Here is a 288358-nt window from a genome sequence, read left to right as displayed (position 1 = left end):
ATGTTAAAAACATTAAGGTAATGTGCGTCAGTGATTTTGTTCCTCTCTTTTTTCAAGTTGTATTTAATGTTGCATTCGCCAAGAGAGTTAGCTGTTTCATCATGCTCTGTTTCTGTGTTCCTTTTTGTGCATTTTCTTACTCTTGCATTTTGCATACTTTGACTTGGGCCACGTGTCTAAGTGGGGCTTTGATTGAGAGCGCAGGTGCTGAACCTGAAGGCAAAGCAAAGTGTCTGTCAGTGTGTTGGCGTCTCTGTAGAGCACACAGGACAATGGTCATGTATTCCAGCTACAATTGTAATTCAGTATTAATGTGTATGAAGGCTGTGCAAAAAGGTCAACATATTTAGAAGGCAAAAGGAAAAGGAAATAAAGTGCTCAAATGTGTATGAGTGCAGTGTATGTTTGAGATGGTAAAATGAGGGAGATGCAAGAAAGTGCATTCAGGTCTCTGTGAAAAGAGGGTGCTGAAAAGGAAAGATAGGAGATTGAAAACGTGTGGATGGATGACGTACAGAAAAAGGGCATGCTTATCTAACATAAAGCATAAGGCCATACTCCTTCCATAGGCCTCAATAATATTTCATTCATAGTCTCACAATTTCAGATTTTAAACATTTCCAATGGTAATTATTTATAAGAAATCATTGTTGTCACTGATTTATCTTAAACAGATAACAACCACTGACAAAGCCAATAGGACTGACTAGTTTTAGGTTTATGTCAGTTGTGTTATATTTTTGGATTTAATACCATCGCAGAGAAAAAAACAAAAAACAGGTCGATGGCACACTAAGGGAATCACAGAAATGTATTTTACATGCCCTTTTAGAGAGCCCCCACATTTTTCATCCCACTTAAAGACCTGTCTGCACATATTTCTGTATGACTGATTGCAGCCAGCAGCTGTGGGTGCTTCTCAATGCCTGGTTAAAAACTTTTTTGGGCCAGATGTATGAAAAAAACCCTTTGCGAATCGCAAATAGCGATTTGTAAGAAATCGCTATTACTGAGTCGCAAACTGCAATGTAACAAATTTGTGATTCGGAAATAGCGATTTCTTAAAAATTGCTAATGCAATTTGCGAGGCCCAAATACCGAATCAAAATTTGTTTGTGATTTGGTATTTGAAAATCGCAAATTGTGAAAACGCACACCTGGCACAGCCTGATGACATCATAAGCAGGAAGTGAGTCAGCCCAGGCTGTTTCCAGGGGCCACACCCAAAGGAGCAGTGAGAGAGACACAGCCCAGCCCCAGGGAGCAAGTCTGTGATCAAGGCAGGACTTCACATCACCATGGCCAATGCTGCTAATGGGAAGGAGAAGGGAAAGAGGAAGAGAAAACTGAAGTTCAGTGAGCAGGAACTGGAGATGCTCACTGAGGAGGTGGTGAGGAGCCATGACCGGCTTTTTGGGAAGAGCTTACTCCAGGTCCCAGAGAGTGAGAAGCACAAACTCTGGGCGGACATACAGACCAAAATCTGCGCAGTGGGGGTTGCGCAGCGCTTAGTGGAGGAGATTAGAAAGAGGTGGTGCAACCTGCTTTCCCGTGCCAAGGAGAGGGTGGCCAGCAGACTTCAGGAGGCAAGGAGCACAGGAGGCGGACCATCCACCCAGACACCCTCCACCCCCATGGAAGACCTGGTGGAGTCGACACTGCTCCCAGAAGCTGTCAGTGGGCTCACTGACATAGACACGTCTGGCACACCAAGCACCAGTAAAGGTAAGTGCAATAAAGAAATGTAACCCCATATGTGCATGTACAAATGCCCCTTAGGAATTAGCAATTAGTGCAAAGCATTGTGATAAGTAGTACATTCCACATCTTAGAAGCTGCACAACAATGCCTTATGGGAGTGGTAGTCCACAACCCAGAGCTGAAAGTAGCACATAGAATGAAATTAAGTAGAGCGACACCCAGAAGAACACAACACCCACTACATAATGATATGATGTAACTGTACATTTATTACCATTGTGCAACATTTGGTGATTCATACATAAATGACATGCTGCACATTGTTGTTGCAGATGGCCCAGGCCCGGCAGCATCAGCATGTGCCATTGTGGGGAATGCTAAAACACAGCCTCCAACAGATTCCAACACCAGCGAGTCAGTGAGTATTGCGCCAATCAGACGCAGGGCAAGGCTTGTACCTCTTCCAGAATTGAGCCAGGACTCGGATGACATGCGGGATGAAAGCCACACTCCATCCCCAGAAGCCAGATCCACCGTAAGGCATCAGTCCCAGCCCCAGCATCACTCAACACCCTGCAGGAGGCCTCAGGATGCAGGCACACAGCACGTGGAAGTAGGTGAGCGCCCATCATTCTTCGGTGGCCTGGAATCATCTATGCTTAAAGTGCAGCACCTGAAAAATAAGAACATGAGGGCAGTGCACAGGCAGATGCAGGCACACAATGCCAACATGGGGGTGCTGCATAAGCAATTGGAGTGCCTTAATACAAACATTTGCAAGCTGCATGAGAGACAGATTACAGCTGCGGAGAACACCAGGGAACTGACCAATGCTGTGAAGGAACTCTGTACAGAGATCAGGCATGAGAGAGTCAGCCACCGCAGGCATGAAAGGCGATTCATTGGGATGTTTAGTGGATTTTGTAGATCTGTCAATTGCCTTGCGACATCTACTGCCCTCGTATCACGGTGTGCTGTGGCCGCACAGGTGGAGGCAGCACACAGCAGTCGGGATGTAGCCCAGGGATGGGTTGTAGCTCAGCTATCAGATCAAGTATCATGGCTGAGTTCAACCTGTACTTATCATATATTTCCTCCTCAGTCTGGTCAAAAAAGGGAATGCACACTCTGAAAATGCGCTCCTGTATCCTCCTCCCGCTCCTCAAACCTGCCAAGGTCCTCATTCTCCTCGCCATGACGTAGAGTGCAGCCATTGTGGAAAAGAGTCTGAGGCATTCTGGGCCTCTTTATGTAGGTTGCACCTGGTTACCACCTGGTTTCACTCTGTGGTAATTTGCATGTGCAAAAGGCCATTCTGCGAAAATTCACAATTTGCGAATTTTTGATGCATCGAATTGCGACATGGTTTTGCGTGTCACATTTTGCGTCTCACAATTTTCGTCGTGAAATACCGAATCTGTATTTGTGAGTCGCTATTCCGACTCGCAATTTGCAAAATGCTAATAGCGATTCTGTATTTCATGTCGCAAATTGCGAGACGCAAAATGCGACACGCAAAACCATGTCGCTTCGCAATAAATCGCAAATTTAGCGATTCTTTGTTTTTGGCCTGAAAATGCCTTTCATGCAACACAGACCACGTTTTTGCATTCGCAAACAGCCAAATTCTGTGATTCGCACCGTTTGCGAAGGCAAAATGGTTTGATACATCTGTTGAAAGCCACAAGACACTGCAGAAGCACACACTGGGTGCCGAGGACGAGGTGGTTACGTCCGGTGGCGCGGCACTCAGGCGCCAAGAACGTAACCACCTTGTCCTGGACCCGGGCCCACAGAGAGAGCTAGCGTTCCCCCCATGGGCGCAGGGATGGAAGGGGAATTGCTTCCCCTTCCACCACTGACCCCCTCCTCCCCCAGTGACGTCTGATGATGCCAGCACTGGATAGCGTGCTGACCTCATCAGAGGTCACCTCCCATTGCGCTGGAAGCATGCTTCCAGTGCGATGCGGAGGAGAAATGCTAAGCATTTCTCTTCCGCTCGGAAGGAGGGGGCAGGCAGAGACATCAAAAGAAAAGAAAGGCTTTTCCTTTCTTTTTTTTGATGTCATGCTGAGCATTTCTGCAGCCTGATTGTAATGTGATCGGGCTGCAGAAATGCCCACTAGGAACCAGTGATTATTTTTTGTTTGTGTATAAGGGGAGCGGCCCATTGGGCAAGGGCCACTCCCCAGAGGGGCAAATTATTTTTAGGGCTTTTCAGACCCCCAGGGGGCAGATCGGCCTATATTGTTTAGGCCTATCTTCCCCCGGGGGGACAGAATCCACTAGACACCAGGGATTGTTTTTTTGTTTTTGCGTTGTATCATAAGGGGAGCGACCACTTAGGCAAGGGTCGCTCCCCAGGAGGCAATAATTTTATTAGGCCTATCTGCCCCCAGGGGAGGTCAGAAGCCACTAGACATCAGTTTTTTTTTTTAGGTCAGTTTCACGCAAGGGGAGGGACCACTTAGGCAAGGGTTGCTCCCCTAGGGGGAACAAATTTATTTTAGGCCTTTTCCGCCACCCTTGGGGGCAGATCAGCCTATTTTAATTAGGTCGATCTGCCCCAATGGGTTAGAAACCACTAGGCACCAGGGATTTTTTTTTTTAATAGATGGGGAGCGACCCCCTTAGACAAGGGTCGTTCCCCTGGGTGGCAAATTTATTCTAGGCCATTTCTGCCCACCTTGGGGGCAGATCGGCCTATTTTTCTTAGGCCAATCTGCCCTCAAGGGGGGCAGAAACCACTAGACACCAGGGATTTGTTTGTGCCAATTTCACGCAAGGGGAGCAACCCCTTAGGCAAAGGTCGCTCCCCTGGGGGCAGATTTATTTCAGACCATTTATGCTTCCCTTGGGGGCAGATCGGCCTATTTTTGTAAGGCTCATCTGCCCCCAGGGAGGCAGAAACCCCACCAGACACCAGGGAAGATTTTTTGTTCACTAAAGAGGGTGGGGGTATGGCCGTACCCCCACCCCAAATAAATGGGGACAACGTTGTTATGCCCACCGGTGGGCAGTGCCAATTTGCTAGTTCCCCTTACAGTATGGGTGCGGTACAGTTAGCAAACTGAAAAGCATGAGGTACAGAAGCAATGTGAAGTGCAACATTATGATAACTCTGCCCCAGAGTGAGAGAGATGAGAACGTGCTTCTGAGACATAGTGAGAGAGAGAGAGAGATAGAGAGAGAGAGTGAAAGAGAGAGGGAGAGAGAGATGGAGTGGGAGAGATGAGGAGGGACAGAAGGTGGGGGGAGAATGCCTACTAGATGCCAGGGAATAAAAAAAATTAAAAAAAACAGTGGGGTGGTGGCTACCAACCAGTATGGGCATGGTTATGCTCCCACCCAAACTGGAGGGGGTAACAGTCTTTTAACTCTCCCCTGCACACTAAAACATGTTATCCCACGGCAAGCAAGAGGACATTTGATTATTTTGGGTTTTGGTTTTGCATTTGGGGCATGAGAGCTTGGCTAACTCTCAAAATTATTCCACTTAGACTGGAAAGGGCTGCACCCTTTTTGGACTTTGTGACGCTGCCATGTAGTAAAGTCCACAAGAACTGGACACAACTGAAAACTAACCAACTGGGTGAGTCCAGGATGGTGTGCTTCACGTGCACCCCGTACCATTTTCTTACCCACAATGCCCTGCAAACCTCCAATTTTGCTGGAAATCACACATTTTCCCCACATTTTTCTAATGGAACCTTCCGGAATCTGCAGGAATCCACAAAATTCCTACCACCCAGCATTGTTACATCTATACAGATAAAAATTCTGCCCCACTTGTCAGCCAATTTTTTTTTTTTCTCAAACTGCCCTTTTGGGTCTGCTTTGGTTCCCCCTCAATTTCGACATATTTTTGGTTTTTCCTGCTACAGGCACTTGGCCCACCTACACAAGTGAGGTATTGTTTTTACCGGGAGACTGAGGGGAACTTTGGGTGGTAGGAAATTTGTCCTGGTGCGGTGATCCCACAGAGGAATGTGGAGAAAATGTGATTTGTTTGCTAAATTTGAGCTTTGCTCAGGATTCTGGATACGAAACCACTGGGGGATCCACGCAAGTCACAACTCCCTAGACTCCCTCCGGTGTCTAGTTTTCAGAAATGTTTGGGTTTGGTAGGTTTCCCTATATGGCTGCTGAGACCAGGACCAAAAACGCAGGTGCCCCCCGCAAAAACAGGTAGTTTTGTCTTTGATAATTTTGATGTGTCCAGATAGTGTCTTGGGGCATTTCCTGTAGGGGGCACTAGGCCTACCCACACAAGTGAGGTACCATTTTTATCTGGAGACTTGGGGGGATTCTGGGTGGATGGAAATGTGTTGCTCCTCTCAGATTCCAGAACTTTGTGTCACTGAAATGTGAGGAAAAAACATTTTTTTGGCCAATTTATGAGGTTTGTAAAGGATTCTGGGTAACAGAACCTCGTGAGAGCCCCACAAGTCACCCCATCTTGGATTCCACTAAGTGTCTAGTTTTCAAAAATGCACAGCTTTGGTAGGTTGCCCAAGGTGCCGGCTGAGCTAGAGGCCAAATTCCACAGCTAGGCACTTTCCAAAAAAATGTTAGTTTTCAATGTAAAAATGTGATGTGCCCATGTTGCGTTTCCTGTCGCGGGCATTAGGCCTACCCACGCAAGTGAGGTACCATTTTTATCAGGAAACTTCAGGGAACACAGAACAGCGAATCAAGTGTTATTGCCCCTTGTCTTTCTCTACATTTCTTCCTTCCAAATGTAAGACTGTGTCTTAAAAAGACGTCTATTTGAGAAATGCCCTGTAATTCACATGCTAGTATGGGCACCCCGGAATTCAGAGATGCGCAAATAACCACTCCTTCTCAACACCTTATCTTGTGTCCATTGTGGAATCACAAAGGTTTCTTTGATACCTATTTTTCACTCTTTATATTTCAACAAATGAATTGCTGTGTACCCGGTATACAATGAAAACCAATTGCAAAGTGCAGCTCATTTATTGGCTCTGGTTAGCTAGGGTTCTTGATGAACCTACAAGCCCTATATATCCTCTCAACCAGAAGAGTCCAGCAGATGTAATGGTATATCGCATTCAAAAATCTGACATCGCAGGAAAAAGTTACAGAGTAAAACATGGAGACAAATGGCTGTTTTTTTTGCCTCAATTTCTATTTTTTATTTTTTATTTTAGGTGTTATTTTCTGTAGGAAAACCTTGTAGGATCTACACAAATGACCCCTTGCTGAATTCAGACTTTCATCTAATTTTCAGAAATGTTTAGCTTTCCGGGATCCAGCATTGGTTTCACACCCATTTCTGCCACTAACTGGAAGGAGGCTGAAAGCACAAAAAATAGTGAAAATGGGGTACGTCCCAGTAAAATGCCAAAATGGTGTTGAAAAATGTAATTTTCTGATTCAAGTCTGCCTGTTCTGCCTGTTCCTGAAAGCTGGGAAGATGGTGATTTTAGCACAGCCAACGCTTTGTTGATGCCATTTTCAGGAGAAAAAAAAATACAAGCCTTCTTCTACAGCCCTTTTGTCCCATTTAAACAAAACCAAAACATTTTCACTATATTTTGGCTAATTTCTTGGGAACCCATAAACTCTGGGTACTCTAGAATCCCTAGGATGTTGGAAAAAAGGACGCAAATTTGGCATGGGTAGCTTATGTGGACAGAAAGTTATGAGGGCCTAAGAGCAAACCTGTCCAAATAGCCAAAAAAAAGGCCTGGCACTTGAGGGGGGAAAGGCCTGGCAGCCAAGGGGTTAAAGGGCCTGAAGTTGTCAGGCTGTACAATTTGCACATTAAAATAACTGTTAAACTTATTATTGCAGTGAGGTATGGGACAGTGTTAATGTGTTCAATATTTCAAAACTATACATTCGCACTGCTTTATAAACCTTGCTTTCTCACTCTTTCAAATGAACCATTTGTCCATTTATTTTCAATTTTTTCTTAGGAGGAGGACCCACCCTGGACCCCACGTGTGTCCATTAGGCTTGCTCCCTTCTCTTGCTACATAAAAATTATACCCACATTTTATGCCCTACAACTTTCAAATGTCACCAGCCACCACTTTGTTACAGACTCCTAAGAAAATCTTCCCAGTTCAATAGGAAGCCACAGTTCAACATCGAGGCATAGCTTTTTCAGATGTAATTTTCTGTTTCTGCCGCCTGTAAAAAGAGGGCATTATTTCTACTCTTTGCATCACAGAGCAGTTCATTATTGTGTTTTCTCACTCCTGACCATTTCCTAAGTTTTCTTAGGATTCCTTGTTAGTCCAGTTTCCTGTTCCTACTGTCTGTGTCCCCACAGGTGCTGACTTTGCAGTTCTGCTGCTCTTCAGCCTTGCCTAATAGCAACTTTGTATTCCTTCTGGCACCTCATCCTTCTTCTTCAGATCATTGCTTTACAACCACCTTTGGTCTGCCCAAGAGCCTCAATGATCATCTTCAGAGGTTTTTGCCTTCTGGGTTTTTTCCTCCCGGGGCTCCTTCCAGAACCTACTGCTAAGATGCTATCCAGTATCGGTGGCAACATGACTACTGGAAGTGGTCGCCCATACCTCTGGCACCTTAAGTCTGTGAAGATCCAGGCAGATACGGGCATCCAGACCTAGAAACATTTTCATGGCTGTAAGGCTGAGAGAGAAGAAGAGTTGCTACGTTATGTGTATTTGTAAAGCACGCTATCACCCATGAGGGCATCCTGGCACTAAGCAGGTGTATGTACCTAGCCGTGCCTGTGGCTAATTGGCTAATTGAAAAGCCAGGTCTTCAGCTTCCTGCAGAATTCAAGAAGAGAGGTGCAGGTCCAATTTGCTACTGACTAAGTTACGAGTGGCTGTTTTTGTAGTGTTACTTAGGAGACATTTGAAAATCTTCTACCACATCTTCAGGATGTGGAAGCAGGATGCAGTGATGGTGTTGACTGGTGTCGTCATTTCCAGTTTGCTGTCAATGATTATTTTGAGGTTTCTGGCATGGGTTCTGAGTGTGGGTTTGAGTTCGACCGGCCACCAGCTGGAGTACCATGGTGAGGTGTTCTTGCTGAAGATCACTACTTCTGCCTTGTCAGTGTTGAACCTGACACAGTTGGATTTCATCCAGTTAGCAACTTCAGTCATGCAGGTGGAGAGTGCAGTGGCAGAGGCAGGTTTTTGTACCAAAAGTGCTGTAATACTCCTCAAGAGGAAAATGGACACTTATAGCTGTTGAACTTTCAATAAATTAGGGTAAAGAGCATAAGAAGCATTTGTGAAAAGTGGTGACTAGCGAGTGCAAATTGTACAGAGCAGTGAAGTTAGTGAGCAAGTTTTGACCCCATCATGCAGGCTTGGGAGGAATATTTCACTATGACTCCTCAAAAAACTCAGGAAATATTTAAACTATTGAGCCAAGTAGTGCATTTTGAGGCATACCTTTTTTCATTTTTTGTATTTGCAACTTTTGCAAAGAGAAAAAGACAGCATAACGGGCAAACATCTATAAAAAGTTGTTCGCGATGAAAAGAACACCGCAAAAGCTGTTTTCCAGATTTTCTTCCAACACTGCCCTGCAAAAACGTTTTGTGATATGCACAAACTTTGTAGTTTGGTGAATTGCAAACTTGTTAATTTCATTCTGGAGGTGTAGCTTCAACACTGATCAGCCATACTGTAAATTCACCATCAGAAATGAATAGTCTTGCTAGAATGATGAGAAAACAGTGGGCCCAATTCACAATGGTAAACTTAGACTTTTGGTCTAAGTTTAGCCAAAAGTCTGAGTTTATGACTTTTCGGTATTCACAAAGGTAAGTTACAAGTATTATCTTTACGTCTGCACTCAGGGCAGAAACACTGCACTCGGGTGGAATCTCTGCCTGAGTGTTGAGATTTCACTTCGTACCCGGAATGTACTCTCCGCACCCAGAGTGGAATCTCCAGACTTGGGGCGTATCTCTGCCCTGAGTGGGGAGATTCTGCCCTGAGTGCTGATGTAAAGATACTGCTTGTAACTTATCTTTGTGAATATTGAAAAGTTGTAAAGTTAAACTTTTGGTCTAAACTTCGACCAAAAGTCTACGTTTACCTTTGTCAATCAGGCCAAGTGTCTTTTTGGCTGAAGCCCTACTTTCCAATGGCACTTGCTTTTTGTGGATCCGTGTTCATCCCTCTGTTGACCCCACAAATGCCAGAATCCCAAATTTGATGTTGCCTGAAGGCCCACTGGTTAGCAGGCGCAGCCCATACTTTAAGGTGGAGGGGCCACGCCCCCCACCTTTTGCCCCTCATGAAGAGTGCCGGTCAGGCTGAGCAAAGGTCAGCCTGACAGATACTCTTCATGTTCAGGTCAGGCAGCCCGGAGCAGACATGCGCGATTTGCGCAGACTCCTGACTGCCTGAGCTGAACTTTGCTGGGCTGAAGAGGTCACAGCTCCTGTGGGCGTGACCTACTCGGCTCAGCAAAGGTGCCTCGAGGCCCTCCCCCGGGTGACAAGGGAAGTGTCATCCATTGACTTTGACCTGGGCACTTCAGGTTTAAGCCCTGAAGCGCCCAGGGCAAGTATCAATCTGTAACACCTTGTCACAGAGTGGGGTAGGGTCAGCAGTCTCACTGACCCCATCCCACTCTGTGACAAAGTTGGGACTGCTGCCTTCCCTCACAGGCTGGCCCAAGGTCAGCCAGTGAGGGAAGGCTTTAGTCCCAACCCTCCTGGGACCTCTGAGGCTGAAGTTAAGTGTGTGTGTGTGATCTTTTTAAATGAATGTTTGGTGCATGCGTGCATGTTTGAATGTTGATGAGTGTTGTTAATGGATGTGCGTGCGTGCATGTGTGAAAGAATGAGTGTGAGTGTGCTTCCTGCCCGCCCTCCTCCTTCCTAAACTGCCAGCCACCACTGCTGGTAAGCTAGAGCAAGTGCAAGCAATGCACCATTACAACTAGAAACATATGTACACTCAGTACTAGTTTGTGGATACTCGGTGTTGATGTGCTAGTGCTTTTAGTGGTATGAGTGCTCTAAACATGGATGTGGGTGCTCAGGTGCCCATATCACTATTAGTATGAGTGCTCTAAGCTTTCATGTGAGTGCTGGTTTGTTGCTAGTATGGGTACTTTAAACTTTGATATTAGTGCTTATTGCTGGAGTGCGCTAACCATGAATATTACTACGTGGTGCAAGTTTGGTACTGCTCCTAGCAATACATGGGTTTTAAATGTGAATGAAAGTGCTTAATGAGCACACTAAACTTGTAAGCGAGTGCTTAGTGCCAATTTGCTAGTTCCCCTTGCAGTATGGGTGCGGTACAGTTAGCAAACTGAAAGCATGAGGTACAGAAGCAATGTGAGGTGCAACATTATGATAACTCTGCCCCAGAGTGAGAGAGAGATGAGAACGTGCTTCTGAGACATAGTGAGAGAGAGAGAGAGAGAGAGAGAGAGAGATAGAGAGAGAGAGTGAGAGAGAGAGGGAGAGAGAGATGGAGTGGGAGAGATGAGGAGGGACAGAAGGTGCAGGGAACAAGAAAAGAAAAATAAGTGTGTATATATGAGGGATTGAGAATGGGAGAAAGAGTGAAGCAGAAAACGGGAAGAGGGAGCAGAGAGCAAAATAATAGAATGAATGAGGGAAACCAAACACTGCTGTGTGCAGTCTTTGGCTGTGCAGACCAACAGTTGGCTGCAGGGCCTACGGTCAGGATGACCAACGTTGCAAGCAGTCCACTGATACAGGCCAACCTCACCCGTGTATTTCCCTCACATGAGTGAGAAAGTGCGCAGCAAGGATCAGCCAGCAGTGGAATGTTCTCCTTTTGGGTTGGCTGCAGGGTCTGTCTTCTGGCCTGGTCCTCAGCCGATGGCCGAGTCCTGCAGCACACGAGGTGGTACAGGCATACACTCCGAATATATTGAACAGTCATACACACATATGGGACAGTCCTGTCTTTTTATGTGCAGAGATTTCACAGTCATAAAGTTACTATTAGTAAAATACATTTGTGAATAGCAAACAATCGTAAACATACACAAAAGTGTGAGTTTACCTATGTGAATTGGGCTCATACATAGCCATATTTACATATACAAGCTCTACATTCATGAACTTGTAATGCCAAAAACACAAACACACTTTATCCAAATCACATGATTGTTTCTAATCTCTTTTTTATTTAATATTTTACTTTATTTATTTTTCTTTAAATGATTCTTAAAAGGTTAACATTAATATTAATGCACTGTTATACATCTAATTGTTCTTATAAATGTACGTTAATATTAATGTGATTCATTTTAATTATATTACTTTTATTGCATCGTATTTCAAATGTACCTAACCTTTGTCCCCTAAATTTCCTATGTATATAGTTAAAGGTGCACATGTGCGCTTCCAGCAATATAATGTCTCTTGATGTACTATCTGCGATGAAAAGGTGGCACGCCCTGCTCTCTGGTAAATGAGGGCCATTTGCTGACTAAACAGTTAACAGTGCTCTTACTTAATTGCTAGAGCACTTAACTGCTCACAAGAGTCAATTTCATTTTTAATTTATCTGATGAAAGATATGAGGCTATTATCAACTTAAGTGCATCAAGAAATACAGCTGGCCAAAAGATGTGCACTCCTTCAGGGTGCCAACAGCTCTGCGGCAGATATTACTGATATGTAATGAAGCATGCATTCACATTCAGCCTTTGTACAGTGCTGCAGATAAAATCTCAATGGCTCCTTCTTTCCATTGACATAACAACCTCATTGAGAAGAATGTAGGATGAAAGTTTAAAATGGTTTGCCAAAAAAAAAAGGTTGTTTTAAACTTTTAGTGAGAACTTGTAGTTTGAAAATTATAACTATCTATGTAGCTCTCATTTAGTATTAAAACAATGAGATAGAAGATGCATAGAAAAATCATTTTTTAAATAGTCTAGACCTGATCAATTGATCAAATTCTGGGGCATATTTATGAGCCACCAGCGCCACCTTGCGTCACATTAGAGTCATTATGTTGGCAAACACGCTGCGCCACTTTGTAAATCCTTGCGCCACATTATGCCTGCGCCAGGCATAATGTATGCAAGGGGGTCGCTCTGGCGGTAGGAAGCCCAGAAAAATGGCGCCTTGGAAACTATGAGATTCCACTGCAACATTTTTAGTTTAATTTTTAACGGCCTACCTTATTTTCAATGGGCCTCCTTTCACTTTGGAGGATTAGCGTCAACATTTCTGGTGCCAATCCTGAAATGCGCCAAACTAGCATCAACATTTTTGACGCTAGTTGCCTAATGTGTGCTATGGTGCACCATATCATAAATACGGCGCACACATGGTGCCATTTAGGGGGGCGCAAGAAAAGTGGCGAATCATGATATGATGCAGCACTTTTCCTAAATATGACCCTTAATATTCCAGATCCAGTTCTAGCCAATATCTAAAAAGAGCTAAAATAATGGTAAATTGCAGTTATGGTCAAAGTTTGAATATCAAACATTTGTTTCAAAATAAGGCCTTCATTTATGGCTCGACGGGTGGGGTGCCAAGGCGCTGGGGAGACTTAGGCCTTGCTTCTACCAGCCATGATTCAACTGAAGCTCTATTTTGTTTAAGATGCTTCCACCACCACTGTGGGGCAGTTTTGATGAAAATACCTAATACTTACCCACTTACTGTATGATCACTAGATCAGCCTGATGAGCTGGTGAGATCCAATGTTATGGTTTGTTTATCAAAACAAAATTATAAATGTCACTGGCGCACAGTGTGAGCGTGTCAGCGGCATCATTCATTTCCCCTGCCCAGAGTTGAAATGGTGTATTTAATGGTGCAAGGCTGGAAAAAATAGCACCAGAAAAGCTGCTTTAATTGACATGGACCTTCTGACTTCTGATGGTAGAATACCTTTAATTTTTTCTCTCTTATCGCCTTTCAAACGAATGTTTAAAAACGATGTGCTTTTGGTACAGAAACAGTCATCAAGGGGGACAAAAAGGAGTTATCAATTTGAACTGTCCTCAAAATTTCCAGTCAACATTTTATTTTTAAGGCACTGCAGAAGAACATAATTTTTTTATGTGCAAAGAGAAAAGTTTAATCTAGAGAAACATGGGTGTTCTTGTCCCTCAGTTCTTGTCCCTCGGTCCGTGAGGCTTCATTGTGTTCTTTTATTCATTGCTTCATTGTGTTCTTTTATTGTGTTCTTTTATGGAACTAATCTCTAAACATAAGACCTACGCTGGAAAGTACACAGCAGAAAACCAAGAAACCTAATTAGAAACACAAGGCCTCATTTCAAGGTCCTCAGAAGCCAATCCCTGATGTTGAAATATCACACCTGGAATTCCCAATTCTATAGAGACTGGTAAATAGTGTGTGCGATATTACTGCCACATTAAAAGTATAGAGCACATGTCAAGGAATAACTTTGAAGAACCATCTTTTCGGATTCAATGCCTTTTTCCTTGTGCAATTATGTATTTTTGTTGGCTATCCACAATTTCCTTAAAATAAAATCTGAAATATATTGTTGTCTGTGGGCTACGTGTTTTCTGTCTTTGACAAAATCTTAAATGTAAATGTTTCCTGAATTTTAACAGATTTGGGTCAAATGCAAAGAGGAAGGAAACCACCAATTTTCTGACAGTGGAACCCCAGCTTGCTCTTCTATTGGAAACCTTTTCTCAGCGTCCCATCCACCACATGGTTGCCAGCATTCCAGTGGCAGAATTCTGAACAATAGCTTCTACCACAGTTTTTTCTTGTCCAGGGCCATCATGTAAGGAATGATAGTTTTGCCAGGGAACAAAATCAGGGGCGGCTTCTCCGCAGTGGTGTTGTCCCCTAGCTTGCTATCATTTTATTTTTCATCATTTTTCATCTGCTGGCTCAGCCAGCAGCATCTATGGGGAGGGGTGGAGCCGGGTCACAGGAGGTGGGGCTAAGTGCGCATGTGTGTATTGCCGACCGTCTGAGGCCGTCTGAGGCCGTCTGAGGTCATTGTACTTTTTTAATGCATACAAATCAAACACTCACAATCAACTCTAGTGGCAAACAATCTACTGAAGACCTTGCTTTGTCAGAGTTAGTTGTAGATCAATGCAGTGATAATGACACCGCTGTGTTGCTGCTGGAGAACATATCAACATCACTTCAAAATCAAGAAGTCAGACCCATAGAAAAATGACGTACAGGTAAAATGTCTTCTAATTCAGGCTCTAGGAAAGTCAGATGTTACTTTAGATGTTGCAAGAGGCCCAATAACATCTGCTAGCCTTCAACAACAGATTGAGTACAGTGTTAGGAACACAAGGACACTGTCATTGAATATGGCCCGTCATGCCTTTTGTTAACTTTGGAAGTCATTTAGAAAAGAATGAAAATATTACATGTCATCACAGAGCGGGCCACAATACATGAAGTCTTCATGATGGATTAGGAGGATATATTAATAGATGTCAAAGAAGCCTTACTAGAAAATAATGCACCTAATGGTATTGAGAAGTCCTTTGAGGGAATGAATGGTGGTGTTGGCAGTGCTGTGGATTATGTGGCTGACAGTCTTATCACTGTAATAGTATATCTTCCAACATGAAAACTTCTCTTGGGACTCTCAATGAAAGTATAATTAGTCTTGCAAGTGGCATAAACTTGAATCGCTATGTTGAGGTTGCAGTGGCATTGTAGAGGATTAACAAAGTGTTTCAAGTGGTGTTCGACCTCAATATTGTTTCAAAAATATTGCTGGCCTTTAATATTGTTACACAAACATTGGGATGTTCACAATAACGTGCGGCATAACGTAGCATAGAAAGAATATTGTTTTCCTAACTTTAGTTATTTCAAAATATTTAGTATTGTTTTCTTTAATATCTTTCTACAAGTTATAGTAAAGGGTTTTCTAAAATGTTTTCTAAAAATGTTTTATTGGTTTGAATGTTATAATATTTTATTTCTATTATCTGTGTTCATTTTATTATATTTTGTGGTGTTTGTTAATATATATAAAGAATTATATTTTATTTAGTTTTCTTTTTTTATTTGTTGGTGGGTCGTTGGATTTGTAGGTGAACAGGTAGGAATTATATTACAACATATATGTTTTATTATTTCATACAGTATTATTTTTTAAATTATAATTGGTTAATTAGATGTAAACTAATCAATTAATTTCAATATGTATATTTATTAGTATGTATCAATGTTATATAATGTCATTACATTTTGCATTTTAGTGTAATGTGTATGTGCATTTTATAGAACATAAATTAATATTTTTTATATATTTTTTCTGCTATGCTGTTAAGGTGGGAAGTGTAATGTAAATATATATATATATATATATATATATATATATATATAAATATATTTTTTTAACTTTCTCCACACTCCTTGAAAACCACCCTGTCACAAATCCATTCACCAGGTGGGAAAAAGCAAGCAACGGCACAATTCAGTAAGAATCCAGAAGATGTCCTTTTATTTTTCCAAATTCATAGAAAGGGAGCAAGGGCTTGGGAGACAAACAGCCTACACGTTTCGGCAAAAGTCTTTAACTGGGTTATCACTCATGCCGTAAGGTAACTATAACTCACGTCCCCGCAATGCACAGTTTTTTCGTCAATAATTTTACTGCAAATATTACACTGAAATTATCAATGATGGTATCAAAGATGTCACCAGTGCTGTAATTTGTGGGGCAATTACCAGTGCATGGCTAGGGCACGAGTTATAGTTACCTTAAGGCAGGAGTTGTAGTTACTAGAGATAACGCTAACTATAACAAGTACATTTCTATTGTTTTGTACATTTAAAATGTGTGTCTAACTATAGCGACCCTTTAACCTTTGTTTTTTTCAGTGAATTTCTTTTTTTTTTTTTTACATATAGGCCCTCATTATACCATTGGCGGTAAAAACCACCTACTGCTGCGGCGACGGCTGCCAAAAGACCATCGCTGTGGCTCCCAGCCGTCCGCCATATTATGACCACAGCTGGATTTCCACCAGAAGGATGGCGGAAATCCAGCTGTGGCCAGCGGATGGCGGTAAGGTGGAGCTGCTGCCAGCAGCAGCGCTACACCAGTAGACCGCTGCCGGACATATTATGAGAATTAATATGGCCTGGCGGTGTTCTGCTTGCGGATGCTGCTGCTGGCAGCAGCGCCTCATCCCGTCTCCTGCCGGAGGACCCCCTGGATCCAGGTAAGTAGGTTCTCTGACAGGGGAGAGGGGCAGGGGGTGTTGTGTGAGTTTGTGGGGGTATGTGTGTATGACTGTGCATGCATGTATGCGGGTGTGTGTTGCGTGTTGTATGTGTATGCATGTTTGGGGTGTGAGTGCGTGTATGCTGAGTTGTGTGAATGCGTGTCTGCGTGTATGTATGTAAGTGTGTGTGGATGTGTGTGTGCATGGATGAATGCATGCGTGGACGAATGTGGGAATGGGTGTGTGCATGCATGTGTGTGAAGGGAGGCGTGTATGAAGGGGGGTCTGGAGAAGATGGGGGTGGTGGGGGAACCTGTGGAGGGGAGGGGGTGGGGAAGACCCCTATCGGTGACAGGGAAGGGATTCCCTGTCACTGATAGTGCCTAACGCCATGGTTTTCGTGGCGGTAAGGAAGCCACAAAAACCATGGTGGTAGGCGGGGTCATAATCCCGCAGGCGGGCAAGTGACGGCTGCCGGGCTGGAGATTGATGTCTCCAGCCCAGCAGCCATTACCGGCGTGGTGGTCAGTGTGGTACATTGGCGGTTTGGCACCAATGTCATAATATGGAGGAAAGTACTGCCAGCCTGTTGGCAGTACTTTCCACCATATTACCGCCGACCACCGGGATCATAATGATCCCCATAGTAATTTTCATTACTATACATTAATCTAACCACCACCATGCACAGCCTGGGTCCCCAGCCCCTGCGGCCAACTCCCCCCAACCACCCAACCCTGAGAGAGAGAGTGAGAGAGAAGGTGAGAGATTGAGAGAGAGAGTGATTTAGGATTCGATGAATGATATACTTAGAATGAGACATCTCCCGATAAATTGTAAAAAAATGTTGTTGTCAATAAAAGAGTGCGATCACCTTTCAGTATGTAACTAAGGCAGGAAATTACCACAGACTCACCTAGACTAGAAACCTTAGTGTTTTCTTCTGTTTCCCTACATGCATATTTGTGTGCAGATAAACAGATGAAAACTTCATGTTCTACAAGTGAGAGCTGTTTGACAGCTCTCACTTGCAAAACGTGAAGTATTTGCTCTGACAAGGGTTGGGGGCCATCAAAGCTCCCGCCAAGTCAGAGCAAACAGCTATTTCCCAGGAGTGGGCACCTCAGATCATAGCAGGAACCGGCCCTGGGGGGAGGCGGTCCCCAGGGCTATCTACGGCTCCTCGAGAAGGGGCCGTGCGTTCCCAATTCAATGATTCAATTAGGCCAGGGGAGGAAGCAGTCCCCAGGGCTGGGGGGGCCCAGATTACCTCTCCATTGAATTCATTAGTAGAACCAGGGAGGTGGCAGTTCCCGGGTCTGCGGGGGGCCAGGTGGCCCCCAGCATTCAACTTCTTTAAAGCCTTGGTGAGTGACGGTCCCTAGGGCTGCGTGGCCTCTCTGCATTGTATTTGTTGTTAACCCCAGGGAGGTGGTGGTCCCTGGAGCTACAGATGCACCAGAGCATCCCCTGCATTGCATTTTTTATTAGCCCGAGAAGGTGGTGGTGCCTGGGGCTGTGGATGGGCCGGGTAGCTCACTGCATTTAATTTGTTATTAGCCTTGGGTGGTGGCAGTCCCTGGGGCTGCCGGGATCCATGCGCCCCCCCTGCATTGTATGTCATTGAAGCTTTTGCGAGGTGGTGGTCCCCGGAGCTGTGGGGGTGCATGTGTGGTCCCCCACACTGTATTTCATTGATGCTCCCTTGGAGGTGGCCCGCCGCACTCATAATTTCAATGCCCCGGAGAGGTGGTGATCCCTGGGACATCATAATGCCCTATGAGGGGGGGCCCGTGAGCTCCTCTCCTTTATTTAAAAATGCCCCTGGGACCTGGCCCACCTGGGGGATTCTTAAAAAACAGCGCAGAAGGCCACGCTTGTTTTTGTAAAAAAAAATTGCAGCAAATTTGCGAATCCAATGAGAATTTGCTGCAATTTTTTTTTTTTATGCTTTTTTGCTCAGTACCAGAGTTAAGGGGTAAGTGTATCCCTGCCCTGGCCTATTTTCCTTTTTTTAAGTCTTTTTTTGTGGGACTTGGCTGAGGCCGAGTCCCAAGATGGCTGCCAACACTTCCTGGTTTAAATGTTGGCAGCCAATCAGAGCTCTGCATTTCCCTGCACTAGCTTGTTATTATTCGCAAACCCTTCAAGCCTCTAGATATTTATATTTAGTTTTCTTTTAATATTTCAAAAAGTACTGGATGGATTTACACCAAATAACAAAAAGCACTCTTTCTGAACCAAGAGCTACCATTCTGCCAAATTTAGTGTAATTCCGTACAGCAGTTCGGGCTGTAGTCATGTCTAAATGTACCAGGTACAACTAGATTCACTAGAGCACTTTGTTTGGAAAATTTCATAAAGATTCATGAAACGGTGCCAATGGATTTAGGCACGTCAAAAAATGCTTTTTCAATAGAATCTTGGTGCTAACTATTACTATCCTACTGGTGACCGCCAGGGATGCCCACAGGGCTTAAAAACATTTTTTTTTAAATCACAGTGAAAATCACTACTATTCATGGATTTTGCTGTGATTTTTTTTTTTTTAAAGCAAGTACAGTCTCCAGTGCTTGCTTTTATTTTTGCCCCAGGGTGAACCAGGTCCCAGGAGCATTTTATTTGAAGGAGAGGGGCGCAAGCGATCCCCCTTCTAGGGCTTACTAAAGCACTAGGGACCACCACCTCCCTGGGATAAAACACTTTAATATTAAAAGGAGGGTCCTGTGGACCCTCCTGAGCCCCACAGACCACCACTTCTATGGGGAAAAATACTGCTAGATAAGTAGGAGAGGTCCTGTGGAACCCCCTGGGTTCTGGGGACCGACACCTCCCCCGAGCTACTAAATGAAATATGAAGGGGGTCTGTCGTGGACCCCCAGTGCCGGGAACCACCTCCTCCCTGGGGCAAATTTGAAATGATGGAAAGTGGCCGTACAGGTCCCCCAGTGGAGCCATAGATGGCCCTGGGACTGCCACCCTCCAGGGCCGGCTCCTGCTACCTCCTAAGGTGCCCACCCTCTGGAGGTAGCTGTTTGCTCTTGCTTGTTGGGAGCTGACAGCTGCGCATGGCCAAAGACCGTGAACAGGATGGTTGGATTAACGTACAGTAATTAAAATTACTTTACATTAAGAAAAAACATAGAAATTCACTGAAAAAAATAATTGATAATATCAAAGTAACATTTGTTGTACATCTATTGAGGAGAAACTGTGCATAGCAGAGGTGTGAGTTATAGTTACCCTAGGGAGCAGGTTGTAGTTACTTGAAAACACTCTAACTGTAACTCTTGAATTTTTATGGTTTTGTGTGAGTAAATTCAGAACCTAACTATAATGTCCCTCCAACCTTTGTTTTTTCAGTGAGCATATATATATATATATATATGTATATATATATATATATATATATTTATTTATACACACAAACACATGTGTACTTGTGATTTATCTTTATATACACACACACTTACATGTGTACTTGTGATTTTTGTAACACTTTTTATTGATTTTCAGCAGAATCAAAGCAATATAACACATGTAGTCCATTACACTGTAAACTTCTCCCATCCTTTTACTCATCACCTTCCCCCAGAGTACTTGATGAGCTTGCTGTCCATTTGCCATCAGGTATACCAAGAGCTGTATTGTCTCTAAATTGCACATTCAAGAAGCCTGGATCACTATTCTAAGGCTTCGTATTACCAGTTCAGTCTCAAAGCCTTTAATGTGTGGGGCATTGCAGATTCTGGGAGCTCTCCTGAAAATAGCTATCACTAGTTTGCAGATGGCTTCAAACTTTTTCTTCTTGCGCCTCAAATCATTTGTTACTATTCCTATCATTATTGTCCATTGTCTTCGAGACCATCATGCACTATTGTGAGTTTAAGGGCCTGATTTAGAACTCAGCAGACGGGTTACTGTGTCACAATGGTGAATGGCGAAATCTAAATCCCATGATATTCTGTGGGATTTACACTTTAGTGGACGGGCTACCCGTCACTATTGTGACAGAGTAACCCGTCCGTCGAGTTCTAAATCAGGCCCTTAGTCTTTTTCCCAGTGTGCAACTAGCTCTTGTTTAGGAGTGATCCTTATCCAGTCTCCCCTGCCAAAATGTTCCCAATTCTGAGGCAGTATGCCTAAGATCACAGTTATAAGTTCTTTTGGTATTGGGAGATCTAGTCCAATGGCTGTCCATACAGAGTGAAAAGGAGCAGGAAAAAGGGGACAACCCTGCCTCGAGCCCCTAGAAAGTGGGAAGCTGTTGGATTTAATACTGTTGATCAGGATCCGAGATGTAGGGCTTTCATGCACTGCCCAGATATATGGTTGCACATGCAGACCAATAGCCACTTTTGACCATATTTGTTGCAGGAGGGACCACTTTATGTGATCAAATGACTTCTCTCTGCATCCATTGCAAGGAACACCATTGAGACAGATCGCCTGTTAGCATATTCTATTAGGTGGAGTAACATTGCATATTATCGAAAGTCTAGTAATTTCTGATGAAGCCAGATTGGCCTGGATCTATCAAGAAGGGCATAAACATTCGCAAACTGTTCGCTAGAACTTTCATGTATACCTTTAAAATACAGTTAAGGAAGGAGATCGACATCTAGGCCATGTATTGCTCTTTTGCTATACCTAATTTGTGAATTGAGGCTATTACTTTTTCCATCAATAAAGATGCAAATCTTTTGTAGGACACATTAGTTAGCCCGTCAGGGCTTGGTGCTTTATACAGCAGCAAGTACTTTATAACCCTAGAGACCTCCCCACAAGGTGTCTTTTTCTAATTCCATTAGTGTAGTTTATGGTAGTCGTGACAAATGTATTGGACACATGAAGTCTGCTATTCCTTGGGGGTTTGGGTGTCTGCTCTGATAAAGTTGGCTATAAAAATCCTCATAAACTCCTCTTTTTTCCTCGCCTTTCCCAGTCAGAAGACGTCCTCGCATCCTTACATTAGGTGTGCATGTGTCATACTTTGCTCTGTCGCACCGCTCAGAGTTTGGCTATCTTGGCTCCCAGATTCAGCTTGTTGCCTGCTTGTGTCATTTGTCTAAGGGTGAATGTTTGTTTTTGTTCCTGCAATGCTGTTCTATTTCTTACCAGTCAGTTTCTAGTTTTTTTCATTTTATAAAGGGCCACGTTTGCTTTTCATGAGCCCAAATGGCAATAGCCCATAACTACTATTTAAAGGTCGTCACAGACTGTGGCTATGGGGATGTCGTCTGTTTGGTAAGCCTCAAAATATTTCTGTATTTGAGCCTTAGTTCAAGTTTGTGCAATCCATCATTGAGGATAGCATTGTCAAACCTGAGGGTTTTCTTGTGCACGACTTTCACAACAGTTCAAGGTTTTAGCATGAGGCCAAAGCAATATCACATGCCACTCTTTAACAGGGGTACTGCAGTAGTCACAACATAAGGCTTTGATTACACTTGTGCCATCAGGTCGGATTTGACTGGACACCAAGGCCCATATTTGTACTTTTTTAGTGCAGCATTTGTGCCACTTTTTGATGCAAAAGTGGTGCAAATTTACAAAATACAGGGGCATATGTATACTCTGTTTGCGCCGAATTTGCATCAAAAGTTTTGATGCAAATTCAGCGCAAACCTAACACCATATTTATATTTTGACGCCCAACCCCGCGAATGTCAAAATTCAGCAAATGACTTTAAGGCATGTGCGCCTTATTAATACTACGGCGTCATTTTGATGCACAGGATGGGGCGGGCCTTAAAAAATGGCGCCCAGCCTGATTTGCACCGTTATTTAACGCCTGGGTGAGGGCAGGCATTAAGGGACATTTGGGCTCATTTCCATGGTCTCTGAGCCTGGAAGCAGTCCACAGGTGTCCTTCCCTGCCCCCAGGGATACCCTCGCCCACCCCTGGAGGACACCCATGGATGGTGGGACCCATCCCAGGTAAGTACAGGTAAGCTGAGGTAAGTATTTTTTTATTTCTTTTGTAAGTGCAATATTGGGGCCTAACTTGGGCCCCCCTACATGCCACTGTGCCTAATGGCCATGCAGAGAGGACAGAAGTCCCCTGGGTATGGCCATTGGGCAGGGGGGCATGACTCCAGTCTTCCCTAAGACAGGAGTCATTTCAATGGGGGTTGTGCATCACAAAATGGCGCAAGTCCGGTTAGAGCCATGATTTTTACTCTAACCTGACTTGCACCATTTTATGACGCACAACCCTCATTCTTCCCTACACCTGCGTTGCCTGGTTAACGTTATTTTTTTTTACTCTAACCAGGCCGCAGCGCCAGCTAACGTCAATCAATAAATAAGGCGCCCGCCTGGCGCGTTAGAATGGCGTTCGCTGGCGGTACATTTTTTCAAGCAAACCAGCGCTGGCACTGGTTTGCGAAATAAAATATAAATATGGGCCACAATTGTATTTTGTACGTTTGCTCCGCTTATGCGTAAAAAAATGACACAAATGCCGCTCCAAAAAGTATAAATATGGGCCCAAGTAAGGTGTCCAGGTAACTTCCCTACCACAAGAGATTACCAGAAGATCTCCTCTAAACAGATGGCATCCTTCTTATCCTTCTTTTGAATCATGTATAAATGTTTTTCTCTTACGTCTGTCAAGGATATGTACTGATTAGTTACAATTATTATTTGCTCTCAGAATGTTTTAACTTTGTGCATAAAGGTATGGAGTTTTCTGTTTTTGTTTTGTTTTCCCCTTTCTGGCGCATGGCTAATGCTGAATTAACAGTACATGTTGTATGACTCACAGCCTTGAAAGAATGCTATCAGAAATTAACCACACTGTGGAATTGGGAACAAATATAGGTGGCATTTAATTTCAGTTCCTCATCCCCTCTAATAATCTTTCTGGTTGGCGTTGACAGAGGATGCTCCGCATGGTTTGTGTATCCCTGACCAGCTTCCGCCTACACGGAGCTCACTGTCCTCACCGACAGAGTTTTAGGAACGGGGGGGAGGGGGACATGAGGAGAGCCATATGAGCAACTGTCAATATAAAAGTGTACTTAGGCAGACTTTTAGCTACTGTGACTAGAAGGTGTGCAGAGTTAAAACTCTGCTGCTTAAGTTGTGTAAAGTTAACACACGTGCAGATAACAAAGTCTGAGAACATCTGTGGTTGGGATTTTCCCAAAAATGTTTTGTCTTCTGGTAAAAGTAGGATTTTTTTCAGTAAAATGTGTATGTTTTCCAGCAATGGTTTTTAAACATGCCAGTTTTCATTAATTCTTCATGTCTGCAGCAATTGTTGAAAATTTGGGAAATTTCTGAAAGAGAAGTCTTCAAATTTCGAACGCGCTTAATTTAGCTGCTATTTGGAATATGCATGCAAGATAGATAAGCCAATTAATCGCTTTTAATGTAGATAACCATATATATACACGTCTCTGTCTTTTGGTAGCATTTAGTAACCGATTCTATATAACGTCATCAATCTATCATCATACCATATATAGGACGTTTGGAAACTTCTGAACGTCATACAAAAAGCTCCCTCTTCACCCCTCTCTCTGCTATCAATATTACATCTGTCTAGTACTGCATCATCTCTTTATCTGTAAAGAGATTTCCATAGTTTGACTTATTCCAGTACAGGCTTCTAATATGGGAGAGTTGCTCTTTTTTCTATAAATAAGCCTTATAATAAACCTTAAACTATTGCTGCTTTGTGGCTTCTCAGCAAGGCAGCTGCAGCATATCAAGGCCTTCCGGAAGCAGTGACCAGGCACAGGTCAGCTGGCACCACAAATGCGTACACGTCCCCAGGAGCGTGCAGGAGGTCATGGGATGCTTATGGTTGACGCTTCAGTTTTGAAAGGACTTCGGAGCACCTCTTCTGATGGACATGCTCTATCCTAAATGTGCACTACCACCTGGTAGTGGAAATGGTGAAAGGTATCAGAACTGAAATGACCGCTGCATGACATACAGTAATGACCCCTACCCTATGCGCCCAACTGAGAGTAGTTGGTATCCCATTTTTTGGATCTTGGTCCAAGGTCCACACTAATATGGCATGAGCACAAAGTCCCAGGCATGCCTCTTGACAAGAATCCGATAGCGGACCCATACTGGACCTGGAGAGTTGTACCAAGCATTCTCTCCATGGTGGCAGTAGATTACTGTCCCTGTCACGGGACCATGCGTGTAGCTCAGTGGTAGAAGTGCAATGTTTTTGCATTCCAAGTGTCACCATACCTTTTACTTATATCATGGGAGCATGGGAGTGGAGGCCTATTGGCTCCCTTGTATAAAGTTATCTGTTACATTTGATCCCAAATCCTTGCGCTAAAATCCCAACTGCATGGGTGTATGTAGGTTGTGGTTTCATGTGCTGAACCAGGTAATGGTTGGAGAGTGACTCATGAAGGAGTGCTCTACTCCACTTAGGCAATACCTGTCAGAGGGATACAGAGAAACCTGCAGTGTTCGCTTACAAGCGATGAGCTAACAGGGTCCACAAGGGGCTGGAGCAGCATGGCTCTAAGCAAAAAGGGAAGGAAACCTTCCACAGTCTGGCTCCAAACAAAAGGGTAACAGCCAGGACAATTTCAAAAGTCACAAATGGGGACAGAAACTGAAAGGAAATTGAGTTTAAAGTCAGACACATTTGAAGGAAAAGGGAAGACAGGAATCATCACTCAGGCACAAAGTGGTTACTTGCTTTAAGTATAACAATAAGGGACATAACAAAATAAACAATCAGGTGAAATGTTTTTGTACCGGCTAAACCCATAATAGCTATTCTCTTGACTATGGGGGAAGGAGCCTGAGAGAGTTCCATTGCACTTAACCTTAATGCTATGGGCATTTCGTCAAGGGATCCATATTATAAGCTAAGGGCAAACTAGTTACTTGCACTAATTTTGATCCAAATCAATAAGTTAAACATGTTTTACGGTGTGTTGCCTAGCCTCATCAAGCCCACATCCTGTGCCAGTCAAACTGCCAGTCTGGCATGAGATTAGCTGAATTGGATCACCTCATCCTCTCTGAATTTAACAAGGAAGGTATGTGCCAACTCAGGTTTAATATTGCTGCTCTCGTCTGACTGGTTTCATGTTTCAAATGTCATTTCTTGGAAGAATTTTTTTCTTCTTCAGTATCAACTCCTGGTGAAATTACTCATCTTTTTCAAGATGACACTAAGGTCCATATTTATACTCTGTTTGTGCCGGATTTAATTCATTTATTTTGGCGCAAATTCAGCGAAAACCTAACTCCATCTTTATACTTTGGCGCTAGACCTGTCTAGCGCCAAAGTGATGGAGTTTGAGGCATTTTTTATACGTGAAAACCTACCTTGCGCTAATGACATGCAAGGTAGGCGTTCCCGTGCAAAAAATGACTCTAAGGCATGAGCGCCTTATTTATCCTCTGGTATCAAAATGACGCACAGGAGGAGGCGGGCCTTAAAACAAGGCACCCAGCCGGATTTGCGCCGTTTTTTAACACCTGGGTCAGGGCAGGCGTTAAGGGACCTGTGGCCTCATTTTCATGGTGGGAGACCATGGAAGCAGTTCACAGGTGCTCTTTCCTGCACCCAGGGACACCCCCTGCCACCCTCACCCACCCCTGGACCTCATTACAAGTTTGGCAGTCTGACGGCAAGATGGCCATGCTGGCGGCCACCAAAAGACAGCCACGTTGGCAATCATCCGTCTGCCGTTTTAAGAGGCTCACAGCTCAGACCACCAAAAAAAAGCCTATTTCCCTAAACCGCCAGGACACTGGCAGATGGAAAAAAGGTGGTCTGACCACCAGCACCACCAGTCCGACAAAAATCAGCCACCCTAATGAAGATCCACAAATCACGAGAGCGGTTATTCCATTGCGGAAAATCATTGGTGGTGTGGACCGCAGCTGTATGAACTCACATCATTCAGAACACTACAGCACATTGGATAGTTCGGATACCCCACACCTGGCACACATCCACACACCCGACACACCCGACACACCTACACACTGCACTATAAAACACAACCCACAATCCTTTGCAACCAGAACACCACATACAGCCAGACACAGCAAGTAAATTTGTATCTAGCTAAACAAACATTAGGCACCCCACTCATTATACTCATCACACATCCCATACTTGCACAACATACATAACACACAAGTTTCCACCCCACACAATACACAACTGTCACCTACTCACATCACAGCACCCACACCTCATCACAAACATTTGTCATTCTTTTTTCGCTACCTCACCGTCTTTTCCACCACTATCCTGTCCCCACAAAACCATGCATGTTTCACTGATGATGAGTTGAGGGTCATGGTGGAAGAAAATGTCAGAGTAGAACCATATCTATTTGGAGCACAGGTCCAGCAAACATCAATAGCCAGGAAAATGGTGTTGTGGGAAAGGATAGTCGACAGGGTGAATGCAGTAGGCAGTTACCCATGCACAAGGGATGACAACAGGAGGAGGTGGAACGACCTCCGGGGGGGGGTACATGCTGTGGCATCCAGGCACCAGCTGGCAGTCATCAAGACTGGCAAAGGACCCCCACCTCTTCCCCCATAGTTCACATCATGGGAGGAGAAACTCTAGGACATCCTGCATCCTCAGGGCCTGACAGGAATACCTGGGGGAGTGGAGTCGGGTAAGTCACAAGAACATTCATGTCACCAGTCTTGTCTTGCATGCTCACTCATCACCTTTCCCCACACCAGTGAACAAACCATCCACCACCCCTCTGTCCAAAGCTCCAAATACCCCTCAATGCCATGCCACATGTCAGGTAAACTCACCTTGGGCCACAGTGTTTGGCAAGGGCATGTGAAGTCCTGGGAACTGACAGCACTACAACTCCCAGAAGGCACTGTTCCACCATGTACAAAACCAGGACAGTGCACCAAATATGAAATGTCTTGCATGTGAAACTAACAATCAAAGTAATCCATCCTGAATGGTCCATCATTTAACAGTTGATGGCAATGACATATATGCAGTGGCCCACTACCAGTACCATTACAAGCAAAACACAGTTACAGCTGTGTACCATATCAAACTGGACTCTGAGAAAACCTCCCTAATAATGTCATATACTCACCTGGGGGAACAACTGAATGGCAAACTGGACACCCTTGCAGTACATTCAGACAGAGACACAGGTCAAAATGTAACACCTATATTGTGTGCCAATACCACCATTGTGCATTGTTCAGCTTCTAGTTGAGTCAATGAAGCCATACACTTTACTAAGAGAGGAATGTACATTGTCATGTCTTCAATCAGATAAGATATGAGGCCACTAGCAGCCATCTCAACACCAGCATACTCCAATAGCTTGGAGCATGCTGTATGCATTTCCAAATCTCTGTGTCCCACACTGCACTAACCCAGATTAAGTAGCAGCTGTCATTGTCATTTCAGGGGATCATGTAAAGGCAGTGTTTGCATCTCACATACCATGGTAAGTTGGCTAAAATATATATCACTTGTTGCATCACTTCACAACAAATGTGTGTTCCCCTTCTCCTACAGGTAACCTTGCCATCGCCAACATAGAGAGGATACCAAAGACTGACACTTCCTCCCTGGATGAAGGCTCCAGTGAGGAAAACACCACTGGATGTCTGGACACTGAGGACGAAGCTGGCCCATCAGGGACACCTGGTCAGTCAACAACTCTCATTCTCACCCTGCCCTCAACAGCTCCTCCCAGCCCTGTTCCAACCACATCACATGCAACATTTCACCCCCAAACCTGTCTACTAAGGACCGTCACATCCATTGTGTGCTTCCCAGTACTGGTACCTGAGTCTCCTAATGTCACCCCTGACAATGATGATCCTGCCACCAGTGGGAGTGGGCACACTGTCACAGGGGTACCGGTACGTGGGGGTAGGGTGCATGGGAGGGATGGTGTGGGCCAGAGGATGGGGGCTCCTAGGGACACAACTGACCAGAAGACCATCTCCCAAGTCTTGGGAGCCTACCAAAATTCCCAAGGCATAATGAGCCAGGTACTGACCATGATGGGGCAGACCATACTGCTGCAGAGGGACAACCACCATGAAGCCATGCAGCAGTGGAAGGCCCAAAATGCCACCCTGGCTTCCATTGCTGGGTTTCTAAGGGACATGGAAACTACCCTGAGTAGGTTTTGCACCCAACATCAGGCCTATTCCACTAGCAATGAACCATCAGGCCACTCTACATATGTAGCTGCTAGTGGAATCGAGGCCTTGCCAGGGGAAGGGAATGCCTCAGACACCCCACACTCTGGAGCAGAAGAACCCCCCCCCCCCACAAACGCGGACATCCTCCCAGACATCCAGGAGGAGCAGATCCCAAGGAGAACCCTCTGCCAGGTAGCAAACCGTTCCTGATTGGTACCCCTTGTGTGCCACAAATACGTCCTGTTGACTGTTCTGATGCCTAACTCCATTTTATTTTCCTATGGTGCAAGGACACTGGACTTATGTCTCCAAATGGTGTAGCTCCTATCCAGATGGTTTCATCCACCATGACAGAATCATTCACTGTTGACTATACTTCATTTCCATTTCAAATCATTCATTTTGTTGTGCACTCCCCAATAAATACCACTTAACTCCTGATCCTGTGTAAGTGTGATGTATCTACCATATACAGCTGTCATTCATGATACATTTATTGATACAACTATTGTATCAAAATGTTCCTCTCCAAGATTATATCTTTGTTATGGTCATCACACATGTAGTGGACAACCAGAATCCATATCGCAATGGGATTGTAACATATATATGACACAAGACACCTGTTTGGTACATCTTCACATATTTATTTGGAGAATGGCAATCAGCACATTGTGAAGGCATGATGTGGACTTCAGTGTTTCAGCTTAGGTGTCATTCACTACCAACCCCTAGAATACAGAAGTTAGGGTCATGTCAGTCTATCAACATCCCAGGAGGCAGACTGATTGGTTCAATGTATCATCAGCGAAAGCCTTATGACATACCCATACCTCATCCTTCAAAAAATACATACCCCATGAAACAGACAGAGGTCAGTATTAATGTTCCCTGTCGTGGAACCTTCCACTTCTCATGGTCAGGTATCTGTAGGCTTACTTCTCACCTATGTCAGTCTTCAGACACATGCACATTGGTCTGCAATGAGGAAACTATGCACAAGTTAGGTCACATATAACACAAATCATCATGATGGTAGAGGGTCTGGATGCCACATTATGACATGTGTGAGACACAGATGGACACACAAATGCCACCATTTGAGCCACCTCCAATGTCAAAAAGGTGTTTTTTGATGGAAAATTACACTTCCAAACCACTGTCCTGACAGTCTGGGCATAGAACTCACACACCACAAATCTAATGTTGAACAGTACCTGGTTTAATCCATGTCCACTTCCCATGTCAGTCTGCAAATCCCATCTGCCCGTGACGTCGTGTGAGATTGCCAATTGAGGATGAGCCAAACAGCCAATCTGCAAATCTGTAATTGACAAAGATAAGGTATAGGCCAGAGTCGAACACATACATCACATTGTCAATTCATAACTATAAATGTGACTTTGATTGTGCATTTGCTAAACAATAGACTATGGCCCATATTTCTACTTTTTGATGCATAGTGCCAGCTTGCGGCATTCCAGAGTGGCAGCCAGGTGGCAAATTTATGGAATACCGCAAGCCGGCGCAAAGTGTGGGCTAGCGTCTGGGAAAATGACATTAGCCGGGTGGGGGTGGCGGTATGGGGAAAGGGGGTTTTGCTCCCAAAAATGGCATTAGGCTGGTTAGAGACAAAAAATGTCTTGAACCAGCCTAGCATCAATTCCTGACACAAAACCATCCATACCACATGACATCTGTCTTTATAAAAGACAGGAGTCATGCCCACCACCCCAATGGCCAGCGCAGGGGACAAGGGTCACCTGAGCATGGCCACTGCACCCAGTGCCATTCAGGGAGGCCCATTTCAGGACCCCTAATGGCACTTTAAAATAATTTTAAAAATACTTACCTCTACGTATCCTATGGGGTCAACCCATCTTGTGGTGTCCCTCTGGTGTGGGTGAGGGTGTTCCTGGGGCTTGGGGTGGGCACCTGTGGGCTCTTTCCATGGTGTTTGACCATGGAAATGGGTTCACAGGTCCCATAACGCCTGCTCTGACCCAGGTGTTAAATAATTGCGCTAAGCTGGCTTAGTGCCATTATTTAGGCCCACCCTGTGTACTTTCGGGAGGATAAATGAGGCGAAAGGGCTTTGAGTCATTTTTTGGACGGGAGCATCTCATTGACGCAAGGTGGTTTCACGTATCCAAGAAATTACTTTAACTCCAATATTTAGTCACTAGACTGGTCTAGCGTAAAAAAATAAATATGGAGTTAAGTTTGCACTGAATTAGTGTAAAACAATTCAGCGCAAAGAAAGTATAAATATGCCCCTATGTGTATAACAGTTCTCTACACGACTCCTAGTAGATCCTGCATGCATAGCTGAGCCATGGGCTTTGGAGCCACTTAAGGCTATACAGATGGTGGTAAATAGAACATTACACGGCATGCATAACCTCAGTAATACCCCCTGGAATCACTATTGTAGCATCACATAACATACCTTGAGTTAGTTGAAGTACTGATGGATGAGATCTGCCCTGATGTCTCCAGCTTCTTCCTCATCATGCTCATCCTTACTTGGCAAATCTACATTTTCACCCACAGGATCTGCTGGCTGCCCCTCATCTGGTATGAATGGTATCTGACGTCTCAGGGCAAGGTTGTGGAGCATGCAGCAGGCAACAATTATTTGACATACCTTGTAGGGTGAGTAGTGGAGAGCCCCAGATTTGTCTATGCTGCAAAATCTTGCCTTCAGGAGCCCAAACGTCCGCTCCATGACATGCCTTGTCCTTCCATGGGCCTCACTGAAGCGGACTTCCCCTGGCATGGCTGGGTACCTCACTGGTGTCAATAACCAAGGACGGTTTGGCTAGCCAGAGTCCCCTGTAAGGTATAGTAACACAATCCAAACATTAATCTTGGACATCCACACGTATGGTAGCTGGAATATAGGTACAGACACACATGACATAAATGACTCACCAACCAGCCAGGCCCTCTCTGTGTATAGTCATGTCATCAGCAGTGGAATTTTGCTGTTCCGCATGATGAAGGAATCATGGACTGATCCTGGATACCTTGCACAAACTTGTGAAATGTGTAGGTCAACCAAACAGACCACTTGGACGTTTATGGAGTGGTAGTTTTTCCTGTTTCCGTATAACTGTTCATTAGCTCTTGGGGGAACCAAGGCTACATGGGTCCATCTATGGCTCCAACCACATGTGGAATGTGCCCCAAAGCATAGAAACCTGCCTTTATATGGGCCAAATCCTCACGTTGTGGAAATCGGATGTAGATGTCTAGGTGTTTTAACAATACAGACAGTACAGCCTTCAAAACTAGATTGAACATGGGATGAGACATCCCTGCAGTTAGTGCAACTGTATTCTGAAAGGACCCAGTGGCCCAGAAGTACAGCACTGACATGACTTGAATGATGGGAGATATGGTACTGGGATTGCAAATGGCAGGAATCAGATCTGGTTCCAACTGACGACATAGATCCATAATTGTAAGCCTATCCAGGCGATATATATTTGGATTACATGCTGTGCCTCTATGGTCTGCTAGTGGATGGTACACAGGAGGTTGTCTTGCTCTACTCAGGCCAGGGTAACGATGTGGGACCACAGCAGAATGTATGTAAATGACTCAATCTATACATCATAAGTATGATCACAACAATGTCACACATAAATCTAAATCATGTCACTTGAAACAGTGAATATGTGGTATTCAGCACACAGTGAGGCAACATATGAGAGTGTACCCGATTCAAATCCCCTAAACCCTTGCATGTTCTCTAAATGCAGATACATGTCACTGACAGTGAAAGTTACATCAACCTAGATGACATGTAACACATATTTGTTGCACCTATACCATTTTCATATTATCATTTTTATGGTGACAACACTGTTTCATGTACATAACCCAAAATACCTCACTTCACTTTCTCTACAAATGACATGCACATTGATACTTGTAAACAGTAAGCCAGCACATAACACATTGTCATAGATACAGGTTTTCACTAAATGATGCAACTTTCATAACTTTATCATACATAAATGAGCCCTAAAATGGCAGCTGCCTGACCTATTGTACAGGACAGGAGGAAATGACCTGACTCCGCAGGCGTATGTTGTCATGGCGGTAGGCGATCACAACCGCAGTGAACATTGACATTGGAACACATTTCTGCCTTTGGCACACCTGAGCCAATAGTGATGCCTGCTGGTGGTGATGTGACAATTAGTTGTAGAGATGTACCATTGTAAGGACATACTTGTAGTCTGGTCATATGTTTCAAACCCAATACCTGGTACTGCCTATGCTTGTTGTATGCCGGACTCCACTTCACACATGGCCTGACTGCAGTGGGTGACTTGAAAAAGAGTTTGAAGTGTGAGGAAGAGTATGCTTGGCTACTTGCACTAACTTGATTGTGCACTATACTTGTTTTGGGATGGAGCATGTGTACATGACCTTCTCCTATTGTCTGTGTCATCCATGCAGGTCAATGCCCATCAGAAAAAGGGGATCTGGCGTGCCATCACCAAGGAAGTGCGGACGTGGGGGTCCACAGCTGGAGGAGCACCCACTGCAGAAAGCAGTGGGAGGACCTGAGACGCGGGGCCCGTAAGACCGCTGATGCCCAGCTAGGGATGTCCTCCCAAGGATGAAAGGGTGCCAATCAGACCTTCACCCCCTGATAGCCCGCATATTGGCGGTGGCTTATCCTGAGTTGGATGGGCATTTGAGGGCAGCACAGCATGCACAAGGGGGTGAGTACTGACTACACTCATTTACATTCCTCAGCAAGGTAAGTGTATAATGTGAAAGAGTATAAGCTGTGACAATGTGGTAAGTGCAAAAGGTTAAATGTCTCCTAGGAACAACTAAATATAGAGTCTCAACATTGGTACATAGGTATGCACATTGTATTGTGTATAGGGATATATTACTCACCTATGTCATCCCTTCTGTACAGTAGCATATGATGCACTGTGTCATAGGTGTACCACTATACTGCTCTTAATACCCTGCTGGTTGCTCCTTGCCACCTAAAGATCCATAATCCCAATATCCTGATGGTAAGTGGTCCTAGTCTTTGCCCTCTGTCCATTCAAATGCCCCTTGAAGCATCCTTATGTGCAGCATAGAGTCTGACAAGTTGAGAACATGCCTACTAATCTTGAGCTTTCCAACAACTGTGAACTTAGTGTGAGGCTGTGATCTCAATCTGACATTTCACAGGTGCACTTGGTACACTTACTCAGACCTGTTAGGCAGTGTATCCATTGTTAAGTGAGGAGTAGACATTGGCACTTGCGATGTTTCATCAGAATGAACATCCTGCTTGTACTAAACCATGGTAGTATAACTAGACTCCTAGTGCAACCCATATCATTGATGTGACAGCTCAGAATAATAGTACCATGTACATGTTCCCTGGATGGTAAGTTGCTACACAGCAATTTCCTATTACAGTGTGTTGTGGGCAAGCTAAATAGGCCACAACATCTTAGTAATAGGTAGAATCTACACTGGTGTTTGCCAACATCATGTGTGGATTGTTAGGATCAGCCATATGTCAACATTGTGATGCAACTTGAACAAACTTACATTTGTTAATGTGGATGTGTTTTGAAGGCTTTTGGCATTAGATCCTATTGTTTGTACTGACCTAATTGTTTTTCAGGTGTGGTAGTTCACCTTCACATGTTGTTGAAATGGTATGTGTAGTCAGTCATTTGGCTTGCCTCAAGGTGTATGTCTCTATCATGATAAGCTCAGAAGTGTGTTGTGGCATTGTGATGTAAGATTGCTCATGTCTGAAGTGTGAAAAGTGATGTTGCCACTTGTATGATGGGCTATTTTTGTTGTCACGCATCACAATTAGTTGTACTCTATTTGGCCTTCATGCACATGACAGGTGTACATTCTATTTAAGGTGTTGGAATGGTACCTGATGTTGTCTGTGGGTAAATCCTGTGGGCTAAGTTGGACCCTATAAGTGTACATGACTTAGTTTACAGGTGGAGAATGACTGAGATGAGTACCTTTACAAAGTATGTATCATCCTTTCCTACATGACTATTGGGACATGTGTTAGTGACATGTGTTTCGACTTTATCATATTCCAAATTGTGGAAAGGCAAATATAGTTGTTGCATGTTTGCACATTTCAGTTGTGAAGGTTGTGGACTCTGTGACATAAAATGGTATTGTCTTGTACACAACATGCTGTCTTTTGTTTGGCATATGATGAGGGTAGTTTCCTGGTACATTACATCAGCTGAAAATCCAGGTATGTGTGGATTGTGTTTACGTGATATGTTGAAATGAATGCTACCACAACTTCCCATAGCTTAGTTGTTGGTTGACTATGTTGCTGTGGATAGGGACTCAGATTCATGTTGGCAAGTCAGGTTGTCATTGAATGGTTATTGTAGGAGAGTAGCCTCTTTCTAGCTTGATTACCCCAACTTTTGGCCTGTTTGTCAGTGTGTTTGACTGTGTGTACTGGGATCCTGCTAGTAGTTATGTTCTCTCCCTTAAATTATGGTTGTTGCATACTGGTAAACCAGTATTTCACCCACATTTGGCATACTGGTGTCCCCTTATAAGGCCCTAGTACATGGTACTTAGGTACCCAGGGCATTGAGGTTCCAGGGGATCCCCATGGGATGCAGCATATCTTTTGCCACCCACAGGGATCCCATGCAAAGGTTTCTATAGGACTGCCATTGTAAGCTGTGTAAAAAGGTGCACCCTTTCACAGCTATTTGCACTGCACCAGGTCACTTATAAGGCACCCCTATAGCAGGCCCTCCGCCCTGAGGGCAGGGTGCAGAGTACCTGTGGGTGAGGGCACTAACAGAGGTGCCCCCATGACCTCCAGGACCATTTTCCCAGACTTTGGCGGTCATTCTGATAGGTACTTACCTGTGTAGCTGACCAATCCCCCTTTCAGGGCTATTTAGGGTCTCTCTCTTGGGTGGTTCTTCAGGTTAGGATTGCAAGACTCTGCATCCTTTACTTCACCTTCTTACTGAAGAAACTGCATCTGAACCCTACTGGGACTCTACAAATTGCAACAAAGAAGCAAAGACAACTTCTGCAACATGGTATCTTCAGCTCCTGCCAGCAACTGCAACTGTTTCTCAGTTGTGCATCCTCAGAGGACAGCCTGTCTTCAGCCTGCACCAGAAGAACGAAGAAATCTCCCTCTGCATCAATGACCTGCGGGGTGGGCCCCCTCTTTTGACAAGTTGGGTGGATCCTGCATCACAGGTGGTGGACTGAAGTAGTCCTGATGGTCCTGACGTCCAAATGTCCAACTTTGGTTGCGGTAATAGCTTGCCTCCCCACGCAAGACAGTACTACCGGGCACTGCGTGTTTTGCAGTTGCCAAGGATTGTTGGAATCCTTCCACATAGTTCTTCGTGCACCACGCAGCACCGCCCCCCAGCACTCTATCCTGTGATGCCAGCTTCCTGAGTGGTTCTCTGGCGGCATGGGATCCTTTGTTCTAGTGCTGCGTGGACCTCCTTTTGCACCTTCTTTGTTCCCGTGCTGTGGGACTCCTGTGCATGCCGCCTGGTCTTCAGTGGACTCTCTGAGTCGCTGAGAATCCCCTCTGACTTCCCCTTCTAGGTAGAGTCCACCAGGTCCCTCCTGGTCCCAGGCAGCCCCATTTTCTGCTAACCACGAGCTTTGCTTGTTCCAAGGCTTATTAGTTCCAACCAGGAACCTGCATCCGTCTTCTTGGGTGCAGTACTGACTGTTGTTCTTCACTGATGGTTCTTCATTTGCACCTTCATCCGGGTTAGCAGGGGCTCCTGTCCTCCCTGGACTCTTCTGTGCTTCTTGGACTTGGTCCCCCTCTTCCACAGGTCTTCTGGTCCAGGAATCCACTGTTGGTGTCTTGCAGTCTATTCTGGTTCTTGCATTATCTTCTTTCTCGTGTTCTTGTGTGTTCTAGGAAAGTTACTGTGATTTACTCCTGCTTTCCTGGGCTCTGGGATGGGTTCTTTTACTTATGTTTGAGGTTTTCTAATACTCCGCGCGCCCCTCTACACACTACACTTGCCTACGTGGGACACGGACATTCACATTCCACTTTCTTAGTATATGGTTTGTGTTACCCCAGGCCCAGTTCTAACTATTGTGATTTTCACTATTTGCACTGTTTTCTAACTGGTTTTACATCTATTTCTGCATACTAGTGTATTTAATTTGTGTATTGCTTACCTCCTAAGGGAGTATAGTCTCTATGGTATTTTTGGCATTTGTGTCACCAAAATAAAGTACCTTTATTTTTGTAACACTAAGGACCTCATTAGAACCCTGGCGGTTGGTGATGAAGTGGCGGTAATACCGCCAACAGGCCGGTGGTGAACAAAATTGAATTATGTCCTCGGCAGAAACCGCCCACACAGACAGCCACTTTAACACACCGTCCGCCACAGCGGTAGCAACAAGCACTGCGGCGATAACCGCCAACAGCCAGGCGGAAGACGATGTACCGTCCACACTATTACAACAGGCCTATCTGCCACCTTTTCCGGGGCAGTACCAACGACATCAAAAGCACAGTGGAAACAGAACACAGAAGGCAAAGGACTCACCTCTGGAGACTCAAGGAACAACCACAACGCCATGGAGCCCGAGTTGCACATCTTCCCCATGCTGGTATACCTCTTCATGCATTACGAACAGCAACGCCAGCAAAGACGACCACGATAAGTACTGCCCCCTAGCACACAAAGCAGGGGGAAATAGAGTGACACACACACACGCAACACACAACACGCAACACCCCCAACACCATACACACAAACAGATGCAATAACATCACATATCTACCCCGTATCCCTCAGGAATAATGCAAGGACAAAATAAATCGATCAAAGTGAGTGTAAGAAGAGAAAATAGCAGAAATTTGTGCTTCAAAATCAAAACAGTATTTATTTACATATATACAAATGGAGGGACACTGCCCAGTCCTGAAATGTCTGTGGGCCACAGGGCCACATCACATAGGCCAAGGCCCCACCTTACTCTTGCGACAACACGGAGAGAATACTGCAGGGGCATCAGGTAGAAAATACACAGGCACCTCAGGGGGACGGGGAACGGGGGCACCTCAGCCGGAAGATGGGACAACACCACTGCTCCTGGAGGGTGCTACATGCCCTGTGCTCTTTCCTGGGGAGTGCAAGGCCACAGTCTCTCAAGTGGATGGCTTCTCCACTGGTTCTGGAGCGGGCCTTGTGCCCAGTGTGCTTCATCCTGGCAAGGAGGGGGTGAGTGGATGGTGTATGGGTGATGGTGTTCAGTGGCTCTGGTTCTGTGGGTGCTCTTGGTGTCTCTCTCTCTCTCTCTCTGTTGTCAATTTCTTTGAGTCGTAAAGGGTTGTGGGTAGTGTGTGTGTGTGTTTTATAGTGGTGTGGGTCTGTGAGTGTGGTGTGTGTATGTGTGTTAGGTGTGTGTAGTTTGAATTGTCCAACGTGGTTTTGTTTTGTTTGTGTGTGTCAATTTTGAGCGCGGCGGTATGTACCGCCAATGGTTTACTGTGGTTGAATGTCCACTGCGTGATTCATGGGTCATAATGCTGCGGGCGTAGTTCTGTTGGCGTAACAGTGTGGATTTGGTACCACCAGTTTATCACTGACCTTTTGGCTGGCGGACTTGTGTCTGTGGCTGTATAGAGACGGATTGCTATGTGTGGGTCATTATATGCATGGCGGTAAACCGCGGCGGTATGTTGGCGGCAGTCGGCATGGCGGTAATCGGGGCCTACCGCTATTGTCATAATGAGGGCCTAAATATTTTCTTTCATGTGTGTGAGTACTGTGGGACTACAGTGGTATTGCATAAGCTTTGCATTTCTCCTAGATAAGCCTTGGCTGCTCAGCTAAAGCTACTCCTAGAGAGCCTGGCTTCTAGACACTGCCTACATTTCACTAATAAGGGATAACTGGACCTGGTATAAGGTGTAAGTACCTTAGGTACCCACTACAAACCAGGCCAGCCTCCTACAGTTTATTTTTTTTAATATATATTTTTATTATGCTTTTACATATACAAATAAAGCAGTACAGTAAGAATGTATATTTGCAAATTAATACAGTTCAAGCATCATATTACAATTTATCTATAGACTTTTTCTCTTTCTGAAGTGCTTCAGCACTGAGTTTCGTTGTTATGGTTACAGGTCCCCAGCAGTCTTGAACCACTCCTCAATTTATGATCACACTTTGCTTTTCAGTCAGTAGTCTCGTCCTCCGTTTCCCCCGTTTCCTTCCCTATAAGGTACTGTTCGTATATTTCCCAAAATTTCGCTGGCTTGTTTGTGGGAGGGAGTAATTTGTTATAAGTGTCTGTTTGTGTGGTGCAATAAGTTATATCTCTGTGGCATTCATCTATCTTAGGAATCGGTCCCCAGTCCCACCTCATTGCAACTCTACGCTTAGCTAGTAACAGACCCATTGCCACCAATTTTCAAACAGTTTTTGGCAAATGTGCATCCCAGCCCACGAGTGCTAAAAGTGGCTCAGCATCTATTTGTATACTAGTTATGGCTGTCAGCTCATCAAATATTGCTTCCCAGAGTGTTTGCACACTTCCACACTCCCATGCCTTATGCAAAAAATCGGCTTGTTCTACCTCACATCTGGGGCAGTCTGAGTTTTCACGCAAACCATATCTGTGGAGACGGGTTGGGGTGTAGTATATTCTATTAAGGAATTTAAAGTGAATGAAACGATGCCTGCCATTTAGTGAGATAGAGCGTGTCCTATAGTAGCAGTAATGCCATTGTCTGTCAGGATTTTGTACATCTAAATCTCTTTGCCATTCCATGCGGGCTCTTGAAAGTTCCTGGGCTCTAGCCTCCTGAATCGATGCATATAAACGGGACACCAATCGTTTCGTACAGACTCCCTGTAGAACCATAGTAAGCAATGTGATCTCGGGGGGTTCTTGCAGATCGTTACCCAGTATTTGTGTTAATGCATGTTTTACCCTATGAAATTGAAACTGGTGTAGTGGTGTAGTCACGTTGGTTCCTTCCCTTACTCTGTCCCAGCCCTTCAATTTGCTGTTTTCAAAGAGGTCGCCTATTGTGTTGATTCCTAGTTCACTTAGGGTATTTATCAGTCTGCCGTCTTGCCACAGTGGGAACCAGGCACAGCAATGTATTGGGATTTGTGGTGAGTATAGCGTGGCTATCTTCAGTTTGTCCTTGATCTCGTGCCATGCCCCCGCCACCGAGTTCAGAGATGCCAGCTTTTTATATTGCCTACTAGGGGACTGGTGCAGTCTACTCTGCAATGGAGCAGGTGATGCTAGTTCTCTCTCTATCCTAAGAAATGGGGTATCTTCTGAGCCATGGAGCCAAGTCTGTGCCACCGCAGCCCGAGCCACCACGCTATAGGTCTCCAAATCAGGCGCGCCTAGGCCACCAAGCTCATATGGCAAAGTCAGCACACTCCACTTCACTCGGGGCTGTTTACCTGCCCAGGCTAATTTTATAAGGAGTGATCTCAACTTTGCAAAATATTTCTTAGGTAGTACCATTGGGATATTCTGAAATAGGAAAAGGAAGCGTGGTAACACCACCATCTTCATCAATGCTATTCTACTAATAGGGACAGAGGGAGTCGTATCCATCTCTCAACATCTGTAGCTAATTTGGTTATCGCTGTGTCATAATTATCCACCACAATGATGTTAGGATCAGTATGCACTTTAATGCCCAGATATCTAACTGACCCCGTCTCCCATCTAAGTGGGAAGCCTACCTCTGTCTGTTTTGTGGAGGGAGTTAGTGGGAACAATAAGGACTTACCCCAATTAACTTTAAGGCCGGAGAAGGTTCCGTATCGTACTATTTCCTGTAGCATCGGTGCTGCATTATGTTTTGGATTTTTGATATACAGTAAAGTATCGTCAGCATATGCTGAGATTACCACTTTGTAGTGCTTGAATTCAAGGCCCCGATGCCCATGATATTCCCTCAGAGCACACGCCAGTGGTTCTGCCACCAGTGCAAACAGTAAAGGGGGAAAGTGGGAAGCCCTGTCTGGTGCCTCTGGTGATGGTTAATGTCTCTGTCACTGTATTGTTGATCCGTACTCTGGCCAGGGGGTCCCTATATAGTATAGCTATTAATCGCAGGAAGGTGTCCCCAAATCCAAATTGTCATAGTGTTGCCCAGGGAAAATCCCACTCCACTGAATCAAATGCTTTTTCCACGTCTAAGAATACTACTACAGATTGTATGTCGGGTTTATATTTTGTATTGTGCCAAATAACGTGCGTAGGTTCATGGTTAAATTGCAGGCCTGGGACAAATCCTGCCTCTTCAGGTTTCACCAGTGGAGGTAGCACTCTAGTCAGTCGTTTCGCTAAGATTTTAGCGTATATTTTTACATCCATGTTTAGTAAAGATAGCGGTCTATAGGAGGAGCATTGTTCTTTTGGCTTCCCTGGTTTTAGCAGTGTGACTATCATGGCTTCCCTCATTGATGGGCATGCAACCTTCCACAATCATCTCCTCGAACACCTCTTTCATATGTGGAAGTATTAGTGTTTTATATGCTTTGTAAAAGTGTACAGTTAAGCCATCAGGTCCCGGGGCTTTACCCTCAGCCATGCCATCCAATGCACTTGCTATCTCAGCCAGAGTAAGCGGTGCCTCCAGGGACTCTCTGTCACTCTCAGAGAGCTTCGGCTCACTATGTGGGCTAGATATTCTTGTATGGAGTTAGGTTCTGAGTCACCCTTTGCGGTGTAGAGTGTTTGATAATATTCGCGAAATCTCACAGCCATATCTTCAGGATTATTTAGTATTCTGCCCATGTTGCTGCCGCTATATTGATTAAATTGGCGCTGCAACTGGGGCAGATCAACTTTGCTGGGACCCTACCAGGTCTGTCCCCCTCACCATATGCCCGGCTACAGCATATTTCCCCATGTGGTGGATTTCGGATAGTGCTGTCTCCTGAAACTCCTGCACCTTAACACAGATATGACCCAGTGTACTTGTTTCTGCAGTTACACAATGTTCCTGCTCCAACTGGGATAGTTCCCCTTCTAGTGTTTGCAGTCGCCCGCGTATTGATCGGAGTACTCCCACGTGTTTGGACATGGTGATTCCTCTTATTTATACTTTAAATGTCTACCAGATTGTACCCACCTTGTCTACTGATCCTTTATTTAGTTGGAAGAATTCTTTGATTGCTTTAGATAGCTCCTCCCTAAACGCTGTGTCTGTTAGTGAATATGGTGGGAATCGCCAGGTGAACGGTGGAAGTGGAACATGCCCCACTGTCAGTAATATCGGAACCGGTGAGTGATCGGAATAAGTACGAGGCCAAGGCGATTCCGGTGTCACCCTATGAGATATGCTACTGTAAGCTACCCATAAATCAATGCAGGTGTACAGGTCATGTGCTGACGTGTAATGGGTATAACCTCCCTTTTCCGGATGCCTGTTCCTCCAAACATCTACCAATCCGGAAGCTATCATTATGTCTAGTATCGCGCGTGCTGCAGCAGCTGGACCCCTGGCCCTGCCTTTAGATCTATCCAATGCTGGAGACAATGTACAATTAAAGTCTCCACACCAGAGTTGTGGAACATCCTTCCACCTCTTTGCTCGCTCCACTAGATCTTTATAAAACTGTGGGTCGTCATAGTTCAGACCATATATTCCTATTATCATAAAAGTGAGGGCCCTGCTCTTACATTTTGCTATTACAAATTGTCCCCTGGGATCAACTATTACGCTCTCAAACTCAATGGCCGAAGATCTGGACGCCCACAATAATACTCCCTTTTAGTGGGACGTAAAACCTGCCGCCAAAAACTGGCCTTTCATTCTGCGAGGGTTAAGCATGGGGCTATTTGGGGCCAGGTGTGTCTCCTGCAACACTGCAATATCAACTTTATGTCTGAATAAATATGCCACAACACCTCGGGTTTTGCATGTGTCATTGAGACCTCTCACATTCAAGGTGACCAACCTAAGCTTGTAGTGCTTACTTTGTGTGTCAGTGGTCATACATACCGGGGCCAACTATTTTTCTAGAATGGTTTCCAAACATTGTTTGTATATAATACTTGTCTGCACTTTGTCTGTTCTGTCTTATCCAGTTTTTCCAACGCACTGTAACTGCGACTTCATCCCACCCCTAACCCCCCCACCCACGATAGGCTAAACCCCAACCTGCCCATCTGTTAGTAACTTTTGTAATCCTCCCATGATCTACCCTACTCAATACGAACCCCAACATTTCCGTAAGTGGAACACACACAAAGGCGGATGTTGCTTCGCCTTAACAGTAAGTATGTTAACTTGGCTACCAATGTACCTTTTCTTTTTTGTATTTTAAAAGGACCATCCCTATATCTCTGTGCAAATTCTACTAGTTGTGTACTACTTGTATAGTTTACCTCAGGGTCCATAAGACCCGAACCTCCCCACTGTGGGTGATATTCACATATCTATAATTCTGACCGTGGTTCGAATAACCTTCTATATTCTGGTAATCTGTACAGATTTCTATAAAGAGGGTTGTAATATTAGGCAATAGGGCTTTGACTAGACATTTGTTGGTTCAGTACTTGGTGCGTTTCTTTTATCTGCCAACTTGCAGTTCACAAATTGTTCCAATTTTTTATGGTCAATGAAGAATATTGTGTTGCCCTCTACATCCACTCTCAGCTTAGCTGGGTATAACATTCTATACTCTACCTGTAGGGCTCTTAATTGTTTTTTCCCCGGCAGAAATGATTTCCTTGCTTCCTGTACCTGAAGTGTGAAGTCAGGGTACAACGAGAGCGTCATTCCCTCATACCACAATGTTTTCAACTCACGTGCCCGCTTCAAACCAGCATCTCGGTCCCTGTAGTTCAATAGTCTCGCTATCACCGGGCGAGGAGGGGCCCCCGGTGGCGGCCGGGCCACCAGTAACCTGTGTGCTCGCTCGACGACAAAGAAAGTTGAGAAGGTGTCTTGTCCCAATAACTGTATCAACAGGCTCTCAACAAATTTCTCCATATTTACAATCGAAATAGACTCCGCAAGTCCCACAATGCGAAGATTGTTTCTCCGTGAACGGGACTCCAAGTCGTCCATTTTGTGTTTAAGGATATGTAGTTCCGTATTCGCTTTCAGTTGTCCAGATGCCAAAGAAGTTTGGCCATCCTCCACCGAGGATACGCGCCTTTCCACCTGGTCCACACGTTCCGTTTGCTTATCTAGTCTTTCCAACATTCTATCCACACGATATGATGGAGAGTCTATTTTACCATCTATTTGGGCTAGACTTTGTTGCATTGCTACTAGGATATGTCGTAGTTCAGGCTCATCTTGGGGTGGGATCTCAGGGGGTTCCTCTAGTCTTGTTTCCGCACCCTCCCCAGTTTGACTCATAGCTTTACATCTCTCAAATTGTATTTTAGGTTGGGTTTTGTCGTTTTTCCCATGTTGATAGGAGTAAATATTCTTACCGCGTGGTCAGCACTTCGTAACTGCAATTGTGTGTATTGTGGATTCCAGTAAGAGCAACCCGATGGTCACTTCTCACCCGGGGCCCTTACAAAGAGACAGCGCAGCCCGTCTGCAGTTTGGCTTGTATTTCGTTCCGCTGGGGCGCTTCTCCTCCCTGACCATGCCGCCTTGCTGGCCTCCTGGCGCTCCTCGGTCCAATCCAGCCCAGTATCGGCGAGCGCACCACAATCAGTGCCCACAGCAATCGTCTTACTTTTGTTGTTTGTTCGCCCTGTAGGCCGCATCCGTCGCTGCAAGGAGCCACTTCTGGTCAAACCACGGCTTCTTCAAATTTGCGTAATCTGGTTAATTTATTTAATTCGCGGTGGCGGTCGGTCTCCCGGCCCTCGCTGCGTCTCTTAGGATCGGTGCAAAGCTCCTTCCGCCATGTATACCGCATGTACGGAGCGCATGGCCGCGTGTCTCCCGTGCCACCCGGGGACCTCCGCGGTCACGTCTATCCGTCCGGGGCCACACTCCGGTGTGAGTCCAACACCGTTCCCGGCACGGCTGCGCCACGGGGGCTTTCTTGCCTGTATCTTTGGGCCGGTTCCAGCGCTGCCCCACAACTCCGAGGTCTCGGCCCGCGCGGACTGATCCTCCTCTCTCCTCACTCGCTTTCTTCTCCGTACCCCACCGGTGTCCCCGGATGGCCAACTTATCTCCCCCGGCGATCAGGCAAATGTTGCTTCTCCAGTGGGTTCAAAAACATGGGCGTAGTCCACAGGATTATGTAGGATTGTGCGGTAGCCGGCGGAGCTCCACTAAGGTGCGGCCATCTTTCGGCTCGGCAAGCTCCGCTCCCCCAGCCTCCTACAGTTATTGTGATAGCCCTACTGATATGATGGTATACTAGGTGTGCGATAGGTGGCTTAGCTGGTGTGTGACATTGTTGTAATGTAGGGGTGTAGATGGTATCTAGTTGTGACGTGATGTTGGCACAAACCTAGTTCTATCTGGGGGTGTAGTACAAGTGGTTGTAGTGTGATTGATGTGTACAGTGTGACGTTAGTGTCTAAAAAGAATATGATGACTCTATATCTCTTTCTGTTTTCCAGCATCAGCATCGGCAGGCGAAGGAGATGCAGCACAGCAGAGTGGAGAAGCTGCTGGCCACAGGACCTCAAGTCATGATACCACTGACAATGGGGGACCCAGTGGCCCAGAGGGCGACGGGAGTGCCACGGGGGGAGATAGGATCCACGTCTTCATCTTCAGAATCCTCCTCCAGTGGACGCTCCCTGGTGGTGGCGGACCTATCTGGGAGCACCCCAGCCCCATCTCTGCCTGCCAGCCCCCCTTCTACCACCACCCTCCCTGTAGCTCCCCACCCAGTTGACCGTGCCCACTCACCCAAGAAGGTGGGCATTTCCTTTGCCACAGGCCCCTCTGCCCCAGCCCCTGTTAACTTTGCTGCCCTCAGTGAGGAGGCTATTGACATCCTGAGGTCAGTACCATCATGAATGTCATCCAGGGACTGGCAACTCAAATCTAACAGAGTAATGCGTTCCTGGAGGGCATTCAATGATTACTGGTAGGCCTACAGAGATCCTTTCAGGCTCAGGCCTCCACACTGATGGCAGCTAGTCACCCTTTGTCTACCATCCCCCCTCCACCTTCTGCTTCCCAATCCCAAACCCCTCTTCCCAGACCCAGCCAAAGCACACAGACAGATTGGCATGCATCCACTTCAACATCCAAGGGTAGCTCAGACAGACATAAGCATCACAAGACACCCCACTGGCATGCACACAAGCAACATTCAGATGCACACACAGAAACAGTCATAACCTGCCCTGACACCCCCACCACCCCTAGCATCACAGACAGCACACCTGACACACCTTCAGACACCACACCAACATTCACAGATCCATCCACTACACCTATCCTACCTACAGACAGCACCACAGCAAACCCTCAGACATCCACCTCAGACAACATACCCGCAGACACCAGAACCACTGACATTCCTACATGCAGCACACCCACCATACCTGCAGTCACCACCCCAACAGACAGTCACGCACCCACCACGGCATCCCCTAGCACTTGCACCCCCCTCTTCCCAAGACACATAAACTACCTCACTCACCCACCCAACAGACACCCAGCACACACAAGCATACCTCGCACAAACATGCCCCCAAGACATCCACAACAACACCTCTTACAACCACTCCTTCTCCCTCCACACCCAAGCCCTTTTGCTGCGACTGTCCCGTGTGCCTTCCTTTTGGAATTTGCCCTTTTCCCTGCTCCCCTGTGAGACCCCTAAACATTCTGTTTCACACCTCAAGTCCGTCCCTTCCACCTCCAAGTCCTCCCCTTCCCTCTGCAAGTATCCATCCCCCTCACCCTGCCTCCCAAAAAATGCCAACTCTCCCCTAAGCTTAAGCCTAAACTCCCCTCCCAAGCAACATCCCAAAGGCCCCCCTCCCAAACCTAAGACCAACCCTCCCAAATAACCCCTGAGGTGCCTGCCTGCCCCCTTGATACCCTTACCTGTGGAGGTTACATGGCAGTCAAGAGTCAAGTTTCGGGCATACATATGTGCACTGTGTGCATACAGACATTTGTATCTGGACTGGCCTACAGTCTTTGAGTTTCATAATTCTGATTTTATTTAATATATTTAAAACTAACCTGTTGTAAGTTTAGTGGTTACATCATTGTCATGCATTTATTTTCCTAGTATGGAGTTATTCCTGGCTGACTTTTGTTGTATGTCTGTATTTTTTTGTGTGTGTGGTGCTTGTGCCACCTGTATTGTTTGGCCATTATGTGAGGTTGTGTGCAGTGCTTTTGTCCTACAGTGATAGGTTGTTTGTTGTGTGATGGGCATGTGCCTGTTCGACACATTTGTTGTCATGCTATTGAGTGGTGTTAATGTTGACATGTGTTTGTTGCTCTGTTGTGTAGCTTTGCATGCTTTGACTGTGTGTGTGTATGCATGTTTTGTGCTTGGTATGATAGATAAGATGTTCTGTGTGCGTGATGTGTATGTCGATTGGTAAGTTGTATGGTTGTTTGATTTTGTTTGTTCCCTGTTGGTTGCATGTTGTGTTGTATGTGTGATATGTCCATGGATAGTGTCTATTTTGAGTGCTTGCCAATGTATTGACAATGGTGCTGTTGTGGTGTTGTTGTGACGTGTTGGGGTGTTGTGTGTTAATGTGTGTGACCCGGCCTGTGTGTGTGTTTTTTACATGTATGTGTGCGTTTTGGACATAGTGTGTGTATTGTGTATGTGCGGGTGTGTGTGTGGCTGTATGTGTGTGTGCATGTCAGTGTGTAGTAGTGTGTGGTTGTTACATTTGCACCCCCTTCCCAATGGTATATTTTGTGAGTGTACATACACTGACAATATACAACAGTAACAGGTAAGTGTGTGTACTTACGGTTGCTGTTATCACTGGCGAAGATTCCGTAGTCTTTATTAGTGCAGTAGCAGTGGGATGACGTGTAGTTCTGGTTCAATAGCGGCTCCGGACGAGTATGGCTTCCAGAAGGTGAGTGTCTCCTTTTTTGTAGTTCGTTTCCGCCTGGGTTTCCGTGGTGGTGTGACTGCGGCGGAAACCTTGGAGGTGTGCTGCCTCTTAATCTGTCCGGCAGAAGCAGGGTATCTGCTGGCCTGCAGGTGCCTTCCGTCATCCAATGCGGTCTGACCGCAGTAGCTGTGCCGGTGATGCTTTGGCTGTATTCTGTTGGGAATACTTCCACTGTCATAATTTGGCAGTCTTCTCCTGTTGGCTGTATGTCCGCCATCACCAACATGTCGGTCCTGAGACTGCCAAACTCATAAGGAGGCCCTAAATTTGCATGCATACTATCAGCTTGTCTCATAAATGCTAGAACATTACCAGGTCATTACCTAAAAACATTGTATATTTTTAACCTACTATACAGTAGTCTAACATCTGGGAAAATTGGATCAATGATGCACCGCTTCCAGATATTGCTTTGGCTACACATTTAGGCTTCTTAATTACTAGTCTTGATAGACAAGTTCATAGAGGGGTGACCTTGCTGTTATATGCCATTCTTTTCTTGAACACTACCGCTAATTTAAATAATTCAGCAGATGTAGAAGGGCATGAATTCACCGATAACATTTCAGCAAACTGCTCCCTTCCAAGAGCTCTTATCCATAGACCTCTGGGTTTTTGCTTGGACCTTACTAACTCTTTTTTTTATCTTATTGTCCAACTCTGTGTTCAGTATTCTAATTTCACAGTATTTTGAGATTTTAATGTACACTGCAAAGAAAACAACAATATGCATTCACGTGCATTCATGGATGCTTTTTCTGTTCTAAATTTTCTGTACTGAGTCACCTCCCCATCTTATACAGCAAGATGTAAATCAATCCTATCTTCTCTAATTTCCCTTTTTTATTGGTTGGGTCTCCATTGCTTTCTACTGGTCAGGTCATTGTATTACAATTTCATAGCATTCTGATAATCAGGTTGATGTGCTGCTGCTTAGTGGGGGTGGCCCATCATTGTCATGGCAGTGAGAGCAGTGCTGCCTGCCCTCTGCAGTAAAGTGAAGTGCAGCTATCAAACTGACTGTATTCTTGATACAACCAGCCCAATATGTGTACCTCAGTACCCCACAGCCTGTGGTATTACAAGACTAGTGAAACAGCAAGATAACTCCCTGGTCTCAAATGAGTCATAAGTGCACCTGCCCAGCGGGTCTTGTCACTGCTTTAGTGTTATTTAAATAAATAGATAGCATGGGAACAGTGCCTAGATTGGCTGCATGGACTCTGTACGAGGAAGCAACCCCTGCTTGTTTTTATACTGAGCGTGTACAACAAGCAGCATGGAGGTAGGAAGGCCACTTCAGCCCAGGCAATCATTGAGGAGTCAAAAGATTCACCCTAATGTATTAGTTCTTTTGTGATCAACTGCAATATATTGTTCGGAAACCGGATTAACTGCATTTGACCCAGAGTGCCCCACAAAAAGCCTCTCGAGATATCCACTTTTTACATATCTCGCTGCGTGCTAAGAGAATCAGATAGAAGAGGAACAGTTGTTCCTCAGATCTGCTTACTGTCCCTTTAAATATTGGGTCGGTGCCAAAAATCAGGATATCAGCTGGTTTGACCTGCTGTTTGAGGACTTGGAACAAAAATGCAGTTACAAATTGCCAAAATATGGGAGATTTGGACAGGTGCTAAAGAGATGCTTGTCATCTACCCCCTCTAGGGCACACCTAGGGCATGCTCAAGTTTGTTTTGTGACTTTTGCCAATTTGTTGGGTGACCAGTACAGCTTCTGTAGTGTACAAGAGTGAATATGCTTCAGGGAGGTGGGTTTAACTACTTCATATAACAGTTTAAGAGATTTTAACCAGACATCTTCCAGAAGTGAAAAAGGGGTAATGTCTCCCATGTCAATCATAAGTGCCTGATTGTAACATTCTCTGCCTCGATTATGTCCCAAAATCACAGGGCTACTTCTTTCTTATAAATCAGATTGAAAACAACCTTATCCTCAATTACCTCATATTCCTTCTCTTTGCATACCTAAGATGACCACCCTGAGGTAATTTCTAGGTACTTGAATTTAGAAAGCGCACAACTTTTTCTATCTGAAGCCTCCTACCAGGACAGCAATTTGGGTCCTTTTCTATGATCTCCCCAAGTACAAAATCCAGCCTCTCTAAGAGGAATGGAGAGAGTATCTTTCATAGATTCAGGTGTTCCGGCGGAGTCCCAAATAGGGTAGACTTAGAGTAATATGGAACACCAGAATATTTCCTGAAAAAACATCATAGTTGAAGAGCAGATACAAGAATCTTTAATCTAACCTTTTTTTTAAACCTTAGGGGCATATTTATGAGTCCCTAGCGATACCAGCGCTGTGCACTGCACCATACAAGGCAACTCTAGGACACTTTTTGTGGTTTAATGCTGCCTTGTAAATAAGGGCCCCTCTGACGTATTTTTCTGTGGCAGAGGAGCGTGCATTGGGTGTTGCTGTTGGCCTTCCACTGCAACACCCATTGCTTTTGATGCTGCCCCAGACTAACAAGGAATCGTAACTCTGAGGCAGCGCTAAAGCCTAACGCAACCCCAGGGGTGGCAATAGCATGGTGCAATGAGGAGAAATACTTTTAGTTCCACCGCCAAAAATTATTGTTTATGTGCAGGAAGGTCTCCCTTCTTGCACTTAAACAATCATTCAATAATGACAATTTGCTACTTCTATGTGTGCTGCATTCTGCAGCATATATCGAAGTGCCAAATCGCCATTGTAGATTGTTTATGTGCAGGAAGGGGCACCTTCCTGCACATAAACAATCATTCCTTTCTATTCAGATACCCTTGCACTTTGGTACAAGGGTGTCTGCGTTGGCACTGGCAGCTAAAATTATCGTCAGCGCTAGGGGAAACATTAGGGTGTGCCTTATTTTTCAGAACTGACACAGCATGGCGCTATCAATTTGGCACACTGCAGGGTTCCACCAGTTCCTTGTAAATCTGGCCCTTAATGTCCCTAATTTCTGAAGGAATTTTCTTTGTCCATACTCTACTAGCATTGCTGAAAAGAGTGATCCGATAGTGGATTGCTGAGGAGATGAACTGTAGGTGTGGACATTCTTAAACTGGAAGGCAATTCCAGTTGTTGAATGTACCTGAGGACTCGGAAGGCACCAACTTAAAGGGGTTCATCATCCAAATCCTAGTGGAAGACTTCAAGGAGGAGATCAGTCATTTCATACTGGAAGACAACATCCAAAGAATCCATAGGGGCCTGTTTAGACAAAATCCTTCCCACAACACACCTAGGAAATGACTTGTTAATTGTCTTAAACATTGAAGGAAAGAATACTAAGTGCAGCTTTGAAAAAGAAGGTAATACAACATGGCGCTTTCACCTATCAGATCAGGTCAGATGTGGGGCAGGCTACCACTCAGCAACAGTGGGTGTTGGGCAGTAAAATTACTGAATTAAAAGCTTTGGGTGTTCCTGTCAAATGTAAGTTTCCGGCCATGCTGAATGCAATGTGGCAGAACAAGATGCATATTGTAGGAAAGGTAATAAGAGGTAATAAGCAAGAGTAAGCTGAATTCGTAAATATATTTAGTCCTTGCTTGTTGTGTACTATATACGAGCTAGTGTTCTCCCATCCCAGATGTGCCTAATTTGGTCGTTTAGTGTCAGGTTTGCTCCATTTGCTTCTTCTCTTTCTTTTCATTCTTGTGTTTCCTTTTATTTTTTCTTTCATCACAACTTGATTTATATGTTTATTTTTCGCCCTCCATCTCTAATGCCTCAAAGGTGAGAAGATATGGCCGAAGGTAAAGAACTGGGTTTTTCATGGATTGACTACCTGAGTGGGGAGTAAGGGGAGGGGCTAAAAAAAGAAAACAATTATCCTCATATCATCCTTGAAGTCATTTACAATGTGCCCCACCCGTGGCGGACTCAAAAATCATGGATAAGACAATAAAAAGTATAACATTGAACATTAAAGTAATGCTTGAAAAGAGGAAACAGATCATTTGAATTCAATACATTAAGCATATGGAGGCTCAGATAATCATTTTACAAGAAACACATATAGAGAGAGGTGAGTGTCAAACCTGCTTTTCCAAGCTCTATTTGGTCCAAGAGGTTTTTACCACTGAACAACTGAGAGCGACAAAAGGGGTAGCAATCATAATAATTTAAAAAAATCCAGATTTCAGACTTTTAGGTTATTAGAAAGATGCTTGAGGGAGATGACGATGATGCCCTACTGGATCTAGGACAAGCCGAAATCCATTAGCCTGCAGCAATCTCAGACCATGGGGGAACCCTATTGCTAGAAATTGAGTTTCTGGTTTGCTATTGTATGCACCTAAGCCAGGCAGAACCCACCACTCTAGTCAGGGTGAGGGAGTTAGACCCTCAAGATAACACAGAGGAAATACAACAACAAGTTATATCAAAATAAACCGTAATGCATAAAACATAATTAGACCACAAACAACATGTAGCAGTAATGCCCTGCTACACAAGCAGTTGTCAGAACAACACATAGATTACTAGTACTATGCGAAAATAAGCAGTGGTCCTGGTAAACATATAGGTTACTGGTATTCTGCAACACAAGCAGTAGTCAGGTTGTCATTACCACTAAAAAACATGTCATAATTAATACACGATCATGAATACCAAGATATCACTAAAATAAAACATTCCCCACTGGCAAGTCAGAAATCCACCCTACAGTGTCTTCATACTGCAGACCCTAAGAACGTAGATATGTCCCCCCCAAAACTGGCACGTACAGCATGTTACATAAATCAGGACACAAGTAACACTGAAGAAAAACAACAGTGAGGGCAAACCGAGACCCACTCCAATCCAGGAGCTCCCACACTCCTAGCTTAGAGGTAATACAGTAATCTGGGTCACATGTGTTCCATCCTAGGAGCTCCTGTGCTCTGAGTGTAGACCATGCAGTGATGCAAAATTAGTGTTGGCAGGGCTGGGGCTCTCCGCCGCGTGTCACCACCCCAGACCGTGGCTTATGCTGCCAAAAAAGAGAGTCCTGCCTGAGGGGGACACACACTTACTGCTCCTGCAGGAGACCAGACTTGGTCCCCGTGCTGCTCCATTTTTGAGGACGGGACGGACCCTTTTTCTCCACAGTGAGGAGGGGAAAATGACAGCCTGGAGCTGCCAGCATCTGTGTGTTGTGACTGCTTCCTCTCTCTGAGTGGTGCTTCCTGGAGGCCATACGCCAGGAGCCCTCCAGGGCCTCCTCCTTCCTCCTCAGAGTCCGGCCCCCTCGGACAGTCTCAGGCAAGATGGCCGCTAGCTCGCAGCTCTGTAGGCTTGGCTCGGGTTTGCTGCTGTATCGCACCCTAGTAGGTGCTGGTTGGTGCTCCTGGACACCATGTAGTGCGTGCCCTGTCTGCGAACTAGTGGATGTTGGAGGTGGCACTCCTTTTCTCCTCACGGGGGGGGGGCACTGCAGCACACACCAGGTGCTTTGGAAAATCAATATGTAGCGCTCCCCAGGTGCTTTGTGAAACCAATATGCAATGCTCCCAGGCTCCAATCACAGGATAAACAGGGGCACCCTCCTATCGCTCCTGATCTGGCCAGCAGAGTGCTCCCCAAGCACCCTTCACACACTGGGGTCAATAGAGCGCTCTTCAAGCATTCAACATTAGACAAGGGGCAGGCCACTGGTGTCCATCAAAGGAGGATGAACCCATAATTACCAGGAATGCAGAGGAGACCTGCGGGCACAACATCGAGCCCCTGGAGACAACTGCAGGGCCCAAGCAAGCATGCCAGCACAAGGGCTCACAGGCAGTGGCAGTCCCTCTCAGTGACTCACAGGTCAGCACAACAGCAGAGCAGTCCCAAGGTGGTTCCTGGCGAGTCCTTCCAGCAACATCCAGTGCCCAGTTCAGAAGTCCATTAGTGTCTCAAGGTGTGGGGGGAAACCCCCTGTACTTATAATCATTTTGCGTAGCTTCCACAAAAGGGGGAGAAGGGGATCCAACCAGTACTAACCAGTTCCAGAAGTGTCCCCTTTCTCCTCCAGCACTGGCTCCGGAGATCACTGGGGGGGTAAACAAGCCCTTTGTGTGAGGCCGGGGCACAGCCTTTACAAATGCAGGAGTGCCCAGACTCTCCATCTCCCAGCCCAGGAAGACCAATCAAAATGCATATGCACTCTTGTGACACTTCCAACCTCCCTGTGTACAGGCTGTCTGAAAGGTATGCACAAAGCCTAGCTGTCACTCTGCCCCAGAAGTGGATTGGAGCACAGAGAAATGCGCACTTTCTAGAAGTGGCATTTCTATTATGGTAATCAAACATTCACCTACAGCAGTAAGCAGCACTTGTCACTACCATTACAACCATACCAAACATGCATACGCCACCCCTCATAGATCAGACAATACCACTTAGAGATATGTTAGGGCATTTCCAATGCACTCCTATGAGAGAGGCAGCAATCACAGTAGTGAGGAACTAGATAGGCTGTTTGTCACCACCAGGACAGGCCACACAACCAGGCACATGTCTTGCCTTTTACCCACAAAGCTCCCTGCCCATAGGGCTAGCTAAGGCCTACCTTCGGGGTGACTTATGTGTAGTAAAAGGGGAGTTCCAGGCCTGGCAAGTAAATTTAGATGCCAGGTCCCCGTGGCAGTAAACTGTGCATGCAGGCCCTGTGATAGCAGGCCTGAGACAGGCTTGAAAGGCTACTTCTGTGGGTGGCGTAAGCTGTGCTGCAGGCCCACTAGTAGCTTTTAATTTACAGGCCCTGTGTATAGGGATACCACTGTACAAGGAACTTACAGGTAAATTAAATGTGCCAATTAGGAGTAAACCAATCATACCAAATTTAGAAGGGAGAGCACATGCACTTTAGCACTGATCAGCAGTGATAAAGTTATGTGAGTCCTAGAGCCAACAAAAAGAGGTCAGAAAAAATAGGGGGAGGAAGGCAAAACGTTTGGGGATGTCCCTGTAGAAAGGGCCAGGTCCAACACCTATCCATCTTCTTTCCGCTGCATAGAGTACCTCCCAGGTGGACTCTTGATATACATTTGCTAAAGGATCAGGCTGAACTTTGTAATGTATCTACTTAGTCCCACCTCTATCTCACAGAAAAACTTGGCTCTGCTGGTTTGGATGTAGCCTGGGATGCCTACGAGGCTTAAATGCAGGGGGTTCTATTCAATGTGGCGTCACTAAAGCACCACTAGGAATGTATAAAGGAGGAGGACAAAATACATGCCTTGGCTTCAGAAACCAGAACACTCCTAGAAAACACCTACTCATACTGTTGATTCACTAATCATTGAGTTGAACACACCAAAAATAAATATAAGACATACCTCCATAAGAAATCCCTACATCAATGGAATGTTAATGTTAGACCTGGCATCCTTAGGGTGGTCTTACCCCAGACTTTTTGCCTTTCACCTCCCTGTTATTAGCTGTATCTGTAGTGAATCCTAGTTTGTTTTAATGGTTAACAGTTAGTTTAGCCTTCGGCTTGCAGACTCGTGCCCCCGTCATTTAGTGACTTTTAACCTACTTAGCTTGCTTTGTCTTAGCCCATTTAATTATTTAATTCTTCTAAGATGGCTGCCTTGTTTGTAGTTAGGCCACTTGTTATGCTTTGCATTATCAGTGCCACCACGTTAAGGCGTCAAGATCAAGTGACAAAGACAAACAAACAGTAGGTGTTCACACTTAGGGTCTTTCCCTCTCTATACTTTCGAGGGAATTGTTTATATTAATTGCCGCCCCAAGCATGTCTGTTATCTATTGTTTGGGAACACACCTACATCAGGGGTCCAAGTAGATCTGTATAAATACATCACACTTTAGACAGATAATCAGAGGGATTCCGACCAGAGGGCATCGCCACCATCGCTATTGATGCTGCACGACGTCTTGACGCTGACCCAGTCTTCGTGTCCCTGGGGAGTCTGAGATAGAAACCTCATTCCAAGGTAACGAGGTTTGGGGGCTCCTCTCATGGACATGGCATTGACAGACTAGGTTTAACAAACCCAGCTCTCCTTTAGGTAGGAGGTTAGGCCTATCATATTCGGATATTAGTACATATTATACACCTTATGTCTTTACATGCTATTGCAAGATGGTGGGAGTCTTGGTAATAATGACTCTTGTCTTTACAATTATGTTTCTTGCACTGTTCATTATTCTAATCGTTGCAGCCCACGCAACTTATCACAGATTGCAGTTGTGTTAAATAAAAACTATTGAAACTATTGAAACTTTACTGCATCTTCGTTATTGCCTGTGTTTGGATGAGACATGCTATATCTGTGAGAAAGGGGTAACACTCCCTCAGATGTCATACTTTGGAGTCCATGCGTAAAGGCTGCCACAAATCACCTTTTACTGTTTGGGTTTTTGGTGAGGTGCTGCTAGTGAGCCGGAAGGGTTGGGACGACAGCTGCGACTTGTTGTAGTATAGGCATAGTCGCCTGCAAACATAAGTACTGTCATTCTTAAAACCAGCAGTCTTGCCTAGCGCAAGAGTCCGACTACGACATATCCTTTTGTTGGCCTTAGTACACTGAACACTTTACCACTGCTAATCAGTGCTAAAATGCATGTGCATCTCCCCTACACATGGTAACAGTAGTGTATCCACAACTGACATATTTAATTGTAAAGTGTTATACCACAAGCTCAGGGTCTGTCAATTAAATGCTCCTAGCGGGCCTGCAGCACTGATTGTGCCACCCTCGTAGGTAGCTCTGTAAACATGGCTTAGGCATGCCACTGCACAACCTTTGTGTGCAGTTTCACTGCCACTTTAACTTGGCATTGAAAACCTCTTGCCAAGCACTAAACTCCCCCTTTTTTAACATATACATCACCCCTAAGGTAGGCCCTAGGCAGCCCCCAGGGAAAGGTGCCATGTAAGTAAAGAGCAGGGCATGTTTTTTTTTTAATGTCCTTGTAATGAAAAGCTCCCAAATTCCTTTTTCATAAGCCCACAAACTTTGCTCTGCTGAGTCCATCCATATCTTTGTGGTCAGTGTTGGAATGCTAGAAGGGAAAGGTCTCACCACCAAAATGAGGGCCTGAAGAATGATGGACAATCAGTTTTGAAAGTCCAGCAAAGCCAAGCTGCCATTCTTTAGCTTATTCCTGAGGTTTTTCCAAGAGAGTCTGGGCATTTTATATCACCAAATGAAGGAGCTCACTTCCCCTGGAGCCTATTGATCTATTTTTAGGATGCAGTTAAAACAGAAAGTCAGGTTAGGAAGAATTTTCATTTTTATGAGATTTACTCTACCATAGATGTTTAAGGGGAATGTCTTCCATTTCCTGAGTAATAGCTTGACTTCTTTAGCCACTTTGGCTAGGTTAATCGAAGCGACTTGGTTATTATGATCCAAAAGTATCTTATTTGATTCTTCAAATTAGGTATGCAGTTCTCTATCGACCAAGATATCACCTCCATTTTAACCTGATTTATTTGATATCCTGATAGCTGACTAAACTCCTGGGCTAATGCATGCTGCCTGGGGATTGATATATGCAGTCTGCAGTATAAACAAGTATTTCATCTGCCTAAAGGTCCCGTTTTAATGAAAGGGAGTGTATCAGGAAGGGAAGAACACTAGAGTCTAAACGGATTGCTTGGGCGAATGGTTCAATAAATATAGCAAACCACATTGGAAACAGTGGGCACCCTCGATGGGTCCCCCTGCCAATAGTAATTGCTCGAGCCAGCTCTCCATTGACCAGAACTCTGGCACTAGGTGAATGATGCAGCTATCAGATTGAGTTGATGATGACTTAAGGGAATTTTACCCATAAGCACATCCCAAAGTATGACCAGGTGACATGATCAAAAGCTTTGGCCGCACCTAAGGTGGCAATAGTTCATGGAGAATGGAATGTTGTGCCCATATCTATCGCTCCAATTAACAGGTGGGTTAATCATTCAGTTACATACCCAGGATAAACCTCTTTAGATCTGTGTGCATTAAATGATGATTCTGCTTGGCTATCTGCTCTGCCACTATTTTTGTGAGGATGTTATAATCTTTGTTTAACAAAGATATGTGCCTGTATGAATACTCGTTTTTAATATCATCACCACTGTTGGCTCAGCCCACAAAGATGGAGTCTTCTAGCCAATAAAGAGAATTAGGCTGGACAAGGAACACAACACTGGCGCCAGGTCGCCGGCCAATGTTTTATAAGTATATTATGCCACAATATTTTGTATCCTGTTGTATTAAAAACTATTCATAGCAATGCTTAAGGATATGCGCAATGAGGTTGGGCCAAAAATGATGCATATCAGCAATGGCACCTTATTTTAAAGCAACCTGCGTCAGGTGTAGGTATTTTTCACTTACATTTCATCAGCGCTCGCGTCCGTAAATGATGGCGGTGTGTTCATTAGCTGGTACTGTTTCGTTATCAGCAAACAAAAGGGGCCTCTCGAACGAACTAATTAGTCGGATATAAATTAACGACTCTGCCTTGGAGACGGGGCCAGGGGCTGGGCACGTGCGTCTGCAGACCTGCGGCCCCTATTGATTCAACAACGGAAGCTACTTCACTGGAAAATTCATTCGGCAAGAACCAAACAGCGAGTTATTCCTGTTTGTTGCTTCGATCGCCTATTAGTACGTGTAAAAACACACATCTGTGTTGTCTGACCTAATTTACTGTACTTACAACTGAGCGCTACAGTAAACTCTGCGTTTGGCTTCTAAATGATAGTTTTATAACCACAACATGGGGATATTTTGTGGTACAGCGCCAGGGACCTGTGAGTGCTATCAAATAGTGTATTTATTATAAACTAACACTTATCAGAGATACCTAAAGCTGATTTACGTTTGGGGACCACATGTTCCATTTTCCCATAGACACTGAATGGGTAAAACCCTTTGACATATTTGGCCCTTGATTTTGTTTCTCGTACCAAATTAAGACGTGCGGCATTTTTTGTAAACTTTAGCGTTGGGCCAAAAATGTGGCAAAAATATTCTGCACCATTTTTCTTCTTGCATTAAAGGGATAGGAGCTTCAGAGATAGTATCAGCCATAGTACATAAAGATTTGCCCAAGTGAAAAAAAGACACAATGACTTTCACTATTTGGCTTCTTTTCTAATAGGGAACACGCCAAATACATTTTGCTCCACAACTTAAAGGGAATCATTTTAGGATCAAATAATTTTCCTTCTTGGTTTATAGTAATTTAGCAGCAGAAATAGAGCAAAATAAATATACACCTATTTTTCTCCATGGAAAATTATTTAAAATGGCCGTATTATCAGATTATTTAGGACACTAGAGCTGGAAATAAAATGTTAGTTTACATTTTTTTCTTCAAATCTCCACATTTAATTAAACATGTTGTCTAAAGTGCTTTAAAATGCAACTTTTTCCCTTATACATCCTCCACAAACTCTCTTTGGGCCAGTTGAGCTCATTCACTCTGTGAAAAACACAAATGCCTTTTACATCTTACCTCTTTTAAAGTCACCAACTGCTGCTGGTTTAATATCAGGACCAAATGATGTTGCTTGAACTATATCAGCTGTGTTGACCGTGTAGAGGGTCAGGGCAAGATTGGGATCATTCCCGAAGTGCAGAGACCAGGACAATGGGGTCAGTGGATCAGGGCAGATGCTGAAAAGGCATTGGCCCTGGCATCCTCCTCCCTGCTCCAGATGGAGAGGATAGTGAGATACTCAAAGTAGACCATATGTTGTTGTTTGGGTAACTGACAAAGCTGCAGGGGCTTATGGCTGCTGGGGGACTTATCTGGAAGGATTTTCGAAATGTGCATGTTGTGTGTCCCAAGCTTTGATGATTTTAGAAGGAAGCCTAAGAACAAGTAAGAAAAGTTCAGATGTATTAAGGGCAGGGGTGGCTCGCGGGGCATGGAAGGGGCGGAGAGGCACGTGCGGTTGGGGGGGATTTAAACATTAAAATATATTACATTTTAAAAAATCACCTTGCTCTTCGCCACACCCGTTCTGCTCCTCTCCTTCGTCCTGCTGCAGGCACAGGAAGACTGGGAGCCTGTGCAGGCTCTCTCCAGCCCAGCAACACGAGCCCACTGCGCATGAATTTTTGGCCGGCCCGAGACGCCAGCCAAACATACATGAGCAGTGAGGGTGAGTGCTGTGCACTCCCCCTCACACTGCTCTCACCCCTGTGACCCCACCCATTTAAAAGAAAAGGATTTAAACAAAGTTTATTATCCTTTTCTTTTAAAGGCTGCTGCTGGCGGGGGTGACGCTCCTCTTCCCAAATGGAGGTGCCGCCCCTAATTAAGGGCCTGATTTAAAGTTTGATGGATGAGAGAACCTGTCACAAATATGACGGATATCCCTTCCATCATATTACAAGTGCCACAGGATATATTACACTTGTAATACAGTGGACAGGATATCTATCTCACTTATGAAGGGTTATCCAATCTGCCAAACTGTAAATCAGGCCCTGTGTTGACTGCAAAGATGGTCCACGGTGTAGTGAGTTGGTGAATCTTGTGCCAAGTGCTAGGAAGGTGTTATTTGTTTTTCACTAGTGCACTGACACTCTTATTGACACTGGCACATGGAGTCCCCTTAACAGGACACTTGGTCATTAGAAAGACTCTGGATAAGTTGAATCCTCCGCTACCAATCAAGAATGAGGAAAGACACAGAGAGATTCTATAGAAGGTGTCATACATGTCAGTTAAGTGGTAAGTTTGGGGGTAAAACAAAGGCACAATCAGTGCCTCTATCAGTGGTTGGTGTTCCATTTGACCAAGTGGAAATAGACATTGTCAGTCTTTTTGACCCACGATGTGATTCAGACAATAAGTATATTTTACTTTTGGTAGACCATGTCACCAGATATTATGAGGCTGTACCTTTGCATAGGACTGCAAAATTGGTAGCTGTGGCTCTTATAGTAATCTTTTCTCGGGTTGGATTTGCTAAAACAGTGGTTTCCAACTGGGCAACTAGTTTCATCTCCTCTTTTATGAGTGAAATGTGGGAGCAAGTGCATGTAACCTACCAAATTTCCCTGAAATATCCATCCACAAACCAATGGGTTAGTGGAGATGTTGAACACAACCCTTAAGAGCATGATGGGGACTCTCCTGCCATGTATCTTATTTGCCTACTGAGAGATTCCACAGAGGAAAGTGAGACTCAGTCCACTTGTGTTTCTGTATGTACACCCAGTAGAGGGAACACTCTCTTTGAACACAGAAGGGTTGGAAGGAACTCCAGATTCACCTAAGAAAGATGTGATGGACTATGTGATTGTCCTCTGGAAGCTGGTGGTGTAAGACACAAGTCAGGTGAAGCAGAACCTCCAGGCCAGTGAAGAGTTGATGAAGAAATATCATGGCAAAACTTTCAGGCTAGTGAAGAATTGATGAAGAAATGGCGTAGCTTAAAAGTGATGCTATAGGAGACAACAAAAGGTATTTGTGTTAAAGTCAATTTTTTCCAGAGCTTCAAAGGATAGATGATGTGCACCATACAAGGTAGTGCAGAAAGTGTCTGATGTAAGTTACTTGCTGGACACAAATAGCACAAGCAAAACCAAGTAGGGATTTCCGTGTGAACTGGCTATAGCCTTACTGCAGAAATAATTACATAGTGAATAAAGTGGCGATGGCAGAGGAAGTTGAGGAAGACAGGGAACCTCTTCTTATCTTGCTGGATGGTGACATGTGCAATTGATCCATAGAAAGGGTACTGCTTGCCCCAGATTTGATGCCTGAGCAGCAGAGAGGATATAGAGAAGCTTTCGGAACAGTTTCCCACCCATTCTCACTGATTCCAGGGTTGAAATTGGTATTTTTTCATGAGATTTACACTGGTAATGGTCTTTCTGTCAAGTCAAAACTTATCACATGGGTTACCAAGTCTAGGAATGCATCAAGACAGAGGTGGGCAGAGGTTTAAGTTGAGTTCATTGATGTTATCAGAGCCCTTGGGCCAGTCCAGTTATGTGAGTGCCCAAGCAAAGTGCCATAGATGTATGCTTTTGTGTGGAAAACAAAGGTACCAATTAAGCCACCAAGACAGCTGCACATATCATCAGAGGTGGCAAGTTCATGAACCTGATGAGTGCTGCAGGGTTCTTAAGCACCTTTGATCTGTTTAGTGTACATGGGCAAATTGCTTTCATCCATAGTACCAGGTACGCACGTGATTTTCTATACTAGTGTAAGGTAGTGCCCTTTGGGTTGAAAAATGCTCCTGTCACCTTCCCGCATTCAAAGAACTATGCTCTCTCAGGGCTAGAGGAGTTCTGAGTGCCCACACCGATGATATTGTGGTGTTTAGTAATTTATGGGAGGACCTCCTAAGGCATGGAGAACAGATTTTAGTTTGCATACAGGGGGAAACAAATGATTGCTGTTAGAAATGGGGTCTCTAGGTGGCAGAGGCATGCACCTTTGTCCAAGTAGGAACCACAATCCTAGTCAGGGTACGTCACACAGAATCCAAATTATCCTGTGGCCACACTCTGGTAGCTTGGCACTGAGCAGTCAGGCTTAACTTAGAAGGTAATGTGTAAAGTATTTGTGCAATAAAGCATACAGTAACACAGTGAAAACACCACAAAAATACACCACAAAGCTTTAGAAATATAGATAATATTTATCTGAATAAAATAAGGTCAAAACGATAAAGATTCAATGAGCACAAGATGTAATATCACTTTTGAAAGATTTAAAAGAGTCTTAATCCTTAGAAATCAACAGTTGTCTCTTTGTTACACACAGTTCCTAGCATGGGTCAAAAATGACAACTCGCAGAGGCCACAGAGGAGATGCATGGAGAAATAAGGTGTGTGTCAGATTTTCCGGCAGGGCACAGAAGATGCATAGTTTCTTTCCATGCTGCAAGGGATTTGCCTGTTTTTTTGGTGCGCAGTCTTGGCTCACTGTGATGCAGGGTATTTGGACGCACAGGGACGATGCCGGCAAAAAATCCTTGATGCGCTGGAAGAAGGCAAGGGGGCTACGTTGATCCAGTAGGTGATGCGTCCAATTTTCCGTTGCAAGGCAGGCTCTGCGTCAAATTTCCACTCGGAAAGTCCGGTCACATCGGTCCTGCTGGCTGTCCAGTGATTTATCGGTCGCAATGCAGCCTTCACGTTGATTCCAGAAGGTGGTGCGTCAATTTTTGACGCACAAAGAATTTCCTGAAGAGATGAAGTCTTTTTGGTCCTGAGACTTCAAAAAACAGGAGGCAAGCTCAATCCAAACCCCTGGAGAGCAATTTTGGAGAAGGCACAGTCCTTCTTAGCACAGTCAGAGGCCAGCCGGGCAGCAGGGCAACAGCAGGGAAGCAGTCCTTCTCAGCAAAGCAGTCTAGATCAGTACTTTGGGCAGCCTGGCAGTTCCTCTTGACTGGATGCAGGTGTAGGTCCAGAGGTGTCTGGGTTGGTGGGGTCAGAAACCCAGTTTATATACCCAAAAATGCTTTTGAAATAGGGGAGACTTCGAAGAGTGGTTTTGAAGTGCACAAGTTCGCCTTTCAGTACAGTCCTGCCTGCCAGGATCCCAGTAGGTGGTTTGACAGTCCATTGCGTGGGGGCAGGCCACTAGCCTCTGAAATGTAAGTGTCAGGCCCTCCACCTTTCCAGTCCAGGAAGACCCATTCAATTTGCAGATGAGTGCAGGCGTGACTGAGTGTCCTGTGTATGTGGTTGTCTGGGTGAAATGTACAAGGGAGCTGTCAGCCACCCCAGCCCAGATGCTGATTGGAGACAGGCTATAAGGCACAGATGGTTTTAGAATGCAGAGAAATGCTCACTTTCTAAAAATGGCATTTCTAAAATACTAATATAAAATCCAACCTCACCAATAAGCAGGATTTTCTATTACCATTTTGGCCATACATACTATGACCTGGTTACCACTTTCTGACCAGAATATACCACTTCACAATTAAATTAGGGCAGTCTATGAAATGAGCAGGCCTCACAGTAGGGGAACATGAATTTAGGGGGTTTTCCCTACCAGGACATATAAAACACATATGTACATGTCCTGCCTTTTACCTACATAGCACCCTGCCTTATGGGTTGCCTAGGGCCTACATTAGGGGTGGCTTATATTTAGAAAGAGGGGAATTTAAGGCTTGGCAAGTACTTTTAAATGCCAAGTCGAAGTGGCAGTGAAACTGCACGCACAGGCCTTGCAATGGCAGGCCTGGGACATGGTTAAGGGACTACTGAGGTGGGTGACACAATCAGTGCTGCAGGCCCACTAGTAGCATTTAATTTACAGTCCCTGGGCACAGGTAGTGCACTTTACTAGGGACTTATAAGTAAATTAAATATGTCAATTGAGTATCAACCAATGTTACAATGTTTAAGGGAGAGAGCATATGCACTTTAGCACTGGTTAGCAGTGGTAAAGCGCACAGAGTCCTAAAACGAGCAAAAGTGTCAGAAAAGTGGAGGGAGGCAGGCAATAACTTGGGGTATGACCACCCTAAGGCTGTCAGGTCTAAAAATCGCCAGGGCAACCAAATTTTAGGTGGGGCAGTCCACTGTAGTCTACCCTAGACATCAGGTGGGTAGCAAGAAGATTCTCCTGTTGAATGCTAAGAATCAGTTTGTCCTAGACTAGGATGCACCCACTATATAGACCATAGTGAGCACCTTTTAAAGACTGACTGGTTACTGTAGGACTTTGTAGCTACCTTTGGGATGGTAGCTGCCTCTTTGACAGGTTCAACGTCCAAGAAGCAGAACCAAAAAGTAACTGAGGTGTGTCTGAAAGATTCTGAGGAACTGAGGAAAGCACTAAGCAATATACCTGCACTGAATACCCCTGACAACAGCCAATCCTGCATTTACAAATGGATGCCTCAGACAAAGGAGTTGGAGCAGTATTGGTTCAGCTTGATGACAAAGGGAGAGAGCATCTGGTAGCCTTTGTTAGTCACAGGTTACTACCCCGATAGCTGAATTGGGCAGCCATTGAGGAGTGCTTTGCTATACTGTGATCACAGAAAAGGCTCCACCAGTATCTGTGGGTACAGAGTTTGTTGAACAAACAGATCACAAACCACTCAAGCGGTTGATGGTAATGAACATTGGAAATCCCAATTTACTGAGATGGTCTAGCCCACTTAACAGTCTAGATTTTATAGCATAGCTTAAGGCTGGAATGTACCATGGAAATGCAGATGCACTTTCTTGCTTTGCCAATTAGACACTTGGACGTCTCTAATGGTGAAGTAAAGTTTGGCTAGTCTGAGCTGGGAGGGATGTCTGTTGAGTAAAGAATGTTCCCTGTATGCTGTACGGTTGTGTCCCCTGCTCTCCATGCCCAGCTGTGAGTTTCTGTTATCCTGGTTTTTGGATTTGGATCCAAATCCCACAATAATCAAATGTTCATGCTGTTTGACAAGAGCCTGGTCCTGAATCCGTTCTGGACTCGGAGGGGCTCACCACGTGCACTGTCTATAGCGTCAAAGGACAACTGTCTCTGTCATGGATTCAGGTGTGTAGTGCGGTTGAAGGGGGGGCTGTGTTTCTGGAAATTATTGTGGCCAAACCTTTTACCTGTGTCACAGGAGTGGAAGCCTAGTAGCCCACACATATTAAGTTCTGCAGCTTTAGAAGAACCCGGAACCTGGCACTAACATTCAAAGTGTATTGTTGTATGTATGTTGTGTGTGGTCTGAGTGAACCAGGATGACACATGTTTGCAAGTTTAATTTTGAAACCACTGACCTGTTCATATGCACAAGGTGGGGGTGAGACTGATTTTGCAGACAGTGGAAGGGTATTGCTGATATTCTTGGAACTGCAGTGAGGGCACATAGCCAATGAAGTGAGTGAGGAGGAGACAGGCTTCCCCTTATAAATTTGATTAGGTTGCAGAGAGCTGTTGATTAGTTTTCCTGAATAGTGGATCCTAGGGGTGAAGGGTGGGACTGCAGTTCCTGAGGTTCGAGTGTAAAGGGGTTCTTTAAAAAGTCACCCTTTTGTCTCTCTTGCTAATAACATTCAGGTGTGGTGTGATAGGCAGGTACAGAATGTCCATGCCTGTTTGTAATTCTTTTGTGGGTGATGCAGTCTGGAGACAACCCCTAATGTTAGCAGCATCACTCTAGACAAAGACTGAGCCTGGAAAGCAGCCTTATAAGGACACATGAAAGAAGATCCAGCTGAATCCTGCTGAATCCGGTTCTGAGAATGTAGACAGAATACATGCATCCCCTGTCTGCTTTACTTGTATTATGAGTGGGAGCACTTCACCCACTTTTTGTTCCAGTTCCAAGTTCTCTTTGATCAAAGGAGGGGTGCTCCACTAGTATAACCAGATGACTAATGTACAGCCAGAGCTGGTGTCTGTCTAACAGCCATCTTCCAGAGAGAGAGGGAAATCAACTGGAGTCTGATCTGGAGGAAGAGCTGTTTTCTTGTCCTAGAATACCTAGAGAGTTCTACCTGGAAGAAAGGGGAAGGAGTGAGTCAGTCCTGGAAGAGGAGCATACTACTGGCTTTGGCATGAGCAGTTGGCCCTGGTGCTGTGGGTCCGTCCGACAGAGATTCCTAGAAGAGTGACTGATGCGCTTTGGGGTTTGAAGCAGTTGCCAACAGTGTAGTAGAGGATTTGAAAGACTGCTGAAGTGTGTGTGAGTGGATGACCATAATAATCTTGCTGTCACACCCATGACCCTTACCAAAAGTGACCCCTGGTAGTCTGCAGTGCTGGAGACTAATGCTAAAAGGAATTACTTGCTAATTGTGCCTGAATTTACTTTTTTATTGCAGCCATGGTGTGCTTGCCTTAAATGTATTTGAGCAGTATGCATCACTATAGAACAACACATTTAAGCCTGTGGCACTTGCCCTAAGTGTGCCCGAATGTATCATGACTAGCCCTGTGGGACTTGTCAAAACCTGTGCCTGTATGGACTATACCGCTGAGTGTGAGCTTCTGCCTTGAGGAACTTTCCACTGTGTGCCTGAGTGACTGTGCAGCTGCTAAGGCGTTGATTTGAAGTGCATCTGGTCAGACCAAACTTCGGACCCAACCACTGGTGCTGCACTAAAGAACCTTGAAGTGACTGTTACTGTCCATGGACCTGCTGTCAGAAGCTGACCACATCACCACCTAAGCTGATTTATTGTTGACTCATTCATACCAAGAGGAAGGAGGACTTGCAGCTACCAGCAGGCCCATCCATCGCTGACACATAGTGCCTGGGATAGGGCCACAGATGGAAGACAGATGCACTCTTGAGGGTGCCTCTGGACACTGTTACACATCCCACATCTGCTCGAAAGGAGTGAATCAGCCGCAAAATGCACCTGCTGCCAGCACATCTTTCCTGAACACTGGGTGCCATTACAGAGGAGCATTGTGGGTGGGACAAACATTGACAGCGTGAGCACTGGCTAGGGCGTACCAGACCTAAGGAAGATTGCTGCACCTGCGCTGAAACCTGCACTGGGTACATAGACTAAGGAAGGAGGAAGAAGGCAGAGGGGGTATCCTTCCCAGAACGCTATTGCCTTGCACCAGAAACTAAATGCACCTGACACTATTGTGACATGCAATAATGACTTTTACTACATATTAAAGTACTTCTCTTTCTACCACGATAAACATTGGGCTGGACAATCAGGTTATTACACTGTTTGGTGTCTGTTGAGTTCTGAGCCAGTTTTATCCTCGCACTGTCCGCTTCTGAGAAGCCCTTGAGTACTTGCCATCACTACGACTGAAAGTCAGAAGCTGAAGGGGTTGTATTTGGCCCAGTTTGCAAGGCTGTTGTGGGAGGGACCCAGAGACATCAGAGACAAATGACCCAATGACTGTGGTCCAGTAGCCCCTGTTTGCCCTGTGGTCCCTCCAACTGGTGTCTGACAAACTGCACTCTTATAAGTTTAATTAAACATATTGCATCAGGTAAACAATGTGGTGCACATAGACTAAAAATCATTAATGAAAAATGATGAACTGTGTTCATTTAACTTTATTTAAATATACAATCTGAATAAGTAAATGTTGTGATGCCTATACATAGGCTGTTAAATCCATAAAAAGGAACAGTCCACTGGCATGTGGACTGCTGCAACATACATGCATTTCATGACAAAAGTAGAACTGACATACATGCCTGAATGAAGCAGAAGAAGGAGGGACAACAAAAAGTCTAACAGAAGCAGGAGGAGAGGTGGTGATGTGGTTCATAAGAACTCCTTTGCCTGTTCGATGCTAATCACTTCCTCATGAAGACTAAACAGATAATATGTTGTCACGTACGGCCTGACAATCCAAACACTGAATGGCTCCCGAGCAGGCTTATTGAAATAGTGAATGACAGTTGCAAGAAAGCCAGTGGTTGAAGGGAGTGGACCCATTGCCCCTATCTATGTATGTTGTGCTGTGGCTAAACCAACATACTAATGATAGCGACAAATTCCAAGGGTGGGGCTGACCCAAAACCACTCTGTGTGCCTATGTTATTGTGGTGTAGTATCATTTTTAGGTTGAGCACACAAGCGCTCTGGCCTGTTGTAATCTATCTGTAGGCTCTTAACCACGCCCACCGCACGCTTATCACTATCACTTGTTTGTGGGCTTACCTTTCAAAAATCCTTTCTTCTCAGTGGTAAATGCTTTACGTTTGTCTCACCTTGGGCAGTTTTGTTACCACCTTGACCATCGACCCTGTTACATGGATATTTGCACATTTGCTGATGCGTTTGACTGCGAGCGAACTTCTTTTTCCTTTTGTGTCTCTACCTTCGTGCTCATGCTCATGGCGGCCGTGGCACTTTGAGTTGGCTCGCTTATGTCAACTGTTTTACTTTTCATTTTCAATTTATGTGTCAAGAAAAGTCCAGTTAGGAATTTACAACACTAATAGCTCTAACTTGAGCAAACGCGAGACCCATTGCATCGCAAATGCTTGTTTTGAAGAATACGGGGCTCGGAAGACAGCTAAATCTGACTTTAGGCAAGACCTAAAGTTGAAAATTGTCCTTCTGAAGTCAAGAAAAAAACACATTTCAGGACCAATGAATTTATCTGCATATGCTGATAAAAGCATCTGGAAAAGTTAACATGTTTTTTTTCCAAAAGAAGGTATTGTAAACAACCTTCTCGGAATCAGTGGCGTTAATTAGAACAAATATATCAGTTTTCGAAAACATAGATTCCCGAGGTGATAAAAGACCCAATAATTGAGTTCTATAAAAGGCTGACGTCTATCATTTCCTATTTCAAGAAACCTTTATTTCTTATATCTCATTAAAACGCATTCAAATTCTCACACAATGGCATATCTTCAAAGTGATTCGTGGCTGTCTTATTAAAAGAGTGAATGGCGTGTGATACTGCAATCTTTTTTTTATTTCATACAGGTCAAAGAGCTAATAAACAGTAGATAGGCACTAAGATCTGCCCTAAATATTATACAGAAAAACACCAGCATGCTTTTTACCTACATGCACAACTCTCTTTGAGAAAATAATGAGCTAGATGAGGCAAGCAAGAATGTTTGTCACATGATAATTGAGATTATTTTAGTACTTGTTTCAGTAACACGAAACATGTCTAATTAGATGCTGAAGCGTGGACAAGTTAAACCCTTTAAGGCGGTTATTTTAATTGAAATGTGATAAGGAAAGTAAAACGGTTACTCAAAAAAAAAAAAATTATACATGTAACAAATTGCTAGAGGTCTAGAAGGAAATGCTTGACACCATAATGCGAAATTGAGAGAAAATCCACCAATTTTGCGTAAAGCCAAGTTCGGGAAAGTCGTGAATTTTGACAGGCATAAGAACTCTCACATTTATTTTTTTTCTCTATGGAACACATTTCTAAAAAAAAAAATAGCAGACCCTCTCCAAGGACGGAAAGATGACTTTTCAGAAAATAATCTACATAGATAGACTTTTGCTAAAGAGCAGCTTTATTCACAAGAACGACGGCTTCATTAACTTTAAAAATCGTGCATATTCTAATGTCGCCCGCAAACTAATGTTATATATATCCCGTATTTGGGAGAAATGGGCAGACATACTTCATACTTGCTTTTATGTGTAAAAGGCGCTTTATTGATGACAGGTGCACATCACATACAGTATCCTAGGCCTTTGCCTTAATAAAACTACACCTCACTGTACAACAAATCACCTATGCTACTGATCCCCCACCCTTAATATTCCCGCCCCCTTCACATACTTATCCTGTCAATTCCTAACTCATGCCTGTTCTTGAACTGTTGACCTTTAACTCCCCTCTCACTACCTCTATTAACATCTAACTATCTAAATTACCAACATAACTTTGTAATTTCGTGCTTCATCCAGGTGTAGCTTTCGCTGATACATCCCATTTTTCATAACATCACCTATGGCAACAAACATAGGGGGTCATTACGACCCTGGCGGAAGGCGGAGAACCGGCGGTAAGACCGCCAACAGGCTGGCGGTCTTACATTGTGGAATTATGACCATGGCGGTTACCGCCATGGTCATCCGCCGGTTCTCCGTTCCGCCCGCCAGGGCGGAGACGACCGCTGGGCTGGAGACCTGGGTCTCCAGCCCGGCGGCCGTCACTAGACCGCTGGCGGTATTTGGACCCGGCTTACCGCCGTGGATTTCCAGCGGTTTGAACCACCATGAAATCCATGGCAGTAAGCACTATCAGTGCCAAGGAATTCCTTCTCTGGCACTGATAGGGGTCTCCCCCACTCCCCACCCCCACCCGACTCCCTCCCCTACACCCCCCACCACCCCTGCCACCCCCCAAAGGTGGCAGGGCCCCCCCTTCACCCCGACCCCCAACATCACATCACCCATACCCACACTACACACATGCAGGCACCACCTACACACTTACATGCACACACGCCAACATACATGCCTACATCCACACACAGTCAGACACGCACACCCACATTCAAACATACACGCACACATCCATACAGACATAGCCACAGACATACATGCACTCATTCCCATACACACAACACCCCCGCAAGCATACACGCACTCACACCCCCCTCTACATACACACACGCATGCACACCCCCATGCACCCACACAACACACAACACCACCCCACCCACCTCCCCTCACGGACGATCGACTTACCTGGTCCGACGATCCTCCGGGAGGGGACGGGAGCCATGGGGGCAGCTCCGCCGACACCACACGGTCAACAGAACACTGCCACGGCGAATCACAGGACGTGATTCACTGGGCGGTGTTCTGTTGGCGTGGCGGTGGAGGTGGAGCAACCTCCACTTTCCCGCCTCCTGCCAGTATGGCTATTGGCGGCTCTCCGTCTGAAAAAGGACGGAGAGCTGCCAACGGTCATAATAGGCCGAGCGGCAAACCGCCACCACTGGCGGTCTTCCGTACGGCGGTCCCTCGGTGGTCTTTAAAAAATACCGCCGAGGTCAAAATGACCCCCATAATCTTAACCTATAACCATGGCAACTTATTGGCCAACCGGCCAGCACCTGCTTCAAGCAACACCGCATTTACACAAACCCCAAACCTGTGCTCCTGTAACCAAGAAATGCAGCCTAACATAAAACATCAAAATACCTAACTGAGCTGAGTGCTGCAGGCCACGATGGAGAGAAAGAAACTAGCAGCGTTCCGGTCACCAGATCAACACGCCCAAAATGGTGCCGGAGAGCACAAAATGGCTGCATATAAATGATGGACTATCAGCCCAAAAGAAACACAAATATAGCCAATATGTAGGCATAGAGATACCATTCTCTCAATCCACCCCGGAGGCATAATTCCTTTCAGTTGTTTGCCCCCAAATCCCACTGGGAGAAAGAGGCAGACTGTTAGAAGTGGGGTCTTTGGTTGACAGTCAGGTTACCCCCTGTTCAAGCAAGGACCCTCATTCTAGTCAGGGTAAAAGAGAATCACCCTCAGCTAACCCCTGCTTACCCCCTTGGTAGTTTGGCAGAGCAGTAGGCTTAACTTCAGAGTGCTAGGTGTAAAGTATTTGTACCAACACACACAGTAACTTAATGGAAACACTACAAAATGACACAACACCAGTTTAGAAAAATAGGAAATATTTATCTAAACAAAACAAGACCAAAGCGACAAAAATCCAACATACACAAGTCAAGTTATGAGTTTTTAAAGATTAAACTCAAAAATAGCGCTTAGAAACACAAAATGCTTTGATGAGGTGTTAACATGGCGTTGTGATGGAGTCATTCCCAATACTCCAACACCAGCGGCGCTGGACACGGAGTCGCGTAGACCCCCAAGTACAGCACCTTTGGTGAAGTGTTAAAACAAGCCGATGCGCAAAGTCGGGGATCGCGCCGTCTGTGCGAAACGTGGAATCCGCGCACTTCGGGCAGCGGCGGTCACGACGTGGTGCGGCGACTTCCACGGAGTCGCGGACTTCTGCGGGGCTGCAGCGGCGTCGGGCACGCGAAGGTCGTCGCGTTCCAGAAGATCACGGAGTCGGTTGCAAGCGGTGTCACCGCATTCAGCAGCGGCAGTTTGGTCCGAAGTCGTCCGAAGTCGATTTCCTTGAATTTCAACCAGCTTTCCTTTCAAGGGCCCAGGAACTGGATAGGGAACCACTTGTCAGAGCAGGAGTCTCTCCAGAGACTCCAGGTGCTGCCACAAAGAAGTCTTTGCTGTCCATGAGACTTCAAACAACAGGAGGCAAGCTCTAAATCAAGTCCTTGGAGATTCCTTCACAAAATGGAAGGCACACAAAGTCCAGTATTTGCCCTCTTACTCTGGCAGAAGCAGCAACTGCAGGATAGCTCCACAAAGCACAGTAACAGGCAGGGCAGCACTTCTCCTCAGCTCTTCAGCTCTTCTCCAGGCAGAGGTTCCTCTTGTTTCCATAAGTGTTCTAAAGTCTGTGGTTTTGGGTGCTCTTCTTATACCCAATTTCTCCTTTGAAGTAGGCCTACTTCAAGGTAAAGTCTCTTTTGAATACAAAATCCTTCCTTGCCTAGGCCAGGCCCCAGATACTCACCAGGGGGTCGGAGACTGCATTTTGTGAGGACAGGCACAGCCCTTTCAGGTGTAAGTGATCACTCCTCCCCTCCCTCCTAGCACAGATGGCTCATCAGGAAATGCAGACTATACCCCAGCTCCTTTTGTGTCACTGTCTAGTGTGAGGTGCAACCAGCCCAACTGTTAAACTGACCCAGACAGGGAATCCACAAACAGGCAGAGTCACAGTGTACACTTGCCAAGTCGAATTTACAGTTACAACTGCACACACAGACACTGCAGTAGCAGGTCTGAGACATGCATACAGAGCTACTTATGTGGGTGTCACAACCAGTGCTGCAGGCCCACAAGTAGCATTTGATTTACAGGCCCTGGCACCTCTAGTGCACCTTACTAGGGACTTACTAGTAAATCAAATATGCCAATCATGAATAAACCAATCAACATTACAATTTACACAGAGAGCATATGCACTCTAAGACTGGTTAGAAGTGGTAAAGTGCTCAGAGTTCAAAAGCCAACAGCAACAGGTCAGAAACAATAGGAGGCAGGAGGCAAAAAGATTGGGGATGACCCTGCATAAGCAAAAAAGTCCAACACAGACAGACTAAGTACTCGCTTTTGTGTGAAAAAGGGCGCTTCATTGAAGACAGGTGCACATCACATATAATAACCTAGGCCTTTGCCTTTACAAAACAACACCTTACTATACAACAAATTACTCACATTACTACCCCGCACCCATAATATTCCCACTCCCCTTTACATACTCATCCTGCCAATACCTAATTATTACCTGTTCTTGAACTGTTGACCTTTAACTCCCTTCTCACTTAAACTATCTCTGTTAACATCTCACTATTTACATTACCAACAGCATAACTTTGTAATTTCTTGATTTATCCAGGTGTAACTTTTCTAATACCCCTACCCCCTGTCCACTTTTCCTGATATCACCTAGGGCAAAAAACTGAGGCGGTCATTCTGACCGCGGCGGGCGGCGGTCGCCGCCCACCATGCTGTTACCGCCGAATGACCGCACCGTGGTCAAAAGACTGCGGTGGTCATTCTGGCTTTCCCGCTGGGCCGGCGGGCGACCGCCAAAAGGCCGCCCGCCGGCCCAGCGGGAAACCCCCCTCAACAATGAAGCCGGCTCCGAATGGAGCCGGCGGAGTTGGGATGATGCGACGGGTGCAGTGGCACCCGTCGCGATTTTCAGTGTCTGCTGTGCAGACACTGGAAATCCTAATGGGGCCCTGTTAGGGGGCCCCTGCAGTGCCCATGCCAGTGGCATGGGCACTGCAGGGGCCCCCAGGGGCCCCACGACACCCGTTCCCGCCATCCTGTTCCTGGCGGTAAAAACCGCCAGGAACAGGGTGGCGGGAAGGGGGTCGAATCCCCATGGCGGCGCTGCTTGCAGCGCCGCCGTGGAGGATTCCCTGGGGCAGGGGAAAACCGGCGGGAAACCGCCGGTTTCTCTTTTCTGACCGCGGCTTTACCGCCGCGGTCAGAATAGCCCCTGAAAGCGGTGCTTCCGCGGTTGACCGCCAGGGTCAGAATGACCCCCATAATCTTAACCTATAACAATGGCGACTTGTTGGCAAACTGCCACTCAGAAAAGGGGATAACTCAACTTTCATGAGCCCCTCCCACCCTTATTGACAAGCAGCTGCTAGTAACCTTTTAGAATCTGGGCCAGTACTTCCTGCAATTGTAACAAATATAACTCCATTCCAAAGCTACCCTGTCTCCCCGAAAGAATTCCATGGCATCATAGCGCAAATCTGTATGCTCCACCCTGCCTAATCCTTCTTCCCTGCAGAAAAAAACACATCTCCCTATTAATGTTTTGTCTGGCTTTATCAATCGCTGCTGACATCTGTGCTCCCCCCTCTCTCTTCATGGCACAAATTCTATCTAAAGAACATGGCAATCTTCCCAATGCTACTTGATCTCCCTGAGATCCTTCTTCATCTCCTTCAATAATGCTAACCCCTTGCAGACCACCAAGGCATTTTCTTCCAGATGAATACCCAAAACGTTGGGGCAACTGTGCCCCTTTCTCAAATAATTCAAACAATGCAGCAATTCTTGTCTTTTATCCCACCTTTCCAGTGCTATGTGACCTTAAACAAAGTTCAATGAAGCCCCAGGTTAGCGTTGTGGCCCCTCCTTGCTGCATGCCTTGCTGCCAATTTTATGAACTACTGTCCTCGCTTCGCAAGCTAGAGTCAGAAGGGGGAGCTCATCCAAAAAATCATTCATTTTGTGGCCCAATGGAGAGCTTGGTTTGCTGTACAGCGCTTCATCATATTTCCAAAATTCTCAGTTTATCTCCCCTGTCAGGTGCACCTGTGTTCCCGCCTCAGTTGTCAGATGCATGATAGGAGCACCCCGGGATTCGAGCCGAATTAACCACAATAGTAACTTCCCTGATTTACCTTCCTGCTCATGTGCTTTGTTTATGTAAGTTTTGTGTTCATGGCACTTCAGCTTTTCCATTAGTACATTGTACTGTTCTTTTGTGTCTAGCAATCGCTGGTGTGTAGTGGTATCTGCGCTCAAGGAGCCCTCCAGTGTGTGAAGTGTTGTATGTAATATGCAAAGCTCTGCAGTGAGTTCTCTACTAATGGCCACCAACTGTCCCATACAGTGACCCCTGATTACTACTTCAAAGGCCAACAATTCTAGTAGGAGGAGGACATTGTTCTCTGGTTCTTATCAAAGTACTCAGTAATAGCTGTGTGTAGTGTTTCCCTGTACGTTGGGTCTTCCAGCGTCTCTGGTTGAAGGTGCCATTTTAGAATCGCTGTCTTATCCTGTAAAAGTCGTAGTCCCTGGAGTATAGGACTATGGTCAGATACTGTTCGCCCTAGATACTCCATAAAGGTTACACACTGGCTCAGTTGTTCAGAACAGAGGATGCTATCTAATCGTGTATGCAATGCATATATGTAGGAGTAAAAGGAGTAATCACCTTCTTGTCCATGTTGGACCCTCCAGACATCAACCAACTCCCATCTCGGAAGTCATTCCCCAAAACCTGTTGCCAGCTTATGGATGGGCGCTCCCAGTAGGGGGGGCATTGAACAGTCTGAAAATACATCGGATAAGCAGTTATAATCTTCTTCCATCTACAAAGTATCACTCGCCAAGTGCCCTGGGGGAGTTGACAGGGATTGGAAGAATGAGGGCTGTTCATGATTGGGCATGTATATGCTGCCTAGTGTTTTTTCTTTGCTCAGAATCCTACCTGCTACCAATACACATCGCTCTTCTTTATCTATCATTGAGTGAGAGAGTTCAAAAGGGGTGCCCGCCCATATCCATAACAAAACCGCCCGGATGTAGGTCTAATAAGAGGTGGCAAACAGTTGTCCCCACCATCTACTGCACAATCGTGCTATCTCCCCACCCGCTAGGTGGGTCTCTTGTATCAAGGCTATGTGTACTCCTCTACACTTTAGGTAGCAGTGAATATTATAGCGTCTGGAGGCTGATCTCATTCCCCGTATGTTCCAGGAAATGCATGTCAACTCATTGTTTTTGGTAGTCATGAAAAGTAAAGGTTATCACCAGCTCCTCTGCCCCCCTCATATTGCATCCTGCTCCTACCCCTCCATTGTTTCAAGCACTGTGTCCCAGGGATGACTAAACAAAACCAAACCCAACTCATAACTCCCCTGCCCCTGGACTGCTCTGCAACGGCCGGCCACCCAAACTCACACAGTAAGAAACCAAGTTTATCAATTCAACTCCACCCAACTCCTACAGAGGGTCAAGTGGAGGGTGTTAGAAGAGGTATCACAGGCCGCTCCGGCCATCCCATGACTTTGACTCAAGAACCGACTTTCAATGGTATTTTTGCAGGAGATGGGGGCCTCAACTTGGTCTTTGCTCAGATTTGAACCTTTGTAGTATGTAGGACTCCTGAAGGTGCAGGCAAACCGGGGGCGACCTCTTTAGGAGGGGTTGTGCACCCCATGAGCAGTGTACTGTGTTTAATGCCCTTTCATGCTGTCGTTCTGTGTGTGTGTTTGACAGTCTCAGACCAAGTCTTCTACTGAATGCAGTGTCACTCCAGGTAAGACCTTATGTTAATGTTGAGCCATCTGATTCAGAGTCTGCTGATAGTTTATCCGATAATGATTCCTGCTCAGAATCCGATCCCGTCTTATTCTTGATGGCTACTGCTGCTTGTATAGCTGCTGCTCTGCTTCTGTCTGTCCCCATGTTATCGGTTTCTCTGGGGGTCCCCCTGGTTTCGTGCTGTCTGAGGTTTTTTCTAGCACTCTGATTGTCTCGACCCCTTACCCCAATGGGTTCAGGAGGAGCCGTACCCGCCTTGTGCTATTCCAGCCAGTCCCATGCCATTGTGGAGTCTTAGCAGAAATGTGTCTTAATGTTAGGCATAAATTTCAGCTTGGCTGGGAACAGTAGTGACGATTTGATCCCTCTTCTCAAAGTGCCTTTTTAGCTGTCATAAAGGAGGCCCTTTTAGATGGGACCGCCACTGTGTGGTCGCGGAACAGCATTACCTTACCAGTGCCAATGTTCTATGGGCCGTCTTCTCTTGCTCTCTGCAGTAGAGAGTCTTAGGCCCAGATTTAAACTTTTTGAAGCAAAACTGCGCAAACACAGTTTTGCGTCAAAAAGTATAGTGCAGCTTGGGGCATTCCAGGACGCCAGCCGGGCACCGCATTTATGGAATGGCGCAATCCGGGCAAAGGGTGGGCTAAAGTAATGGAAAATGACGTTAGCCGGGTGGGGGTGGCGGTATAGGAGAAGGGTGTTTTCCACCAAAAAATTACATTAGGCTGGTTAGAGTAAAAAAAATGACTCTAACCAGCCTAGCGTCATTTCTTGACACAAAACCATCCATTCCACATGACTCCTGTCTCATAAAAGACAGGAGTCATGCCCACCACCCCATTGGCCAACACAGCGAACAAGGGTCCCCTGGGCATGGTCATTGCACCCAGTGCCATGTATGGGGGCCCATTTCAGGGCCCCCAATGGCACTTTAAAAAAAATAAGTAAAATACTTACCTCTACTTACCTATACTTACCTGGGATGTGGTCCCTCATCCAGTGGTTCCCTCTGGTGTGGGTGGGGGTGTTCCCTGGGCTTGGGGGGGCACCTGTGGGCTCCTTCCATGGTATTTCACCATGGAAATGGGTCCACAGGTCCCCTAACGCCTGCCCAGACCAAGGCGTTAAATAATGGCGCTAAGCAGGCTAATGGAGCTAGGGCCTTAGAGTCATTTTTTGGACGGCAACGCCTACCTTTCATCTCATTGATGCAAGGTAGGTTCAAGCATCCCAAAAATTACTTGTCTAGCATCAAAATATAAATATGGAGTTCAGTTTGCGCTGAATTAGCGTACAAAAATGAAGCTAATTCAGCACAAACAGAGTATAAATCTGGGCCCTAGTCCCTGAAGTGCAGGAGCCTCATGACTACTGGACAAAGTGGTATGCCCGGTGCCTGCACTCTGACAGGAACTCTGTATGCACGCTCAATGGCAAAAAAGTGCTTCAGGCATCCCAGAGCCACTTTCGTGTTGAACCACCTTTCTAGGTATGCCACCATATCTTCCCCTTCTGTGCCCTCAGGAAGTCCCACTATGCAGGGAGACCTACTATGTGGTCATTTTTCCACTGATTACGTCCTTTGGCATCTTTGGCCCTGCGCTCCAGTGTCCGTATTCTGTCATTCAATGCTCCTACCTGTTGTGTTAGGTCTAGGTGGGCTGGTCGTATTTCCCTGAGTCCCGACTTCACTTCCTTCACTCTGTCTACAAGTTTATGATGTAAGCCTAGGCCCACGGACACTGTCCCAATGTCTTGTTGGAGTGTGGCTTTGCTCAAGTCTTCAATCTCATCAACTTTGAGCAACTCAAATAACACATATTACTTCAAAGGACAATACCCCCTATAGTGAATGATTCCTCACTAAAGTTCCTACCCACAAATCTACATGTGTGAATATCCTACAAGTAAATTTACTATGACGCTTTTGAAAAACGTTACTACTTTTTGGCTACCCACAGTTTCCAAGTGTAAAGTTACTTAAACATTTACATTACATGTCTTCATCCCTGAAGTAGAGACAGGAAAAATGTATTTCAAATATGACAATGGATAGGAGTGACCTTCCGCCTGTATTGGGCATTTTGCACACTTGGTAGAGACCTCCACAATCAGAGCACAGATCTGCCTATGGAAAGCATAAAGAAAAGTTTAAAAAAAATATTAAAATATTTTAAATTTAAACATTAATGTAAATTCATTTTATTTTTCTATTTTAAATGTGGAGTAACATGATATGATTCACAGAATTAAAAACTGCTTTACATTAAAAATGATTTATTTTGAATATAATAAATTAAAATAACACCTTTCCAGAAGTTAAATTTCAAAACTGTCCACCTAAGGTAAAAAATAAATATATTTTTATCAGCGATTTAAAGTTATTAAAATGATGTATTGAATTAATTATTATTAAGTTACTAATTAATTAATATTAATGTTACAATCATTTTGTAATATAGAAAAGGTTAATATTTTACAACTTAGCAATAATTATGTTTTATTGTTAGACAATTTTAGGCCCAAAATGTATTTATATTTCCAAACAATTAAAATAGTTAAATATATTTTAGCATTAGTTCATAGGGAGGTTTGATTGTAAGTCCTTACCTCCTTTATTTTCTAATGGAGGGTGTTGTAGTGTCTGTGGTTGGCTATTTTTGGTGCTGGACTTAACTCCATCTTGGAGCTGGAGTACATTTACAAGTGTTTTGGGTTCTTTTTGGTTGAAGTACCTATATTAGGGCATTTTGTGAATGGCAATGGGCTTACTCTTTTGTGATGTCACTTCCATTGCAGTTGTATGATGGGCAATGAGTCCTCTTGCTTGGTTTCTTCATTTAAAGCCAGTTTTGGTAGGAAACCAGTGATGTCACTTCCTCTGTAAATATCAGAAAAATTAGAATGTTTTAAAATATCCGTTTACATTTTTCAATTTTTGTAAATTTACAAACCCAAATACATATATCACATTTTTATAAATGTATTTACAACTAAAACCTAGAAGACAATCTTTATAAAGTCCCATTAAAAGTTTCATAGTACAAATAACATTAAAATACTACTCACTCAAGCCCTCAGTTAACCACCTAGCCTGTCATTTGAACATAAAAAAAACACAGACCATACTTCTTCAAACTCAACATTTTATAATACTCTGCTTCATCAAATAAATTAAAAAATAAAAGCAATTATTTTAAATCGGTTACATTTTTACAACCATTGTTTAAATAATTTATGAATGAAACACCACTCACAAAACTATGAACCCAAAATTAAAAACAACAAATTCAGTAATTATATTTGAGCCTCTCAAAAACATAGTTATCCCTATTAAGGCCCAGAAACTGTATTATAAAAATAAATCTTAAACAGGCTAAAATATTATGTTTGCCGATATTTTTACAGGCATGATATTAAGACCATGATATTATGAGCAAATATCTTTGGAGTTGCTGTTCTGGTACATAGTTCATCACCAAAACCTAATGAGAACATAAAATGAACAATGTCACAGGGGCGGCTTCTCCATTAGGGCTGAGGAGCGTCACCTTCCCCCCCATCAGCAGTGGCAGCTGCAAACCTTTACAAGGAAATGATAATAAACAGTGTTTATTATCGTTTCCTTCTAAATGGGTGGGGCCATGGGGGTGACGAGGATTGAGCTCAGAGCGCATATGTGTTTGGCCTGCCATCTGTTTCCATGTTATTCAGTAGTAACAGAGACGCCATCATGGAATGATCACAATGGCTAATCATGAATCAATTGGTTCACAAAAACAGAAAAGGTAAATACATGATTCATCAATCCTATAAATGACCTATAAACTGAGCAGTTGAACGTAAACAGTTTAACTCTGTGACCGCTAAGTGCAAGGTGTCCCTGGTAAGTAGCAGACTTCTAAATGTGAGAAAAGAAGAAAACATGGAATGATCTGACTGTAAGTGCAAATTTGCAGCCCAGATCCATGTACAGGGCCGTGGGCCAACAGTCTGTGCTTTAAAGTAGCCCCTGTGCATTATGGGGGCCACGAGTCACAATTAGATGTGTTCAGTTCCTTCGTAAAAAATTAGGCATCAGTGGGATTGAAAACACCTGTGTAAGTATATGAGGAGAGAAAAATACTGATATCACTCACCATCAAGTAACCATATGCTGGAAAGTATGTGTGTGATCGTGACTGTAAAAAGTGAATGGCTTAGCACTGCCTCCACAGGAAAGTGTAAGTAGGAATGAGTGTAGCACTGTAACAACAGACAAGTACCCAAATAGTCTGAATATCCTGCATGGGACTACAAGTCCAAAAGAGTATGTAAAGCAACAAAAAAAGAGTCAACAAAGGCTCCCAGGGAAGACTTGTAGTGTAGTAAGGGCCAGATCATAAGTTAATGATGCCCAAATGGGCAGTGTGTGGGAAAGATACAGGTTAAAGGCCCACTCATATTCTATATCCCAGGTGGGACTAGATATTTATGAAACGTCATTGTCATTGTCAGCCATGTTGCGTATAGTGTTGGTAGCCCTCAGACAACCTTCTAGGAAATCTAAACAAACATACAAGTGTTACAGAACATCATATATGCAGGGTCTACACTTTACAGAATAGGCATTGTGAAGGAAAGTACATGAGGTAACAAACATCATTCAAGGTGGTATCACGTTTTACTAAAACATAGTCTTTGAAGAAATAAGAGCTATAAAATCTTATCTGATGTGTAACAAACACCGCAGGGTAGATCGAAGAAAAGGGTAGGCTAACTCATCAAGCTTGAAAGAAAACCTGGAGTACCAAGGAGACCCTCTTCCTTTCCTCCTGTAACCAAATATAAAATGAAAAGTTAATATGGATAGCATGTCCTATATGGAAAACAGAACAGACAATCATTAGGAAGAAGCAAAATCATGAAATAACAGACAACATCAAAATAGCCTACAGTTAGTCATCATACAGATGAATGCTCAGTTCTTCATCCTGGTTCAAACCCCTAGGGCTTATGGTATCAAGTTCAATAGTGAGTTGAGATTCCCTTTTCCTCATCCTGAGTTTGCAGTCGCCACTTCTGGGGTTGAGAGGAACATGTTCAATGGCATAGAATGTCAGTTTGTTGCGATCACTGAAGTGTTTATCATAAAAGTGTCCATGTGTTCAATGGCCCTAAGAGGTCCTAGACTCTTTTCTTAACATCAAAAAGAGAATTACCAACATAGCGTAAAAGGCATAGACATTCAAGAATATACACTACATGATGTGTACTACAAGTGAGAAATTGACGAATGGGATGGCTATCACCATTGTAGGTAGTAAATTCCTTTTTGCTGTGACTGTTTTTGTAGGCTTTGCATTGTTCGCATGGATAGAAACCTCGTAGGTCATGTTCTTTAATGCCCTTGATGAGAATGATGTCCCTGCAGACACATTTGTCTCTGAAGGATTTGGCTGTGCGGTAAGTGATTCTGGGATTGGGCCAATCCCTGGCCAAAATGGGGACAGAATTCAGAATATCCAAATTTTTGGTCAGGATATGTCTCACTTGTTTAGAAGTATTGTTGTAGGTGAGTATAACCCTAGATGTAAGTCTGCCAGTTCCCCCAGAAAGTGACAATACTCCCCAGGTCTTAATGATGGCATGCCAAAATCAGGGCATTAAGCTGAGGCGCAAAAAATTATCTTGTTGGCCAATTGTCTAATAGCAGCAAAGAAAAAGCATGACCCTCTGCTCGGACTAGCACAACAAGATATTGTGTCATGCTAAATCCAAGGCCTATTGGAATTGGTGTTCAAACACAATTACCACTGCTAAAAGAAATTAAAAATTGCAACAGTATTATAACACGGAATGCAAGGCAGTATCATGCAAACTGAAGGGCCATTTGTGAGCACGAGTAAGATAAGCACATGTGAAGGTGACAGTTGTTTTATTGCAAATTTTATAGTGTCTGCCACTTCCAAATAGTTCTCTCTGGGGCCTCATTCATACCTGATTGTTAGCTTTGTTATCTGGTGTTATGGTAGGTCCTGAAGAGACCTGGGTCCCATCCACCAACCACACCCCTTGCGGATGACATTTATGTTCCACAGAAGTGTGGTTCAAGTGAGCAAGTGCCAGAAAAAGACATTTCCTTAAGCTCCTGAGTTTTCCATAAAAGAAACAGTAAATGTGGCTACAATCAAGGAAATGTCCAGTGCCACATATAAGGCATATTTGCCATATGGTTAGTGGCTCGTCCCCTTTAAAGTCATCCTGGGATTTCTGCTGCAATATATAACCAAATGTCCTTCCTGGCCACAATAAAACACTAACTTTGTAGGGGGTCATATAAAGTTTGTCAGGACAGGATAACTATTAAAAATTAGTGAATCTGTAGTCCACTGAACTTTTCCTTCACCGGACACATTTAGAGGTGGTTGAGCTGCTGATTGTCTACTGGTTAATCCGCCACTGGATCCGTCTGTAAACAATCAATCTCAGAGGTCTGTTTGCCACGGGGCTGCCACTTTCATACACCAAGAGGTTTGTCCTATTTACTGCCGTCATCCTGCAGTATATTTTTTCTGACTGAAGCCACCATATGAAACAAGGTGGTCCCAGACTGGGAAACAAATAATGATCTTATAGTTCAGACCTGCCTAGAATCTGTGATGTCCCAAAACCCCTGTGTTGGGTATCAGTTTATGATACACCCATTGGACGAACCCAGGTAAAACAAGCATTTGCAATGCAATGGATCTCTCATCTGCTCGAGTTATAGGTAATAGCATTGTAAGCTCCCAACCAGTCTTTTCTTTACACAGAAATTGAAAATGAAAAGTAATACAGTTTCACATAAGTGAGCTGATTCAAAGCGTCACGCCATGAGAGTGAAGGAGACACATAAAAGAAAAAAGAAGTTTGCTTGCAGTCAAAAGTATAGTCAAAAGTGCAATTATCCATGTGACAGGGTCGATGTCCAAGGCGGTAAACAAACTGCCCCAAGGAGGGGTAACCGTGAATCATTTACCAATAATAACAAAGGATTTTTGAAATGCAAGCCCATGAACGAGCGATAGTGAAGGGTGTGAAGTGGGAGTGACTGATAGGCCAAATAGATAAAAACACGTCGGAAAAGCAGTGCTCAACCTAAGCAGGGAAAGGGATAATAAAAAACCAGGACTGGATTCACCTTCTATGTGCATTCGACTCAGCTGACATCACCGTCTGACAAGGTCTAACAAACAACCTTGGAGACATTGAGGAAGTGGGGATGAGCTGGAACATTTCGGAGTTTCAAATATATTAAATACAAAATGCCAACACCAATAAGCATATGGATAATGAAGGGCTTAATTGTCGAAAATGGTGGAATGCAATGTAACAAGCTCCCATTAGATTAGGTTACCAGTACCCGGGACTCCTAAAGGCAGGTTGCCAGCTGAGGAGCAAAACAAGAAAGCAAACAGCAGAACCATAGAAAGAAGGAACCGGCAAAAGTGAAACTCAAACTGCGGTGGGACCAAAAAATTAGAAAGTAACAAAGGTGTAGGGGTGGATAATAGGTGCAAACTAAAGCGAAGAGTATAATCCACATCAACTACACAACACATTGCAGGTATCAACTGTGTACTGAAAGGGTCTTAAATGCTGACTATTTCGTCATTACACTGGAAGTGATCAGATATATGTAGAAATTGTGTCATGTAGTCTAAAGTATGAATGATCCAAATTTCCAAAGTCCTGTTCTCCAGACTCCCAAGACTTTTCTGACCCTACAGATGCCTTACGCCCTCATTACGAGTCTGGGAGTCTGAAGACTGCCATACTCACAGCTGCGGTTTTACTGCCAATGGGCTGGTGGTAAAGACTGCCGTATTATGAGTTTGCCGCCTGTACTGCCACTTTTGGGTGGTCCGCTAGATTGGAGGTGAGTACCTCTGGCCCGGTGGCAGCCGTAGGCGGCAGACCGCCAGGATTGTCGTGGAGGTCGCGCTGCCACAAAAATGCTGACGGTCCTGCACCCAGCAACAGGAATATGCATTCCTGTTGCTGGTAGACACAGCCCCACACGTCCACACTCCTGCACATTTCTACACTCTTACAAACATTCTTCCACGCACTCGCTACATACACCCTCATTCACTCGAGCACTCACACTCAAACATGCACACAGAAACACTCACTCAGGCACATCCATGCAAACACTCACACACACATGAACCCCCTATTAGCGTGCACACATACAGTCACTTGCATACATGCACGCATACACCACCCCCTCCCCTCCACATACATGCACGCATACATCATCCCCCTCCCCATCTGCATACTCGCACTCAGACACTCACACATGCAGACCTTCCTCCCCCGCATTCAGTACATTCACACACGCACTCACACACGCTGACATGCACAGACAGACACCTCCCCTATCCCTTGTCGGAAGATCACTTACCTTTTCTGGCGAGAAGGTTGTCCGGGAGGGCGCTTCCACTGCCGCATTGCACCACCTTCAGGATACCGCTGTGCCATATTACAGGTCATAATACAGCGGGCAGAGTCCTTTTGGCATGGCGATGCCGGCGGTGGAACCGCCTCTCAACCACCGTACGCCAGGGCTGACTGCTGTCAGATTTCCACCTGAAATCGGGTGGAAGTCTGACAGCAGTCGTAATAGGGCGGTCTTGAAATGCCTGCAGCTGCCAAAGTCGTATTGAGGGCCTTAATGTGAGTCAGCCTTACGAATCCTGGCAAACCACCACTGTACAAGACCTAGATACAGGTTAGGTTTTGTATACAGAGCCCACTCTCTTGACTAAAGGTCGTATTCAACTGGGTTAGTTGCAATGTGATCTGAGAGAATTGTGCCCTAGTGGGCACTGCAACCAGCCAAAGTCGGTGCACAGCTGGGTTGGGAAAGATGAGATCTGGCCCAGGGCTTTAATGTAGGCAGCATCCCCAGCCGTTGCTATGAATTCCCAAATGCCATGCAGAACTAGTTTATTGGAATGAGACTTTGTGCAATGCTGGAATGGGTGAAATAGGTTCTAGAACAGGGCTTGGCTGTATACTAGACCCTGTGCCACTGTACACTATGCATGGCCATAAGCCATATGCAGAAATACTGAATGTGATGGGGCTGATCACAAAAACCCTAAAAATCCACTGTATTAAAATTAAAACATTGTTAAAATTAAGTTATAGTTAACTTTGCTCCACCTTTTGTTTTTTATAAAAACCTCAGTTATTCCAATAAAAACTACAGACAAATCAATCTTATGCCTACACCACAAAAAATAAAAACCCTGAAAAATCAAACTATGACTCTATTCCAACCATCTGTTGTTCATGGCTCACTCAAGAGGTCACTGGTTGATGACATCTGTAGTATCTTCTCTGATTAGTATCTTTCACCATCTGTTGTTCATGGCTCACTCAAGAGGTCAATGATTGATGACATCTGTAGTATCTTCTCTGATTAGTATCTTCACCGATATTATGGGCCTCATTAAGACCCTGTTGTGGTGGCGGTCGGACCGCAGCGCTAGCGCCACGGTCGGACCACCAGCACTGCCACTCTACTGCCACAGGACAGTGTGGCGGCGCTGGCGGTCCTAATCCCCCAGGGCAGCGCTGCAAGCAACCTGCCCTGGGGAGTACGAGTCCCTTCTTCACCAGCGGTTTCATGGCCATAGCACTGCCTTGAAACAGCTGGCAGAGATGGGGTGCCTTGGCATGGGAAGTGCAGGGGGCCCCCCGGCCAGCCCCATCGCGATGTTCACTGTCTGCTTTGCAGACAGTGAACTTTGTGACAGGTGCTGGTGCACCCTATGCACTACAGCATTGCCGCCAGCTCCATTACGAGCCGGCGTCAATGCTGTAGGCCGTTTCCCTCTGACCCAGCAGGGAACTCGTAATGGGGCCCGCCGGGACTTCGGCGGATGGCCTTTTCCATCCACCAAAGTCATAATTATCACCTGTGTCTTCACTGATAATATCTACAATTAGATCATTGATGAAATCGCTAATAAAAGTACATATGACCACAACATTGAGGAAAATGTTGATAATTGGGCTAGGCACGGGCACATGGTGTGATAAAAGGCTGCACCCTGCAATTTGCCCCAAATACGCACGGGGTAAAAGAATATAGAAACAACCTTTTCTACTCAGCTGGAGCCACTCGGTTCATAACCACACAAGCATTGCCACAGCCAGGAGAGGATTGCGACAGCTGGGTAAGTTGAACTGGGGTGGGTGGGGGATTTTTACGCCAGGTGGAGGTGAAGGGTCAGGGTAGTTTTTAGGACAGGGCGGGATAGGCTTTAGGGTTCAGGGTGGGGGTGGAGGGGTTGAGTAGTTTTTAAGACAGGGCAGGGTAGGTGTTAGGGTTCATGGTGGGAGCGTAGGGTTGGGGTAGTTTTTAGGACAGAACAGGGTACGTTTTAGAGTTTGGGCTGGGTAGTGGGTTGGGGTAGTTTTTTGGGCAGGGCTGGGTATGTTTTAGGGTTCAGAGCGGGGCAGGTGGTCAGAGTAGTTTTTAGGACAGGGCGGGGTGGGTGGTTGAGGGTAGTTTTTAGGACAGTGCGGGCAGGTTTTAGGTTTAAGGGTGGGGGGAGGGTTGAGGTAGTTTTTAGGACAGGGCAGAGTAGGTCTTAGGGTTTAGGGCAGGGAAATCGAGGTAGTTTTTAGGACAGGGCCAGGTAGGTTTTAGAGTTCAGGGCGGGGGCAGGTGATCACAGTAGTTTTTAGGACAGGGCGGGGTACGTTTTAGGGTTCAGGGTGGGGTGGGTGGTTGAGGGTAGTTTTTAGGACAGCGCGGGCAGGTTTTAGGTTTCAGGGTGGGGTGGAGGGTTGAGGTAGTTTTTAGGACAGGGCAGAGTAGGTCTTAGGGTTCAGGGCAGGGAAGTCGAGGTAGTTTTTAGGACAGGGTAGGATAGGATTTAGAGTTCAGGACGGGGGGTGTCGGAGTAGTTTTTAGGACAGGGAGGAGTAGGTTTTAGGGTTCTGGGTTGGGGTGGGGGGTCAGGGTAGTTTTTAGGGCAGAGTGGGGTATGTTTTAGGGTTCAGGGTGGGGTGGGTGGGTGAAGGCAGATTGTTGGACAGTGCGGGGTAAGTTTTAGGATTCAGAGCGGGGGTCAGGGTAGTTTTTAGAAAAGGGCGGGGTAGTTTTTAGGGCTGAGCAGAATAGGTTTTAAGGTTCAGGACAGAGGCAGCAGGGGTCAGGGGGTTGTATCACACAACCATGCATGTCGTTACCACATATACCTTTACTAAGCATGGGGATTACAAGTCCCCCTACCACCAGCCTTTTTCCTGGTGGTTTGAACTGCTAGGAAAAGGCTGGTGGTACGGGGAGTCACGGGGCCCCCAGGGTCCTCTGCACTGCCCATGCCACTGACAATGGCAGTACAGGGGCCAACTGCTATTGCCCCGTGCAGCTTTTCACTGTCTGCTAAGCAGAGGGTGAAAAGCGCGACGGGTGCAACTGCACCCGTCGCACAGCTGCAACACTGCCGGCTCCATTTGGAGCTGGCTCCTGTGTTGCGGCTGTGATCCCTGCTTGGCCGGCGGGCGGAAAAAAGGTTTCCGCCCGCCAGCCCAGCGAGGATCTCAAAATGACTGCGGTGGGAGTGTGGCTGCATTGGTGGCCGCCCGGCGGTCTAAGCCGCCCGCCAAGGTTGTAATGAAGGCCTTTGTGGTTTAATGCATTGTGAATATGAAAAAAAATAATTCACCCTTTGATATATTGCTTACTGCCACAAAAATAAGGACAGAAACAAAGATGAAAAAAATAGAATTTGAAAAAGGAGAAATGGTGGCAATTCAGAAAGTTTTCCTAGGCTCAAAAGTAAAACGTGCCTCTTACATTTTAACCAAGATATCTGGACACATTTAGAGAATCCTTGCTATGAAACAACTTGGTAAAGACACGGAATACGCTTTGAGATTAGGATGCATTGGAGCACTGGCTCTTGTATCACTAGAACAGGAGTAGAACTATTTTAATAACTCACAGATAGCTCATTGATCTCTGCACATGACTGTGAACTAGAAAAACTGATCTTTTATTTTGAAGATACTTGCATTTGGCATATCAGTAGACATGGCATGTGACTGGGGGCAGTTGATATAACAAATCTGGAACTGCTTTGAAGCAACAATATTTGATGAACCATGCACAAAAAACAAACATGAGGGATGGCACAATGCCTTGAACAAATGTGTTGGCAACAGCCTTCCATCAATATTAAAGTTGATGGAACACATGAAAAGCGCACAACGCCTGCATGAGATGAGAATAACAAAGAAAACGGCTGGCTTTGGTATGACAAGCAGGCTATGGCATACTTATGGACATAAATGCACTTTTATAGCCTGTTTTAAACAGTTTTAAACACATTTTTCTATTAGATTACCTATATTTGCAAGTGGAAAAACAAGCATTTAGCACCGAATAGTGATAAAATGTCATTTGCAAAATAGTTTGTAGCACAAACTGTTCTTTGGGATTTGCAACCTTTTTAAATTTAATAAAGTAAACTCTCTCTTTTCATATTTGCTCCAAATAATGACAGCTATTTTTTGAAAAACCAAGATAGCATTAGTTGTTTACCTTGGTCCTGATTTGCTAGGTATTTTCCGGGCCATACTTATGCTAGCAAGATAGTGCTACTGGTTAAAGTGAACTAAGTGGCATAAGCCAGTGAAATGCCAGTCGTACCTATGAACCTGAGTGCAAGTTACAAACTCATAAACTCTGCCTAATACTGCATAGTCACAGGGATGTACTAGGGATCATATTTATACTTGTTTTGCACCGCATTTCCGTCATATTTTGGGACACAAATTCGGTGCAAAACTATCTCTATATTTATACTTTGGTTCTAGACCTGTCTAGTGCCAAATTTATGGAGTTAAAGTAATTTTTTGGATGTGGAAACCTATTTTGCGTCAATGAGATGCAAAGTAGGCGTTCATGTGCAAAAAATGACTCTATGGCCTTAGTGCCATATTTATCCCCCTGTGCTAAAATCACGCACAGGGGGAGGAGGGGCCAAGTCCGTTGCACCATTATTTAATGCCTGGATCAGGGCAGGCACTAGGGGACCTGTGGGCCTATTTCCATGGTGGAACCCCATGGAATAAGCCTACAGGTGCCCTCCCCAGACCCCAGGGACACCCCCACCCACACTAGAGGGACAGTGGAGGATGGGGGGCCCCATCCCAGGTAAGTATAGGTAAGTACAGGTAAGTATTTCTTTTTTTTAAGTGACATTGGGGGCCCTGAAATGGGCCCCCCTACATGGCACTGGGTGCAATGGCCATGACCAGGGGACCCTGGTCCCCTGTGCTGGCCATTGGGGTGGTGGGCATCACTCCTGTTTTTTTCTAAGACAGGAGTCATGTGGTATGGATGGTTTTGCGTCAGAAAATGACGCTAGGCTGGTTATAGTTATTTGTTTTACTCTAACCTGCCTAATTAAATTTTTTGGTGCAAAACCCCCTTCTTGCATACCACCAGCCCCACCCGGCTAACGCCATTTTTTTTACACTAGCCTACCCTTTGCACGGGCTTGCACCCTTCCATAAACATGGTGCCCTGCTGGTGCTAAACTTTTTGGTGCAAAACTGCGTTGGTGCAGTTTTGTACCAAAAAGTATGAATCAGGGCCTAAGTATGCAGACATGAACATCCCAAGCAAACCTACTGATCACCCTTTAAGTGTAAAATAGTTCTACGGCATAACATTAGATCACTTGTCTACAGTGAATGCACCTTAATATGGGCTCTTAGTGCACCACTTTACAGTTACTGTGTTCGAATTATTGTAGTACAAATTTGTCACCTATGGATCTTCATTGTGATACAAAAGGTAGCAGTCAAATCTCAGCTGGACTAGAGGCAATGTGGTAAGTATTTGTACAACACTTCAAACAGTAAAAGAGTGAAAACACTACAAAAAAGATACCACACTTGGTTGTTAAAATAGAACTTAAATTATCAAATAAAACACCACCAAAAGTACAGAAATCCAATAAGTAGAAATAGAATTTTTGAAGAATAAGCTGTAAAATAACGCTTAGGAACAAGAAGTACTAACTGGGGATATCTAGTCTAGCTGCCCTGGAACAAAATCAAAAGTTCAGGCTAAATGTGATGATGCGCAGGCCGGCGCAGGACTTTGTTGGGCCCATTGAACTAAAGCATTTTAGGGCCAGCTGTACGACCAGTTTGTGAGTCGCAAATCGGTCACAATCTGGTTTGCGAATGCAAAACCGTCCGTACGCGATGTACAACAAGCAGACGCAAACTTGAAATTGCGCTGTGACTGGTTTGCGAGTTGCAAAATAATGCTGTCGGAAACTGTGAGTCGCATTTAGAGAGTCGGTGAATGAATCTCGCAAAAATGCATATACAAACGAGTTACAGTTTGTGAGTACTCGCCAAATGGGCCGTTTGCACATCCAATTTAACACCAATCCAAAATAGGTGTTAAATCAAACCAACCAATAAAAAGAAGGCCCAGAATGCATCAGTTACCACTCACAATGGCTCCACTGCACCTGATGATGAGGAGAAGATCGATATTGGCTGACCAGCAGAGGAGGAGGAGACAGGAGAGGATATTTAGGATCTGGCTAACCCTTTTCAGCAAGACGGAGGAGGAGTTATTTGAGCAGTGCAGGCTGAGTAGTGTTAGCGCGTCTGACCTTAATAAGTAAACTTACAAGGGGACGCGAATAGGTCGATGAACCTATTGACTCGCAGTTAAGATGTTCTTGCCCTAGCTCCAGTACATAATCTGTCAGGAATTCCCAAGGTGCCTCCTGCGTTATCTGTCAGCATCCCCAGGGGTTGGGGTTAAATCATATCTCTGTTCTTGGTTAAACCTTCATGTTTCTAAGTAAACATTATGTGCTGTGTTACACAATTGGTTTTATCAATGCTTGTTTTACCAATGCTTGTTTGCTAATGTGAGCAGATGTAGACGTGCTTCTAATTGGGTGTGGTGTAGACATGTGCTTCTAATTGGGTGTGGTGACTCATTCACATGTGGAAACTCAACTGCTTTCCTGATTGACTATAAATAGCAGAGTGAAGCATGCCTCCCTGCTTGGCTGTGTTTTGCTTCCTGATCTCAGCATCTGATTTGGCAGTCCAGCCCCTGCTGTCATCCTCATATTCAGGACTTTTGAGGCAATTCTTTTCTCTGTTCCTCTACCTGCTGACACCAGGCATTCCTCCAGCACTCCGGAAAAGACTGCAGCTAAGTGACTACTATATGCCAAGGAGTTTGTTCTTTGAGCGCTGCGCTTTCCTAGAACAGCTGGTGTATTTCAGACCTCATATTTTGGCAGAGTGCTTATCTTGAAGAGACAAATGCATTTCTGAACATTCTACATTATTATTGTAGTTACTTGTCTAAATGTGCTTCAGGAAATCTGCTTGAGCTCAAGTACTACAAAAAGTGACAGTGCAATTTTACAAGAGCATTTACGTGACTTTTCTTTCTCTAATAGCATAACTCTTGGATTTAAATTGTGTCATTCATGCCTGTGTTTCAGGTTTGAGGAAATTGCTTTTGAAGGGTTTTTCACACACACATTGAAACCAAATCAAACTGTGCCACCCTAACTGATTAAACCCAGAGTGGACATTTGTATTTCTTGGATTGTTTTTCTTCCTTTTAGTTTAACCCTATGCATGCAGGAAAGGTATATGTGATATAATTAATGCCCTTGTTTGTCTTTCTTGTGCATGATAAGTGCAACCACAGTTCTAATTGTAGTGTGCAAAAGTGAGTCTCTGTGAAGCCAGCCCTAGTGTCGCAGTACTTGTTATTATACTTAGTTTGGGTTTTTGGCAATGCAGTGTTAGTAATTGTGCCAACAGTTATTATTATCCAAGAAAAGTGCTGGAGCATCCCGGTGTTCTTCTACCGCTCCCGTGCCCATATCAGAAAGAGAGATTCAGTTTCAAGGAAGTTGAGTGCACTAACTCTACTATCATTCTGTCAACAATGACCTGCCCCCGAAGATACAGGGTGCCTGGCTGGACCGGAAAGACGTGGCAATGTTTTGTCTCTTTCTCTTCCACTCCCCCTTTTCTTTTGGGACACCTGCCGGGGTTTCTGTGTCCACCAGGAACTGCCGAGAGGTGTTCCAGGAGGTCGGATGCATACCATCGCCCCTGCAGACACCCTGCTTTTCAGGTGAGTGGCCCGTCTCGACATAATCAATACACAATAATCAATAATCATTAGTAATCAATAACATCAATAATCAATGGAGTCAGTAATTGTCATGCACCATGACCTTTCAGTCATGAATAACCACACCATTTAGTAAAAGTTAGAATATTTATTTCCCTATATTAACAATGCTAAGGTCATGTAGAATAATCTAAAAATCAAATGAAACACATACAGAAACAACACTGGCTGTCCAAAGCGGCGGAAGAAACGCAATCTAATCAAAGCTTGCACTACTCCACATTCTAAGGTTATGGTGCAAATCAGTAACAAACTCAACTGTGTCAATGTAATTATCTACATGAAGTTTAGCAGAGAAATTCATCAAGCATTCGTCCCTGTTATCATAATTTCATTAATTAGGATACTAATGTCAGAATAGCATCAGCATGTTGGCCTTCATGCAAAAAAATTTAGTAACACAAATTTGGAAAAACATCTAACTGTGGCTCTATCAAAACAGCACAGTTGATACCTAGAAAGATTAAGCAAATGTGCATATCAATCAACAGACTGTTATATTATACCCATCCTCAATGGGGATCAGCAAGCAGAGTCAGTCTTCATCCTCAGGACATCAGTCGATCAGCAAGGCATCAGGATTCAGCATCAAACACAAAGGTGGTCATTACAACCCTGGCGAACGGTGATAAAGCAGCGGTAATACTGCCAACAGGCCGACGGAATTTTTTTTTTATGACCCTGGCGGAAACCGCCAACAAAGACAGCCACTTTAACACTCCGACTGCCACGGTGGTCCAAACAAACAGTGTGGCGATCACCGCCAGCCGACAGGCGGAGGACAATGTACCGCCCACACTATTATGACAGGCCAATCTACCACCTTTTCTGGGGTGGATTCACTGCGGATAAAAACACGGCGGAAACAGGAATTCCGAAGGGAAAACGCTCACCTCTACACACCCCACGAGGAACGAGGACAACATGGACCCGGAACTCCAAATTCTACCTGCAATAGTCTTCCTGCTCCTCTACCAGGAGCATGAACGCCAGCGGCGAAGACCACGGTGAGCACTGCACCTACGACACAGGGGAGGGGGGGAGGTAAAAAACAGGGACACACACACGCAACACTCCCACCCCCACCCACTACAACACACACACTAATGCATATTAATACATCACAGTTACATTCCCCAAACCCCCGGAAGAATGCAAAGACAATAAAAAATGAGTGTAACCATTGTAATATATGAGAATCAAGTAGGCAGAAACATTTATATATACACCATTTACAAAATATATACCAAGCATAGTAGTCCAGGTAGTGCTCCAATTAAGTCCCTGGAACACTGGGACCACACGGTATGGGCGAGGCCTCCACAAGATCCCCAACCATGACGGAGAGAACACTGCAGGGGCATCAGAGAGCAACTAAACAGGCACCTCAGGGGGAGGGAAAGGGGGGCACCTCAGCCGGTTGAGTGCACAACGCCAAATCCACGAGGGGGCCACATGCCCACTGTACCATCCTGGGGAGTGCAAAGCCACAGTCTCTCAAGTCTCACAAGTGGGTGGCTTGCTCACTGTTCCATCCTGGGGAGTGCAAAGCCACAGTCTCTCAAGTCTCTAAAGTGGGTGGGTTGCCCACTGCTGCATCCTGGGAGTGCAAAGCCACAGTCTCTCAAGTCTCTAAAGTGGGTGGGTTGCCCACTGCTACATCCTGGGGAGTGCAAAGCCACAGTCTCTCAAGTTTCTACAGTGGGTGGGTTGCCCACTGTACCATCCTGGGGAGTGCAAAGCCACAGTCTCTCAAGTCTATACAGTGGGTGGCTTGCCCACTGTTCCATCCTGGGGAGTGCAAAGCCACAGTCTCTCAAGTGGATGACAATCTCCACTGGTTCTGGAGGGGGCATGGTGCCCAGAGTGCTTTATCCTGCTAAGGACAGAGGTAGTGGATGGATCTCTCCACTGGTTCTGGAGGGGGCATGGTGCCCAGAGTGCTTCATCCTGCTAAGGACAGAGGTAGTGGATGGATCTCTCCACTGGTTCTGGAGGGGGCATGGTGCCCAGAGTGCTTCATTCTGCTAAGGACAGAGGTAGTGGATGGATCTCTCCACTAGTTCTGAAGGGGGCATGGTGCCCAGAGTGCTTCATTCGACCAGTGACGGACTCAGTAGCGTCAGTGCCCTTGCCGCTCATGGGCCATCGGTGCTTGAGACGGCGGTACCCTGTTCAGTGGTGCTTGAGACGGCGGTGCCCTGTTCAGCGGTGCTTGAGACAGCGATGCCCTGTTCAGTTGTGCTTGAGGCGGCGGTGCCCTGTTCAGCGGTGCTTGAGACGGCGGTGCCCTGTTCAGCGGTGTTTGAGACGGCGGTGCTCTGTTCAGCGGTGCTTGAGGCGACGGTCTCCATTGCAGGGACTCAGCTGCTGGCGGTCCTTCATGGCCCAGCGGGGCTTTTGCTGGCAGTCCTTCATGGCCCAGCGGGGCTTTTGCTGGCGGTGGCCTCCTGGGCAGCTGGGCTTGTGCTGGTGGTGGCCCCCTGGGCAGCTGGGCTGGTGCTGGCGGTGGCCTCCTGGGCAGCTGGGCTGGTGCTGGCGGTGGCCTCCTGGGCAGCGGGGATGATGGCGGTCTTCTCCGCCGTGCTGCTCTTCCCAGACTTGCCGGGTTTCTTGTGGCCCTTCCCCACCTTGGAAGGTGTCACAGCTGACTCCACACTCCCACCGGGACCCCTGGGAGCTGCTTTGGTGGCTGGAGTCTTCCCCCTCTCCCGCCGGGCACTGGGCAACTTCTGATGCTTCACAGGTGGGGGACTGTCTGTGCTGTGGCTCTGTGCCACACTGGCTGCCCTGGTGGCCGGTGCACTCCAGATTCTGGTGACTACAGGCACCACTGGTCCCGGAGATGTTGTGGCTGAGGTGCTAGTTCGGGACCTAGGAGACGGACAGGGTGGGGGAGCTGTGGGAAAGAGGTCAAGGTTGGACAGGAAAAGTTTTTTGGACACACTAGGATGGGTAGCTGGAGGGGGTTTGGGAGTGGAGGAAGAGGTGGTGGTTGTAGGAGGTGTTTGTTTGCTGACTTTGGGTGAAGGTGCATGCGCTGGAGGCTGTCGTGCGGTGGATGGCTGTTGGGTGGGTGTGTGCCTGCGTTTGTGTATCTTGGGAGGGGGCATCACAGAAACACTGGGAGAGGACACAGGGGACGTGTGAATGGTAGTGGGGTGGTGACTGCACGTGAGCGGGGTGTGGTGGTGGGTGTGCTGGAGAGGGACACAGTGGCTGTAGAGGTAGTGCATGCAGGTATGAGTGTAGACGAGACAGGGAGGGAGGAGGGGACGAGGAGGAGGGGGACACAGTGGAGGCAGTGGATGTTGGTGTGTCTGCATGTGTGTGATGCTTGCGTGAGTGCCTGTGGGATGTGTGGTGCTTATGTTTGCCAGAGCTTCCCTTGTGTGTTGACGTGTGTGCATGCTGGTCTGTAGGTGTGCTTGGGATAGGCTGAGGTACAGGGGATTGGGTCTGGGTGGAGGAAGTTGGAGGGGGGAGGCTAGAGACATGGCTGCCATCAGTGCTGAGGCCAGAGTCTGAAAAGCTCGCTGAAGGGCCGTCTGACCAGAATGAATGCCCTCCAGGAATGCATGTGTTTGTTGCAACTGCCTTTCTACACCCTGGATGGCATTCAAAATGGTAGACTGCCCAACAGTGAGGGACCTGAGGAGGTCAATGGCCTCCTCACTGAGGGCAGCAGGGGTGACTGGGACAGGGGCTGAGGTGCCTGGGGCGAAGGTGATGCCCACCCTCCCGGGTGAGCGGGGACGGGACGGGGCGAAGGCTGAGGGGCTGCTGGGAGGGCGGTGCTGGTAGGGGGGGTGGCGGCTGTACCTGTAGATGGGGGTGGCACAGATGTTGCCGCCACCACAAGGGAGCTTCGATCAGAGGACGAGTCCATGTCACTGGTCTCAGCTCCTGTCCCCGCCGTAGAGCTCCCCTCGCCCTTCGTCCCACTGGTGAAGTCCGACTCCATGGCCATGTGAGATGCAGCCCCCTGGTGCGCCGGTGCCACTGCTCCTCCGCCTGATGATGCTAATGCACACAAGAACAGGGAGACAACAAAAAGGGGGTGGATGACAGAAGCAAAACATGTTGAGTGCATGCATTACCGCTACCGTTCGCGGACACAACAGACACAGAAGCCCCGTGCACTACGCCGCGCTCTTGGGCTCCACTGTTCAATTCCTGGGAAATAACCTACAAGGCTATGGATGACATCTGCACACATAGATGACACAGGGGCATGACTAGGTGTAGTTGTCAATCTACAGAGGTGGGGTGGGGTGCCACATGGCCTGCTTTACGGAGGGACCTTGCCTACGGAACTCGCCCTGGCCTAGGGAGACCCACAGCCCACCTCCCCCACCCAGACCCCTCCACTGCACGCAAAGTCAGCAGAAGGAGAGTGTACTCACCCCCTTGTGGCTGCTGTGATGCCCTCAAGCTCCCATCCAACTCCGGGTATGCCACCGCCAGGATCCTGAACATTAGGGGGGTCATGATGCGATGGGCACCCCTCCCACATTGGGAGGCCATCTCCAGCTGAGCCTCCGCAGTCTTCTTGCTCCAGCGGCGAATGTCCTCCCATCTTTTCCGGCAGTGGGTGTTCCGTCTGTGGTAGACCCCCAGGGTATGGACATCCTTGGCGATGGAACGCCAAATATCTTTTTTCTGGTGGGCGCTGACCTACATGATTTGTACAGGGGGAAGAGAAAGTTATTACCAACTGCACCGTCAAAGTGATTGGCCCTCATCCCTACCCTTGCCATGTGGCACATGCACTCCCCGTTGTTTCATGCACGCCACACTCTCCCCCCTTCCTTCTTACATCCAGCCCTATCCACACAGGGATAGCCCATACATCATGCTCCCAGTGTACTTAACTGATTGTCTGGAGGACCTTAGAGTAGCGTGTACTGGGGGAGGACCCCGTCCATGAGTTTCTCCAACTCCTCCGATGTGAAGGCAGGGGCCCTTACCCCAGACACTCGAGCCATTGTCTCTTCCAGACCAAGGTCACAGCAGCACTTGCAGTGTAGGTCCTCTCCTGTCGAAGATCAGGTATCGAGCGATTGAACAGATAGAAAATGGCGGTCACGTCCACGGCGGAGCGTACCGTCACCGCCGGCATACATCGTCATTGGGTCCTGGGACCCATAGGGTCCAATGTTAACCAATGCAGCATTGCGCCGCAGTCTTCGACTGCCTACCGCGACGGTTTACAACGCCAGCGCATTCACCTCACATCCCATTGTCCCACTTTAGAGGTCAGGCAGCTGCCATTTCAAGGGCCCACATGGCTTCATTTTCAACTACGTCACACATACCTAGGCCTAGGCTCAACACACATACAGGCCACTTTTTGAGTATGAATGGTGTTCTGTGTAAGCTGTGGGTACGTACCTCTGAGTTGGTTGACTCTGTTCTCGTTGTTGTCCTTTATAGGCACCGTCCTCTGGGACATGTGAGGAGATGGCGGCATCCTCCGGTGTACCGACCGTTGGTGGACATGTCGACAATGGAGGAAAGACATGTGATTATCACATACAGGCTTGATCGTGCCACAATCCAGGAACTGTGTACCCAGTTGGAGCCAGACATGATGTCAGCTATCCGCCATCCCACAGGAATCCCCCCTCAAGTGCAGGTGCTGTCAGTGCTCCATTTCTTTGCAAGTGGGTCATTTCAAACAACAGTGGCCATAGCATCAGGGATGTCCCAGCCTATGTTTTCCAACGTGTTGTCCAGAGTGTTGTCTGCCCTGCTGAAACACATGCGGAGCTACATTGTTTTCCCTCAGGTGGAGGATTTGCCTACAGTGAAAGGTGATTTATATGCCCTGGGACATATCCCCAACATCATAGGTGCCATTGATGGGACACATGTGGCTTTGGTCCCCCCCCACAGGAGTGAACAGGTGTATAGAAACCGGAAGAGTTATCATTCGATGAATGTACATATGGTATGTTTGTCAGACCAGTACATCTCCCATGTGAATGCCATGTTCCCTGCCTCAGTGCATGACCCCTACATCCTGCGTGATAGCAGCATCCCTTATGTGAAAGGTCAACTCCAGAGGCACCGTGTGTGGCTAATAGGTGAGCACCTGGAAGCTAGTCAGTGGGAATGGTTGTGTGGGTCTGGGGATATCCCTCCAGGTTAGTGTGTGTCTAACAGTTGTCCCTCGCCATTTGCAGGTGACTCTGGTTACCCCAACCTGTCATGGCTACCAACCCCAGTGAGGAATCCCAGGACAAGGGCAGAGGAACGCTACAATGAGGCCCATGGGCGAACTAGGAGGGTGATCGAGCGGACCTTCGGCCTCCTGAAGGCCAGGTTCTGGTGCCTCCATATGACAGGTGGATCCCTATTCTACTCACCAAAAAAGGTGTGCCAGATCATCGTGGCCTGCTGTATGCTTCACAACTTGGCTTTGCGACGACAGGTGCCTTTTCTGCAGGAGGATGGTCCAGATGGAGGTGTTGTGGCAGCTATGGAGCCTGTGGACAGTGAAGACAAGGAAGCAGAGGAAGAAGACATGAACAACAAGGACTCAGTGATCCAGCAATATTTCCAGTGAGACACAGGTAAGAGTACAGACCTGCCTTCTACATGTACTTAAACACTACTGCCTCTCTACTGTCTGTCGTTTTCACCCAGTGTATGGTCACTGAGTTGTCACTTTCCCTTACGATTTCACAGATGTGGGTCCCACTGTGTGACATCTGCTTTGATTCCTCATGGACTAGAGCTGTGTGACATAGGTATGTTGACATTACATTTAAAAGAGCATATTGCCACTGTAATTGATAATACACTATTTCGAAATCGCAGACATACTCCAGATTGTTTTGTGCTTTAAGTGTGTTTATTTAAGTGCTCAATATTGGAGGGGGTAGTAAAATTGTGAGGGGTGATGGTGGAGGAATGTCCATGGCAGAGTCCAGTCTATTAGTCTCACAGGTGAATTGCCCATATGGGCATAGGAAGTGGAGCTGGGGCAGTTTAAGGATGGACAGGGTGACAAAGTGGGACAGGAGGATGGCAATCAGGGTGGTCTCATTTCTTGACGGGGGTCTTGGCATTGTTCTCTGTCTTGTTCCTGGATCTCAGGGACCGTTTGCGAGGTGGTTCTCCATCTGCAGGGGGTGGGGTGCTGGTGTGGTTGTCCTGTGGCTGGGCGTCCTGTCCACTAGCGCCGGCGGAGGTGGTGGGCAGTTCATCGTCCAGGCTAGTGTCAGGGGCCCCTTGTAGTGCCACAGTGTCCCTCCTGGTGTTCACAAGTTCCTTCAGCACCCCTATGATGGTGCCCAGGGTGGAGTTGATGGTTCTGAGTTCCTCCCTGAAGCCCATATACTGTTCCTCCTGCAGGCGCTGGGCCTCCTGAAACTTGGCCAGTACCATTGCCATCGTCTCCTGGGAGTGGTGGTAGGCTCCCATGATGGAGGAGAGGGCCTCGTGGAGAGTGGGTTCCCTTGGCCTGTCTGCCCCCTGTCGCACAGCAGCCCTCCCAGTTCCCCTGTGTTCCTGGGCCTCCGTCCCCTGGACCATGTGCCCACTACCACTGCCCCTAGGTCCCTGTAGTTGTTGGGGTGGTGGGTTAGCCTGGGTTCCCTGTAGTGGTAGACACACAGCTGATTGACGTGTCCTGGGGACGGAGGTATGGGCCCGCTGGGTTGGTGCTGTGCTGGTGTTTCCAGAGGGGGGAAGGTCTGTAGTGGCCTGTGACTGTGTGAGGGGAACCGACTGTCCAGAGGTCCCCGATGGGCCGGGCTGGTCATCTAGATCCAGTTGGACAGAGGTGCTGTTATCACTGTGGGCCTCTTCTGTTGGTGGTATGGACATGTGTGGACCCTCCTGTCCGGTGACGTTGGGTAGGGGTCCTGCAGGGGTATTAAAGGATGGTTATTACATCTGTGTGTGTCATGGTGTGCAATGGGTGGGTGACTGTGTACCTCAGTGCTTGCATTCCTGTGTGGGACCTCGTGTGATGATGGTTTAGGGGGGTGTTTGAGTATGTGCAGTGGGTATGCTTTAGTGATGTGTGTCCATGCTTTGGTGTTGCATGCAGGGCTTGGTGTTGGGATGTGTGGTTTGTGATGTTGGGACATTTGTGAGGAGTTGGAGTGCTGGGGGTGAGGGTGGGGGTATGTGCTGGCATGCAGGTAGGGTGGGGGATGTAATAGTTAAGATTTTACTTACCAGAGTCCATTCCTCCACCTACTCCTGCGAGGCCCTCAGGATGCAGAATCGCCAAGACCTGCTCCTCCCATGTTGTTAGTTGTGGGGGAGGAGGTGGGGGTCCTCTGCCAGTCTGCTGAACCGCCAGGTGGTGTCTTGAGACCACGGAACGCACCTTCCCCGTAGGTCGTACCACCTCTTCCTGATGTCGTCCCGATTTCTTGGGTGCTGTCCCACTGCGTTGACCCTGTCTACTATTCTTCGCCATAGCTCCATCTTCCTTGCAATTGAGGTGTGCTGCACCTGTGATCCGAATAGCTGTGGCTCTACCCGGACGATTTCCTCCACCATGACCCTGAGCTCCTCCTCCGAGAACCTGGGGTGTCTTTGCCGTGCCATGGGGTGGTGTAGGTGATGTGTGGGGTGGAGTGTGGTGTGATAAGTGTGCTGATATGTAGTGGTGTGTTGTGTGAGGTGCGTGGAAGTTCTGTGGGTGATGGTGTTGTGTGCTTGTGGATTCTAGTGTTCTTGCTTGGTGCTGTCTAACTCTGGCTTTCGTTTGTGAATTGTTGTCGTAGGGGTTTGTGGGTGATGTGGGTGTGTGTTTTATATTGTAATGGGTATGTGGGAGTGGTGTGTGTATGTGTATCAGGTGTGTGTATTTTGAATTGTCCAATGTGGCAGTGTTTTGTGAATGTGTGTGTATTTTGAGCGCAGCGGTGTGTACTGCCAATGGAATCCTGCGGTTGAAAGACCGCCTCATGGATTTGTGTGTCGTGATGGTGTGGGCGTATTTCTGTTGGCGTGACGGGGGAGGTTTTGTTTTCGCCAGTTTATCACTGACCGTTGGTGTGGCGGACTTATGTGGGTGGCTAGATTTTGGCGGATTCCGAACTGTGGGTCATAATAGCTGTGGCGGAATTCCGCTGCGGTGTGTTGGCGGTCTTCTGCACGGCGGTAAGCGGGATTTACCGCCAATGTTGTAATGAGGGCCAAGGTTTCTAAGCATTAAAGTTAAGCATGTCTCTTGTCAAGACGCAGTATGGGCAAGAATGAGCCTTTCAGCCAACAAGAAATAGGGCAATGGGCTGTCTTCTCTCAGTGTAATCCTGTTAAGTCAAAATTGCTAAAACTACCCCCCAAATCCCTATTGGTCAGTTAATCGTATGTTCACACTTTGTTCAATAAAACTAAAATCCAAAATCTATGAATTCGAATATTAATCCATTCACATGTCGTTGATTGGTTTGTCTTGCAATCCCATCATCATCTGGCTTGTACGGTAACAATATTGTTGCAGCTTCTACTCTAGTCAGTATCTTCATTGTTCTTGTCCTGGGAAAATCAGTCTCACACACATTACATATAAAATGTTGCATTAGCAGGAACATCATCTTCTAGCAGTCAGTGGTCATGAGAAAGCGTCTGTTATGAGCACATTTAAAGAATACAATAGAAATCACAATTTTACTCTCTAGGACAGCCATTTTATGAAACGCTATGAAATACAGCCTTTACATGAGGCCTGGCAAATAGGCCAAGACACTCGCTAAGTTAAGGCCTGTAATTAATAAAGCTAAAGCTTACTGCATAATCCTTAATATGACATATTAATGAATTAGTCTAATATATATTCAACATTTCATAAGTGTTAAATCATTAATTATACATTTTGTTAACATTGGTGGCCATTCTTCGTAATCACATTTTCAAATGCGTGCATTATTTTTCTACGTCCTTATATTTTCTACATAAACTTATTATTCAGAATACATCAACACTCATGAATATTTTTTATTAAAACACCTGCACTAGGAATCCCTCCGCTGATGACTAACTATGTCATTGCACTAACTATTATCCACTATTTGTTTGCACCAGCTAAAATTCTGCCAATTCAATCTCTTCATACTTTTGTTTCCCCTTTGAATTTTTCCTATACACTTTTTCTCTTTTCTTTTAGTCCCTCCTCTGATTATTCTTTGACTTTTTCAATTTAATCCTTTTACATAATTTGCACAATCCCCATATTCCCAATAGACAAACCACAATAATTAATATTCCCTGTAGTATTTTCAATAGAATCCCATTCACAATGTTGCTGAGCCATTTCCCACTGAAGCAAACCCTTTGCAAACCTTTTCCCAAACACCTGGTTCTTTCAATTCTTTCAAATCAGCACTTGCATTAGTCAGATTAGTAAATAAGTCTCCTATCTTTTTACTGTTATCAGGTATATACGAACAACAATGCCTAGAATTAATCATTCTAAAGACTCCACCATCCTTCGCTAAAAGAATGTCTAAAGCAAGACGATTTTGAAGAGTCATAGCTAATTCAGTGTCTATCAGGAGTATGGCCCCTGAAAAATTTGTCATCATGTTATTCACAATAGTAGACAACTTTAGAATCTTTATCAAATTCAGAATGACTCCCACTGAAGGAATCATTGCTCCAAATATATCTCCCACTATAGCAGAAGAAGACTCCCTCCTCTGTCTCTAATGATGTAATTCAGTCACTTTCAGAAACTTCTTCAAATCATCCATTTGATAAATCTTTGGGAAAACTATCCCCAAATAACATGTCTCATGCCATCCTATTGAAAGATGGTAATAAGCATTAAGATTACAGATGTAATAAATCCGTGGAATAGCAGGGTCCTGTCCATTTAACATAAACGTCTATTTACTCTGAAAACAAAAACACATGCCTACATTCACTCGTTCCCACAACTAAAGTGTCAGTGCGCGATTTAGGCATATATATATATATATATATATATATATATACAACGTTTCCCTACATGTTGTGCATTTAAAGCTAATTTCCCTTGCGTTTTAATTGCACTATAAGCATAATGATTCCTGTAAGTCCTTTTCTCTAAGGTTTTTTTCTAACTTCTCCTTTAATGCCTTTCTCATGTCATCTCTAAAGGTGTAAGCAAGCATGTCAAATTATTTCTATGATCATATGCTGTGCCAAACGTCATTGTAGGTTCAAAGAGACCTCTAACTATTACTATATCATTATCCTTAGCTACTCTACTCCAATACCTAATTATAGCAATAAACGTAAACACAACATCATAATTTGAGTAAAAGTACTGAATGTACTCCTGGTTATAAGATCTTGTTAGTAACAGACTACAACTTACCCCATAAGTTAAAGGCAATCTATGATAGGTGACTCCTTCCTCGACTGATGAAGGAATCTGCGTACACACAAAGCAATTCTTCGCATCCATTGTCTCAACATACTCACTCAACAAGCGATAGGAAACATTAGAAGAAAGTTCTCCTTGCGCATTAGTTTCTTCATGCAAATATTTCTCATCTGACCTAAACTTATCTAGTGCTGTTAGTGCAGTAGTCATCTCAAAAGCAGAAGTATGGTTGGCTTCTCTCTTGTCAAGAACAGACATACCCACAATCAACACCACAAACAATATCTCACACATATTCGCCAAACCAATGCTCATATATTTACAGCACCTAGCATCTCTACCTAGTTGACTAATGTTACTCATGATCTGTAAAAAATCAGAAAGCTGAATTTTTTTAGAAAAACTTGCATCAAAAATCAAAAATAGACAACTCTTCTTTCAGCAGTTCAGTCTCACTTCCAGGATCCCTCATCAGAATCGGTTAGCAGCTTTGTCAAAAATAGGTTTCAAAAGTCAAATCAGGTTATCAATGTTTCTTCCGGATATTTTCAACAGTTTTTTTATCAAACATTTCTCTCGGATTGTTTCAACAGTTCACTTAATCAGCTTCCTTCAGGTGCCAAAATACTGACCCAGAATCTCTCTATCAAAACAAAAAGACATAAACTCTTGCTTCCGTTCATTCGTAGTTGCATACGCCCATTGAGGACCTGCGTATCTTTGACTTGTTATTCTCTTTCTTTTAAATTTTTGATCACCAATCAGCTCTCCTTCGCTTAGATCTTCTCTTCTTCTTGTATCTACTTCTTCCTCGATTGTTGGCACAACGACCACTTCTTTCCCTTTCTCCATGCGTGACTCCGACCCCTTATCTCCTTTCTGTGGACCCTTTGTCAGTGTTCTCTTCAGAGTCGAACTTGAACCTTCTCCTTGTTCTGTGATGTTTCCTTGACAGACCTGCAATCAGTTCAGGAAGAGTCAGATCACATTGACTTTGATCCACCTCAACTCCTTCCCCTTCTGGGTCTAGCAACTGCTTTGTTTGTCTCTCAAGATCGTCTGCTTCTGGGAAAGCCCTCCTCTGACTAGGCTTTTCTGCTGCCTCAATTGAGATAGGCTCTCCGTCACCCTCCTGGAGGTCTCCTCCCTTGTCTCTCACAGGAGTGGCTGAACCGTCCTCAATGGGCTCAGATCTAGTCTCAGTTCCCCTTTGTTCTCCTTCCGGCCCTGAGACTTGTCTCACTGTTGTTGGTACTCTCAACAATGCTTCTTCATGATCCAGTGGACATGCAACTTTCTTCGTATGACTTGTGTGACCAGTTCGGTATTCCAGCACACTTCACAGCTGTGGTAGTTGTCAAAACTACCTGATAAGGTCCCTTCCAACAAGGCTACAAACACATCTTTCTCATGTGTTTTTGGACCGCACACCTGTCTCCAGCTCTCAAGTTGTGTCCTGGGTCATTGATCTGTGGCAGGGTGGTGGCTTCCACCTGCTGAGAAAAAGAGCGAACCACATCAGCAAGACCTTTTCAGTAATCCAACACCATATCATCTGTAATGTTGGCAAGTGCATTTGCAGGCACTGCTGGCAACCTCATTGCTCTGCCAATGAATATTCCATGCTGCGACAATCCTGTCTTCCTGTCAGGTGTGTTTCTCATTGACATTAATACTAAAGGCAATGTGTCAGGCCATTTCAAATTTGTGGATGCACACATCTTTGCAACTCTTGACTTCAATGTACCATTCATCTGTTCCACTAGTCCTGACCTGATGCTTCAGGGCGGTAACTACAATGCAACTTCTGCTTAATGTTTAATGCTGCACACAGTACTTTAATTACTTCATTGTTGACGTGACTTCCCCTATCTGATTCTAAAGGATTGGAAATCCGAAACACGATATCAGTTCCCCAAGCAGTAGTTTTGTTACTCTGAGACTATCATTTCTTCGTGTAGGGTAAGCTTCAATCCAGTGACTAAAGATGCAGACAATCACCAACACATATCTCAAACCTCCACACACAGGCATCTCAATAAAATATATTTACATTCTGCTGAATGGACCGCCTGGTCTTCCAATGTGGCTCAAATTAACCACTGTCCCTTTCCCTGCCTTTAGCTGTTGGCAAATGACACATCAATGGCAAACTGCTTCCGCAACTTGTCTAAACTTTGGTTTGAATCAATCATGTTCAAACAAATGAATCATTGCATCCCTTCCAAAATGTGCTTGACCATGATAGTACCTCGCTACTTGAGACAAACTATTTGGCAAAATCAATAGACCCTCTTCTGAAACCCACAATTCACCTTGTCTTTGCACACATTTCATTTTGCTCCATGAACATTTTTCCTCCCTGTCAACATTATTCTGCAAAGTTTCCAATTCTTCTAAAGTGTCAATTATTTTCAATGCATAGCTTGTACAAGTTTCGTCTTCTTCAGGTAACAGTTCCCACTTGTCTTTGAACGATATACAGCTCAATGCACAAAACCTTGCGACTTGATCCGCATATCCATTTCCAAATGACACAAAGGTGGTCATTCTGACCCTGGCGGTAAAAACCGCCAGGGCCGGGGACCGCGGGAGCACCGCCAACAGGCTGGCGGTGCTCCCATGGGCATTCTGACCGCGGCGGTACAGCCGCGGTCAGAAACGGAAAACCGGTGGTGTACCGCCGGTTTCCCGCTGCCCTGGGGAATCCGACCCCCTTACCGCCATCCTGTTCCTGGCGGTTTCGGCCGCCAGGAACAGGATGGCGGTAAGGGGTGTCGTGGGGCCCCCGTAACAGGGCCCCACCAAGATTTTCAGTGTCTGCCAAGCAGACACTGAAAATCGCGACGGCTGCTACTGCACCCGTCGCACGCCTTCAACTCCGCCGGCTCCATTCGGAGCCGGCTTCCTCGTTGAAGGCGCTTTCCCGCTGGGCTGGCGGGCGGCCTTCTGGCGGTCGCCCGCCAGCCCAGCGGGAAAGCCAGAATACCCAATGTATCAGTAATTGTGCACACAGTATATCCTTCTCTCAATGTCCCTGTATTATCTCTCAGACAAGAACAATCAACAAAGATATTTTGGTCATTTTCTTCCAATCGGGTATCTCTAATGTTAGGTCTCAGTTTTGTGCACAAGTCAGTTACTTCAAGACAATCATGCTCAACATCTTCCTCTTTTTCAATTTTGGCATTTTCACTTGGAAGTAAGGTTGCCGGGTTCAGCACTGTACATCTTTTCAATGATACATTTGGTGACCCTAGAATACTCGTTTCATATCTGGTCAACCTCGCACCAGTCAAATATTGGGTTTTCCTCCTAGTAAGTAGAATCTCAATAGAGTGAGGGACCATTACAGTCAGGGGATGTCCCATCACAAGGCCTTCGCACTGTGTAAGGCTTTGACCAACTGCGCGCAACTGGGTCAGGCTGCTGCAACTGGGTCCAAAGTAGCTGAAAAATATGCTACTGGACGGTTTACACCTCCATGGACCTGTGTCAAGACAGACAAAGAACACGCATCATGCTCATGACAGAACAATGTGAAAGGTTTCGTGTAATCAGGCACACCCAACGATGGAGCCGTGCACAGATTATCTCTCAATTTAGTGAACGCTTGCATTTCATCCTGGTCTAACACTATGGGATGAGTGACTTCCTTATGAGTCAGCTTCTGCATTGGTCTCAAAATGACTGAAAAAATTAGAATCCACTGGCGACAATAACCTACCATTCCCCAAAACATCCTGACATCTCTCTGTGTAGTCGGGGGATTTATCTGCAATATGGTTGTAATCCTTTCCCTAGATATCTTTTTTGAACCCTTCTCAATCTGGTGACCCAAATATTTTACTACTCTCTGACAGTACTCCAACTTAAGCGGAGACACTTTATGACCATTCTTTCCCAAATGGTTCAACAGGGCAATTGTATCATACTTGCAGTCATCCCTTGTTTTGTATGCAATCAGTAAGTCATCAATGTACTGCACCAAGGTAGATTGGAAAGGCAATTCCAATGACTCCAAATTATTTTTCAGGATCTGATTGAATATGGAAGGTGAGTCTGAAAACCATTGAGGTATTCTGCACCAGCAATAAACTAGATCCAAGAATGTGAAACAAAAGAAAAATGTACTATCCTCATGAAGAGGCACGGAAAATAATACTTGTGACAAATCAATGACAGTGAACCAGTCTGCATCACATGAAATATAGAACATTATCACAGATGGATTTGGCACCACGGGCATTTGCCCACAATCTCACTTATTTTTCTCAAATCCTGAACAATTCGAACTTTCCCACAAGGCTTTTTCAAACCCATTATTGGTGAGTTACATGGACTGCTCAATACTTCTTTCAGAACCCCTTGCTTTACAAATTCAGCAATTATCTGGGTTACTTTCATAAGGACATCTTGCGGTATGTGGTATTGTGGAAGTTGAGGAAAAACCGCATTCGGCTTTACAGTTACTTTAACTAGCTCAACACCCTTTATCAAACCTAGGGTCAGATGTACGAAACATTTTGCATTCGCTGTTTGCTCATACCCGTTTTGCAAGTCAGTAACCTGGTTACCGACTCGCAAAATGGGAATGCGAGTCGCAAATAGGAAGAGGTGTTCCCCTTCCTATTTGCGATTCGCATCGCGATGCAGAATTGTTTTGTGACCGCGAACGCAGTCACAAAGCAATTTGCAGTTACCACCAGTGTCACACTGGTGGTAACCCATTCACAAAAGGGAATGGTCATGAAAACATTTCTCCTATGGACCACTGCCTGCTCTGAAAAAATGAAACAAAAATGTTTCATTTTTTCGTTTGTATTGCGTCTCGTTTTCCTTTAAGGAAAACGGGCTGCAATACAATAAAACAAAAACTGCTTAATTTAAAAGCAGTCACAGACATGGTGGTCTGCTGTCTCCAGCAGGCCACCATCCCTGTGAGTGCTGCGACTCGCAAATTGCGACCCACCTCATTAATATTAATGAGGTGGGTCTTTTCGACCCCTTGCGATTCGCAGATGGTGTCAGGGACACCATCCTGCATTCGGGTTTGCGACTTGCAATTTGCGAGTCGCAAACTCGGAATTTTGTACATCTGGCCACTACTTCTTTTCCTATCAGGTCCCACACTTTCTCTTTAACCGTTCCCTGCAAATCAGGATGAAGCTCTTTCACTGTGAACATCAGGAAAAATTCAATCAAAGGGTACTCCTCATTTGTAGTTTCATACTCTATTTCTGCGGCTTGGTCCTGTTAATCATCACTATTCGTCTGGATGTCAATTCCATCATTTGAACAAGTAAACAACCTTGTTTTAAACAGCAAGTCTCTTCCCAATAGGGATAACGGACTTGAATCGCAGACTACAAATGTATGCAATCCCTGGAAATTGCCAATCTCAACTTCAACTGGATCTGTAATCGGGTTTGTTAAATACTGGTTCGCTACTCCCACTACCCGACCTGTTCTACCTGAAAGGGACAAGTTTGGAACTTCTGCACTTCTCACTGTAGAGCGTGTAGCTCCTGTGTCAATCAAGAATGAAACCTTGTGACCCATAACCTTTCCCTTCACAAAGGGACCTCTTAGATCTACCTCTAAGGAGGTTGCAAGCACACATGGCTCCTCATCTGAACTGTCACTCATCCACTCATCATTTATTCCATTCTCACTGTGTAACGGGAATTGGTGCACTGTATTACTACTTTTGTTGAACCTCTGACTTGTGACCTGTTGAGAAAGCATGATCTGTTGCTGCTCCATCGGGGCTTGAGGTATTTTAATTTGCTGTCTAGGTACAATGGGAACCTGCTGTTTCATCGGCTGCAATGGTGACATTTGTGCACGGGTGTTAGAAATGGGGTTTCTGGTTGGCTAGGGTATGTACCTCAGCCAGGCAGAACCTACCCACTCTAGTCAGGGCAAGGAAGTTACACATCCAAGATAACCCCTGCTCACCTCCTTGGTAGCTTGGCACAAGCAGTCAGGCCTACCCCAGAGGCAATGTGTAAAGCGTTTGCACAACACACACAACACACGTGACGCAAAATGTACACCTCAAAGTAAACACAACACTGAGCTATGTAAAAATAATCTGTATTGCACAAAACATAATTGGACCAACATTACACGTCAGTAATACCCTACTACCTTAGCAGTTGTCAGAATGTTACACAAGTTACTAATACTCTGCAAGAATACACAGTTGTCACATTAGAACACGTAAGTACTCAGGATCCTGCAAAATAAGCAGAAGTCAGGAATTACACTAAGAGTTATATGCACTTGTCATGAATATTTCCTAAATACTCATAGAGGGAACATCAGAGAGTATATTACAAATCATATAACCTACACATCAGTTGGACATGCCCATAAAAGAAACATTAGCATATATCTGCAAGGTCATGAAAACATATACCCCTAATGTCCGTAACAAGAACACTGGTAAAACATGTAGGCCAAGAGAGTACCTGTTTCTGATGAAGAGGCACTCCCAGTGCCTAGAAGATGGACAATGGGGCCCCCGGCCCTCCTATATGCAAAACGGGGGCCTCTGAGGTCTCCTGGGAGAGAGGGGTGGCTGGTGCCCTCTCTACAGTGGAAAGAACGGGCCCCTCTGGGGACCCGCGATCCATGTAGGGCCTCGACTGGCCCTCCACAGAGAGGGGGAACCACTCAATTGCCAAAAGAGACAGAACGGGTAGATCACGCCCTTCGCGCAGTGACCGGGGGGAAGGGAATTCCCTTTCCTCCCCGTGTCCTGCTGGGGGATAGGCAGCCGCCCTCGTCCACGGTGAGGCTGCCTAAAAGTTAAGAAAAAGGCGAAGAAACCGGAGCATCCCGCTCCAACGGCAGAGACCGGGGAAGGGGCGCTCCCCGCGCCTTCACCGAGTCCTGCTTGGATGCTTGTTGAAGCTCGGACCCCTCCAGGGGGACCGAGGATGCACTCGCCCGCACCCGATGTGGTGTGCGAGTCTAAGAAGCTGCTCCCGGGCTGCCGGGAGGCTTCTGTAAAGGAACTGGAGGCGGCTGGTGCCCCGGGGGTGCTCCCAGAAGCGGGACGTGCCTCGGGGGCACCGGGAGGAGCACGCTTGCTCCGTTTCACTTGTTTATGTGTCCCGGGGGCACAAGACACAACGCGGACCCTGCGCTAAAGAAAAAGTTAAAAGCCCGGGTCGCGGCGGTGATTTCAGGCAAAAGAGTACTTTTGAAAGCGCGAGGGCTTGTTTACAAGCCCGGGCTGCGGCGGTGATCTTCTGCAGACAAAGAAGGTGCCTCAAGGTGCACCTGGGCACAAAAGAGCGCTTTCACAGTGCTACAGGCAAAGCTGTAGAGATCGTGACAGGGGTCCGCGGCCAAAGCACCGTGCCCCTGGGAAAAACAAAACAAGAAGCAGCAGAGGGCTGGTGGGCCCAGCTACAGGCCAGCACAAGGGGTGCAGATGGTGGCAGTTCCTCCTGGTGACCAGGCAGGTCACAGATCAGCACAGCAGCAGCAGTCTAAGGTGGTTTCCTGGTGAGTCCATTCATCAGCATTCTGTGTCCAGTTTCAAGTTCCAAGAATGTTCAAATTGTGGGGCAAATTCCCCTGTACTTATACTGGGTTTACAGTGTGTCTTACCATGGCAGGGAGAGGAGGTTCCAGCCAGTTACAACTGGTTCTGGGAGTGCCCCCTCTCTCCTTTCAGCACAGGCTCCAAACATCAGTGGGGGGGTTAACGACCCTATTGTGTGAGGCCAGGGCACAGTCTTTACAAATGGAGGTGTGCTCTGCCTCTCCCTTCTCTCAGCCCAGAAAGGCTTTACAATATGTAGATGCACCTCTGTGACACCTCCACCCTCCCTGTGTTCAGGCTGTCTGAGAAGTATGCACAAAGACCCAACTGTCAGTCTGCCCAGACGTGGATTAGAGGCAAGCTGCAAAACACCAAAGTCATAAGCACAGATAAATGCACAATTTCTAGAAGTGGCATTTCTGTGATAGTAATACAAAATACACCTATACCAGTAAGCAGCATTTCTTACCACTGTTACAACCATACCAATTTTGTAAAGGAGAGCACATGCACTTTAGCACTGGTTAGCAGTGAAAAAGTGCTCAGAGTCAAAACGTCAGCCAACAAAGGTCAGAAAAATAAGGAGGCAAAAAGCAAAAAGCCTGGGGAATGACCCTGTAAAAGGGTCAGGTCCAACAACGGGGCTTTTGCACCTCTACATGGGATGAAAATGTTGCACTTGATTCACATAATTCCGAAAATTTGGATTAGGACCTCTCACTCTCGGTCCTTTCACATCCTGGAATGAACTGATGTCATTACTCTGCTGAACGACACCTTCTTGCACCATCATTGGACACTCCTGTTTCCAATGTCCAACGGCTCTGCAAATGTGACATGGCAATAGCTTCTTCATTCCCTGCACATCATTCTGAACTACTAAAGTATTCAAGTCTGGACCACGATTCATATTGCCTCCACGAAATCTACCTCTCATTTGTGGCTGAAACATCATGTTTCCCTGCTGCTGCTGCGGCAATTGCTGTGAAAAATTCCCTTGCACTCCTGTTTGAGCTGCTTTATTCTGCTTCACCATCGCTTTCTCTTTGAACTTTTTCTGCTTCAACTCAATCTCATCACTACAGTATTTTGCATACAGCAACACCTCATCAAACGGCTTTACTTGCCAGCAAATCAAATGAATCATCTTGCTAATTTCAGGTCTCAATCCTTCCACAAATCTGAACACAAAATGAAGCATGTCTTTCGCCTCAATTGACTCTGTGCCACTGCAATGCTTGAATGCCTGCAACAATCTCTCATAATATGCATGCATCAACTCATTTGCTTCCTGGGCTGTCCTGTCAATCCTCTGCCAATCAATATTCTTGGGTAAAATTCTCATTTTCAAAAACTCAATCACCTCATAGTAATATTTCATTACCTCAGGAGATGGTGCACCTGTATCCTTGTTTCTCTACGGTTCACTTGTTGGCCAATCTACACTCCTTTTACACTCGATCCACAGATCAGCTGGAACCACTATCTCTTAGTAGTGTGTTCAAGTCCCCCCATAAACACTTTGGAAGTTTCACAAACCTGTCTGTCTGCTGATACCACTCTACTGGCTTTTCTCTCAATTTTGGATAACCATTTGTGAACAACAGGATGTCACTTCTGCTCCACGGAACATGGGCAAAATTCCCCCCTGGAATCTCTCTCATTGGTAAAATCTTTACTGGATCTTTATCCTGCTGCACATTTTCAGTCAGCTCTAAAGAATCCCTTTTTCTCTTGTCTCTTTTCTTCACCCATCTGCCTTCCCATTTGTCTAATGCTCCCCAGGGCTGAGCACTCTGAAGCAATTCCTTAAGGTGTGCCTTCATTCCGGCAGATCTCATGTGTTCAAAATCTTTAGCATCAAAATCTAATCTGTAACTCCTTTTAAATGCTTAATTTTTTCTATTTCTATGCCGTACTTCTCTGCTGTGTCTGCTAATCTCTGAGCCACATTGCTCACTTCTCTCATAATCTTCAGGCACAAATATCTCAATTCTGCCTCTGTGTAAGATTCTAACCTATTCACCCCCATAGTTCCCTCAATGAGTTCACCCGCTTCCATGCTTAGCCTAGTATAATTCAAATGCTCCTCTCCTTTAGAGGCACTCTGTGGGGTATTCTGCTTGTCTAACTATTCAGTCAACTTCTGAGCTGTCAATCCTTATAACAAGATGTTACTTGCTTGGAACTGCATTCGGAGTCTGCGGTGTCAATAATTTCAAGCTCTGACTAACGTTTGGCCCTGCCACAGTATCTGGAAGTGCTACACATGGACTAAGGTCGAGCAATGATCTTGATCTGTCAAAAGTCTGTCCCACAGAAGAGACTCCTCAAGCATTTTCATTATGCCCTCCCCTCATTAGTTCTGGGACATTGCTCCCTGTTAACCGACAGTCAGCTTCTTCTGTGCAAATAATGGTACAGCTGGACAAACAGTAATAGGTAGCGATATAGCATCTGGGGCTGTTCTGGCATTTATGCTCTGTGGGAGAGTAACTCCCATATTCTCATTCATCATCGGAGTCATATCTGACTGTGTCCCTATCACTGGAGTAAATCTTGGCATTACCTGAGGCTGCACTTGGGGCAATAAAATCGGAGTTGGCTCAGTCTGAACCAATATCAGTCTAGGGAAGACCTGTTCCATTGGCACCACTAAGTTCAAAGTTGTTTCCATAATGGGCACATCAGGATAAATTCTCTGAACCTGTGCATCTGGGTCTGCACTACAGGAGTGGTAGGCACATTAGGACCACTTTGCTCCGCATTCTGTGTCAGGCTAGCATTAAACTGCACCAGACTCACTGTCTCAACGTGTCTTGGGGCTGTCAGATCAACACTGGTACTTGGACCACTCTCATGTACTGTATATGGTGGTGGTCGATCTCGAGATAACTGTAGAATAAACTCATCATAGTCCGAGTACTCCTCTCTGTTTGAAGATTTTCTAGCCTCCTTACTCTCGGACGGACTGTTATTAGTTTTCCTAGCAGCTTTCTTTCCTTCCTTCTCTTTCTCCTGCGTAATTGCCGGAAACAACTTAATCCCTTGCAAAGTCTCCATCCTCCATACTTTCTCAACACAGTCCCATCTAGCCTCCGCTAGAGTCTTCTCTGCCTTTCTCATCCTCCTTTCGAATTTCAGTTGCTGTTGCTGTCTGCCTACTAGCTCCCAAATCGCTAATGCCTCAAACTGTGCTGTCTCGGAAGGGGCTTGATTCATTTACCACCGTCCGTAAATGCTCCAAGACCCTCAAATTGAACGTTCTATTTGTAGGAAACACTAAGGGCCAGATGTAAGTAGAAAGCAAATTGAGAGTTGCAATTTGCGAGTCCTTCCGACTCGCAAATTGCAACTCGCAATTTGCTATGCAGAAAGGTGTCTCAGACACCTTCTGCCACTCGCTATGGGGTCGCAAAGACCCACCTCATTAACATTAATGAGGTGGGTGCAGTTTGCGACCCCATAGCGAGTCTGGGCACTCACTGGATGGTGGCCTGCTGGAGACAGCAGACCACCATGTCCTTGACTGCTTTTAAATAAAGCAGTTTTTTTTTTTCTATCTGCAGCCCGTTTTCCTTAAAGGAAAACGAGCTGCACTTAGAAAAAAATACCGAAACCTTTTGTTTCGGTTTTTTTCAGAGTAGGCAATGGTCCATAGGACCACTGCCTGCTCTGAAAAAATACTTTTGTGATCATTCACAGAGGGGAAGGGGTCCCATGGGGACCCCTTCCCGTTTGCGAATGAGTTACCATCCACTTCAAGTGAATGGTAACTGCGAGTTGATTTGCGACCGCTTTTGCGTCGCAAATCAACTTACATTGCGGTGCGAGTCGCAAATTGGAAGGGAACACCCCTTCCTATTTGCGAGTCGGAAACACATTTTGCGAGTCTGTTCCGACTCGCAAAATGTGTTTCTGCATCGCGCGCAGGCATTAGCGCCTCACAAACGGCGTTTTTCGCCGTTTGCGAGGCGCTAATGCCTTGCTACATCTGGCCCTAAGTTCCCATCTTTCTCTGTCAATTTGCACCATTGCTTTAGCCAAAGACATGGCGCAACACCTTTCTCTTCCATTACAATGTAAGCTGGTGTACCTTCTGGAGGTGTAGCCTCACCTACACTCATTGTAATATACGTATTTCCCCAATCATCACTCTCTCTTTCTACTTCTGTTAACACCTGTCACTCTGTACCGGACGTCTATGGCAAGCTCTTAAGGAGACAAACCATCTGTCTGCTACCATCTCTGCTAGCACGTCTGACCTTCATAAGTAAACTTACGGGGGTACGCGAATAGGTCAATGAACCTTTTACTCGCAATTAAGATGTTCTTACCATAGCTCCAGTACAGAATCAAGAATCAATATACAATAATCAATAATCATTAGTAATCAATAACATCAATAATCAATGGAGTCAGTAATTGTCACACACCATGAACTTTCAGTCATGAACAACCACACCATTTAGTAAAAGTTAGAATATTTATTTCCCTATATTAACAATGCTAAGGTCATGTAGAGTAATCTCAAAATCAAATGAAACACATACAGAAACAACACTGGCTGTCCAAAGCGGCAGAAGAAACTTAATCTAATCAAAGCTTGAACTACAACACATTCTAAGGTTATGGTGCAAATCAGTAACAAAGTCAACTGTGTCAGTGTAATTATATACATGAAGTTTAGCAGAGAAATTCATCAAGCATTAGTCCCTGTTATCATAATTTCATTAATGAGGATCCTTAATTAACGTCAGATTAGCATCAGCATGTTGGACTTCATGCAAAACAATTTAGTAACACAAATTTGGAAAAACATCTAACTATGGCTCTATCAAAACAGCGCAGCTGGTACCTAGACAGAAAAAGCAAATATGCACATCAATCAACAGTCTGTTATATTATACCTATCCTCAATGCGGATCAGCAAACAGAGTCAGTCTTCGTCCTCAGGATTTCAGTCTATCAGCAAGGCGTCAGGATTCAGCATCAAACGCAAAGTCTCTAACCATTACAGTTAAGCACGTCTCTTGTCAAGACGCAGTATGGGCGAGAATGAGCCTTTCATCCAGCAAGAAAATGGGCAATGGGCTGTCTTCTCTCAGTGTAATCCTGTTAAGTCAAAAATTGCTAAAACTCCCCCAAATCCCTATTGGTCAGTTAATCGTATGTTCACCCTTTGTCCAATAAAACTAAAATCCCAAATCTATGAATTCTAATATTACTCCGTTCACATGTCGTTAATTGGTTTGTCTTGCAATGTCCTCATCATCCGGCTTGTAAGGCAACAATATTGTTGCAGCTTCTACTCTAGTCAGTATCTTCATTGTTCTTGTCCTGGCAAAATCAGTCTCACACACATTACATATAAAATGTTGCATTAGCAGGAACATCATCTTCTAGCAGTCAGTTCTCATGAGAAAGCTTCCGTTATGAGCACATTTAAAGAATACAATAGAAATCACAATTTAACTCTCTAGGACAGCCATTTTATTAAACGCTAAGAAAAACAGCCTTTATATGAGGCCTGGCAAATAGGCCAAGACACTCGCTAAGTTAAGGACTAAAATTATTAGAGTTAAACTTACCGCATAACCCTTCATATGAAATATTAATGCATTAGTCTAGCATATATTCATCATTTCATAAGTATTAAATCATTGATTAGTACATTTCATTAACATTGGTGGCCATTCTTTGTAATCACATTTTCAAATGCGGCCATTATTTTTCTACGTTATTATATTTTCTACATAAACTTAATATTCAGACTACAGAAATACTAATTAATATTTTTTATTAAAACACTTGCACTAGTAGTAGTGAAGTGATCCTTGAGCTCATTGCCACACTAAAACCACATCTCGAGAGCCTAACACTGTGCAGCAATACCATCCCCACCCATGTACAGATCATGTGTTTCCTCCAACTATTGGCCATTGGTAGCTACCAGCATGTCACAGCATTGGCTGGAGGGGTATCACAAAGTGCCCAGTCGCGATTCTTCAACAAGCTCCTAGACCTCATGCTCCTGCACAAATGCCACCACATGTACATGCACATGAACAACCAGGAAATGCAGCATACAAAAACACAGTTTTACCAGGTTACAGGATTCCCACAGGTCATTGGCTGCATAGATGGGAGCCATGTGCCCATATGTCCGCCATCCCATATTGAATACATATTTCAGAACCGTAAGAGCACACATTCCATTAACATACAAGTAGTGTTCAATGTTCAGAACATCATCACAGACCTTGTAGCAAAGTACTCAGGGAGTACGCATGATATATATTCAAGCACAGTGCCGTATAGCAGCGTCTAAATAGAGATGACTTTGATGAAGGACTCCCATTAGGTGATTGAATGGATGCATAAAGAAATGTTTCCTTCTACAGACTTTGAGGTACATGTATTAATAACCCACATTTGTGTTTCTACAGGTGACAGTGCATATGACCTGCGTCCATGGATTGTGAAACCCTACTTGACTCCCAAAACTCCCCAGGAAAGGTGCTACAACATGGCACATAGGCGCACAAGGACAACAACTGAATGTATGTTTGGCATCCTGAAGTCACGTTTCAGGTGTCTACACAAGAGTGGGGGCACCCAGATAGATGTGATCAGATCAGATTCTGAGGACGATGACCCACCTCCACCTGCACCGCAGCCAGTTGAAAGGAGCAGAGCAGCAGAGGGGAGAAGGCGCAGGGACCACATAACAACACATTATTTTGCAAGGTAAGATATAAATAAAATTGTATCCGATAACAACTAATAATGACAAAGGAAACTGTTGTTTGTAAATGTCAATGGGCAACATTTACAGTGTTGGCAATAACAGGGCTGGACCAACGGTCCATCATAACTGCTAAGTAAATAGTGTCTGCACATGTCGAATGGTTACGTCACTGCATGGGGAACTTTACAGAATGTGGCAAGACAGGCACAATGTCAGTCTGCAGTCATTTTCTGCATGTTTGTCCAGCATGTGGGCTGCCAGATGTAGGAGGTGCAGATAGGCGGCTGCTGCTCCGTCTTAGTACACATGGCTCAGCAGTAGACACACTGCTCAGGCTAGACACCACACAGTCTGCTGCCTCAACGGTTGCACCACTGGCAAAGCTGGCAGTTTGTATTGCCTTAACTGCAGCAGTAATTTGATGCAGCCCTTTGGCCATTTCGCCACTGAAGTGGCCCATTTCCATCTGCAGTGCGAGGGTACATATGCTATGTAGTGTGGTGGCCTGTGCCAATCTGCTAATTGCCCTAGTGAGGGCATTCATCCTTGTAGCACAGCTGCACTCATGGCGCCTTAACAGGTGTTTATTCTCTGCCATCTCCCTGCAGAGCTGGTCAAGGGAACCCTTGATGCTATCCAATTTGGTGCTGAACTCAGACTGGTTAGCAGACATCTGCTGTGATAGGTTATCACAGCCTATGGTGATTTTATTTCCTATAACGTGCATAGCCTGCTCAACAGTTCTTGGATTGGACTGCTCCCTGATTCCTGCCTGTGCCCGTGCAGCCTGCAGTGCCTATTGACACCTTTAGACCCTTTACATAGGGTGAACTCTTAGTACCCTGGTCAAGGGGAGGCCTTAAGGGGTGGAGTGTTGTGGATCACTTGTATCCCCACTTTCAGCAGGGTGGGAAGGTGTGTCTGCTGCACTTGAATGGCCCAGCGATGTACCAGGTAGACTCATTGGCGACATCACCCTGCCTCTCCTCCAGATGTGCCTGGCAATTATTATCTCTCTCTACACATACCCCTTCCTGCGTTTTACCATGTGTATTTATTTGGGAAATTGGAAAATAATAAATGTGTGACACACTGCCTCATTTATTTGGATGTGGGCACACACAGTTCATGACAGTGAAATAACTTTTTCTGTAAAAGACTACATGTTCCATAATGCACCAGTTGTGCTGATTCTCTCCTTTACATGGACTTGACAGGCAGAGAAATGTGTGCAAGTGTTGAATGCTTATTGTCTGCATGGGTGTTGCTGCCAGGATGGTGTTATGACTGAATTTGCACGTACCTGAGGTTGTTGGGGGTCAGATGTGTCCAGGGAGATAAATCCACAGACTGTCTCCGGCACCAGAGTGGCTTCGACCATTGTCTCAGCAGCTGTTGGGGTGGCAACATTGGAACGTCCTCCTCCTGTCCCCTACATGTCATGTAGCCGGGCTGCGACCCTTTCCTCAGCTCTTGAGCACAGGGCATACCACCTCTTTTTAATTTCTTCAGGAAATCTGTTGGCCACTCCCAGGTCATTAATCTAGATGTGTGTGTCCTTCCAGATTTTCCTCTTGTCTGCTTCAGGCACAGTCTGGGACAAGCTACCAAACAGCTCCTCCTGGTGGTTGCAGCAGGACTCAGTGACAATGTCCAGTTCTCTCTCTGGGAACTTAGGGGGTCATTCTGACCTCGGCGGTAAAAGGCGCTTACCGCCGGTCAGAAGACCGCCAAAACACCGCCGCGGCCGCGGTAAGCCGCCACGGCCATTCTGACCCACAACTGCCAAACCGCCAAAAATCTGACCTCCACTGCAGCCCGCCACATCAGCGGGCAGCGATAAACTGGAGATGACCAAACCTCCACCGCCACGCCAACAGAAATACGCCCATGCCATTACGACCCACGAATCCACGCGGCGGTCTTTCAAACGCGGTATTCCATTGGCGGTACACACCGCCGCCGCGGTCAAAATAAACACCCAGCACCAAAACACAGCCACATTGGACAATTTGAAATACACACACCTGAAACACATACAAACACCACTCCCACACAATCAATACGATATAAAACACACACCCACATCACCCACAAACCCCTACAACCAAAATTTTGATGAAGGAGAGAGAGACACATCAAACAATATACAGCTATACACACTGAGGCACACTATTTTTTTTTTTTTTTAAATATATTTTTATTAGTTAATAGGTCGCTGTTTACTTTTCACAGTTACATTTATGGGAACATATAATCCAAGTTATTCACACCATTTAAAAGGATACTTTACTTTGCATGTGTTCACAGATGACTTATGTTGTGTTTTAACTCACATCTAGGTCTATATCTGATTTCTGTTGCCCGTTAGCTCTAGGGTTCTATATTTGTTTCCTTAAGTATCTATTTCCTTGTCTCTTTGTTACCCATTTGTCTTACATGACCACATAGCAGCTTCAACTTTAACATAACTATGTACATACTTAATGGCTTTTTGTGGGTGGTTTTAGTGTTAGGTAGTGAGGATCGATCCCTTAGGGGGCTGTATCTGGAGGGATAATCATCTGCTGTATGCGTTTTCCTATTACTCCTTGTGGGTGATTGTACTCCACTCCACTCTGCACCTTGTGGTTTATTATGAGCTGTCAGTGTTCTCTGCTAGCTATTTCATTGTTATTCTTTCTCACCCTCACCAGCAGTGTACCTGGGTTTATTCCTCATCTCCTTACAGTATCTGTTTAGGTTTCCGTTTCTGTTTGAGCTGTATTAGGATTTAATGGTTCTTCCCCTGTGCTATCCCAGCTCATCAGTAGTTCTTCCCACCCTGGGGCCACGGGAGTCTGTCGGATACCCTTTGCTTCTTCAGTTTTTAAAACCTGCAATTCCGCCCCGGCCCACCTCTTGACGTCATTTTTCCATTCAACAAGTGAGGGAGGGGTAGTAGCTTTCCAACCCCTCATAATTAATCTTTTGTAGAGGGCCAGGGCGAGATCCAGGAAGCGACTCCCAATCTTCCCTAGTTGGATATCCGTCTTTAGGCCCAACAGACAGACATCGGGGGCGAACGGCAGTTCCGTGTCATAAATCTTGACATGCTCTCCATCACTGCTCTCCAGCCCATTTGTAACACTGTGCATTTCCACATCATGTGGTCAAAGTCTGCCTCGCCCTCACCACATCTGGGGCATATCCTGGGGGTTCCCCCATATATTCGGAACAGTCGGTGAGGGGTAAGATAAGTTCTATGCAGGTAGTTATATTGGATATATTGCAGCCGGGTGTTACGCGATGTCCTCCGACGATAAGCCAGAGCTCTGTTCCAGTCTGCCTCAGATAGCATATGTCCGATTGTTTTCTCCCACTTCTCCCTGAGTGAGTGCAGGGGATCCAATGCAGCCTCTAACTGGGCTCGATATATTTTCGTAATTAAGTGGGATTCTTCTCCCGAAGTCAGCAGGAGGTGCAACACCCCGTGAGTCCCGGGCTCTGCGTTAATCGTATCCCACTGGCCTTTCAGAGTGTGCACCAGCCTCCTGTACATCAAAAATTGACCCTGAGGGACCCCCTTCCCTACCAATTCGCCGAAACTCTGTATTGTACCTTCCCTGAAGAGCTCCCCCACCGTCAATACTCCTGCATCCCTCCATGGGCCCAATCCCCGGCCCCCAGATCCGGTTCCCTTCGGTTCCACGAGCAATACCGGAATCGGTATCGCCGGTGAGTAGGGTGGACCAACTCCAGTCCTATTCGCACATCTTTTCCAGCACATCTTCGCGGTGTTAGTCATTAGGTTGTCTCCGAAGGGGGACAGCTTCTTCTCTATCATGCGTGCTATTATTCGATCTATGTCCATCGAACCGTGGGGGTTAATTAGGTCCAACTGCCCCTTACCCACCATCCAGCCTGCCACCCACTGCAGCTGGGATGCCAAGTAATATGCCTCAAAGTCAGGAGCCCCCAATCCACCCGCTCGCATCGGTCTGCACATAGTAGTCAATGCTGTGCGTCTCCGGCCCTCATCCCATATTAATTCCCGAAGTAGGGTGTTTAATTCACGGAACCATGCAGGGGGGACCCATAACGGTAGATTAGCAAAAAAGTAGAGGAGGCGGGGCAGCATCACCATCTTAGACAACGCCACTCTGGCCATTGTTGTTAGTTTCAGCGACCGCCAAAACCCAACTGAGGTGCGCAGGGACCGGAGCGCCCCACCCAGGTTGCCGTCCCGAAGATCGGCCAGCTCATGAAATATTTGGATCCCTAGATATTTGAAAGTCCGCGGGGCCCAGTTCATATCTTTCGGACATGTTTCAGGGCGCTCTATGTTTGGTAGTATGGGGAAGACAAATGTTTTGCCGCGGTTAAGATGAAGTCCCGACAGTTCCCCATAGCTCTCCAGGATCTTTAAAACCCACGGGATGCCACTGGTTCCGTCTCTCAAATACACCAGAATATCGTCCGCGTATAGGGAAATAATATGCTCGCTAGGACCCCAGTTAATTCCTCTACCGATTCCTTCCTGTCGTATTTGGGCTGCTAGAGGTTCAATTGCCAGGGCAAATAGCAGCGGTGATAGAGGACATCCCTGTCTGGTTCCTCGATACATCGGATATGTGTCGGATATCGTTCTGCCCGTCTTCACCCTAGCCATTGGGGAGGAGTACAGTAGGTCCACCCACTTCACCCAGCTTTCACCTAGTCCCATCTTTAGCATCACAGCCCTAAGGTAGTCCCACCTGATCGAGTCAAAGGCCTTTTCGAAGTCCACTGCTAATAAAACCCCTGTCGGAGGTTTTTCTGTTGCTGGCATGTGTTAAATGGCAAAGACCCTCCTCAGGTTCAACGACATGCTGCGACCAGGGACGAAACCATTCTGATCTGTGTGCACTAGTGTTGTCATTAGGGGGATCTGTCTGTTAGCCATGATCTTACTGAGGATCTTAAAGTCACTATTCAGCATTGACAATGGGCGGAAGTCGGTCACCGGCGCTTCCCTGTTTTTTGTTTTAGGTAGTGGTATCACCAAAGCCTCACGTAATGTGCCCGGTAACTCTCCTCGGTGCAACGCCTCCGCGTATACCTCAGCCAGTTGGGGCACTAACAATGTCCTATATTTTTTGTAAAAGTCCATTGGAAGGCCATCGGTACCGGGAGTCTTTCCAGGAGCCAACTGCAATATAGCCTCACTTATCTCCTCCACCGTTACAGGTCCCCCCAGGCTATCCCTCCCCGCTTGGTCCAAGGCCGGGAGAGCGATTCGCTGTAGGGAGTCTCGGAAGGCCTCCACCCCCAGGTCATGGGGTTTCCTATACAAGTGCATGTAGTATCCCTTAAAAGCTTCGTTGATTGGGCCTGGGCTTCGCCTGCATATTCCCTTTTTGTCTTGTACACTTGTGATGGGCTCTCCCCCTCCGCTTGGGCGTACCAGCCAAGCTAGAAGCCTTCCCGATCTACCCTCCTCTGATTGCACTGATGCCAGGTATTTTTGTGTGTTGTGGCATCTAAGTTGTGACTCGATCTGGGAATGCTCTCTACGGGCCCGCTTATATTCCTCATTCTCTTGGGCTCTAACATCTTGTCTCACTTCCCATTCGTGTATTTTCTTCTCTAAAGAGGTCAATTCCCTTTCAAGTGTGCGTTTCACCCCCACTGATTGACCCAGGCAGAATCCTCTCGTTACCACCTTAAGCGTTTCCCATTCTGTGGCTCTGGATGTGGCGGATCCACTGTTAATTTTGATATGTTCTGTCAAATGGCATCGAAGGGCCTCTCGGTACGGCTGATCCTCCAACGCAGTGGGGGACAGTCTCCACGATGGAATTGGGGGTCTGTCCTCTATAATACTCAGTGTAATCAGCAAGGGGTTATGGTCTGATAGTGTGCGGCCAAGATACTCTGAGTGGGTTACATAACGCGCAAGTCCCGCAGTGCATGTCATTCTGTCAATTCTAGTGTGCAGCCTGTGGAGGCCTGAATAATAAGAATAGTCACTGTCTGTTGGGTGTTGTTCCCGCCAGACATCCACTAGCCCCCAGGAGTCCAGCCATTCGCAGAGCTTTTTGGCTATTCTAGTGGACCCTGCACCCTGCAGTGGCGGGGTCGATCTGTCCTTGTTAATGTCCAATACTGCATTGAAGTCCCCTCCCACTATTAATTCTCCTGTGCTTTGGCGGGTGAGGTGGCTTGATAATTTGGTCAGGAAAGGGACTTGGTCCTGATTGGGAGCATAAATACAACTCATAACAACAGAGATACCGTGTAGTCTCCCTTCTATCACCACAAATCTGCCCTCTTGATCTATGTCAGTTGAGTCTATTATCAGTGGGACCCCAGCTCTGACCCATATCAATGCTCCCCTCGCATATGCTGAATACTCTGTGGCAAACACCTGTCCCCTCCATCTGCGTCTCAGTTTCTCAACCTCTCCAGCTATTAAGTGGGTTTCTTGTAGCATTGCCACCTGCACCCCTCTTCTCTTCAAGTAGGAGAGGATTCTGTGTCTTTTGGTTGGAGTGCTCATCCCCCTAACATTCCATGTTAAAAGATTATAGTTTGCCATGTTAATAATTTAATTTGATAATAGTGTCCCTGGCGCCCCCAGAGTAGAACTCTATTCCTACCCATGTTCAGATCTTTACTGTTATCGTAAATCGCCACCCACTTAGCCAAGTTAACTAATAACTGCAAAACCCAACTCCCCCACCCCAGGGCGCCTACCAACCTGCAAGTGGCCCAGAAAATCACGCAACAGTGCAACTTATTTAAACATATAGCTACAGTTCTCGCCAGGCTAGCTTAGACCAGCGAGTTACTGGTTCGGGGGGCGGTCAGGTCCGGAGGGGCCTCATATTCTTCTGTTGTGTCGCATCGCCAGGTCAACTCTTGCAATGTTTATCCAAGCTCGTCAGCGGACCGCGGCGTCACCCTGGGAGCACGTGTCGAGCAGGTCGAGTCTCCAGCCGAAGACACCATTGTACCGTCTGAATCCTCTCCTGAGCCCTCCGGAGGGGAGGCTCCACCACCAACTCGGGCTGCCGCCTCCAGAGCCGCCCTCTTATCTTTTTCCTTTTGCATTTGTGTTGGCGCCAGCTTCGGTCGGATCCCGGGTTTTCGCGCCCTTGGAGCCCGGCGAGCCCTGCCCGCAGATGTGTTCTCACCATTGGGTCGCCCCACTTGGAGTCCTTGTTTCTCGAGCCATTCCCATGCTTCCTCCGGTGTTTGGAGGAAAGTGGTTTTCCCCTCCAGTATTACTCTCAGTCTGGCCGGATATAGCAATGAATATTGAATCCCTTCGTCTCTGAGGGCCCTTTTGACTGCTAGGAATGAGGTTCGCTTGTTCTGAACATCCAAAGTGTAGTCCGGGTATAGCGTCACCTCCCCATTCGCTATCTTAAACGGGCCCATCTCTCTGGCCTTCTGTATGAGAGTGTCTCTGTCTTTGTAGTGCTGCAATTTGGCAATTACCACACGAGGAGGCCTACCGGGGGCTAGAGGCCTCGACGGCATTCGGTGGGCTCGCTCCAGCGTGTAAAAGGGCGTTAGGCATCCCGGTGCCACCGTTGTACTAAACCAATTCTCCAAGAAGTTCACCATGTTAGTTCCCTCGACTCCCTCTGGAAGGCCCACCACGCGCACGTTGTTCCTTCTGTTTCTGCCCTCCGCGTCCTCAACCCTTCGTTCTAGTTGTGTTAATCTAGTAGCCAGGGAAGTCACCTCAGCCGCTAGATCCTTCTGTTTCGGTTCAACTATTGCCAATGTGGATTCCGTTTCCTTGACTCTATCCACCAGTTTGTGGTGTTCTGCTCTTAGGAGGCCTACTTCCACTGCTACTTGGCTGATTTCGTGTTGTAGTGTTGTCTTTGTGTCTGCAATCGCCCCCAGTATTCTGTCCAGGGTTTCCTGTACGTTAGTTTGTGGGTTGGTCTGCTCTTCCATTTCTTTGCGTGCTGGAGGGGGCGCCATGTCCATGACCTTCTTCTTGTGACGGGCCCTGGGGGGCATCGGCCAAGCCGTATGGGGAAGATCGCACCCCCAAGGTGTAGGCCCGAGTCTCTTCACTGGCCCTCTTTCCACTGTGATCTCGTGCCCCGGCAGGCGCAGACCCGGTCTCGGTCTCCGGATGGGCGTCAGAGAGGGCCTGTTTGTCCACCCCTTCTGTACTTTGTTGGGCTCTGTTTTCGGCTACTCCGGCAATTGCCCCCAGCGGGCTCTAGCCACAGGGCCACTCGCTCTCTCTGCTTAGGGCGGCGTCTATTTTCTTTATTATTTTCTTTTCTTTTTGGATCCTGCCACTCCTCAATTACCCTTTTTTTTTCTTCTTTTTTTTTCTTTTTTTTCCCCCCTGTCTTCTTTTTTTTTTTTTTTTTCGGGAGAGTTCTTTCACGTGTTTTTTTTTTTTTTCCTGTGATTTACTTGCCCCCGGGGTGGTGTCTCATTAGGGGGCCTCCTGCCGCTCAGTGTCGTCTCTGCGCTCCTGCGGGAGCGTCCCCCGAGCTCCGGTCGCCCTCCCGGCAAGATGGCGGCTCCGAGCCCCCTCCTCCGGGGGCTTCCATCTCACGCTGCTTCACCCGGGACCGGGTGCGTCCCAGCTCCGCCTCCACTTCTTCGCAAAGGGGGTTCCCGGCGTCCGGTCCGCCGCGCCATGGCCCCACCAGGCGGGATCGCCTCACCGGCCCAGGCCGGTCGCACTCGCTCGGCCGCAACGCTCGGCCCCACCCGAGGCCCCGGCTCACCGCGGGATGAAAGGCCGTAGGTCCGCTGCGGAGCCAGCGAGCCTTACCCGCTCCTCCGCACATCCCGGATCAAAAAGCGGGGAACCCAGCCGCATCCAGGTTCCGCCCCCAGGTCAGGAGCAGTCTTTTGGCGTTGACCCGCCCGGAGATGGCACGCTTACAGGTATAACCCACCCATCCCAACACCAACCCCTGCATGCCAACACAAACTATGGACACCCATCACCTAAGCATGACAACTGCACATACCCATCCCCCCCCACTAACTACCCTCACAACACCTCCCTCAAGGGAATGCCTGCACTGGGGGACAAGGGCACCCATAAATCGCACGCTATTGCACACACAGAAACAATAACCAAACTCTCTTACCCTATGCAGGGCCCGAACGCCAACACATCAGTCAGGAGGGTCCAGAAATGTCGATCCCACCCCCGGAACAGGCCCCCAGTGATGACAGCAGCTCTGTCGACCCTGAACTTGATGACCAGCCCGGACCATCGGGGACCTCTGGACAGTGGGTTCCCCTCAGGCAGCCACAGGCCACACCAGACCCGACCCCCTCTGGCAACACCAGCACAGCTCCCACACAGCGGGCCCATGCCTCTGTCTCTAGGACAGGTCAATCAGCGGTGTGTCTGCCACTACAGGGCACCCAGGCTAACCCACCACCCCAACAACAGGGACCTGGGGGCAGTGGTAGCGGGCACACCGTCCAGGGGACAGAGGCCGGGGGAAACCGGGCAACTCGGAGGGCTGCTGTGCGACAGGGGGGGAGGAGAGGCCCAGGGAACCCACTCTCCAAGAGGCCCTCACCACCATCATGGGAGCCTACCACCACTCCCAAGAGACGATGGTGACGGTACTGGCCAGGTTCACGGAGATCCAGGCACAGCAGGAGGAACGCTACATGGGGTTCAGGGACGAGCTTAGGAACATCGGGACCACAATGGGGACCATCGTCCTAGCCCTCAACCGGATCGAAGACACGTTGCGGAACCATGTGGCACCACACAGGGCCCCTGTCACTAGCCCGGACCAGGAACAGCCTACCACCTCCGCCGGCGCTAGTGGACAGGAGGCCCCAACACCACGACAGGCCACCAGAACCCCACCTCCTGCTGAAGAACAACCACCCCGCAAGAGGAGCCTGAGATTAAAAAAAACGACAGAGTAGGATGTCAAGACCCCCGCCAGCAGGACATACCCCCTGATGTCATCCCACTGTCCCACAATGCCACCCTGTCCAACCATGAACTGCCGCTGCTCCATCCTTCCACAGGCAAAAGGACAATGCACCTGTGAGACTGAGAACTGGACTCTGCCATGGACATTACTCCACCCCCACCCATCACCCTTATAATCACATGTACCAATATCTAGCACTGTATATAAATCACATATTGCACACAAATCAGTTTTGAGTCATGCTGTATTCTTAACAAATGTATTACACATTACTGTTCAATATCTGTTCTGTCAATTAGTGATGACAACATACCAATGTCAATACGATGTAGTTCATGGGTAAACCAAGCAGAAGTCACGCACTGAGTCATACAGCACTGAGAAGGGAAGGGGAAAAACAAAAATGAGTTACAAAGAACTGGGGGGAAATACAGAAAGTAGAGATGCAGGAGGCTCTAAGCAAATGTGAAATGGCGTGGGTGATTCTTACCTGTGGGCTACTGGAAATACTGTTGTATAACAGTGTCCCTGTTGTCTGTGTTCTCCCCGTCGTCTTCCTCCTCTTCACTCTCCACAGGCTCCACGGCTTCTACAACACCACCATCTGGACCATCCTCCTGCAGGAAAGGCACCTGGCGTCGCAAAGCCAGGTTGTGAAGCATACAGCAGGCCACGATGATATGGCACACCTTCTTTGGTGAGTACATCAGGGATCCACCAGTCATATGCAGGCACCTAAACCTGGCCTTCAGGAGCCCAAAGGTTCGCTCAATCACCCTCCTAGTACGCCCATGGGCCTCATTGTACCGTTCCTCTGCCCGGATCCGGGGATTTCTCACTGGGGTCAGTAGCCACGGCAGGTTGGGGTAACCAGAGTCACCAATTAGCCACACACGCTGTCTCTGTAGCTGTTCCATCACATAGGGTATGCTGCCATTTCGCATTACATACGCGTCATGCACTGACCCAGGGAACTTGGCATTTACATGGGAGATGTACTGGTCAGCCAAACAGACCACCTGCACATTCATCGAATGATAATTTTTCCTGTTTCGGTACACCTGTTCATCGTCATTTGGGGGGACTAAAGCCACATGGGTCCCATCAATTGCACCAATGATGTTGGGGATGTGTCCAAGGGCATAGAAATCAGCTTTCACTGTAGGCAAATCACCCTCCTCTGGGAAAATGATGTAGCTCCGCATGAGTTTCATCAGGGCAGACAACACTCTAGACAAAATTTTGGAAAACATAGGCTGAGACATTCCAGATGATATGGCCACTGTTGTATGGAATGAGCCACTTGCTAAAAAATGGAGGACAGACAGAACCTGCACTAGAGGGGGAATTCCTGTGGGTTGGTGGATGGGGGACATCAGGGCTGGCTCCAGCTGGGCACACAGTTCATGGATAGTGGCTCGGTCAAGTCGGTATCGGAGTATAATATGGCGTTCTTCCATTGTCGACAGGTCCACCAGTGGCCGGTACACGGGAGGATTCCTCCTTCTCCTCGCAAGTCCCAGCGGACGGTGCCTAGGAAGGACAACATGGAGCACAGAGTCAATCAACTCACAGGTACGTACAACACAGCTTGCACAGTATACGAAAAGGTATGGCTTGCTATGTTTGTATGTGTGCCAATGCAAGGCCTAGGCCTGTGTGACGCAGTAGAAATTAAGCCATGTGGGCCCTTGAAATGGCGGCTGCCTGACCTGTGAAGTGGGACACTGGGATGTGAGGTAACTGCGCTGGCGTGGCACACCGTGGCAGTAGGCGGTCGAAGACCGCGGTGCTAAGACGCATTGGTTAACATTGAACCCTATGGGATTCAGGAGCCAATGACGATGTGCGCCAGCGGTCGCGGTACGCACCGCCGCAGTACGCACCGCCGTGGGCGTGACCGCCATTTTCTATCTGCTTAATCACTCGAGACCTGATCATCCACAGGAGAGGACCTATACTGCAAGTGCTGCTGTGAACTCGGTCTGGAAGTGACAATGGCTGCTGCGACTGGGGAAAGGGCCCCTGCCTTCACGTCTGAAGAGTTGGAGAAACTTGTGGATGGGGTCCTCCCCCAGTATGCGTTACTCTACGGTCCTCCAGACCAACAGGTGAGTACACTGAGTGCTCATTGAATGGGCTATGCCTGTGTGGAGTGGGGTGGCTGTCAGTTGGTGGGGTGGGGAGAAAATGAGGAGTGCAACGCACGACAGATGAGAGAATGGGCCACATGGCAAGGTTGGGGAGGGGGGGCATGTACTCCAAACATGCAGAAATGTGACGTTTTCTCTTTCCCACCCTGTACATGTCAAACAGGTGAGCGCCCATCAGAAAATCGATATTTGGCGTGCCATCGCCAAGGAAGTCCGGGCCCTGGGGGTCTACACCAGACGGGGCACCCACTGTCGGAAGAGGTGGGAGGACATCCGCAACGGAACCCGAAAGACCGCCGAGTCACTGCTGGGGATGGCCTCCCGACCTAGGAGGGGTGCCAGTCGTACCCTGACCCCCCTGATGTCCCGGATCCTGGTGGTGGCCTACCCTGATTTGGATGGGCGCTTGAGGAAATCACAGCAGACACAAGGGGGTGAGTATCAGCACATTCTGCTATCTTTACGCGCAGTTGAGGCGTCTGGGTGGGGGAGGAGGGCTGTGGGTGACAGTAGGCCAGGGCGCTTTCTGGAGTGTAGTCCCCTCCCTTAGACATGGCCCTGTGCCCCCGCCCCCCACCTCTGTAGGGTGCCAAGTGCAGCTATCCATGGTCCATCATCACTCATGTGCGCGTCTGTTGTCCCTAGACCTGTTGGCCTAGTCAGAAGTACTGAGTAGTGTACCCCAAGTTCGCGACTTAGTGCATGAGGCACCTGTGTCTGTCCTCTCCGCCAAGGGTATTGACAAGGCATGCACTCAACTTTGTTTTATTTCTCCCCCCACCCTTATTCTTTGTCTTCTTGTGCATTAGCATCATCAGGCGGAGGAGAATTGGCGTCGGAGCACGAGGGAGCTGCAAGTCACAAGGCCCCGGTGGGCACTGAAACAGACACCGAGGGCACCAGTGATCCGGAGGGCGAGGGGAGCACCACAACGGGGGCCGGTGGAGACACCAGCGACACGGACACGTCCTCGTTTGGGAGCTCCCTAGCGGGGGCGGCAACATCTGTGCCCCCCGCAACAACAGGTACAGCCGCCACCCAGCGCACCAGCACCGCCCTCCCAGCAGCCCCTCAGTCTTCGCTCCGTGCCCGCTCGCACAGGAAGGCGCGCGTCTCCTTCGCCCCAGGCACCTCAGCCCCTGCCTCTGTTACCCCTGCTGCCCTCAGTGCGGAGCTCATTGACCTCGTGAGGACGCTCATTGTTGGGCAGACTACCCTTTTGAATGCCATCCAGGGGGTGCAAAGGGAGGTGCATCGGAGCAATGCCTACCTGGAGGGCATTCATTCGGGTAAGGCTGCCCATCAACGATCGTTCACTGCTCTGGCCTCAGCACTGACGGCAGCCATTGTCCCTGTCTCCAGTCTCCCTCTTCTATCTGCCTCCACCCTTTCTCTGACTCCTGTTCCTCAGCCTATCCCATCCACACCATCAGACCAGCCTGCACACACCTCAACACCCAAGGCCAGCTCATCCAAACATAAGCACCACAGAACACACAAGCATTCACCCAAGCAACACCCAGATGCAGACATACCAACAGTCACTACCACCTCTGTGTCCCTGTCCTCCTCGTCTACCTCCTCCCTCCCTGTGACGTCTACACTCACACCTGCATGCACACCAACATCAGCCAGTTCTTCCATCACCAGCATACCCTCCACTACAGTCCTCACACGTGCAGTCACCACCCCCACTGCCATGTACACGTCCCCTGTGTCCTCTCCCACTGTGTCTGTCACCCCCTCTTCCAAGACACATAAACGCAGGCAGACACCCAAACAACAGCCAACCACCTCACGACAGCCTACGTCCCAGTCACCTGCACCCAAGGACAGCACACCTGACTCTCCTACAACCACATCCTCTTCCTCCACTTCTATCACCACTACTCCTACCCTTTACCTTGGCCCAAAGAAATATTACCTCTCCAATCTTAACCTCTTTCCCTTCCCTGACCCACCCCCTCCATCTGGGAAAAGTCCCAAGGGCACCTCAGCCACCACCAGCCCAGCTTCGAAGGTGCAAGTGGTGCATGGGTTATGGAGTCCACCCTTTGGCGGCAGTGACACTTCAGTCAGCAGCAAGGGGACAGCCAGCCCCCCCCCAGGCAAGAGGACCCGGAAAGTGAAGGGCCGCCGTGAGCGGACTGAGACGGCTGCCCCCGAGGAGGTAACTCCGGCCACTTCACCTGCCACAACAGCCAGGGGAGGCAAGGGCCCGAGAGCCCCATCTAAGGAGCGGAAGGGCAGCAGGGCGGAGAGGCCAGCCAGCAGGAGCGCGGAGCAGGAGGGCCCCACAAGCCCCATCCCGGCTGCAAGGGACGACACCAAAGGGCCCAGGACTCCGTCCCCGAAGGGGCCTGACACTGCACGTTCGGAGGGCGAGTGAGCAGGGTGTCCAGGCCAGGTCTGACTCCCTACACTTACTGGAAGTGCACCGCTGAACAGGGCCCCGCCGTGAAGACAAGCACCGCTGAACAGGGCCCCGCCGTGAAGACAGGCACCGCTGAACAGGGCCCCGCCGTGAAGACAAGCACCGCTGAACAGGGCCCAGCCGTGAAGACAAGCACCGCTGAACAGGGCCCCGCCGTGAAGACAAGCACCGCTGAACAGGGCCCCGCCGTGAAGACAAGCACCGCTGAACAGGGCCCCGCCGTGCAGAAGAGCACCGCTGAACAGGGCCCCACCGTGAAGACAAGCACCGCTGAACAGGGCCCCGCCGTGCAGAAGAGCACCACTGAACAGGGCCCCGCCGTCTCAAGCACCGCTCCGCTGGGCCCTTCCTGTCAAGCACCGCTCCGCTGGGCCCTTCCTGTCAAGCACCGCTCCGCTGGGCCCCGCCGTCTCAAGCACCGCTCCGCTGGGCCCTTCCTGTCAAGCACCGCTCCGCTGGGTCCTTCCTGTCAAGCACCGCTCCGCTGGGCCACGCCGTCTCAAGCACCGCTCCGCTGGGCCCTTCATCTCAAGCACCGCTCCGCTGGGCCCCGCCGTCTCAAGCACCGCTCCGCTGGGCCCTTCATCTCAAGCACCGCTCCGCTGGGCCTCGCCGTCTCAAGCACCGCTCCGCTGGGCCCTTCATCTCAAGCACCGCTCCGCTGGGCCCCGCCGTCTCAAGCACCGCTCCGCTGGGCCCTTCATCTCAAGCACCGCTCCGCTGGGCCCCGCCGTCTCAAGCACCGCTCCGCTGGGCCCTTCATCTCAAGCACCGCTCCGCTGGGCCCTTCATCTCAAGCACCGCTCCGCTGGGCCCCGCCGTCTCAAGCACCGCTCCGCTGGGCCCTCCCTGTCAAGCACTGCTCCGCTGGGCCCTTCATCTCATGCACCGCTCCGCTGGGCCCTTCCTGTCAAGCAACGCTCCGCTGGGCCCTTCATCTCAAGCACCGCTCCGCTGGGCCCTTCCTGTCAAGCACCGCTCCGCTGGGCCCTTCATCTCAAGCACCGCTCCGCTGGGCCCCGCCGTCTCAAGCACCGCTCCGCTGGGCCCTTCCTGTCATGCACTGTTCACGGTTCACTGTGCCCACCATGCATCCTCCTTGTCCAGTGGAGACATTTATCCACCTGATGGACTGTGGCTTTGCACTCCCCAGGATGGCACAGTGGGCAATCCACCCACTGTAGAGACTTTGAGAGACTGTGGCTTTGCACTCCCCAGGATGGCACAGTGGGCAAGCCACCCACTGTAGAGACTTTGAGAGACTGTGGCTTTGCACTCCCCAGGATGGCACAGTGGGCAATCCACCCACTGTAGAGACTTGAGAGACTGTGGCTTTGCACTCCCCAGGATGGCACAGTGGGCAATCCACCCACTGTAGAGACTTTGAGAGACTGTGGCTTTGCACTCCCCAGGATGGCACAGTGGGCAATCCACCCACTGTTGAGACTTTGAGAGACTGTGGCTTTGCACTCCCCAGGATGGTACAGTGGGCATGGTGGGCCCTTCGTGGATCTGGCGTCGTGGACTCATGTGGCTGTGGTGCCCCCCCCTTCCCTTCCCCCTGAGGTGCCTGTAGTTTTGTCACCAGATGCCCCTGCAGTGTTCTCTCCAAAGGACTCAGGTCTCCTGTGTGGGCTTTGCCCTTGTTTCGCTACACTTTGGCCCACGGACATATTAAATTCGTAAGATGTGCAGGACTAATTGCTTCAGTTATCCACTGCTGTGTAAATATTTTTTTTAAATGTAAATATTTTTGACGGTTGAACAATACTTTTCAGAAGCTATTTTATACATAAATATTTATTCCCAATTTGATTATGTCATAGCATTTTTTACGAGTGTTTGGGTGGTGTCACTGTGACTTGTTGCTCTGCATTGGTGTGTACATATTGGAGGGGGGGGGTTGCATATGTGTGTGCCCGTAACCTTTCGTCCTCCCCCCTCCCGTGTGCTGTAGGTGCAGTACTCACCGTTGACGTCTGCGCCGGAGTTCGTACTCGTGGTAGATGAGCAGGTAGACGAGAGCAGGTATGATGTTCAATTCGGGTTCCATGCTGTCCTCCTTCCTCGTGGAGTGCGTAGAGGTGAGCGTTTTCCCGTTCGTAGTCTGTTTCCGCCGTGTTTTAATCGGCGGGGCTCCCGCCCCGGAAAAGGTGGCGGATTGGTGGGTCGTGATAGGGTGGGCGGTACATTGTCTGCCGCCTGGCTGTTGGCGGTGACCGCCGCGCTGTTTGTTTGTACCGCCGTGGCGGTCGGAGTGTTAAAGCGGCGGGCTGTGTTGGCGGTTCCCGCCAGGGTCAGAATTCCATTTTTTTTACCGCCGGCCTGTTGGCGGGTTGGCCGCCGCTTTATCACCGACCGCCAGGGTTAGAATCACCCCCTTAATTTTCCTTTTGCGTTCCCCAGCACCCTTGCTCCCCTGTTGGCTGGCCATTGTTATTGCTGTGAGAGGTGAGTGAGCAAAGTGGGCGTGTGCTGCTGTCCTGGACCAAGTGCTGCTCCACCTGTTCTGGGATATCCAGGGACAGCCACTTCCTGTTTAGGGGTCCTTCCAATGCAACAGGAAGTGCTTTTCCTCTATTCATATGCTAGCTCGCAATTTGCAATTTTTACAGGCTGAAGTGATGTGTCAGTGTCAGCACCCGCAGTGGAGGCGATGTATTGATCTGTCTCATGTAGCAGCAAAGATGCATAAATTTACTCCACACAACAGCTGTGATGTGTGAGGTCTGAGATTCTGCAGTTCTGATTCACGCAACAAGGGCAATGCTCCAGTTCTGATCCTTGCAGTGGCAGCGATGCACTGTTTCAGCTGCAGCAAACATCTTAAGCCCAATTCCAAAGATCCAGGACAGGGGTGGCACCACTTGGCAGGGTAGACTCACACATGATAGAGTACAGGTGTAGATGTAGGATGGTTGGACATCTCATATATCCCTGAGACTTCAATCAGGAGACCAGTCAGCTGGCCCTTGGAGTCACTCTGGGTTGAAGAGATGGAGGTGCAGTCCTTCATACTCTTGGGCAAGAGGGAAGCAGTTCAGTAAAGCAGGAGTTCATCAGTGAAGCACCACAGCAGTCCTTCTTCCTAGCAGAGTATCTACAGGTCCAGAAGTGTGCCGAGTGCACTGAGTTGGTATTGTCAGAGGTCCAGCCTTGTTGACCCTTTGAAGTAAGGGAGACTTCAAAGACAAGCCTTTGAAGTGCAGAGATTCACTACCCCACCCCCTACCCTGGCTCCAGACTGACTACAGAGGGTATGCAGTCTTTTGTGTGGACAGGAACACACCCTATTTAGATCTAAGGGAGGCTGTGTCCAGACCCTTCCTCCCATCCTACCCAGTATGGCCCATCAAGGCTCATCAGGTCACACCTAAGCTCCCATTGTGTGTGGTTGTCTAGGGGGAATGGAAAAAGCCTAGCAGACATGTAATCAGAGAAAGGCATCAGGCACCAAATGACTAACGTAAAAAAATTGCAACTTTCTAAAAGTGTAATTTTCAGTATCGCAATTTAAAATGAGACTTCATCTTAAGTTGTGATTTTAAATTGCGATTAAAGAGATTCCCAACTTGAAAAGTCTGTCTCTTCCAGGTTGTGCATTACACTTATAAAATGTAATAAGGTAAGCCCAATGTTATCCAATCAGAGGGAGAGACCTTGCAGTAGTGAAAAATGAATTTAAGAGTTTTTCACTACCAGGACATGTAAAACTAAAAAAATGACATGTCCTATTTTTAAAATATTATGCACCCTGCCCTAGGGAGTGCCTAGGGCCTACCTTAGAGGTGACATATTTATTGAAAAGGAAGGTTTAGGCCTGGGAAAAGGTTGTTTCTGTCAGGTCGACATAGCACCTCAAAACTGCACACACAAGCTCTGCAGTGGCAGGGCTGAGTCATGTGTAAAGGGCTACTTACGTGGGTGGCAAAATCATTGCTGCAGGCCCACTAGTAGCATTTAATTTACTGGCACAGGTAGTATATTTTACCAAGAATTGATAAGTAAATTAAAGAAGCCAGTGATACCATGTTTTTGGGAAAGAGCACAAGCACGTTAGCACTGGTTAGCAGTGGTAAAGCGCACAGACTCCTAAAGCCAGCAGGAGCAAAGTCTGAAGGCAAAACGTCAGGAGGTCTGAAGGCAAAAAGTCAGGGGGAAACCACGCCAAGAATGCCAGGTATAACAATGGTGGAAATAACACATGATGGAATTGAAATTTATGTTGGAAAAGTGAGATTGCAAACTGCATCAAATTTCCTACACCTGAACTGGAGTATTGAAAAGGAGACCTATGCAAATAGGCATAATAGGCACAGATGTAAGTTATGAGTGTTGTAAATTAAGACTATGGGGGTCATTCCGACCCCGGCGGGCGGCGGGTGCCGCCCGCCAGGCGGAAACCGCCCAAACACCGCACCGCGGTCAAATGACTGCGGCGGTGATTACAACTTTCCTGCTGGGCCAGCGGGCGATCTCAAGAAGATCGCCCGCCGGCCCAGCGGGAAAGCCCCAGCAAAGATGAAGCCGGCTCCGAATGGAGCCGGCGGATTTGCTGCGGTGCGACGGGTGCAGTGGCACCCGTCGCGATTTTCAGTGTCTGCAAAGCAGACACTGAAAATCATTATGGGGCCCTGTTAGGGGGCCCCTGCACTGCCCATGCCAGTGGCATGGGCAGTGCAGGGGCCCCCAGGGGCCCCAGGACACCCGTTCCCACCAGCCTCTTCCTGGCGGTGTAAACCGCCAAGAACAGGCTGGGGGGAAGGGGGTCGGAATCCCCATGGCGGCGCTGCATGCAGCGCCGCCATGGAGGATTCCCTTGGGCAGGGGAAAACCGGCGGGAAACCGCCGGTTCCCCTTTTCTGACCGCGGCTTTACCGCCGCGGTCAGAATTGCCCAGGAAGCACCGCCAGCCTGTTGGCGGTGCTTCCGCTGCCCTCTGCCCTGGCGGTTTCAAATCGCCAGGGTCAGAATGAGGGCCTATATTTGTAAATCAGCCCATAATACCTGATTGTTACTTTGGCTGTGTGGTAGATCCTTAAGGGATGATTGTATGTGACGAATACCAATCTTGTCCTCTTCCTTTTAGAGATAACTCACCCTCTAATTAACATAATTTTAATTTAACTTTGCAATGCCTCAGTTTTTTTTCTTCCTTTAAGAAAGTTTCCTTCATAACCACAACTAACCCACTTTCCCTACTTTCAGTGGACAATTTTCTTGGACCCCTTCCTTGATATAAAAAAGCATTCATTATCCTCAACTGTTCTTTCTTTTCCCTACTGCTGTGGAAACAACCCTCTAACTCCACCTGAAAGAAACCCTTCTTCAACATCAGCCCTAACTTCATTTTCTAACTTCACACTGTGGAAACCCCCTCTGGACTAAACTTTAATCTATAAAAGCATTACACTTCTGTCCTTAACACTACCTTCCTTTCCCTATTTACCTCCTTAAAGTTACTTAGGATCCCAATTTTCTGCTAAGACAAGTAGATTTTCTTCTCACGTTTTCTGAAGGAAGAACACACACTGGATTCGCACTCTCCCTGATCCCTTCAAATACCTATTCCCTCTGGTGAACCAATAGCAGTCTTTAAGTGTCCCATCATACAATGCTACATGCAGCAGTAGCTGTACATATGAGCAGCACACATAACCAGGTACCTGCATGGTCCTTTCCATGAATGGCAGATAGGTGTTGGGTGAATAACCAGAGCAAGTTTCTAGGTAATCTGCTGTGACATGGTAAAAGCAACAGTGAGAAATTTCAATCTGGCATTCAACCATGATATTATGATCTTATGAATAATGTACAAACACTGGTCGAGGTGTTTCATTGCATCCCAGGAAAGCCCTTGACAGGGTGGAGTTAAACTCAAGATTAAAATGCTTTGGTTTTATTCTTCATTGTTATCATTTGTTGCACTACTTAATACTGAACCAATCTCTTGAAGTGCCTACAAGGTGAAATGCTAGTGCTTATAAAACTTCAAATTAAATATATGAAGTGAAAGGATGTTGAGCCTTCTTACTTCATTTTAACTGGTTGCTCATATTGAAGCTGATGACGTTCGGGCACTAGTAACAGGTCCTTCCACCACAGAGTTTTACAGGAAGGAATTGGGTGCTTGTGAATGTAAAACACAAGATCCTCTTCAGGATGACTTTTCAGCAGTGCTGAACTTGGGCCGGTGGTTGTTAGTAGGGGCCACTGGCACTCATTTTTGGGAAATGGCAACTTTTTTTTACACTTCAGAAATTTCCGAGAGCAAGAGCGGGAAACACACAAAGAGAAAAGGAAGAGAAAGCTGGAAAAATCACCACAAAGAGGAAAGCAGAAACTTAGAGTAAGATAAAGGGGCTGGGGGTGTATGGTAGCGGTTTAAAGCAGCATAAGGTGGTTTAAGGCTACCAGTCTTGGTATTTAGCACTCTGACATTTAATGATGCAGGCCCTGGGCTCCTGATCAGGCTTTTGGGGCACTGGCACTCATTCTTTTACAAATTTAGCACTGCTTTCCAGGAAATAACATGAGCACATTAGCACTGAGAAACAAAAGCATTAATGAGTGCCTTGTAAGCACGCACCAAAGCAGTTGTGAAGTTGTAAGTGCTTTATTACTATATCATGACAGAGGCAGTGTGCCATGCTGCTGCCTGCTTTACTGTTTACCGTTCCTATTCCTCTTTAGATAATTCCTCATACCCCAAATTAAAGACCTCTAAATGCATGAGTACGGCGACCATATAGATGATGCTGCAACATAATTTTATGGCAAGACCGGAGGCTCTTATTATGCTTCTCGATCTTGCTTTATTTTAAATAGCAGCAGTCAAGAAAACTACATTTCCCATGAGGCTAAAGGAACAGGCAGCCAATGGGAAAAGAAAACGTATCGGCATGACCACCAATAATAACACCGAACATACTATAAACACTTTACTTGACTGCGACCAGCCCTCTTTCTTGCTGCTCGCAGTCAAGATAAGTGTTCTAAATTCTTTCATTCTAACTATATGTGCACGTTTATCTCTATAATAATTCCTATTTAGTTGCATTTATTATCTATTATATGCCGCTTTGCTGCTGCGCGGCCGTGTTTCTTCGTCTTTATTCATTTTAGCGCTCCCTCTCCCGCATACTTGCCCCCCCCTTTTGCCGGCCTTCCGAGGAACCCGCAAACGTTCCAACGGCCGTTTCCTCAACACGACGCTTCACCGCGGCTCCGTCTCACCTCAGACGGCCGCGCTCGATGAAAATACAGCTTCCTCACTCCCCAACCGGGTCGCTCCAGCGCCTGCTCTTCTTCTCCGAGTCCAACACTTTTGACCTGCCTCTTCACATCGGTAACGCCCCGTGGGCGTGATCTCCCTGTTTCTGTCTCCACTAGCTATTTTTTAACCCTTTTCCTCCCAAATTACATCCAATATGACTGATAATTCCGATAATGACGATGATGTATTTAATCAAGACCTTGATAATTTTATTAACGATTCAGTGGCAAAAGCCATTAATAATTCAATGGGCAAAATTACAAAAAACCTTCAATCCTCTATACAGGATATGGTTTCCAAATCCTTACTGGCCCGTTCTGCGGGGGAATGCAGAAAAAGAAAAATTAAGGATTTGCCTGCCCATAAAGCCCTCAACACAGTCACCCCAGATGGCGCTAGCTCGACTAGTGAAACTTCTTCACCCCAGATTGAGGACAGGTCTCCTCCAAGGCCTCCTTCTAAGGAGGGGAAACCCAAACTAAAATGTTCCAAAAAGACTAAACATGTTTTAGCTGTGCCACAAAAAATATTATATCTCATATCTCTGACACAGACAATGACATGGGTGACTTAGATGATCCAGATGACGACACAGATATCTGGGGCTCCCAGTCTCAATCCTCCCCTCCCCCCAAGAAAACAAAATTTGATTTGACTACTAATCCTTTTACAGCCAAACAAATCCTGGACCCAGACGGCAATCCCATGTTTAACCCTTCTTTCCTCCACCACCCCAACTCTACTGAATGGTTACCCTCCTCTCACGTTGCCGACTATATTTCATCCAGACTAAGACTTCCTCTAGACAAGCCCACTAGGTCCAAACTAAGATCTGAATGTCCCAGACCTTTCCTTTCCTCTAATATTACCTCTACCCCATCCATTGATCAATCCCTTCTTACCTTCTTTTCTAAATTTGGTAAAGACCCCCGTAAGGGTGTCGATAAAGCCTGGTGCAACTGCCAGGACAAACTTTTAGATCTGGTAGGTCCTTTGGCCAGAATTTTTGATATGGCGGAATCAGCCTAAACAGAAAATATAGACATTGATCCTGCGGAACTGTCTTTGTGGATCCAAAGAGCCTTTTGCCTCCTTGGCAATGCCAATTCGGCCATCATTCACGAGAGACGGAAAGGTCTCCTACTTAAATGAGACCCTAAATTGGCCAATCTAGCTTTCATGGACCCCGGCATAAAGGCAGATGGTCTCCTCTTCGGGGCTTAATTCATAAAAGACTTAGGGAAGTTTGTGTCCACTTTCGCCTCTATAGACAAGGCACAACAATCAATTAAAAAAGTGTTCCACCAACGGGTTTTTGGCAAGGCCGGTACAGGCAGGAGCCGCTTTACCGGCCATTCCTTCCGATCACAAGGATCTAGAGGCTCCTACAGTTCCTACAATTCCTACAACTCCAATTACGACTCACAACCCTACAAACCTCAGTTCTATCCCCAATGTGGCAGAGGCTCCCGTGGTCGTGGACAACGCGGCTCCAGGTTTAGTTACCAACAAGGTAAGCCTGAATTATGGCCTTCCTCCTGTAGGCGGCCGTCTTCGCCATTTCATAGAAAAATGGAAAGGTATTACTTTGGATCCATGGGTACTCAACAAAGTTCAAGGTTACACCATAGAACTTTATTCAGTCCCACATCAACGATCCCTTCCCCCCCCCCTCTTCTTCTCCTCGGAAATGGCATCCCTAATCTCATCAGAAATCCAGTCACTTCTTCTCAAACAAGCCATACAGATTTCCTGTCCGGATCCTTCTGGTTTTCTCAGTACCCTCTTTCTAGTCCAAAAGAAGAACAAAAAACCAAGACCAATCATCAACTTAAGAAATTTCAATCGCTTTGTCGTATACAGACATTTCAAAATGGAAACCATTATTCACTTAAGAGATATTCTTCTCCCTCACGATTACATGGTTCGTTTGGACCTTCAAGACGCATACTTATCCGTACCCATACACGTATCTCACAGAAAATTCCTCCAATGGCAAGGACAAACATACCATTTCTCCTCCTTCCGTTCGGCCTTTCTTCAGCACCCTGGTGCTTCACAAAAATAATTAAACCGGTTACGACTCACCTCAGGTCCCTGGGAGTCAGATTGCTCATTTACCTAGACGATATCCTGCTAATGCACCAGGACTGTCGCTCCCTTCAACACCACCTCCAAATTACCTGTTCTCTCTTATCCCAATTGGGTTTTCTTCTCAACAAAGAAAAATCTGTGTCTATTCCGTCAAAAAGGATAGAATTTCTGGGTTTCATAATCGATTCCTCAACAGCTATTCTGCAACTTCCGCAACAAAAGGGAAGATCCACGAAATCAGAGATCCTGAAACTGCTTCGGAGTTCTCAAATCTCTCTCAGATCCCTAGCCAGAGTTGTGGGACTCCTCGCCTCCTCAATCCAAGCCATTTTCCCCGGCCCTCTTCATTATCGGGCCCTCCAAAGATTAAAAATCCGACACCTCAGAAGAGGACTTTCCTACTCAGAGACCATCAATCTCGACCAAGAGTCCAGTCTAGAGCTTCAATGGTGGATAGACCATTTAGATGCCTGGACCGGCAAGACTATCTTTCCGTCAGCCCCAGATCTTGTGTTAGAATCAGATGATTGTCTTAAAGCTAAATCAGAATATTTTACGCGTAAAATTAGGAACGCAGCTAATTCCTCTAGAGAGTTGTTCAGAGTTATCAATGTCCTGACCACCCCGCCTTGTGCACCTAAGCTGGACAACTCTCAAGAATTCTGCAACAAAGTTGCAGATTTCTTTGAAAGTAAAATTCTAAACATCCATTCTAGCTTTACCTTAGCTAAGACTCAGGGGTCCTCCTCTCCGCCCAACACCTCGGCCGGGGTCCCTCTTGGTCTATGCTCAGCCGCACTTAACAACCGGAGGCGACTGTCCAAGTTCAACATGCCATCTCAAGATATGCTCGGTAAGCTATTCCGTGAATGCAAATCGGGGTCGCCACTAGACCCATGCCCGCCGGCCATTTTGCAACTGGTCCCGGAACTGACAGCATTTGCGCTAATCCCCGTTTTCAAAGAAGTTCTTACTTCCTGCATTTATCCGTCTGCATGGAAGGAAACTACTATTATTCCTTTAAAAAAGAAGGAAACGGGGAAACATGATGATATAACCAATCTTCGTCCTATAGCTCTGCTTCCCTTGCTGGCTAAAATATTTGAGAAATTTATCAACAAAGAACTGGTCAATTTTCTGTCAGTTTCAGAGGGTTTTGATAAGTCTCAACATGGATTTCGGAAATTCCATAGCACGGAATGGGCCCTCATCTCCTCATCTGATAATATTCGGAGGTTGGTTGATGAGGGACAGGGTGTTGTGCTGGTCCTATTAGACCTTTCTGCGGCATTTGATACCATTGCCCCCCACATCCTGTTAGAACGTCTACATTATATGGGGATTAGGGACCAGGCTCTGAAGCTGCTCGAGTCCTTCCTCACGGACAGGTGGTCTACCGTAAGCTGCGGAGACTTTAGGTCCCCGGCCTACCTTCTGCCCTGTGGGGTCCCCCAGGGGTCCTCACTTAGTCCCACTTTGTTTAATGTTTATGTGGCCCCTCTGGCAGAACTTATACGTTCTTTTGGCTTCACCCCCACCTTATATGCAGACGGCACGCAGATTATTATTCCTATCAACAAAGATGGGGAGATAGTCGCGGCTCGGTTTAACACCTGCATGTCAGCGGTAAGCAGTTGGATGAAGGCCAACTGGCTGAAATTGAACTGTGAGAAGACAGAAGTTCTCTGTTTTGGGACAAGTAAGGTACTATGGTCCCCTAGTTGGTGGCCTAAAGAGTGCGGCCCTTTGCCCCTGCCGGGTTCCACATCCAGAAACCTAGGATTTCTTTTCGGCGATCATTTGTCTTTCCAACCGCAAGTCAATCTGACCATAAAAACTTGCTTGTGGACGTTGAGGAAGCTGAGGAAAATTTTCCCCTTTCTATCTAAAGAATGGAGAGTGACGGCTACTTTGGCGTTGGTCGGATCCAGATTGGACTATGGTAATGCCCTTTTGGTTAACCTGGACAAAAAATCTCTTAAAAGACTGCAGCTGATACAGAACACAGCTGCTAGACTAATACTGAATCTGCCATGATCTGCCTCTGCTAATGAAAGCCTTAAAAATCTTCATTGGCTTCCAATAGCCCAACGGATATCCTTTAAGGCTCTCTGTATTTCCCATAAAGCCATGCATGGGATTGGGCCCAAGTATCTTACTACTAAACTTCATTGGCACCGACCCACACGGTTGCTGTGGTCGGCCAATATCTTTCTCATCCAGGTGCCCCGCACTAAGAAGGTGAAGTGGGGGGATAAAGCCTTCATTATAGTGCTGTGAGGACTTGGAATTCTCTTCCGTTGGAGCTGAGAAAAGAGCATAACTATGTGATCTTTAGGAGACGGGTCAAGACCTGGCTGTTTCCTCGATAATGGTCTGTATTTCTTTCACTGACATTGCTGCCCTCCCTTAGTCAGCGCTTCGATGCCCCCGGGCCAGAATGCGCTGTACAAATACCTCCATACATACATACATACATACAGATGCAAGTCTGACGGGCTGGGGCGCCCGATGTGGCGCAATCTCGACTGGAGGTTTCTGGTCTTCAGAGGAGTCCAAATTGCATATCAACTATTTAGAGATGCTTGCGGGCTCCTTTGCAATCAAGAGCTTCGCAAAAAACAGAGTCCAGTGTACAATCCTCCTCCGTATGGACAATGTGTCAGCTGTCCGCTACATAAACCATTTAGGGGGCACCAGATCAAAACCCCTAGCAGATCTGGCAAAAAGCCTTTGGGAATATTGCCTTCACAATGAAATTTCCCTGTTGGCAGAGTATCTTCCCGGTTCCCTCAACGATGTCGCGGACTGGCACTCTCATTACCTCAGAGATTCCAGCGATTGGAAACTTCACCCCTCAGTCTTCCAAACTCTCTTTCACTAATGGGGTCCCTTCAAAATAGACCTATTCGCGTCTCGTCTAAATACACAACTCCCTCTGTTTTTCAGTTGGCGCCCGGATCCTTCGGCCCTGGCTTCCGACGCTTTCCTTCAGGACTGGTTATCCACACTCAATTACACCTTTCCTTCATTCCTAATGATTACCAGAATTCTCGCCCAAGTCAGGCGCCAACAAGCTTCTTTAATTCTGATAGCTCCATTCTGGCAATCTCAAGTGTGGTTTCCCCCTCTCCTCGAACTAATTATCGACTTTCCAGTTCTCCTTCCAATTTTTCCTTCCCTTCTTCGGAATCCTATCGGCTCTCCTCATCCTCCGATCCTCAACAGTACTCTCACCCTATTGGCCTGGAAGGTTTCAGGTATCCCCAACCTCCTGTCCCGATTTCGACAGAAGCTTCAAACCTCATTAATAAAGCCTGAGCTCCCGGCACTAGAAAGGCATACAACTCCGCTTGGTCTCTTTGGTCAAGCTGGTGTATTGGAAGGGATATCGATCCCTTTTCAACCGATTTAAATTACATTATAAATTTCCTTGCTGCGCAGGCCGGTGCAGGTAAGTCTTACAGGACAGTCAACCTTTATAGGTCAGCTATTTCCCTACAACATACCGAGATCAACGGAAACCAGATCGGGGAACACAACTTGATATGCTGCCTTCTTAAGGGAGTAAAGTTTTCTTTCCCACCGTTACCCAAATATTCCAAACTATGGGATGTCAATGTTGTCTTAAACTTATTTATTTCCTGGCAGGACAATGCAGACCTTTCTCTAAAAATGCTTTCAGCCAAACTAACAATGTTACTATGTTTAGTCTCTATTAAACGTTTATCGGATGTCAAAGCACTAGATATTTCATCTCGCCAATTTTCCCCTACAGGTGTTTTGTTTACTATTAACAAACGTACCAAAACAAATATACGTTCTGTGTTTTACCCTTATTTTCCCAATCAACCCAAACTATGTGTAGGACAATGTCTCAAAGTCTACGAAGACCGCACAGCCAACCTCAGAACGTTCTCATCCCAACTCCTCATTTCTTTCCGCAAACCCCACAAACCTGTATCATCTGCTACTCTAGCCAGATGGGTACGCTGGATCATGACCTTAGCAGGCATAGACACATCAGCGTTTGGCGCTCACTCCTCCAGGGGTGCTATGGCTTCCAAAGCATTTTGGGTAGGTTCCAGACTCGAGGACATTCTGAGATCGGCTGACTGGTCTAATGATTATGTTTTCAGAACTTTTTATTGTAAACCAATTCAAACAGCAACCTCAATAATAATTAACATGCTTTCCAAAAGCATAATAAGAGCCTCCGGTCTTGCCATAAAATGTAGATTTTCCTAGTAATTTATGACGGAAAGTCTTAATTTTATTAAAGACACGGAGGCGAGTATTATCCCACCTCAGATTCTCTAATCTTTGTCGATTCTTCTTCCCTCCCACAGCAACAACCAACCAACCTCAGAACCCTTCCCGATCGCCGGATGATGCCTCCAACATCGTCAAGTTTGATCACCCATCTGCCTAAGGTTCATCACAAGCTGCACTCATCTACCTGGGCTTTCCCGCTCCTCAAGTCATGGATGAACTTTTGCCAAGAACTTTGGGCCAGATGTAGGAAGCACTTTGCGAGTCGCAAACGGCAAAATTTGCCATTTGCGACTCGCAAATGCGTGTTTCCTATGCAGAAATGCATTTTGCGAGTCGGGACCGACTCGCAAAATGCATTTCCGAATCGCAAATAGGAAGGGGTGTTCCCTTCCTATTTGCGATTCGCAATGGTATGCAATTCCATTTGTGACCGCGTATGCCGTCGCAAATGGAGTCGCAGTTACCATCCACTTGAAGTGGATGGTAACCCATTCGCAAACGGGAAGGGGTCCCCATGGGACCCCTTCCCCTTTGTGAATGGACCCCAAAACATTTTTTCAGGGCAGGTAGTGGTCCAAGGGACCACTACCTGCCCTGAAAAAAAACCGAAACAAAAGGTTTCGGATTTTTTTTTAAATGCAGCTCGTTTTCCTTTAAGGAAAACGGGCTACACTTAAAAAAAAAAAACTGCTTTATTTAAAAGCAGTCACGAACATGGAGGTCTGCTGACTACAGCAGGCCTCCATGTTAGCGAGTGCCCATAGTCGGTATGGGGCCGCAATTTGCGACCCACCTCATTAATATTAATGAGGTGGGTCTTTGCGACCCCATACCGACTCGCAGAAGGTGTCTGAGACACATTTCTGCATGACATTTTGCGACTTGCAAATTGCGAGTCGCTAGTACTCGCAATTTGCAAGTCGCAAAATGTCATTTTGCTACATCTGGCCCTTTGTTCTCTAATTTTGGCGGTTCCCATAGTAGTTTCTATTATTCCGCTATTTTCTCACACAGACTAGCCTCCTCGCATCAAGAAAGAGGGCTGGTCGCAGTCAAGTATAGTGTTTATAATATGTTCGTGTTATTATTGGTGGTCATGCCGATACGTTTTCTTTTCCCATTGGCTGCCTGTTCCTTTAGCCTCATGGGAAATGTAGTTTTCTTGACTGCTGCTATTTAAAATAAACAAATCGAGAAGCATAATACTCGCCTCCGTGTCTTTAATAAAATTAAGACTTTCCGTCATAAATTAATAGGAAAATCTACATTACATACTCAAATGAAACAATATATACATTGAGTATGGGAAGTGATACTATGGAAGAGCTCTTTTACGTGCTCCCTGCCAGCCCCGAAGTTTATGTAAAAGTGCCACCGTGAAGAGAGTCCTCAAGTATTCGGGAATCCCCTTTGAGAATCCTGTATACACAGTTTTCAGTTAAAGGGGAAAACTGCTCCACCAAACTTAGCTTTCATGCCAAGAAATGTCTAGTTCTAACCGGCCTCCTCTAATTGTTCCATACAATCTTCAGCATCTTCTATCTCAGGGCCCTCTGAGCCCCCCCTGGGGTAAGCAGCTTCATTGGCAAGACCTTGATCCCTTGTTAGCCCTGCAAGTCATCAGGGATGGCTGTTTTAAGTAGTAACTCATACAGAGTGGGAGACATCTCTTTGCAATGGCCTGTGGCAAGCAGGCAGGCATTTTTCTGTACAGGAGGCATATAAGTCTTTTCTCCTGTTCCGATCTCCTTAGAGTGGATTAAGCTGGACATTCTTCCATGACCCAAAAATCCACAATGGCAAATTGCAGCCTCAGCAATGCAGAACATCCCCTACGTTCTAGCTCCGCCCAGGACCACCCAGCTCAGCACACTGAGTTTCAGAGACAATCTCCAGCCTGGGGGACAACACTCAGGTCTCCTGAAGGATCTAACTTCACTGAGTTGCCTAGAATTTCATTCTCTATACGGAAAGGTACTACTGAGTATATTCAGTCGCATATATCCCCATGTAACATGGTCCACATGTGTCCTCCCACCCCTATTTGGTATTGTTTTTTTCCAGTTCTTTAAAGTGGCAGCGGGAGAGCATCAACATCAGGAGTGGTTATAATGTAATCCCCGAAATAAAATTCAAGCCTTTTGAAAGGCACAAGCAAAATATATTTTGTATTTCATAACTACTATAAATGTAATGGCTAACAGGAACGTAACTTTACCTCTAGTCTTTTCTGCCCAACTCATATGTACACTACACATGTGGCTATATTTGCACTTTCCAATCAAATGTTATCTATTGAATAGAAAATCACATTTCCTATAGTACTAAGGATGCCCCGTGGCATAGGCTGCTGGAGAAATGCAATTTAAAAGAACATGTTAGAACTACAAGACTTCAAATATCACTTCTACCTCCCATATCTTCCCTCTGCGAAAGCCCACTTGCCAGCTGCCTCCAAACGTAACAATTATGTCAATTTGGAAATAAGTGTCTTTCCTTTAAAAAACTGGCTGAGTGTGAACAGTGTGCTGCAAACACAGATGCCCAAAATTAAAACATTGAGAATGTGGAGGAAATATGGATTTTCTTGCTCCATGTATCTGATCTAATTGTTCCGCATCAGCCCCTTATGGACTGTGATGTTCAGCTGGTCCTAATTTAAAAGTACCTATAGAACAGTGCACATGCTTATATATCTCTCCACAGTAACAAACATAAAACAGATATCTCCTCTGGGCATCAGCTCAGGAGGACAATAATTCGTGTTGCATGTTCAAGATGCATCTATGTCTAATCCGTATTAAATAGCTCCTACAGCAAATATTAAAGAGACCATCCAGTGGATGATGTCACAGTCCATCTCGAAACCCAGCTGGCATAATCAAATAAAGGAAATGTTAGAATGCTCGTTATTGGTGATTGTTTGAGATGCAGACCTGGATGGCCCTGTTAAGGCAGTGCCCGTGTCTTTCCTAACGCATATGTGCTGATCATGGCCATAATTTTAAATGCGCTTCTCAAGGAAATTATGTTCTACTGCACAACCATAAACCAGAGGAAAATGGCACCCTTTGTCAGTGTACCATACAATTCTCTGAATTCGCTCCTCCAGATTTCTAACTGCATTCCCTGCAGCACCATGCAAAGACATAATATATTTTACAACACCCCATGAAACCTCTTTCTTCTTGCAATATGTTTCTCTTTTAGTTAAAGAGCCTTATCATTTATTGTATGCCCATTCAGGGCGGAATAATGTTCACATAATGAATTGGTGACGCAGTGAATTGCTTCAAGATGCCGCAATGGCTTCCTTTGGATATATTTCTTACGTCTTATTGTTTGTTTTACCCACTGATAGGGTTATTGCAAAATAACCGTTCAATCATGATAAGGGGATATTGAGCAATACCCTCATTGTTAAAAGTCTATCTCGGGCATGATTGATTTTTATGGTGAAATAAAATGAATTGCCTATTCAGGGCGTAATGATGTTTCTAAGTGCAATAGCGGAGATAAACATAGAGAAAATTTAAAGAATTTGTAATGTGGTGAAATGTTATAAGAGAGCGGACTTTGTTTTCTTAATGTTATGTTGGAGTAGGTAGCTCTTAATTTGTCCGTATTTTGTTTTATTGTAAAAGAATCGACCAATCATGTGCATAAAAATGTGTGACTTGCTGCAAGACGGCGACACTGATGACGGCGCTCACTGAAACGTGTTTGTTTATTTTGCTTGTATTTGAATAAAGAACGAAAGATACTTCTCTGAGAGTGTGGTTTCATTTGTCTGATATATATATATATATATATATATATATATTTATATATATAAAACGTACAGAGGGTCACCGTTAGATAGCTATAGTTAAGAACTAGTTCCATAGCAAAAGCATTTTTTGTTTTTTTCAATAATTTTGACAAATTTTCAAAACTAGTTTGCAACTCACCTCAGATGCTGTCTTGATAGTTTCACTATGATCCATATTGCAAGGGCTGAGAAAAAGGGGGATCCCAAAAACGTCTTTTCCCCCATACAATTTCCCGTAGGGATTTTGAACACGACTGCAGCTGGACGTAATTATACCAACATTTGTCAGAAAGCTAGCTCTTGGTCCAGAAAGTGTGCTTTTTTTGATTTTCTGTAGATCCATTCAGAAGTTTTGGAGTTATTAAAGGAAAGAGAAATATAGATATCTAGAGGCACGGATATTCCATGGATCCATCCCCTGTGCATTCACAAATCTATGTGTCAAAGAAAGTTCCTGATTGGCTGCCTGCAACCCGAGAGAAAAGTCGCAACTGCCATTTTGTTTATCGGCTTGGTATGGTGGTGGAAAAACTGTGAAAAGTGAAATACGTGGTCGACACAGAGGTATCCTGGCCTCTTAGGACCCCCATGGGCAAAAAATGGCTCAAACTTTTTTTTGCCAATTTTTGGATCTGCTGCGGGGCTCAGCATGTCCTCAGTGTAAATGCTCAGGAACCGCAAATCCAGAGCAGATCCGCCAATCCAGAGCCCAATGGGAAAAAAAAAATTACACACACTCGCTTAAAGAACCCCACGCGGGTTGGCAGCACATGGGGTGTTGGGCACAGGGCCTGGATTCAGGCCAGGTCCTGCTACCAACTCCCTGCTGCACACAGCCTTGGCAGCCTTGGCAGCACCCCATGCTGAATTAAAAAATAAGATAGAAGTTCACGGAAAAAAACCAAAGTTTACAGGGACTTTATAGTTAGAAATTAGCATTTAAAAAACCTTAGAAATTCACTGAAAAAAGAGAGGTTACTGAGTGTTATAGTTAGGTTCTAAATTTGCATGCTCAAAACCATAGAAATTCAGCTGTTAGATTTATTTCAGGTAAATATCAAAAATCTAAATCAAATCAAAAACATTTATAAAGCGCGCTACTCACCCGTGAGGGTCTCAAGGCGCTAGGGGAGGGGGGTTACTGCTGCTCGAAGAGCCAGGTTTTGAGCTGCCTCTGGAATGAAGGGTGGTCCTGGGTGGTCCTGAGGTTGGCGGAGAGGGAGTTCCAAGTCTTGGCTGCCAGGTAGGAGAAGGATTTCCCACCTGCCGTGGTGCGGCGGATGCGAGGGACGGCGGCGAGCGCGAGGTTGGCGGAGCGAAGTTGACGGGTGGGTGTGTAGAAACTGAGGCGACGGTTGAGGTATTCAGGTCCCTTGTTGTGGAGGGCTTTGTGTGCGTGGGTGAGGAGCCGGAAGGTGATCCTTTTGTTGACGGGAAGCCAGTGCAGATGTCTCAGGTGGACGGAGATGTGGCTGTTGCGGGGTATGTCGAGGACGAGGCGGGCAGAGGCATTTTGTATTAGCTGAAGACGTTTCTGGAGTTTAGCGCTGGTTCCTGCGTATAGGGTGTTTCCGTAGTCCAGGCGGGTTGTGACGAGGGCGTGGGTCACAGTTTTTCTGGTGTCGGCGGGGATCCAGCGGAAGATCTTTCGGAGCATGCGGAGAGTGAGGAAGCAGGAAGATGATATGGCGTTGACTTGATTGGTCATGGTGAGAAGTGGGTTCAGGATGAATCCGAGGTTGCGTGCGTGGTCTGAGGGGGTTGGTGCGGTGCCAAGGGCCGTGGGCCACCAAGAGTCATCCCAGGCGGACGGGGTGTGTCTGAGGATGAGGACTTCAGTTTTTTCTGAGTTCAGTTTCAGACGGCTGAGTTTCATCCATTCTGCGACGTCTTTCATTCCATCTTGCAGGTTATATAACCCATGCGCTAAGGTAACTATAACTTGCGCCTTCCCCATGGATAGCTAATTATCCCACATATTACATCATTCATTACATCTTTTATGGCATCATTGATATTATTACTGCAACATTTGCAGTAAAATTATTGATGAGAAAACTATGCATGGTGGAGTAGTTACCTTAGGGCACAAGTTATAGTTACCTGAAATAACTCTAACTATAACGGCTGAATTTCTGTTGTTTTGTGTGTGAAAATTCAGAACTGAACTATAACACCCCTGTAATGTTTGTTTTTTTTCAGTGAATTTCTAAGGTTTTTTCACCAGTAAATAATTTTCCTAACACTTCCTATCCAATAGTTATATACATTGCTTCCTAACAATAGCAGACAGCTCGCATTCCTAGGGTGCTGGCAAGAGGGGCCCTGCGCTGCCCACAACATGGTCCTGGGTAGTGCAGGGGCCCCCCTATGACACTCAGCATTGGCTGGCAGAAAACAAAGTTGTGATCAGCACAGCGGTGCCAAACTCGGAACAACCATGGCTGACCACAACTTTGACCGCCACCAACTCATCAGGATCTCTGATCCTGGCGTAGGCACTGGTCTCCTGGTAGTCTGACTGCCAGGATCGTAATCCGGCAGTCGGACTGCCAGGATTGCAGTGGTCTGGACCACCAAACACAGTCATTAGGCTCTTAGTCACTTTTTTGGAGCCTGGATTCCTCCTTTACTTCAAGGCTGCAGACTGTAGGAAAGAGGGCTCCACAATGCCAGATACTTTCTCTGTGAGGTACAGCTGAATCAAATTTACAGCAGTGGAAAAGCTCAGAACAGGAAAACCAGAATGTTCATCTTAATGATAATGCATCTTCATCGGATGGGGTTCATACATATTTCCCGGTCGTCCGGACGTCTTTGGAACCAGAAAAGTTTCTAAGTTTCAGATTTCTCAGAATGTTAGGAGGAGTACACTTTGACATAATCCAGGGTTTGAGGCTCTTAGGGACAGCATTTGGGGGTCAAGTCTCATTCCAGCAGAAACCACAAGCAGGATCTAGATCAGGTCCCGTTCAAAATAGTCAGCAGACACTTGAAGAAAATACTTTTTATAGCTTCTTGTGATCCCGCAGCTTCAACAGGAGGTCAGCCTAATTATCCTCTGAGTCTACTTCTTTGTCCTGGTTACAAGATGGATATTAAGCCCAGTTCTTCAGGGCACTTCTCAGAGCTCAGCAGCAGGTTCAATCCTGTTCTGAACTTCCACAGGTCATAGTGTTTGGAAGAATGCACTGTTGGTTTCACATTTATTCCTGTCACAAGCCTCTGGGTGTGAATAATTCATGGCCCCTTCCTAACCACTACAGTGAAAGTTGTCAGGGATAACCTATCCACTTTTGCAGAACTTCCTGTGTGCCCTACATCAAACAATCCCACAGTGCCATTCTCTGCCTAATCGAAGATGAGAAAATATTTTTCCCCTGTGTTGAGCCTGTGTACTCACCCTGTGTGGTCAGGGAAAGTAGCAACTTCTTCTCCCTGGTCACCCTAAAAAAGATAGGGGGGAACCAAGAAGGTTCCTGTCCAGGTGTCAGCTAACATTTGCCTTTGAGAGGGATGTCCTTCTTTGAAGTTAAGCATGTTCCTGGGCGCAACCCAAATGGTCATCCTGCCAGAGCAACAGAAAGATCTCCCCACACCCATGCCTTTGTCTCTGCTCTTGGAGCAGTTTTCACACCTCATCAAGGGAGTTATTCAACTGCTGGGTAATAGTTAGAGCTCAAGAGAATGGACCCCCAGAAGCTTGCAAGTAAAATGTAATGCTCTGTAACTATCTTTTCCAAAATAATAATTAAACATTTAATTTTACCATTAAATTGGATTTTAGTAACTATTAAAAGAGTCTCTGAATTATATTTCAATCTGTTTCCTAAATTAAGTTAGCATTATTAATCATAAAGATGTAACTCAGTGTTTTCCTATGTAATAGCCAGCCTTGCTACAGGAAAAATAGCTTTTGGGACCTTTTTACTGTAAGGACATTTTTAGCACTGCATTTCTCATTGTCCTACTTTTAAATTCCATGCACCTTGATATATGTGCAGAAAGGCCTATGTAGGAGTGACTTATTATTATTTCAAATGAACATTTTGTCAAAATCCTGTCAAAAGAGTTTATTTGACAGGTTGAATCGCAGTTTAGTAAGAGTTACCTTACAGACCCTGGATGCACTTTGTAACATATATTAGGGACTATACACAGAGGTCTATATCTAGTAAAAGCAGTAAAGGCAAACATCTGGGGATACAGCTCACAAAAGATGGATATTTCCTACAAGACAGTCAAGGGAACAGTCTGTGAACATCCCCTTTATGAGCAAAAAGGTTCTAAATAGCCGGATATAAAATAATGACAAATGTACACACAAGCGGCTGACACCAAGAGAGACATATAGAATGTTTAGTACCAATCAGCAAACCTCCATTCAGTTTGTTCAGTTACCTGCTCCCTGATATACAAGGCTAAAAGATGTGACATTTATAAATCAGATTAAGCAAAGTAAACCTCAGAGTGCATGTGCATATGCAGTACTATCCTTGTCTGTTATCTTGAGGTGAGAACAAAGTTGTTTTGCTTGCAGGGGAATAAATTTGGATTTTGGTAAAAAGAGGCTAAAGGAAGTGCTGTGCAGGTGACACAGTCAGGCAGGCATGGCATTATTATAAAATTGTGCATCAAGCAAATGTGTTTGTGAACAAATCTTGATCTCTCTTTGAAAACGTTTCTAATGTTGTTTGGATAACGAAGACTGTGTCTATTCCCCAAATATTTTGTGCATGCAAACCTGTGCTGTAGTTCACTTCCTTCACACATAGGGGGTCATTATGACCCTGGCGGAAGGTGGAGAACTGGCGGTAAGACCGCCAACAGGCTGGCGGTCTTACTTTGTGGAATTATGGCCATGGCGGTTACCGCCAAGGTCATCCGCCGGTTCTCCGTTCCGCCCGCTGGGCTGGAGACCTGGGTCTCCAGCCCGGCAGCCGTCACTAGACCGCTGGTGGTATTTGGACCCGGCTTACCGCCGTGGATTTTCAGCGGTTTGAACCACCATGAAATCCATGGCGGTAAGCACTATCAGTGCCAGGGAATTCCTTCCCTGGCACTGATAGGGGTCTCCCCCACCCCCCACCCTGACTCCCCACCTACCCCCCACCACCCCTGCCACCCCCTGGCAGGGCCCCCCTCCCCACCCGACCCCCAACATCACATCACGACACGCACGCAGGCACCACCTACAGACATACACGCACACACGCCGACATACATGCCTATATCCACACACAAAGTCAGACACGCACAACCACATTCAAACATACACGCACACATCCATACATACATACCCACAGACATACACGCACTCATTCCCAAACACACAACACCCCCGCAAGCATACACGCACTCACATACCCCCTCTACATACACACACGCACACCCCCATGCACCCACACAACACCCCCCACCCCCCTCCCCTCACGGACGATCAATTTACCTGGTCCGACGATCCTCCGGGAGGGGACAGGAGCCATGGGGGCAGCTCTGCCGACACCACACCGCCAACAGAACACCGCCACGGCGAATCACAGGACGTGATTCGCTGGGCGGTGTTCTGTTGGCGTGGCGGTGGAGGTGGAGCAACCTCCACTTCCCCGCCACCCGCCAGTATGGCTGTTGGCAGCTCTCCGCCGTAAAAGGACAGAGAGCTGCCAACGGTCAGAATAGGCCGAGCGGCAAACCGCCACCACTGGCAGTCTTCTGCACGGCGTTCCCTCTGCGGTCTTTAAAAAAGATCGCCGAGGTCATAATGACCCCCATAGTGCCATATTGCATTTCCTCGCACTTGTTCCATTTGTTATAGCTCCGCTATCTGCCTTACTGCAGTGTTTGCATGAAACTGTGCCAGATTTCCAGACATTTTCTTTTCAGGGAATATGAACACACCCTGGTACACAAATAAATAACTCATTTTTCAAAACCATTTCTGAGACTACCAATCAATTTAAAGAACCACCTAGGAAGCAGCTTGGGAACTAGTCTGTAATTGAACATAATGAAGGAAACCAAACTCTGGCCAACAATCTTTTACCATCTATGCTACCTGCCGTTCAAGATCAGGCCACCAATACAACTCATCTTAAAGCATACACATCTACTCTTGTGAAAGCAGACTTTTCACAGTCAGTTAAGCTTGTGAAGTAAAGAATCAAGAGAAAGGCAAGTAGGTTGGATATGGAAAGGGAAGAAGAACAGGCTAAACACTGAAGGAGCTCAAAAGATTGATAGTGGGGTGAGGGCAGATGGTGCGAATGGGACCTCCTCAATAGGCTAAACATTCAAGGAGCTCAAAAGATTGATAATGGGGTGAGGGCAGATGGTGCGAATGAATAATTGGTTTTCGAAGACCCTACACTTGAGGAGCAGCTGCTCCATAAATCTTTCCTTGACTTTTTCACCTATTATTGAGAGTGAGCTAACGCTTAGGAATCTGATTGAATGAAGCAGGTGAGAAAGGTGGCAAAGAAGCATCTCAGTATACACACCTTCACAGTTGCCAAAACCACTGTGCATGGCAATAGTGCATCCTGACTCTATCTCCCATCAAATGGCCCAGGATGAGATCAAGAGCCAATCTGAAAAGACATTTGACTTTAATATTCTTATATGATCACATGCCATAGCTTCTCCTACTGATGATTTCACAACACAGAATGCAGAAAAAGTAGAGATGCAATGTGTAGCTCATAGTGTTATTTCCATTAAAATCAACATGCCAACACAATTTCTGTTAGCACTTAGGGAGGACTGTGAGGGCTTTATGAATTGTACAGATCACACGTTCAATGCAGCTCATATAAAAAGCCAATCCCTTACAAACCAGACTTCTCTTGAAGTCCACCCATTCCAATTTATTGAGAATTTTGGAAAACTAGAAGGCAGCTATTGCCAGACTCCAGGGGGAGCTAATCACAGGATACGTGGTATAGCATCTGCATTCTGCAGAAGGCTAACATCACATTGTCACATGTGAAACTGTGTTAACTCCTACTTCCTCTAAAAAAAGGGAAAGCAAGAGACCCTTATCAAGTAAGAAGGCTGTACAACAACCATTGGATGAGTGTGTACAAATTAAGGGGCATATTTATACTTTTTGGTGCAAAACTGCACTAACGCAGTTTTGCATCAAAAGGTTTTGCACCAGCTTGCACCATTCTTGAGCGCCAGCCGGGCACCATATTTATGGAATGGTGCAAGTCGGCTCGAAGGGTAGGCTAGCATTTTTTTAAAATGACGTTTGCCGGTTGGGGGTGGCGGTATGGGAGAAAGGGGTTTTGCACCAAAAAATGACGTTAGGCAGGTTAGAGTAAAAAAAAAATGACTCTAACCTGCCTACAGTCATTTTCTGATGCAAAACCATCCTTACCATGACCCCTGTCTTAGAAAAGACAGGAGTCATGCCCACGACCCCAATGGCCAGCACAGGGGACCAGGGTCCCCTGGGCATGGCCATTGCCCCCATTGCCATGTATTGGGGCCCATTTCAGGGCCCCAACGGCACTTTAAAATAAATACTTACCTGAACTTACCTATACTTACCTAGAATGGGTTCCCCCATCCTCCACTGTCCCTCAGGTGTGGGTGGGGGTGTCCCTGAGGCCTGGGGAGGGTACTTGTGGGCTATTCCAACGTGTTCCACCACGGAAATAGGCCCACAGGTCCCCTAATGCCTGCCCTGACCCAGGCATTAAATAACGGTGCAAAGCAAGCTTTGCGCCCTTATTTGACCCCTCCTCCCATCTGTGGATGATTTTAGCACAGGGGATAAATATGGTGCTAAGACCATAGAGTCATGTTTTGCATGGGAACGCCTTCCTTACATCTCATTGATGCAACGTAGGTTTTCACGTTCAAAAAATGACTTTAACTCCATAACTTTGGTGCTAGACCCGTCTAGCGCCAAAGTATAAATATGGAGATAGTTTTGCACTGAATTTGCGTATAAAAAATTACGCAAATTCGGTGCAAAACAGGTATAAATGTGCCCTGTAATATGATAGCAATCATGTTCAGTGTGAATATTTAAACGTAATCAAAACGTCACTGTCCACATCATATGCTCATTGAAGCTTGGCAAGCAAAAAACTGTTATGTTGGTCAGCTTACCAAGGATACATAAAAATGTATATTTCATACACGTAAGCTGTCACAAGACCGCTAACAATTGGGATGGGCTTCCCGGATGGAACTGCCACTCCTGGAACCCAGTGGCTCATCACCAACGATACAAAGAAATTCCATGTTCCAGCACACTGCAGCAGCTGGCACCACTACACACCTTCCTCCCACAATAATAACCACAACAAATTGCAAGAAGGAAACTACAAACCTTCTAAATAAGAATATAAAAACATATATGTATACCATAAAGAGCATGGGCCTGATTCACAAAGGTAATTTTAGACGTTTGGTCTAAATGTAGACAAAACGTCGGAGTGTACGATTTTGTGAATTCACAAAGGACATTTACAAGTAGTATCTTTAGGTCCGTTCTTGATGTGGGGATTCGTCCTGAGGGTAGACCTAAAGAACTACTTGTAAATGCCCTTTGTGAATTCCCAAAGTTGTAAACTTAGATAAGTTTATATTTGTGAATGTTGCCCGAAGAGAGTAATGCTACGATGATTCATTTATAACACTGGAACAACATTGATTTAAAACATAACAACAATGACATTTTACATTACTAGCAATGAAAATGTTCACAAAGAAAAGATGAAAAATATCAAGCTTCACTTATACCATAGAGCTCCTTCCATGAAACACATAATCCTTCCACCGCTCAGGTCTAGCACACTCTCTCCTTCCCCATCCACAACCTGCTGTGGACCCAAGAAAATCACTTGGAACCTTCAGCAACTGGGAAAATGAATATGAATTCCTCGATTTTCTTTTCATCTCATACAACATAATTTGCTTTGACTAGCAGAGATTCTTCCTTACCGTCTTTATTTTGAAAGGCCCACAAGCTTGGATCTGCCTTTTCTAACAAAATATGGGACTTATTTATAAGCCCTGTGCACCACCACTGCATCAGTTTTTGTGATGCCCTAGTGGCGTATTGTGCAGGCCCAAATCTACGAGGACGCACAAAGCCACTTTACATGGCTTTTTATGGCCTTGTAGATATGGTGTAAGTCAACACAGCACAAGGCACTGTGTTGCCTTACACTGCATCAAGTAGGCGTTTCATGGGTGTCGGTGGTAGGTTTTCCCAGGTTTTGGTGCATTCCTAGATTTACAAGGCATTATATACCGGGGAATGCGTCAAAATCTTTCGTCTCCCCAGGGGAGGCGCAATGAGTAGAAATATCTCTATTTCTGCTTGTTTTTTGCTCTTTGTGTGCTGCTGTCTGCATCACAAATAGAAAGAGGAAAAAGCGTCCATGGATTCTTTTTTTTGCAGGAAGGTGTCTCTTCCTGCACAGGAAGGTGTCCCTTCCTGCACAGAAATAATCCTATTTGCACTGCAGGCATCCTTGCACCATGGTCCAAGCTTTCCTGCGTTGGCACTAGGCAGCTTGTTGTGAGCCAGTGCAGAGACAGAGGACAGAAATGAGCCGTGTCTTGTAGATATGGTGTATTTGTGCCCTTTCCCTGTGGCACAGGACAGCAGAGGTAGGTCACTTGCTCAACACCTCCTGAACAGACGTATCATGGTCTAACGCTCTCTGCACCGATGATTTGACCATTCTGTTCATATATTCCACAGTACCATTCACTTGTGGGGACAACAAAACCATTTTATGATGTTGAATCAACATATTACCCAAGAATTATTTAATCTAAGTAGAAACTAATTGTACCCACTGTACGTAACATTTATATCTGGCATTTCGTCCCATAAAACTGATTGTTCAGTAAAGCAGTCACAACTTCTTTGTTTACCATACTTATACACCCAGTATCCACCCACTTGGAGGTATAGTCAACCTACAACAGTACATAGGGGGTTATTCCAACTTTGGAGGAGGTGTTAATCCATCCTAAAAGTGACGGATATACCACCAGCCGTATTACTAGTTCCATAGGATATAATGGACGCGTAATATGGCTGGTGGTATATCCGTCACTTTACCGTCACTTTTAGGACGGATTAACACCTCCTCCATAGTTGGAATAACCCCCATAGTGTTCTTTAGGAGTCAGTAACTCAAGAGCGCCCACACTGTCCAAACCTAATTTCTTCCAAGGTTCAAGTGACGATAAGGGTGTGGAATGGGTCACTTGGCTTTTTTTTACACAAAGCCAACAATCTTTTACCATCAATGTCACCTGCCGATCAAGATCAATCCACCAATACAACTCATGTATTCTGATCTTAGTTACATTTCTGCCCAGATAACCCTCAAGATTCATGATTCTTTTGCTTAATCCTGATGGTGGAACCAGTTGTGCGCCTCTAAGTAAATCACCATCAATGAAACTAAATTCTTGTGTAATTCTTGTGTTACATTCCAGAATCCTCTGCCAAAGCTAGGAATGCCTCTGTAGTCTGGTATCCATTTACAATGTAATCCAACAAAGTTCCAAATACCTCATCACCCATGCTGGCCTGTTTCCATTCCTACTCCATTATCACTTTCTCCTTAACCCAAACCACTTAAGTAATAGGAGTCGTTGAATCATTCATCACAGGACCCACAATTGTCACTAGCCAATCTAGAAAGCCAGTGTACAGCTACATCTCTCTCATTGGATAATACTCATCTTGAAAATTATATTCAACCAATCACATCATCCACCTTCTAATCGTAGGTATCAGGTTCCCACGATCGCGGCAAGTACTAATCTGCACCAATGGGCGATGATCAGATCTTACAACAAAAAGAATACCTCACAAATAAACATTTAAATGTTTTACCACCCAGGCTTGTGTCAGGGCTTCACATTCGATCACAGAGTAGCATTCTTCGGCTCTTCTTAAGTACTGCAAAGAAAACACTGCTATTTTCCGTTCCACTTTAGCACTCTATGATAACATTGCTCCAAGACCTGTCAGGTTTGCATCTATTGTCAATACGGTTTCCCTAAAGGTGTCAAAATGTCCTAATGTAGGTAGTTCACTAATGGAAGCTTTGCTTGACTAGAATGCCTTTTTATACTCTTTAGACCATAAAAATGATGCTCCCTTCTTAAGCAAACATCGTAATGGCTGGACAACACTTGCAAAATTTGCTATGAACCTGAAGCAAAACTCTGTTAACCCAAGAAAACATCTTACTTGATCCCGATTCCTAGGTGTATGTACCTCTGTGATGGTCTTAGCCAATTCTATCTGTGGGCTCATTCCTTCCCCTGAGACTGTGTACCCCAAGTATGTGGCAGTTGTTACCTCAAATCTACATTCATTTTTTTTTTAAAGTTAAACTCGCATCCTGCGTTTGATTTAGTATCTGCCTTGAAATTCTATCATGGTCAACCTTATCTTTCCTAGGCACTAAGATGTGTCTTGGGAAAAGAGGACTTGTAGGACCCAATCTAATATTTTCTTCATAACTCTCTGGAAACAAGCAGTTACTGAAGCCAACCCGAATGGCATCCCCAGAAAGATTTTAGCTCCTAAAGGTGTCACAAACGATGTAAGATGTCTAGACTAAGCATGTAATGGTACTTGATGCTATGTCTATGTCCATGGTGCTGAACAACTTTGCTCCTTTAAGACTGCTAAAGTCTTTAAGATATTTAGAAAAGGCTGGCAATCTATCCAGGTATGCTTATTGAGACCTTGGAGATCCACATACATACACACCCCTTCATTTTGGGAGCAAGAAGAACTGGAGCCACTCACCAGAGGATTCAATCGCCTCAATAACATCCAAATCCAGCAATTGTTTAAGTTCAGCCTAGAAAGGACCTATCTTTAAATTTGGCACTTTTTTTACTTCAAACACACAGTACAATAATTTTTTGTTTGAAACCACTCAGCAAGCCAAGTTCATCACTGAATACTTTGGGAAACTTTTGTACAACCTCACAGTCTTCTACATTGTTTGTCACCAGTAAGATCTTTAGAGGGGTGTTCGCTATAAGAATAATACCCATATCTGCTGGGTGCTGCAAACCCAGTAGGTTGTCTCATGTTTGGTCACATACACCTTAACCACAGTTTCCCGGTCATAGAGCGGTTTCATTATTGTATAACTCAACATGTCAATTTTCAACCATTCATATCTGACAGGATTCATACCTGGAGTTAAACACTTAGGCCCTCATTACAACCCTGTCGGTCAGTGTTAAAGGCGGGGGTAAAACCGCCAACAGGCCGGCGGGAAAAAAAATTGAATCACGATCGTGGCGGAAACCGCCAACATAGACAGTCACTTTAACACTCCGACCGCCACAGCGGTAGAAACAAACACCGCGGCGGTAACCGCCAACAGACAGGCGGAAGACAATTTACCGCCCACTGTATTACAAGAGGCCGTACCAACGCTATCAAAAGCACGGCGGAAACAGTACACAGAAGGGAAACCACTCACCTCTCGACACCCAACGAGGAACAAGGACGCCATGGAGCCTGAAATACACGTCCTGCCCATGCTGGTCTTCCTCCTTCTGTGTCAGGAGCAGGAAAGACGCCGTCGACGACCAAGGTGAGTACTGCACCTACAACACATGGGAGGGTGGGAAGGAAAAGAGAGTGACACACACACGCAACACGCAATACCCTCACCCACAACACCATACACACAAATACATGGAGCAACATTATATATACCCCCGCTCACCCCCTTGAAGAACACAAGGACAAAAGAAAATTATTGTAACAAGTGTAATCTATTAAATATCAGAAAGTGCAAGTTCAAAAATCAGTATATACAAATAAGTACACCAACTACACAAGTCCGGATATTACTCAAACATCGTCCGTGGATCAGTATCCCAAAATGCATGGGCAAAGCCCACACAAGATACCTGACTCGAAACGGAGAGAACACTGCAGGGGCATCAGATCGAAATTAAACAGGCACCTCAGGGGGAAGGGGAGGGGGGCACTTCAGCCGGAGGAACGCACAACGCCACTGCTCCACGAGGGGGCTCCATGCCCACTGCTGTATCCTGGGGAGTACAAAGCCACAGTCTCTCAAGTCTTTCTAGTGGGTGGTTTTCCCACTGCTTTTTCCTGGGGAGTGCAAAGCCACAGTCTCTAAAGTCTTTCCAGTGGGTGGTTTGCCCACTGCTGTATCCTGGGGAGTGCAAAGCCACAGTCTCTCAAGTCTTTCCAGTGGGTGGTTTGTCCACTGCTTTATCCTGGAGAGTGCAAAGCCACAGTCTCACAAGTGGATGTCTGTCTCCACTGGTTCTGGAGGGGGCTTGGTGCCCAGAGTGCTTCATCCTGCCAAGGACTGAGGTAGTGGATGTGAATCTCCACTGGTTCTTGAGGGGGCTTGGTGCCCAGAGTGCTTCATCCTGCCAAGGACTGAGGTAGTGGATGTGAATCTCCACTGGTTCTGGAGGGGGCTTGGTGCCCAGAGTGCTTCATCCTGCCAAGGACTGAGGTAGTGGATGTGAATCGCCTCTGGATCTGGAGGGGGCTTGGTGCCCAGAGTGCTTCACATGCAGTGTGGCAGGTCCCATTCCCTCACCTGGGTGTGTGTGCCACGAGATTGCCTGGGAACAGGTAGCATGATACGCCATGGAGGCAGAGACACACTCCACCCTGCTGCGACTTCGCCTGCCACCTGCAGTTGCAAACAGTGCTGAGAGTCATGCCTCATGGATCCTGGGCAGGGTCCAGGACGTCTCCTGCAGCCTCGGACAGCTGCCCACTGGGGATGATTGCCATGTCAGCTGTGGCGGCACTGTCTGAGCACGTCGCGGGCTGGTGGTGGGGCTTGCGGCGGTGTCTGTGGTGGAGGTGCTGGCGGTGGTGCATGTGTCTGCACCTGTTGAGGGACATAGCAGGACGTCTCCTGCAGCCTCGGACGGCTTCCCACTGAGGATGATGCTGGGGACTGTTGTTTAGGCAGCAGACGTGCAGGTGGTGGTGCTGATGGTGGTACTGGTGGCGCTGCTGGTGGCGGTGCAGGTGGCGGTGTCCACCGCCGTACAGGTTGGTGTAGTGGTTGACAGAAGGGGTGACTCCGGTCCCTCAGTCGGAGCCACTGTGCCCTGTCCTGACCTGCTCTTCGGCTTGTGTCCCTTCCCCACCTTTGCTGTTGCTGCTGGTGTCTTGCCACTGTCCCCTTTTGGTTTGGAGAAGCCCTTGCTTGCTGGTAGGTGCGGCTTCTCCCTCCGGCATGTGGGCACCTTCTTCACCTTGGCAGGTGGGGGAATGGCCTGCTCCTTGGCCTAACTAGGTGGCACACTGCCAGCTCTGATGGGTGGCGCACGCAATGAGACCGGAGTTGCTGGCACCACTGTGCTTGGGGATTTGGTGGCTGAGGTGCTTGGCTAGGACCTGGAAAGCCTGGCCCTAGGGGAAGGACGGGGGGGAGGTGTAGGGAAGAGGTCAATGTTAGCCAGGAAAAGTTTCTTAGACACACTGGGACGGGAAGATGGAGGGGGTTTGGGAGTGGAGGAAGAGGTAGTGGTTATAGGAGGTGTACGTTTGCTAAATTTGGGTGAAGGTGCATGGGCCGGAGGCTGTTGTGAGGTGGATGGCTGTTGGGTGGGTGTGTGCCTGCATTTGTGTACTTTGGGAGGAGGGCTCACAGAGACACTGGGAGAGGACACAGGGGATGTGTGAATGGTAGTGGGGGTGGTGATTGCACGTGAGTGGTGTGTGGTGATGGGCGTGCTGGTAATGGAGGTAGTGGTTGAGGATGTAGTGCAAGCAGTGTGAGTGGAGACGAGACAGGGAGGAGGAGGACGTGGAGGAGGGGGACACAGTGGAGGCAGTGGAAGTTGCTGTGTCTGCATGGGGATGGTGCTTGTGTGAGTGTCTGTGGGATGTGTGGTGCTTGTTTGCCATGTCTACTCTTGTGTGTTGATGAGTGTGCATGCTGGTCTGATGGTGTGCTTGGGATAGGCTGAGGTACAGGGGATTGGGTCGGGTTGAAGGAAGTTGGAGGGGGGAGGCTGGACACAGGGACAATGGCTGCCATCAGTGCTGATGCCAGAGCCTGAAATGCTCTCTGTTGGGCCATCTGGCCAGAATAAATGCCTTCCAGGTATGCATTTGTTTGTTGCAAATGCCTCTCAATGCCCTGGATGGCATTGAAAATGGTAGATTGCCCAACAGTGAGGGATCTCAGGAGGTCAATAGCCTCCTGGGTGAGCGGACAAGGGACACACGCTGAGGGGCTGCTGGGAGGGCGATGCTGGTAGGGGGGGTGGCGGCTGTACCTGTTGATGCTGTGGGCACAGAGGTGCCCGCCACCGCAAGTGAGCTCCCATCAGAGGAGGAGTCGCTGTCGCTGGTGTATGCTCCTGTCCCCATCCTGGGGCTCCCCTCGCCCTCCGTCCCACTTGTGCTTTCTGACTCCGTTACTTCACCCTCCAGGGCCCTGTGGGATGCAGCTCCCTCCTGCTGCGGTGCCACTGCTCCTTCACCAGATGATGCTAATGCACGCAAGAATAGGGTGACAAAAGAAAAAGAGGGGGGAAGACAGAAGAAACACATGGTCAGTGCATGCAACACCACTACCGTTGGCGGACACAACACACAGGGAGCAGCACTAAGCCATGCACTAACAGTTCTTAGGAAAATCACCTGCCCATGAGGGACGATGCCTAAGCCCATTTGCTGCACATCTCGAACCCACAGGAGCCTGACTAGGTGTAGATGACTACTAACACTATCGGGGTTGGAGTTCCACAGAGCCTGCCTAACAAGGGACCTACCCTACCAAGTTGGCCCTGGCCTAGGGGAACCCACAGGCCACTTCCCCCACCCAAACACCTTGTAAAGCGCGCAGAGTCAGCTGAATGAGACTGTACTCACCCCCTTGTTGCTGCTTTGATGCCCTCAAGCGCTCATCTAACTCTGGATATGCCACCGCCAGGATCCGGAACATCAGGGGGGTCATGGTGCGACCGGCACCCCTTCCACATTGGGAGGCCATCCCCTGCTTGGGCTCCGCTGTCTTCTTGCTCCAGTGGCGCAGGTCCTCCCATCTTTTCCGGCAGTGGGTGCTCCGTCTATGGTAGACTCCCATGCTCACAGTGTACTCACCTGTTTGTCTGGAGGACCGTACAGTTGCGTGTACTGGGGGAGGACCCCTTCCACTAGTTTCTCCAACTCCTCTGAAGTGAAGACATGGGCCCTTTCCCCAGACACTGTAGCCATCATCGCTTCCAGACACAGGTCACAGCAGCACTTGCAGTGTAGGTCGTCTCCTGTTGAAGGTCAGGTATCAAGTGCGGGAACAGTTAGAAAATGGCGGCCACGTCCGCGGCGGTGCATACCATCACCGCCGGAGTACATCGTCATTGGCTCCTGGAACCCATAGGGCCCAATGTTAACCAATGCCGAATTGCGCTGCGGTCTTCGACCGCCTACCGCGACGGTGTACAATGCCAGCGCAGTTACCTCATTTCCCCTTGTCCCACCTTACAGGTCAGGCAGCCACCATTTCAGGGGGCCACATGGCAGGCCAAATAACTGCATCACACCTATTTAGGCTAGGAATACGTCCAGACAAAGGCACATGGAAAAATTGTAACGTTTTTGCAAAAAACATTGTGATACCTAAGTGTTGTATGACCCTCTGCTCACCGTTCTCCTCCATAGGGCACGTCCGCTGGGGCAGGTGATGAGATGGCGGCATCCTCCGGTGTACAGACCCCTGGTGGACCTGTCGACAATGGAAGAGAGACATATCATTATCACTTACAGACTTGATAATGCAACAATCCAGCAACTGTGTGCCCAGTTGGAGCCAGACTTGATTTCTGCTATCCACCATCTCACAGGAATCCCCCCTCTAGTGCAGGTCCTGTCTGTACTCCATTTCCTGGCCAGTGGGTCTTTTCAAACAACAGTGGCCATGGCATCAGGGAGGTCCTAGCCAAGGTTCTCTAATGTGTAGTCCAGAGTGTTGTCTGCCCTGCTGAAACACATGCCCAGCTACATTGTCTTCCCTCAAGTGGAGGATTTGCACACAGTGAAAGGTGACTTTTATGCCCTGGTACATATCCCCAACGTCATTGGTGTCATTGATGGTACACATGTGGCATTTGTCCCCCCCCCCCTCCCCCGCAGGAATGAACAGGTGTACAGAAACCGGAAAAGCTACCATTCTGTGAATGTGCAGATGGTGTGTTTGGCAGACCAGTACATCTCCCATGTGAATGCCAAGTATCTGGGCTCAGTGCATGACGCTTACATTTTGAGAAATAGCAGCATCCCTTATGTGATGGGGCAACTCCAGAGGCACCGTGTGTGGCTAATAGGTGAGCCTAAAGTCCCCACACAGTTCCATTTGGTGTCCGTGTATGGTAGATCCCTAATGTTTGGAGGATGTCTAACAGTTGTCCCTCGATATTTGCAGATGACTCTGGTTACCCCAACCTGTCATGGCTACTGACCCCAGTGAGGAATCCCAGGACAAGGGCAGAGGAACGCTACAATGAGGCATATTGGCGAATTAGGAGGATTATAGAGCGCACCTTCGGCCTCCTGAAGGTCAGATTCCGGTGCCTCCATCTTACAGGTGGATCCCTATACTACTCATCGAAGAAGGTGTGCCAGATAATCGTGGCCTGCTGTATGTTGCACACCCTGGCTTTGCGATGCCAGGTGCCTTTTCTGCAGGAGGATGGGCCTGATGTTGGTCTTATGGCAGCTGTGGAGCCTGTGGACAGAGAAGAAGAGGAGGCAAAAGAAGAAGATATAGACAACCGAAACAACACCATCATGCAGTACTTCCAGTGAGACACAGGTAACAAGATGGAACTGCTTCCCACATCTCATACTATTGTAGGAGCTAGCATACGTCTTCCTTTTTCACTCTGTGTATGGACCCTGATTTGTCACTTTGGCTTTCCATTTCACAGATCTGGGTCCCAATTTGTGCCCTCTGCTATGTTTACTGCTGGGCTACAGCTGTGTAACATTGGTATGTGAACAAGCACATTGACATTGCTATATTCCAGAGATCGTGCAATTACACATTTGTGAAAGCACAGACTGACTCCAGATTTTTTTGTGATTCAAGGGTGTTTATTTCTGTGCAAATAAGTGGAGGGGTGTGTGAAATGGGCTGGGGTGATGGTGGAGGAATGTCCATGGCAGAGTCCAGTCTATTTGTATCACAGGTGCATTGTCCAATGGGGCATAGGAAGTGGAGCAATGGCAGTTTAGGGGTACAGGATGACAAAGTGGGACAGAAGGGTGACATTCAGGAGGGTCTTATTTCCTGGCGGGGGTCTTGGCAATGTTCTCTGTCTTGTTCCTGGATCTCAGGGACCGTTTGCGGGGTGGTTCTCCTTCTGCAGGGGGTGGGGTGCTGGTGGCCTGTTGTTCCTGTGGCGGTGCATCCTGTCCACTAGCGCCGGCGGAGGTGGAGGGCTGTTCATGATCCAGGCTAGTGTCCCTCATGGTGTTGACAAGGTCTGCCAGCACCCCTGCTATGGTGACCAGGGTGGTGTTAATGGACTTCAAGTCCTCCCTGATCCCAAGGTAGTGTACCTCCTGCAGCCGCTGGGTCTCCTGAAACTTGGCCAGTACTGTGCCCATGGTCTCCTGGGAATAGTGATATGCTCCCATGATGTTGGAGAGTGTCTCGTGGAGAGTGGGTTCCCTGGGCCTGTCCTCCTCCTGTCGCACAGCAGTTCTCCCAGCTTTCCTGTTATCCTGTGCCTCTGTCCCCTGAAACATGTGCCCACTGCCACTGACTTTCTTTGGTTGGTGGGTGTTGCAGTGGGTATAGCGATAGGGATTAATGAGACACTCAGGTTGGTGAAGTACAGGTGCCTTCGTAACAGTCACTGTCTTTTATCCTTATGTGTTGGTGTGGTTGCTCCTTTGTTCTCTTCTTTCTCAGGGTTCCCAGTGGTTGGTGATATCTCTCCTGGCGGTGGTGTCGTGAGGTCGACCGGAAAAAGGAACGAAAGGTAGGTAAGTCGCACGTCTGGGTGGTTTGTTTGGATGATTTTATTGAAGGGAGAGGGTGTGGGGAGAGAGAGAGAGAGAGAGAGAGAGAGATAGAGTGAGTGGTGATGGTCTGGTGTAGGACTCCAGACCCGAGGGAAAAAGAAAAAAGGGTATAGTTTACAGGGTCCCGTCCCGGTCGCACCTCGTGGAACCCAAAACTTCTTTCTTTCACTAATAGAACCACCTCCGCTCCGTGTTAAGTGATTAGTGCTCCCCTCATGCTGGTGTTTTGTTTCCCAAATATCCCTTCCCAACCTCCCTCTACTCACACTCTCTACCCTCCTCCCATCCCACTATAGCCCTTATTCTATTCTTCAGGCAGGGCCGTACCTGCTGGAGCCACGGTCCTCCAGGGACGTGGCAGAGCTGCTGCCTTTTGGGACCTCATTGCCCCTCCGTGGTATCGCCTCTGGAGCTCAAGAATCTTTCATTGTGGGGTTCTTCTCCCCCGACGTGCAGAATGCTTTTTCCGGCGTCCTCTCCTCCCTCCGTGTTCCCGTCGTCTTCAGTCGCGCTCTCCTCCTCCTCCGATCCGGTGTCCTTCTCCTCCTCATCTTCCTCTGCTCTCGCACCGCGCGTGCGTTGTCCTACTTCTCTTTTCACGTCTTTGGAAACCCGGATATCCGGGTTTCCTGCTTCCGCGATTTCCTCCTCCGCGGGACCCCCGGAGCACTTGCTGGACTGGAGATCGGCATCGTATGTAGCCGGGGTTTCCGACATCCGGCTAAATCGGGTTTGCCTGGGTTCCCTGTAGTGGTGGACACACTGCTGATTGACGTGTCCTGGGGACAGAGGGATGGGCCCGCTGGGTGGGTGCTGTGATGGTGTTTCCTGAGGGAGAGAGGCTCTGTGGTGGTTTGGGACTGTGTCAGGGGAACCGACTGTCCCGAAGTCCCTGATGGGCCAGGCTGGTCATCTTCATCCAGGCGTGCAGAGCTGCTGTCATCACTGTGGCCTCTTCTGTGGGGGGACTGGATATTTCTGGCACCTTCTGTCCGGTGACCATGGGTATGGGTCCTGTTGGGGTGTAAATGCATAATTTTAGTATATGTGTGTGCCATTTTGTGCATTGGGTGCAGTACCCTCTACTCCTGTGCTTGTGTCATTGTGTTTCCCCTCTTGTGATAGTTGTTTTGGGGTCTGTGTGGGTATCTGTACTGGACATGCTTTGGTGACGGTGGTCCATGCATAGGTGTTGCATACAGGGCGTTGGTATTGAGATGTGTGGGTTGTGTTAGTGGGATATATGGAGTTGATGGTGTGATGGGGTGAGGGTAAGAGTGGGAGTATGTGATGGCATGCAGGTGGGGTTGGGGGGATATAGTAGTAAAGATATGACTTACCAGAGTCCAGTCCTCCTGCTACTCCTGCGAGGCCCTCAGGATGCATTATTGCAAAGACTTGCTCCTCCCATGTTGTTAGTTGTGGGGGAGGAGGTGGGGGCCCACCGCCAGTCCTCTGTACAGCAATCTGGTGTCTGGATACCACGGTACGTACCTTCCCCCGTAGGTCGTTCCACCTCTTCCTGATGTCATCCTCTGTTCTTGGATGCTGTCCCACTGCGTTGACCCTGTCAACATTCTCCGCCATAGCTCCATCTTCCTAGCTATGTATGTCTGCTGCACCTGTGATCAGAGTAGCTGTGGCTCTACCGGGATGATTTCCTCCACCATGACCCTGAGCTCCTCCTCAGAAAACCTGGGGTGTCTTTGAGGTGCCATGATGTGGTGTGGGTGATGTATGAGGTGCTGTCTGTTTTGATGTGTGAGGGGATGTATTGGTGTGTGTTGTTTGGGGTGCGTGGATGTTGTATAAGTGATGTGTGTCTCTGGATGCTGGTGTTGTGTTAGCTAATCTCTCTTTCTGGCCTTCTTTCAAATGTTGGGTTGTAAGGGTTTGTGAGTGATGTGGGTGTGTGCTTTATATTGGATTGGGTGTGATGTGTATGTGTATCAGGTGTGGGTACTTCGAATTGTCCAATGTAGTTGTGTTTTGCAAATGTGTGTGTATTTTTAGCGCGGCGGTGTGTACTGCCAATGGATTACAGCGGTTGAAAGACCGATGCGTTGATTCGTGGGTCGTGATAGTGTGGGCTTATTCTTGTTGGCATGACAGTGTGGGTTTTGGTATCGCCAGTTTATCACTGACCTTTGGTGTGCCGGACTTGTGTGGGTGTCTGTATTGTGGTGGATTTCGAGCTGTGGATCGTAATACCTGTAGCGGAATTCCACCGCCGCAACGGTATGTTGGCGGTCTTCAGCACGGTGGAAAGCCGGATTTACCGCCAGGGTTGTAATGAGAGCCTTAATGTTGCCATCACTAAACAATTCATTCCAATGTGTATCCTTGTTCCAGAAACTTGCTGGAACAGCGTTGACACAGTTCTTGTGATTCTTCATTTCTGAATCCTTACTTTTCACAGTCACTTCATTAATCATTTCAATAGAACTTATGGAATCAGTAAGCTGTGCATCCGTAAATTCTCATACCCAAGTGGAAGTATTCTGTAAAGCTTCTACAATTGTTAGTGCTTCCTTGAGAGCTGGGTTGTTGGCCAAAGTTTTTCTTGGCCCTATGATCATTAGTACAACTTAGCAGCTGTTCTATAATGAGAGAATCAATTGACTATACAAACTCACAGGTGTGTGCTAATCAGCAGAGGTTGCTGCAGATATCCAGGGGCGGGGGGACCACAGGAACGACAGGGAAGGGGCGGTGGTGTAGGGAAGGATACATTTTCTTTTTAAAACTTACAGTTTATGGCCGCTGTCGTCCTCTTCTGGGAAACCAGAAGAGGCTCCCCAGCAATCCTCGCGCTGCTTACATGCTCAACATAGCATGTAAGCAGCGTTAGGATTGGTCTGAGTGGCAGTGACTGCTGCTCAGGCACAACCTTGGAGCCTGTGCACTTTCTCCAGTCCAGCTGTGTACACAGCCGGCCTGGAGAAACCTATGTGCGCATGTGTGTTTGGATGGCCATCTGACGTCGACCAACACACATGCGCACTAAGTGCACAAAAGACCTCATTCCCCCTCCACCTCCTGAAGCCCAGCTGTTCCCCTCTCTGCATCTGCTGGCTGAGCAAGCAGCAGAAAAATAAAAAGATATTAAAATACCGTTTTATTTTTCTGCTGCTGGTTCTTAGCCAGTGGGGCGACTCTCCTTCGCCATTTTGCAGAGGAGCCACCCCTGGTGCTAATTTTCCTAACAATGCTATGTAATTCCCTATCTTCTCAGTTTTACCTTATGCCCTTGAAAAAACACTTGTGCAGTTAAAGCACAAAATGTATCCTTGTGCCAAAATGGTTCTCTAACATCATCACGGACATTTCATATGCATCCTTCGGCTCCCCATCAGCTGAACCTAAAGTTACCTCTTCCATACTCTCATAGATATTCCTTCATTGTAGGTTTAAATTATGTAACAACACTGCTGCGAATCAAATACGTTTTCCCATTGCTTCCATGGAAGAATGGGTTCCCCCTTTTCAGATAAAAACATATGCGGTTGAGACATGTTAATGAAAGCTATTCTTAAAGGCTAAATAACCAATCAAATTAGGTTTGAAATAGAAAGGTAAGAACAATTATGTACATGCTATGGGATATGAAATGATGACCACAACACACAATCATCATAAAGTTAAGCTGAGGAAAAGACAAAAAAAACACAAAAGAAATGTAATAATGTTTCTATTGAATAATCCTGTTGCTGAGAAGTGGTTTAATGACCATGGCCCTCATTCTGACCTTGGCGGGCGGCGGAGGCCGCCCGCCAAAGTCCCGCCGTCAGGTTACCGTTCCGCGGTTGAAAGACCGCGGCGGTAATTCTGACTTTCCCGCTGGGCTGGCGGGCGGTCGCCTTCAGACCGCCAGCGGACCCAGCGGGAAAGAGGCTTCCACGATGAAGCCGGCTCGGAATCGAGCCGGCGGAGTGGAAGCTGTGCGACGGGTGCAGTTGCACCCGTCGCGTATTTCACTGTCTGCGCAGCAGACAGTGAAATACATGTAGGGGCCCTCTTACGGGGGCCCCTGCAATGCCCATGCCAGTGGCATGGGCACTGCAGGGGCCCCCAGGGGCCCCGCGACCCCCCCTACCGCCATCCGGATCTCGGCGGTCCGACCGCCGGGATCTGGATGGCGGCAGGGGGGGTCGGAATCCTCGCGGCGGTGCAGCAAGCTGCGCCGCCGCGGAGGATTCAATGGGGCCGCGGTACACTGGCGGGACCCCGCCAGTGGTGCCGGTCCGACCGCGGCTTTACCGCCGCGGTCGGAATCCCCATTGGAGCACCGCCGGCCTGTCGGCGGTGCTCCCGCGGTCCTCCGCCCTGGCGGTCAAAGACCGCCAGGGTCAGAATGACCACCCATATGTTCACCGACATGTACAGTATACCGAACACGGCTGTGGACACAGCCCACAAAGAAGAATTCACACTGTGTAATGTATACAGATACTGTGGGTATTACGATTTGATACCAATTTCAAAGGGCTTCAGAAACGTATGCTGTCACTATGTAGCACAGCATCTCGCGTGTAGGCGCGCGGAATGTCACCTGTTCAGCACAGTAGTGCAGTCTGACATAATGCTGAGAAAAAATGCATTGTAGAATTTCTAGCTCTCTGAAAGAGTCACTGCAGCTCGAGGTCTTCTCAAGGCAATTATTCAAAACATGAATGTCCCGCGGGGTCTTCATAAACTAATCTCAAATAGAACCACATGTTAGTGATCAGTAAAATAAAAAACCTTGGGAAGCCCTAGAGATTCCAAATCAGAAAGAAGCGCGTCATCCAAGATCACACTTTTCCAAAGTAGTTCAGTGCCTTTTCCCTGAGATTTCAAAGATGACTCTGTCTTGAAATTCTTGCAGTGACTTGAAATAATTCGCTCTTTGCAGAATAAGGGGCGATGCAATCCCTTGAATTCCAGTGAACCCACACCTGTTAGTAGGGTGCACTGTTCGCCAGTGTTAAGTTGGTCAGCATACCAAGGGCAGCAGGAGCAGACTGGTATATGAAGATGCTTTATTTTAAACAATTAAGCTGACACAAGGCCACCAGCCATCAGGAAGGGTTCCAGGAATGGAATAAGCTGCCACACCTGGAACATACTGGCTTATTACCATAGATACAAAGAAGTTTCATCTTCCAGCATGCAGCACAAATTGGCACAACACAACAGAACACAAACCCTTGAAAGTGAGAGCTCCAATCTGCTAGAAGTAAAATCAGGCTGGTAGAACATTTTGAAGCCTAAATACTGTGCACCAGGTGAAGGAGACAATACGTTGAGGAATCAGATCAAAGACAAAAGGAACCTTTTGATTACAGAGAACATAGGAAGCACTCCAGAATAATAAATTGGCTCGGCTAAACAATGACGCAGGGCTTAGTATGGTTTGGGATATAGCCCCAATGATAACAAAAAAACATTCACATTCCACAGGGGGTGGACAGTAAGGTTTGGGTCCTTGTAGGATACAGAGGTGTAAATCCTTTAGATATCTTAGGGAGAAGCAAAGAGTTAGTAAAAAGTTCTTCAAATAGTAAAAACTCATAATTTACCTTAATATGTGCTTGTTAAATCTCTGTATATAGAGACCTTCTGCCCAATCATCTTTTCCATAGTATGACTTCGTTGGGTGGGTTAGATGTACCGATTTCTAGGCTAGTTTTGATTTAAGCAATGTGTAATATTCATTTTAGAACTTCTTCTTTTCATATTTTAATTTATATTTCCCTCTGTATAATTGTTTCCTTATTGAAAAATGTCTAAAACTGATTTTTTCTGTGTGCATGAACGGCTTTTACAGGTAATTACACATCTAAACTTTCATGGAAGAACCAGGTTCTCCAGCTAATAGTGATTCCACCTACTCCAGGCAATGACAGCCTGCATATCAAGGTTCCCCGATTATCGTCTATTGAAAGAGCTCCCACCAACACAGCAGGAACACTTTTAGCAAAAATGTAATGCTGGACAAGTGACAGCGTCATTGCTGCCTGTATTCATTTTTTTCAGGAAAAAAAAAGTGACACATTATAAACAAAAATTACTTTGCCCACATGGAGGAGGTTGCTCAAATTTTGTCCTGTTCAAGATCATTGTACTTTTCATTGTGCTCATGATCAGGAAAAAGACAGAGGGAAGCTGGAGTTATATAAGATGGGCCTTTGAACTCTGTTTTATGTGAATGTATTTATCTATGTGGTATTTGTATAGTGCAAACATAGTCAAAAGAAAGCGGAGTACTGTACAGCGTTAAAGGCAAAGATATAGTTGATCAGTGCTTGTCAGGTGGCTGGTTCTGAAAATGGAACAGGATTATTAGTTCTTCATAACATTCTGGCCAGTGGGAGTTGCTTCCTTCTGTGTGGCTACTGATGTTGCTGCTGTCTCTTCATAGAGCATGCCGGCTCTGCGTACGAGGCCCGCCTCTACCCATCTGCTCCTCAACCCTGGTGGCCTAGTGGCCATCTGTGTCTGTCTGTTTTCTGTCTTTCCTCTTTCTCCTCTTTTGCCTGTTTTTACTCCTGTTTACTCCTGTTTTTTACTTCTTTCTCTTAGTTTTCTTCACCCGCTTAGTACTCTCCTGTCTTCCCTCCCTGCCACTGTTGCCCCTGCAGCCCCGCCCTCATAGCAATTCCTGTCTTCCCGCCTCCCAGCTGACCAATCCCCCCCTTCTTAAGGGTGGCCGCTGTGCTGCCAAGGGCAGCGGGTGCGCCAAAGGCACGCCGTAGGCACACCAAAGGCAAGCCCGTCTGCGTCTGGACCGTGCCTAGCGCCACAGTCCCTGCCCACCGATACAATCCTGGGACTATCCACGCACGAAACCCTGGATGTCAGAGCACCTGCCACCTTGCTTCCCCCAAGGACACCCATGGACCTTTCTCCTGCCGCCACTGCCACCTCACTCTCTCCACACACCAAACACCAGACCTCACAGCATTAGAATCACCTCCAGACCACCTCAAGTGCATTCTCCTCAATGTCCGCTCCCTTTCGAACATGCCATGGAGATTTGGGACCTGATAGACATCATCTGGACCAGACAGAGCCATCGCCATCCCCAGCGACTACAAGCTGCTCCGCAAAGACAGTCCATCCAGACCAGGAGGTAGAATAGCTATTGCCCACAAGACCACCCTCCGATTGATGATCTACACACAGGAATTTACCCCCCTCATGGAGCACCTCTACTTCCAAGTGCACACCACCACGAAGGCCACCACCCCAGCACCCTCATCTACAGACCACCTGGACTACGCCCAGTGTTCAGCAGCACCAACAATGCCATCATCGACATCATAGTTCCCCACACACTCGCCTCCAGCAACTACATTCTCCTTAGTGACCTCAACTTCCATTTCAACAACCTCAGCGACCACAACACCTCATCACTACTCGAGAAGCTGGACACAATCAGGCTCAAGCAACTAGTCACCTCACCAATGCACATCGTCAGAAACACCCTAAACCCCATCTTTTATGGTTGCATCAATGTCATCATCATCGACTCAATCCCGCTACACTGGACCCACCACCACTGCATCCACTTCTCCATCTCCACACTCACAGCGCACAACTCACACAACTCACCCCTCCTACAGAAAATGGAACCAGACCTCAGAGGAGCAACTCATCAACACCCTCAGCAACTCACCACCCCTAATACGACAGATGCCAACAACTTAGCACAAAACCTTCACAATAGAATTACCGACTGCGCCGACACCCTAGCTCCCCTCCGGGCGACCACAGGGAAACACTCCTCTACGAAAGTCAGCTTGTTCACCATCGCACTCCAGGAATCAATCGCTCATGCAGGAGGCTGGAGAAGAAGTGGAGGAACGGCAAATCTCCAGAGACCTTGCAACTTTCAAATCCACCATAAGATCCCCCCATGGCCTCATCAGATCCACCTGGAAAACTGCTCTGCAGGACCGCATCAACACCACCACACACAACACTAAAGAACTCTTTAACGTCATCAAAGAATTCGGAAAACCACAAGCCGAGACCACAACATCCCTCCATCTCAGGATCTCTGCAACAGACTTGGCACCTTCTTCCATCACAAGATTAAAGATATCTACCAGCTTGAGACCCCAAGACACGCTGAACTCACCAACAACACCCCTGCCAGGACTCTCCGAACCCCCAAGACTCCTACACACCTGAACTCCCCCACTCAATCATGAGTAGCATCCATTCCGGAGATCGTACTGACCCCTGCCCCCACTACATCTTTAACAAGGCCAGCGCCTCGATCATGCCCCAACTCTGCAAGACCATCAACTGCTCCCTAGATTCAGCAACTTACCCAGAAGTCTGGAAGCACGGCAAGATCTGACCACTTCTGAAGAAACCCACTACTGACCCAACTGATCTCAAGAAGTACCGCCCCCATCTTGCTGCTGCCCTTCCCAGCTAAGGTCACTAAGAAAGCAATCAACACTCAGCTACACCAACACATCAAGGACAACAACATCCTGGACATCTCCTAACCAGGATTCAGGACTAACCATAGCACCGAAACCGCCCTGCTTGCCGCCACAGATGACATCCGCTTCGTCTTCGATCGCAGACATACAGTAACCCTTATCCTACTTGAGCTTTCAGCCACCTTCGATACAGTATCCCACCACGCCCTATGCGCTATACCCCACACAGCAGGCATACGCGGCAAGGCCCTTTGATGGATACACTCCTTCCTGACAGGCAGAACACAGAAAGTCAGACTCCAGCCACACTTGTCAGAACCTACAGACATCATCTGTGGAGTACCCCAAGGATCATCGTTGAGCCCCGGGCTGTTCAACATCTACACCCAATGGCTCCTAAAGTCAGGAACTACAGTATAAACATTGCCTCCTACGCAGATGACACCCAGATTATCATCTCCCTGACCGAGAACCCCTAAACTGCCAAGAAGAATTTCAGGGATGGGATGGAAGAAGTCACCACCTGGATGAGGGAGAGCTGCCTTAAGCTGAACTCTGGCAAAACCGAGATCCTCTTCAGGGGACCTTCCTCCTCAGCCTGGGATGACTCCTGGTTGCCCTCAACACTCGGCAGGTCCCCCACACCCACAGACCACATATGAAACCTCAGGAGCATCCTCAACTCAATGCCCACCATGGCAAGACAGGTCAACTCCATCGCCTCCACCTGTTTCCACACCCTCCGACAGAAGATCTTCAGATGAATGCCAACCGACTGCTGAAAAACCGTGACACATGCAGCAATCATGGGCAGACTTTACTACGGCAATGCCCTCTATGTACCGGAACCTCTAAGAAGAACCTGAGCAACCTGCAACAAATTCAGAACACCGCCATCAGACTCGTCCTAAACATTTCCCGTTGAGAGCACATCAATGGACACCTGAAAAACCTCCACTGGATTACCATTGAGAAGAGGATAAACTTCAAACTGTGCAGGCCAACAGACCCCTCCATGACAGCAGACCTAGCTACCTCAACCACAGCATCACCTGGTACTCCCCTTCCAGACCTCTCCACTCGTCCCAGCAGTCACTCGCCAACGTGCCCTGTATAAAAAAGTCCTCGGCTGGAGGGAGATCTTTCACATACTTGTCAGCAAAAGGTTCGAACACCTTACCTCTTCATCTCAGTCAGTCGCCATTGCTGCCTCAGTTCAGGAAGGATCTCAAGACCTGGCTCTTCAACTGATCTCTGAGGATTCACCTCAATTCCTTGAGACCCTATGGGTGAGCAGTGCGCTTTAAAAACACCTAACTGATTGATATAGTATTCTGTATAGAGGTATGCGTTCAGCTATTTCCTAAATTTGAGAAGAGCTGGTCCTAACCGTAAAAGGGATGGTGAGCTTTGCCATCCACCCTCTGACTGATGAACCGCCGACAAACGGTTTCCACTGGAGACTGAAACTGGGGATCTACCATCAGAAACCAAGTGGTTCCATTTCTAAATGAGGCAGGGAAACCATCAGTGTGGCAAAGCATGAAATATACCAATTCACAGTGTAGGCCCCATTTAACCACACTCTAAATGATCCTCATAGTTTGTTGTGTTTGTTGTGACTGAGACTTGCAATGCTGCAGTATGACGTACCATGATATTCACAACTCAAAAATGGAAAAATAATGAAAAATAAAATACAGAAATGGCAACAGTCTGCTGCATTTGCACACTGCACAAAGCAGACAACTACATTCATTGCAGAGAACCAACTTTGTCTTATAGGTCACATGTAGAAATCCCAGTTGCTGCACTTAACTCAAGGCAATACATTGTAGTCATTGAGTTTGGTATTAATACAACCAGGGTCAGTGGCATAGCTAGGTTACCATGGGCCCTAGTGCAAATAATGTAACTGGGCCCCCTCACCAGGGTGACATCTCAGGCTATCAGCTACCCCTCACACCTCTCAACCTCCTTTGATAAAGTCTGCATCTGTAATATCAAAACTCACTATCATTCTCATACACACTTCTGTATTTCTACTCACTACACTGCATGTCTGTAAGTCAAAGCCATAACCCTAGAAAGCTTGGCCAGAGCTAATAGGTTTGATCCTTGTAAAGAGTATGCACATAGTGACATGATATGCAGGGACCCCACACTCATCCTGATGTCCTCACTCAGGCACACACCTCATGTTACACTCACACAAGCAAATGTCTCACTCTGCACTCACACAGACACACATTTCAACCTGTAAACCACTTACCTTCCAATCACAAAAGAAAATGCTAATCCTTCTCTTACACATAAACACCCTTCACAAGGCACCCAGAAAACTATGGTGGCTATCTTGCACACAGATTAGACTACCCCCTAACAGATACACCACTTATTAGGAAGGAGCAGAATCGGGCAGATGATGGCATGGGGGCAAAGGTTGAACATCTTGTGTATTGGTGCACTAGTGCAATTCAAAGCTGTTGATGTAAGCCTCACTGAACCCTGGATGCCCACTGAGGTTATCTAGTCTCCAATCAGCAAAGTTTTGACAATCACTACATCCTATGCAAGTCTGATCTTTGCGGACTTTGTGCAAAAAGTCTTGGTATTCAAAATCAATACCCAGATGCTTTCTAAAAAATAAGCTGGTGGTTTACTTTGTAGTGCAAGCATACGAAAGGAAGAAAGAAAGAAAGAAAAAAAGAAAGAAAGAAAGTCATAGAGAAAGAAATGCCTACTAAATATGGAGGGCATGTGCTCCAATAAAAAAAAAGTAAGACTTAACACTGGTGTACATTTTGGAACAGTAAACAAATTATAGAGTGTACAGGAAACCATTTCAAGATCGTGGTATGGATTTGAAGCTTGCAGCAGATGCCTGCCCTTTGCATAAGAATGTTGTGGTCTAGTAGCAATGGCAGGGGAGCTGCTGCTACTCTCATTACTCAATTAGCACTATTTTGCAGATGCAGATGAGCTGCTGGTGGAGGAACTAGCTCATACTCCTTTGGAGAGGGTCAAACTCCTCTAGATGCAGAGTAATTTAAGTGGGCTTACGCAAAGCCCTTTTTCTCTGAGCAGGAATAGGTATTATGTTTTAGAAAACACAAGGCTAGTGTGACAGCTAAAACAGTCTTTTGGTCAGACCTTAAACACAGAGGAATAGAGTGAAGCACAGGGAGCAGGAGTAAGGCAGACCCTTGGCTACGCGCATAAGACATTCAGCACTGGTCCAGGGCACTACAATTGTCCCTAAAAGACATGGATCAAGCGTGGTACTGCAGGACCACTGCAAGTTTTCTTCAAAGTCATGAGCAGTTGTACTACAATGCCAGCCTTTGCAGGCTTCCTTCTAAGAAATGGAACATGTATGCTACCGGAGGACCAGTCAGTGCAAGCTTCCTTCAAGGAAATAGAAGATTTGTGGTACCACAGGGCCAGTGCAAGCTTGCTACAGAGATATGGAACAAGTGTGGCCCTTCCGGGGCAGTGGAAGCTTGTTTCAAAGACATGGGACATGTATGGTAGTGCGGGGCAAGTGAATATAAGCTTCCTTCAAAGACAATGGAACAAGTGAGGTACTGCAGGGCCCTCGCAAGGTACATTCAAAGACATGAAACTTGGCACTGGGCAGTACTGTTTAGCACCTTTGTTAGACACAACAAATAATCTGCATTTTAGATTTGGTACAGCTGTAAGAAACAGTACTGTGGTGCATTTCGACACACAAAACCGGTACAGCACTGGGCAAGAGTTCAACCTTTCCTCACACCCATAGAACACATATTGGACTGGCCAGAAATAATGCAAGCTTTGCTCGCCTGCACAGAACATGGACAGTATTTGCTGCAGCAGTTCACCCTGTGTGTAAACACACACATACAATGTGCAGCATTAGAACACATATTGGTCTACCCAGAAATAATGCAAGCTTCACTTGCATGCACAGAATATGGACTGCATTTGCAGCAGCAGTCCAAGCCTGTTTGTAAACACACACATACAATGCAGTTGGAAGCAGGATAAGTTCCCTTCACACACAGTAAGGGTGCAAGACAGTCAGCATCAGTGCAATCTAAGATCAAACAGGTATGACACTTTCAGCAGCAACTATGCTTAGTTCAGAGACAGAATACGCAGGATAAAGTACAGAGGTGAGCGAGCAACTGAATGCTTGAGTCAGATGCCAGGTTTTAGTTCAGCTCGAGGTCCTCTTGAGCCCTTGAGCCCAACATGAGCTGAGCTTTCATGTACTTCTGCTGCTACCTTTGTTCTAACCTTGTGTACCAAGAACGAAAGACAAGGCATCAAACGTTGATGTGAAATAGGAGCGAGGAAGCAATACCAATGTAGAGGGTGAATTACAAAATGTGAAACCAGAAAAGCTGGGGCAGTTGACCAAATTGTGTGATCCTTAGCAATTATTTTGTTCTATCATGCCTCCTGTCTTTTCATTAATACATGTGAGAAAGCCTTGAAATACAAGATGATATGTAATGTACAAAAATCTCTCTTTTGTTTGACATAGTTCACTACAATGTTGCTCCATGTTAAATAAGAATATAGTCTTCAGATAGAGTACATAAACCAACTGACTTGCCTCTTATTTTGCTAATGATATGGTTGTCGATGTGGGGGTAGGAATGTTTCTAAGTTCATGTTTAAAAACTTTTAATAAATACCTGTTAGAAATGGGGTCTTTGGTTGGCAATCAGGTTACCCCCTGTCCAAGCAAGGACCCGCACTCTAGTCAGGGTAAAAGAGAATCCCCCTCAGCTAACCTCTGCTTACCCCCTTGGTAGCTTGGCACGAGCAATAGGCTTAACTTCAGAATGTTAGGTGTAAAGTATTTGTACCAACACACACAGTAACTTAATGAAAACACTACAAAATGACACAACACAGGTTTAGAAAAATAGAAAATATTTATCTAAACAAAACAAGACCAAAACGACAAAAATCCACAATACACAAGTCAAGTTATCAATGAAAAAGCAAAAAGAGTTTTCATGTAGTTTTAAGCACACACTAACACTGTTAGCGTGAAAATGCACCTTGGGTGCGCCAAAAATAACCCCGCACGGGCGAGTGTGCATCAAAAGGGGTTGTGAGGCGTCGATTTCACTCACGAGCGAGACCTTGCGTTGTTTCTTCTTTTGTCGGGTCGGAGTGCGTCGTTTCTTCTCTCCGCAGGAGAGCGATGCGTCAATCCGGTCAGCACTCTGGTCCGGGCAGGCCTTGCGTTTTTTTACACGATGATCCGAAAACCACGCAGCACGGGTTGTGATCTCCCAGCCTCCCTCAGCGATGCTGCGCGTCGTTTCTCCAGCTCCGTGTGTCGATTCTTCGGTTGCGTTGCAGGCGAGCATAGATTTTCAACCACGAAGCCGGCGGCTCGTCGATTTTTCAGCCTCAGATCAGAGTTGCGTCGATCTTCGCCCGCACAGCGTTCTGTGCATGGATTTCTTCCTCTTAGGCTGCCAGCTTATCCTTTCAGGGTCGCAGGAATTGGATGGGCACAATGTAGAGTAGGAGTCTCTCCAGAGACTCCAGGTGCTGGCAGAGAGAAGTCTTTACTGTCCCTGAGACTTCAAACAACAGGAGGCAATCTCTAATTCAAGCCCTTGGAGATCTTCACAAGAAGGAAGGCAGGACAAAGTCCAGTCTTTATCCTCTTACTCTGGCAGAAGCAGCAACTGCAGTATAGTTCCACAAAGCACAGTCACACGCAGGGCAGCTCTTCCTCCTCAGCTCTTCAGCTATTCTCCAGGCAGAGGTTCCTCTTGGTTTCCAGAAAATGTTATAAAGTTTGTGGTTTTAGGTGCCTTTCTTATACCCAATTTCTCCTTTGAAGAAGGCCTACTTCAAAGCAAAGTCTCTCTTGAATGTGCAATCCGGCCTTGCCCAGGCCAGGCCCAAGACACTCACCAGGGGGTTGGAGACTGCTTTGTGTGAGGGCAGGCACAGCCCTTTGAGGTGTGAGTGACCACTCCTCCCTTCCCTTCTAGCACAGATGGCTCATCAGGATATGCAGGCTACACCCCAGCTCCCTTTGTGTCACCGTCTAGCAAAATCAGAGTCCAGTACACATCAACAACCTGGGGAACAAAGGCAAAAAGTTAAGGGAGACCACACCAAGGATGAAAAGTCTAACAATACCTCTCAAAACAGTGATATCATTGGAGGTACTAAGGTGAAATGGTTTGTTAAAGAAATATACTATTTTGAATATTTTGACCTAGCCAAGCATACACTCTCAGCCAGCTGAAAGGGATCTGCAAGGGGATGAGAGTACATACCCTGGGAGCCTCCAAGAAGGAGGATCACAAAAAGGCGCTGAGGGCCTGGGCAGAAGCCTGTTCACAGGAGCATGTTGAGTTGGGAGAACAAGTGGATGGCTCTCCCGAAGATTTGCCAACAGTAGTGGGGGTGACACCCTTGAATTTGTGTCCCCTGAGAAAGCAGGGAGCAGGATCTCAAATCATGGCCTGACCGCAGAGCAAAGGAGAGAGGAGAGAGAATTCAGGCTACAGTTGGCCAGATTGCAAATGGAGGCAGAGAAAAGGAAAGCTGAGAGGGCATTGGCAGAGAAGAAACTATTGCTTGCTCATGAACTGAGTATAAAAGAGCTTGAGCTCTAGTCTAGGCACTCTGAGGCCAGCTGTGATGGTGGCTGCATGCAGGCAGGACCTGCTGGAGACAAAAAGGTTTGAATGCCCAAGGATTTGGTGCCACGTTATGTGGTGGGAGATGACACTGATAAGTGGTTTTCTGCATATGAAGTTGCACTAAGGGCTCATGGGGTTCCTGAAGAGCAATGGGGGCAGGCTTGAGCGAACACGTGCTAACACTTGGGAGGGACACACTTCTCACATTAGAGGTTGGGGACCATACCAAGGATACCCCTATGCCTATGAAGGCCATCTTATTTGCCAAATTTGAACTGACCCCTGAAAAGTATCACCAAAGATTCAGGGACAGTAACAAGTTCCCCAACCAAATCTGGGTAGAATATATTGATTTTTCCAGTAAGGCACTGAATGGCTGTGTGTGGGGCAGTAAAGTAAATGATTACATGGGTTTGTACAATTTGATCCTGAGAGAGCATATGCTTAGTATTTGCTTTACATAGTTGAACCAGCACCTAATGGACAGTAAGCTGACTGATCCCAGGAAGCTTGCTGAGGAGGCAGACCTCTGGGCTAGCACCAGAGTGTCTAAAAAGGTATCTGGGGGGGGACACCCACACGGTGGTGAGGATTCTCAACAGAAGAAAGAGGGGGGGGAGAAAAACCTAAAATTAAGGAGTTCTCAAAAGGCCCCCAAAATAATTCTTACAGGAATAGTGGTAACCAGTCACAGTCCGAGTCTAAAAAAAAGGGTTCTTTGACAGTAAGACAGGGAGGTTTGTACCTCAATGCATAGAGTGCACTAAGTATGGTCACTCTAAGGTTGACTCCAAATGTCCAAAGAGGGCACAACCCCCCACTAGAGGGCAGACACCTGGGTTAGCTAGTGTAGTGCTTGGGGAGGAGGTAGTCTCAGTTAATTTTGGGGAACAGATTGAGGTAACCCTAGTGTCCCTGGGGGGGATGCAGAAATGGTGCCAAAAGCCCACATGCCTGCCAATACTTCCAAGTATAGGCAGTGGGTCACCGTTAATGGTCAACGGCACTGACAATCGTGAGAGCCACCTACCGGTAGCTCTGGTTCCCCGTGAGAGGGGGGGGCAGTCTCTGGTACTCTGGTACTCTGAAAGTAACCGTGAGTCCTGCCATGCCTGTAGATTGTCTGCTAGCCAATGAACCTGAGCACACTTCCTGGAAGGAGGAGCTAGAGATGTTGGGATTGCCTGAGTCAGTCTGCATGACCACAAGGTCCATGGATGCCCGTGAGGGGAGTCAAGGGCGTCTGGAGCCTGGAAGAATGACCCAGACAGCTGCCAAGGAGTGGGGCAAGAAGGGTGTGGGAAACCGGTCCATGATATTGACAGAGGAGACAGTCCACCTGTAAAGAATAACATTTACAGGTTGTCAGACAGGGTGAAGGCCAACATAAAGGTGGAAGTTGCCAAGATGCTGGCTCTAGGGGTAATTGAGAAGTCCAGCAGTCCCTGGACCAGGACTGTGGTGCTGGTACCAAAGGCTGCCGCACCAGGTGCCAAGCCAGAACTTAGGTTCTTGGTGGACCAACGGGGTCTCAATTCTGTCACTAAACCTGATGCCCACCCCATCCCCTGGGCTGATGAGCTCTTATACAGGCTAGGCACTGTCAAATTACTTAATACTTTTGATCTTACATCAGGGTACTGGCAGATGCCTTGACTGAGGGGGCCAAAGAGAAATGCTCTTTTTCAACTCCTGAGGGACAATACCAGTTCAGAGTGATGCTCTTTGATTTGAAAAATGCCCCCTACCTTCCAATGGTTGGTTAACGTGGTCCTGGCTGGTAAGGATGTGTTCTGTGCTGCCTATCTAGATGAGATTTCCGTCTACAGTTCCAGCTGGGAGGAACACCTGCTCCACCTCCAAGAGGTGCTCCAGGCCCATCAACAGGCATGTCTGACAATCAAAGCCAGTAAGCGCCAGATTGGGCAGGGTTCTGTGGTGTACTTGGGACAACTAGTAGGTGGTGGCAAAGTGCAGCCCCTCCAGGACAAGATTGAGACAATAACGGCCTGCCAACCACCTAGAACTCAAACAGAAGTGAGTGCATTTCTAGGCCTCACTGGGAACTACCATAGGTTTGTTAAGGGTTATGGTACCATGGTGACCCCAATAACTTCCAAAAAGCAAACTAGGTTGGTGAATTGGACAGAGGCTTGTCAGAAAGTCTTTGACTCCATAAAGGAAGCCATGTACACGGCACCCATGCTCAGGGCCTCTGACTACTCTAAGGAGTTCATCATGTAGACAAACGCTTCAGAGCATGGCATAGGGGGAGTGATAGCACAGCAGAATGAAGAGGGGCTAGACCAACCAGTAGCCTTTATTAGCAGAAGGCTAATACCACGGGAACAGAGGTGGAGTGAAATTGAAGGAGAAGCATTTGCTGTGCTCTGGGCACTGAAGAAGTTGAGATGATACCTTGTTGGGGACTCACTTCCGGGTTCAGACAGACCACTTGCCCCTCAAATGGCTCATGCAAATTGGGGCTGAAAATCCTAAACTCTTGAGTTGGTCCATTTCCCTACAGGGGATTAACTTTACGGTGGAGCATTGCCCGGGGACTGACCACACTAATGCTGATGGTCTCTCCAAATTCTTCTGCCTTAGTGATGAGAGTTCCCAAGAAGTTAGGTAGCTCTCCCCTCTTTCAGCTGGGGGGGACACATGTTAGACCTGACAGCCTTCGTGTGGCCATCCCCCAACCTTTTGCCTGCCTTCCTCCACTTTTCTGACTCTGTTTTTGCTAGTTTAAGGACTCTGCTCACTTTACCACTGCTAACCATTGGTAAAGTGCATATGCTCTCTCCCTTAAACATGGTAACATTCGTTCATCCCCAATTGGCATATTTGATTTACTTGTAAGTCCCTAGTAAAATGCACTATATGTGCCCAGGGCCTGTAAATTACATCCTACTAGTGGGCCTGCAACACTGATTGTGCCACCCACATAAGTAGGCCCTTAACCATGTCTCAGGCCTGCCATTGCAAGACCTGTGTGTGCAGTTTCACTGCTTCTTCGACTTGACATTGAAAAGTACTTGCCAAAAAGACTTTTAGGCCCTCATTCTGACCTTGGCGGGCGGCGGAGGCCGCCCGCCAAAGTCCCGCCGTCAGGTTACCGTTCCGCGGTCGAAAGACCGCGGCGGTAATTCTGACTTTCCCGCTGGGCTGGCGGGCGGTCGCCTTCAGGCCGCCCTGGACTGGCGGGCGGTCGCCTTCAGGCCGCCCGCCAGCCCAGCGGGAAAGAGGCTTCCACGATGAAGCCGGCTCGGAATCGAGCCGGCGGAGTGGAAGCTGTGCGACGGGTGCAGTTGCACCCGTCGCGTATTTCACTGTCTGCGCAGCAGACAGTGAAATACATGTAGGGGCCCTCTTACGGGGGCCCCTGCAATGCCCATGCCAGTGGCATGGGCACTGCAGGGGCCCCCAGGGGCCCCGCGATCCCCCCTACCGCCATCCGGATCCCGGCGGTCGGACCGCCGGGATCTGGATGGCGGTAGGGGGGGTCGGAATCCCCTCGGCGGCGCAGCAAGCTGCGCCGCCTTGGAGGATTCAATGGGGCGGCGGTACACTGGCGGGAGCCCGCCAGTGGTGCCGGTCCGACCGCGGCTTTACCGCCGCGGTCGGAATCCCCATTGGAGCACCGCCGGCCTGTCGGCGGTGCTCCCGCGGTCCTCCGCCCTGGCGGTCTTTGACCGCCAGGGTCAGAATGACCGCCTTATTCTCTTTAGGAAGGAAACTCCTTGTGTGCCAAAAATCGGTGCACAGCCTGCTGAAATCGACGCGAAGCCTGCACTGTGACTGAGAAATTGCCACACAGCCAACTGGAACAACACAACCCGACTTCCCGACTGGAAATTCGATGCAGCGCCTGCCTTGCGATGGCAAATTTGTTGCATCGCCTACCGGATCAACGCAGCGCCCATGCCTTCTTCCAGCGTGTCAAGGATTTTCCCTGCATCACCCCTGGCCAACAAAATATCCCTGCCCCCCAGTAAGGGACCAAGACTGTGCCCCGAGAAACAACGCAAGCCCCTTGCAGCATGGAAAGAAATTACGCATGTTTTGTGTTGTGCTGGGAAATTCGATGGAACACCCTATTTTCCATGCATCTCCTCCTCTGCAGTCTCGGTGTGTCATTATATTTGAGGCATACCAGGTGCTGTGTGTAACAAAGAGATTTCTAAGGATTAAGACTCTTTTAAACCTTTTAAAAGTGATATTTCAACTTGTACTTACTAGATGTTTGTGGTTTTGACCTTATTTTATTCAGATAAATATTGTCTATTTTTCTAAACCTGTGTGGTGTATTTATTTGGTGCTTTCACCGTGTTACTGTATGATTTATTGCACAAATATTTTACATACTGCCTTCTAAGTTAAACCTGACTGCTGAGTGCTAAGCTACCAGAGGGTGGACACAGGATAATTTGGATTGTGTGTGACTTACCCTGACTAGGATTGTGGTCCCTACTTCGACAAGGGTGTATACATCTGCCAACTAGAGACCCCATTTCTAACAATTGTTATCATAGGAAGTTTGAAGAAAGAAAATCCTATTATTTTCTGCAATGGTTTGTGTTTCTAGTGGTAAATTATTCTATGCCAACTGGTTAATAAGGGCTCAGATTTGGTTACCTAGACTTGCTGTATTTGTGACTTAGAGCAAGCAATACACAGAAGGCATCATTATGACTTTGGAGGTCCAAGGACCACCAAAGCTGCAGTGGAGGTAGGACCACTGCATTCCTGGTGGTCCGACTGACAGATTATGACCCTGTCTGTCGGACCGCCGCCAGGGTCATGAATTCTGGTGGGATGGAGGCAGTTGGAGTCCTGCTCAGCCACGGCTGTGCTGAGTTCAGTGCTGCTGTGATGATCATGAGTCCCCTTTCTGCCAGCCTTTTCACTGTGGGGTCCATGACATGAAAAGGTTGGCAAAACGGAAGTGCGGAGGGCCACTGCACTTCCCACAACCATGTTGTGGGGAGTGCCGGGAACCCCTGCCCACCACCCTCAGAATGCACACTGTCTGCTATGGCAGACAGTGCTCATTCCAAGGGCGCTGGGGGCCCCCTCTGTGCAATGCATTGGCCTTGGCTCTATGAGGAGCAGAGGCCAATTCCGTCGCACTGTTTCCATTGTGCTGACCGGCAGAAACCTTGTATTACAGAGGTTTCCGCTGGTCAGCCCAGTGGAAACATCGTAATAGGGTCTGGGGTGGGGGCAGACTGCCAGCTCTGCTGTGGTCTTCTCCCCACGGGGCTGGCTTGCCGGCAGTCAGCCCATCAGCCTCGTAATCAGGCCCAAAGTGTGTCATGGAAACAGAGTAGACCTGGTGCTCCAAGGGGCTCTTTCTTTGCTGTCTGTGTGACTTTGTAGATTTTGCATGGGTGCTGCGGGTGGAGATGCTGAATGGGTGCACAGCCCAGTGTCTCCAGGCATAGTGTGTGCCACCATCATACCACCCACAACATCAGTGCCTAGAGGTTGTTCAGTCCATTTTCTCATATAATGTGCTATCCATGTGCAGCTATTCACATCAGTGATATATTAAAAGCATCAAAATGTTCTGTTGAGAATACCATGTTCTACAGATGTATTGCAATGCTTAGTTCATAGGATCCTAAGGTATAAGCTTGAATGAACAATGTAGCAGCTGTGAACAGAAACTCTCAAAAGCCTATGTGTCAAGTGCAGTCAATACAATCAACAAAGTGGACATGTGCTTTCCTAATGTGCTTTGGCTTTTTGGGGGAAATAGTCCCTGACAGCAAATTTGAAATAACTATTTCCTTTTTTTACTACCTCAGTGAATGGCAAACTCGAATGGATTTTCAAATGTGACGACTGTCCTTGAGTAATTTTCTGGAAAATGTTTTTTATCTGCTATTTTGAATTAGATTTTTGTGGAATTTCTTCACTAGATTCAATTGAGACAGCCTCAGCATATTATCGGCAAATCTAGCCAATCTAAAATGACACGGGATGGATTGTGGTCTATTGGTTAACTCATTTAATTGGAGCTTAATATGTAAATCGTCCTTCATCTGTGTTGATTTTCTATTTTTCCCTTTAGTTTTGTTACTCTACTTTTACTGGCAAATTATTTTAATTTCACATTTTGAAGTTATTTTCACATCAATTTATTCTCTTTAGTGATCTTGTGAATGTTTTTATTATGTTTCAATCAATCAATCAATCATAGCATTTGTAAAGCGCAGCATTATCACCCCTAAGGGTGTCTGGGCACTGAAAGTGCTGTGTCTCCACTGGAAAGACACATCATGGTTTCTGACTGGTCTTAGCCAGCCTGCCACCACCAGACAGAAGTCTGCGCTCGTGGATGAGAGCCTCTGCTCTCAGAAGCCAGAACACAAAGCCTTTCCTGGGTGGAGGTGTCACACCTCCTCCCCCAGGCAGGCACACTGCAAAAGCTGTCAGCTCCAAAGGCTCTACTGCCTTTGAAATCTGCCCCTGCCTCTGTTGCTACTAGCCGATGGGCTGCCCAATGGTTTTTCCCCTACTTTGAGCGGGAAAACATAGCTGGAGTAGGAGGAGTAGCCCCCCTCAGCCTGCACCATCCCTCATGTGTGGCAGGCGAGGTGACCACTCCATTTCATTTTCCTCCATCTTGGATGGTAGGGAAATAGCAAATCAGTGTTAGGAATGTGACCCCTTCCCACAGGAAGTGGTCACTTAGTGGGTGTACCCACCCTATGGTAGGTAGCCCATTGGCCACTACCAGGGACTTCCCCCAACATCCACTAAGGGGGTCATTACGATCTCGGCGGTTTCACCAGCCAAGATCGGCGCTGACGGTAGACAGAAGACCACCAGCGTGAAGAACCCCCCGCTGACCACATAAAGAACATTCAGCTGGGCCGGCCCAGCTCGAAACAGGGCCTGAACATTGATGCCGGCTCTAAATGGTGCCGGCGGCAATGTGGCAGTGCGGTGAGTGCAGCGGCACCCGCTGCGCATTTCACTGCCCGTAAATGCGCACAGGCTGTGCATTTGGGCCCCTGCACTGCCCATGCCAAGTGCATGGGCAGTGCAGGGGCCCCCGGGGGGCCCGAGTCACTCATTCCGACAGCCTTTTTCTGGCAGTGTAAACAGCCAGGCAAAGGCTGGTGGAATAAGACTCATCATCCGGAGGGCAGTGCTGCTTGTTGCGCTGCCCTGTTGGATCTGAAACACCGCCACCTTCAGGCTGCCTGGGTGGCGTTTCATCCATGGTGGTCCAGCCACGTTCATATTATGGCGGTCTAGACCGCCATGCCGTTGGCGGGAATTACTGCCACCGACGGCATGGCAGTCCAGACCGCCATGTTCATAATGCCCACGTAAATGTATTTAATGGGCATCCCTAGACCAACATATCAAATTCGATGGACACAAGAAGACCATGAACAAAGAAGTCCTGAGGCACGAGAACAGAAGTCCTGCTGCACCAAGAAAAGGGCACCAAACCCTGCCTGCTGCTCTAAGGACTCGACAATCACCTCTGATGTGTCACCTTGAAACCTGAAGGACTCAACAAAACCCCAGAGCACCTCCAAATGTCTGAAAATCACCATGAACTTCTCTCAGAGTGAAGGTATCACACTCCTGCAAGCAAAGAACTAGTGGAGTCCAGTTCACTGACTGGCCATTAACTATCAAACTGGACCCATCAGCCCAAACAAAATACACTTGATAGATCCGAAGGACAAAACCAACCATAATGCAAAGTTTGGTCACACTGGGACTTTCAGAGCCTGTGACGTACCATTATCTGTGGTACTGGAACCCCCAATGTCAGACACCCAGAAGCAAAGTCCACTCCAGGCTCTCAAAAGCCCAGAAGCAAGCCCCAGTCGAGGGACTTCAGGACCCCTAAGAACCACCTCCCAGAGTGGCCCTGCTGACCTGCAATCCACTCTCCAAGTGACCTGCTCCTGTGTCCAAGGACTCCAAGACGCAGACTCCAAGACACATGACTCTTGGCTGACCTACCTGCACTGCACCTGGCCTCACTTGCCCCTGCATCATCAAACCAGCTGTGCCCTAGGGGTCCTTAACCCCTTGCAACCTCCACCCTCCAAGGGGACCGAACAGACTTATTATTAGATCCACCTGTGCAGTGTGTTTCCAAGTGGTCTCCCTCTCCGTGGTCCACCAGCTCCAAGACTTTCAGCTGCTGCTCCGCTTGAATCAGTAACCTGCCAACCTTCTTCGACTGGCACAAAGGACATCTTCACAACCTCGATCTAAAAATAGAAGGTGACACTTGTGAGGGCAATGCCTAATTTGATCTGCTTTTGAAAAGATTGTCTTATTCATTCCTATGGTGTGTAGTTACGCACAAAAAGCATATATTTCTAAACGCTGAGTAATCATAACATACGTACCATACATTGATGATCTTGGTCTTAAAAAAGTTATAAAAATCTGAATTATTTTTGTAAATTGGTCGTGACTTATTCTTCAGAGTATCTGACCACATTTATTGATACTGTGAGTACAAAAAATGCCTAGCACATCTCCAGGATATGCCTAACTGATTGTCCATACAAACACAAAAGCAGAGCATTAGGTGGTTTGCTTTTTACCTCTGGATAACAAAGTGGGGTTGCGTGGACTCTCTGCACTGTGCACGTCATTTTCATACACCATATAGAGAGCCAGCCTCCTACACATCTCTTCTGGATGGAGAGCCATAAGAGGTTCCTGAGGTGTGGGGTGATGTTTGAGCTCTTGGGGAAGTTGAGGATGAGTCTGGCTGCGGTGTTCTGTAGAGTCTGGAGCCTTTTAAGTTGCTGGGAGGGCACCCCAGCGTAGAGAGCCTTGCCATAGTTGGGGTGACTGGTGACCAGGGCACGTGTGACTGTCGTCCTGGTGTTCGTAGGGATCCATTTGAAGATTTGGCTGAGCATACAGAGGATGTAGAAGCAGGAGGAGGTGACGGAGTTTACTAGTTGGCACCCGAGGATGATGCCGAGGTTTCGTGAGTGGTCTGATGGAGAGGGCATTTGTCCAAGTTCTGCTGGCCACCAGCTGTGGTCCCATACAGAGGTGTTCTTCCCGAAGATCAGGACTTCTATTTTGTCAGTGTTTATTATGAGGCAGCTGTTTTTCAACCATGCTGCTACATTAGTGAAGACGATGCGAAAATTGGCTTTGGCATTGTAGGGGTCTTCCGTGAGTGAGAGGATTTGTTGAGTGTTGTCAGCGTAGGAGACTATATTGAGTCTGTAGGATCTAACAATGTCTGTCAGTAGGGGTCATGTAGATGTTGAACAGCTTTGGGCTGAGGGAGGATCCTTGGAGTATGCCGCAGGTAATGTCCTTGTGTGTAGAAGTGAAGGGAGGAAGGTGGATGCTCTGTGTGCAGCCTGAAAGGAAAGAGACGACTCACTTAAGTTCTTTTTGTTGAATGCCTATGTTGTGGAATCAGTTGATGAGAGTGTGGTGGGAGACTGTATTGAACACTGCAGGGAGATCCAGAAGTATCAGAGATGTCTTGGTTGAGGAGGGTCTAGAGGTCGTTTGTGGTGGCGATCAGTTCAGTCTTCATGCTGTGGTTGGCCCAGAATCCTGATTGCGAGATGTTGAGAAGGTGGTGTTCGCACTAGTCAGTGAGCTGTTGGTAGATGTCTTTCTCAAGCACTTTGGCCAGGAAGGGAAGCAGGGAGATTGGTCTGTAGTATTTGAGGTTGGTGGGGTCAGCAAAGTTTTTCTTTAGGAGGGGTCGGACCTCTGCATGCTTCCATTCATCTAGGAAGTTTGCTGTGGAGATGGAGGTGTTGAGGATGCGGGTTAGTTATGTGCCAATAGTGTTGGCTCCTAGGTTAAAAAGCTAGTGGGGGGGTCAGTGGGTGCCCCGGAGTAGCATTTGCCGCCTCAAGTAGGAAGGGTATGCCCAAACGTCGGTCCCGTGCTTGCTATGCCACCAGATTCAAGCTAGCCTGGCTGATGAAGGGTGATACCCTGAAACCGGTCCCAGGATGCTTGTTTCTGGTCCAGGGAGGACCTGGCCTGGCAGTTCGGCCAGGACTGTTCACATGGGGAACAGGGTCAAGACTGATTTGCATATGGCTGGGTCTGAGCTGCAATGGCATGGCAAGCAAAAAAACTGATGGATTAAACCCAGATCTGTGACTGGGGGTGAATGTTTGATTTGCTCTGCATTCTGTCCATCTTCTGTTGTTTTTGCATCTGGAGTAGATGGATGGCATGAAGGCTGCGGTGGTCTGTGTGGTAATCGGGGACCAGGAGGTTACCATGTGGCTGGTGTTCGCTACTTGAGAGATGTTGCCTAGGCTGGAGGTTTGGGGGTCCAAATTGTTGTATATGGTCTTGATCTTGCTGTGGAAGTATTCTAAGAGGTTGTCACAGAGTTCTGGGATGGGTGAAAGGTGGTCTTTGTGGCTATCGTGTTAGAGAATTCCTTGATGATTCTGAAGAATTCTTTCATGTGGTTGGCTGTGGTGTCAATGGTGGCAGTGATTGCTGCTCCTTTTGCTGCCTTGGTGCTGTGGTGGTAGTTGTGAAGGGCTGCCTTATAGGCAGCTCTGTTGGAGGGGTCCTTGGTCACACACCATTGTTTCTTGAGTTGGTGGCAGTCGCGTGCAGAGTTTCTGAGCTCCGGAGTGTACCATCTCACTGGCTTGGTGGTGTTGCTGGTTTCAGCCGGTTTCAGCAGGGCGACTCTGTCGGCAGATTTTTGATCCAAATGGTGATGTTTTGGACATCCCGGGTGAGGTTGAGGTCTGCTGTGGGCTCAGTTTGTGCAGTGCCTAGGGCCTGAGCCCATTGGGCCTTGTTACCTTGCCCCAGCTTCAGCGGGGGTGCTCAGGTGCATGGAGGTGGTGTGTTGGGGATTGGAGATGGGAAAGTGGCCGAAGACGTGGTTGGACCATGTAAGTTCAGCCACGTGGGTGAAATTGATTCTGTCACTAGAAGTGAAGATGGCATCCAGTGTGTGTCCGGCTTTGCATGTGGGTTTGGTGACCAAGTGGGTGAGGCCATTGTTACTGTGGTGCTCTATGAGGAATGTGGAGTTGGTTTCGTTGGTGTAGTTAAGATGGAAATTGAGATCGCTGAGTAGAGTAGGACATAGTGGAGGAAGTCGATGGCAAAGGGGGCAATGAGGTTGCCGATGGCATTGCAGAAGGCTGGTTGTGGTCCTGTATGTGAGGGTGTCTTGCATTGTGGTGTTAGCATGGGTCTGGAGTCAGAAGTTGTGGTGCTCCATGAGGGGGGGTTGGGTCGTAATCGATGATGGTGCATTAGATGGATTCCTTAAAGATGATGGCAATGCCCCCGCCATGTTTGTTGGTGTGGTCTTGGTATATCATCTTATAGCTATCAGGGATGGCCGTGGCGATGTCAGGGTTTGAGGAGGGTGTTAGCCATGTTTCAGCGATGAAGGCGATGTCTGTGTTGTGGGTGATTATGGTGTCCCAGATTTCTGTGGCGTGTTTGCATAAGGAGCTGGCGTTTAGCAGGATGAACTTGATTGGTGCTTGTTTGGTGTTGAGAGTTTAATTTTTAGGTCTGGCATTAGAAAATATATATATATATTTTTTTAAAGTGCAGAATAATACATACATTTAAACACATACATAAATGGCGGTGCTTTCAGAAAGTTATTTTCATCTCAAACAGCGTCATTCAGATATTGCTTACACCTACCACAGCATTCAGGACAGGACAAGGGGTCAGACCACACAAGCAACAATTTTTCTATGAAAGGTATTCTTGCTATTAAAATTGTATGTGTAATATTTTTGTAAGTCAGCTGTAAAGTGTGCATAAATGGTGGATGCTGCTTGAATGTCAAATACTAAGGGCCTGATTACGAGCCATGGAGGCTGTCCAATTGCCATCGGCTTGGCGATCAGACCACTGTATTATGACTCATGTGGGCCTATGGAGCAAAGACCACCACGGTCCCACCTGCACCGCCAGGCAGCGCAGACCGCCGCAGTGACAAGGCAGCACATACATGCCGGCAGGTCGAGTGTTTCCGCCAGACACATTATGAGGTTTCAAACCACCAATGTGACCTTGGTGGTCCAAGCACCATGTCTCAGCAGGTGGAAATAGAGAGTGTAAAGGGAGCAACTCACCTGCAGGAATTCTTACATATCCTGTCCTGCCATTAAGCCCATCTCTCACGTCCTGCCACTGTTGTTGCTCATCAAAGGAACACAAAATCCACACTGCCACGGATGTAACTGACAGTAGGTACACACACCTGCCTGTGTCATTAATCTTAACAACAGATTGTCGCACTGTCATCCACATGGTATGGGTGTCACACTATGGGCATCAAGTACACTTGTCATTTTGTACACAGTCAGAGTCATTCACAAAGAAGGACACATTCACAGGCAGTAAATGCCTCATTTGAGCAGGTCACAGTGCACCGCAACACTACACAAAAACACACATCTGCTCATCTTTGCACAGGGACAGTGAAGTGTACAAAACTATGGGGGTCATTACAACCTCAGCGGTCTGCATGGCAGACCGCCGAGGTTGCGGGCGCCAGAATACCGCAATTGCTGGTGGTATGGCTGGCTCCCTATTTTGACTTTTCCACTGGGCCAGCGGACGGTAACAGAGTTTCCATCCGCTGGCCCAGCGGAAAAGTCACATCAACATTGCCGCCGGCTCGTAATTGTGCCGTCGGCAATGCTGATGTGCAGCGGGTGCAGTAGCACCCGTCACGCATTTCACTGCCCGAAATTCGGGCAGTGAAATGCGCGATGGGGCTCTGCCTGTGGGCCCCTGCACTGCCCATGCCAAGTGGTCGCCTGGTGTGTGGGTGTAGCTGTCTTAGGTGTGTGAGTGTGTGAGATATGCTTAAGTTTGGGTGATGTCTGTTGCATGTGTGAGTATGGGCATTTGCATGTCTTGTGGGGCTGAGAGGTGGAGGTGCAGGGTGTAGTGGATGTGTGTGTGTCTGTTGAGATGGTGTCTGCAGGTTTGCTGGCAGTGGTGGATGTTTGTGTGTCTGCTGGGGTGGTGTCTGCAGGTATGATGGATGTGGTGGATGGCTGTGTATCTGTTGGTGTCGTGTCTGCAAGTCTGATGGACATGGTGGCTGTCTGTGTGTATGTTGGGGTAGTGTCTGCAAGTATGCTTGATGTGGGGTGGGGTGTGGGTAGGTGGGGGTGGTGGGGGTGTCTGCTGAAATGGTGGCTCGTGTTGTGTGTGTGTGAGCGTATGTTGAGTGCCTGCATGCCGGTGTGTCTTGTGATGTTTGTGTCAATGTGTGCTGCTTGTGTGTGTTGATTTGGGTGCATACGGATGTGTCTGAGTGCTTGGGATAGGCAGGGGAATGGGGTATTTGGATTGGGAAGAGGGAGGTGGAGGGGGCAGAAAGAGGGGGGTGACTTGCTGCTGTTAGTGAGGAGGTCAGTTTCTGAAAAGATCTCTGTAGGCCAGACATGGCACTATAAATGCCTTACAAGAAATCACTGGTCTGCTGAAATTGGCTGGCCAACCCCTGGATGGCATTCACAATGCAGTCTGACCCACAGAGATGTTTCTCAAGAGGTCAATAGCCTCCTCACTCATGGCAGCAGAGGTAACAGGGGCTGGGGCAGAGGTGCCTGCCTAGCCACAGAGTCCTTCCAACATACACTTGTTCTATCTGCTGGTATGTTCCAACCTATGTTCAGTCTGGTGTGAAAGGATTTCCTCTCAGCAATGTTGAAACACATTGACAGCTATATCAGGTTCCCCCCACGTGAGGACTTAGCCAATGTGATGGCTGACCTTTATAGTTTTGCCTACCTCCCACATGTGGTGAGGGCTATTGATGGCACAGATGTTGGCTTGGTGCCACCAGAGACCAATAAACATGTCTATCACAACAGAAAAAACTTCCATTCCATCACTGTGCAAGTTGTCTGTTTGGTGGATCTCTACATCTCAAACATCTGTGCCCGTTTTCCAGGATCAGCCCATGATGCCTTCATAATGTGAAACAGCACCATACCCCAGCTAATGTCACAACTGCACCCAGAGAGGGCCAGGCTGGTTGGTAAGTCATGTCTGCCCTGATTGTGTGTGTGCACTGTCAGGTGCTACAATCATGAAGTGAGTGACTCACTGTTGCACTTATGTCCCATTCCTTGCCAGGAGACTCCGCATATCCAAACAGTCCTTGGTTGTTGATGCCGCAGAGGAATCCAACTATGCCAGGGGAAGTCAGTTTCAATGAGGCCCATGGAAGAACTTGACAGCCAGTGGACCAGGCTTTTAAGCTCCTGAAGGCCAGATTTAGGTGTCTGGACAGGAGAGGTGGAGCCCCCCCTCTACTCACCGAGAAAGTGTGGCGGATCACTGTGGCATGCTGCAAGCTCCACATCATTACCCTGTGGAGGAGTATCATATCCATCCCAGAGGAGGTGGAGCCTGCTGTGCCACCGGGTGAGACTCCAGAAATGACAAGTGACGATGACAATGGTGAAGACGAAAGAGCTGACTTGCAAGAAGATCTCCTCAACAGCTACTTTTCATGAGTGTATGTCATGTGATGTAATGACTATGACCGTACAATGAACTGTAGTTGTGAGAATATGTGGAGTTGAGTGTTTTTGAAACAGCTAGGGAGCTGATACTCTGCAATATTCAGCCAAAGACTGCTTAATAACATAGCTTTTGACACATCCCCACCTTGATGATGTTGATTTGTTTGAGTCAAATTCCTTGCAATGTACTTTGATTTCCAGTTCCTTGCTACTTGACTTGTGTCATAGGTATGGTTTCAAGCAGATACTTCTTGTTTATTCCTTGTACAGGTAGCTTCACCATGGCATTTTCATGTGGGCATTTTTTGAGTTGTGACATTGGCAGGTACTTAATGCTGTCCTGGCATTGAAAGTGGGCATGGAGTATTACAGGTAATGTAGGTTGCAGAGTTTGGAAGTATGAGACCAGTACCAAAACAGTTTGCACAGTGTTTGGGTGGAGGTACAGAAGTGCACATTGCACTTGTTTTGTGTCTTGTGGTGGGGCTGACGCATCATGTGTGTCATCATGTGGGTAGAAAATATGTAGTCCTAGCTTCTGGCCAAGTCATTTTTCCTTCACACTGGCTAAACACTCTTTTTGTATGACTGTATCTAGCTGTAGATGTGTTTCATCATTGCAAGCCACAGTGCCTGTGCCACAACACTGACATATGTTTATGTCATACCAACAGATGCATGGGAATTGGATTATGATGTCCCTATAGTGAGGGACTGTTGTACTGCTGTCTGTCTGTATCTTGGATTATGTGATGTTGGATAACTTTGGTGTGGTATGTAATAAGGTTCAAGCAGCTGACATCAACCACTTTAAAGTTTGCTTATTCTACAGGACAATATCTGACAAATCCCTTCCTTCCGTGGTCTGGGGGTCTGCACCTTGAAATATGTTCATTTACTCAGTATGAGTCACTCATTCTTGTTTCCAAAAGTCCAGACATATTGACAGCCTATGTGCTGAACACTGTAATAACATTTTTGGTTTGACCAGACATTTGTACTAATGTGTTGGTGTGTATTGGTTGTCATCCTGAGCTGCATATGGTGTACCTGTAACTTACCTCTGCTTGCCCTAGTAGCTTGTATCTTCTTCACATGGTTCACATGGTCTCAAATCTCTACATAGCTAAATGTGAAAATTAGGCAAGCAGACAATGAGTTTGCGATGGGTGAATTTATTACAATGCTAATACGGAAAATACATTTTGGACAGAAAGAAACAAAAATGGAAATTGAAGGGGGTCAGTCATGGTGAATGGAGTGATTAGGTTAGATGCCACACCTTTGGGAGTCCAAAGTCCGGAGTACTCCTCCCATTGGAACTGGTAGGTGGTGAGGATCAGTCAACAGAGTAAATGTATGGCACCCAAAGGAGGTCCTTCGTGAAGAGGTCACTTACTGGCAGTGGTGGGTGTCTTGCCATCTGCACCTGCTGGATTCTTCTTTGGACATCCCTGTTTGTATGTGTGTGGGGGAGGGGTCTGCTGCTACATAGTCAGGAGTGTCTGAGGCTTGTTGTTCCTCTGGCAGGGCCTCCCTTCCAGTAGCTGGCACCGAGGTTGATGTGCCTGGTGTTAATGAGCCAAAAGAAGCAATAGACTGTTGTTGAAAAGCCCTGCTGGGGTTGGTGTGAATCTCCCTTAGCACCCCTGTTGGGGAGAACATGTTGTTTTTGTGGGCCTCCATCTGTTCCCACATGTTTCTTGCATGTACCTTTGTAGCTGCTTGATTTCCCAGAGTTCGGTCAAGACCTGGCTCATCACACCTTGGGATTCCTGATAGACCTCCAAGATGTGGCTGATGGTGTCCTGGCTGAGAGCAGCCCCAGTGACCTCAACCCGCTGGCCCACAGCATCTTTCCCACATACCCTACCCCCGCTCACCTGTGCCATTGCCACAGGGTGCCCTCTCCAACTTGTTCCTGGACCGTCATACTGGGGGTATGAGATAGTATACACTGTGCTTAGACACAGGTTGGGGGGTGAATGTCTGCCTGTGATGTTGAGGCAACAGGGCTGGGAGGTGTGGATGTGGGCACAGTGAGACTCACTGTTGCCGTCTGACCAGGTTGTCCAGGTGAAACAGAACCGTTCTCCATGTCCAGGTGTCCAGGAATGTCTTCTCAGCAAGGGCTTCATTCCGGAGGGTAGTGGCAGTCTGTTCTGTGGCCTTTGTGTGTCCAGCGGCAGCTTTCAGGAATAATGCTTGAACATTTTCTTGAAAGCTAATGGTGCGCATTGATAACCAGAATACAGTCTCATATGGCACCCCTGTTTGAACTCTGATTGACACTTGGAGTTTGTTTTCCAGAACATAATTATGCATGGACTTGTTTGGTCCTAGTGCACCTGCTAGATCCGTTTCCCAGCATGTTGATGACTCATGAAAGAAACGTGTAGAACTAATCATGCCTGCACAATGAGCTTCCCCACATGCGTTCCAAAATCACTTACCATAATGACGTAAACACAAACCTTCTGTCACCACATCCTGAATGACTAAACAGTAAGGTGATAAAAACATTCAGCCATGTGGTTCTAAATGACTCCTCACCAGATGATAAACATATTCATTAATCATGAACATTCTAAATGACTCATCAAAGACCAAAGACATTAACTATTTAAACCCACTCCACCGTTGAACCAGCGCTTTGCGTTGAGAATCCAGAGTCTGGTTAAGCCTCCTCAGACCCGCAAAGAGCCTAAGTTCAGTGAATCTACTTACTACAACTAGTTTCTTCCAAAGACCGTAACTTTCTTCCTTTACTCCCGGACAGCTCAACACCTGTAGGAAACAGGAAAAGACAAGATTAAAAGGTAAACGCTAACCACAGCGCTGCGCAGCATGCATTGATAAGAAACAGAAATCAGCACAAGCATGCCCCCACCCCTGTTGGGTGACACTAGTATCAGGGTGGCATTGGGTGCACTGAGCCTTCTAAAAAGGAATCCATTTGAAAAAGTCAACTATTTCGCTGACAATATCCCACAACCAGATGGACTCGGCCACAATTTACATATACTTGTCAAATCAGGAGGCCCTTCAAGCCAACAGGTGAGATTCTTTTCATAGCATACCAGTAAGTTAGTAATAGGAAAATGTTTTTGCATGCATAGTCGGTTTACTGAGACAAGCTTTTTTCTATCCCCAGAAACAACTCAGCCTCACGACTACCAGCGAATATGTGACAGAACAACTAGGTCCTAAACAACTATAGCCTAAACCACTACTGCTAAACAACTAAAAAGTCTCTACAACTAAGTACTGAACAACTACTGTCTAAACAACAATTGTGCCTGAATAACAATTGCCTGAACAACTAATATATATATATATATATATATATATATATATATATATATATATATATATATGTATATTCTAAACAACTAATAAACCATAAAAACTAAAAAGAAAACCTTACCTTAAAATTAGTTGTTCAGGCAATTGTTATTCAGGCACAATTGTTGTTTAGACAGTAGTTGTTCAGTACTTAGTTGTAGAGACTTTTTAGTTGTTTAGCAGTAGTGGTTCAGGCAAGTAGTGGTTTAGACCTAGTTGTTCGGGATGTTTCCCCCAGCCAGGTAAAGAAAATGCCAATGCAGATGCCTTGTCCCTACTTGGAGACAAGGAACACTCTCTAGAACAAGAAGAAAGTAAGCCCATAATTTCCGCAGAACACTTTCAAGGAACTATAATCTCCTCTAACCTTATTAACCTCTTAGCTGCTGGGCCTTTGCCCCTCCAGTGCTGAGCCCTTTTTTGGCTATTTGGGGTAGTTCACGCTTAGGCCTTCATAACTTTTTGTCCGCATAAACTATTCACGCCAAATTTGTGTCCTTTTTTTCCAATATCATAGGGATTCTAATGGTACCAAGAGTTTGTGGTTTCCCCTGGAGGAGACCAAGAAATTAGCCAAAATATAGTGAAAATTTCGTTTTTTTAAAGAAAAATGGGAAAAAAGGGCTGCCGAAGAAGGCTTGTGGTTTTTTCCCTGAAAATGGCATCAACAAAGGGTTTCTGGTGCTAAAATCACCATCTTCCCACCTTTCAGGAACGGGCAGACTTGAATCAGAAAACCACATTTTTCAACACAATTTTGGCATTTTACTGGGACATACCCCATTTTTACTATTTTTGGTGCTTTCAGCCTCCTTCCAGTTAGTGACCGGAATGGGTATGAAACCAATACTGGATCCCAGAAGGCTAAACATTTCTGGAAAGTAGACAACATTCTGAATTCAGCAAGGGGTCATTTGTGTAGATCCTACAAGGTTTTCCTACAGAAAATAACAGCTGAATTAAAAAAATATTGAAAGTGAGCTGAAAAAAACAGCCATTTTTCTCCACGTTTTACTCTGTAACTTTTCCTGCAATGTCAGATTTTTTAAAGCAATATACCGTTACGTGTGCTGGACTCTTCCAGTTGTGAGGATATATAGGGCTTGTAGGTTCATCAAGATCCCTAGGTACCCAGAGCCAATAAATGAGCTGCACCTTGCAATGGGCTTTTATTCTGTACCGGGTATACAGCAATTCATTTGCTGAAATATAAAGAGTGAAAAATAGGTATCAAGAAAACCTTTGTATTTCCAAAATGGGCATAAGATAAGGTGTTGAGAAGCAGTGGTTATTTGCACATCTCTGAATTCCGGGGTGCCCATACTAGCATGTGAATTACAGGCCATTTCTCAAATAGACGTCTTTTTTACAAACTGTCTTACATTTGGAAGGAAGAAATGTAGAGAAAGACAAGGGGCAATAACACTTGTTTTGCTATTCTGTGTTCCCCCAAGTCTCCCGATAAAAATGGTACCTCACTTGCGTGGGTAGGCCTAATGCTCGCGACAGGAAACGCAACATGGACACATCACATTTTTACATTGAAATCTGACGTGTTTTTTGCAAAGTGCCTAGCTGTAGATTTTGGCCTCTAGCTCAGCCGGCACCTAGGAAAACCTAGCAAACCTTGGCATTTTTGAAAACTAGACACCTAGGGGAATCCAAGATGAGGTGACTTGTGGTGCTCTGACCAGGTTCTGTTACCCAGAATCATTTGCAAACCTCAATATTTGGCTAAAAAAACACATTTTCCTCACATTTCGGTGACAGAAAGTTCTGGGATCTGAGAGGAGCCACAAATTTCCTTCCACCCAGCGTTCCCCCAAGTCTCCCGATAAAATTGATACCTCACTTATGTGGGTAGGCCTAGCGTCCGTGACAGGAAACGCCCCAAAACACAACGCGGACACATCCCATTTTTTGAAAGAAAACAGAGGTGTTTTTTGCAGAGTGCCTACCTGTAAATTTTGGCCTCTACCTCAGCCGGCACCCAGGGAAACCTACCAAACCTGTGCATTTTTAAAACTAGAGACCTAGGGGAATCCAAGATGGGGTGACTTGTGGGGCTCTGACCAGGTTCTGTTACCCAGAATTCTTTGCAAACCTCAAAATTTGGCCAAAAAAACACTTTTCCTCACATTTCGGTGACAGAAAGTTCTGGAATCTGAGAGGAGCCACAAATTTCCTTCCACCCAGCGTTCCCCCAAGTCTCACAATAAAAATGGTACCTCACTTGTGTGGGTAGACCTGGTGTCCGCGACAGGAATAGATCACACAACGGTCAATGTTGGTCCTTACATGAGGCAGCTATTGACCCTGGGGTGATCCATTCCTGACGCAGGCACTAGGTGTAGGCACTCAAATGGGGTAGTGTTTTTATCAGGACAGGTGAGGAATCACTGGGTGGTAGGAATTTTGTGGATCCCAGCATATTCCTGTAGTTTGTGTGACAGAAATGCGAGAAAAATAGAGTTTTTATTCAACATTTCAGCTTTGCAGGGTATTCTGGGTAAGAAAACTTTGGGGAATCCACACAAGTCACACCTCTGTGGACTCCCCCAAATGTCTAGTTTCCAGAAATGTTTGGGTTTAGTGTGTTTCTCTATATGGCCGCCGAACCCAGGACCAAAAACACAGGTGCCTGCCTTACAAAACCAGTTTGTTTTGCGATAGATAATTTTGATGTCTCCACAATACGATTTGGGTGGTGGAATTCGGGGCTCAACTAAATTGGGGAGCTCCCAAGAGAGCACTCTCTCTCTCTGCTTGCCACTGCATTCACCTGCTCTCTGGGATGGGCTAACCCACTATTACCCCGTTGCACAGACTGCTTGCGAAGGGACAGCAGGACTGTCCTCCTCACCTCCCTCATAATTTACTGGAAGAGGAGTTATCGAATGGGACTCCTCCGACTGAAAAATCACTCCCAGAGTCTGCGCCATTGTCCTATCCCTCAGATGCTGTCTCAGTATCTAATGTCTCAGTCTCTGATCCTATGTCAGAGCTGTCCTCTATAACCCGAGTGACGGCAGCAGTCATCCATCAAGATGCCATCTCTGCTATTGGCTAAACTGTTGCTCTAAAACACTAGCCTACGTAGACAGTCACAAAATCGATGGTGTGTGTGAGATACGTGCAACAGTAGAGGCCACCTTACCTGCACTTCTTCCCTCAATCAGCACGTTCTTTCAAGACACTCAAAAAACACCTTGTCACATACCATTTGTCACAGTCTTTAGCACCTCCTGCACCCAGTCCAACAATCATTATTGGTGCTCCCACTCCCTCCTCCTCGGATTCCCTCATTATCACCCATCAAAAGTGCCCTTCATCTCTCCATAGCCGCCCTCCACCCCGCACATACATTTCATTTGTATTATAGCGCAGGTAATGGCTGACTTTACTAATGTACTCAGCTATTTACATAAAATACAGATTTGCTCTTTGCAGTAGGCATATAAACCTTCTGCGCTTCTTTATGGCACTAAAACTGCCACTAGACAAGTCTGACCCTTTTGTAGCAGAAACATAATCACAATACTTACTTGACTTTTTTATTGCTGCCTAAAAGCTACAGTTGAAAAGCGTCAGTTGAAGTATGTGCATTGCTTTGAAGACGCAAGCTGCAACTGCAAGACAACTGGTGGCAAATATATTTATATATATATATATATATATATATCACTTTTATATGTGGGTCTGGTTTTCCTGGGGGCCGATCGCAGCCCCCAGGGAAACCACACACGTATTGACAAAAGTGATATACATATATATATAAATCTATCTCTATATATATATCTATCTACATAGATATATCTATATATATATATATACATATATCTATATATATATATATATATAGATCTATCTATAGATATATCCATGTAGATAGATATATCCCCTTTCTTACGAGGCCTTCCCGAACATGGGGAAGGTAGTTTGTGGCCGCTTTCCCCATTGGAGCAGGAAGCGGCCGCAAGGCCGCTTCCTGCTCCGATGGGGAAATCCACAAAGTGACGTCAGCGGGGCGGATGGGGGGAGACACGGAAGAGCTTCCGTGTCTCCCGGGGAACAAAAAAAAAAAATCCTCAGGTGCAACGCACCCGAGGATTTATTAACCCCCTCACTGGTCGTGACCCGCACCAGGGAGGTAGTGCGGGCGTCGGCCAGTGCCCGACGCCCGCATCCAAGGGGTTAGAGACATTAAAGAAGAAATCAAGACAAAGCCAACACAGCAATTGATTCCTGTAGAGCCCAAGTTAGTATGAGAAGACTAGTTACTGTTCTACGAGAACAAGATATGTGTACCAAACAAAAGCTTACAAGAACAGGCTATCCATTTATTTCACGACTCCACATTATCAGGGCATCCAGGGACACAGTAAACTTTAGAACTAATTAGAAGACATATCTGGTGGCCAACCTTGCACAATGATGTGCATCAATATATAGATGCCTATGGGACCTGTGCCCAAGGAAAGAGGACAACTGGTCCCCCTAGCGGGCTATTGCACTCTATTCCAGTCCCTCTCAAATCTTGGCACACCATATCCATGGTTTTTGTTGTAGAACTCCCAAAGACTTCCTCAGATCATACTACTATTTTAACCATTATAGACCACCTCTCCAAGGCCGCACACCTAGTACCTTTGTAAAAACTCCCCACAGCTTAGGAGTGTGCGCACATCTTCATGCAAAATGTATTACGGTTACATGGTTTCCCTTAGGTAATTATTACCAATCGGGGTTCGCAGTTCATAGCAATTTTGGTCAGCAATGTATACATCACTAGCCATAGAAGCATGTCTATCATCAAGCTATCATCCACAAACAGATGGTCAGGCCGAGTGCCTGAACCGAGCAGATGGTCAGGCTGAGCGCCTGAACCAGACCATGGAGCAATTTTTACCTTGCTTTCTATTCACTAGCGATCAGGATTGGTTGGACCTAATATGGGTAGTAGAATATGCCTACAATAATTCCGATCATAGCTCCACAGGCATGTCACCATTCTATTGCTTGACTGAAAAACATCCACAATGACTCCATAGTTGGACACAACAAACAGTACAGTGCCAGCAGTTGCTGATTATCATGAACGAATTAGGAAACTTATACACACACACAGCCCAACAGCAACTAGCACAAGCCAAGGAAACATACAAACATCATGCAGATAAATAAAGCAGAAAGGCACCAGCATACAAAACGAAAGATAAAGTGTGGTTGTCCACAAAAATCCTGCCATTAACAGGGACAAAACGACTATTACCATGCTAAATTGGTCGACTTACCATTAGTCAGGTCATTAACCCTGTAACGATGAAGTTGACATTAAATCCAACCTTAAAAGTACACCCAGTATTCAAGACATCACTATACAAGCTTTGGAATCCCACGAGTAGAACAAATGTCACTCCACCACATCTTTCAATAGAAGGTCCTGATGAATATGAAGTTTGGAAAACACCTGATTCCAAATCCATTCATGGGAAATTGCATCAAGAGCCACTCTCTCACATAACGCATGCCTCCCATTTAATTCAACATTTTCATTGCAATCATCCTGACAAACCCAATCCCATTGACACAGTGTTAGGGATGCTTCTAAGAGGGGGAACTGTCAGGATCATGCTTGAACATTTTCTTGAAAGCGAATGGTGCGCATTAATAACCAAGTACAGTTTGGAGTTTGTTTTCCAGAACATAATTATGCCTGGACTTGTTTGTTCCTAGTGCCCCTGCTATATTGGTTTCAGCATGTTGATGACTCATGAAAGAAACATGTGCAGAACCAATCAAGCCTGCACAATAAGCCCCCCCCAAAAACGTTCCAAAATGACTCAGCATAATGAAGTAAACATAAACCATCTGTCACCTTTCCTGAAAGACTCATCAGTATGGTGATTAAAACAATCAGCCAAGTGGTTCTAAATGACTGTAATTAAAATAAATACCCCCTGGGGGAAATATCAGCTATCCACCACTCAATTCTCTTCTCTTACATTCATTCACTCAAATGATAAATCTTAACAAAGGAATATCAACATTTCATATTTAACCAATCACCCCATTCACAATAAATAATATTAAAAACAGACAATCATAAAAAAGCCAACAGGCCCCACAGGGGACCTTTGTACAATCTATGGCCTAACAAAATTGGGAGACCACACACAAGACACCATCCCTGGTCTATTGTCTTTTTGCTGTCCCAAATCAGGTATACATTGGCCAATTGATTCATGTAACAAATGTTCCATCTATTCTTGGCCAATTTGAATGAGTCCAGCAATTCAACTTGTTTCAACATGTTTCGGTAATTTTTCACAGTCATTTTTACCACCTTCCTCAGGACGATTTTATATTCTCCCAATCCATATTTATTCCATATCTATGTAAGAATAAAAATAACCAGTAAAAATACACAAATCCCAATGAATATATGAGAAGAGAATTGAGTAGTGGCTAGCATGATAATTCCCCCAGGGGTATTTCTTTTCATTACTGTGATACGGTACCCTGTCCCCTTTGATAGATAGGTTAGGGGGCCCTCTCTCTTCCTTTTTGGATTTCTAAATGACTCATCACTAGATGGTAAACATATTAAGTAATCATGAACTTTATAAATGACTCATCACAGACCAAAGACATAAACTATTTAAACCCGCTCCACCCTTGAACCAGCAATTCACATTGAGAATCCAGAGTCTGGTCAAGTCTCCTTGGACCCTCAAAGAGCCTAAGTTCATACAATCTACTTCTTGCGAGTAGTTTCTTCCAACGACCAGAACCTTCTTCCTCGGCTCCTGGACAGCTGGACACCTGTAGGAAACAGAAAAAGACAAGATTAAAATGTAAACGCTAACTGCAGGGCTGCACAGCATGCATTGATAACAAACAGAAATCAGCACAAGCATGCCCTGCACCCCTTGTTGGATTGCACTAGTATCAGGGCGGCATCGGGTGCACTGAGCCTTCCAGAAAGGAACCAATTTGAAAAAGTCAACTATTCAGGCACAAACTACATATACATGTCAAATAAGATGGCACTTCAAGCCAAAAGGTGGGATTCTTTTCATAGTGTACCAGTAAGTTAGTAGTGGGAAAATGTTCTTGCATGCATAGTTGGTTTACTGAGACATGCTTTGAATAATAAGTTCTTGTACTAAAACAGAATTCTGTATCTGTCCCTAGAAACAACTCATTCTCACAACTACCAGCACAACTCTTCCTATCACTCACACATTATCCAGCTAGTTTCCATCACACCCCCTACAATAAAATCTTCAGCTGGATACAGGGTCAACTAAAGAAGATGGAGATAAGAGGTGAGTCCCTATCGTCCCTACAACCCAAAAGGAGCAGCTCCTCTTCTCAGGTAAGAGCATTCTATTGATTCTGACAGCAGCTCGACCTGTTGATGTAAAATGCATGATGTTACAGGCTGTAGTATGACATCTACCTCCAACGGTTTAGAGTGACAGTATTCAGAGACCTTGTACGAAGTTAAGTTGCAGTTATTCCTATTGTGGCAAGTAACCATGTTATTGGGTGCATTGAAATGCCATGCATGAAGCATGCCAATGCATTTTTAATCAAGTAGCTGCTGAAATGCTCAGATCATTAGCACTTTGGAGGATGGCCTAAAAATGACATCTTTCCACCAGTGCAAAGCAGGCAAAACAGTGGCTAGGCAAGATATGGCTTTGGTAATTTGGAGGCCTACTTGAGGGTAATGCAGGGAAACCCAGGACTTTGTTGTATATGTGATTGGAGTCATCATGCGCCTAGTGCAGTGTGAATGTCTGCTGCCAATACCAATCTGTTGAGGCATTTTGCGTCCTTAAGAATACTTGTTATACCCACTGGGTAAGGTGTCATTCCTGTTTTCAACATTGGATCTTGGGTTTGAAAGTCATGATGGAGCTATGTTGACAGATATGTCTCTGATTTGGGCATGATCTGTGCTCAATCACTCCCAGATGAGTACTCTTCATTTGAGAGTTGACAAACAAGGTTCTTTGGACAAGAGGCCACTGTGCTGGTGGTTGGAGTTGGAGTAATAGGGCCCATTGGGCTTTGCAGTCATGTCAATCCCTCTACTTCCCAAGACTTGCAAATGGTATCCTCTCAAGTGAGTACACTTCAATCGAGAAATGCCAAACAGGGGTCTTCGTACAAGTGAACACTGGTCTAGTGTTTGGAGTCAGAGACACAAGGCCTCCTGGAAATTGCAGTCATGTCACTCTCTCTTCTACACACACTATACACATGGTATCCTCCCAGGTGAGTATACTTTAATTAAGAGTTGAGGAACCAGGCTGTTTGGGCAAGTGAACACTGGGCTGGTGGTTGGAATCATAAATAACAGGGCCTACTGGCCTTAACAGTCATGTCACTCCCTGTATTACACACACTTTGCAAATGTTATCCTCCCATGTGAGTAAACTTCAATTGAGAGATTACAAAAAGGATATTTGGACAAGTGACCACTGGTCTGGTGTTTGGAGTTTCAGGAACAGTGCCTCTTGGGAGTTGCAGTCAGGTCACCCTCTGTACTATACACTCTACACATATGTTATGCCCCCCAGGTGAGTAAACTACCTTTGTGAGTTGACAAAAAGGGGTGTTTGGACAAGTGGACACTGGGTTGGTGGTTGGAATTACAGTAACAGAACCTCCTGGCCTCAGCAGTCATGTCACTCCATCTACTTCCCACAATGGACAAATGGTATCCTCCCAGGGGAGTAAACTTCACTTGAGAGTTACCAAACAGTGGCATGTGTACACGTGAACACTGGTCTGGTGTTTGGAGTAATAGAAACAGTTCCTCCTGGGAGTTGCAGTCAGGTAACTCTCTCTACTACACACCTTTACAAATGTTAGGTATTATATATCTGTATGCAGACTTCATTTAGGTTAGGGCATACATTTATCTGTTGAGACATACGACTAATCTGAGTTCACATTTTTTAGAAGCAAAACATGGCCCCAATGATTTGTAGTGGACTGTCTTACAAGTACCCAGATATAATGAGAATGACCCCAAATATCTGTTCAGGACTGAGCAGCGGTGGATATTCCGACTCAAAACAGCTAAAGAAGGTCTTAATGATGACATTCCTTGGTGGACCCTTTCTCGTTAAATTAGTTTGACTGTATCACAGAGATAACTAAGAAGTCTTACACCACAGACAATATAGCTACACAATCCATCAGCCTCGAGGGATACTGGGATCATTATCTCATCCTTTAGATGACATTTCATATAGCTAGGGGCCCTTTCTTTTCTTCCCCGTCGACTAAAAAATGTTTTTCGATGATTTATTTATTGTTGTGCACATGTCCCCATTATTTGCATGATGCACTTTTCCCGTTCCAAGATGGCCGCCGCCATTACTAGCCCTCTTGGTAGTCCTTTGTCGATTGTGTCGACACCAAAGAGGACGCGACGTACTGAGGGCCAAATTGCCCCAATTAACCGAATAGGATTTAAACGGATCAAGTACACGCGTAACCTGTCATACAGGGACGCGGACTGGGGTAGGCAAATGGCATCCGGACATCAGGGTCACGTAAGTGCACTACCGACACGCTGCATGCGCGTGCGCGACCGGCTTCAAGACGAAGTTTGCAAGTGATACGAGCGGTCAGCGCTCGAAGAGGTTCTTTCGAAAGCGCCGGCTCTTTATAGTGTGTGTTCGTTACCAGGACGCTCACCGTCCTCTACCCATCACGATTGAGTTACTATTAGCACCCTCGTTGCCATTTGAATAATGGGGTGTAGACCCAGATGTCCTGGAACGGGGTTGTTATGCCAACACCGGTAGTAGATTGAGAAGCCATTTTTATTATCAAGACAGGCCTAACAGCTGGGATTTATAGAAAATCATGAGACTCTGTATTACTTATCAGTGAAAAGAGATATGAACACATGGTATTTTCTCTCATTGATTAATTTGAATCGGTTAAACTCTGTGCTGATATTATTCTTTCCAGCTATAGATGTTCCAACCACACTTGACTTCATTTCATATAAAAACTTTTTTTAATCCAGTGAACTCACGGTGTTTACAAGGTTTACACGTCCCTATGATGCCCTTTCCTCACATGGGATGGTAAGCCTTCAATGTTATTGGTTTATGTGTTTTCCACGTTTCTCTTCTGTGGGGCTTGATATCTATCACGTTTTTATGATCTAGACACCAATGAATGTCTACTGATTGCACGTTGTTTTACACATGTGTTTTATCCTCTATACAGGGCTACTTTCTATTAGACTGACAGTGACGAATGGTCCATAGACTGTAAGTGACCTCCTAGCATTTATGGTCTTTACCTATCTTTTGGTTTATTTTGTTATATGAAGGAGAAGTTAAAACCAAACGGTCCTGATGAAGCGCCGGTGGATCTTTCCTTGACCGATTAGGCGCGAAACATGTCGACCTAGAGGTAGGAGTGGAGACCCTTCCCTCCTTCCCTTCTCTTAGGAGTATAGGAAACATTATTTCCTGATTACTCCTACCAGTTTTTAACCTTGGCCTGACCCGTATTACATATATTAAATTGAGTTTTCAGGTGTTCATAGCCAATTTTATATTTTTTCTCTCTCCTTTTTCCCTCTGTCAATATTTTTTGCGGAGTTGAGCTGTTCTGTAGAATCACTTCCTGGTTGAAGAGCCACAACCTTTGTGTGGTGGCCCGCCAGATATTGCAGTGCCAGTCTGGCGAGGAGTCAGCCCAATGATGATGCTTTGCATCATACAGTGATGCTTGAGGGCACTCCTACAACTATCACAATATCAGCTTTTCAGTCTTACTTCTTCGCCCACTCCTTTTTCTTCCTTCTTCTTTGTGGAACAGTGTACATATTTATTACAGGATTACGTGGAGGGAGAAAGTACACTGGACCAGGCCAATCTCCCAGTCCTCCTTGTTAAAATAGTATATTGAGCAGCTGTGTGCTGCAGGACTTTTTGTTCTATTCCTGACCATGGATAATTTCCAAGGCTTGAGCTTTGACGATGACGTCGTCTCAGCTATTTTACAGACACCTTCTATTCTTTCCAGTGATGGATCAGCGCCTTCCGGGAGCCTCAAAGAAGAGTGGGACAAACTTTCCTCTCTGAAAAGAGAATTGATCAAGACAGTCATGCATGGAACAATCATGACCGAATATTTGAGAGCATATATCGCTCCTAACGGCCTACTGGTATCCAATGTGCCCAGGATCTTCCTACAAGACTTAGCCTTTAGGAAGGACTGGGCGCAGATTGCATGGAAATGCACTCGTGACTGGCTAGTGTTGATCATCAACACTTCCAAACGGTTAGCCGAGTCCATAGTTATTCAGATTAACTGTGTAGAGGCGTCCATCAAAGCAACAGTGACGATAGCTGCATTTAAGAGTCGTCTCCTAGAGATTAACACGGAACTCAATGAAACCAAAGAGTTCCTGACACAACAAAAGATTTCCAAGTTACAAAAAGACATTAACAGATTTGCACGAGAGAAAGTGTTTCCATATATCAAGGAGGACTTTGAGATTGACACCCAATCACGATCTTCAGACGAGTCCTCTACAGTTAATAGGAAAACTCGGATCTATAGTAGTAGCTCCTCCTCTGATGGCTGGAGTACCGACGAAAGTACACCACAACCCTACTATAACTTTCCCCATTACACTAATAATCAACCTCTCTTCTGGCAACCCCCTTACCCCTTCTTCCAGCCACGCCCTATTCCACCTTTCGGGCCTTTTTTAGGCCGCGGCCCGGGCAGAGGGAGAGACAGAAGGAGAGGAAGAGGCAGAAGAGTACATTGGGGTCGAGAGGAACCTCAAATGATAACCAGGAGCCAGAACAAGATAGCTCCTCAGAGGACTTAGTGGTCAATCTGTCCCACAGACATTTGTCTATGAACGAATTGAAAGTCCTGAATAGAGGATTAGGCTTTGTTCCTACCCCCTCCGTAGATCCCTTCCGCCTCCATTGTGAGTTGTCCCAGTTTTTTAGAAAGGTCCGTCTACACTTTTTCTTTAAAGATCGACCAGAACCCCCTGTTATTCACGATACAGGCCTGAAGAAGCCATCTACCTTCATGCCTCCAACAAATTCTCTTCCGTGTGAAGTATTAGCTTTTGAAAAAGCAGTCCTACAGGATCTTGAACAGATCACTCCCAAACGCCCCTTTGTCAACCTTCCCGCCATTGAGCGAGAAGCACTCAAGACTCTATCACGAGACTCTACCATAGTCATAAAACCAGCAGACAAAGGTGGTGCTATAGTGATTATGGACACTGTAGACTACAGACAGGAATGCCTTCGCCTTCTAAGCGATAGGACTTACTACACACCATTGAACCACGACCCTACCCACTCCTTACAATTACAGATAAGGAGCATGCTCAACGAGGCTATAGGCAATTCTTGGATTACTCCGAGAGAGGCTGAGTTTCTCGAGAACACACATCCTCGTGTACCTTACTTTTACTGCCTCCCCAAAATCCATAAAGGTTCACGTCCACCTCCGGGCCGCCCAATAGTCTCTGGCATTGGTTCGATCCTGGAACCTTTATCGACCTTTTGTGACTCTTTTCTTCAACCATTAGTCAAGAGCTCCTGTACCTATCTTAAAGACACCAAGGATGTTCTGAACCTCATAGAAACAATCAACTCTACCATTCAGGTCGAGGTACTGATTACATTGGATGTAGAATCTCTATATACCAATATTCCACAGACAGCCACCCTAGAAGTCATTGAGTCCGCCCTTCGCCTACAGCCTTGGGCCTCTTCAACTCCGGTAGACTTCGTTATGCAGTGTGCATCCCTAGCAATGACACAAAATTATTTTCAATTTGAAGATACCATATACCATCAAATAAGAGGGACCTCGATGGGCAGTACGTTTGCCCCAGCCTGGCCTGTCTATATATGTATCAGTTTGAAAAGAATTTTATTCTACCAGTTACTAACCCTTTCTTTAATAACATCAAATTATGGCGACGCTACATAGATGACATTCTCATCATATGGCAAGGGACTGCTCTCAACATCGAGTTATTTACGAGTTGGATCAACACGCTTGATCCCTTTCTGAAATTCACAGCACACGTTTCTACTACACAAGTACCCTTTTTGGATCTGCTGATTCACAATGTAAATGGCAAACTGGTGACAGATACCTTCCATGAGATCACTGACAGGAACAGTTTACTCAGATATGACAGCCATCATCCGAAGGCTCTACGCGATAACCTTCCGTTTGGCCAATTTTTGAGACTACGCAGGAATTGCTCCTCTGTCCAGACATTTGAAATACAGGCTGGGCAGTTGAAAGACAAACTCCTACAAAGATGCTATCCCACCAAGATCATTAATTCATCCTATAAAAGAGCCAGAAACAACCATATGGATGCCCTTTTAGAACCATCCAGACGAGAAGAACAAACACGACTTACCTGTGTATCCACATACACTCCCATCTCCAACACTTTGAAAAGACTCATTAATAAAAGATGGCAAATTTTATTGAGTGGGGGTACACAGATAGCAAAACCCCTCTTTGCATTTAAAAGATCCTCGAATATTAGAGACTTAATTATTCACACACGACCGCTAAGACAAGAGGTTTCTTCAGAACAGTCCACTCTATGGAACCTTCCGCCAGTCTCTGGACACTATCCATGCGGATCTTGCAACGTGTGTGCATTGACCAAACGGATAGTTAGTCTCCAGTTGAAACATTTTGGAGACTGGCGTTTGATGAAACACACCAATTGCAACACACGGCACTGTATATATTTGATTACATGTCCGTGTGACTTACAGTATGTAGGAATGACAACAAGACCAGTTAAGTTAAGAATAAATGAACACCGCAGTAACATCAGATGCGCTCGGATCACGACTAAACTGAGTTCACATTTTTTAGAAGCAAAACATGGCCCCAATGATTTGTGGTGGACTGTCTTACAAGTACCCAGATATAATGAGAATGACCCCAAATATCTGTTCAGGACTGAGCAGCGGTGGATATTCCGACTCAAAACAGCTAAGGAAGGTCTTAATGATGACATTCCTTGGTGGACCCTTTCTCGTTAAATTAGTTTGACTGTATCACAGAGATAACTAAGAAGTCTTACACCACAGACAATATAGCTACACAATCCATCAGCCTCGAGGGATACTGGGATCATTATCTCATCCTTTAGATGACATTTCATATAGCTAGGGGCCCTTTCTTTTCTTCCCCGTCGACTAAAAAATGTTTTTCGATGATTTATTTATTGTTGTGCACATGTCCCCATTATTTGCATGATGCACTTTTCCCGTTCCAAGATGGCCGCCGCCATTACTAGCCCTCTTGGTAGTCCTTTGTCGATTGTGTCGACACCGAAGAGGACGCGACGTACTGAGGGCCAAATTGCCCCAATTAACCGAATAGGATTTAAACGGATCAAGTACACGCGTAACCTGTCATACAGGGACGCGGACTGGGGTAGGCAAATGGCATCCGGACATCAGGGTCACGTAAGTGCACTACCGACACGCTGCATGCGCGTGCGCGACCGGCTTCAAGACGAAGTTTGCAAGTGATACGAGCGGTCAGCGCTCGAAGAGGTTCTTTCGAAAGCGCCGGCTCTTTATAGTGTGTATTCGTTACCAGGACGCTCACCGTCCTCTACCCATCACGATTGAGTTACTATTAGCACCCTCGTTGCCATTTGAATTATGGGGTGTAGACCCAGATGTCCTGGAACAGGGTTGTTATGCCAACACCGGTAGTAGATTGAGAAGCCATTTTTATTATCAAGACAGGCCTAACAGCTGGGATTTATAGAAAATCATGAGACTCTGTATTACTTATCAGTGAAAAGAGATATGAACACATGGTATTTTCTCTCATTGATTAATTTGAATCGGTTAAACTCTGTGCTGATATTATTCTTTCCAGCTATAGATGTTCCAACCACACTTGACTTCATTTCATATAAAAACTTTTTTTAATCCAGTGAACTCACGGTGTTTACAAGGTTTACGCGTCCCTATGATGCCCTTTCCTCACATGGGATGGTAAGCCTTCAATGTTATTGGTTTATGTGTTTTCCACGTTTCTCTTCTGTGGGGCTTGATATCTATCACGTTTTTATGATCTGGACACCAATGAATGTCTACTGATTGCACGTTGTTTTACACATGTGTTTTATCCTCTATACAGGGCGACTTTCTATTAGACTGACAGTGACGAATGGTCCATAGACTGTAAGTGACCTCCTAGCATTTATGGTCTTTACCTATCTTTTGGTTTATTTTGTTATATGAAGGAGAAGTTAAAACTAAACGGTCCTGATGAAGCGCCGGTGGATCTTTCCTTGACCGATTAGGCGCGAAACATGTCGACCTAGAGGTAGGAGTGGAGACCCTTCCCTCCTTCCCTTCTCTTAGGAGTATAGGAAACATTATTTCCTGATTACTCCTACCAGTTTTTAACCTTGGCCTGACCCGTATTACATATATTAAATTGAGTTTTCAGGTGTTCATAGCCAATTTTATATTTTTTCTCTCTCCTTTTTCCCTCTGTCAATATTTTTTGCGGAGTTGAGCTGTTCTGTAGAATCACTTCCTGGTTGAAGAGCCACAACCTTTGTGTGGTGGCCCGCCAGATATTGCAGTGCCAGTCTGGCGAGGAGTCAGCCCAATGATGATGCTTTGCATCATACAGTGATGCTTGAGGGCACTCCTACAACTATCACAATATCAGCTTTTCAGTCTTACTTCTTCGCACACTCCTTTTTCTTCCTTCTTCTTTGTGGAACAGTGTACATATTTATTACAGGATTACGTGGAGGGAGAAAGTACACTGGACCAGGCCAATCTCCCAGTCCTCCTTGTTAAAATAATAATAGATAAATTGTTTTCTGCCTAAGAGGTATCCCTTAGAATGCAGGGTCCCAGAGGAGGATTGGGGAGCCAGTTTGTGGAAACACATGCACACAATGGGGAAGGACACCGTTCTGACACAAGAAGTGAGAGATAAGATGAAGTGTCCTCCTATGAAGGCCATTTTACTTGCCAATGACCCATGAGAAGTACCATGTTAGGTTCAGGGAGAACCAGAAACTGCCAAAGCAGATTTGGGTCGATTTTTTGGTCTACTCTAGCAAGGCACTGAGTGGTAGGGTAAGGGGCAGCAAGGTTTATGATTTTACTGGACTGACTGATTTTCAGAGAACACAATCTCAGTACCAGTTTTACAGAGCTGTGCCAACACCTGCTTGATAGTGCCCCAGGAAACCTGCAAAGGAGGGTGGATTCCCAAAAGGGTAGTCACAGTTCCTACTGGAAGAAATAAGCAGCAGAGAAAAATAAAAAGAAGGGCTTCTCCTAAGAGGAAGGAGATCCAGCCCCAACCTGACCAACAAAAAAATGTCTTCTTTAATAAGAAAACAGGTAGCTCTGTCTCCAAGTGCCAGGAGTTCTACAAGTATGGGCATGTGAAAGGGGATGCCAAGTGTTCCAAGAGGGCACAGCCCCCCACTAGTGGGAAGGTGGGCAAACCCAAAGGCAGGCAGTGTAGTGCTTGGTGAGGAGATAGTGCGGCAGAGAGCAGAAATTACCTTAGTGTTTCGGGGTGAAAAAAAAGAAATGATGCCCAAATCCCACATGCATTCCAATACTTTCAAGTTCAGCCTGTGGGTCATCATCAATGGGCAGAGGGTGAAGGACCTGAGGGACATAAGAGCTAGTATGATTACTGGAAGGCACCATCGGGTGTCCTTAAGGCAGATAATTCCCAGTACATTCTACCAGGTTTTAGTAGCAGACAACCGGGGTAGACACTACATGGTGGTTCTGGTTTTAAAACCTGGTAGAATGTACTGGGAATTACCTGCCTCACCCACTTCTATTGGCCTTGGGTGAAGACAGCCTCAGAAGCATTCTGCAGGTCCTGTCCCACCTGCCAGGCCAGTGGGAGAACAGGAAAAACCCTCAAAGCTCCCCTGGTACCTTTACCTGACATTGACACCCCCTTTGAAAGTGTGGGTATCAACATTGTTAGGAACCCGGATCCTTAAGGAACAGGCTTATCCTGGTGTTGGTGGACTATCCCACCAGATATCCGTAGGTTATGCTGCTGTGATCTGTGACTGCACCTACAGTGGGTAGGTCCCTGACTGGAATTGTTCTCCAAGTGGTGTTCATAAAGAAGTGGTGTGTGACTGGGGCACCAACTTCATGTCTGCATACATGAAGTCCATGTGGGATGAGCAAGGGGTAACCTACAGGTACACCACACCCTATCACCCTTAGACAAATGGACTTGGTAAGAAATTCAACAAGGATCTCAAAGGCATGATTATAGGCCTGCGTAAGCCCATGAGGCAAAAGTGGGAAGTCCTCTCACCGTGCCTGTTTTTGCCTATGGGAAGGCACCACAGAAGGGAGATGGGTTTAGCCAATTTGATCTACTCTAGGGTTAACCTGTTAGGGGGCTTCACAGTCTGGTGAGGAGAGATGAGAGCAAGCTTCCAGAAAGCTCCTCCCCCAGATGCAATCAGGTGCATGCTGGCTCACTGGAACCAGATGCAAATGTTCTGGCAGAAGACCTCTGAGAACCTAGAAGCCAGCTTGGAAGTAATGAAACTTTGGTATGGATGGAAGACCACTCTGGTAGAATTTTAACCTGGAAAAAAGTGTGGGTAATAGAGCCATTAGATCCCAGGGCCCTCCAAGACCGTTGGCCAGGGCCATATGAGGTAAAAAAGAGGATGGGGGGTTACCTATCTAGTGGATTTCAAGCCCCACAGGGACCCCTGGTGTCTACTATAGTGCAGACTGATGCTTCAGAGCATGGCATAAAGGTTGTACTATCCCTGTCTCAAGAGGAGAACCTAGACCAGTCTATAGTCATTAGTAGCAGAAGGTTACTCACCAGGGAACAAAGTTGGAGTGCAATTCAAAGAGAAGCTTTTGTTGTGGTCTGTGCACTGAAGAAACTGAGACCATTTGAGACTCACTGCTGGGTTCAGACAGACCACAGGTCCTCCAGATGCCTCATGCAGATGAGGGGTGAGAATCCCAAATTGTTGAGGTGGTTTATCTCCCTACCGGATATGGACTTTACAGTGGAATCCTGACCTGGAAGTGAACACGGCAATTCTGATGGTCTTTCCAGGTTCTTCCACATTAGTGATGAGAAGTCCCATGTGGGTGGGTAGGTCTCTCCACTTTTAGCTGGGGGGCACACATGTTAGACCTGTTAGCCTTACAGTGGTCTTCCCCCCCAGAATTTGCCTTTTCCCTTCCTGTTTGGTGTCAGTTTGGTTGGCCTTAGGTCCCTGTGTGCTTTACCATTGGTACCCAGAGCTCTGTGCCCTAAAACAGAATAAAATTGACTTGCACCTGATCGGCACACTTAGGACCTCATTACAACCCTGGTGGTAAATCCCTCTTACCGCCGTGCTTGCGGCCGTCAAGAAACCGTGGCTGCGGCGGAAATCTGCTACAGGTATCATGACCCACAGCTCGTAATCCGCCACAATACAGACACCAAAACAAGTCCGCCACACCAAAGGTCAGTGATAAACTGGCAATAGCAAAACCTACATCGTCACACCAACAGAACTACGCCCACACTATCACGACCCACAAATCAATGCGGCGGTCCATCAACCGCGGTAATCCATTGGCGGTACACACCGCTGTGCTCAAAATACACACACACTTACAAAACACAACCACATTGGACAATTCAAAATACACACACCTGATACACATACCAACACCACACCCACACACCCAATCCAATATAAAACACACACCCACATTACCCACAACCCCTTACAACGACATTTTTGGAAGAAGCACAGAGGGAGAGAATAGCAAATACAACACCACCATCCATAGGCACACAACACCATCACTCATACAACGTCCACGCACCTCAAACAACACACCCCAACACAAAACATCACACATCACAACAAACAGCACCTTACACATCACCCACACCACATCATGGCACCTCAAAGACACCCCAGGTTTTCTGAGGAGGAGCTCACGTTCATGGTGGAGGAAATCACCCGGGTAGAGACACAGCTATTCGGATCACAGGTGCAGCAGACATCCATTGCAAGGAAGATGGAGCTATGGCAGAGAATTGTCGACAGGGTCAACGCAGTGGGACAGCATCCAAGAACATGGGATGACATCAGGAAGAGGTGTAACGACCTACAGGGGAAAGTGCGTTCCGTGGTATCCAGACACCAGGTAGCAGTACAGAGGACTGGCAGTGGACCACCAACTCCTCCCCCACAACTAACAACATGGGAGGAACAAGTCTTGGCGATCATGCATCCTGAGGGCCTCGCAGGAGTAGCAGGAGGACTGCTATATCCCCCACCCTACCTGCATGCCATCACAAACTCCTAGCCCAACCCTCACACCCATCACCCCAACACCCCACAGATACCCCACTATCACAATCATTAACAATCACACAAGGCCAAAGACAATATGCCAACCACAGGAGTAGAGGGTAACTCACACATTGGACAAGAGGGCACACACAGATACAATAACTATGCATGTACACCCCAACAGGACCCCTACCCAACGTCACCGGACAGGAGGTGCCAGACATATCCAGTCCCCCCACAGAAGAGGCCTACAGTGACGACAGCAGCACTGCACACCTGGATCAAGATAACCAGCCTGGCCCATCTGGGACCTCAGGACAGTCGGTTTCCCTGCCACTGTCACAAACAACCACAGAACCTCCTCCCTCAGGAAACACCAGCACAGCACCCACCCAGCGGGCCCATCCCTCTGTCCCCAGGACACGTCAATCAGCAGTGTGTCTACCACTACAGGGACCCCAGGCAAACCCACTAACCCAAGACAATCAGGGACCTGGGGTCGGTGGCAGTGGGCACACGATTCAGGGGACAGAGGCACAGGATAACAGGGAAGCTGGGAGGCCTGCTGTGCGACAGGGCGAGGACAGGCTCAGGGAACCCACTCTCCACGAGGCACTCTGCAACATCATGGGAGCATACCATCAATCCAAGGAGATCATGGGCATGGTACTGGCCAAGTTTCAGGATATCCAGCGGCTGCAGGAGGAACACTACCTGGGGATCAGGGAGGACTTGAAGTCCATTAACAACACCCTGGTCACCATTGCAGGGGTGCTGGCAGACATGACCAACACCAAGAGGGACACAGTGGCACACCAACGGGCCCCTGACACTGAACGATGAACAGCCCTCCACCTCCGCCAGCGCTAGTGGACAGGAGGTCCCGCCACAGGAACAACAGGCCACCAGCACCCCACCGCCTGCAGAAGGAGAACCAGCCGCAAACGGTCCCTGAGATCCAGGAACAAGACAGAGAACATTGCCAAGACCCCCACCAGGAAATAGGACTCTCCTGATTATTACCCTTCTGTCTCACTCTGTTACCCAGTCCACCTTCAACTGCCATTACTCCACTTCCTATGCCCCCTTGGACAATGCACCTGTGATGCCAATAGACTGGACTCCACCATGGACATTCCTCCACCATCACCCCAGCCCATTACACCGCCCCCTCCACTTATTAGCACAGAAATAAACACCCTTGGATTACAAAACAATCTGGAGTCAGTCTGTACTTTCACAAATTTGTTATTGCAACCTCTCAGAAAAATAGCAATGTCAATGTTCATTTTTACATACCAATGTTAGACAGTTGTTGGGCAGCAGTAAACATAGCAGAAAGTGGTACACAGATCTGTAAAATGGAAAGCCAAAGTGAACTGTCAGGGTCCATACACAGAGGCAAAAAGGCAGAATCATGCAATGTCCTACAGTAGTCTGATATGAGAGGAGCAGTGCCAGTCTCTTACCTGTGTCTCACTGGAAGTATTGCATGATGATGTTGTTTTGGTTGTCTATATCTTCTTCATCTGCCTCCTCTTCTTCACTGTCCACAGGCTCCACAGCTGCCACAAGACCAACATCAGGCCCATCCTCCTGCAGAAAAGGCACCTGGCCTCGCAAAGCCATGTTGTGCAACATACAGCATGCCACGATGATCTGGCACACCTTCTTCGGTGAGTAGTATAGGGAGCCACCTGTCAGATGGAGGCACCGGAACCTGGCCTTCAGGAGGCCGAAAGTACGCTCAATTATCCTCCTAGTTTGCCCATGTGCCTCATTGTAGCGTTCCTCTGCCCTTGTCCTGGGATTCCTTACTGGGGTCAGTAGCCATGACAGGTTGGGATAACCAGAGTCACTTGCAAATATCGAGGGACAACTGTGAGACATACACCAACCATTAGGGACTCTACCATGCCCAGACACCTATGTAATCTGTGTTGGGACCTAGGGCTCACCTATTAGCCACACACTCTGGAGTTGCCCCATCACATAAGGGATGCTGCTATTCCTCAAAATGTAAGTGTCATGCACTGAGCCAGGATACTTGGCATTCACATGGGAGATGTACTGGTCTGCCAAACACACCATCTGCACATTCATCGAATAGTAGCTTTTGCGGTTTCTGCACACCTGTTCATTCCTGCGGGAGGGGGACAAATGCCACATGTGTACCATCAATTGCCCCAATAATGTTGGGGATATTTCCCAGGGCATAGAAGTCACCTTTCACTGTGGGCAAATCCTCCACCTGGGGGAAAACGATGTAGCTGCGCATGTGTTTCAGCAGGGCAGACAACACTGTGGACAGCACGTTAGAGAACATTGGCTGTGACATTCCTGATGCCATGGCCACTGTTGTTTGAAAGGACCCACTGGCTAGGAAATGGAGTACTGACAGGACCTGCACTAGAGGGGGGATTCTTGTGGGATGGCGGATAGCTGACATCAGGTCAGGCTCCAACTAGGCACACAGTTCATGGATTGTGGCACGATCAAATCTGTAGGTGATAATGCTGTGTCTGTCTTCCATTATCGACAGGTCCGCCGGGGGTCTGTGTTCCAGAGGATGATGCCATCTCATCATCTGCCCCAGCGGACGTGCCCTATGGAGGAGAAGGGCGCGCAGAGGGTCATACACCACATAGGTTTCACAAGGGTGTTTAGAACAAATGTGATGTAATCTGTGTTTAGCGCTTTAAGTCCGTATTCCTGCACAAAACTGCTGTGATGCAGTTAGTTGGCCTGCCATGTGGCCACCTGAAATGGCAGCTGCCTGACCTGTAAGGAGGGACAAGGGGAAATGAGGTAATTGCGCTGGAGTTGTACACCGTCGCAGTAGGCAGACGAAGACCGCAGCACAATTCAGCATTGGTTATCATTGGGCCCTATGGGTTCCAGGAGCCAATGACAATGTACGCCGGCGGTGACGGTACGCACCGCTGCGGACGTGACGGACATTTTCTATCTGTTCACTCACTAGATACCTGACCTTCAACAGGAGAGGACCTACACTGCAAGTGCTGCTGTGACCTGAGTCTGGAAGCGACAATGGCTACAGTGTCTGGGGAAAGGGCCTCTGCCTTCAATGCGGAGGAGTTGGACAAACTGGTGGATGGGGTCCTCCCCAGTACATGCAACTCTACGGTCCACCAGACAAACAGGTGAGTATGAGGGATGGGACATGAATGTATGGAGTGGCGTCGATGGAAGATACAGGTGAGGGGTGGGCAGAGGCCAGCATGTGAGGATGGTCAGTGTATGTGTTTGTGGGCCAGGGTGGGAGGTTTTGGCCAATAGGTAAGAATAACAAGACGGGGGAGTAAAATCCATTCCTACTTTACATTTCCTCTAGGTCAGCGCCCACCAGAAGAAGGGTATTTGGCGTGCCATCACCAAGGAAGTGCAGACCCTGGGGGTCTGCCGTAGACGGAGCACCCACTGCCACAAAAGATGGGAGGACCTGCGCCTCTGCACAAAGAAGACGGCGGAGGTCCAGCTGGGGATGCTGCTTGCACGTGAGCCATGTGTGGCGCAGATTGAATGATTCTGCCGAAGAGATGCATACTCTGGCCTGTGAGGGAGCTCCGCCTGCTGGAGAGTGACGAAAGGAGAAACGGATGGACATAGTAGCACCACGTGAACGGGAAGGACACATACACACAATCAAAAAACCCGACAGCTTAAGTACATAGGTCTCCCGGGAAGCGCATGTGGAGAGAAGAAGAAAGATATTGATCGACAATTGATGTCAGAAGTTTTTCAATATGTATTGAACTAGCCTTGAGAAAGCCCTTGCTTATGAGCTAAAGGGGCGAAACACGTGTTGGCTGTTACTTTTCCGAACATTGCAACCTGATCTCTCTTCAACCCTGGTATAATTCGATTGGACTTTAATTTTGCCGATCCCAGGAACTCAATATTTGCATCATGATTGTCATGAACTAACTGGGTTACAAATCTGTGGAAACCCTGGCAATAGTGGAATTTGTGTAATGTTTTGCTCTGCATTTATTCATGATTCCTCCTTCTAACACCAAATAAATGACTGTTTAATATTTATCAAATTCCAATTTTTTTTTGTCTATTAATAGAAAAAATATATTTTCTTGATGTGGGAACTCACCTCCATTTAACTTAGAATATATTGGGAGGTTAAGGGTCCAGGCCTTCCGGTTTGTAGTTCCTATAATCTCCTTACGAATTTGGCATTCTCAGGAAGTCACTTGGCTGGACTCTCCTCTCTTTTTCCCATCTGGGGATGGCCTCCCAATGTGGAAGGGGTGCCTGTCGCACCATGACCCCCCTGATGTACCGGATCCTGGCGGTGGCATATCCTGAGTTGGATAGGAGCTTGAGGGTATCACAGCAGCCACAAGGGGGTGAGTACAGTCTCATGCAGCTGACTCTGCATGCTTTATGAGGTTTCTGGGTGTGGGAAGAGGGCTGTGGGTTCCCCTAGGGCAGGGCAAGGGTGCCAGGGTAGATCCATTGTTAGGCAGGCTCAGTGCCAGTCCAACCCTAAAAGTGGTAGTTGCCCTGTACACATAGTCAGGCTCCTGTGGGTTCCAGGTGTGCATCAAATGAGTATAGGCACAGTCCACCATGGGCATGTGAGTTTCCCCTGAACTGTTAGTGCATGGCCTAGTGCATAGGGCTGCTCCCTGTGTGTTGTGTCGGCTAACAGTGGTGTTGTTGCAGGCATTGACCATGTCTCTCTTCTGTCTTTCCCCCCCTTTTTGTTTTGTCACCCTGTCCTTGTATGCATTAGCCTCATCTGACGGAGGAGCAGTGGCACCGAAGAAGGAAGGAGCTGCAACCCACATGGCCCTGGAGGGTGAATATATGGAGTCTGAAGGCACCAGTGGGACGGAGGGCGAGGGGAGCTCCACGACGGGGACAGGAGGAGACACCAGCGACAGCGACTCCTCCTCTGATGGGAGCTGATGGGAGGAGCCCACTGCAACAACAGGTACAGCCGCCACCCCCCCCACCAGCTCTGCCCTCCCAGCAGCCCGTCATCAAGTTTCCCGTGCCCGCTCACCCAGGAGGGTGGGCATCTCCTTCGCCCCAGGCACTTCAGGCCCTGCCACAGTCAGCCCTACTGCCCTCAGTGAGGAGGCTATTGACCTCCTGAGATCCCTCACTGTTGGGCAATCAACCATTCTGAATGCCATCCAGGATGTCAAGAGGCATTTGCAGCAAACAAATGCATACCTGGAGGGCATTCATTCTGGTGTGGCAGCCCAACAGAGAGCATTTCAGGCTCTTGCCTCAGCACCGATGGCAGCCATTGTCCCTGTGTCCAGCCTCCCCCCTCCAACTTCCACTACCCAGACCCAATCCCCTGTACCTCAGCCTATCCCAAGCACACCATCAGACCAGCATGCACACTCATCAACACACAAGACTGGACATGGCAAACATAAGCACAACACATTCCACAGGCACTCATACAAGCACCATCCCCAAGTAGACACACCAACATCCACTGCCTCCACTGTGTCCCCTTCCTCCATGTCCTCCTCCTCCCTCCCAGTCTCGTCTCCACTCACACCTGCATGCACTACATCCTTAGCCATTACCTCCATCACCAGCACGCCATCACCACACACCGCTCATGTGCAATCACCACCGCCACTACCATTCACATGTCCCCTGTGTCCTCTCCCATTGTGTCTGTGAACCCTCCTCCCAAAGTACACAAACGCCGGCACACACCCACTCAACAGCCATCCACCTTATAACAGCCTCCAGCCCATGCACCCTCACCCAAATTCAGCAGACGTACACCTCCTACAACCACTACCTCTTCCTCCAGTCCCAAACCCCCTCCATCTTCCCGTCCCAGTGTGTCTAAAAATCCTTTCCTCGCTAACTTTTACCTCTTCCCTACACCTCCCCCCGTCCTTCCCCTAGGGCTAGGATGTCCAGATCCCAACCCAGCACCTCAGCCACGAAATCCTCGAGCTGTGGTCCCTGCAAGTCCTGTAACATCGCAGGCCGCACCCATCAGGGCTGCCAGTGTGCCACCCAGTGAGGCCAAGGATCACCCTATTCCGCCTCCTGCCAAGGTGAAGAAGGGGACAACATGCCGTAGGGAAAATCCGCACCAACCAAACAGCAAGGCCTCCTCCAAGACAAAAGAGGACAGTGCCAAGGTCCCAGCAGCGACTTCCAAGGTGGTAAAGGGAAGTCAGCTCACGGCACGGAGCCTCAGGGTGAGGGACTGGTGACACCCCTTCTGCAGGACAGAACAGCAACCTGTACGGCGGTGGCCACCACCGCAGCCACCGCCTCCTGCACCGCCACCTGCACGTCTGCTGCCTCTGCTACAGTCCCCAGCATCATCCCCAGTGGGCAGCCGTCCGAGGCTGCAGGAGATGTCCTGGTGTCTCCGTCCACAGGTACTGACACTTGCACCACTGCCAGCATCTCCGCCGCTCACACCGCCGCAACCACCGCCACCTGCCCTGCGACGTACTCAGACTGTGCCACCACAGCCGACATGGACTGCCCTAGTGGACAGTCGTCCGAGGCTGCAGGAGACGTCCTGGACCCTGCACAGCGTACATGAGGCACCACAACCAGCACTGGCAGTACCAGCAGTTGGCAGGCTATGTCGCTGCAGGGTGGAGTGAGTCTCTGCCTCCATCTAGTATCATGCTACCTGTTCCCAGGAAATCTCGTAGCTCTGACACCCAGGTGCAGGAATGGGAACTGCCACACACCATGTGAATCACTCTGGGCACCAAGCCCCCTCCAGAACCAGTGGAGAGATACATCCACTACCCCAGTCCTTAGCAGGATGAAGCACTCTGGGCACCAAGCCCCCTCCAGAACCAGTGGAGAACAGCATCCACTACCCCAGTCCATAGCAGGATGAAGCACTCTGGGCACCAAGCCCCCTCCAGAACCATTGGAGAGGTACATCCACTACCCCAGTCCTTAGCAGGATGAAGCACTATGGGCACCAAGCCCCCTCCAGAACCAGTAGAGAGATACATCCACTACCCCAGTCCTTAGCAGGATGAAACACTATGGGCACCAAGCCCCCTCCAGAACCAGTAGAGAACAGCATCCACTACCCCAGTCCTTAGCAGGATGAAGCACTCTGGGCACCAAGCCCCCTCCAGAACCAGTGGAGAGATACATCCACTACCCAAGTCCTTAGCAGGATGGAGCACTCTGGGCACCAAGCCCCCTCCAGAACCAGTGGAGAGACTTTGGCTTTGCACTCCCCAGGACCAATCAGTGGGCAACCCACCCACTTGAGAGGCTTGTGAGACTGTGGCTTTGCACTCCCCAGGACCAAACAGTGGGCATGGAGCTACCTCGAGGAGTAGTGGCGTCGTCCCATCATCCGGCTGAGGTGCCCCCCTCTCCCCTTCCCCCTGAGGTGCCTGATTTTTTTCAACCTGATGCCCTAGCAGTGTTCTCTCCGTTTTGAGGCAGGTATCATGTGTGGGCTTCGCCCATGCATTTTGGGACACTGGTCCACGGACAATGAATGGAACACTATCCGGACTTGTGTAGTTGCTGTACATATTTGTATATAATGATCTTTTACAGACCAGTTTCCATATCTGAATTTTCGATGATTACACTTGTTACAATCATTTCCTTTTGTCCTTGCGTTCTTCTAGAGGGTTACGGGGTGTATATGTAATGTTGCTGCATGTATTTGTGTGTATGGTGTTGTGGGTGAGGGTGGAGGAAGGGGTGTTGCTTGTTGCGTGTGTGTGTCACTCTCTTTTTCCTCTCCCCTCCCCTGTGTGCTAGGTGCAGTACTCACCGTGGTCGTCGCTGCCGTCTTTGATGTTCCTGGTAGAAGAGGAGGTACACCAACATTGGTAGCACCTGTAACTCGGGCTCCAGGGCATCCTGGTTCCTTGTTGGGTGTCGATAGGTGAGTGGTTTCCGTTCCAAGTACTGTTTCTGCCGTGCTTTTGATGGGGTTGGAACCGCCCCGGAAAAGCGGGCGGATTGGTGCCTTGTATTGCAGTGGGCGGTACATTGTATTCCGCCTGTCTGTTGGCGGTTACCACTGCGGTGTTTGTTTCTACCCCCATGGCGGTGGGAGTATTAAAGTGGCTGGCTGTGTTGGCGGTTTCCGCCATGGTCGTGATTCCCTTTTTTTTACCGCTGGCCTGTTGAAGGTATTACCGCTGCTTTAACACCGGGTTGTAATGAAGGCCTTAATGTACTTACATGTCCCTAGTAACTTGAATCCCAAGTGCCACTAGTGGCCTGCAACACTAATTGTGCCACTCACTTAAATAGCTCCTAAAACATCCCTCAGGCCTGCCATTGCAGCCTGGGTACAGTTTTAAACGCCAATTCGACATGGCAAGATAAACCTTTTGTCAAGCCTGAAACTCTGTTTGTAATACACCTAAGCTAGGCTCTAAAGAGCTGATCGGGCAGGGTGCATTGTATTTAAAATGTTGGACATGTACTTTTACATTTCACATGTCCTGGTAGTGAAAAACTCCCAAATTCGTTTTTCACTATTGTGAGGCCTGCCTCTCCCATAGAATAACATTGGTTGCCTTAATACACTTAATAAGTGATAACTTTTATTTGGGACCATATCGTGAGCAGTGCAGTGGTCCCCATGCCCAGCACCCTCGGAATGCGCACTCTCTGCTACGCTGTCTTGAGGCGCTCTTTGTGTGATGGCTTTGGCCTTGGCTCCATGTGGAGCCGAGGCCAATGCCGCTGTACTGTTTCCACTGGACTGACCAGCGGAAACCTTCAAATATGGAGGTTTCCACCACCCTGCTGATTACAACCTCGTTCTCCCCCATCCTTTTTACCACCATGAAAAGGCTGGTGGAGAAAAGGTACAGGGGGTCACAGAGGAGCCCCTCCACTGCCCTTGCACCGTCGCAATGTTCACTATTTGCGATGGTGCACCCTGCAGGCAACAGCATTGCCACTGGCTCCATTTCGAACCTGAGACAATGCTGCAGCCAGTTTCCTGCTAGGCTGACGGGTGGAAACCTTGGTTTCCACCCTTCAGCCTAGCAGGAAACTCGTAATAGGTCTAGTGGGGTGGTAACCACTACGGCGGCAGGAGTTTGGCAGACGGGGGTTTCCGTCTGCCAAACTCACAATTAGGCCCTAATTAGGCCCTATATTCGAACATTTAAATCTTCATTCTTCGTCCAGTAGCTTCCAGACAATGATACCTTCCTCCCAGATTTAACCAGCTGCATTGACCCTCTGAAGTCTACTGTCTCAGACATTTTTTATTGAAAGTTATTCTAAGTACAAAGGCAGGATGAGACCGGGCCCATTCCACTCCTTGTATCTGGACCATGCTCAATTGTGATTCTCCATAACTATTAACTTTACCACAGCCTCACTTGACTACATCTCTGCAGTTGGTGCTTTGATCTTTTTGGTGTTAGATTTCACTAAAACCTTAAATAATTCATAGCTCTTGTTCTACTGATTGGCTTTGTGTTCCTTTGGTGCCAATTTATTAAATTGTACTTTCTTTTTCTAAAGAGATGTGAGATTTTTCTTGTGTAATGTTCTCATTTCATTACTGTTTGTGTGCTGCCTAAATATTTTACACATTGCCTGAATGCTTTCTGCCTAGCTACAAAAGGGGGGTAAGCACAGGCTAATTTAGTGACTTTTACTGGTTCACCCTTGCAAGGATTGCGGTTGTTACTTGAGAAGGGTTTGCACCCCCTCAACCAATAACCCAATTTCTCACAGAAGCAAAGGATCACTGTAAGGATTATCATGCAAGGTTTAACATTGTATATGTGGCCTGTGCTTGACCCCTGCAAAGTAAGACTCAGCATCCCATTGGGCAAACCTGAAATGTAAGCTTAAGTGCTATATTTCAAGAGAGCAGATGCACACTTTTAAAACCAATTTTTTCTAACTCTGGGTAGGAAATATATATAATTGCATTATTGCAGCATATAGCTAAATAAGAGTTTAAAAATAAATTCACATATTACGTATGTTGTAAAACTGACTTTTATATGCCGTCACATGCTCCGTCTTTTAAGTTGCCAGTGTGTGCTGGTGGTCCTAATCCTTTCTTTGCAGTTGAGCTCCCTTTGACTCATGGATAATTAGGGCCATAAACACCTCCTCACTTTGAGAGAGCACAGACCCGTTAATATTTATCAAAGCCTTTTCTTTCCCAAAAAGTTTTCCTGCCTTCTGTTATGGCAACTACATATCAGTAGAGACATAAAGGTTACCTCCTTTGATGGAAAGGAATCTCACATACTTGGAGGAACTTCTCTTACTCAAGGAAATATTGTTGGCTGGGTCAAACCACATACCTATGCCCGGCCGTGCACTATTACTGGCTGTCACAATATATGCTTGCTCGAGTCCTGATTCTCCTTACATCTTTATGGGGCCAGCCAATAACATCTATTCGAATTCACTCCAACACAAATAAAAGTCAGACGGTAGCCAGGAGGTCACCCCACCACATTGGATTATATTTCTTTTTTTAGTTTGCCATTGGTTTTTATACACACTTCTTGATCATTTTATATATACTAATCACTATGTACTGTTTTAGTTGTTTTGCTGTAATTTAATAATTTAGGCCCTCATTATGTCCCTGGCGGTCGAAACAGGCTGGCGGTACATACCGCCACATCATGAGAATGGAAGGTTGGCTGCAGCCAACCCACCAAATTACCATTCATACCGCCATGACGGTATGAACTGCCGGACCAGGGATGTGAATCCCCAGCCCGTCTGCCAATAGAGTACCGCCCATGGCATTCAGAGCCAGCCTACCAACATGTTTTCTGTGGCGTTAGCAATGCTACAAAATCATGGGGTGGCCCTACCGGTGACAGGGAACTCTTTCCCTGTCACCGGTAGGTGGCTCCCCCACCCCCTAACACTCAACTGACACCCCCGTCCGTCCAAACTCCCCCATACACACACTAATCCCCCAACCCCTGACATTCAGATACACCCCCCACACTCCCCATGCACACACTAAGCCCCCACCCCCTCTGATTCATTCACACAGCCCCCACCCCCATACACGCACACAGACAAGCACCATGCATACACCCATTGACTTAAACTCATCCATACACGCATTCATACACACAATGGCATACACACAATCTTCCAGACATACACACACAAAAACAACACGACCCCCACACTCCCACCCCCCCTCCCCTGTCGGACGATCACCTTACCTGCTCTGGGGAGGTCGACCGGCAGGGAACAGGAAGGGGCACTGCTGCCACCAGCACCGCACCACCAGCTGAACACCGCCAGACCGTATCACAGGTCATGATACGGCTGGCAGCGTTCTCCTGGCGTGGCAGTGCTGGTGGTAGCAGCGCCAGCTTACCACCGTCTGCCAGTCTGACCACTGCCGGATTTCCCCCATTATTGTGGCGGAAGTCCGGCAGTGCTCACAATCTGGCGGATGGATGGTAGCCGCGGTAGCAGTATTTTGCCAGCCGTCACCATAGCGGTAGGCGGCTTTTACCACCAATGTCTAAATGATCACCTTAATGTGTTCCTTTTAATTAAATTGGTTTAAGACTTTTAATGCTGTTTTGGTGTTGCTGTCCACGTACCACATGCAATTTTCTCTAAGGAAGATCTAGCTGCTTCCTACTTGTGCCACTCTATCATGCGTAAGATTGAGATTAATCACTCAACTCATGACAGGTATGAAAAGTGATTCATATATCAGTTACTCTTAACTTTGTTATAGAATGTGGATAGATTTATTGCTTTTTGTGTTTCCAGATTTTCTCACTTTCCATTAAAATTTCACATTGATTCAAAATATATACCAATGTCCCTATTAATCAAGTTTTCAGACTAGGCTAGCAGTTGGCAGCTCCCTGCACCAAGGTTATGGGTATGTAAGGAGGTCCAGAACACTATTGCCTAAAGTTTTCGATTCATCATGGACACCTGTTTACTTATGAGGAACTAGATTGTTTTAAGTTTGTGGGAACCCATAAGCAATTAATATGAGGATTGTATTTGGACAAAATATTGAATACCAATATTGTGATAACAAAAGTACTCTGTCAACAATACTTGGATGTCATAAATATTGTGGACAAAAATATTGAACGTAAAAATAATGTTTCAAATGTTGTTTTTAATACTGTTTTTAAAATGTTGTTTTCGAAAATATTGTTTTATATAATATTATTTTAAGTGTTATTTTATATTTATTTTATGGTTGTGTGTTTAATTTTATGTATTTATTTTGTGTGTTTAGGAAGATAATTTATATTTCATGGATTTTTGGAAATTTTTATTTTTATCTCTATTAATGTGTAAACATATTGCATATGCATTTTTTTTAGTAGCAAGATGTGTTTTTAGGGGAGAAGGGTGGGGAGACTTTTGAACAGGTAATATTTAAATTGAAAATGCAATGTTCATATTTTAATTCTATGCAAATTACTGTTGAAAAATCAATACATTTCTTACATTTAAATATAATACATTTTAATTTTCCCCATAATTTCTATAAGTAAAAAAATTATATTCACAATAAATTTCAAATGTTTTTTTTTTACAACCAACTTTTATTAGGTATTTCAGCAACAATGTCACGTACAGGAAGACTGTTCTCAAATTCTCGCTTAGACATTCTAATGCATTCATATAAGACCCAGCCACCTATCCCAGATCTTGTGATATTTACCCTTGCATCCCTGTGCTAGATAAAGGGGTCTTTCCATTTGGGCACACCAGTCCATTCCTCTCTTCGACAGTTCCACCGAGGGGGGGGGTCTTAGATGATCAGAGTCCAGCTGTCATGTAGGATCTCATTATTCTAATGAGACTACAGGATTTTGAGTGGCAGAATCTCCTGCGGTGTGGGAGACTGAGTCTTAACCCACTACAGGTGACACCTGTCGCTCTAATCCGGGTTTTGCTCCGGCTAACTAGCAGTGCCTCATCTCTACCCAAGAGCAGGGATAATTGGGCAGCCGAGCGCATGACACTATTGACTTCTCATGGAAATCGTGGTGACTCAGGTCTCATTCATTTCTCTCAGTTACATTAGTCTCACATACACAATGACAAACAAAGGCAGTATATGTTTCAATAAGGTTTTAATGAAGCGACTGCATCTTAGATAACAAAGCATGTACTGCAATAACCAGGATGATACAGCGTGAAAGAATTAGAATAGTGACAAGGAGAGTGAAGCATAGAAATAACGCTACCATATTGTCACTAGAGTCAATAGACTAATTCCTACCTATGCTATAATAGAGCACAGCACGTTAAGCTCTAATTCTGATCTTAAGGTTCCCCTGGGAAGACATCATCCCCCATACCTGAGCAAAGGCCTGAAGTCTGCATAAGCAGCTGTAGCGAAGCGTTGAGCAATCAGCATACAGTCGTGGCCCTCTGGCTGGGATCTACCTCTAACGTGTAAGGGACAGGGAAGTGTTTATGTAATGAAACAGCTGATGTTCTGGGAAAATGACCCTACGTAAGGATGTGTGCTTTTCTATGAATACCAGAGACAAAACTTTGACTACATTCACTGGCAACCTATCTTACTGAAGCCTTGAAAGAAGCACAGAGTGAACAAGAATGTCTTGTTTGAGAATGTAGTGCTGGCCTAAGCAAGAAGAGCGAGATAGAAATAAATTAAACAAGACCGCAAAAGTGCCTATTGTTAAAATAATAAACGAAGCTGAATGAAATATATCTAGGTTAAAGTGCAGAGCAGCAGGCCTAGTGTGCTAAAATAACGTGCATTGAGCTATAACTAAAATGGCTACACAACACAGCAATGTCCCTTTTTGCAATTAGCAGGGCCGTGCCCACCAGTGTTCAGATCGCTTGGGAGTTTCCAACTCCCTCCATCACTCCCAGCAGGGCCACCTTGGGAGAGGAGACCAGTGAGAGGTCTAATAGGATGGAGAGTTCGTGTAGGATTTACGCACAGTGCTGTTGGGCCGGAGTGCAGGACTACACTATTTGAAAGAAGTCCGCTGGTGAACAGGTGCACATGTTACAGTGAAGGTCTGGTATGATCCCGGACCAGAAAAGCCTAGCCAGGGTCAGGTAGGCACAGTGCAGGTAGTACATCCGCACCATGTGCAATCTAGCTGACATTCTAAGGACTCGTGGTGCGATCAGCACGTCTCGCCAGTCATCATCGTCTAGGAGACCTATCCAGGATTCCCATCAAGTCCGCAGGGGTTGGAGGGATTGGGAGGTATGTAGCATGAGTGTGTGTTAGATTTGAGAGTTTCCCTTGGCTCCCAGGGCCCCCATCATCACCTTGGCTTCAAGAGGGCTAAATTCAGGTATGGGGTATCCCTACCAATGTGTGTTCTCAACGCATGCCTAAGTTGCAGGAATTTATTAAACTATGTCTGGGCCAGGGCATATGTTTCTTGAAGTTGCTGAAAGGACATCATGTGTGTGGCATGCCAGATTTGTCCTATCGTTGTTATGCCTATGCTGCCCCATCTTGAAAAGCCTTTTAAATTGGCAACCTCCTCCAGCCACTGTCCGTGCCATCAGGGGTAAGTTGTGTGATTCGGTCCGACCACCCTGTCAGTTTCTGAGTGGCCCGCCACCTACATAAGACCTGGCTAGTAATTTTGGGCACGGTTGTGAGGATGGGGCTTCCATAGAGCATATTCATGAGGTATGGGAACACCATTATGGATAATTCAAGACGATAAGTTGGATCATCCCATCTCCCGGTGAGCCAGTCATTGATTATGGGGATTCGAGCAGCTAGGTATTAGCAGTATAGGCTGGATATGGCTAGGCCACCATTGTACATGTCACATTGGTATGTCTTCCATGATAGGCTCCGACGGCCGTCACGCCACACAAAGGAGCAAGCCATTGCGTCCATCTTTCAAACTATTGGCGAGGGAGTCAGAGGGGAAGGTTTTGGAGAATATAGAGGAATCTGGGCAGAATGAGCATTTTGTAGAGGGCAATGCGACCCATCACATAGAGTGGCAGTGCTGCCACTGCCCCAATTCCGCTTTCACCTTTCGAGTAAGAGGGGTGAGGTTAAGGGCCCAGGCCAAATTCAGTTTGAGCGCTTTTTTTAAGCCCAGGTATGTAAAACTTAGGCGGCGGATGGGGATTGTCTGCTGCCAGTCAATCTGGTCATGTGACTCCGACAACGGGACCAGGAGGGATTGCTTGAAGTTCACCCTAAGGCCCGAGGCCTCTCTAACTATGCACAGCAGCTGAAAACATTTAGGTCCTCTCGACTCCGGCTGTGATAAATAGAGCAGAACATCATCTGCATAAAGCGCAATGCGGCCATCCCCTCCCCCTCCCATCACCACCCCTGTATGAAGGCGTCTCTACAGATCATCTGTGCAAGGGGCTCAATTGCTAGGGCGAAGAGGAGGGGGGACAGGGGACATCCTTGCCTTGTGCCCCTCCAGATGGGAAAGATTTCAGAAAGTTTCCCATTCACTAAAACAAGGGGAGTTGGTGCCTGGTATGGAAGGCGGACCATGTGCCGAAAGGGGTCTCCCAGTCCCGCCTTATGAAGGACATCGTCCAGATAGCCCCAGTCTACCGCGTCGAACACTTTCTCGAAGTTGATAAGGAGGAGGGCCAGTGGGGAGAGGAGCTTCTGTCTGTGTGCCAGGACCACATGCAGCCTCTGTAAACAGTGCCTAGTGCTGCAAGTGGGCATGAAGCCGCATTGGTCGGGATGAATCAGATGTCATAGCGCTGTCTTAAGGCAGTTGGCCAAGATATTAGCTAAGATCTTGATTTCGCTGTTGATGAATGATATTAGTCGATAATCTGCACATGATGTGGGGGGGGCTGAGACATAGGCAGCACCACTATCGTGGCTTGGTCCAGATCGTGAGGGAAGACCCCTCTCTCCAATGCCTCTGTGTAGAGCCCATGAAGTTAAGGTAATAAAAGGTCTCAGAATTTCGTGTAACATTCTGCGGGGTATCCGTCAGGGCTGGGGGTCTTCAAGTGTCTCAGGTTCGTGATAGCATCCCCAATTTTCTCTAGGGTTATGGGATCATCAAGTCCCCCACTGACTGAAGCTGAGAGGTTTGGCATGCCCACCTCATTTAAGGGCGGCATTTGCAACGGTGGGCTTGAGCGCCGCCGTATACAACACGGAATAATACTGGGCAAACCGCTATATCCTGCAGGGCTGTGTAAACGGTCCCGGGTCATCAAGTATTTCAGGGATCACACAACCCCATCCTCGGTCTAGTTGCCAGCCATTAAAGAAGTTTACTGTTTTTGTCACCCCAGCCATAGATCCGGACCTGGGAGGCCTGCCAAATCTGCTTTGCCTCTTCTAAGGAGGGAATTCTGATTTCGTGGTGCACCATCTCTAAGGCTTGCCTAGATTCCTCCCCCGTGGTCCCAAGCAGTTTGCGCTCCAGATGGAGTGCCTGGGTCTTAAGGGACATGATATGGGCCTGTGTCTCTCTCTCTCTCTCTCTCCCCCGCTGTCTCAGAAGGCCCTTGGCATGATCACAAATTGTGGCCTTGCCCGCGGACAATACGTGATTGGACGGAACCCTCATTGTCTTGGAAGTAATGGTGAATCTTGTTATGGAGATTGGTGCAGTATGTCTAGTACTGCAAAACCAGGTATAGGAGCATGATCAGAAAGGCCACGGGCTAGTATCTGGACTTGAGTGACCAGAGATAGGTCTGTCGCAGGGGCAAGAATCATGTTAGTGCGGACCTGGGTGCGATGCGCTGCTGAGGTGTGGGTGTATTGCTGGTGATAAGGGTGCCATGTCCGCCATGTATTGCATAGACCTGTACCCGTCATCCATTTGATAAGGGGTAAGGAGCATCTCCTATGTATGTCAGATATAGGGCCCATGATGTCTAGGGACGGGTCTTAGACTGCATTCATATCGCCGCCGAGGAAACCGGGACCCACAGGCATCTGAGTCAGTGGTGTGGTAAGAGTGTGAAGAAACTTGTCAAGTTCCACTGGGGAGGGCATATACACTGAGTAGATTGCTATTGTGGCCATTGACCCAGCATCAGTGCCACAAACCTCCTCTGTGGGTCTAACCTTTACCTGTGCAGTAGAAGGTAGTTGCAGTGTAGCAGTATCGTCACCCCCTGGCTCCCCTTGTGTCTCCTGAGTAGTATACCCGGTCAAAACCATAACGGGCCAGGAATGGGCAGGTGGATCCCATCAAATGTGTCTCCTGGAGGAGTAGGATTGAGGGACAGAGGCGCTGCACCTGTCACAGTACGGCTGTTCATTTAATTTTATCCAGGAGACTGTTGACATTCCATGGGATTAGAATAGTGGGAGCCATGTGCACTGAAAGGGGGCCCCCATATACGCTCATGGCATGGGGGTTGGGATGCTCACCTGAGGGGCCTATATAAGAGGGGATCTTGCATGTGTATAGTGTCTGAGGTGTTCGAGTGCATCTTCCTGCCTCTGACATCAAGGCATAAAGGGAAGTGAACAAACAAGAGCAAAACAATTCAATCACACATTGATAAAACCCTTCCAACTCCCCCATCCCTATACTTCCCCTCCCAACTTGAAGAAGCATCTGTCACCCGGTGGAACCAAAGAAGGAAAAAAGGTAGTAAAACGAGTCTCTGTTGGAATTGAGTGGTGGAACCCTCCAGTAGGTCGAATCTCATATAGACACTGCTAGTGGACCCACGCAGTGCCCGTTCGCATCTTGACAGATAGTGAAATAGGCGGGGTTTGGCTCAGGCTCAACCTCTCCTGCTCCTCTAGAGGTGGTCGTCCCTGGGACACCAACTCCCAGGCGGTGTCCCTCTGCCTTGGGGGCAGACAGGGAGAGAAGTCCCGCTCCAAGGAAATGCGAGGCCCTCAGGGACCTGGGCCTCCTGCGACGGGAGCCAGCACAAGTCTCCAATGCGCCAGGCTCCCCCGCCACCGTCCTGGGTGCACTGGTGGAGTTTGCTCAAGGAGAAGGGGGGGCCCCTCCCGGGTCTCTCCTAATTGGGCGCTCTTCTGTGACCCATTCCCATGCTGCCTCCGGCATATCAAAAAAGTAGGTTCTGCCAGCATGCAGCACCTTAAGGCGAGCCTGGAAGAGGAGCATATATTTCAGCTGCCGTGCCCTTAGTTTCTGCTTGACCTGTTCATAAGAGTGCTGTTTGGATTGGACCTCCTGGGAGTAGTCTGGAAAAATCAAAATCTCAGGCAGGATGTCATCACTGTCCCGGTAGTTTAAAGAAGCAAGTGATGAATGCCCACGGCGGTGCCCCCGGCGGGGGCCTAGCAGAGAGAGCCCTGTGCGTGATTTAAGCCATTCTTCGGGAAAGACAGCAGGGCCAGGGCCCTCGGATGTCTCTGGGAATCCCACAAAGCACATGTTATACCGCCTTGAGCAGTTTTCGGCATCATCTGCACATTGTTACAGTTTGTGGGTGCGCGTTAGAAGGCAGGACACCTTGGTTTTAAGGTTGCGAACCTCATCTTCCACTGAAGAAAGACGCGCTTCTGTTCCATAAGTCGCACTAATGCATTTTTGAGGTTTTGCCTCAGCAAAGTCATGTCCACCCTCACCTCCTCTATTTTATTTTCAACCACTGCCCTCCGCCCAGGTTGCAACTCTGGACGCATCCCTCCCGGGACCCCCCGCCAGAGCTGCGAACTTATCAATACAAAGCTGGGAGGAGGATGGCTTCACCTGCTTATCTCTCCCCATGGTGCTAGGCAGAACAGGAACTGGTACAGTAAAGTGCTCAGCACCTCTCCGCGGTCTCTGTGAATGCCAATCTCTTGACAGAGGGTCCCCCAGGGCAACACCACAATTGCTTCCTGAGGAGGGAGCCGTCAGTCAGCGAGGAGCAGCAGGCGGGCCCCACCGCGCCCCTGACGGATGTCTGCGGTTGTCAAACACCTCCAGCCGCAGGTGGGACAGTGTGTTCTCTCACTGACAGCCCTAGCACAAAGCCCCAGAACTTGGCACTCCTCTCACCTCTGTGTCCTCGACAAGGGAGGCCCAAACTAGGGGCCCATCCCCATGTCGCTGCCACATGCCCTCTTTGCTGACCGGGAGCCACCACCCCTCAGCGGTCTCCGTTGCTCCAGGCCCCACAAATTTATGCTGGGGCTCAAGGGGGACTTAGCAGACTCCTGGGTTCAGTCACCAGGGGAGGCCGTCACCCCCTGCTCCGCTGCAGGCCAGCCTTAATCTTCCTCCGGTCGGGTAGGGACCAGGCCAATGCCGCCAGGCTGCGCACCAGCCCCAACCCCATGTTCAGCAGGCTGGGCAGGCCCTGGCCACAGCCTGGGCCCAACTCCACTCAGGGGCTCTGCCATCTCCGGTTCAGCCCGGGCACCACCACTCCGTCTCTGGGCCAAGTGGAATGAAAGTGACCTCTCCAAGCAGCCCGGTCGGACTGGGCCAGTACCCCTATTCACTTCCGTGGGCCAGTCCTCTCATCCGCGGACAGGGGCAGGCCGACGCCACCACGGCCTCACCCCGGCCTCCACCCCTCTCTCCGGGACGGGGCAGGTCCCCTGCAGCGGGGCAGGTCCAGGCAGGCCCGGACCTCATCGTCTCAGCCTCGGGCTTCTGCGCCGCTCACCAGGCTCTCAGAAGGAATTGGCGCCTCACATCAGGCGTCTCGGGCTGCACCGCAGACCCCCAGGCCCAGATGAGGCCAGGGGACGGCGCCCCGGCCCAATGCCGGTTCAGCTCTCTCTCTTGGCCAGATGGGCCTAACCACCGCTGCCACTACAGGCCACCGGGGGGCACCAGGCCCAGTACCTCCAGGCTTCAGCATCTCGCCGGCACGCCAGGTCTCAGGCCGTCCTGCCAGGCACCAGCCAGGTCCTGCGGGTGACTGCCATTTTGTACATATCCACCGCCCGGGCCCAGCTGCCGCTCAGACCCACGGCCCGTAGAGAAGCCGAGAACGATCTCTGTTCATCTCACAGCACTCCCTGCACCATGCCAGAGCCACCCATACCAGCCTTTTGGGGCCCTGTGTAGCGTGAATGGCAGTGGATGACAGAGGGGTCCGGAGCACAATTACAGCGCAGCCGCCATCTTGACTCCCCAAGGCATGCCCCCCACAAATATGTTTTAATGTCATTCCATTTATCAATACATTAAAAATTTGAAAAATTATTTAGGCAAATTAATCATTTGGAAATGGAAGATGGGAACTATCTCAGTTAAAAGGACAAAATATGGGCGTTATTCCTCTGTATGGTGAAGAGGAATAATTCTTGCCTGTAGGCACCTCACTTGCAAATACATTTAAGGCACAGTGGCTCAATGGAACAGAACCTAAGTGGGTGGGCAAGTAGACAACATTAACATGAAGCATAATAACTAACAAAAAAGCAGTGATACAATCTATAATGCTAGTGTGATAGCAAGATGTTATGTGTGAATGCTTTTAAATGGGAGAAAAGTAAAATAAAGAGTTAGCTGTTAACTCTTTATTTTAATTTTCTCCCATTTAAAAGCGTTGCATAAACAAATGGGAGGCATTCTGCTCCTAGTGGCTGGTAGGTATTGTGCCATTTCTGAGAGAAAAATACAGCCACTGTTTTAAAAAGAAGAAATTGAAAGTGAAGGGAACTCTAAGTAGTTGGTTCAAACATAGGACCTGATTATGAGTTTAGCAGTTGAACTGCCCAAACTCCAAGACGGCGGTGAAGATGCGGCTGTCAAGCTGGTGGCTTCACCACCGTCGTATTATGATGTTTCCACCAGGTTTACCTGCTGAAATGTTGTGTTACAATGTTCCTACCGGGCAGACTGGTGGACACAGTGTAGTAACATTGGCTTTGGTTCCCCAGGAATCCACAGCAACTCAATGGGCCGCCATTGACTTGCTACGTGGGTTGTGCTCCTTGGTCCAAAAGATTGTCTGTGCCCCGGTTCGGAGTTGTACACAACTTAGGTCACAATCACAGCCCCATGGCACTCTTTTTGGCCAGGTCACTGCAACTGCACCGCCACACACTGCAAAACCTACAATGTATGCACATCTCAGTCACAGGGATAGTGATGTGTTCATACCATTGTGTCACACAACAACATATCCTCATCAGTCTCCCATCAAGGAATTGAAGTGATACACTCACATTGTTCTCATGCCGTGGCCTGTCATGACATAACAGATATACATCTGTATGAATTTCATTGAACCCAAACCCACCTCCCCTCTAACAGCCTTGCAATGGACTCACACACATCACCCACATTGCAAGAGAATGGAAGATAAATGGGATGCAGAATAATTTGTGTGAGAGTCATCCAAAGCACATAATGTAAACAATCCCTGCACAATAGGTATGGTAAGGGGACCACAGTAGGTCTCCTACCCTGGGACACATTTTAATTTGCACATGCATCAAAACCACTATTTGCACAGGAACTGTGGCCTGATGAATATCAGGGACAGCCAAAAGTATTACTAAGTGTCATGCCCATGTGGCAAATGTGGAAGTGCAAGTCTAGAAAGCACACAGGACAGTAACAGCATAGGTCACATAGTTAGACAAAGTAGGTGTAAGGTGTGCACATCAAAATGGAAACATGTTCATTCAATTGTATAGGAAGGTACAATTGAACACCCTCCATGTGTGCACAAACAAACCTCTAGCTTGCACACATTATACAAGTGTCCATTCTACATCGGGGGAGAAGTGAAACTTAATAGATGTTGACAATGGCCAAGCCAAGATGAAATACTTACCATATGAAACAACACCCAATGCAATGTCAGCCCAATTGGATTACATTCCACACACCTATCCATCCAACATCCCCACCATGTCCTGGATGACCCCAGCACTGGTTCCAGAGTCAGATCCTCACCACTATATCAAATGGATCATTAATCAGGGTTAACCAAACACATCTGTAGTCATACATCACAAATTATACATGAACATTAATAAAGTAGAAAAGTAATGGCAGGACCAATGTGTAGCAGAACAACCATATGAACTTTATTGACAAGACTCAAAAAATGGAGTAGAGGCCAATGACCAGTCCATGAAAACATGTGCATAGCACACTGCTGTGCCCCAAAACGTGCCTCACTAATCACTGCCACAGGAACCTCCACAGGAAGGGACAAGTAATGGACATTCTAAGCTACTCAATGATCCCTGTGGGCTGGGGTGGGGTCGGGTTTAGGATGGGTGGGTTTGGTCTTGGGATGGGTGATCTTCACTTTGAGAGGGGTGTGTTTCTTCTTGGGTGTGGGTGGGGTATGGTGAGTCCAGGAAAAGAGGGGGGCAGGTGTCACCTGGAAGGACTTGAATGTGGAAGGGACAGGTTAGGTTGTGGGTGAGGTCCTTTTCAGTTTCGGAGGGGGGATTTCACAGGGTTAAGGGCAAGGCCAAACAGGGCCAGTGGACAATGGGGAGGGTGTACAGGCGGGATTGGGGATTCAGAGGCTGAGGAAGTGCCTGTGTCTGGTTTGGCTTTGCATGTTGTTGTTAGTGCGTGTGTGTCTTAAGTGTGTTTGTGTTTTGTTGGTGTCCGTGGCTTGTGTGAGTGCGGGTGTTTATGTTTCTTGATGTGCTGAGATGTGAATGTGATAGGTTAGGCAGGAGTGGTGGGCGTGTCTGTGTGTGTTGCGGTGGTGTCTAGGGGTATGGGGTGAGTGGTAGGTGTGTCTGTGAGTGTTAGGGTGGTGTCTGTGGGTATGGTGGGAGTGGTGGGTGTGTCTGTGTATTTTGGGGTGGTGTCTGGGGGCATGAGGTGAGTGGTAACTGGGTCTGGGTCTGTGGGTGTTGAGGTGGTATCTGAGGGTATGGTGGAAGTGGTGGCTGTGTGTGTTGGGTTGGTGCCTGGGGGTATGGTGGTTGTGGTGGTGTTTGTAAGTGGGGTGAGTGACTGTTGAGTGCTTGCCTGCTTGTGTGTTTTGTGGTGTTTGTGTTTATGTCATGTTGCTCGTGGCTGTTGAGGTGTGTGCATGCATATGTATGAGTGTGCTCTGGACAGATACAGGAATAGGGGAATTGGACGGGCGAGCGGAAGGTGGTAGGGGGAGAAGACTGCTGTGAGGGAGGAGGCCAGAGTGTCACAGTGTCCTTTCCTCAGGATCTGCACGTTGCTGAACAAAAGGCCCACCTTCCGGCGTCACCAACTCAGAAAGCTATTATAGCACAAAGTTATGGTGAAGCCAGTCGGGGGGAAGGGAATTAGGGTAGGGAACAACAGGGAGAGAGATCTGAAAAGAAAATGTTAGAACAAATATGCATTTACTCATTCATAGAAACGCAACTTATCAAATAGACTCTTGACTAAATGCGTCTCCGAGATATCATATGGAGACCCCTTTTGAAATGAGGGCAAAGCCCCTTCTTTGAAACATGGAACAAGAGCCTTGCAATGGACTCACACACATCACCCACATTGCAAGAGAATGGAAGATAAATGGGATGCAGAATAATTTGTGTGAGAGTCATCCAAAGCACATAATGTAAACAATCCCTGCACAATAGGTATGGTAAGGGGACCACAGTAGGCCTCCTACCCTGGGACACATTTTAATTTGCACATGCATCAAAACCACTATTTGCACAGGAACTGTGGCCTGATGAATATCAGGGACAGCCAATAGTATTACTAAGTGTCATGCCCATGTGGCAAATGTGGAAGTGCAAGTCTAGAAAGCACACAGGACAGTAACAGCATAGGTCACATAGTTAGACAAAGTAGGTGTAAGGTGTGCACATCAAAATGGAAACATGTTCATTCAATTGTATAGGAAGGTACAATTGAACACCCTCCATGTGTGCACAAACAAACCTCTAGCTTGCACACATTATACAAGTGTCCATTCTACATCGGGGGAGAAGTGAAACTTAATAGATGTTGACAATGGCCAAGCCAAGATGAAATACTTACCATATGAAACAACACCCAATGCAATGTCAGCCCAATTGGATTACATTCCACACACCTATCCATCCAACATCCCCACCATGTCCTGGATGACCCCAGCACTGGTTCCAGAGTCAGATCCTCACCACTATATCAAATTGATCATTAATCAGGGTTAACCAAACACATCTGTAGTCATACATCACAAATTATACATGAACATTAATAAAGTAGAAAAGTAATGGCAGGACCAATGTGTAGCAGAACAACCATATGAACTTTATTGACAAGACTCAAAAAATGGAGTAGAGGCCAATGACCAGTCCATGAAAACATGTGCATAGCACACTGCTGTGCCCCAAAACGTGCCTCACTAATCACTGCCACAGGAACCTCCACAGGAAGGGACAAGTAATGGACATTCTAAGCTACTCAATGATCCCTGTGGGCTGGGGTGGGGTCGGGTTTAGGATGGGTGGGTTTGGTCTTGGGATGGGTGATCTTCACTTTGAGAGGGGTGTGTTTCTTCTTGGGTGTGGGTGGGGTATGGTGAGTCCAGGAAAAGAGGGGGGCAGGTGTCACCTGGAAGGACTTGAATGTGGAAGGGACAGGTTAGGTTGTGGGTGAGGTCCTTTTCCGTTTCGGAGGGGGGATTTCACAGGGTTAAGGGCAAGGCCAAACAGGGCCAGTGGACAATGGGGAGGGTGTACAGGAGGGATTGGGGATTCAGAGGTTGAGGAAGTGCCTGTGTCTGGTTTGGCTTTGCATGTTGTTGTTAGTGCGTGTGTGTCTTAAGTGTGTTTGTGTTTTGTTGGTGTCCGTGGCTTGTGTGAGTGCGGGTGTTTATGTTTCTTGATGTGCTGAGATGTGAATGTGATAGGTTAGGCGGGAGTGGTGGGCGTGTCTGTGTGTGTTGCGGTGGTGTCTAGGGGTATGGGGTGAGTGGTAGGTGTGTCTGTGAGTGTTAGGGTGGTGTCTGTGGGTATGGTGGGAGTGGTGGGTGTGTCTGTGTATTTTGGGGTGGTGTCTGGGGGCATGAGGTGAGTGGTAACTGGGTCTGGGTCTGTGGGTGTTGAGGTGGTATCTGAGGGTATGGTGGAAGTGGTGGCTGTGTGTGTTGGGGTGGTGCCTGGGGGTATGGTGGATGTGGTGGTGTTTGTAAGTGGGGTGAGTGACTGTTGAGTGCTTGCCTGCTTGTGTGTTTTGTGGTGTTTGTGTTTATGTCATGTTGCTCGTGGCTGTTGAGGTGTGTGCATGCATATGTATGAGTGTGCTCTGGACAGATACAGGAATAGGGGAATTGGATGGGCGAGAGGAAGGTGGTAGGGGGAGAAGACTGCTGTGAGGGAGGAGGCCAGAGTGTCACAGTGTCCTTTCCTCAGGATCTGCACGTTGCTGAACAAAAGGCCCACCTTCTGGCGTCACCAACTCAGAAAGCTATTATAGCACAAAGTTATGGTGAAGCCAGTCGGGGGGGAAGGGAATTAGGGTAGGGAACAACAGGGAGAGAGATCTGAAAAGAAAATGTTAGAACAAATATGCATTTACTCATTCATAGAAACGCAACTTATTAAATAGACTCTTGACTAAATGCGTCTCCGAGATATCATATGGAGACCCCTTTTGAAATGAGGGCAAAGCCCCTTCTTTGAAACATGGAACAAGAATAAACTACGACCTCAGAAACAAGAGATGGCACGAGCTTTGGCTATAATTACACTCAGAATATCAATCCTGTAACATCTCTGCATTCACAACATAAACCTTTGATCATGACCTAGAAAATCTCAAAGAATGAAATATGCTTTTCACATCTTAAGCTTTGCTTATCTCCAAAAATACTTTCACATTCACAACTATAAAGACCGAAAAGGTTTTACTCATTGAACTTGAAGCACTTTACTTATAATACCAGGAAGCGCTTTTACTTGTCTTGCCTTAAAGCGCATTATGCTAATGGGGCGCTTTTACTGAAGTGGCCTAAAGCACTTTGATTGTTGTGCCAAGAACCTTTTACTCCTGTGAATTGAAGCGCTTTGATTGTCGTGCCAAAAGCGCTTTACACCTATGAACTGAAGCGCTTGAATTGTTGTGCCAAGAGCGCTTTACATCTGTGAACTGAAGCGCTTATATTGTCGTGCCAAGAGCGCTTTACATCTGTGAACTGAAGTGCTTGAATTGTCGTGCCAAGAGTGCATTACATTTGTGAACTGAAGCGCTTGAATTGTCGTGCCAAGAGCGATTTACATCTATGAACTGAATCGTTTGAATTGCCGTGCAAAGAGCGCTTTACACCTGTGCTCTGAAATGCCTTTGATTGTTGTGCCAAGGCTGCTGTACTCAAGAAACTGAAAACGCTTTGCTCGTTATGCTAAGGGGCGCTTTACCTTTTAGAAGTAACAACATCCTCCAAACTTGGATTCATCAAGGCCTTACCGCTACGAGTACGACCTACTCGTTTTTGAATGCAACATGGAAACAAGGATACTTCGGTTGAATGACACTCTGCCATTCAGGAACTCTGCTTTTTTCTAGAGAAACCCCCACGAGGTCTGGCTGCATCGAAGTCTTCAAAATAGTGAGCAACGTGCTTGGGTGTGGCTGGGCTTTATAGGACTGCCACACTCCAAGATGACTGCTGCCTCTAAAAACATGGGAATTGTAGTCCCTTCATGGAATAGCACTGATAAGTGCATCTTGACCACCAATGTTCTGAACCTGCAGCTCTATGAGGTTTGCCACAGGGCAGACAACGCTGAAGGCCACCTTTGGAACAAGACAAGTGGTGCGCATAAAACGCCTCAGAGTCGCGCAGCGGAGTTTCGGGCAAGACCTGGACCGCGCATGGCCTTATTCCTGACACAGAGCCTGAAAAGATCTCTGTAGGCGAGACATAGCACTATGAATGCCTTCCACGTATTCAACCATCTGTTAGAGCTGGGTGCCCTGCACCTGGATGGCATTCGGAATGGCAGTCTGACCCACAGAGATGCTTCTTAGGGGGTCAATAGCCTTGTCACTCAGGGCAGTAGAGGTAACAGGGGCAGGGGTGAGGTGCCTGGCACAAAGGAGATGGCTATCCTCTTGGGGGGAACGGGCTCAGCCAACATGGGTGGGGAGCATCAGGAAGGGTGGAGATTGAACTTGGAGTGGCACACAAGGATGGAACAGGAGCAGGTCCTGAGTGTTATATCACTACTAGGGAGTGTCCACTGGAAGTCAATACTGAAGATGATGATATGGAGCGAGTGTCCTCTGTGGCACTCCCTTCACCCCCTGGGCCACTGGGTCCCTCTGTGTCTGATGTATGTCTTGTGACTGGAGTTACAGTGGCCAACTGCTTCCCCACTGATGTCTCCTCCACTTGCCTGGGATGATTCGGAAATCACAAATACAAATAGGGTCATTCCATGTGCCTCATCACACTTGAACAACATCTTTAATTACAAAACATTACCAAAATATACAGTAGCCCACAGCCACAAGGTCCTCCAAAGTGTCTCCAACATTTAGTACACACCAAATGCATGCATGCTCCATGAACTGTAAACATTTGCACACAGGAAAATCAGAATCATAGACAACCTCAATTGCATGATGTTAGATATGGGGTCTTTGGTTGGCGATCTGGTTACCACCTGTCCAAGCAAGGACCCTCACTCTAGTCAGGGTAAGTCACACACAATCCAAATTATCATGTGCCCACCCTCTGGTAGCTCGGCACTGAACAGTCAGGCTTAACTTAGAAGGCAATGTGTAAAGTATTTGTGCAATAATTCATGAAATAACACAGTATAAACAACACAAAAATACACCACACAGGTTTAGAAAATTATATAATATTTATCTGGATAAAATAAGGTCAAAACGATCAAGATTTGATTAGTACATGTTAAAATATCACTTTAGAAAATGATAAAAAAGAGTCTTAAGTTCTTAAAAGCAATAAGTGTCTCTTGCAAGCACAAAGTACCTGGTTTGCGTCTAAATTATCCTCAAAGGATCGCAGAAGAGAAGATGCGTGGAAAACGGGGAGGTGTGTGTTGATTTCTCCGGGGGCACACAGGCGATGCGCTGATGCTTTTTCATGCAACAGGGGCTTTGTGTTGATTTCCGTCGCAGAGACTTGGATCCTCTTTGGGTTGCGGGGTATTTGGACGCCCAGGGAACGATGCAGAGAAATCCTTAGCATGCGGAACGAAGTCTCAGGAGCTGTGTCGATCTGGTGGGCGATGCAGGGAAATTTCTGTTGCATGGCAGGAGCTGCGTCGATTCTTCTTGCGTGAAGTCGGGCTGCGTCGTTCCGGCACCGCTGTGCCTCGATCCAGTGGGTCGTGCGTCAAAGTTCCAGTTGCAACGCTGGTGCTGCGTCAATTGTCACATCAATCTCCACTTGGGGAGCCGGGCTGAGTCGTTCCGGTTCGGCATGCAGTGATTTTCTCACTGCAATGCAGGCTGTGCAGCGATTCCAGCAGGCTCTGCACCAATTTTTCACCACACAAGGAGTTCTTTGCAGAGATTAAGGCCCTCATTACAACCCTGGTGGCCGGTGATAAAGCGGCGGTAATACCGCTACAGGCCGGCGGTCAAAAAAATTGAATTACGACCATGGCGGAAACCACCCACACAGACAGTCACTTTAACACTCTGACCACCATGGCGGTAGAAACAAACACCGCGGCGGTAACCGCCAACAGACAGGCGGAAGACAATGTACCACCCACACTATCACAAGGCACCAATCCACCAGCTTTTCCAGGCCGGTACCAATGCCATCAAAAGCACGGCGGAAACAGTCTTTGGAAGGAAATCTACTCACTTCTCGACACCCAACGAGGAACCAGGACACCATGGAGCCCGAACTACAGGTGTTACCAATGTTGGTGTGTCTTCTCATCTACCAGGAGTATGAACGGCAGCGGCGACAACCACGGTAAGTACTGCACTTAGCACACAGGGGAGAGGAGGAGGGAAAAGAGAGTGACACACACATGCAACACCCCCACCCACAACAACACACACACACATATCCAATCACATCACAGATACACCCCGGTACCCCCTGGAAGAACGGAAGGACCAAATGAAATGAGTTTAACTAGTGTAATATTCGAACAGTCAGATAGCCCAAGAGAACAGTAAATAATCAGTATACACAAATATTAACAGCAAGTACACAAGTCCGTACACTGTCCCATGAAATGTTAGTTGACCAGTGGTCCCAAAAAGCATGGGCGAAGCCCACACATGACACCTGCCTCAAGATGGACAGAACACTGCAGGAGCATCAGGTAGAAAAAAAGGCACCTCAGGGGGAAGGGGAGGGAGGGCACCTCAGCCGGATGATGGGACAATGCCACTGCTCCTCGAGGGGCTCCATGCCCACTGCCTGGTCCTGGGGAGTTCAAAGCCACAGTCTCTCAAGTCTCTCAAGTGGGTGGGTTGCCCACTGCCTCATCCTGGGTAGTGCAAAGCCACAGTCTCTCAAGTCTCTCAAGTGGGTGGGTTGCCCACTGCTCCGTCCTGGGGAGTGCAAAGACACAGTCTCTCAAGTCTCTCAAGTGGGTGGGTTGCCACTGCTTCGTCCTGGGGAGTGCAAAGCCACAGTCTCTCAAGTCTCTCAAGTGGGTCCACTGCCCACTGCCTGGTCCTGGGGAGTGCAAAGCCACAGTGTCTCAAGTCTGTGACATGTTCCACTGGTTCTGGAGGGGGCTTTGTACCCAGAGTGCTTCATCCTGCCAAGGACTGTGTTAGTGGATGCTTTTCTCCACTGGTTCTGGAGGGGGCTTTGTCCCAAGTGTGCTTCATCCTGCCAAGGATAGGGTGAGTGGATGTATCTCTCCACTGGTTCTGGAGGGGGCTTTGTGCCCAGAGTGCTTCATCCTGCCAAGGACTGTGTTAGTGGATTATTTTCTCCACTGGTTCTGGAGGGGGGCTTTGTGCCCAGAGTGCCTCATCCTCCCAAGGACTGTGTTAGTGGATGCTTTTCTCCACTGGTTCTGGAGGGGGCTTTGTGCCCAGAGTGCTTCATCCCTCCAAGGATTGGGTGAGTGGATGCTTTTCTCCACTGGTTCTGGAGGGGGCTTTGTGCCCAGGGTGCCTTATCTTGCCAAAGGACTGTGTTAGTGGATGCTTTTCTCCACTGGTTCTGGAGGGGGCTTTGTGCCCAGAGTGCCTCATCCTGCCAAGGACTGTGTTAGTGGATGCTTTTCTCCACTGGGTCTGGAGGGGGCTTTGTGCATAGAGTGCTTCATCCTGCCAAGGATAGGGTGAGTGGATGTGTCGCTCCACTGGTTCTGGAGGGGGCTTTGTGCCCAGAGTGCTTCATCCTGCCAAGGATAGGGTGAGTGGATGTATCTCTCCACTGGTTCTGGAGGGTGCTTTGTGCCCAGAGTGCTTCATCCTTCCAAGGAGAGGGTGAGTGGATGCATCTTTCCACTGATTCTGGAGGGGGCATGGTGCCCAGTGATGCTGCACCTGGAGTGTGGCAGTTCCCATTCCCTCACCTGGGTGTCTGAGCCACGAGATTTCCAGGGAGCAGGTAGCATGATACTCCATGGAGGCAGAGCCACATTCCACCCTGTGGCGACTTAGGCTGCAAACTGCTGGTAGTGCCAGTGAGGGGTGGCAGTGCCTCATGTAGTGTGTGCAGGGTCCAGGATGTCTCCCGCAGCCTCGGACGGCTGCCCACTGGGGATGCTGCTGATGTCTGCTGTAGCGGCACTGGCTGGGCACGTGGCGGTGGCTGCGGCGATGTCTGCTGCGGGATGCTGCTTGTGCTGCCCGTGGTGCAGGTGTCTGTAGTAGTGGAGGGAGACACCAGGCCATCTCCAGCAGCATCGGATGACTGCCCACTGGGGATGATTCTGGTGACTTTAGTTGTGGCAGCTGCCATGCAGGTGGTGGTGCAGATGGCGAGGCAGGTGGCGGTGGTTGCGGCGGTGCTCACCGTGGCACAGGTTGCTGGCCTGTCATGAGAAATGGGGATCACCAGTCCCTCACCAGGAGGCTCCGTGCCCTGCGGTGACTTTGCTTTGCTTTTGTGTCCCTTCCCCACTTGGTTGTCGCTGCTGGGACCTTGGCACTGTCCTCTTTGGTTCTGGATGAGGCCTTGCTGGGTGGATGGTTCGTCTTTTCCCTTCTGCATGCTGGCCCCTTCTTTACCTTGGCAGATGGGGGAATCGGGTGGTCCTAAGCTTCAGTAGGTGGCACACTGGCAGCCCTGATGGGTGCCCCCTTTGATCCTCCCGGAGTTCTAGGGACCACAGTGGATGCTGATTTGGTGGCTGAGGTGCTGGTCTGATCTCTAGACATCCTGGCCTTAGGGGAAGGACGGGGGAAGGTGTAGGGAAGAGGTCAATGTTAGCCAGGAAAGGTTTATTTGACACACTGAGACGGGAAGATGGAGGATGTGTGGGAGTGGAGGAGAGGTAGTGGTTCTAGGAGGTGAACGTCTGCTGAGTTTGGGTGAAGGTGAATGGGCTGGAGGCTGTTGTGAGGTGGACGGCTGTTGGGTGGGTGTGTGCCTGCGTATGTGTACTTTGGGAGGTGGGCTCACAGACACACTGGGAGAGGACACAGGGGATGTGTGCATGGTTGTGGGGGTGGTGATTGCTTGTGAATGGTGTGTTGTGATGGGCAGGCTTGTGATGGAGGCAGTGGCTGAGGATGTAGTGCATGCAGGTGTGAGTGGAGAAGACACAGGGAGGGAGGTGATGGACGTGGAGGAGGGGGACACAGTGGAGGAAGTGGATGTTGGTGTGTCTGCATGGGTATGGTGCTTGTGTGAGTGCCTGTGGGATGTGTGGTGCTTATGTTTGCCTGAGCCATTTTTGTGTGTTGATGAGTGTGCATGTTGGTCTGATGGTGTGCTTGGGATAGGCTGAGGTACAGGGGATTGGGTCTGGGTAGAGGAAGTTGGAGGGGGGAGGCTTGACACAGGGACAATGGCTGCCATCAGTGCTGAGGCCAGAGCATGAAATGCTCTCTGTTGGCCCGCCACACCAGAATGAATGCCCTCGAGGTATACACTTGTTTGCTGCGAATGCCTCTCGACACCCTGGAAGGCATTCAGAATGGTTGACTGACCAACAGTGAGGGATCTCAATAGCCTCCTCACTGAGGGCAGCAGGGCTGACGGGGGCAGGGCCTGAGGTGCCTGGTGCGAAGGAGATGCCCACCCTCCTGGGTGAGCAGGCACAGGAAACATGTTGAGGGGCTGCTGGGAGGGCGGTGCTGGTAGGGGGGGTGGCAGCTGTACCTGTTGTTGCAGTGGGCACAGAGGTGCCGGCCACCGCAAGGGAGCTCCCATCAGAGGAGGAGTCGCTGTCGCTGGTGTCACCTCCTGTCCCCGTTGTGGAGCTCCCCTTGCCCTCCGTCCCACTGGTGCCTTCAGACTCCGTAGATTCACCCTCCTGGGCCATGTGAGATGCAGCTCCCTCCGTCTCCGGTGCCTCTGCTCCTCCGCCAGATGATGCTAATGCACACAAGGACAGAGTGACAAAACAAGATGGAGGGGAAGACAGAGGAGACACATTGTCAATGCCAGCAAAATCACTACCGTTGGTGGACACAACACAGAGAGAGCAGCCCTATGCACTAAGCCATGCACTGGCAGTTAGTAGGAAAAACACCTGCCCATGGGGGACTATGCCTAACTCCATTTGCTGCACACCTGGAACCCACAGGAGGCTGACTAGTTGTAGATGGCCACTACCACTATTGGGGTTGGAGTGCCACAGACCCTGCCTAACAAGGGACCTACCCTACCAAGTTCGCCCTGGCCTAGGGGAACCCACAGCCAACATCCCCCACCTAGACACCTTGTAAAGCGCGCAGAGTCAGCTGAAGGAGACGTTACTCACCCCCTTGTGGCTGCTGTGTTGTCCTCAAGCACCCATCCAACTCCGGATATGCCACTGCCAGGATCCGAAACATCAGGGGGGTCATGGTGCGACGGGCACCCCTTCCACGTTGGGAGGCCATCCCCAGCTGGGCCTCTGCCGTCTTCTTGCTCCAGCAGCGCAGGTCCTCCCATCTCTTGCGGCAGTGGGTGCTCCGTCTATGATAGACCCCCAGGGTCCGCACTTCCTTGGTGATGGCACACTAAATACCCTTCTTCTGGTGGGCACTGACCTATAGGAAAGGTTTAGGAGGAAGGTAATTACTCCCCCGTCCGGTTCATCATACTCATTGCCCACCACTTACCACCAATGCCCTGACACACATACACTGACCATCCTCTGATGCAGGCCTCAACCCCCAACCCCACATGTATCTTCCATCCACACCACTCCATACATTTATGTCCCATGCATCATGCACACAGTTGACTCACCTGTTTGTCTGGAGGACCGTAGAGTAGCGTGTACTGGGGGAGGACTCCATCCACTAGTCTCTCCAACTCCTCCGCAGTGAAGGCAGTGGCCCTTTTCCCAGACACTCGAGCCATTGTCGCTTCCAGACACAGGTCACAGCAGCACTTGCAGTGTAGATCCTCTCCTGTTGAAGGTCAGGTATCAAGTGAGTGAACAGATAGAAAATGGCAGTCACGTCCGCGGCGGTGCGTACCGTCATCGCCGGTGTACATCATCATTGGCTCCTGGAACCCATAGGGCCCCATGATAACCAATGCTGAATTGCGTGGCAGTCTTCGACCGCCTACCGCGACTATGCACAACGCCAGCGCAGTTACCTTATTTCCCCTTGTCCCTCCTTACAGGTCAGGCAGCCGCCATTTCAGGGTGGCACACGGCATGGCACCTAACGGCGTCACAGCACATTTGGGCAGAAATACGGACAGACAACGCCACACACGGATTTACTCACATTACTGCAAAAACACTTGTGCAACCTATGTGGTACATGACACTCTGCTCACCATTCTCCTCCATAGGGCACATCCGCTGGGGCAGATGATGAGATGTCGCCATCCTCCGGTTACAGACCCCTGGTGGACCTGTCGACAATGGAAGACAGACACATCATTATCACCTACAGACTTGATTGTGCCACAATCCAACAACTGTGTGCCCAATTGGAGCCTGATCTGATGTCAGCTAGCCGCCATCCCACAGGTATCCCCCCTCTAGTGCAGGTCCTGTCAGTACTCCATTTCCTGGCAAGTGGTTCCTTCCAAACAACAGTGGCCATGGCATCAGGGATGTCTCAGCCAATGTTCTCTAACGTGTTGACCAGAGTGTTCTCTGCCCTGCTGAAACACATGCGCAGCTACATCGTTTTCCCCCAGGTGGAGTATTTGGCCACAGTGAAAGCTGACTTCTATGCCCTGGGACATATCCCCAACATAATTGGTGCCATTGATGGTACACATGTGGCATTTGTCCATCCCCCGCAGGAATTAACAGGTGTACTGAAATCGAAAAAGCTACCATTCAATGAACGTGCAGATGGTGTGTTTGGCAGACCAGTACATCTCTCATGTGAATGCCAAGTATCCTGGCTCTGTGCATGACGCTTACATTTTGAGGAATAGCAGCATCCCTTATGTGATGGGGCAACTCCAGAGGCACCATGTGTTGCTAATAGGTGAGCCCTTGGTCCCCACACAGTATGAACAGGTGTCTCGGTATGGGGTAGTCCCTAAGGGTTAGTGTGTGTCTAACAGATATCCATCGACATTTGCAGGTGACTCTTGTTACCCCAGCCTCCCATGGCTACTGACTGCAGTGAGGAATGCCAGGACAAGGGCAGAGGAACACTACAATGAGGCACATGGGCGAACTAGGTGTATTATTGAGCGGACTTTCGGCCTCCTGAAGGCCAGATTCTCGTGCCTCCATCTAACAGGTGGCTCCCTATACTACTCACCGAAGAAGAAGGTGTGCCAGATAATCGTGGCATGCTGCATGTTGCACAACTTGGCTTTGCAACGCCAGGTGCCTTTTCTGCATGAGGATGGGCCTGATGATGGTATTGTGGCAGCTGTGGAGCCTGTGGACAGTGAGGAAGAGGAGGCAGAAGAAGAAGATATTGACAACCGAAACAACATCATCATGCAGTACTTCCAGTGAGACACAGGTAAGAGACTGGCACTGTTCATCTCATATCTGACTACTGTAGGACATTGTATAAGTCAGCCTCTTAACCTCTGTGTATGGACACTGACAGTTCACTTTGGCTTTCCATTTCACGGATCTGGGTACCTCATTCTGCCCTCTGCTATGTTTACTGCTGCCTTGTCGAAGAAGTTGTAATAATACATTTGTGAAAGTACAGACTGACTCCAGATTGTTTTGTGATTCAAGGGTGTTTATTTATCGGCTAATGTGTATAGGGGTATATGGAAGGGGCTGGGGTGATGGTGGAGGAACGTCCATGGTAGAGTCCTGTTTCTTGGTATCACAGGTGCATAGTCCAAGGGGCCATAGGAAGTGGAGCAATGGCAGTTCAAGGTGGACAGGGTGACATAGTGGGACAGAAGGGTGACAATCAGGAGAGTCTTATTTCCTGGCGGGGTCTTGGCAATATTCTCTGTCTTGTGCCTGGATCGCAGGGACCGTTTGGGGGGTGGTTCTCCTACTGCAGGGGATGCTGGTGGCCTGTTGGTCCTGTGGCGGGACCTCCTGTCCACTAGCGCAGGCGGACGTGGAAGGCTGTTCATCGTTTGGGCTGATGTCAGGGGCACGGTGGTATGCCACTGTCTCCCTCATGGTGTTGGCCATGTCTGCCAGCACCCCTGCAATGGTGAGTAGTGTGGTGTTAATGGACTTCAAGCCCTCCCTGATCCCCAGGTACTGTTCCTCCTGCAGCCGCTGGGTCTCCTGAAACTTGGCCAGTACTGTGCCCATGGTCTCCTGGGAATGGTAGTATGCTCCCATGATGTTCGAGAATGCCTCGTGGAGGGTGGGTTCCCTGGGTCTATCCTCCCCCTGTTACACAGTAGTCCTCCCAGGTTCCCTCTTATCCTGTGCCTTTGTCCCCTGAACCGTGTGCCCACTGCCACTGACCCCAGGTCCCTGATTGTCCTGTGTTAGTGGGGTTGCTCGGGGTCCCTGTAGTTGTGGACACACTGCTGATTGACATGTCCTGGGGACAGTGGCATGGGCCCGCTGGGTGGGTGCTGTGGTGGTGTTTCCTGAGGGGGGAGGTTCAGTGGTGGTTTGGGACTGTGGCAGGGGAATCGACTGTCCAGAGGTCCCTGATGGACCGGGCTGGTCATCTTGATCCAGGCGTGCAGAGCTGCTGTCATCACTGTGGGCCTCTTCTGTGGGAGGACTGGATATGGCTGCCACCTCCTGTCCGGTGATGTTGTGTAGGGGTCCTGTTGGGGTGTAAATGCACTGTTATTGTATCTGTGTGTGCCATCTTGTGCAATTGTTGTGTTTCCCTCTACTACTGTGCTTGCAATATCACCTTGGCCCTTGTGTGAGTGGTGATTGTGTGCTGGGTGAGTCTCTCCCTTGGACATGCTTTGGTGATGGGTGTCCATGCAGGTCTGTGATGGGTGTCCATGCATTGTTGTCACATGCAGGGCTTGGTATTGGGACGTGTGGGTTGTGATAGTGGGGTATATGTGAGGTGTTGGAGTGATGGGTGTGAGGGTAGGGGTTGGGGTTTGTGAGGGCATGCAGGTAGGGTGGGGGGTACATAATAGTAAAGATATGATTTACCAGAGTCCAGTCCTCCTGCTACTCCTGCGAGGCCCTCAGGATGCATGATCGCCAAGACTTGCTCCTCCCATGTTGTTAGTTGTGGGGGAGGAGGTGGGGGTCCACCGCTCTGTACGGCTTCCTGGTGTCTGGATACCACGGAATGTACCTTCCCCGTAGGTCATTCCACCTCTTCCTGATGTCATCCCGTGTTCTTTGATGCTGTCCCACTGCGTTGACCCTGCCGACAATTCTCCGCTATAGCTCCATCTTCCGAATAGCTGTGGCTCTACCCGGATGATTTCCTCCACCATGACCCTGAGCTCCTCCTCAGAAAACCTGGGGTGTCTTTGAGGTGCCATGATGTGGTGTGAGTGATGTGTGAGGTGATGTGTGATGTGATGTGTGGGGTGATGTTTTCGGGTGTGTGGTGTTTTGTGCGTGGATGGTGTATGAGTGATGGTGTTATGTGCCTTTGGATGCTGGTGTTGTCTTTGCTTTTCTCTTGCTCTGCTTCTTCCAAATATTTGGTTGTAAGGGGATGTGGGTAATATGGGTGTGTGTTTTATAGTGGTGTGAGTGTGTGGGTGTGGTGTGTGTATGTATGTCAGGTGTGTGTTTTTTGAACTGTCCAATGTGGTTGTGTTTTGTAAATGTGTGTGTATTTTGAGTGCGGCGGTGTGTACCACCAATAGTTTACAGCGGTTGAATGACCGCCACTTTGATTCATGGGTCGTGATAGTGTGGGCGTATTCCTGTTGGTGTGACGGTGTGGGTTTTGGAACCGCCAGTTTATCACTGACCTTTGGTGTGGCGGACTTGTGTGGGTGTCTGTATTGTGGAGGATTTCTAAGTGTGGGTCATAATACACGTAGCAGATTTCTGCAGCGGACACGGTATGTTGGCGGCCGTCAGAACGGCGGTCAGCGGACTTTACCGCCAGGGTTGTAATGAGGGCCTAAGTGCTTTTTGGCCCTGAGACTTTAGAAAACAGGAGGCAAGCTCAATCTAAGCCCTTGGAGAGCACTTCTCAGCAGAGCCAGAGGGCAGTAAGGCAGCAGGACAACAGCAAGGCATAAGTCCTTTTCAGCAAAGCAGTCAGGTGAGTCCTTTGATCAGCCAGGCAGCTTCTCTTGACAGGTTGCAGGTTCTGGTTCAGAGTTTCTTCACCAGTGGTAACTTGTCCAGAAGTGTCTGAGTTGGTAGGGTCAGAGGCCTTGTTTAAATACCCAAATGTGCCTTTGAAGTGGGGGACACTTCAAAGAGTGGCTTAGAAGTGCGCAAGGTCCCTTTTCAGTTCTATCCTGTCTGCCAGGGTCCCAGTAGTGGGTTTGGCAGCTCATTGTGTGAAGGCACGCCACTGTCCTTTGATGTAAGTGTCAGGCCCTCCACCCTCCCAGCCCATTCAGTATGCAGATATGTGCAAGTGTGACTGAGCATCCTGTATTTGGGGGTTGTCTGAGTGAAATGCACAAGGGAGCTGTCAACTGACCCAGCCAGATGTGGATTGTAAGGCAAAGAAGGATTTAAGTGCAGAGAAATTCTCACTTTATAAAAGTGGCATTTCTAAAATAGTAGTATAAAATCCAACTTCACCGGTCAGCAGGATTTTTTATTACCATTCTGGCCATACTAAATATGACCTTGTTACTCCTGTCAGATCAGATTCTACCACTTAAATAGTATATGAGGGTAGTCCTAATGTTAGCCTACAAAAGGAGCAGGCCTTGCAGTAGTGTAAAACGAATGTAGGTGTTTTACACTACCAGGACATATAAACTACACAGGTACATGTCTTGCCTTTTCCCTAAATAGCACCCTGCTCTATGGATTACCTAGGGCCTACGTTAAGTGTGACTTATATGTAGAAAAAGGGACGTTTAAGGCTTGGCAAGACATTTTAAAGGCCAAGCCGAATTGGCAGTGAAATTGCACACACAGGCCCTGCAATTGCAGGCCTCAGACATGGTTAGAGGGCTACTTATGTGTGTGGTACAATCAGTGTTGCAGGCCTATTTGTAGCATTTAATCTACAGGCCCTGGGCACATGTAGTGCACTTTTTCTAGGGACTTATAAGTAAATTAAATAAGCCAATTGGGTATAAGCCAATGTCACCATGTTTTAATGGAAAGAGCATATGCCCTTTAGCACTGGTTAGCGGTGGTAAAGTGCGCCGAGTCTTAAAACCAGCAAAAATAGTGTCAAAAACTGGAGGGAAGCAGGCAAAAAGTTGAGGGTGACTACCCTAAGGCTGTCAGGTCTTACACATGAGTAAAGTTGTCCAATCACATTACCCATGGATCAAGTAGGAGACCTTGTCTCCTTGAATGGTTTGGCTCTTGTACCACCCCTCACTAACCTGTTGGCATAATTTATTATTGCAATGCCAACTTATTTCTCACAGATTCAACATAAGGTCCTGCAATCAGCATATGTACCTATACATAACACAACATCATGAGGGATTCTTGGGCAAATAATCCGGCCATGATGCAGTAGGAAGTACAATAGCGGGAAGAAGGTGACATTGACATACCCATGTCTTACTGTAAAAACTCACCAGTGGTTACTTCACAATATGTAATTTTGCTTTGCTAGATGACACATCTTGCACTGACATGTACATTGGAGACAATCTGATCAAAATGTCTGGGCGATTTGTCCAGAAATATCCATAGCACAATGAATCAGCTAAGCCTAGGGAAATCACCTGTCTCGATTGGTACTGCTGAGAACACCCTTCTAACACTGCACAACTAAAAGGCAATAGTTTAATGAATGTTGTTGCGGCTCAGGGAATCTCCATCATCTGAAGAGGGCCTTTAACATGATTCTCAACGGGAAGGCACTTCACTGTACCTTTTTGTCATGCAAACACAGATTCCATTGGACTACTTAGTGTACACACTCCATATGATTCTAAAATGTCTGCATGTCACTACCTGATGCCTGTCAACAGTCAAGTAATGAACCTACAACAAATGACATGTGCCATGCACATGTACAAATGATTCAACATGAATGGCATAAAAATGCACATTGTGCGTAAGTACTGTAGGTCTGGCTGTCATGTCCATCATTGCTCCTGCCATGGTACATGAGAAATTTCATGGAGTCACGGCTTAGGGTATGTATGACCCAAAGTCGACACACTCCTTTTGGTGGTCCCACTTGAACTGCACACTCATCATACACAAATATTTTGACATGCACACATATGTGATGGAATCAGACATCATCCCATGAAGACAGATAGTTTGAATATGAAACAGTAGTGGAAATGATACCAGAAAATTGCAAGGTACACATGCTAACATGTCTGCACAAATAATGCTGTCAACAGTGATGTCACCCAAATCATCTAACTGTACATTCCTTGCTTACCAAGGGAAAGTATTGCTCACTGACTGAAAACAAAGGACAATGTATATCAAGTCACATGTATGATGGGCACCATCACATGAGAGACAGTAGAGAGGCACCAGCACTCTTGACACACTGAAGACAAGTGGCCTGTTGAGTATAGATGCCAATATGCTCACTTGAGCAGACATATGGCTGAGTACAGTGATCTATTACCTCATGTTGTTTGATGATGGGGCCGACACTCTGAAGACAAGTGTACTCTTGGGTACAAATGACACCCACAATATGAAACAACATGAGATGATTGGCCACTGTACTCAGCCATGTGTCTGCCCAAGACAGTATATTGGTATTGGACTGTACTCTGTTGTGTTCCTGGTCACTAGGACAATAGGCAAGGCAGTTGTCTGATGGAAGCACGCATGCCTAAAGCACACATGCCAGAACAACGCGTTCTTAAGAATAACCATGTCTTCACCATGCATGCCTTTACCACGCATGCCTTTACAGCAAATTCTGTTGTAAAAGCAAGTATGGCAAAGGAATATGGCAGGCAAATTCCCCCCTGCCCTTGGGCCTAGCACCCCACCTCAGCACTTAAAACTGCCCACCCCCCACCCTGAGCCCCAAACCTCACCAGCCCTGAGCCCTAAAAAGGATCCCACTCTGCCCCTGAAACTACCCTGACTACCCTCCTAATTCCTAAAACCTTGCCCCCTACTTAAAGCTACCCCGACCCCACCCCACCAACCTGAGCCCTAAAACTGCCCCCAGCCGTGCAAACGGCTCCTTTCCCCCAGCCCTCAAGCCTAAAACCCTACCCCAACCCTCACAACTACTCCAACTCCCAGCCATGAGCCCTAAAACTCTGCCCCATCCCATACAACTACCCCGATCCCTTCCCGCCCTGAGCCCTAAAACCCTCCCACTACCCAAAAAACTAACCAGACCACCCTGTCAAATAACCCAACCTCCCCCCACCCTGAGCCCTGAAACTGCCCTCACCCCTCAAAAGTACCCCCAAAACTAGTCCGAGCCCCTAAAATCCTGCTACTGACCTAAACAAATTAATGCGACTTCCGCCATAAAAATAAAAAAATGACCTGACCTCCCCCCAATGCCCTGAGCCCTAAAACTACCCTACCCCTCAAAAATACAACCCCAAACCTAAAAACTTGCCACCTCCCTAAGAAAAGTGACGTAACTTCCCCCAAGTAACAAAAAACTAACCCACTCTAGTCCCTAAAACTACCCCACCCCTGAAAACTACCCTCCCCCCTGAACCTGGCCCCAACCACACTCACCTCTCCTGTTGCTTCCTCTTCCTACTCTTGGAACAGCTACACCATGCTGTCTGCCTTAACCATGCACATGTATTGTTAAAGCAAATACCATGCCAGTGAGTGGTCAGACAAGCGTGGTTTATCTTGTGGGGAAATGGCTCACTTGGCCCAGCCTGCATTGTTAAGGCCGTTTCCCAGGCAATGCACATCACCATGCACCAACCACAATACCTACACAAACAACAACTCATCTTGTGTATCGCACATGAGCCAGCTCCAATATTTATGGGGAGATGGCTGCCTCTAACATGTCAACCAAGCAATGTAACAGGAGGGAATCTGCCCAGGATTTACCCTCATGTAGCTGCTGTGCTTCCCTCAAGCCCCCATCGATCTTGGCGTAGGCCACCACCAGTGTGCGGGCCATTGGAGGTTCAGGGTCTGGCTTGCACCACACCCACGTTGAGAGGACAGCCCCAGCTGAACCTTTGCGATCTTACCAGCCCAGCGTCTCAGGTCCTCCCACATTTTCTGACAGTGGATGCTCTGCCAGCGATAGACCCCCAGTGTCCGCACCTGCCGGGCAATATCTCTTCAAATCCCTTGCTTCTGATGGGCATTGAACTGAATGAATGCAATAGAAAAAAAAAGAGGTCAATATTTAATTGTTTTAATGGCTAACTGATTTTTTAATAGACATCTTATAATCACCTAGCATAAGCATTTTGTAATTGTCAACACACTACATGTGTAAGGCATACATGGTGATAAGCACAGCGCACAAATACGCAATTTTTAAGTCATCTGGTGACTATCCACAACCCGGGGCATGGCCTACACTGACTAAGCAAGACCCCTGACATCATGCAGCCCAGGCCCAAGCAACCTGTATTTTTATGTGATTCACAATGACACCCAACACACCACTTGTGAACTTCTCGCTGCATATGGTTCATACAGGCAACTACCATGAACCAACTACAGCCTAAGACTTAGGTGACAATTAAAGGGCTGGCATGGGTATCACTGAAAGCTTCTTCTCTGTGGATGTTTCGACATGTTCTCTACCTTATGGAATCTCACACTACTTCTGAGTGGGTTTGTGTGGTATGTACTGGTTTCACAGGTGGGACTTGTAACCATATGTGGCACTCCGACAGAGAAGATATCGAACAAAGCAAAGTATGTTTTGGTGGGATTGTTTGCATGCTACATAGCTAGTGATTCATGTCATGATTTCCCCTGAATTAACCAACTATCTGTACTGTGTGTTTATCACTTGTGCACCAGGCCTGCACTGTATAGACATGACTTATGGGAAGGTGACAACAGACCTGTGAGAGTAAGGGGCCTGTCATAAGTCAATATAACACATTGACAATGAGGATCAATGGAAACGTGTAGCAGGTCTGGTGGTAACCTCCATCCCCATTCCTAATGCAGTCAATTTAAAAGCATTCAGACCAAATCTTGCTTATGAAGACTCATGTGGCCCACATCCAAGGATCAGAACGTCTACAGGAAGTGATCCTGGTGCCTCAGGTGCATACCCACTGCTACTGTGCTCCAGCCTGGGCTATGGCCCATACTGTGAAAAGGCTTTGACAGGCTTTGCCCTCTGTAGGCTAAGCATACTGAACATATTTGAACATCACATTTCCATCACCGCTATGCATAACAGTACATCCTGTGGTCATCCTATATGTGAGTTCAGGGTTGTGTGGCACTTTGAAGGGCTTTATGAGATTTACTTTGTTGTCATACCTCTGTTTGCCAAGTCCAGATCTGGGCAGAGTGATCAGTGGGACTACACATTGCTACCAACATCCTTAACTGACTCAAACAGTATACCTACATAGTTCATGCTGTAATGCCAATAAATTAACTGTGCCATTTACCATCATCAGATCATCACCTATGTCATTGTCTGTAAAGGTCACTTGCATAGACATATGAGTACAAAACAAGGAGGACTTATCACAAATCACACAATACAGTGGTGATTTGAAATACAAATAATACAGAGCTCTACACTCCACGACCCGCACATCCTATGTATGGAGCACAGTTTGTAACACTAGGGACCCAAATAACTAATTGGGACTCAGAGGCACTTTATAGCCTGTGAGGAAGGAAAGGATGGTGTTATACAGTCAAATATGCCAGTGAGGAAGTACCTGCTCTTCTGGTGAGCTATAGAGCTGGCCATACAGGGGAAGAACCTCTTCTACTAGCCTTTCCAGCTCCTAAGGAGAGAAGGTAGGGGCCCTTTCACCAGTTTGGCCTGGCATGATTGCTCCCAGAGGTGACACACATTAGCTGACGGGGTGGAGGTGTTGATGGCAAGTGAGTAATTTTTCTAAATGTGGCATACATGTACTCCATATACATGGTCATCACCGTCAACGGCCACAGCCATTGGGCCATGACCGTCACAGTCAACAGTTTTATCCTATGGCTGTAACTGCAGCAGTCAAATCACCCGCTGCGCAGTCTACGTTTGCTGGCGGAGGGAGGTCCCTAAAGTCCAATGAACGAGGTGAGGCACCCGCCATTTTGGAGGTTAAGACTACAGTTTTGAAGACTGTAAAAGTGGCACAACATGTATAAATGACTCCAGAGCCATGTGGATGCCATCCTTGGCTTCAGTATGGCCTGTTTCTGTGCTGTGGTTGGGTCTGCATTAAAAATTTGGATTCTGGTTGGCAAAGGTGTGCACACTGTCCACGCAGGAACCACAATCCTAGTCAGGGTAAGTCAGATACACACCATAAATTAACCCGTACTCACTCTTTGGTAGCTTGGCACACAGCTATCAGGCTTAACTTAAGAGGCAATGTGTAAGGTTTTGTACAACACTTCAAACAGTAAAACTGTGAAAACGTCACAAAAATAATCCACAACATGTTAGAAAAGTAGAGCTTCATTCAATGAAAAAAACAGAACCAAATCAATCAAAAATCGAATAAGTACAACTTGAGTTATTCAGTTCTAAATATTAAAATGCTTATAGGCATCACGCGCCAACTCGGGATATTTGGTGTCACTAGATCATGTTAAATCCTAAAGTTCAGCCTGACCATGATGGAGCTCGGGTCACCTACAGTTCCAGATAAGCCCCCTGAGGTTTTACCCTATCAAGAAGTGGGCCAAGAGTCCCGTTTGGGGGAAGAAGTTCATCGGGAGCAAGGAGAAAGTCACTAGCCTATGAGCACAAAGAGTTGACCTTCCAACTGCTGAGGACTGTAGAGGCGCCTCTTGGGGATCAGGAGCTGATTGAGGACTGGTCCAGGAGCTGTAGCAGGTGAGGTGGAAGTCCTTTGTGTCCCTGAGACTTCAGAAAACAGGAGGTAGTATGGCCATGGTGGTCCCGGCGGTTGTAATCTGGGATTACGAGTCCCCGTCCCACCAGCCTGTCCATGGCGGTTCCTGGCGGGAAGGGGAGTCACAGGGCCCCTGGGGGCCCCTGCACTGCCCATGCACTTGGCATGGGCAGTGCAGGGGCCCCCTGGCACAGCCCCACACTGCTTTTCACTGTCGGCACAGCAGACAGTGAAAAGCGCGACGGGTGCAGCTGCACCCGTCGCACAGCCGCAACACCGCCGGCTCCATTTGGAGTCGGCTCCCATGTTGCAGCCCACATCCCCGTTGGGCCGGCGGACAGAAACTCTGTTTCCGCCCGCCGGTCCAGCGGGGATGTCAGAATGGGCACGGCGGGAGTGCGGCCACATTGGCGGCTGCACAGCGGTTACAACTTTCACCAAGATTATAATGAGGCCCTAACTTTCTAGAAGTGGCATTTTCAGAACTGCAGTTTAAAATCCAACTTCACCATAAGTTGTGATTTTAAATTGTGAGTCCAGAGATATCAAACTTGACAAACCTATCTTTTCCAGATTGTGAATTACCCTTATAAAATGTAATAAGGTAATCCCAGTGTTAGCCCGTGGTAGAGATAGGCCCTACAGTAGTGAAAAAGACTTTGAGTGTTTTTCACTACCAGGACATGTAAAACTTAAAAGTACATGCTGTGCCTTTTAAATACATTGCACCCTGCCCTCTGGGTTGTCCAGGACCTACCTTATGGGTGACCTTTATGTATAGGAAGGGAATATTTGGGCCTGACAAAGATTTGTTTTGCCAGGATTGACGCGACAGGGTAAAACTGCACACACAGGCTATGCAATGGCAGGCTTGAGACAAGATTAGTGGGCTATTTACATGGGTGGCACAATCGGTGTTGCAGGCCCACACAAAGCATTTAAGTTCCAGGCCCTGGGCACATGTTATGCACTTTACTAGGGACTAATACCTAAATTAAATATGTCAATTGGGTATTAGCCAATTTTACCATGTTTAGAGGAGAAAGCACAAGCACTTTAGAACTGGTTACTAGTGGTAAAATGTGCAGTAGTTCTAATACCAGCAAAAACGAGGTCATTAAAAAGTGGAGGAGGAAGGCAAAACGACAGGTCTAATACAAATTGAGATTGGCTTATGGTTAGTTTCTTTGAAATGGATCAAGGTTGGTTCTTTTCAATAATGGTTGGTTTCACAAGGCCTCCATTCATGTTGTGTGGCACACATCCAGTAGAGAAAGTGGTGAGGGTGGTACAAATCCAATGGCTAAGAACTTTAATAACTTGGGAGGACAAACATTATCCAGCAATCAAGAGTCGTGAGTATAGTAGAAACATCTTCCAGGGAAATTAGTGGCAGGAATACTTTTAGGTGGAAGGAACCAGCTTTAACTGTACCATTGTTTATAGGGATCCTACCTCTGAGAGGTACTGTTTTTAATGCTCTTTATTGTTTTGTGATAAAAGGTTGCAATAATATCACAAAAAGAATACTGTGAGAACAGATATTTTGGGCCTGATTACAACTTTGGAGGAGGTGTTAATCCGTCCCAAAAGTGACGGTAAAGTGACGGATATACCACCAGCCGTATTACGAGTTCCATAGGATATAATGGACTCGTAATACGGCTGGTGGTATATCTGTCACTTTACCGTCACTTTTGGGACGGATTAACACCTCCTCCAAAGTTGTAATCAGGCCCCTTGTCTTAATATTTTTCTTTTACGTAATCATACTGATGTACTAATGTGTGAAATGTTTTAAAATGAAAAATAATGTTAACACGAAAATTGTGCCTTACTTAGTGGCCGTCATCGAATAGACAAGGCCTGCATATGCTATGTGTTAGTTCTATTAGTCACCATTGAATGTGACGCCTACATGGCAATTAACTGGAAAATGTATTAATGTAGTGTAAGGATTAACTGTCACACTAAAATGCTGAAATAATATGAACAGTTCTTGGTTTTCTGTGGTGCCTCAAGCAGACAAGGCCACAGGGAAAGTTATCTAATTGTTGGTGTTCATCTTCATGATATAATTGTATGTGCTCAGATACACTCTATAACAAACTTATTTTCTTTGACTTACAAACGTGTTCCGTGCATTTTATTAATGAAGTGTGTTTCTCTCGGGAAAACGGTATGAAGAAAAATGTTTCCATACATTTGTAACCACTATCTAGTAGAAGCAAATCAGGAAGATGCCAAAACAAAAGGGTCTACAGATGCAGCCAGAGAAGGAATTGTGCAAGATACATTTAGTATAAACCTGAACTACGCAGAAAGAGCAGCAGCAAATATGCATTTTCAGAGATAAAACTTTATATAATTGTGATATCTGTTAACTTTCTAATTGGATGTTATTTTCTCACCTTCTGCTTTAGTCAATCACAGGAGCCTAGCAAGTTGAATTTAATGATGGAGAGCCATTTGTCAAGAGTCTCTTCTTCCCTGGTGTCCAGAGATTTTACTTTGTATACTCAGTGTGACCTGTCACTTTGACACTTCCTGATTTGCCAGTTGGTCTACTGATATTCTAGTGTTTTATTATTTTCTGAGTTTGCTATGTCTGTTCAATACTGAACTAATGCTCAGATGGTTTAGTAATCTTATAGTCCAAAGTTCTAAACTGCCACCCTACTGCACCCTGTTCCTGTTCTGATGTTGATGCTGATGTTCTCTTGATGAAGTAGAAGTTGTTGCTAATTACCTTAGGACAGGTAATTCAAGTTGAGATGTATAATTGTATTTGTCTTTTCTTGTACAGGTACCAACTGTTACTGTTGTAATACTGCTACTATTTTTGATAGTGTCATAGTTAGATGTTTTCTAAATTAATGTTACTACAACGTTTGTATTAAGCCCAACATGTTAATGCTAATTTGAGGTTAGTGGGGTGTTTTTCTCTATACTTTTGTTTGACATCATTTATTTCTGAAATCAAATGTATCTTATCTCTCTTACACAGATATTCATGTTATTGATTTGTGTTCTAACTATTGAGTTCATTATTTTATTTGCTTTTTTTCAAACTAAGACTCTTCAGGCCAATTCGATTGTCTGTGATGCTTCTTTATTTGTACCATTCAGTGTTAAGAATAATTTTAGTGACCTTAGCGTTTTTAATATAGGGAAATAAATATTTTAATTGATATTAAAAGGGGTGGTTATTTGTGACCAAATGGGTCATGGTGCGTAGCTTATTAATTCTTTGGTGATTATTATTATTGTTTAATGTTGTTGTTTATGTGACAATAATCAATACGTGAATTCATATAATTTAAACAAGTCAAAAGGTTCATCAACCCAAAAGGACCATCCGATCACTTACTATGATGAAATAGATAAGCCAAGGACATGCTCACAATATGTGTGTGTGATCATTGAGGCAGAACAATTTGGACTATCAAATTAAGGCACAATCGGAAAGGGGAGTTAACAGCCGTGACAATATACTCACCAGGAAGTGCTGTTGTGGCCTTGCTGTGCGCAAAAGATCAATAACACTGACTTTCAAAATGCCGAATATTTCCTCTTTGTTTCTTAACGTCAGTGGTAAACCTCAGGTGTTTATGTTTCTTCTTGATTTGAGTTGTGCGAACTGAAGGAATTAACTTGTCAAAAGTATCATTGAGACAGGTGTTGAAACTGAGCTAAAGTTGATCAGTGTATCCTCCATGGGAACTGAGGTCTGATTTGTGATTGATAACATCATAACTCCTAAACATTTCACATCAGTTTCCAGGGCGAGGGACTTGGTGTGAGACTAAGTGGAATTAGACTGCTGTTTTGAGTCTAGCTAAAAAGACTTGCTCGAGACTTGTTTATTTTGGTTCCTACAGCTGCCTTCATGACACCAGGAGTGGCAAGGGCTGCACCTGGCATAACCAAGGGCAATTTTATGTTTAGATAAGGTTTAAATTTATAAGCGCAAAACTATCCATACGTCTGTGAGAGGATGCTCACTAATGGTTCATACATTTTTCAGATTGCTGCATTCTTAGGGACATCTGTCAGTGGGATTTGATAGTACATTCTGTTAAAGATAAGGTGTCTCTGGTTTTGTAGCCTTATTTTATGGGGCAATTTCAAGAGCAAAATCATTCATCAAAATGCTCCTTGCACTGGATGCAATGCCTTTTGTGGGTTTACTTTTGTCTGTGGGTGGTTTGCTACCCCCTGTGCCTTTGAGACCCTGACAAGTCCAGATGTTTGGACCACACACACCCTTTCCTATGAAGGACTCTGACTTGCTCTAATGCAGTGTTAGATTTTAGATTATTAATTCCGGTGCTTGGCACCAGCACTTTATTGTCAACACCAGCACTTAAGACAGCTGCCCATGGTGATGCTGTTTGTCTAATTTTGTGAGGAGCACAACAACAGTTGTTTAATAATGCAATATACATTAACATGACTAATAATTGCCACCCAATGCTATAAAAGTAGCTTGAGTAGCAGGTAATCATTGTCACACTTGTAGGTTTGTGATAGTTAGTTGTGTTGGTGCTGTCATTGGCAGTGCTGGTGGTGGCAGTGGGTGGCACAAGCTGTAGTGGCCTTCTAACAAGGGCCCGTGCATTTATATATTTTTTTTACAAATTAAGCATTGTGGTCATGGGTATGTGCATGGCAGATTCCAATGTACCTAAATTCACAATGAATTACTGGTGTTTGTAGAAAATACGTGGCAGCTGCTTGCATGAAGAAAATACCAGCAGGATGAATAAATAATAAACGTGTTGAGGACCAGTTCTGCCATATTGCTCACAGCCGCTTTATTCTTCACTGAACTAATGCATCAAGAAGGGGGAAACAAAGTGGTCTGTTACCTGACTAGTGATATCTATAATGTTTTTCCAGGGGTCATCTCCTGAAAACTCTGGCCCATCATGCAGCATGTGTTAAATGCAAGAGGGCATCTCAATTACCACATTTTGACACCTCCGGTGAGCATTATTCCATTTGTCTTGTGCTTTTCCTGAAATGACTTCTGAAAATGGACAGTGGCAGAACTGTGATTCTTGAGGAGCAACCTAAGTGGATTTATGTGGCATCACCAGTGAATCATTTGCCCATTCAGCACTATTTGCACAATGATAGCTTTCTTTTCTTTTGTTGAAAGGCCTATGTCAAGGTTAAAAACAAGGAATGTGAATTGGCAGAAATAATGGTCTGATATCCCCTAAGTGTGAGTATATATGTAGAATCCCTATGCTACAGGGATACAGTTGAATCAGAACAGCGTGTGGGATTCCCTACACTAAAGTGAAATGGTCGACACGTTTCACACACTAAATAGTGACAAAGGATCTAAAGGCATTTCATCAGGACCTAAAGAGTAACAACCTAATCCTCACTAAGAAAGAAAGTATGCTCTCATGATAATGTGTTCCTGTAGCATAGGGATTTCACATAAGTACTCAGGCTTGGGGGATATCAGACCATTATTTCTGCCTATTCACCCCCCTTCTTTTTACAGTAAAAGACAGCAGCTGCACTTTAGTCAATTTTAACTCAGGCTCTTTCCACTCCTTTACCAATCACGGATCAGGAAACACTTAGCACCCCTGGCATCTTTTCCAGCACCTTTCAACAAAAGATCTCTGGCAAAGATCCCTCTTGCGGGCCTGTTGGGCATTGCAGCGCTGGCCCGATGAGGAGCAAGTCCGATGATGAAGCATGTCACCTAATTGTGGGTGAGTGCACTTGCTCCTAAAAAGCAAATGCTTTGAGTGACCCCTTCTCCTCTCCCCAATTGGTATTGAGGAGCTGTTACTTTGGAGCAGTGTACCTGTTGTTTAGCACTACAGAGGGAGAGTGAACAGTAGACCCCCCTCCAAAATCTCCAAGTCCCCCTCTTTTATTATTTGATATCACACTACTTGTTCATTCACTTCATGTACAGCTATTCTTTTTGCTTTTATCTCTCTTTCTAGGAATTGCAATCAATTAACTGGTTGCATTTAACGGTCAGTTGTTAGGCGTATGAATGCACCAGGTGCATGAATACACCTTACATTAAATACAATTTGAAAATGATGATACCCCGTTTTACATTTCCGAAGAATTATAGTTTCAGAGCTCATATGGTGCTGAGTAGCATTTTGTTTATCATGCTTTCATCACATGGGACATGTAGTAGTGCAACGTCGCGTGGGACAAGTAGCTTTCCGTTAAGGGCACCACATTTCAGAACAGAAAAACTATCATATAATTCTCTCAAAACCAGCTTTCTTACTGGCCACTATAGTCAGTTGCATTACCGTTTGCAGCCATTTATGTAGGTTTTCAGTTTTAAAGTCATATGTATATTTAAACTGTGAGTTGAATGCTGCACTCTAAAAAATGCAGGGATCTTCAGGTCAGATCTAGGAACACTGCATGGCTGACTCAGCCTTTCATCCTTCAGAGGTCGTGAATTGAGTATCGTTCACATGGTTAATAATAACATCTGTTATTTATAGTGCATAGGAACGGCACAAGTGTGGCGTGAAGCTCTACACAAAATCATGTTGGTTTTATTACATTACTCATATATAGTGTGTCCTCGGCTTTCCAGTTTCTTTACAGAGCCCTGGAACGTGTCAGCAAACTCTTGGAAAAGCCTGGACAGAAATTGATATGCAGTGCCCTCGGAGGAGGGCCCGGGGGAATGCTTTGCATCGTCGAGGAAGCACAGCAAAGGGCATCCGACGGTTTTCCATGTTTAAATAAATGTCACCTTCTATTGAAAGACAAGGAGGAGCATCTTAACAGCGTACAAGTTCACAACAAAATGTCGATATCCAGTTCTGCTGACACAGTCCTAACACTGCAATGCTGTGCCAGGTTAATTGCGTGGTCGTACCTTGCATGTGTCCCGCATCAAGGTTAAACCAAAACACGAATCTTTAATGCATTCGATTTAAACAGCCAAATTAGCAGTGATAGCATGCACATTTTAGTTTGAGTGGCTCTTCCAAATCTTCAAGTTATTATAATACATTCTCTCTCAGGTGCTGACAGCCCCGTGAATCACATAGTTCCTGGAATTATTCAGTTTACGTTTCTATGATTGCGTTTTTGACTCTTGATAAACTTTGCTAAGAAAACAATTAAATTATAAGACCGAAGGGTCGATTATGACTTCACTTCTTAACTGAGAAGTCGAGAGAAATAAACAGAAAAAATACCATCCAATATGAACATGGCGTCTTAACAGTTCAAATAAGGTTGGCAGTATCATTGTATGCTTTCAAAGGCAATGACATCATAATCAATTCTGTGACATCAGACTGCACTTCCTCTTCTTTTCTGCTCTAGCAGGAGACAAGTGCTATATTTTTCCTACAAAATAAATATATATATGCTTACTGCTTGACGGCTTATGAAATGTTGCTTTGTTCACAAAGTTACTGGTGCTCATTTTTAATTCCCCCAGATTGTTTGCCTTCTGTAGCTGATGTTTTTTCAGATGATGTGAGCGGTGCCATAAATGATGCCAATTGAGATGCCTTAAGTGATGTCATAGAACTGTCACAAGTGATGTAAAATGTAAGATCATAAGCTGTGCATGGTGGGGCACAAGTTATAGTTAGTTCCCGAGCTATATTAGGCTCTGAGAACCCCATCCCCCAATGCCACTTGTTTAAATAAAGGGACATTATCGGCCCTACGGATCCCATCCCCCTTTAAAGTAGGTGTCCTGGTGTTCTCCCAGGGTACCCATTTTATACTCGTTGGGGATCACAGGGGGAAGAGTCACAAGGCCCAGTCAGCCCCAGCTGGCTGCCAGTATGCAGGGGGGACCGACATTGCTTAATCCCGGATGGAGCAGCTACTAATGCTTTTCCCTTCGCGTAGGAGCAATTCTTTGATCTGTTTTCAGGGAAACATATAAAAATGCTGCTTCCAGCCGGTGGTAGCATTTTCAAATCTCCTGCCAGCTGGAAGAGTACTTGGTGTTTGCTACTGCTTGATGGGAGATTAAAAATGCTCCCGCCAAGGGAGCGCAAACACAGGTTACCCTGCCAGCACTGTTATGGGCAGGGAAACTGCTATGTCCCAGGGGTGTGCTCCCCGGGACATAGCATCTTTGCTAGTCATGGGGGATGAGATGCCAGGGCCATTAATGGGTCAGATAAGGGGGCCATGCACCCCCCTCCCATTAACAAAACAAAGTTGCCCACGTCACCATTTTTTCTAATGATTCCACGGTGGTCCCCAATTTTTGCAAATTTTATTGGTTTTTGGTCCCAGGGAGGTTCCTCTGGGCCTTCCCCATTGGGCTTAGGGGGGTCAGGGTATCCCTAGCCTGCCCCCTTATATATTTTATATTAAACATGCTCAGGGCAGGAGCACCGAAGTCCTGTAATGGTTGACAGAAAGATTATTCTCATGTTGCTAGTCGCCAGTGAGAGTGCTCCCTTGTCTGGGAGCCTGATTCCCACATGAGCGAGATGGTCCAAGGGAAATAATGCTCTGTGGGCCAGTCAGAATGCTCCATTTATTAATTACCGCTTCTGCAAGTGTCTTTCAAGCGTCTTTGGGACCCACCTGTCCAGCTATACAATTATGTTATAACTGTTATTTCCCAAAAACTACTGAATGGATTCACACCAAATCACAAAAAGTACAACCTGTGGACCAGTATCTAGCTTCCTGATGAATTTGGTGTAATTCTATTTAGCAGTTTTTGTGGTAGCCCTTCATAAAGAAGTCTATGAGAAATTCATGAAGATTTCATATTTTGGGACCCTCCTTTTTTCTCAGCTCCCCCATGACGCAAAAAGGGCAGGTACCCAAAACACATTTTTATCTTTCCATAGGGAAAAATTAGACTCAGCTACATCCAAAATGACTGAACAGAATTATACCAGATTTGGCAGAAAGCTAGATCTTGATCAAGAAAGTGTGTTTTTGGTTGTTTGGCATGAATTTATTCAGTAACTTTGGGGAAATTATGTTTAAAAAACTTATGTACATATAACTCCACAAAGGATCACCAGAGCCGACAGATCAAGAAATAGGATCTGATTAGCTGCCACCACATCAACAATGATGTGAGGGAAGCCATTTTAGGGAGCTACAGCGAGAGTCTCTCAAGGTATCACAGACCCAACCGTCCAGAGATCAAATTATTTTTGAGCCCTAATTTCTTAAAATTTCGGAATGGATTTACACAAAATCACAAACAGCACACTCTTCAAACCAAGGTCTAGCTTCCTGCCGAATTTGGTGTAATTCAGTTCAGCAGGTTTTGCTGTAGACCGTCTTAAAGAAGTCGATGGAAAATGCATGGGGTTTTTGCACTTTGAGACCCCCCCTTATGACCCAGGAACCTCGTGATGGAGCTCCTCCATGCACAAGCTAATCCAAAAGTAACACCTTTTGGAAGGTTTTGTGGACCCCCAGGGCCAACAACTCAAGAAACATAGGCCCCCTGGGGCTAGTTCAAAACTAAAGGAAAGGTGGGCAGACACCCTCCCCCCCTCCTCAAGCCTGTAAAGGTGCCAGGGATCCCATCCCTTGGGGTCGGCTCAATCACTGTGTCCTGGGAATTCTACCTTTGGGACACAGTACTTTCTCTACCCACAATAAGCAGGCAGGAAAAAACAAAAGTTTGCTCCCACCTTTCAGGAACATTTTTAAAGCTCCCCGGGCTAGGAGCAGACATCCCTTCCTTGCTCACAAGAAAGCAGGCAGGGGAGGCATGATTGCTCCCACTCTGCTGGAGCTTTAAAAATGCTCCTGTCATGTGGGAGCAGACTTTTGTTTTCCTGCCTGCACTTTTTCAGGCAGCAAAAACGAACATTGCTCTGGCCCGGATGGAGAAAACAAAAACAGCTGGTCCTGCTAAGAGGGAGCAATGCCGGCTCCTTTAGCTCCCAGGACGGGTGCATGTGGGGAGCCAGCAGGCCATGGTGGCCCTGCTGCCACCTGTGAAGCCCCCAGTGCACTATTAGTAGATGCGCCCCAGGAGGGCACTGGGGAACTCACAGACTCCCAGAGAGGCCCTGGGGGATGGGGTCCAGAGGCCAGTTTTGGCTGGAGGATGGAGGTCTCTTGCCCTTCTCCCCTTCACAAATATATTTCTCCCCCAGGAAATGGGATCTCCAAAACCACCCCATCCCCTTAACAAATCAGTGGTCCTGGGGATGGGGTCCCTGGGACCCAAAGAGGTTTGGAAGGGTCCTTATGCACCCCTCCCTTTAAGAAAAAAATCCCTGGGGATGGGGTCCCCAGTGCCCAAATGTCTTGGGGAGGGGGACTGTGCCAATGGGTTGGACATAAGGCTTTCAGCTGTGCATGCCATGGGTCTGCCTGCCTGCTGCCAACTGCCATGCACGGCCAAAGGCCATACATACAGGCGTTGACTGTACATATGGTAATAAAATGTTACTTTATGTTAAGAAAAACGTAGAAGTTTGCAGGAAAAAATGAAAGGTTATAGTAACCTTATAGTTAGGTGAAAATTTCAGTGCCAATGTAATGTTTTAAACATACAATACCGCTGAAGGTCACCAGTTATAGGTATCTCAAGTAACTATAACTTGTGCACCAAGGTAACTATAACTCACTCCCTTGCCATCAGACATTGGCAGAGTGGCATACACTGTACTGTCAGTGTTTGCTTGGAGACACTTCACAACCGGTCCCAATGAGGACCATTAGAGTGCGTATAGTCTGGTACGAGGTTTGGGAGTCGCCTGGAAAAGTGAAGTGCTGCTCTTCAGTGCATGCACTGAAGGTAACTTTTCTGTTTAACGAGGTGTGTGGCTTTCGTTTGCCCTCGACTTGTCAGGTGTGGGTGTGTTCTTGCAAAACCTGGAGTAAGTTTCCCCTACATTAACGTGGCACAAATGGTCTAGTAGCTGTCATACCACTCTCCTAGGTTTTGCACATGAGAAGCTTTATGGTAACATCTGTTGTTGATAGATTTCACTATGGTAGCAGTGAACTGGACAGGGGAGAGAGCTGTCCATGATGTTTGAAATGCTTTGGGTTTTTTCTGATCTATGTTTATGTGTGTCCATTTATTAGAATCTTCTTTCCAGGCCATAACTGTGGTCTAAAGAAAACCGCAAAACTTGCTGGGTCCCTGACAAACCTGATGTGAACCGGAGACCTTTGTGGATAAAGAATAGAGGATTTCAATAAGCTAAAGATGTCTTCGCAGAAAGGAAACAAAGGGAAGCAAGTGCCTATTGAGAATCTTTTCTTCAAGAGCAGTATAGATTTGTAGATTATTGTTTAATAAAAGTTTATGCGTGAGCTGAGGAAAATATGACCCATAACAATCAGCCCACAGGTTGGCATCAATCAAACAGTAGGGCATTTGTGTATTTGGAATATTTATTTTAAAGGTGCTCTGTGATTTGTGTACAGCTTTGCAGTATATGTGTGAAACCAGAGGTCCATCTTCATGAGAATTTATTGCTCTCATTGAGAGCAGGAGACTTTTCACAAAAAGACAAGAGCTTCCTTTACTAAATCCATGTCTGCCTCTATGGGGGCAGACATTCATGGATAGCGGTGATGAGTGTGGAGTCACATAGCAAAAAGCATAACAGTACTATTCCTACTTACAACTATTTCTCCTAATAGTCTGGCATAACAACTATAAAGTAGTTAGGCAGGAGGTATATGAGAATATATTCAGAAGCATCTTTGAGCTGTACATTAGTCACACCTCTAAGATTTGAGAATCATGTGTTTCTTGACAGTTATTAATTAAAGATCTCACATAAAGTAAACTGATGTCAGCTTGTGCTGACTATCACACCTTAAAAGAGGTGTGTGTGAGTTACAGCAGGATCAGGGTCTGGAGTTTACAGGTCCCAGTCTGTAAGACACATTTGTGCGGGAGAAGTTATGGAAGGAGACCAGCGAAGAGTCACCTATCACTCTTTAGGTGGACCCTCTTACACCTCCAGGGCTCAGCTGCTGGTAGATGGAAGGCCACTTTTAGCCGTATGATGCTTAGGCCACTTCCATTTAGCTTCAGTTGGATTTGGCACAATATCTGTGACCCATTGTAGTAACAAAGCGGATAAGCTTGATGTCAACTGTACAGTGATTGTTGGAAATGGCCTCTCTACAGGGTCACCCCCAAACTTTTTGCCTGCCTCCCTCCACTTTTCTGACACTGTTTAGGCTGTTTTAGGACTCTGCACACTTTACCACTGCTAACCAGTGTTAAATTGCATATGCTCTTCCCCTTAAACATGGTAACATTGGTACATTCCCAATAGGCATATTTGATTTACTTGTAAGTTCCTAGTAAAGTGCACTACATGTGCCCAGGGCCTGCAAATTAAATGCTACTAGTGGGCCTGCAGCAATTGTTGTGCCACCCACATAATTAGCCCCTTAACCATGTCTCAGGCCTGCCATTGAAAGGCCTGTGTGTGCAATTTCACTGCAACTTCGACTTGGCATTTAAAAGTACTTGTCAAACCTGAAACTTCCCTTTTTCTACATACAAGTCACCTAAGGTAGGCCCTAGGTAACCCATAGGACAGAGTGCTAATGTAGGTAAAAGGCAGGACATGCACATGTGTGTTTTATATGTCCTGGTAGTGGAAAACTCCTAAATTCAATTTCCACTACTGTGAGGCCTGCTCATTTCATAGGATAGCATTAGGACTACTCTCATATACTGTTTGAGTGGTAGCTTCTGATCAGAAAGGGGAAACCAGGTCATATTTAGTATGGCCAGAATGGTAATAGAAAATCCTGCTTATTGGTGAGGTTGGATTTTATATTACTATTTTAGAAATGCCACTTTTAGAAAGTGAGCATTTCTCTGTACTTAATATCCATCTGTGCCGTATAGCCTGTCTCCAATCAACATCTGGGCTGGGCTAGGTTGGTTGACAGCTCCCATGTACATTTCACTCAGACACCCACAAATGCAGAATACTCAGTCACACCTGCACTCATCTGCATACTGAATGGGTCTTCCTGGGCTGGGAGGGTGGAGGTCCTGACACTTACATTCCAAGGGCTAGTAGCATGCCTTCACACAATGGACTGCCAAACCCCCTACTCGGACCCTGGCAGACAGACCTGTACTGAAATGGAACCTTGTGCACTTCAAAACCACTCTTTGAAGTCTCCCCCACTTCAAAGGCATTTTTGGGGATATATAAACTGGGTCCCTGACCCCACCAACTCAGTCACTTCTGAACCTGCAACCTGTCAAGAGGAACTGCCTGGCTGCCCAAATGATTCATCTGAACTGCTTTGATGAGAAGGACTGCTGCTTTGCTATTGCCCTGCTGCCTAGCTGTCCTATGACTTTGCTGAGAAGTGCTCTCCAAGGGATTGGATTGAGCTTGCCTCCTCTTTTCTGAAGTCTCAGGGCCAAAAAGACTTCATCTCCTCAGGAAACTCCTTGTGTCCCGAACATTGACGCACAGCCTGCCGCAAATGACACACAGTCATTTTGCGACCAAGAAATTGCCACACAGCTGAGCCGGAACAACTCATCCCGACTTCCTGAGTGAAGAATCAGTGGAACGCCTGCCTTGAGGCTGGAAATTCGATGCACCGCCCTACTGGATCAATGCACAGCTAAACTGGAACGATGCAGTCCAACTTCCTGAGTGAAGAATTGGCGCAGTGCCCGTCGCGCGCCGAAAAAGTTTATGCATCACCATACCGGATCGACGCCATGCATGTGACTTCGTCCCGCATGCCCAGGATTTCCCCGTGTCGTCCCTGGGTGTCAAAAAGATCCCTGAGGAACCAAGACTGCGCGCCGGAAATCGACCCAAAGCCCCTTGCAACGTGGAAAGAAACAACGTATCACCTATGCTGCGCTGGAAACTCTGACTCACAGCCTATTTTTCTATGCATCTCCTCATTTGGGGTCTCCGTGCGTGCTATTTTTGATGTAAACCAGGTACTTTGTGCAAACAAGAGATAACTGTTGATTTTTAAGATTTAAGACTCTTTTTAATCTTGCAAAAGTGATATCTTAACTTGTGCTTATTGAATCTTATTGTTTTGACCTTAATTTAATCATATAAATATCCTATATTTTTCTGAACCTGTGTGGTCTATTTTTGTGGTGTTTTCACTCTGTTCTTGTATGATTTATTGCACAAATACCTTGCACATTGCCTTCTAAGTTAAACCTGACTGCTCAGTGCCAAGATACCAGAGGATCGGCGCATGATAATTTGGACTGTGTGTGACTTACTCTGACTACGATTGTGGTCCCTATTTGGACAAAGGTGTATACCTCTGCCAACTTGAGACTCCATTTCTAACAGTGATGATGGAACTTCTCTTTTGAGTCTGCCTTTTTGGTCACTTCATGTGAGATGATTGACCATGAGAGCAGGGCTGTTGGGTCCTGCAGCTCCAATCCTCTCTTACCCAGTCCTTGTTCCAAGGGGCCTGGGCCCAGGACTCGTGTCTTAGCTCCTGAGTAGGCAGGCCTGCCAACCCCCTCAGAGGTGCTGTTGATTAGGGGCCCCTACATTGGACCCTACATGGCCTACATTTACGAATAGGCCTTAGGGATCCTTGCACTTGCTAGGTACGTTATTATGACGTTCCTTCCAGAGTGAGTATTAGTAACACACTTTATTTCCCTTTGTATCTACTTTAAAAAACGCTTCTCGTTTGTGGAAAATGTGAATATTATAGCTTTCCCTGGAAAATATTTCGGGCAATACATATCAACTTTCTGGCGTGGTTTATGTGGCCCAAGTTATTTATCACTTGACCTGGTGTGTATAACTAACAAATACACATTTCTGCATTGGTGCATTTAGCTGTATTTCCAGCTAGTTTCTTCATACTTTAGTATCCTTTTATTCAAAAATATATTCAATCAATGTATTTATTTTTGTTGTGGAGAATTTCCCATCACAATATTTTACGATTTGAATGTTCTGTGTGAACTTAATTTTACAATCCTTTCCAGTACATACTTTCAAGAAATGTAAAAAAAAGAGCTGTCAGTGAGCTATGTGTTCTAACAATAGCCTTTCTCAAGAACCTCTTTCTGAGATATCAATGGCATCAAATTGCTGCTCTAAATCACAACGCTCATTTTATATGAATGCCTTTCCATGATCTCATAAACGCTTGTAAAACTGAAACACTACACCTAGAGTTGTCAGTTTATCACACAGAGCATTTGCACTTATCACAGCTAGATTAAATGCAGTGGAAAGGATAAGCAAGTGTAATTGTATTGAATTATCAACCAGCATTTTACAGTCTCCTTGGGGAGTATGACACATTTCATCAATTAATTAAGTTTCCTACGAGCGCTTTTTATATGAATGTAATAGTTTTTATATTATGCATTTCACATCTGCACTAATCCAAAATACTTAACATGAGGTGATTGCCAATTAACATTGTCAATCACCCTCCAAGATGACCTTTGTTTGCTTTTGTATTTAATGAGAACAAACTTTGATAGCCTAGCAATATTAGGGGGCATATTTCCAAGCCCCTTGTTACTCCCTGGCGTCATTTGTTTTTATGCTAATGCAACGTCAAGGAGGCCTTTTCCCTGCACCACATTTACGAATTGGCACCATGCAAGCAGGACGCCACTTTGTAACCCTTTGTGCCACATTATGCCTGCGCCAGTCATAATGCATGCAATTGGGGCGTTCCCCTGTTAGGAGGCCCAGACAAATGGTGCAGTGAAATGTACGAGATTTCACTGTGCCACTTTTCCTGTAATTTTTAACACTTGCCCAAGGCAGGCGTTAATGTGACACTCCCATTGTTTCCAATGGGCCTCCCACGCATTGCTGGACTAGCGGCATCATTTTTTATGCTGTGGTGCTAACGTGTGCCATGGTGTGCCGTATTGTAAATAAAGCTCTATCATGGTGCTGTTAAGAGGGTTCTGGGGGGCAGGGGGTGCAAGAAAAGTGCCACCTCAAAGCAAGTAATTTTATAGCAGAAGATGTTTCTATCAAGGTGATTTTTGCTGTAGAATTCTTCCACAAAATATTTTGTCTCCCATGGTTGTGCAAAACCCTTTTAGGGATATTTTTCACACACCTTCTTTGAAAAAACGTTGTCACTTTATGAATTTGCCAATGATTTAGAAACACCGACTTCTCTTATTTTGCACACTCTTTATTAAAAGCTGGTCAGAAGAGGGATTTGACGTGATGGTGGAAGCGTCAATCAAAGCAGAGGCTACATGCAGCCGAGAACATATTAAAAGGAACCCTTTTCCTGGGATCTTGGCACTCCAAAATAAACAGAGTTTGAACATATACATGTATATTTTATTGTTTGAGAAACCCAAGAAATACCAATATACACCGCCTACCTGCCATGCACAGTAGGCCCATCTAGCACAGTTTAATTACATGCACTAGTGAGAATAAACATGTGCAAACCTCCTCAATTGCCATCTATTATTCTACTGCCTTTCATATTTGCGAAAATATTGAAATTTCCCCAGTGAGTTTTAATGTGCATTCCATAGTTGTTATGACTTGTAATTCACCTCTGTGCTAATCGTAAAAACTTTCTACATAAGGTAATTGCTAATTGAAATTGTCAGAGCTCTGTATGGGTGACCTTTGCGTAATTACTTAGCTCGGTGATCAAACCTTGGTTGGCCCTTTTATTTTATATTTTGTAGCATCTGCTGTTCTTGGAAGTGTTTTTTGAGTGACTGCGCATAAAGGTACAACCAAAAGTTCAGGATGATAACAAACAAGCACAAAGGCTGCTCGCAACCATCCACTACACACTTCTATTAGAATTGTTAAAAACATCCGGCCACATGCAATAATGATATCCTAACTAGGAGGCAGTAATGTACTCAGTCAAGCCTGCTGGCTGACTTGCCAGTGAAAGAGCTCAGTGAATGGTCACTGCTGGCAGTGGCGTAACTAAGGCCCCTGTACCCCTGCGGTGCGGGGGGGGGGCGTGCTCCATGGGGCCCCTGCAGCACAGTACCCTTGGATGGGCGGCAGGCCTCTGACTGGGTCCAGGGAGGAGGGGGGGCCTCTCAAGGGACTTTGCAGGAAGGCCCTCTCAGGTTTTGTTACGCCACTGACTGCTGGGATCTGTCTGCGAAGTACAAATCACAGGGTGAAATCACTGAGAACATCTTCATGCATGGAATCAACCCTAGTACAAAACTGAGCCGTGGTAGGTATGCTGCACACACATGGCACAGCAATCAGGAGCTCCTGCTAGACTTCTATGTCTGGTTGAGCATTGTATAAACACAATAACAAAGCCTGAGCTAAGAGGCACAATACGTGAAATAAGAGCACCTGATGCACGTCCAATAGAGATTTCAAAGCACTGATCCTTATTTAGTATTCAGCAAATTCACCAATCCTCCCTCCGAAGCCACCAACATACCCCCTTTGCAAGACCTCTGTGACAAATTAGCCACTTCTTTCCGCTGCAAGATTAACTAAGCATCAGAACCGAAGACCAACCCAGTCGCCCAGAACCCACCCAAACCGTCCACAGCTGGTCCATCTCACCACACAAGAGACTGAAATCATCATGAACAGCATTCACTCCAGAGCTCCCAAAGACCCCTGTCCTCACCACATCTACAACAGAGCCAGTACATCCATCGCCCCTGAACTCCGCAAGCTGCTGACCTGCTCTATCAAAACAGCCACCTTCCCCAAAGATTGGAAACACGCCTAAGTCCACCCCCTCCTGAAGAAACGCACAGCTGACCCATCAGAGCTCAAGAATTTCCAGCCCATCTCGCTGCTACCCTACCCAGCCAAAGTCCTGGAAAAAGCCATAAACTCACAGCTGTGACAATTCCTCGAGAACACAGAGACAGCTCTTCTTGCAGCCACCGATGACATCCGCGCACTCCTCGACCGCGGCCACACCACAGCACTCATACTCCTCGACCTCTCAGCAGCCTTCGACATGGTCTCCCACAGCACATTCTGCACCGGACTCCACGACGCATAAATCCGCCTAAAAGCATTGCAATTAATTCACTCCTTCCTCACAGGAAGAACACAGAGAGTCAGGCTCCCACCCTTCATATCCACACCAACAGAAGTCAGCTGCGGAGCCCCTCAGAGATCCCCTCTGAACCCAATGCTCTTCAACATCTACATGGCTCCCCTGGCAGCCATCGTCAAAGACCACGGAATGAACATCATGTCATACACCAATGACACACAACTCATCATATTGCTCACTGAAGACCTGGACAAAGCTAAGACGAACTTTCACACTGGAATTAAAGTCGTTGCCGTCTGGCTGAGGGAGAGCTGCCTCAAACTCAACTCAGGCAAGACCAAGCTCATTATCTTTGGAAACTCCACATCAGCCTGGGACAACCACTTGTGGCCCACATCGCTCAGCATACCACCTACTCTGACTGACCACACCCGCAACCTAGGAATCATCCTTGATTCTTCCCTATCAATGAACCAACAGGTAAACTCAGGCCCTTCTTCCTGCTGGCACACCCTCTGCCAACTCTGCAAAATCTTCAAAGGGATCCAGGTCGACTGCCGCAAGATAATCACCCATGCCCTAGTCACAAGCAAGCTCGACTACAGTAACACACTGTATGCTGGCACCACAACAAAGAACATCAGGAAACTACAACTCATCCAAAATGCCACCGCCAGACTCGTCCTGAATCTCCCCAGCCAGGAACACATCTCCCATAACCTGAGGCTCCTCTATTGGCTTCCAGTGGAGAAGAGAATCAACTTCAAACTACTCACCCACACCGACAAGGCCCTTCACAACATCGGATCGGCCTACCAGAACCATCGCATCTAATTCATAACCCAGCCAGACCCCATCTGCTCCACCCAGCAGGCGCTAGCCAGCATCCCACGCATCTGGAAAACCACTGCTTGAGGAAGATCTTTTGCCTACCTTGCAGCTAAGAGCTGGAAAAACCTGCCCAGGCACCTCAGACAAAGCCCGCCACTCACCATATTCAGGAAGAACCTCAAGACACGGATCTTCGAATGAGGCCCAGACCCACCACCAGTGCCTTGAGACCCGCACGGGTTAGTAGTTGTGCTTTATAAAAGCTGATTGATTGATTGAATATTCTTGATGTTCGCTATTACATATTCTCCATCGCAAGTAAGGCAGTGCTTGTTGAAAAAAACAACTTTGTTACTGTATTATGTGTTAGACTTGCAGAGGTTGCAATGAGTGACAATAATTTGTTGTTTTCCATTGTGTTCATGTGGCGATTTGTTGTGTTGTTTTTGTGTTGCAGAATTTCACTTTGTTGTTATATTTTACTGTGGTTGATGCGTTGTGTTCTGTTTTGACTGATTTGGTATGTTGTATCCTGGAATGATATCTCTTGGTTTGGTATTGTGTCTTATTATGTTGTGCATAGGGTACTTTAGCTATATTTTCAAATGTTGCTACATTTCCAGCCGAACGCGGTTCATGCCTTCAATAATATCGAAATCATGAGCGATTGTATATTTTAAATAAAAACTAAAAGTGTTATGCAAAATACCATAGTCAAACTTAACTTCTGCACATAGAGGCACCTATGTGTAAATCTATCTAGCATTTGCAGGAGCACTGCTAAACAATAGAGCATCATTTGTCAATGCAAATGTGCACTTTGTAATGTACAATATGCAATTGGAAATCACAATACACAAAGAGCAAGCCAATGCAAGTCGCAAGGAGAAGAGAGCATCAAACGAGCACCCCCTGTCATGCAGCTCATAATGCAATACACAGCTGAGTGGTCGCAGTGGGAACCCCTTTCAGAATTGTAGCTGCCCTCGTGCTCTGCGGTTTGCCCTATAGCCATGGCTACTGGAATTATGCGATTGTGCAGTGATTTTCACATGATTATAGATTTGCCGCATTTTCGAACACAGTCAATCATCTGCCACATAATCTAAAGATTTTAACAAAATCTAGCTCAAACGGTTCAAAAGTTACTAAAAATGTGGCAACAGGGGTTGCTGCACAGTGGAAGGTCCTTTGCAAAGGTGGACTGGTCGCCTTTCTGTTGCTTATTGCTATATTTGGGTATTGAATTGTATTATTGTAATGCAACCAACGCTAAATACAGAAGTCATACTATTAAACTGCATTGTGCTGCATAATTTGGCTTTTCTTGTTGCATAATTTACTCAATCCTGTGGCGTGATTTGTCCCTCTCCTGCCGCATAATTCCAGTAGCCTTGCCTATAGCCCATTTCGACATTGGCCCACTTGGCAAAAGTGAATGCTCATCTGCGGTTTTGCTTTCACTAACAGACCTCCAACTCTGCATTCACAGGTGTGTGCAACGAGTCCCAAAGCCAAATACTCCATTAGGGCCACTCATGGGTAAACTACCAGAATATTGAGTTTTAAACATAATTCAACCAAAATATCATTGCCAGAATAACGATGACCAAAACATCATGAAGGAAAGTATACATAGGTAAATATAGATTTACTATATTTAGTTCAGTCTTAATGTACCATGACAATGGGTATGCAGATATACTTACCTATATATACTTGTGTTCACAATGTCGTGGTAATGTTAATGAGCGTCCCTGCTTCCCCCTTTGTTCAACGCTACATTGCTATACACCCATTAGTACATCAGGCACTTGGCAAGGGACTGGGGGCCATATGTATGAACACTTTTTCCCATAGACACAGAATGGGTAAAAACCTTTGCTACATCTGGCCCTGGCTTCCTTGTTGCACTGTACAAAGTTAGCACAGTGCAGCAAGATGGCACTTGATGAGTTCTAAAAGATGTTTACTCACCATTGCTCAATTATGTCCAGTGTAATGGTGAACACCGTGCAGTCCTGTGCACAGTCCCAGGATGTAACACTGACATTCATGTCCTTTGTGTCAATATCTGAAACTGATGTTGGTTTGCAGCAGCCAGTGGGCTGCAAGACAGGAAGTGGATTGTGCCGCAGTGACATTACTGTGATGGCACCTGCCACTTGACTCCACAGGAAGTCAATACTGTACACGCCGAGGTCGCCGCAGAGGGGAAGGGAAGGCAAAGAGCAGAGAAGTGGTTTCATTTTCAATGAGTGGTACATTTATTTTAGTGTCGATATATTGGATTTCGGTATCATGCTGCCTTACTGAACTTTCAAGTACACCAGGGCTTTGCTTTCTGCTCCTTTGTACACCTGTCTGCACCTGCTAGTATTGATGTTCTGCAATTATTTTAACTTGATCAGCGCCGCCTTTTTTTATTCTTTTTAGTAGCTGAACACCCTTGTGCCCCATACCCTTCAAAGTAGTATTTTCAAAGACATCTCATAATAATTCCATAATCTTCAGCCAATTAAAAAAATGATATTCCTTATTTAGTTTATATGGCATGCCAGTTACACGTATCTGATGTGCGTGTATATATGGTGTTTTTCTTGCCTTCTCCACCACGAGAACTGAACTT

This window comes from Pleurodeles waltl, chromosome 8 (assembly GCF_031143425.1).
Source record: "Pleurodeles waltl isolate 20211129_DDA chromosome 8, aPleWal1.hap1.20221129, whole genome shotgun sequence".
NCBI lineage: Eukaryota > Metazoa > Chordata > Amphibia > Caudata > Salamandridae > Pleurodeles > Pleurodeles waltl.
This window is presented reverse-complemented; position numbering follows the sequence as displayed.